This window comes from Sylvia atricapilla, chromosome 5 (genome assembly GCF_009819655.1).
Source record: "Sylvia atricapilla isolate bSylAtr1 chromosome 5, bSylAtr1.pri, whole genome shotgun sequence".
NCBI lineage: Eukaryota > Metazoa > Chordata > Aves > Passeriformes > Sylviidae > Sylvia > Sylvia atricapilla.
The window spans coordinates 15006372-15294729 of record NC_089144.1 but is presented as its reverse complement, the minus strand read 5'-3'; the positions used below and the strand labels follow the sequence as shown (position 1 = coordinate 15294729).

The window sequence follows — 288358 nt, the reverse complement described above, 5'->3', positions numbered from 1 at the left end:
AAGCTGTTACAAGTCTCCTCTCTGTCTTAACAGGAGAAGAGTTTGTTTTGGTTTCAGAAGGCAAAATGCAGAGATATTTCACAGATACCAGTTTCCCCAAACACTTCCTTTTAATATCCCCTTGGATATTTCCATCACTTGAAGGAAAGCCAAAATTCATACACTCCTTATAACCTCCCTTACATCTGGGGAGCCTGCAGGTATAGTTTTTTACTAGATTTCTTTTGCTTTTGTAATGTCACAAAGTTTGTTTGAAGATTTGGCTTGCAGTCACTGAAGTCTTCTTGGATAGTCACACTCGTTTCTTTGTAAATAATGACTCACCATGATTAATTCTCTGACTGACAGAGAGTATTGAGAGTAGACTGAGTGGGATCAGAAACCAAGAGTTAAATAATCACCCATTGGATTTATAAAGGACTTCCAAGAACCTAGAACACAGTCTCTTTCCAACAGAATTAGCCATGAGTCAGTCAAAAGATTTACACATCAAGATTAGATATTAATTTGGTGTCCAATCTATAGCTACTATCTAAATCAGCATCCCATCCCAATGGATAAACACACCACTCCCAGTACTCAGTCTAAGCACACATAATACAGTCAGGCAAACTTCAGATTGTTTATACAGTGATTTTCACATGAATAAACTCTGGAATCTGCCCTGAATTTAGCTCCTCTGACTTAAAAGCAATGTAACAAAAATCCTTTATCTTTCCTCACAGATAATTTTTTTTTTCATTCAAACTAATGAGTCAGAGCTCTGGTGTGCACCCTCAGGCCTGCCGTATCTGTGTTTAACACAAGTCTCTAAAACTGGAGGACAAAAGTGGGTTTTTTCTTAGTGCTTAAGGAAGAGGTTTGGTACCAGCAAAGACAGAATTCATATCCACAGTGTGGTGGCTTTGCTCGGAGCAATGTGCCAAGTGGGTTTAAAATGTCCCATTAATCCTTGATGTGTTCAGCTCCTCTGCTGACAAACTAAGACAAGCAAAACTTTCCAAGCCAGGCAGGTCCACAGAGGAGCATTACAAACCACCTTCAGGCCCTCTCTCCTGAACATTTATGCTTCCATGTGCTTGGGAACCTGCTGTGTTTTCTGCACGTGCACAGCCATAGGTTGTCCAGAATTTAGAGCACATGCTTGCCTTGCCTGCCCTGCATGCTTTATCATAATGCATGTAATTACAAAGGTCTTTTAAAAGGTAAATTTGATATTTTTAAAAGGCCCTTTGAATTCACTACTTCAGGTGATTTTCTAGTTATTGGCTGTTTGTTCATTATTATGGGTACCTCTTTTAAAAATTATGACTGCTATACACTTGCACTGCAATATTTCGTTTAGTAGAGGGTTTTTTTTTTTACTTGTTCTATTAAACACATTCTAAAATATTACTTTGTTTCCCCACATGCAGGTGTTATGAAGATTATTTGTATCCTAAAGCTGTTTATAGTATATACCTGACTGAAATTTCATATTCTCCTCTCCTTCCAAATTAAAAAAAAAAAAAAGTTATTAATCATGGTTTAAATTTGTCTATTTAATGCATCTCCCAGGAACTTGAAACACCTGCTGTGTTAACCTATGCCTTATAAGAACAGAGAGGTTATATATTAGATTTAGGCCTGTGGATTAAAATAAAGCTTTTCTTTATAGGAGTTCCACCTGGGAATGGTTGCTCTACAATTCTATAAAAACCACGAGAAAATTTGTTTCCAGCCCAAATGACTTTACAAAATAGAAGACATTAACATGAAAATGTAACTGGAACAAAGTTGACAAAAAACTGGAGTGCCATGGGAGAATCACAGATTTCACCCTGCCAATAACATTTTGAGACATGCTGTTCTCCCTCTAGGTGTCCACATGGCTCTGATTTTCCCCCGATTAGAAAAAAAACATAAATATTGGCAAAGGCAGCGAAGAAAGAGTGCTGACCCCACTCTGTGAACTAGCACTTGATGTTGCCTGCCTTGGTAGAGTCTCAGTTTGACTATAAAGATATATTAATTTGGTTTTATTTTAAGGAAATTTTATATTTCAATAAAATCAAAATTAAACTCTCTTTGTTCAGATTAGTTGATTCTGACAATTGAGTTTTACATAGATTTGTTGACAGTAAACCATGTCTTTGTCACTGCTTCAGTTGTGGTTTTTTTCCTTAATATTTAAACAAATATATATAACTTTGTCAAGAATATACAAAAAACAAGCAAAGAAAAATGGAGAAAATCTATAGAACAGTAAATCAACACTTTTCAATTTTCTCTGTAGCTTGTGTACAATAGGAGAATCAAATTTAAGGTCATACTCAGGTCTGTAAGCAGCTACTTGCAAGAGACGAGGTGACAAATTAAGTCTTAGAAAACTTTGGCCTCCTGGTATTGTGGCAGCAGTTGCTATTTGGCTAAGTTGTGGTGTTGGCAGCGAGAACAGATTTATGCACGTAAAGCTGCCATTCTATCAGGGCTTTTATAATACAAAGTGCACTTCTCAAGTTGTACCTTGGTCTGCAAGGAGCTGAAAGAAAGGAGCAATTGAGCTCTGGGAGAATGGTACCAGATGCTGGCCTTTTGACATCAACCAGTGGGCCACGGCTGAGCACTTCCTCAGCAAGCCCTGCTCTCAGCCACTTCAGCTACCTAAAGAAACCCTCATAATAAAAAACACTATCAAAACTAAGGAGTTTCACGAGCTCCATGTGACAACAAAAAGAAAAGGAAAAAAAAAATACTTAACTAAACAAAAAGGTGATAAAACAAAGCATGCTGCTGTATTTGGTTTCCAAGCTAGCTGTAGGTTTTTAAAGGACTGTTTTTACTTTTCCAACAGCAGTAAAAATCAGTAATTAGACTTACTGGCAGAGAAGTGGGAAGATTGTAGAGGGACTGTGCTAACTAAAATCTCATCTAAATGAAGCACTTGGGATGGTCTTCAGGAGATCTGCCTTTACATCCCTGCATCTGCTCCTCCTTTTCTATGCATCCTGAAACAAATATGTTGTTGATGTTTGAGTTCTTTCCCTTTAAAATGGAGATGATAATTTAAAATTTCTTCTGGCCTTTCATCTCTACTTTCTGCTAGGATGTAAGTTCTTTGGGGCTAAGTGTGTTTTTTATTTCTCAAATTCCACAAGGGCAAGGTGAAAAACCTGCTCATAAACACAGAGATACACATTAGGAATTGACTCCTGTAATTTCAATTAACTTCTTTACACTTTTACAGCACCTATTAGCCAAAAATCTCCAAGTAGTTTACAAACCACGACAATGCTATGCTCAACCTCACAATACTCTTATGAGTTCATTAAAAAATATTGCAGTTCTGTAGATGGAAAAAACAGGGGCACATAGTCTGTGACAGAAAAATCATTAGGCCACAGATTATTCAAATTGCTCTGTCACAGCAAATGCTAAAAAATCTACTTTCATTTCTCCTTTGCCCTCTGCCAACATATTTGCAAAGAAATTCTGTGGAGAGTGAGTAGAGATGTGTCAAACTATAAGTGGCGCTCCCTCTCTAATGAAAAACCACAAGCATATATTGCTAGATTATTACACCACCAAGATGCAAATACTGAGTCAATAAATGCATGGAATCAGTTTCAATGGTACAAGTTGAGCACACTCTTCCATGGTTTTGACAGAGAGAGTGTGGTAGTCTTCTCTAATGTAGCAAAGGCTTCCTTATGTAAATATGTCAACTTTATCCTTAGAATTAGAGGAGTAGAGTGAAGTGAAAATGGGTGACTGAAGGGCAGAAACATGAAGGTTGAGCCAATTTATGGCTATTGGACAAATCTTCAACATTCTGTCTATTCTGTAGACACCTATCCCAAAATAGATACAGTACTTACTTTCTTTTCCCTCCAAAAGAAATTTCTTTCCAGAGATGAGATTAGATAGTTATATTTCTTTGTTATTACAAAGTCTTCATCCTATTACGTATATCTATACCTTTGTTACCTTTGTAATGTTTTGCACTATATTACATAGTGTTTCTTCAAGGAAAGAAATTATGTCATACAGAAAGCTGAAATCTTGAGACCTGGGTTAAGTTCCCACTTCTGCCATAGGTATCTTATGTCACTTAATTGAATCCTCTCAGGTTTTGTTCTTTTCTGCTCTGTACGTTACATAATTCCTTCAAAAATGCTATAGCCAGTTAAAGCTGAAAAATATTTCCTTCTGCTAAAAAGACGATTCCAGTACAACACTAAATGTATTCATATGTATTTATTCATATATTTATCCGTATTTATCCATATCCAGCAATCAGCACTAAAACCCAGACACATAGGTGTGCACATGGCTGCACAAGTTTATATATTATAGATTGAGGGCATTTACTCCAATGGGGAGACTTGGCCAGCTCTCAGACACAGACTGGTAGATATTTTCTGCTAGCAATGTTTCTCAAGGAAGGGAAAGTCAAGAACAGCTTCTACAGTTTGGACCTCTTGGAGAATTTAAGGCAGCACAATATCATTACGTAAGCTGGAAGCAAGCCAGGACACTGGGGTTAACACCCCTGCTCAAGTGAAAGGAGCCAGGGGACCATTCACAGCTATAAAAGTGGTCAAGAGCTGTGGTTTTAGGTTACATCCTAAATGCAGGTAACTCAAGGACGTTGCTAAATGCATCACATTGAGTACAAACTTCACTTCTTAGAATGGCATAGCATATTTTTTTAATATTTATGAATACTAGAAGCAAGCTTTTTCAATTGTTACAGTTTGTGATACTTAAAACTGAACAAGTTAAAGACAGAAGAAGTTGGATATTAAATCCAAGCAAGCATTCAGTTGTGATCTTGGTGAAACCACAGGGACATTTTCCTACTATTGAGAAAAGGATCAGATATGGTTTCAGTTTTATTGTGCACTGTTAGATGCCCAGAAAATAGAATGTGAGTCTTTCTTTATGAAGTTTTGCCTTTAAAGAGAGATCTCTACAGGATGAGTGTGTTTTCAGTTTTATTTTCTGCCTTCTGCTTGTTTTCTAAACACACACAAAACTTGCTTAGGAAGAATATGCTGTTATGCTAAAAGCAGCTACACAGTAAAACTTCAAAGTGTTCAAAATTTTTATAAAAGGTTTAGGAAGGAGATTAGTTGTTCTGTTGAGTATTTTCATTAAATTTCTTGCCTTTGCCCAAGTGAACTGAGATTGTTTGGGGTTCAGAAAATGGATGCCCTAAATGAAGTTTACTCATGGATTTGTTAGACACCTTTAGATCACATCTAATTGGACTAAATTAACTTATAACAGTCTTGGCATACCTTCTGATATAATTGCCAATCATCGCAGTATTGCTTCAGGAAAGACAGGACTCCTTGTTTCCACACCACAGTGCAGAGTCTTCAGTCACTCCCTTTTGTGATGAGTTCTGGGTGAAGGGATTTTTCATCTATCCTGATAGATTATGACCAGCAATAAAGGAATAGGGGGTCATGATACATAGGTGCCCATATCTAGAAATCAGAACACTCTGCTGGGAAGTGGAGTCCTGTTTTTATAGTAAAGTCTTCTCCTCATTGCCTACATTATTTTCTTCAACCTAGTGACGTGAAATAATTTGTGTGAACTGTCTAATCCTGTCTAATCCAATAGGTAGCTTTTACTGAACAGTACAGGGCTTCCTTAACTCACCTGAGTGATTCTGCTCTGAAGAGGATGCACAGCACTTTTGTACTCTGTTCCAGAGCCACTGGCTCACTTTAGTGTTGCCTGAAATGATGGGGACAATAGTATCTCTCAGTGGGACAGCTGTTTCCTTGGGGGAAGACAGATCACAAGTGGCATAAACTGTCTATGGAGGTGTGCAGAGCCAATTGTATTAATGGAGAACAAGGGATACTAAGCAATTTCATAGAGGAGATGACTGTACAGAAAATCTTTGGGAAATGTCACTGAGTGATGCTTGTCTTCCACATATTTGAACCTCGCTGAATTTTACTCCTTTTTCCAGCCAGACATGCTCAGAGTGGCAGCACTCTGGCATGTACACCACGGAAACTTCTTTAGTAGCCCATGTACAGCTGTGCTCAGCACACACACAGGTGCTTCTGCCTGTACTTTCTGTCTTGCCAACAGTGGCAATGTATTTTTTTAAGGGCGTTTTTGGCAATCCCACACGGATGTTCTGCAGCTTAACAGTGAGTGCAGCCCACCCAGCAAGAACAAGTGAAATCATCCTTGTTCTCACTGACTTCCTGGTCACTATGAGCCTTTGAGGAAGAAGTCAACGGGGTCAGTTGAATCACTGAGGAAATGATTCTGTGTTAGCATGCTTATTTTGCTGTTTTGTGGCTTAGCCTGGAAGGCTGGGCACGGCATCTGGCATGCAGTGAGGTCCCGCCTTTCCCCCAGCAGTGCTGTCGGATTGCTGAGGCTCACAGAGGTCAAGAGACTGTCCTCAAGGTCATCCAATGACTCAATGCCTCAATTCAAACTCAGTCCCAGCATCTGCTTGAGTCTTGATTTTTTGTTCTGACCAAGAGACTCACCCAAAATTAATCGGTGAAGAATTCAGTTCTAGTTGGATTAAGTAGGTTCTTTTATGTTTGTGACAATAGTATGTCAATGCCTTCATGATGAATAGAGGAAATCTGGTATGCAGCATCAATCCTTACAGAAAAATTCAGTCCTATTAGGATAATCAAGCTTCAGAAACTTAAACAACAACACATACAAGCACAAAGACTGAGAGACAGTCTTGGAGCTATTCAATGACTCAGTCAAAGGCAAGTTTTCTTTACTAATAGCTCTTGTGCTTCTGAGGCATTTTCTGCTGTGACCAAGGTCAGCATAACATGGCAGAAATCACTCTGGTAGGAAAGAACACTGTCAGTGCTGATTTGTATCTTTCCCTTTTTCTTTTCTTGTGGTGTTTTCATCCTGGATGGATGCCAGGTGCCCATCAAAACCTCTGTATCACTCCCCTTCTCAGCTGGACAGGAGAAAGAAAAATATAACCAAAGGTTCAAGAGTTGATAAGGGCAGGGAGAAATCACTCATTGATTACTGTCACATACAGAACAGACCTGACTTAGGGAAAATTAACTGAATTTATTACCAATGAAAATCAGAGTAGGATATTGAAAAGTAAAACAAATCTTGAAAAATACCTAGCTCCACCACTTGCTTCTTCCTGGGCTTAAGTTCATTCTTGGTTCTCAGCCTTGGGCAGGGATGGGTGCACCTTGAAGCCAGCTGGTATTGGCTGTGTTGGACATGGAGGCAGGGAAGCCACCCCTGGATCTCCCTCCCATTACTAGACTGCTGTGGAAACCCAATACATTTCTAAACCTTTCTTTTTACTCCTTCATTCTTTAAAAATAAAGGTGACACTGAAATTATGTCTAAAATCCTTTTTAAAGCCCTGAAAATGTGGATGTTCAAAGTTTGAGTACATAAAGCTTCTTCTTAAAAGAAAATCTTTAAGGCACAGAAAGCAAAGTACCCACATTGATTTATGGGTTTGCTATATTGTTTTATGACAATACACAGCTCTGTTAAATGTGGGGTTTAGTTGTTCCATCAACAAGCTAACATCATCCAGAAGAAGTTGCTAAAGAGAAGCTAGAGCTGAAATACTTTTTTTCTTAACAATTTCTTGGAGTCTGCCTTTTAAGCCATTAGACCTTTGATGAAACCAGGACTTTCAGTCTTACTAATATATAATTGTTTTTATTTAGTGAATGCTTTCAAATTGTTAGTGTCAGTTGGATATAGACAGGAAAGGATTTTTAGGGATGGGAGAGGATTAAGTAACTTGAGGTCATGGGGTGTTTTTTCATCACCAGCTCTCTCAAAAGAGAATTGCACAGGTCCAGCATGCGGTATTGAGGATGTAACACCTTAAATCAAGAATATTTGTTTCCTTTGTAGGAGGGACAGGTAATCTTACACTTTGCTTATTGCCTTTAGATGCCACCTCTTCTTTCCAACTTTGCTGGAACTAAAAAATTCAGCTCTGTTCTAGATTAATCAATCCCAGGGTGTAAATGACAAACACACAAACCACGAGAAATCTCACTCCTTCCCATTCTTTCTGACAATACTCCTCCCTGCCTTTCTCCATAGATTTGGAGCAGTGTGGGCATTTGAAACTCTCACAAAGCAACATGCAACACAGCACAGACAGTTCTGGGGAGAAAGTAGAGAGAAGTCACCTATGGCAGGTGTCTGTCATGTTGCCTGATGTTATTTGGAGAGAGACTAAGTTCCTCAAACGATAGGTGCCAAGAGCTTAGAAAGACTATAGCAGAGTTCCCAGGCCTTTGCAACCTGCTTTAACAAATAAATAATTTTGATCATATCTTTCAAACATATTTTTATGGTTTATTTTCTGCTGCAACCACACTCTCTTACTATTTGTTATCCTCCTGTTTTTTAAGGAGATTTAATTTGGAGATAAGTGACTAAGTTTCAAAAAGTTAGATACATCTAAACTTTTTGTATTCTCTGATGATCCCAGTGTATAAATACTTTTCCCTCTTTAAATAAGTATTTTTAAGCAGTTTCTCATTCAACTTTTTACTAGCTGTTTTAAAATGCTTGGGAATGAAATAGTCTGCTTGCAACTAAGTGGCAGCACTTGTCCTGGAAATGAAATTCACATTGCTAAAGTGTTTATGGAATACCTGGAATGAGAGCATATAAATCATGGTCTCTCTATGTACAGTTCAAAACCAGTAATTTTAAACATTGAAGGTATTACAGTGGGTTGAGCTGAAAAATAAAGCACCATTTCATGAAGGCAGGTGGAATGGTACTGACAAAATTCTTACCATGTGTACCAAAAAATATCTAATTTTATGTGCACCTAAATAAAGAATACACTTGATCAAACTTCATTTGTGAGCCTCTTTTAAAAACTTCAAAGCTTTCACTTATCACTGCACTGAGACATTGGTGGTCTGAAGTTCACACACTCTCAATTAGCTCTTCATTTAAAAAGGGGAAATAGAACACCTTAATTATAGTAATAGAAATAACTAATTTTCCATGAAGAATGACTCAGAGTTGAACAACATATTTTCTGTTCTTATGCTGGCAAAACAGTCAATTAGTCCTGATCTTTTGATCAATTTGATTTTTATAGCAAAAAATGCAGTGGTCAGATGAGATTAAAATGGTGCCTATTCTAGTGAATTTATAAATGAATTATACATTTCCAGAAATGGTGTAGAAAGACTGGCTTTGTGAATGAAGTTCTTAGCAGCCATAACCAGATGGAAAGAAATGGCAGTTTCAATGGGTAGAAAATAGAAATTCTTTGTCTTGAACTACATATTTGAGACTTCAAAAGAATGAACTCCACTGTAGGCATAAATATATCTTGTTATGGTATTGCTTCAAATAGCATAATTACTTTATACTTTTGAACTAGAAGGTTCTTTAGCCTGCTTTTTGATTTTCCTTATCTCTCTCTCTCTTTTTTTTTTTTTTTTTTTTTTTTAATAAAAATGGACTGCAGTTTCAAGCCAAGAATACCTGAAGTGGGTTTCCACATGCTGTTCCCAATTGCTGCTAGATAACCGTGTTCAACAGGAGAGTGTTTGGCTTCTCACTGTACAGTACATAAATCTTATGCAATTGCTGTTTCAATTTTTCTCTTTCCTTTGAACTCTTGAATGGAGGGAAAGAATTTCTCAAAGAGTTCAGTAGGAATGTCCCATTACGAAACATCAATCATCAAATGCCTATTGTACATGGAAAGTGAGGTGACTGTAATAAAATTGACATAACTAAGCAAGCAGGATCTGACCTTTAGGAGCCAGAGCCTATGATCAGAAGACCCAGTCTTCCAAACCTTTAGGAGTTAAGAGTTATCATCTCCTGCAAAAAATACCTCAGTAAATGAAGTGCTACATATGAATGTATGTGATAAAAGAGGTGGAATAAATTCTTCCCTGACCCTTAGTAGGGGAGTGTTGACAGAACAGAGGTAGAGAGTGATTTTTGAAAGGAAAGAAAAAAGGAATGTATCTTTGGGTCTAGATGGGAGCAGCTGCTCCCCTTATCTTACATCAGTGTTAAAGTAGTTGCTGTTCCTGCCATGTCAGCCAAGTCACAACACAGCATGCAATGCTGCCTGCAGTTGATCCAAAAAAAAGGTGCAATTGGTACTGTGCAAACGTTGTGTCCACAATATGAACATAAATCTTTCGCCATGTCAACCTGTTTGCCTTTGTCTATGCTCTGTTTTCCATGTAGTGTGCTGTCACTACCATATTAGTCTTCTTGAGCTTGCCAGTTCTCCAAGTATTTCCAGGGCTGGTTAGAGGAGACAGGGCCACTGAGAGTTCTGACTCAGCATCACGCTGCTGAATTAATGTCTTTTTTGTACCTGGTTGTTGTTTGTTTGTTTGTTTTTGTTTAGTTTCTCTCTCTTTTGCCTTTTTTTTTTTTTTTTTTTTTTTCAAGAGGAGTCAACTACATACTCAATTGATGCAGCTGATTAGTGCAAACCACAACATTCAATGTTTTAAGCCTTACAGAAGGACCTCAGCTGTCCCTGGAAGGGATTGCTCTCCCCATTCAGGTGCTGCATACTTTTGTAAAAATGAGTGACCACAGAGCAGGATCCAGTTGACTCCATGCATTTACTTTGCCAAGAACATAACTGTTACGGGGTTATACTAGTCTCCTACTAAAGTTCTTGTGTATATTTATATTATTGGTCAAATGAAAATGACAGGAATTTAGAATTTAATATTTCCAGAAATCCTTGAGATAGTTCTCTCCCCACATTATGGAGACTCTACTTAATTAATCTCTGAGTCAAATATATAAGCTTTTGATTAGATAATCCATTAAGCCAATATATAGTTGAGTTGAACTACATAGGTACTTTCACTGTAAAGTAAAAATTTCAAACATTTCAAAAACATTCAATTTCTGCAACAATCTTATTCCCCCAAAAGTTAGATTTTGATGTGTAATTGATATTTATTACTTCCCTTAGGTTATTGTGTTAGAAATAGTCTGGTGATTTAGGATGAGTTGACTACTAGCTTCTGAGGTGGTAAGCAATATTTCCTTATTACTCCTTGATCTGTGAAAGAGGATGGAGATACCAGAGTGAGAAGAAAGTAGTAACAGTTAAGTCTTTCTATTCTTCTACCTTCACTATTTCCCAGTGCTCTGAGAAATATTAAGTGCAAAGAAAGAAAAAGGGAAGGTTGCCCTCTCAGTGTTTTTGCCTCCATCCCTCTGTCTCCATATTTACACCACCTCCGCTCCTGAGGTACTACAGGAGGATCTGACAGTTCACATAACAAATTCAGAGAGCATTTTCTGGCAGAGAGTTACTATGGTCTCTGTTTTGCAAACAGGAAACTGGAACTAAACTGCAGAGCAGATCGTCCAAACAAGCCATAAACAGAGCAATACATTAAATTCTTCCTTGTTCCATCAGTAAAGTCTTGGAAGAGCACTTCGGGAAGTGCTTATCTAGTTCTCTCTCTCATTCTCCCCAAGCACACTTTTTTCCTTTTTTCCATGGAGCACAATATAATGAAAAGGACCTTTTACTTGGCCTGACTTGGTAGTGTTTCTGTTCAGGGACAGATTATTAAGTTTCAGAATTAAGTATATTTATATCTCACAAACAACTTTATGAACAAAACAAAAAGAGGAGGTAACCATATGCCATCTTCTAGTTTGTGTTTTTAGAGAATGTATTTCCAAAAGCCCTTTGAACTTGAGAGCTAACATGCATTTTCTACTCTGCAGATGTTCCAGCACACTATAACCCAGCACTGCTTCTCTGGAGTGTGGCGTACTGTGGCTCTAGTTCAGCCAAGTACAGCATGTCAAATGTCAGCTTGTTATGACAGCAATAAACTTGTGATTCCCTTGAAGCAGATGTTTTAATTTGTTAGGTGTTTTTTGGGGAAAAAATCTGCTTGCATTTAAATGGATGTTCAGATTGAGAATGGAATTTTCTTGAAAACATCTTTTCCACCTGTACGAAAACTTTATCAGGGAGGCTTATGACACATGTGTGAAGCGGTGTGAGAAATCATGGCAAAGATGGCCAAAGCACAGAAATCTCCTTCACACCTGAAAGATGACCTTTCTGAAGTCACTTCAGTATAGGAGTCAGATCTGGACCAGGAAGGGCCCTGTTTAATGCATCTCACACTGCCAAAGAGCACTGAAATCCAGAGTCTGCGGAGGCATCTTCTTCCCAAGGTGGTCCTTGATGCTGTGAATTACCACTGTACTCTTCTGATCTTTCCCTTTTTAGTGTGCTGTTGGTTTCACTCCTTTTTGTAGTGATCAGTGAGGACTACAGTTTTAAAGCAATTGCCAAAAGAAAAACCTTTGATGGTTTTCAAAGACAGGGAAGAATTATGCACCTGTCTCAGCTTCAGGTAGAGAATGTTCCAGCTGTGGGAACACTATTTCAAATAATTGATCTCATTTTGCAGTGAAATATTGCACCTTACTCTGTCCTCAGTAAATGGTAGGATTTTCCCCAGGCATAAATTTGACATTTAAGTTTGTATTTTGCTGAATCCACAAAAAAAGCAAAAGATTTAGGGGACACTTTGCTGCACACAGACAGATGCACTCAAAAGATCAGTCTAGAAATTCTCTTTTTCTGGGATTCCATACTTCACATGTGTTCCTTATTGTGTCATATATGTTGGCAGTTTACATTTTTTGCTTTAGTTCTTTATACGAGCTGGTGAAGCCCCGGTTGCTGAGAACATATGCTGTTTAAATTTCAGACTTTTTTTCCTTTCTAAAATCTGGTAACTCCAAAAAACGTAAGAAAATTTAAGCCTAAAACCCGGCATGGACTTTTCTAGTTTCCTTGAAAGAAACATGAAACTAAACAAAACCCTGCTTTGTTTAATGAGTCTCCTCTCTCTGATAAAGTTTTTAGGAGTTGATTGCAGTCCACCCTGAGTTGAAAAAATTCAGCAGAAGCAACTGTGCAGAGTTAAAGCCCCACAAACTAGCATAACTTAGCCCAGTGTAGATTTGCCCCAGAATCACACACTCAGCAGCATTGTAGGGGCAATGTGGATCCATCAGCAGTGAGAGTACAACACTTTCTCCACATTATTTTGATTTATTTGTTGATATGTCTGCCTACTAGATATTCTAGTAACTAAATAATGGGCCATGTTACATGGCTGAGTATCATTTTTTATGTTTAAAAAATTCTTGCATGTTCTTTTCATCACAAAACTTTGACCATTCATACTTGAAAGGAATGATTAAATCCTGCAGGAACAGCCACAGAGCTAGGATTAACAGAAGGCTTTGAAAAGAAACTTACCTTTTCCTTGTTTTAAATGTGTTTGAAAGAAGAATTTGGTAATCTGCAGCACTAATATTAACTTAATGGCAACTTACTTTGGAAACTTCATTTTCAACACAAAATATGGCTAATAATATGTTTCCAAAGACAGCAGACTTGACAAAAGACAGACTTTAACAAGAGGGAACTCTCTCACTTCTGTTCTCTCCCCTGCCCAGGGATGCCCACACATCTGTGGGAGTTTGAGGATTTTAAAACTTTACTAAATGGATGGCCTCCCAGACCCATACATCATTGCTGTTTTGCTGTTAGGGTGTTTATAATTAAAAATCATGACATGTGACCTTTAGTCCATGGCCACAGCATAATTACATTCACCTTACCTTATTTATGAATGCAAATCAGGTCAATTTAACTCAGCATTGTGTTTACTCTGCATATTTTTAAAAGACATTTCTTGCCACAGCATGTCTTTCTCCCAGCCTCCTGCACTTTGTGGTAATTGCAGAGCAAGCTGTCATGCTGGAATTGCAGGTATGGATGGTTTGAGTGGTGATGGAGTTTGAGTGCTCTGGAGATGCCTCGGATCTGTCAGCAGCCAAACGTGATGAGATAATTTGAATGGCACAGTTTTTTCTTTGAATGGCTAACAGTACTCCAGAACAAGATTAAATGAAACTGATGCACCTTGGCAATAAAACTAATACATCTCAGCTGCAGTTATTTGTGCTAGTCGAGGATCTAACTCCCACCTCGTTACACAAGTGAGGAGACTGCAGGTTTTGGAAGGCTCTGCCCCCAGAACTTGTCTATGGAAAGCCATTCTTCATTGTGCCTTTGAACCCTCACCATGCCTTGAGGTAAACTCCTCCCAAGTGCCAGTGGACTAAATAACCCTTGTATGGAGGTACACAGGGAGAAGCAAGGGGAATTTCAACTGGTCGTTATCAATCACGGAGCACAAACAGTTTGGAGAAGTAATCAGTCTCTCTGTCCTTCACACAAAGAGGTTTACAACACCAGAGGAGTTTATTATTATTGCTGGCCTAAGATCATCAAAGTCATTTTGTTTCGTCTTGAACAGTAGTCAGAGGGGTTAAAGGGAGGTTAAACTGCCTAAACAAAATGGAAGCAATTACACAGTGGGATCATGGATGACTGTTTGCTTTAACCCTCACTGACAAAAAAGGTACTGTAAGAAAAGAGTTTCCCGACGCTTCACAATCATTAAAAGCATCTGTCTATTTAAGTTCATGCCAAGCTTCTTCACCTAAATCTTTGGGGGAATGTCACTGCTTTAAACACTATCAGCTTCCTCACAGTTCCCCACACAGCCCCCATTCAGTGTCTGATCTTTGCAGCATTGTCATCACTTTCCAAGCCGCTGTGCAGGCAGGACTTACACGGTGCTAGCGATGTGCCTGTAAAAGCTATGACTGAGCTTTTCTACTTAGAGACTTGGCAGGAGAAGACAAAACTCTGTGGAAGAGCAGTGTGATGGAGAATGCAGATTTGGCCCGTTCCAAACTTTAAATTGCAAGAAGGGGAATTGACTCTTCTACTCCATTCAAGGTTATATCACAGCTGAATTGTCAAACTTGGCCTTCCACTGACCTGCATCATGTGAGGGAGTGAGATCTGCCCCTCACTAGTTTTGGTTTTCTCTGTTCCTCAGATATGGAAGGTAGTAGCATAAACAACTTTCACTTGCAGCATGAACACTGCTGTATTGTGAGGCTAAATAGAGCCTTTATTGAAGTCTTTATTTCCTGTAGCTCCACCACTGTTAAGGAGAAAAACACATTAAAGAGTCCTGGAGACATGATGTGTTTAAAGAAAGCATAGGAAAAAAGTCGTAATTCCATAAGCAGGCACTGACATAGTGTTTATTGAAACTTGTCTTTTTGAAAGGTAACTAGGGCTTCCACAGATAACCCAAATGAAGAATTGCATGCCTAATTTTATCATTATGTAAGACACTTGCAAAATGTAGCCTGAAGGAGTGTTACTGAAATTGCTTCTTTATTGATTTAATCTTTGCAAAGTTAATGGTGAAATATTTCTGTGATCCTGTGTCACACCTCCAAACATGAGGTGACTTCTTCAAAGAGTTCTCTATATCCTGTGAAGTGTTTATCTTGTTCGAGCTTGTTGCAAGGCTTAAGGAAAAAATCATCAGGGAATAAGATAGGAGGAAAGCACTGGACTTAAAATTTGTGAAAGAGTTTGCAATTATATGATGTATCTTAGGTTAAAAAAAAAAAATCCCAACAAACCAAACAAAAAAAGCCCAAAAACAAGCAAACTCAAACTAACCTTTTTTTTATATAAAGAGAAAGCAATGAAAACAGTTTGTCGATGGAGCCAAAGTGTTCAAGTACAAAAAAGATTTAATAGATTCCCTATTAAATAGATTTAATAGTCATAGAAGGAGGTTGCACAGGGATGAATCAGGCTCTTACTTCTCAAAACATTACTGTAAATGGTAAAGACCAAATAATATTCTTAGACAAATATCTGTGCATCTCTGATAATTAACCACAGCCTGCACATGAAGGAACGTATTTTGGTCTGTCTTGCTTCAGATTTAAAGGAATGGAAAGCTGTCAGAGTCAGTGAGACTATTCTTTGTTTAAAACTCTGAAGCTACACTGCACTATTAGAACAGTGTTTATCATTTGTGAGCATCTGCTATGAAAATATTGAAACTATAGATAAAAATACAGGTAAAGTCATCCAAAAGGCCACTGACTTGACTGAGGTTCTGAGTGGATGGAGGAAAAGATTGGCACCTGTCCCAGGTTATATGTTAAAGAAAATAAGAGTCTGATTTTTTTTTCTGACTTGTCAGACGAGACAGCATGAAGGCCTAGTGGGAATGTGCATTGTTACAATTCAGAAGCATTTGAATCTGAATAGTTAATACAAAAAATTCAGTTGATCATGTAACGGCAGTGTAGTATGCCACTTCCTTAATTAAATCATTTTTCCTTTCCTTCCCCCAAATTAATAGACTACTGGACCATGTCATGATTTATGTATTCTCTATGCTGGCTCCCTAGGTGCAAGAAGGACATAAATGTGAGAGTGCAGGCATTGTTTTACAGATAAGCAGATAAGTAGATATGAGAATACAAATAGGAAATGCTTCCATCGTATAACGAACCTTATGTCAAGATATTTGTTTCTGTGTCATGTCAGTGTAGTGTAGGGGAGAGTCTTACTCTTTTTTGCCTCCAAAAGCAGGATATCAAAAAGATGTGTGAAGCTGCACCTGAATAAAGAAACCTCCACACAAAAGCTCATATTCAGCAGTTTGTTTAATCACAAGATCTTTATGTCACATTTCTATCAATGTTTATTCCTTGTGCAATCCTAAAATATTAATCTTATTAGCCAGAACAGAACTGAAGGCTACCCTTCAGGAAGGTAATTCAGCCTGGCAGGGGTCAGTGGTGCTTAGTGATATTCAGGTTGTAACTTACTGTCACTGTCTCACTGCTGACAGCAGAAAAAAAAGCTACTGAATTGCCCTGCATCTTCCTGTCACTGCTGCACCTCCTCCTGCTCACCCCACCCTGCCACTGCTGCCTTAAGTAAAAGGCCACTGTAAATTACTGTGCTGCATGAGATAAACTTATGTCAGAATAGGGTGAGCCGGGAAATACTGTTGTACAGGTTGAAGTTACTAGCAGGAATCAATTCTTGAGGGAAAGAGCATCTCTGAGAACAACATGTGGGTACTGTGCTCCAGTCACTTGAAGATGAAATCTCCCAAACTTGCACTGAGGAAAGCTGCTAGGTATCTCATGTTGCAAAATTAGGTTACTCTCAGCAAACACTGTTACTAATTTTGCTGGTCTGTACAAGCTGGACATCCATCTCCTGTGAGGAAGGGATCAGAGTGTTTTGCTGCATTCAGTATGAGGGACAGTATTTTTGTCCTTCATTCTAGTACCAAGAGGTTGGATTTATTTAGAAAAGAAAAAGAAGGAGGTGTTTTTTCATTTGAGGTCTTTATTCCTAAGGCATACTAGCTTGTGCAGAGAGAAGAGACGAGAGTTTTGGACTGCTCCCCAATAATTGGTTGGGATCTCATTCTTTCCCCTTAAATGGGCAAGGAGGACAAGACTGATAGATATTTTCAGGGCACTGTTATGAATTAACAGTTTCAGTAGCAGCTATTATAAACAGCCAGTCTGGGTTAGGATTTCTGATCTCACTTTCTCTTTAGAAGCTCTGAGGCCAGCCAACCTTTTTCTCCTTTTTTTTTTTTTTTTTTTTTTTTTAATATTTTATTTGCTTTCACAAACCAATTCCAAAGGATTCCTAAACTATAAAAATGAAATTGCTCCCTATAAAATATAATTGGAGCTGCATTGTAGTTCAAGTGACAACCAGATGCTGGAAAAGAAAACAACAATGGTTGATCCAATTATATAAGTTTCTTAGCACTCACTGCAAGAAGTCTAGTCCAAAAGAGATTTGCTTCTGCTAAGACCTTGCTGGTAATTTTTATTCTTTCTTAACAGCCTTTTTGATAGCTTTTCTCCTTCTATATCAACATGTTTTCTCAATATGCAGATACTAAAACTCATGTGTGTTCTGTAGGCTGGGAAGCAAATTCAGAGATGCAATAGGTATGAGAGCAGTTTATATAAAACCAATGGTGGAAACTACAGGGGCTGTATTCTCACCATCCCTTAAAACACACAAGTCACCTCACCAGGTTCAAAGGATTTCCATCCGTGTCTAATCAATGCAAATTAAAGAAAATCCAGTCACTTATGTTCACAATTCTGAATCTTTTTATTGAGTAAAAAAGTGTGGGTTTCCTGCTAATTAAATATGGTGGGGTTTGCTTTTGTGTTCTGAGAAGAATTCCAGTCTCTGGCTTTAAGTGGCTGCACATTCCACCCAAACTCTGTTAGAATTTATCTAGTTATCTAAGCTTAAAACAGAGTTAGAAAATTTGGTTGCTTCCAGGTGGCGGCAACAAGCTGAGTGAAATGGTTGCCCCGGGATTTTCAATTGCCACAAAGCTGGTGGCAATTTTTTAATTTTTTTTTTCTCAAAGATCTGGAGTTTGTGTGTTCAGCTCCAGCATTGGATACAGGTATAATAGAATGCAGCTGAAATGGAGATTTTTGGACTTCCTGCTGTCTAACTTCAAGTTCCTTCCATTTGATCATTGTATGAATTCATACCTTGACCAAGGTTAGTCAAAGGGGCTGTAAAATTTAGACTCAGTTTAAGCACTGGGAACATTTTGGTGAGAGAATACATTGGATGGACACAGGATTAGGCTCTTGCTACCCAAGTCCAGTGACAGCCCAAGTGAAAGTAAATGTCCTAATGTCCTTTCTTCAAGAGATAATTTCAAAGTCACATTCTTCCAAAGTTCAGTAGACATTATCTTGGTTTTCAAATGTCTGGACATTATGACAGATACTCTATTTATAAAAAATCCTCATTTCCAGAGGTTGATTTTTTTTTCTTTTTTAATCTGTGAAATCTGTTAATGAAAGTGATTGTATATCACGTCTTTTTGAGCTTCAGTAACAGAAATATTGACGCACGTTACCTAAGAAAATGTATTTATTTCTTTGGAACCTCAATACCTCCTTCCATTTCTTGCAGGACAGCGCTGTACAAATGGCCTGGCTTCTCAAAAAAACTGGTATTATCTAAGGTCAAAAATATCATATAAAAATATAGCCTGGAATGCTTCAATTTGTAGTTAGTGAGTATCAAAGTTGTTTCCATAGTAAATATTTCTTGTAACACTGCATTAGAAGCAGTTTCAGAATGCTTCATAGGCATAGTCAGAGATGAAGAGCTGAGCAGTAATTCAGTTTTAAGTTAATAAAGACATGAGTAATGGTTGGATGGCTGGAGTCCCAAAGCAGGTGTCACATCCTGTGCCTGTGCTGAGCACATGTGTGTCCTTTGCAATCACTGCTCTTTAGAAACAGCAGCACAGTTTGCTGTGGCCAGTGGGCAAGTTCAAAGTCCTTTGCAGAGATCAGGATTCCCTCCTTCTCATTAACTGAGCATTCATACAACCCTCCTGTGTCTCTTAAAGAATACAGAGGTGACCGCAACATCTTTCAGTCCCTGCAGGCCTGGAATGAAAAATATTACTGAGGGAGGACAAAATATTAAAAATGGGTGAATGTAAAAAGAGCCTTTGGATGTTTACCTTGGGCTGCTTTTGAATGAAGTTTAGAAACCAGGACTGCAAAACCACAAACATCCAACTAACAATGAAGAAAAATCAGAACCACTTGTTTTCTGGTGACTGAGGTGACTTGCTATCTGCTTTCAGAGGTAGCTTTAAACAGGAAAATAATTCTTAAAAAAAAAAAAAAAGAGAGAGAGAGAGAAAACAGAAAACAAACCAAGAAAAGCAAATTTCTTTGAATGTTGAGCAGTGCATGTGACATTTCTTTGCAAGTGTTTATTATCTATATGATACACACCACCTGCAGCATGAGGTGTAAACAGCCAAAAGCAAAATCAGCAATGCATTTTCTGTGTTTTTGATAGGACTTCTTGAGTTTTTTTTTTTTATTTTTTAATTCTTGATCCTTTGAACAGAGCAACTTGTAACCAGCAGTGCAGATCAACCTAAACCCTATCAAATACTGACACTGGAAAGATATTGTGTGTGTCTAGACATATATATCTTTTGTACCTGACCTGTCTTCCTATCCCCCTCCAAAAGTATATGAGATTGGAGCTATAAAATGTTAAGCAATGTGACATACTCTTCATGTCCCTGTGTGATTGCCCAGTGTGTCCCTGGGGATATGTCTAATATAAAACTCCCTCTCTTGGTGAGAGTGACTGGGGACAACTCCCAACCCCCTTTGGGGGCTGAACTAAATGATCTTTAAAGATGCATTCCAACCCAAATCATCCTATGTTTGAAAACAAAATCAGGGAACTCGGAATATTCAAAGAAGAATTTGGGATCTTTTTTCAGGTGACAGCGCCAGCATCCACATCAAGCTGGAAGTTTGAAGTTTGTATGTGGAAAAAGATCTTGCTTGACAAGATTTAATGATCATGCTGCTTACTTCCCTAAAGTTTCAATGGTGAATGGTGGGCATTCTTTCATTGGTCTTTTCTGATTCCAAATGCTGCTACTGTCTTTGGCGTTCAAGCACAATCAACTACTTGATTTGATATCCGTAGGTCTAAAAAAAGTCTCAGTTATGCACTAATAGTTCAGAGGTTTATATTGCAAATTATTTGGGGCAGGAATTCTATATTCCTTGGTGTGTGTATTAATATCTAAATCTCTGAGGACCCTGGGTCCCAGCATTCAATGAAAATGATTGGAATATAATATTTTGCTCAACTGGGTTTTGGATGAGGCTGTCTTGTTAACTGAAATGCAAAATACAAATAGAATTAATATTTTTTTCACTCACCCTTTCCAAGGAGTGCCTATAATCAGAATGTTCTTTGTCTTTAAGTCAGTCATAAATTTTATGACAGCATGCATGCCAGAAAGCTTTGCACATAGAGACGTTTCTCTGTTGTCAATAGTGGTTTGTGTCACAGTGGGAAATTTGACTGCTGTCTTCAACACTCAAATATAAGTGGCAGAATCACAATTCAGAGTCATAATTTTATGAATAAATTTACCTTCTCTTCAGATCTCAGGGAAATTATTTATTTTGTTTGGACTGAGCACCAGCTCTTTTGGATGGCTTATATTCAAATTCAAGACAGCTCATTCATATGCAAATACTGTGCCAGGGGCAAGTGGAACAAAGTAGCTGACATCCTGTTTTGCTACCCAAAGGCTTGTCCATGAGGCCACGTTTCCATTCCTACTTATCAAAAGGGCTCCTGTGGCAATTGTTTCAAAAGTGAATATACCATTCTCACACTTAAAATACCTATACTTCTCCCTACGTTCTGATATGAACCACATGGCATGGGCTGATGGCAGTCCTTTACACAGGTCATTCTGAAATAAACAGCTTCTGAATGTCACATCTTTGTCCTTTCCATCCCAAAAACTCATAGTGTAGCTGAAACACAGAACAACAGAAATATAATATATCATCAAGATGGTTGTGATTGCCATGAAATATAACAATATCTTGGTATGAATCTATCCAGGATAATTTTTTCCCCCTCAGACATTCACGAATGCGTCAGATAGAAACTCTTTCAAGTGTTTGCCAAGTGAATATAAATATGAACAGCTGGGGCCAGGGAGGGAATCTTTCCTTTTATTTTCCTCTCTGTTATGCATCAGCATTTGATTGGTTTGTTTATCTGGTTTCAGGCCTTTTGTTTTGCTTGTTTGTAGATGTATGAATTTTAGTGAACCAAGAACTCTGGTATGAACAAAATATCTGGAGAGAGTACATAGGAGTGGTCAGGAGACAGTGTTGGTGTTCAGGTTGTTTAGATCCCACATCAAGTCCTCTCACCTCTGAAAAATCTCTTCATTCTATTCTAAGCACAGGCCCATCACTAGTCTTTCTCTCATCTCTGGTTTTGCTTATCATGTTTTCAACAATTCTCTTTGTCCCTGCACTTTGCTACATCTTGTTGCACTGTTTGGCTTTTTCTCGTCATGCCCATTTCAAGTCTTCTAACCCAAAAGGATAGATATAGAAGAAGTTGAATTTTCCATAACGTAGGGCTTAGGAGATGGCAGCAAAATTACCAGCTAATACACATTTTTTTTTAATGAGGTTATCACTTTGCACAGCTTAAAAAGGCATAATTTGAAGACCAGTGTTACTGGATTTTGAGCCAAATAAGTGATGAATAAATGGGATAAAGCAAAAAGCCACAGAGAAGAGCCCTATCAGCTGTGCCCTCAGAAAATCTGATTATACTCTGCTGGGAGGATGGTTCACTTTTTCTTTCCATTTTTTTTACAATATTTCCATAAATGTCTACTGATGTCTTCCGCAGAAAGGAACTGGTCTCTTGATTTGAACAGCTATGGCAGCTTTAAAAGTTTTAAGTACAGACAGATTATAGGAAAAAATGCAATGCTCAGGATGAGGAAGACATTCTATCTTCATTAAATAGCTATAGGAAGAAATCTTGCAAGAAAAAAAAGTAAAAGGAAGAAAAATTACAAGGCTCCACCAAAAAACTTTCCAGTTGTCTTGTCACATACCCGGACAACGGTTTAGACTTATTCCTGCCAATAAATTTCTTATAAAGAGACCAAACTGAAACACAGATGTCCCATCTCATCAAATGTATATCATGACTGGCCTTAAGCCATGCTGGAGTCTTACTCATAACTGATTGGGCATTTCAGAAATCCCTGTGTCTCAATTGGAACAAACAGCTTTAGGAGTAAGAATGTGCGTGACCGGGAGCTGCCCTTCGAATACTGCTGCTGGTTTTTTTCTTACAGTGTACATGTGAGCCTGAGCCTAAAGACTCAATACGGTTAAAACTTGGAAGTTAAAACCTGCACAGCCCTGATGAAGTTGTGCCTGGACTGTGGAGTTCAATTTCACAGTACTTTTTCAATGATAGCCGGAAAATATATTGTTTAGCTTTCCCTGTCTTTGCTGAAGAGAATTTGGGAGAACTTGTTCTTACTCCCTCTTTTTGGATATGCTGGGCCTGCACTACACAGCTGACTTAGTGGCACCTATGACTCCAAATGTCTTACAAGAGGTTATACAGGAGCAGAAAACCTTGCTTTTTCCTTTTTTTCTGTAGTAACATGATTATCGGGGTGAACTTTTGTAGCACAAATAGTGCTTTTGTGGGGATAGAAAATGCCCCAGTAGGTTTCTCTAATCCTTCTTGAGAGAGACATCCTGGGGCAATCAACTCATTTATACATTCTCTACATTTTTCCCCCCCTTTTTGTTGAAGTAAAGGGCTGTTTTGCTGCCAAGACCTGTTTAAGTGGTAACCTATGCAGTTCATTCTAAAAACACTCATTTATCATACCCAAATTAATCTTGTAACAGGATAGCTGCTCTTATTTTCATTGTCATTTTGCCCTTTGGATAAGAGATCACAAACACATACATATCCAACTCAAAGATTCGAAAAAGCATATATGAAAGAGGGAAAATAGGAATGGCATTGCTATAATTATAAACAGAAACAAGTAGACATACATCTTCATTTCTCACATATCACATCTATTAATAATAGAATGAAATGTAATTTGTGCTGAATATTGCTCAGAGTCTTGTGCCAGAAGCATAATTGTTTTCAATCAGATTGGTAGTTGGAAGGAAAAGGCTTTTTTTAAACCCACAGTAAACACAATTTATGCAAAATTATTAAAATATGATATATTTCATTTTTTTCTGGAACGCAGAATGCATTTTGACATGAAAAAATTATATAAACAATGAATAGTTTGGTATGAAACTACTGTACAGAATTTTAAAACCATATATGCATGCTGTTGTGTATAAAAAATAATATATTGGCACTGGCAAGAGCAGCTTGCTACAATGAAAAAGTTATAGATGTAACTTTTACTGCAAGCACACAGCCTTTTTAAACCTATGTCTTGTAAATGCATTGCAGACAAATTTAAATGAAGGGTCGAGGTTTCTGTGGCAGGTTTGGACTCTTGATTCTTCCCTTTTTGGGGGGGTGGGTGTAAAATTTTATGGGTTCTGCTCACACACTTAGAGGCTTTTCTCTCAAAGGACTTTCTTGTAGAGGAACACACTGCAAAATGTGTGATTTCTGACACCTCTCCTGTTCCCAGCAGCACAGGCCTAAATTTATGTTCTCTGTCCTGCATCCCACTCTGCAGGGACATGAAGAAAATAATGTCTTATTTTTCCTTCATTTCCCCACACACCCCCTTTTCCCTTATGCGCCAACGTATCTCTTCAAACTGACTTTCTCTGTCTGTGGATACTGAACATCTCTAAGTGCTTTGGAAAGCTGATCCATCTCCTTGCATAGCTGGAAGGGTTTGAAATTGTGGGTTTTCAAACCGATTTGAAAGTGGGAAGCATTCACCAAACCCACTAAACCATGATTCTTTCCATTGGCTGCAATGAGCTTCAGACCAAGACCATGATCTTCATTCTTTGTCATAATTTCTTTATAAAATGAGTTTCCTCACTAAGCTGTGAGTTGTGATTCTTTAAACAGTTTATGCAAACAAATTTAGGCTCATGGATTTTTTTTTTTCCAAGTAATAATTTGCTTTCTTTCTCCATCACTAGCTGCTCACTGGTTTGTCTGTGATGGGTCGCTGAGGTCAGTGGTACTTTTTCTACTCCATGAATGGAATGACTCAAGTGTTTGAAAGAGACTAATGACTCTAATAGCCAACAAAGGATGAATTTGCTTATGTATAAACATCTTTGTTTGTGTGCCAGTTAGGACATTTATGCACAGTACATCTATTCTTCCAGCATAGGTGTATGCAAATTGAAATAAAGCTGAGGGGGAAATGACAAATGGAGCTTACATTTCAGATGGAGAGACTTGGGAGCAGCCCAACTCCCTGGCGTGGTACAGTAGGCGCCTCCGGTCCCCCTGTCTGTGCTCCGGGTTTCCCACAAAAGAAAATTGCTGCAGGTCCCATCCAGTCTGCATGTCCCAACAAGTCCCTAGTTAGGATGTTTGGAGCAGGAGGACTGCAGGGCACAGCACCACACAGGCCCACGGGTCACATTATAATGAGCTGGAGATGATCAGAGAGATACACTGGACAACTCCAATTCCCGGAAACAGCTTGAGTGTGTTTCTGATGTGCATTAGAAAAACAAAAACAAGCATGAAAGCAAAAGCCTTTCAGAAGTCTTTGCTGTACCTCCAGAGTTGCAAATGCTGTAAAACATATTTTCCTATCATAAGGGTCTGCTTTTCAGTACTTTCTTCTTTTTTTACTTCTCTCATCAGAAAATGACCACAGAAACCTTGAAATTTAAAAGTATCATCAATACAGAGATGCTTCTGTGGAACATCATAGTTTAAATAGGCTAGCACATATTGACTAAATTCCTTGGGTGAAAATGATCCAACTATATGCAAAAACAACCCTCTTCTAAAATTATTTTTCAATTGAAAACATTTTTCAATCTCTTGAGTTATTTTCTTCTGTCTTTGCATAGTTTGAATTATTTTTATTGGTTTGTTTTCTCAGACATCTGATTTCTTTTAATAAGTGTATCCATGCAAATGTTACATTAAAAAAAGAAAAAAGAGGACATATCTTACTCTAGACCAGAGATTACATTGGGAGCAGGAGGTAAAATTAAAATTCAAATTATTGCTGCATGTCTGAGGCCCAAGCAGGAAAAAAAAAAAAAAAAAAAAAAAAAAAAAAAAAAAAAAAAAAAAGTTAATTTTTTTCTATTGAAAATAATATTTGCATTCATTCTGCATTCAGTGCTTTCTGATATATTTTCATTACACTGCACACTTCCTTGGTAAACCTCAAAGCAGAAGCTGGCGATCACATGTTAGAACCTTCTATGGCTCCTAGGGCCAGACAAAGTTTTTAAGAAGCAAGAGTGGAAGCAGCAGCAAAGGACCTGGTTGGGTAAGAGCATCCCATACGCAGCCCCTCTCATGCCATCAGCTGAGGGCAGCACTGCTGAGGACACTTATAGAGAGAAAAATGATGCCTATTGCTGCCTAGAGTCAAACCTGCCACATCCTAAGATCTGTCTGAAGTCAAGCATCTGTTTGGATCTAAACAGAAGCATTTTCTGAGACAAGCAAGAGTGCCAGGAGCTGGGACCACCATCTCCTCTGGCTCATGGGGATGTCTGTCTGCCTTCATGGCACATCCAAGCCAGTGGGCTCAACACTGGAGCCCAGAGCTCCAGCCCAGGGAAAGCTTAATGTAGATGTTGCCACAGAATGTCTTTTCTTTCTTCCGTAGTGGTGCTTCCAAGCTTCCACCCACAGCCTGCTTTAATGACAGTACTGTGGAGGACAGTGACGCCCACAGTTTGGTACTGAGTCTGTTGTCAGCTCTAAAAGTTTCTCACAGAGTTTAGCTCAGCTATTTAGGGCTGATGAGATCATGCTGTTTAATAGACCAGAGACCACATACAGATGATTTACCAGCTCTTTGGAGAACCACAGTTTGAAAATCGTTGAGCACAGCTAATCTCAGGACCTGATTCTGTCAGGTAAGATCGGTCACTGGAATTGCTGCTGTCTAAGAAGTGCAAAAAGCTTTGACTAAACCAGTATTTTCTGGATTTACTTCTGCAACACTGCTATGACTTTGTTGATGTCTGCAGTAGTGTACAGGAATGAGACAACAAAAGCAGCCATGATTACTACAGATCCTGGTTTTGGCACCGATGCCTTCAGAAATGTACACTTCTTATTCTGTACCTGCTCTCAATTTCTCTGAAGATGTCTCTTTCCTACAAACCTCTGCTGTGCCTTGTCTATTAATGAACAGAGCTGTGAAATCCCCACAAGAAGGGATCTACCCCTCCTGGCTAAGCAGAGATTACTGGCATTGTATAAACAGAACTATGGGAGTTACTGTGGTACAGGTGATTTCTTGGTCATGCTGGGTGTTGAGAGAAGGGATCTGGCTGGCCTCTTTCTTTCTTGCCAGCTGCCAGTAAGCCCCATGGATGATTCTGCAGCAGGATCAGTGCAGGTACCTGTGCTTCTGCAGGTTGTCTTGCAGAGGTGTCAGGGCTGGGTTTATATAAAGTCACACAGCCACTGTGTTTGCCTAATGCTGTTCAGTGCTGATCCCAGCCAGGGCTCAGATTTGTGGCTGGGCTTGGAGCCTGCAAAGCTAAGGATTTAGGACTTGGCCTGCATATGTCCATGTATTTATATAATGACAGAAAAAGCAAATTCCTTACAAGCAAATATGAGTCAAAACAAAAACACTGTGAAGGTCAGCTGAGCACAGCAGTGAGATGATGTTATCCCAGCCACACGTTCAACTCTTAAGCTGCCTGACCAGCCAGAGGAACTCCTGGGCAAAAGTCCTGAGAAGATGCCAGCTGGGAAACCACCCACCGACACCCAGCTGGCTTTTCAAAACAACTGGAGCCTCAATGTTTGACACTCTGCTCCCGGCACAGCTGCAGGGCATAGCCCAGCCACAGAGCAATACCAAGGGCTTCTCATCAAGTTTTCCAACAGAAATACAGCACATGGGAAACACTGTTACAAATCCTAACTGGTAAGGATTTCCTTTTTAAAAATAAGATGAACAGCAACATATTTAAGGCTATTTTTTTTTCAATCTAGCTGGCATAATATTAATCCAGCAAGTCAAACTCTGTTTTAGGGTTTGTTTGGTTTTTTGTTTTTTTTTTTTTTTTCCTATAAATGTATTGGTTAGCATTTCGCTTTCAGCCAAGATACTATAAACAATTCACAGACACAGACCCAAACCAGAGTTAATTAAGGTTGATCAAAGCTTATGTGCAGCCCTCAACTCCTAGAGCTGAGGATAAAAGCAGAGGTCTTTGTTAAGGATGTGGTGTCCTTGGAAATATATATCCTCTCCTTATTTGTTTGGAATTAATTTAATTTCATTGTAACCTCATGTCTACAAACGCCCTTGCATTAAGTAATAATAACCTCTATGCAATTCTTCTTGGAAAAGTTTTGAAACTATCTGGAGGCATTCACCATAAATGTGTATTTCATTTTTAAAGATGTAGTAATGTGTTTATTGTAGTAATTTTGAGAAGTTACATTGCATTATGATCACTTTTCTTGCAGGGAGGCTCCAGCTTTGACCAGTTCCATTGAGTTAGGCACTGTACTTGGATACAATGAGTATCTGGAAAAGCTTCCAGGATACATGAACAAGTCAAGCAGGATGTCCTTTGCACGCTCTACCAACTGAATGTGGAGACATCAGGGCTAAATCTAGAATTAAAATCTAAAGTCTTGGCAATAGGGCAAAGCCTCCATGTGCACCAGCCATCTACACTTGTGTTTTTCAGGTGAATGAGAACCAAACCCAGCAAGGGGAGGAGAATTTAGCTAACAGCAGCTGTTGCAAATAATTTGCAATTTGCATGCTGCATATTTGCCATCCTGTTTAGAGAAAACCAACTCAGTTAAAATCTGGACTTCTAATAATACCTTTGTTTCCTCAACGGAAGACAGAACAAGTAAGTTGGTTAGTGCCTCCAGAATGCACCAGGTTTGTCTCTAAACTGGGTTGCCTTTAATAGATAGAGATTCAGTGCAGATGACAGGGCACTTCAGAGTCCCAGGTAACGATTTTAAATTGTTTTACTTCTTCACATTTGCAGGAAGCATTACCAGAAGTCCATAACCTCTGCATTGCTGCCTAACAGGTCCTAAATCATGCTCATCTTTATGACCTTCAGACTGTTCTGGGCCTAGAACAGGTTTGTTCCTGAAGGGCTGTACACAGAAAATGAGCATTCCCTGCTCAGCTTTGTCTGTGAGGGAAGAACCTGGCATGGAAAGGCTCAGTGCCCCATCCTTCCACAGGACAAGCTCTCATGTGCAGTAGCCCACAAAAGAGCTCTTTGGTGTTACGTACGACTATCTACCAGATGTTTTACCCTGAAAAAATGCAGATCGGGTTCTGTTTATGCTTATGTTGCAGGACAACTTCTCATTAAGTTGGTGTGATACAAAATTGGTAACTTTGGCAGTATATAGTACTCTCACAGGAATGGAAAATGGAAAATCCTATATTCTGCCTTGCTCAATCCTTCTGAACAGGGCAGGAAACCTCTCCAAAGACAGTAAAATTGGTCCATTTTTCTTTTATGCCCATATGCTAAATTACACGGATATTTTGCTTTTCTTTTTCTTCACTTTTTTCCACATATGAGTTTTGCCAATCCAGTTGTCTTCAGGACAAAATCTCCTTACTCTATAGCATGGGTAGTTCCTCACAGCAGTTCTATCATGTGTAGAGGTGACCAACCACTCTATTCCTATTATTAAGATTTTGCAATATGCCCCTAAGGGCATGATAAACATCCCCAGACTTATTCCAATCAGCACATGGGACACTGAAGGCCATCTCTAACCCAAAGCAGAGTTTCTATTTGGAAATGGAATATGACTTTGAACTGAGAACCCAGAAGCAGAGGGATTTTAATTTCTATTGTTCTTAGCCTTTCATTGGTCTTCAATTAGTCTTACTGTCAAGCGGAAAAAAGATTATAGTAAAGTTTAAAGCAAAATGTCAAATTTTATTGCCTGCCAGGTTTTGTTATTGTAACGGGAGCTGAACAAATTGGTAATGGGTAGAAGCCTTGTGCTTATAGTTACTAGAGGTACAAAAGTATTGGTGAACTTTGTGCTCCGACTAAAAAGTCACTCTGGGCTATGTGACTACTATTTTATGCTCCTGAGTAGAAATAAACCTTTTTTATCCTTGACTGTTGAAGCAACAGAAGTATACTCCTCTTCCATGGGAAAAAATTAGAATGATTCCAGCACTTTGTTAACAGAAAATCCTAAGTATTTAATAAATTGTAAATATTCCCCTTAGGTTATATTTAAAGAAATAAACCAACTCCTTGGGTTTGGATGAGTTTGCACTTAGAAAAACTGATTCTATTATCTACTGAAGATAAGTGAAAAATCACTAGTGGAAACATGGCACAATGAAACGTCATATCAGGATGCAAATTTGAAATAGGACAAAGTGCAAGTTTTTCAGCAGTTTTTTTCCATCTCGATCTTTCAGGGAAGACAGTTATTGCTGACTTTAAGATTATTTTTTGGTTTTATTTTCCATTATAAATTACTTGTTATCTATTAGTCCTCGCTTCCCCGTAATCTGAGAGAACAGCTCTATATACATGTGAATTCTTCTGGTGTTTTAATTGGATGTGTCTCCAGTGTGATACTGTAAGTTTCTCATTTAGCATCGGTGGTTAAGCATCCTTTGGAGCAAAGTGAACCAATGACTTAATTAACTTCCACTTGGGCAGTTATCTACTCTGGGAATCTGCAGGAAGTATTACTCTATTTGAGGGTGACAAATGAACATACATGAGGTACCACACGCCACCCAGTGGGAGATCTGACAAGAAACATAATTTATTTCATTAGTGGTGCCAAAATGGCTTTCAAGCTGAAAACTTAAATACGTAGTAGTGTCTTAGAAGAGGAAACAGCATGAGCTTTGTCTGAAATAATTGATTGTGTACAGTTCACAACATACATTTCCATGGGAAAGTTTAAGTTTTGTGTCAGTCTTCATCCATCATACTGTAGTTTGTTAGGTGTCAACCTAAGTGGTGTATAAAATAAACAGTCATAAATAGTTTTGGATTTGGTAATACTTATCAATTACATTATGAAATATTGATTTAAAAGAAAATAACTAGCCTTGATTCAGAATTAACTTTGGGGTTTTAGAGCATGTTTATAATTGCTCTGAGTATTGTAGATTTCAAAACATGGCTACAGTCCCCAACATCCTTGGCTTTCTTCAGATTTATTGTAATTTATAGAGTAAAAGTTAGTGGCAGCCTCTAATTACCCACAGAACCAAAGTTTCCTGAATGAAAACTTGAGATCAAAGGGCATGAATAATAGCCTTAAAGGCATCTCCCCTTACACAGGCTACTCTTAGCCCCTCTGCTGTCCTTTGGTATAAATTAAGCACCTTAGGATGAATAAAACATGAAGCACAGAAGGTTTAGATTTCACAGAAGATGAATGGTTGGATTATTGATGGGAAAAGGAGCATGGGAAAGTATAAACCATGTAGATCTAAAAATTTTAAACTCTGTAAGCAATCACCTTTGCTTTAGCATTTTTTTTTAAATTTATTTTTTCATCATTTTGTTCAAATCCTTTCTGTTGATAAGGCAGCTGGGTTGTTCTATGTCACTGAGCTGCACTTTTAAGCAAGCTCAGAAGCCTTTCACAGCTCATTCTGTTGATTTCAGTGGGCATATGACCAGGCCATAAAACCACAAGAGCAATCACTGGTTGTTAAAAACCATACAAGCACTTACATTCAATTATAATGAAAAAGGTGCATACCTCTTGTGTCTCATGAAACTCAGACTTGAAGGCTGTTTGATTCCTCTTATATATAGCATGAATCCAGTTCCTTCCTGATGTAAAGTTCATTGCCTTTCACTAGTGTTACACATGCTGAATTTAATTCATTTCATAGCCCATCATGGTATAAATGTGCGTAACCGTAGGAATTTGGAAAATAGCATCAAAACCCTTTCTAATGTAGATGTTTGCTCATAGACAAAAAAATTTCCAGGATGAACAGGTACATGAGGCAAAAGCTGTGTGTTTGTTTTGAACAATATTCTGTATTTGGTTTCTATGAAGAATGTTTTCTTTGAAGGAAAAGAAAAAAGTACAAAAAAAAAATCAAGTAACAGTTTTGGGAAATGGTAAAATAAAAAAGTTTCTCTGCGAGCTGTGAAAATGGCCGACTCTTCATCTTGGCCCTAACTTGCTAAGAATCAAAATACTAACTTTCTGAAATTTGGACATTTGAAAAGTTATTTATTTTGTGTTTACCTGTATTGAAAACAATCAATGAAAGCAGTCAGATGCCCAAATTACCTTCCTTTGTACACCAGAGACATGTATATTACAATCATATCTCATTCAATCCTACAGCCCAGGTATCAGAGCAGTCAAGCAAACCCAGGAAAAGGGGGTGCACCTACTCCTTATACTTGATTAACATCTGGGCTTTGAACAAAGCTCATCTGGTTTCCAGGAAGTTGAGTCAGGCTTTGTCTCTCCTCTTAAGGCTGTTCCACTTCTTTAGAATACAATTAAAAATTCATTGGCCTGGGAAAGGAACCCAAGTGTCTCACATCCCCTGGGATGGGTCCAACCACTGTCTTATACAGTCATTTTCACGCTCTCTTGTTGTCTCAATAAATATTGAAGTATTTTATGCAAAACGAAAAGACCCTCTGTTTGAACATTGGAGAAAAATATGCATTCAAAGGCTGCTGTAGATTGTGATGGTTGCAGGAGCCATGGAGAAGTGGAGAGTCCTGCCTTTGACCCTTACCTTGAACCAGGAAAAAAGAGGTTTGAGCCTCTCCCTCCTCATGGAGGAGTGTACTTATTTTTTGGTAACTGGATAAAATTATAGAAATTTAAGCCAAAATGTGCACTGCAATGATTTCATGCTACTTCTCATGCTACTGGCTTTCCTGATTCCAAATGCAGAACAAAATGCCATTTAGAAAATTGCAATCGCAAGGTTGAGGGTGTGGGGGTTTTTTTGTTTGGGGCATGTTGGAATTTGGCTTTAAAGTTTTGTTTGGTTCAGTTTAGTCTCAGAGTAATCTAACTAATACTTCTTCATATTTATATTTGCTTTTCTTTTAAGAAAATAAATACATAATCACTAAAGAAATAGATAAGAACATTTCCATGCTTTTTCTAAGCTTTTGGAATTTTCTTCTCAAGTCCATTTATTTGAAAGAAGAACTGTGAGTCAAAGTTTTTTTTATTATAGCCAAAAAATTGGGGGTTTTTCCCTTGTGAAGAGCGAGAGGAAAAAGTACCATTTTTTAAGTAGCTTTAATCTTATCTCTGAATAGGTGTAGTTATGCTTAAATTGTCAGGTTTCAGGAAACTTTGAGCTCCCAAAGCTGATCCAAAGCCCTCTGAGTAGGTGACAGCCTTTCTGTTGACTTAAACTGTCTATAGAGGGGAAGCTAAGCTAAAACCTAAGGACTGAGAATTTCTGCCTGTGAATCTAGTTTATTAAGACAGAGGTTTACAGGAAGGAGAGATTCCTCAAAGTTATCTTAATATTACACTAATTTGATTAATTATGCTTTGAAGTAAGCATACTTTTATTTATTGTGTGTGTTGTTCAGGGTTTTTTTTTTCTCCCTGCAGTATTATGGATATAACATATTGATGGTGAGGACACTGTAGAGGCCAATGAATTCCAATCAATGTGAATGCTCAGAAACCCTCAGTGGCCAAAGGGCTCTGGCAAACAAAGCCATTTTATAATGCATCAGCACAGACTTCATATTGCCCTGAGGAATAGAAGGGTAGTTAGTTTAGGCAATCATGAAAAAATAAATCTCAAGGAGCAAATATTCTCACTTACAACAGCTTTCTGACAATGAGGCCATTTCTGACGGGAAGGGAGTTCACAGGTCATTCTTATTAAGTACTTGACTGATTTATTTTAGCACAACTCTCCCTTCTGCTGAAGCTGAGAGAACTGAGGTGTATTTTCCTCCAGAAAAGCCTGCTAATGTTGTGCTGGGCTGCTAAGTGGAAAGGGTGAGCACTGCTATCCCATCGTATCAATTGCAGTATGCTTCCATCAATGCAGCCAAAATGCTCTGGAAGGGAGAATTCTCCAGCTTGAATCCACTCCCTTACTGACTCTCCCTGACCTCTAGAGTTTGCCAAGTGCCCTTTCAGGAACAGTTAGGTGGTAGTTGTGCTTGTCTTTGCCAACTGGATAACCTTTTCTCTCTACTCACTGCACTTTCCTACAATATTTATTTAAGGAATAAGGAACAGTGCAATTGTCCCTCTAGAAGCTGCCATTTTAAAATCTGCCTTAAAGCATTTGTGATGTTTCTCAAAGCCAGACTGTACTGAATATTAAAAACATCATACGGGGTAATATTCCTCACTCATATTATAAACTATATCTTTTGGGACTCCAGCTTTGCTTTTAATTACATCATTACCCTAATTATCTTATTAACATCCATCCCTTTATGGAAGGATAAAATAAAGGCTTTTTTCTTTGCCCCCACAGCAGGCTCATGATCAAATATTCGGAAACTATTACACTAATCATAACCATTTCACTGTTAGCTTCCACTTTGCCCATCTGTTTGGCCATATCCACTTGCTTCCTGCCATAGCCTCAGACTGTCAGCTCGCTGAGGCAGGGTGTCTCACAGAGCTTTGCACGGGGCTTATTCCTGACTGTGGTGCGTGGGAGGTAGAACTGCTACAGTGATAGATTTGTTTTCCAGATAATCGGTAACATAATTTCATTATATCAAGTTGTAATATTTTTGCCAATGCATTTTCTTACCTTATAATCTTGGGGTACTGCGTAGCATCTCCAAAACAATTGGGAGTAGCAATTTATTTACTAATTAAACAGATTGGTAAATAGCAACTGAAGCAGTTTGGGTACAATAAAGACAAATGTTCTGTCCTTTAACGATAGACAATCATCAGTTTAACACACTTTGCAGAAATGAGATAGGAAAAAATGAAAAGAGAATTTGATTATGTGTTGTCACTCCAATTCATTCTTCTCACTTCTCACAATTAGTTTAGGCCCTTCATCTATTCATGTCATCCATACAACACTTCTACGGTTGTTGTTTGTCACCTCCCTCTTTTATTCCTGCTTTGCAAATGGGAAATTTTTGCAACATTGCTTCAGAGGAAATTATAGATCAGACTAGACAGTCACACTTTTTTTTTTTTCCTTTCATTTATAGCAAGAAGAAATATGAAATTGAAATCACTTGCCATGTTCATCAAAGAGAGAGTTGGGTTGAGAACACTGGATGCTGGTTGCAGTAGTAAAGGAGTACAAGCTGAAAATATGATACAGCTGTGCAGATAGCTTTGTGATTATTTTGAAAAGCTGGCTATCTGCCCCATCTGACAGTCTGCGAACATGGCAAATAATTTAACATTCATGCTGCTCCTGTTTTGGCATTATATATATATGAATCATGTGGTCACCACTTTCCAAATTGGTGGTCGATCAGAAGGGAGTTAATGTCTAAAGTTTTGGTCATGACTTGTTCCATTGTTCCATAATAAAAAGCATTGTAAAATGAAATATCAAGGCATAAAGGACATTTGTGTCCTGACTCATAGGTCATGGAGAGCTTTTATTTTAGTGCATCTTATGAAGTTGTTTCTAACTTTGGAAGTTTCCTGAAGAGTTGATTAAATGCTAAATGCCAGGCATCGTCCATGGACTCCTTTTTGACTCCATAGGCTTCTACACCCCCAAATAACCAATCATTTACTTTCACTTCTATGAGCTGGAAGAGAATATGCAAAGTCTTATTTCATCTACCCTTCAAAGGTCTATGGAAGATTTGCAATTATATTTTCTCAACTAAAAAAAAACCAAAAACTAACAACCAACTGATTATTATTTGCCTGAAGTTTGGGCTCGGGTTTTTTTGTGTAGTTAGTGTAGTTTAGTTTGGTAGTTTTGTGTAGTTTGTGTGAATTATGTGAGAAGGGAAGCCCTCATTAAGTTACACAGTAAAAGAATGGGTTTTAACCTAATGGCTTTATCCTCTTTTCTCCAGCAAGGAGGAGGAGGCTTTTCATTACACTTACACCATTTGTGCTAAGCAAGTTTGAGTGTGAAAATCCCCCTGTGGAGTAGCACTCTTGATCCTAAGTCCACCTGGGTTTATGTGCATGTCACTTTGGAGCAAAGCTGATAACAGAATTAGATGACGTGTTTGGTTAGTCTCAACACAGCAATGAGCCAAGTCATCTCACCAATTCTTCCTCCAGGATTCAACATTTTCTCTGAGCACATAGGTGATCCCAATAGCTATCCTGAGATGAGCTTCTCTCTATCAGCAACAAAATTTTGCCTCCTTAGAAAATCATGAGTATCCACTTATCTGAATTTTAGCTTTTGTTCTTTATTTTGACTGAACTAGCACAAGTTAAAAAGCAGTGTGAAGATAGAGTTAAAGTTAGACTTGACGCCAAGTAAACTTGGAGTTTTCAAGGCAGGGAAAGCACAAAAGGAGAGTGAATACTGATCCAGCTATGGGAGACATGGCCTGGACCTCTGTGATTTGCAATCAGATATGTCATAAGAGCATGAGAGAATATCACATTTACAAACAGGGCCAGGAGTAGGTTATCTCAATACCCATTAGTGCAATATCGAATTTCTTTCCTTATCTGTCCTAGAAAGGAGCAAACACAGTCCAGGTTCTTGAATGCACAGGGAACAAGGAGGTAGAAAATAGTGTCACCAGCCTTCCTAGACCCCATGAAAGAGCCACCCTGTATTTCAGACTAAATCTTGTGAGCCACTGTGCACCAGCCTCTTCAAAGGCACTGTGAAAATTCAGATACTGTCACATCACTACCCAAATAGTTGCCTGCTTTTTTTGTCACACAAGGTCCCTAGCTTGCTTGCTGTTTGTGCAGAACACATGTGTACACCTGCCAGACATTTCACATCAAAGGCATTATAGAGCTTATGTTCCAAAGCAAATATACAACTGATAGCAAAACACAGCAATCAAAAGCAGACAGTTCTTCAATTTGACGTAATGTAAGAAACATGAATTTGTAGGAACTACGCTGATTTTATTTTTGTCTTCTACTGCTGTACAAGAATATTCTTTTGATGATAATTTGAGCAAAGAAGAAGTCTGTTGAAACTTCTGTAGTTACAATAGCAGGAATTGGATAACATTTTTGGCTTGTGGGGTTGTTTGCTTGTTTGTTTTTGTTACTGATGGCAACTGGAAATGTTCACGTTAACCAAAGTGACAGGGAAAATTGTCAGCATTGCAGCAGAACCCTTTGCCCCCCTCCATGAAGGAAAACACTCTCCTTATCCATCTGCAGAAATTCAGCTTTAATTGAAGATTTGCAAAGTCAGTTGCTTAGGATTAACAATGTTGCTAAGGATTGCACCAGAGGCTTGGAGTCCTTAACTCATCCACCTGATATACCCAATCTGTTTTACCTCTCTCTAAATAGAAATTTACCTGTCATATCTAGGATTTAAATAACTCCTGGGCCATACAGTAAAAATTAGAAAGATTTTAACATAAATGGAAGCAGTCTAAAATTTAAGGGATCACTTTAGCTTCCTGCTGTAGCAAATTCTACATCTGACTGGAAGGTTAATAAAAGGAAATGAGGATTTACAGCTTAGAAATTGAACAATTCTTTGAAGTTGTCTTTACATGAGGATTTTTTTTCTAATTCAGCAGTTAGCTCTGTCAACATTTCCCTTCCAAAATATCATATTAGTGTGAAAATAGCAAGTAAAAAGGCACAATAAAGCAAAGGTTTTATGACTGTAAAATTAATCTTCATAGAAATATGGAATTCCCAGCTGAAATGAGTAAGAAATCAATAAAAGTACTGAAGTGATAAAACACAATTGGCAGGGCAGGAGGTCTTGAAGTGCTATTTAGTCACTGTAGTGGGATTTTTTTTTTGTCTGCACGCAGCAGTCAGATGAATAAGGTTCTACACCATAGGTGAAATGCAATTAATTTAATCTTCAATATACTACTTGATATATTGTTATCATACATACACACACTAAACTGCAACCAGATCATCTTCAAACAGAGTTTTGAAACCCTGGTTATACAGCAGAAGTATGAAGATGACATGGTTTTACTGCAGCCAGCAACTAAGTACCATGCAGCTGCTTGCACAGTAATATTAAAAAACCCCCAAAAAACCCAACAAAAACAAAAACCCAACAAACAAACAAGCAAAACCCACCTACAGCAAGTGAGAAGAAAAGGGAAAAGCGAGAGAAAGAAAACCCAGGACAAGTGCTGCACAATGCAATTGCTCACCGTGCACTGACCAATGTCCAGCCTGTCCCCAGGCAGCTCCTGACCAACTCCCCCAGTTTCTGTACTGGGCATGATGCTCCATGGTGTGGGACACCCCTTTGGTCAGCTCAGGGCAGCTGTCCTGGCCATGCTTCCCCCTCAGATTCTTGTGCACCTGCTCACTGGCAGAGCCTGGGAAACTGAAAAGTCCTGAATTTAGACTAAGAATTACTTAGCAACAACTAAAACATGAGTGTGTTTTCAACATTTATTCTCATACGGAATCCAAAACACAGCACTGTAACAGCTACTAAGAAAATTAACTCTATCCTAGCTTTGTCATGTATGGAATCAAGATGGCAGAATTTTTTATTATTAATGATCTGAGGAAGCAAAGATAAGAGGTTGTCAGTGATACTTCACAGAAGGATAAAAGCTCCAGTTATGTGAACTGCAGAAGCTACAGCTCGAGCAAGTGCTTTTGCTGTGTTTACAAAACAGCTGAGAAGATGATGATAATGGAAGTAGCATACTTTCAGACTTTTACATATTTTAGACTCTTAGACTAAATGTCATTTTTCTAGAAGTTAGATGTAGCTTGATATGACAGTGAATGAAAGGCCTGAAAACAATATATGAACCATCTGTAGCTATTCTGAGAGAGATGTTTCTTTATCAAATTAGCAGCTTGAAGATTCATTCTCAGGAATACCAGAGGCAAGAGTCCATCTAATCTACACTGCCAGTAATACTCATCTGTGGGATTTAAAGAAGCAGAAACTGATTCATCCCTCACCAAGCAGTTTATCCTGGTGATGCTAATGCTACAGAAAGACAACTGGGAAAACAAATTATAGAAAGAGTTTGCTAGGGAAGTCACAGCAACATTTTTCAAATGTTTTCAGAAGGAGTACTAAATATTTCTAAAGTTATCAAGTGTATAGAGAAATTTTTTAGATAAGATTAGAAGGGTTGTCTGGGAGACACTTAGATATTTTTATTTTCATGTTGCCCTGGTTCCTTTATTGCTGATGTTTTAACCATAAACTTGAGTCTGTTAATCTACTTTTTTATGCTTTTCCTAAAACTCTCTCTCAGATGGGCAAGAGGTGAGAAACTATATTGCCACAATTCTTTTGTAACTTTGTTACTCCTGTATACCTTCAAAATTGCCCAGAATATAGATATTTGAGTAAACTGTGCATTATTTAGCTCCTGATGTTTTGAACTGAGCAATACTACTTGCATCAGACGCCATATGTAAATTTAGCACTTGCTCAACATACACGTAAAAAGACTTGCTGAAAATACAGAATCTCATTTCTTCTTTTCCCAGCAAAACATTAAAACCATAAAAAGTCATTATTAAAAGAATTCAGAGTTTCAAATATATATGACCTCTTTTCATTTATATTTTATTCATTAGTTGTAAATGATCTGAAGTGACCAGAGCCTTTGACATGCTGTCCCAGAAAACTTTGTGCCTTCCCATGGGGACCATCAGTCCCATTTATTTTTGGTTATGCCATGCCCACAGGTTTCACCGTGTCAATTTTCTGCAACTCTTACTCAAGTGACACTTCCTTAGGGAAAATGACCTTTTCAAACATCTCCCCAAGAATTGTAAAGACATTACCCTTTCTCTAAAGTTTGTGTCAGTTTGGTCGTCCACTTTCACCCCAAAGTATGCCACTGGTGACTGTCTAAGTCTCACAGCATATTCTCATTTCATTTTAATAAAAGGATCATTTCTCTTGGTGCCACCAGGTTGGAGTTTGTATTTTTTCCTGTCTTTACTTTTTGTGTTGGGTCTGACAGGCTATTAACATCTTCTATTCCCTCTGGAACAAATTACACTTCATGGTAGACTCATCGTAGCACCCCACAAGTTAGTCATGCTGGTTAGGAGCATGACTCCACAGGTTTTTTATTAGTTTCAGGGGTTTTGGGGTTTCAGTTTAGGTTTTTGGGTGTTGTTGGGTTTTGGGGTTTTTTTTGGCACCATTTTCTTGCTTACTCTATAACATTATGGATAACATCAATTATGGGTGCATTCTATACCTGTAATGAAACTGCTTAAAAAACCATTAACTAAATTCTGGGAGAATTTACTATTCAACAAGTTTCTATTAGATGTAGAGCTGGTTTAGCAAAAAATTACTTAGTACATGTGGCTACATGTTCAGCTGCAGTATTTTCTGTGAAAATACTCTCTTGAGAGTCAGAATTATATTCTAACATAAGTATATTTATCCCTGCCAACTTAAGCAATATCATCTATGTGTGTTTTCCTTCAAGGTGCTGATTTTCTTTTATCATTAGCAAGAATTTATCACTCTTTCACTTAGTTTTGGCTCATATGGTAATCCCTGCCAATGTTCTTTACTTCACTGTTCAATTTAGGTTGTAATAAAATATTTTTGCCCTTCCTCTAAGGTGTTTTTGGACCATCACAGAACTTTTACTTACCCTTTTAAAAACATACATTCCTGTAACACCCTAGAAATTGTGAGGTTGCTTCCTTTAACCAAAAGCCCATCTAGAACTAAATAGTCTCCCTTGCAAAGCTCCTGGAAAATTCTGATCCTACCACCTCATGCTGGTAACCTGGATGATTTCCCACTGTTCTATCTCAGATGTAGTTCTGACAATTTCAGTCTACATCTATCCTGAGTCCTGAGTTTGTTCATGTGTTGGCAACTCCATAACTTAGTAATAGACATTGTTCCACTGCATGTTTGCCCTGACAGTGCTACTGCAGGTATTAAAACTTTCCCTCTTTTTTATCAGTTTGACTATATAATTCTGTATGTAAAAAGCTAATAATTTTTAGGTTTTCAAACACTGGAACAGTTTCCAGATCCCCATCTGTTAGCAATAAATAATGGCTGATCAATTTCATTTTAAAAGGGCATACAGAGTTAGAAAGAATGAGGTGAAGCTTCTTGTTTCCATTGCTTAAGGTCAATGCCTTCTTTTGAGCAGAAGGAATCCCAGCTTTGGTTAGTGGTTACCGTGGTTAGTGTGATACATGAGCCATTGCTGATCATTTTCAATCACACTACTGTAAGTAGAGTTTGCCAGAGCCCTTCTTAGAACTCCCATAAAAAAATTAAATTTCTGCTTTCTGGCACAGTAGCTATGTATTATTGTGTATAATATATATCATGTATGTCTTTCAATAAACCCACAAGTTTTAGAACCTCTTTAAGCTTCTCCCTGATAGTCATTAGATTTTCTTTGTACAGTTTAACTTAGTTAGGAACACTTATCACAAATTTCCTAATATGATTTGGCATTGAGAAGAACTTGGAAAGCTTTATATGTCATCAGGCATTTTAGTGATGACTTCAGCTTTATTATAAACTGCACGTATACCTAGTTATGTTAAGATCTAGTTGTGTTAAGATATATAATGTCTGATTGTGAATATTTAGATTTGGACCACAATCTCTGTTTCTTTTCAAAATTCCAACAGCTCAGAGCTGTTAGTCATGGCTAATGTTTTGTTTTGCTTTTCTAAAGCAAATATTAATTGGGCAGGCCCTAGTACTGTCTATAGCATGGATGTACAACTTGTACTATACAAACCAGCTATGTACAGCCTAAAGAAATATATAATTTAGTCCCTGGCCCCTTTATATGTTTTCTCTTTTCCAGGATAAGCTGGTAAAGGTCTAACACGAGACAGAAGGATTTCCCAGATGATGCACTGGTCCAGGTCTCTGGACCCCAAGAGTGTCTTAGGTCATTCTCTCTGTCATATCATTTAATATGTGCATAATTAATGTAATTACTTTTTTAGAAGTGTTCTGTAAAACCATATTTGGTCAGAAAGGCCAGTTTTAATGAGAGTTCACAGTGCTTTGGTTCTGAACTTACATAATAAATGTGATGGTCCTGGGAAGAGTGTACAGTATATCCAGAGAATGAGCAGAGCAAAACAAGGCCTCTCATTGCTCATCTTTTAGGACCGGGTGCTACATCCAGCTCAGTGGTGACAGGGACATATATTCAGATATACCAAATAAGACAACAAAGGAAGCAGGCAAAGAGCTCCATGAATGCCACCTCCTCAAAAACCTAGGAGTTATTCTTGCAAGGGTGATAGGAGAATCATTCTATTTTCACTAAAAACTTGATTTTTACTACCCCATGTCTCTTTGGGGAGGAAATATTGACCCAAGCTTTCAGCCCAAAATATATGAACTCTGTTATCAGTGTTGATTATTCTGCTAAAGTTAAAAATTTCCTTCCTTGTTTACATCGAAAAATCCCCCCTCATTTTAAAATTATTCAAATTATCAACTTAAAAATTTTGTGCTTTTGTTTAGATATACATGTTTGAATGATTTGTGAGTGTCACTGTGTAGGGCGGGAACATTTAATGTAAAGAAAATTTAAGGACTCTTCCTTCCTAAGTTTATCCACACGCAGCTTTATTCAGCTACTCGAGCTGTAGTGCTCATAGTTATTCCAGATTTCTTTGGCTCCACTACTGCACATAATTCCTTTATGTCATTAGATTTGGGATATAAGTAAATGCAATACACAGATTATTCATGGCAGCTTCAGAAGCTCCATGGCGACTGGGAGGTGGCCTCTACCTCTATCCTCAAAAATTAGAGGTGACTGAGAGGGCAGGGGCAAGTTGGATATTGATTGCACCATTTATCACAAGTTGGATTTTTTTTCCTGGTGTTTTTGGTCACCTTTTCAGGTATCATTGTTTCCTATTAACTCATATGCTCTTGCATATGGCAGGTGCATTATTTCCCCTAAGTGTAAATAGGATCAACCTTCTAATCCTGCTATACTTTACATCCATATCTCAGAGCTGTCCTCACATGCAAATGAACGGAGTACCCATCTGTTTTTCAAAGTAAAACTATAAGACAGCTTTTACTAAAGCAACCAGATTTCCCAGATATACATTATTAATTACTATTTTTCATTGCATTAAGTTGATACATAGAAATGCCATCTGACTGTAGCATTCTTTTTGTTACGTTTACATAGTACACAGCAAATAGTTCACACAGCATTTTGCTCTGCTGATAAAAAGATGTTACAAAGAATATATCATATGCATTCTAAACAGGTAACTAAAGACTGAATTCACACAAAACTCTTTAAAAATAGTGATTAAATTCTTATTAGTACTTAAAGAATTTTCTTTGTTGTGAAACAGCCCAGGTTCCAAAGGGTGTTAGAAAAAGACAGAGATTGTTCTTTATTGTTGATATTTTAACTATCTGCCTCCCCAGAGCTGAAGGCTATTTATCTCTGGTCAGTAGAAACAAAGAGCAGAAACAGAGAAGCTGTGGTAGTAGTGGGAAGAGAGAATCTAGACATGATTTTCTTTTCTTCTGAACTGACTCTTCATGCTCCTGAGACATTGGGGAAACATTTTTACTTTTGAATAATAGGTGAGCATGTGAAATGTTCTTCCTTAAAACAAATCCAGTGAACATAGGGTAGTTTTTGAAAGGCAATTTATTACTCATTGAAGAATAACATCCTTTTACATACGTAGTAAGAACCAGTATATACACAGATAGCAGTGTAAACACTAAATCTTGCCCCATTCACAAAGTGTGTTGTGGATGCATCACCTTCTGCTAACACAGCATAAGACAGTGTTTAGGCTTGTGCAGTTTTTGTTTCTCCCTTGACAATCAGTGTTATTGAGATTTTTTTGCAGTGTGAATTGTCCCAGAAAAAGCAGAATAAAATTTTTAAGTTATAAACTTCGAGTTATAAAGTTTGCTTTGGCCACACTCTTTAGCTGATTGATCTGTAACCATTGAACAACCATATTACTGGCTGTTCTGAGTTGAAGTTTGTGTTACTTCTTTATCAGTAAATTAACCTGTCCTGCTCCAGACACTGCTGATATCCTGCTTTACATGTGTATAATGAAGGCTGCCTTCTGGAATAAGAAGTGTCCCAACATAAATTGCTGAAATTAAATTAGAGCATGCCCACTAACTCCCAACTGCTGTGAAGGGGACAGAGCCCTCCTTTTCTCTCTAACACAATTTTCTTGGTTCCTGAAATCAGCTTTTATCTGATACTAACTGTAGTAGTAAAATTCCAAGTCGGAAGTGGAATTCTAGATTTATTGACCAATCTATGGTCAACTCTTCCACTGGTGCACAAGATAACTATGTCCCCTAAAGTTATTTATCTCATGCAAGCAAATGAGTTCAAAGCCTTCTATTTACTGTTTTATGATTGTAGATATCTGCTGTCAGATCTTCCCTGTCTAAAGCTGGGCTCTTGACAGGGACAGAAGCAGAGTTTGCAGTTCAGTATGGTCCACAAATTTGGTTTTTTTGCAAAATAATATGGCAGCTGATAAAAATGTATGCCCTCTTTCTCTCTTTTTTTCAGCATATACAAAGCACAGTATCAGCAGCAGCCCTCTCCTTTACAGGCATGTGTCCTGACACTGTGCTTTCTTCCATCACACTGAGTGTTCTCAGTGACACAAAATGTACCAATGTATAGAATACTCACATTGGTTTGAGTTTATAGCATCTCATGGGAGAACTTCTTCATCTCTGTTTTTCCCATCATCTGTCTCTTTCAGAATTTTTTCTCTTAGAGAATGTACAGGATATAGTTCAAATATCATCTCGATGCCATTACAAACCACAACATTCTCCAGAAAGAGCTTCAATTTCTTTTCCTACCACTTGGTCTCTGAACTTAGAAAGATAGGTTTTGGGGATTTTTAGCAATTCCTTACTGCATCATCTTCCCTTCTGCTTCTAATGAGATTTCCAACTAGACTCCTCAGTGATGGGTAAATTATCCCTGCACTGTGCTGCATTCACAAGAGTAAGGCTTCAGCATTGAATAGTTACTGTGCATGGAGGCAAAATAAACGGACCCAGACGTGTTTTTTGCATTGGTGGCAGAGGTATCAGCTCATACATTTTTACCATGAACTAAGACAGGCTGTGTTCACATAGTCAGATGATCCACAACATCTCACAGTCACACAGCACTGTACCTCAGCCCTACAGCCTAAGCCTCAAAACATGCAACCTGCTGAGTAGCCTTAAGATGTTCCATATGGCAGAAAAATCCCCTGTATATAACTATCCATGTACTAAGCTACCTGTTCTGCTCCCCAGGCTGTTTCCATACACCCAGAGTTGTCCTTAGACAGGTAATATTAGCCCCATTAAAGCTGATGTTCAAAGAAGCTTGCTACACCCCATTTAGGGTGAAAAAAACTCCTGATGGCCTTGAAGGTAACTTCATGCCCTAAATCTTTCCATGTCTTGCTTTAACCTCAAATTAGCTTTGAATAGGCCTTCGGTGCTCTAGCTTGCATGAATTATAGAATTATAGAATGGTTTGGGTTGGGAGGGACCTAAAAGATCACCAAGTTCCAACCCACCTCCAGAGACCTCTTCCACCAGGTTGCTCAAAGCACTATCCAACCTTACCATGGAAGAGACCTGAAAACTTCTTTGGCCAACATGTTCCAGTGCCTGACCACCATCATCGTAAATAATTTCTTTCTATTATCCAACCTAAATCTACTCTCTTTCAGTTTAAAGCCATTCCTCCTTGTCCTATCACCACACACCCTTCACTTCTCTTCACTTTTCCAGACTGAACAGTCCCAATTCTCCCAGCCTTTCCACATAGGAGAGGTGCTCCATCACCCTAACCATCTTTATGGCCTTCCTCGGAACCTGCTCTAACATGTCTGTGTCCTTCTTGTGCTGAGGACCCCAGAGCTGGATGCAACACTCCAGGAGGAGTCTCAGAAACCCCACAAAAGGAAACTTATGAATGCAAAAGAAAGGTTTCCAGAGAAGGTATCAGCAGTCCATAGAGAAATATGTTCCCTGTGATTTCAAATATTGAAAAGAAGAACCTTCCTTATTTGTCTGCTTGCATACAGAGGCCCCATAGGACAGAATTTTCAATAGCTTAGTTCCCCAAATTTAAACCCACAATTAATGCTTTCCAGGATGTTTCCAGAAATGGTAGCTAACTTTATTTGGCTCCAAATGCAACATCCTATGCAAAAGAGTTTTTAGGACACCCATTATTGCAAATTCAGAATCTTTTAATTTGGATCAGATGGAGACACTCAGAATTAATACATACATTTGAGGATGATGGTACATATTGCACAAGAATAGATGTGTCAAGAGGACCTATGTAATACATTTCTCAACTGCCAGCACGAGGATGTTAATGATGTGATTCTCAGCAACTACACTGTTTTAATGTAACTGCTCAGGGATTTTTAGCTGTAACATGGTAGGTACAACCATTATAATGCTAAGCAAGAAAAATGTGTGAACTAACAATAATGGTAACAATAATAGTATAATTTTGGGTATCTTTATTCCAAATGTTAGAACAATATAAGATCTTTTCTAGATCACACACACAAAATATCTAGAATGTTTTATAACACAAATCAGAGCAAGATAAAATTGAGGTCAAATGTGTGATGAAGAAATAGTGTGCACAGAAACTTGCAAACTATTTCCTAGTTTTTAGACTTGAAAGTGGCAGAGAAGAACATGTGGCAATTACAGAACCACTTTTATTGCTTTAAAACAACACAGTTTAATTGGTTTGATATAAACACTGGGGCATATCTCAACTATGAGCAAAGCAGTGTACTCAATCATGTTACTTTTAATGGAAATAGTCCTGAAAGTAGATTGCATAAGGAACATTTGTCATAATGGCTGGTCTAGCAAATCATGCACACACAACTAGATAAATAAGGTAATGTGTCCTGCCACTAGTAACTTAATCCTCCAGTGTGTTTCATTAGAAGGATCTTAATTTTCATCTGAATGTCTCTGCCTCAACGAGAATGAGACTAGAATTTGGCTGGAGCCCAGATCAATTTTATGCAATAACAACAGTAGCCATCTCAAACTTCGCCTTTCCAGTAATTGAACTAAAAAAAAAAAAAAAAAAAAAAACAAACAAACAAACAAAAAACCACACAAACAACTGAACAACTTAATCTAGATCCTAAACTATACTTTGAAACCTTTGTTTCAGGAGTCTTGAAAACATGACCAGTGAAGAAATAGAGCTTTTGAGGCAGTGGCTGTTTCAGATACAAAATGTTGGAAGAGATTATTGAAATAGCTTTTGCATTTTTCATGCTGATTCTACTCGAGATGTGCTGAAAGCCATAAAGATATGCTTCTTTCTCCAACTCATTTATTTCACATATACAGTAATTTGCGGTCAATAAATCTAGGATGGATTTGCATGGCAAGGCATTGGTGTGGCAAACAGAATGGATAATAATTTTATCCATAATGTGGTTGCGGTATTTTTATAATCAGTTTTGTAATGTGATATTACTGGAGAGTATCATCAAGCAGTGTTCAATATGAAACAAAGTTTTCCAAAGCAACACATGCTAAGTACTAATTCATGTCATCAGAGATCCATCTTCTGGTCTGTGAGACACATCTTGTGTGCACACGGCTTTTATGGAGATGATAGCACAGAGGAATTTACTTTAATAGTTCTATAGCTGGACACTCCAGATGGATAATTTTACCAAAGCAGGACATCTTACTGAGAACAAAATAATTCCTTCACAAGCCAGAGTTCTCTTGATTTTGCAAGATAAAACTTGTGGAAGGGCAGAAACCTCTGAGGTCTTTAATGAGAAATAAGAATTTAAAAATAACAATTGCAGTAGAAACTATTAACAAAGTACTAGTTTACTTCTTTCATGTGCTCATTTGTACATTTAGAGTCTTACAGAAAGCAGGATATTTAAATTAAGGAAGTAATTTTTTTAGAAATATCTGTTATAGAAGAAAGCATTGAAATGCAGTCCTTTAAACAAACCAGTTTAATATTAGTTAAAAATAATTTACAGTTCAAATCTCATTATAGTGGTCTACTTAAACATGAAACATTGATATTCTAGAAATCTTGGTCTTCCATCCAGCTGAATTAGAGAGCCTGCCTAAGTTTAAAGCACAGTGTTCAATTTTCAAGTGCTATCAGGTATCAAGAAGGTAAGGTTTAGTTTATGAAGCATCTGATAACCAGCTTCCCTAGATACCTACTCTTCCCAGGAGTTTTTCCTTCAAGTTTGAAGTGCACTAGAGAAGAAAATTTGGCTCTCCCTGATTCTGGATTGTGCTGTCTGTCCTACTCTTTACAAAATTTCAACACACATGGGCACAGATCCAGCAAACCATGTGCATAATTTGAAACCCATGAATAACTCCAGTTAAAGCTGCCAAAGATGGTAGGATGAACAGAGAAACCACTGAATTTCAGAGCAAAAATAAAGGATGAAACTGTATCCTCAAATGTAAGACTGCAAACTTTAGAAGGGTACTCACTCAGCACTTGTCAAGAAGGATGCTGCTTTTCAAGTTTTTCACATAAATCATTATGGTATCTGCAATTCATTGAACAATTCATGAGAAATATATTTGCATTTGATTTTCCTTAAGCTTCTGTTTGTTGCAACTTTTAACTCGTGTGGGAGACTGGACTGAACTGTATATGTAATGTTTTCTTCTTCAAGAAAATCATTAGATTGTATCACCAAGCATTGGGCAGAAAGTGAAAATATTTTTAAAGGTCAAATCATAAAACTGTAAAGTCTGGAGGAATTTATCTCTAGGGAGTTATACCAAGTGTACCACTCCCTTGTAGGAAAACTTAATTGATGTCACTTCGTTGAAATTATTATCTCTTGAGACATAATTTGATATGACGGTATGTAAGATATCAAAGTAAAAGACATTTTTTGGATCAGATATTAAGCCCAGCTTGTAGAATCACAATTGGCCATTGTAAAAATGATTATTATATCACAACCAGAGGATTAGGATGTCAGGTGGGGAATAAATGCAGAAGCAGATAAATTCTTAGGAAACAACTGTGATTCTGTTTTAAAACACTGTCTTCAGAAAAAATGACCAGAAGAAAAGAAGTACAGGGAAATAAACTGCACAGAAGAGCACTTGTTTCCAAATAAGATATTTCGTAAGTTTTCCATAAGGTGACAGCTGCTTTTTCAAGCACCACACTCTGCTCTCCATTACATCAGTGTGAATCCAGAGGAACTACATTTGAATTGTTCTGCTAGGGACTGACATCAGGGTAACTGACAGTAAAATTTGGCTTTAATACATTTTCTCAGAAATAGAACCCATTTATTCCCTTCAAAATAGAGAAGGGAGAATTACCACACATCACATGATGTCATGTATCGTTCAACACTTTGGAAGAAAAATGGGAAGCAAGATTCATTTGCAGTATGGAGTGCTGTTTTTTCCTGCTATCCTTCCAAATTTCACAATTTATTGTGAAAGCCCCTGTCGCTGAAGCACAAAATAGACCTTCTGGGCACAAGGTAGCTCTCCTAACTGTTAGGTCTGCCACCACAATAAAACCTTGAAGTTCTCTAACTCTACGTTTAGGCACACTGTTCCCTGCTAGCCACATCACAGAAGTAGTTTCAAGGCTCTTTATCGGCAGCTAAAAGGGTGTGTTTACAACAAAATTGTCATTGGCAAGCTTAAGTCTGACGTGGAACATTGCTGCAAATGGGTAAAAACTGCGATTTTGCATGCATCACATTTTGTAGTTTCATGTAAAGTAACCTTCCTGAAGTGACAGTGTTTTCCTTAACCTTGTCCTGTGGTGGAGGGGAAGAAGAGCATGGGGAGGTTTCAGTCACTAAAAACAAATGACAAGTATTTCAGAACCTAAGAACTCACACACCAACCAGCCACCTTCATTTGTATTCAACAGATGCCTCTATTTTTTTCCCCCTCACTGCCTAGTCTGTGCTGATCAGTATAAACAATGGATTTTTGCCTTTATCAACATATTTTTGTTCTGTTTCACTTGAAGGTAGAGACAAACATTTGAAAAAAAATAAAACGAAAAAAAGATAGAAGAAAAGCAACCTTCATAGACACATTTATAATTTTCATAGACACATTTATAATTTTAAAAATGTATAGGTAAAACTTTAAGAAATAATTAAGATATTTAAAAATTTGGCTGAGAGATCCATGAAACTAGTACACAATGTTATAAGATTTAAACAGAAAAAAAAAAACCTCAGCAAAAAAGAAAACCTGAGGGATTAATCTGTGAGATATTGTAAAATGCCAGGGGAAATGAAAATGGCTAATTATGCTTATTATGTTCTACTACCAATATGGAGCATGTATTGTCTTTATGTGTATATATATAGATACATAGTGTGTCTCTATGAGTCCAGCCTCTTTCCAGGACTATTTTGGTACAATATATCTTTTAATTAAACTACTTTGCATGCACAGAGAAGCTGGCTTATTAGTATGTTGTTGTTGTTTTTTTTCTTCCTAGTCTGATCACAAGTCACTAAGGTGTTGCTAAGTAGCTAATTCTGGTCCAGAATTAAGAATTTCCACTGTTGTGGGAAATATTTACTGGTACTAAGCATCTTTGTCTTTCCTTCTCCTCAGTTACAGGGAACAGGGAAGGCTCTGAGAGAGCAAAAAGATGTTACACAGTGTCAGTAGGTCTCCATTATCATATACTCTCCAACGAGGTGTCAGGCTGGCTTGGTGCAGTGCTCCTCCCTGCATCTGGCCATATGTTCCCTTTCCTTTCCCACTTTTACACCTCTAACACTACTGTTAGCCCCCAGTCACAGGGTGAGATGCTCCAGGGAGTTCTGAGCAGCTTCACGGCCTGCCTGGAGAGAAAAGAGGGAAGGGCGACTGCAACTGTTCAGACCTGGGTTTGACTACACTTCCTCCAAGACTAAGAAGTGATGTAAAAATTCTCAGTGTAGGGTCAGAAACCAAGCTGGGTTTTCAGCTATTTTCCTAGAAAATTGCTCTAAGGGTATATTTATGTGCATGTGTCCAACCTATGTTTGGATTTCTACAAACAAGATTTATGTGACTGACTGGTTCAGCTCCATCCTAACTGGTTTGGATTTCAACACTTCAGGAGAGAGCAGGAATCTTTCTTTCCAATGTCTATATTTACCTACCTAAAATACCATAAAGTCTGATATCAGAAAATCAAATAGAAAAATAATGTAGTGTAGAGATTTTCTGAAATAGTTACAAATGAAATCTAGAGGAGGGATAAAGTTCCCCTCCCCTGCTGAAATCTCTATTCACTTGGGATGCAGAGAGGGAAAGAGAGAATTAGTTAATGCTTTCTTAGAGCTTGTTTTTCTTTGAATTCCCCTCTCTCCTCTTCTAGCACACACTTGTACATATTGCTGACTCTAAAAGCATTCCCAGAGGTCAAATTATTGAAACCTCAACCAAGTTTTCCTAAGCTATCACAGTTTACTTACCATTCCCAGCTTCCACAGGCTATCTGAGCAGTGATTAAATACCTACCAGTTTTGGAATCAGAAGCCAAAAACTGACTCTTGTCAGCCCCTATGTTTGTGTGATATTGTTTGATCTTCCAAAGACAATTCTGTTCAACAGAATCTGGTTTGCAGTTTGTCTGTGAAAAAAAGCATCTCCATTTAAAAGTTTTCCAGTCTAGAAAGTCAAATAGGGAATATATATGAAGATGACAGTTGGTGGTTATGAACACGACAGTTGTTGGGTTTGAATCTGTCATATACTAATGAACTCAGTGCAAGAAGAAAAAAAAAAAAAAAAAATAGAAGAAAGGTCCAGAAAAGAATGATTATCATAGCAAATGCTGCATACACTTTCAGTTTGTGGTTTGCTGCAATTCACCTGGACTACTTAAAAGCCTGTGATGAATGGGTGGCACAAAAGATAGTGTTGTGTCTTTCAAGCCTTTGACAGTTGGCACTAAATGTTACTAAGCAAAATTACAAAGGGCCAAAAGGTTGGCCATGATGGATCCCAGATACAATAGAACTGGGGATTTTCTGTATACGGAGTGATAAGGAGGGACTTTTAGGGTTGACAGGAATGACTTGCATACTATGACAAATGAAGAGGTAAGGATGTGGCTGTTGGTATAGTGCACGAGAAATGTGGGATCAATTTCTTGTCACGTTCATGTCTTAATGCACGGCCTTGAGGAAATCCCATAGGATCAGACCTTGAAAAGTACACAGAGGCCTAAAGATGCAAACCAAGACATAGGATGACTTTGCAGAAAGACAAGCAGAAAACCCTGACCTGATCTATGTGTAATTTTTCTGATCATAGTGGTTTGTTGTGTTTTTTGCTGGAAAATATTTTATGTATCATCAGCTGTTCCAATTTGGAAAGAAAGAGGATGATAAAAGCCAAAATTGGATCTGAAGGCCAAAGCACCTGAATGTGTAATGCATTTGTGTGTAATACACCTTGCAAGTTGTCTCTACAGCCAGTAGTGGAGAAAAGGACAGAACTGGTTTATAATCTATCTTTTCAGAGATCCACTAACCATTAAATCTGTTGGGACAGAGGAGCAAATAATTCTGCAGCTGATCATTTGGGAGGAGACCTTGCAGCTTGATTAGACTTTCCCCAACAAGCTGCTGTTTCTTTGGTTTTCCCTTTCCCTTTTCCCTTCCCCTTGATTTTTCTTGAATTAGTTTTCTGTCTGAAGAGTTAGAACATCAAATATTTCTTTGCATTTCCCTCATCTCCTGTAAAAAAAACATATGTCCAGTATTTCCTCAGCAAAGGCCGAACAGCCACTAAACATAAGCAATTAGAGGGACTGAAGTTTCTGTGCTTGGAAGTTAAAAGACTTGGAAGTTTTGTTCAATTTGCATGAGTGCCCTGGAATTAATCCATTGAAAACAGAAGCTACTGACCCATACCACGAATTGGGGAAAATAAATTTTTTGTAACTCTTATTAAAGTCGCATGCCTGGCACTGAGCTGTTGAGGTAAGTTTCTTACCATGGCTCTGGATATCGCAGGTGCTATACATCTGTGTCTGAGATGAACATCAGGCAGCAGAAGCCAAGGGAATAGAAAAAGACTTGTTTAGGTTTGAAGAGCAATCTGAAAATGTTGCTGTTCAGACAGGCATGTAACCTGTCTACAGAACAGGATGCAAAGAAAATTTTTGAAGAATTTAATGAGGTGTTTAATAGACCTGAATGCACTGTGAATAAAACACATCATACTGACACAGATCCCATTATGCTGCCAAAAGTACTAGCATCACACAGAGTACAGTCTCATTAGTCCTGAGAAATGAAGGAAAAGTTGATTGTGACAAGATGGTAAGATGCAGTGTTATTGAGAGAATGCAGACACTGACTGGTGTGGTTAGCAACCCAATCACATTCAATAATAAGAAACGTTACGGATTTATGTAGATTCAGGAGATTTGAATAAGGCTACCAAATGCAACATAGCTCAAGGGAGAGCTGGGAAAAGACATGTCTAGACTTCCAAAAGCAAGAATATTTCCAGATCTAAATGCAAGCATGTGATTTTGGAACTCCAGTTTGACAAAATTTTAAACTCTACAGCTGCACATCTCTTTTTGGTGATACATTTTCAAATAACTTTTCTCTGTGATTGCTTCAGAACTCAAAAAGTGCCACTCGACAGAATTTTAAATCCCCTAAAAAACAGGTGTAAACAGATACTTACAACCACTCGAGCTAATGTGATAATCATCAACACTGTAAAAATAATAGCTGATATCCAGTTCAGCAGGTCTGGTGATCAGAAGCATTTTTCTTCCCTGTGTAGGCCTTTTATAGGTTTCCTCCTTGTTGTTTCTTTTTTCTTCCATGAGTAAAAGAGATTGTGTCAGCAATCAGCTTTATGTCAAATAGATTCCAGGTTTAGATTCCTGTCTTACATAGGCAAAGGACTTAAACTTTGGTAGAGTAGAGGTAGAGCTTCGTGACATATTTTCTTCAGAAGAGTGGCCAACATCCAAAGTTCCTCTGCATTGACAATTCTTTTTACTCCGTTAGCAGGTGCATGAACTGCCCCAGGTGAAAAACAACCCCTGTCATATACCCAAAGGATTATTTTTAAACATTCTTTTTTACCATGTTTCTAGTATGTTCCCAGAATAAGTTTGCAGCATCCCACATGACAGAGTGGCAGCCTGTAACATAAGGGTAAAATGTGGTAGGTGATGTCTGGACATTCTTACAGGAGATTTGCTTCTGAAGTCATTAGGTTGTGATACTGCATTCCAGGTCTCTCACACATCACATGAAAAATGTACTTAAAATTGTTTTCTAGACTAAGCCTCCTTCTGGACCAATAGTGATGCAGTTATTTGAAAGCACTTTCAGAGTATCATTATATATACAACTGAAGAATTTCAAAGGGACCCTTTGCAGAACTGTAAACATTCTGCTTATCACGCAATTCACCTGCTATAGATTAAAATAGCAGGGAGTGTATCTGAGTTAAAATTTCCCATTTCCTGCATGAGTGTGCTCTCTAAGGAGGTTTTTAGCAATCAGATGCAGAATGAAAAGTTTTGGGTTTTTTCTCTGATTTTAGCCAGAAATTGCACACGAGACCCAGTAAATCTTTGTCTCAAAGATTACTGGATTAGTACCAAGTGTCAAAACCAGATTCTGGTAATTCCTGCTTAGTTTTGAGAAGGACCTGATCACATCCATATAAACAACTAATGACTCATCCAAAACACAGGAAACAATCCTGAAAACAGAAGTAAATTTCTAAAGCATGCTAATGACTTTCTTAGAGCAGTTAAGCTTTCAAGAGCTTCTAAGCATAAAAATCACAGCAAGCAGCAAGGTTTGAAGTAATCATGAGTCAAGTAAAACTATTTCTGAGTAAGTCAAGTAATACTATTTCTGAGTAATGAGAAGCACCAAATGATGCCAACTTGTTAGAGTAATTCTGCATGGATGGTCAGCAGTGAAAGCCCAGAACCATCCAAGTATAACTTTTTGTGAGACCTATCAATGTGAAGTTGGTGCACATATTGGAAGGTGGCAAAAAACACCCTCTAAATCCTAATGCAACACAGCATGAGAATAGAAATGTTAAACGGAGCCCAAAAGAGCCTATCTGGGGTTTGAAACATAAAACACTATATAGAATGTCTTATAAATACCATTACAGAAAATAAAGTCTGCAACAAATACGGGAAAAGATGCAGAAGAATTGCTATTTCCTTTGAAATTGCTTCTCAATAATGGAAAAAATCATTAAGCTAATAACTGGGGTCTTCATTTCTTCAGGTGATAAGGGTATTATCTGAAAAACTGAGAAAGTTTGGAATTTTTCTTTTTTTTTTTTTTTTTGCCTCTCTCTAAATTCAGCAGCTAGATCTCTTTCAAAAGACCAAAGAAAAAAAGGTGAATAGATTGTTATTTGAAAGTGAGTTGTTGCCCACCCTAAATTTCCAGAGTTGACGTTTCTGGCACTGGCTGTAAGAGCGTTGGCCAAATCATTCCTTCCAAGCAGAGCCCAGTTTTGCCTTGGCAGAAGCACCATATGGCAATGGGTGCCTTTGAGATATAAAGCCTCTTCAAGCACCACTGAAGTGCTGCCATTGCCCCTCTCCTTATAAGGGGGTGTAGCATATGCTCTCCTGACTAGCTGATTAGCACTACTTAGAGCTAAATAGCAGAAGGATCAGGTTTTACCCTTTTCTATGTCTTTGGACTGTCATATCCCACAGAGGAAGGCAAAAAGTGAATGGTCTCTCACATGAAGGATAAAAAAAGTCTCTCTCATATCTCCTTAAATAATGCTGTACTATATTTCTCCAATTTAATCTTGGACGAGTTATCCATTGTATCTAATCTATATGTTTTCTGGGCAAAATATATATTGACTGGGGACATGGTTTGTTTATTTGATTGATGCAAAATAGTCTGGAGTGTTACACTTTCATTCTACATGAGAAAGATAGGTTTTCGTGCTATCTTCTTATAAGGAAAAAAAATGAAGTAGCTATGCCTTCTTTATGCAACTAGAAGTAAATTGAGTGTAACATCATTGTAAAATGATGTGCTTTATAAAGTCCTGAATATGGTGCATCTTTTGTGTTTTGTTTCTAATTGTTTGCTCAATACAAAAGGATAATTCATTAGGCCAATTCTCCAAATAATCTCAAAGTGACATGAATTCCTTTGCAGAGTGAATGTCTGTAGCAAGTAATCCATGGAAAACAGACAGGCGTCTCTTGTCATTTTGGAGCTCTAATCCACTGCCTGGAGCATGAAAATGCTCAGGATAACAAGTGTGGGAATGACCAAAATCAACATTATTTTTTTTTATTTTCTTTTCTTAACAATGCTGCTGATCAATAGAATTGCTGAATCTGGCAGATACAATGCCACAGGATTAATGAATTAAGCTCAGGAAGCAGAAGAATTTGTTAAAAAGGAGAGGGAAAAAGCCTCTTCTTTTCCACTGGTGTGTGAATATCAAGCAATGAAAGCAGCAATGACAGAATTTTAGCCCTTGTTTTACCATAGTACCAAGCCTTGTTCTGCACAAGTCTTTACATTTTAATTAGAACCATACTGACACCCGCTTTTTCAACTATGAACTTCACTTCTAAATTGAAAACTATTTCCTGAATGCTAGTTTAGTAGCTAGGTCTGAACACAGAATGTCTCTTCTGTGTTTGTGTAATTCAGCATGTAGTGTGGTCACCATCAGAGGGACTAGATAACTGGTTTTTAAACCACAGTAAATAGCGGTAAAAGGAAGGAAAAGACTCTCACTGAAATGCCATAGGCTGTCACCATAAAGCACTCTCAAGCTCTGGAAAACCATAGAATGAAATAGAGAGGAGTCATCACACATCTTTGACAATGTGAATGTTTTACAAAGGTCGATTGCCAGCGCTTCTGTCAATACTGCATTAGCAGTGAACACAGGGTACATATCTGTGTAAGACATTATATTCCAAAATACACATTGCATTGATATTCAGCACAGCATGGAGATTTTAACAAACCACTACTCACTAGAAGGGGTTTGTTCAGATATGTGGGAAGGGAGAGCTTGAGTTTGCTTATGTTTGTATTTACACCTCCTTAAAGACCTCTGGGGATTTTGTGTGTCCTTTTGTTTAAACAAACAAACAAACAATGTTTATCTAGTTTCATTGAACAAAAATATATTAAAATTAACATACAGTCCTAGAAATTGGAAGGTTTGGAACATTTTCAACTTATAAGAACACTTCAGAGAATACTCCTGTGTAATTTATGAGCCCCTACAGACCTGTCCATGTCTTGAACTGATTGTTGAAGTGGGCTTTACCAGGAATTTCTTTTCCTGAATTGGAGTAGTGCTGGAGGTGGGGAAGGAGGGAGGGTTAGAGCAACCTTCCCTAACAAGGCTTTAAAAGCTTCAGTGGTAAAGTTATGCTGATGGGAGACTTCGTTACTTGTTTTTAACTGGGAACAACCCGAAGAGGATTACGCTATGGGCAAGAGCTGTTATTTATGTGGGTGGCAACGTCGTGGGCTGTGTTGTGCCGTTGTTTTTAAAGTGGGACGTGCATCTTTTGATTAGAACTGTAAAATGGTTTAAAGAACCCCCCACGAACAACCAACCAAACTAGCCCCAACAAACCCCAACCAAGCAAAACCAAACCCAACAACCTGGACAATGACATGAAACAGCTGGTGAAATGTCTAGCTCCGTGCCTTCCCCAAGCGCGGCGGAGCGGAGGTTTCTGTTCTCTCATCTCTGCCGCGATGTGCTTATTTTCTTTTTTTTTCCTTCCTTTTCTTTTTCTTTTTTATTTTATTTTTTTTTTTATTATTATTATTCTCCCTCTCTCCCTTTTTTTTTTTTTTCTTTTCTTTTTTTTTTTTTTCTTCACCTCCCTGCATGTGCTGTGACAGCCGGGGAAGGGGGGTGGAGGTGGGGGTCGCCCCTGCCGGCGCTCCCATTGTCAGGCGCTCCGGGAGCGCGGGCAGCGCCGTGTCCCCCGCGGCCGGCGGAGCGCGGGGCCGCCCCCGCCGCCGGGACCCGCCCGCCGCACGGGGAGCGGAGCGGGGCCCGCCCCGGCCCGGCCCGGCCCCTGCCCCCGGCCCGCGCCGCCGCCGCCGCCCGCACCATGCCGCCCCCCCGCCGCACGCCGCTCCCGCCCGGGGGCTGCCTCCCTTTCCGGCCCGCGGCGTGTGCGTGAGAGGGGCTCCAAGTTGCCCCGGCGGCGGCGGCGGCGAGCGGGGGCCGGGGCGGCGGCGGCGGCGGCGGCGGCGGCGGCGGCGGCGGCGGGGCGCGGCGGGCGCGGAGCGGAGCCCACCCCCATCACCTGTTACCTCCGCTCCCCAGGTTGCCTGAAGTTCCCCGGCGGCGCCCGGCAGGACGGAGAGCGCCACGGCTGCGGCTGGCGGGGACCCTACAGTGGCTGCTGCAGCATGGGCTGGCTCAGGGGGATTGCCTTGCTTTCCTTGGGAGTATTACTAGCGGGAAGAGTCAACTGCCAGCATGTGAAGAATAATGTGCCGAGGCTCAAATTGTCGTATAAAGGTAAGTCTGTTGTTCTCTCTTTTTCTCGGTTTTCCTCCGTACCTCTTCTTTTCTCCTTGCCCCGTCGCTCCCTCCCGCCTCACCTTCCTCACTGCTTTGCCTTATCATCCGGAGGGGAAATTGACATTTGGAGAAATTTCTGAAAACATTTGCTTAAAAAAGCCCCCTCCGTGCTGCGGTCGGTACCAGGCAGTTTAAACCCAGACAAAGAAGAGTTAGTTGCGATTGCAGACGAGGACTCCGGATCGTGCTGATGATCTCTGTTAGGGCATTTTTCAGTCTTGTGCTATTTCACCGGACTTCACTCTTCAAAGCCATGAGTCGCGTTTGGCCACCCAGCTCATCTTCCCCGTGCTGGGCATGCAGTGGAGCCACAAATCCAGATCTGCTTTAAACATCGTGGAATGGATAAAGATATATATATATATACAGAGAGAGAGTGAGAGAGAGAGAGAATTTATTTTATATTTTAGGCATGAAGTGGTTAATTTTCAAGTCATGAATATTCAGTTTGTACAAATCTGACAATCAGATGCCTAACATAAGCAGTAGATGGTGGGTTTGCCAAGAAACTATAAACTGAAAGGAACAGATCAGTCCAGAAAAGGAGGAGAGGACTGCTAGGCACCAGAAAATGCTGCGTATGGATGTTTAATGCAGTGCGATTTATTTGAACCAGGGTTGTTTTCGGTGTAGTCTGATGTGTGTCATTAGAGATCACAGGGAAGGTGTAACTGAAGAAAGAGAGCTGTGAGATTACGTTTATGTTTGAAATTGTGTAATGCCACTCACACTGCAGTTGTCAGTAATTAACTTTTGTATAATAGTGCCAGTATTAAAGGAGAACACTGAAGTAGACAGGCTCTTCTCTTTATCAGCATAGTTTCACTCTAAGTACATTTTCAGAAGAATTCATCAAATCTGGAGAATGTACAACTGGGAAAGAAGTTTAAAATGTAAGAGCTGTAGAGTATTTTTTTTTAAAACGGAGAGCTATGCACCTAGGTACGTACACATCTCTCTGAAGAGCTGCCTCCTCATAATTCTCAGATTATTGATGGCTGAGAGAAGGAGCTGCAGCTATGGTTCTGAAAGGAGAGAGGAAAAATAACACACTACTTCTACAGAGAGAAAAAGAGAACATGTGTGTGCATGCCTGGTCATAGATGTCAATCTCAGTTTACAGCATAGTGTCAATACATCTCTTGCCAGCAGAAATACGTTTTCCTTTTATTTTTTTTTTTTTTTTTTTTCCGTCTTTCTCATGCTGCAAATGAGAGGGGGAAAAGTCCTCTCTGATACGGGGCAGGCGTCATTTTCACACTCCAGATGAAATAGAGAATTAAGCACCTGCAAAACTTGGATGCTCTGTGTGAAATAAATGCATGTGCCGGGTTTTCTTAAAGAACACATATGTGCATATTTGTGTGTACTTAAACTCGAAAGTATATGAATGAAAAGAACAGTTTAAGGGGTTCAGAGTCTGTCAATAAGAAAAATAATGTATTTAATACAAAATTGATTATTTTGAGTAATGGAGTCTGAATAAAGCTTCTACAGTAACTACATGTCATGTCAAAAAGCTCATTAAAAAACTCTTAATTGCTTCCAAACTTCTACGATCATACTGAAACTCAGATTAGCGTATAGAAGCGCGAGTGCTATAAAAATATCCTGTAAAGGGGTTTAATGGTTAATTAATTACTGTTTATTTTTTTCACCCTTTTAAAGTTTATTTGTAGCTCAAGTCTGCTACCCCTGCTCATATTGGCTAAATGCACAGAAACTAATTTCAAAGAGTTGTCAAATGTGACTGATGGTGGTTTTCTTTTTTCCTTTTTTCTTTTTTCTCTTAGTTTTTGTTTTTTTCCACCCCGCTGGTGGTGTATCTATGGACCTTTTAAAAAATGTTTTGCTACTCTGCCTATTGGTTGTTTTCCAGTTCTGCTCTTGCTGGGATAAGGAGTCTCATTTTCATTTTTTAAAATATCAGATATCAAATTCTGCTATATGGTCAGTCCTGTATGAGCAAAACAGGAAACTGAGCTGAACATCAAGACTATTTTATACTTGGTGGATCATTGTGCAACAAAAATGAGTTCAAATGGTGAGCAACCCTGTTTCCTATCTTGTGAAGACAGTAAATGCGTACTTAATCCAAAGCAAGTTGAAGTCTGAAGACTTACAGGAATTCACACTGTAGCCTTTGATTTTGTGTATTTGACTTCAAACATGTGTAACTCCAAAAATCAGATTGGACTGCTCACATGCTTAATGTTAAGTACCGGTGTAAATGCTTAGCCAGCTCAATAGAAGGGTGCTGCTGCATTGATCCCCAGGTATGGGGATATCATCATTAGTCAGGAAAGACTAAGCCCTGTCAACTGGTGCTTTTCCAGACAAATTTTGCTTCCAGCACAGTACTCAGTGCACAGATCAATGTTAACACCTTGCGTAGGAACAGCCTTAAGCGCTGTGGGTATGGAAAATACATCTTTTAGGCACTGACAGAATACCTCACATGATAATACTTATCTCTCTGGGTATACTTCACCGCCATGTGACTACGTGATACCAAGTGATTCATCTCTATTTAAACTGCTTGCAAGTAGAAAATGAAGCTACTCAGTTACTTACCCATTTCTCATCCCCATGAAGAGATGTTGAGTAAAATAAACTTAGATATTGAAAAGGAAAAACCCCAAACATGCAGAGTGAAAAGAATGACCCAGGTGGCTTAACTTTTATGTGACCGTCATTGAGCTTTCTTTAAAGATGTGTGCTTGGTGTTTGTCTAAACAAATACCTTGGAGCTAATTGTCAGTGCTTCATTTCAAAAGAAAATCAAGGATGTGTTTTAACTTCTCGTTTGTCTCGACTAATTAGATGTCAAACATGGTTAAAAAAGCTCAGGCATTTGCTTTAAAAGTTGGCAAAAGGAGTCATGAAGGGTTAAATCCCTGCCAACCTTGATTTCCTATGGTCACTTGCTTTCAAAGGCCTAGTATTAGTTCTGCCATTTCCCCGGCTGCTGGACGGAAGTTTTGGTCAACTCCTGTTCTTACTTCCTCTTAACTTCTTGTCATTCAGTCTTGCAGAAGGTCAGAAGTATGCTATGGGACATGGTATGGATAGGAAATGGCAGAGAAAATGTATGAATGCATACGTTAGGGCCACATCTGTGATCTGAAAAGGTTCTTTCTGTTTATTGTGAAACTGAGTTCTGGTTATTTGGTTTACATCACCTTGATTCTGCTGGCAGATTAAAGAAAGGAAATTTGAGGAGAGCAGTAGGATAATCCTTGTCCATCTGAAATATGTGGTGAAGCTCCTATTCAGAAGCTTCTGGGTTTTGCTCTGTTCTTTATAAAATTTCCAAGCATTTTCATCTTTGTACGTGGATTGGAAAGGTTTTGCTCAGATGATACTCATCTCCTTATTACAGCCAAAAGAAATTAATATGATTAAAAGCCTGATCCAAAGTTCACTGAAGTCACTAAGTGCTGGTTCATAGCTGAAATGTGGTAAAGCCAGCCATGAAACTCAAAGCTTAGTTGAGCTCTGCAACCACTGAGCTCCTCTTTTTGTGTCCTTCAAAGACTGTGCCCTTATTGTAAAGTAATGAGAAATGTCATTGTTGATCTATCAAAAGTAAAAGAATCTTCTCTTAAAGAGTGTAGAGCGCTTTGCTCTTGCCTTTTTTATTTTTGTTGTGTTTTTTCTAATCTCATAGACTTCAATTCTGATGTTGGTTGTAAGTCTCTATATTGTGTCACCAGGTCACAGATTGTGTTCAGGAAACTCCTGTTGAGCACAGAGTTTTCAGAAAGATGGTGATCAAGTTGAGTGTGCAAAGTTTAAAACAATAAATATAGCCTCAAGTCCAGATGGATTTCTTGTATCTTTTATTGTTATGTTTTGGGTTTTTTTTTTTTTTGTTGTCCTCTGTATGGGGAGGTAACAGCACAGAGATGGAACCAGCTATAGTACTCTTTAAATATAAACAAATAAGCCCAATGAAAGTTTCCATTAACAATTCCTTGATTTGCAGATTTTTTTCATAAAGCAACCCTGATTTGTTGCCTCCACATGAATAAATCTTGTCAGTCCAACTTTCTCAAATCCATCTGTCACGTCTTATTTGTCTATTGAAAATTACTAAATGCTGTAAGTATGTTTTGCAAGAGTACATGTGTGGTTCTCCTTTGTTATTGTTGCTCAATTGGATACATATTACTTGAGAAAAAGTAAGTGGAAAAGCATTGCACACAGATTTAGCTCTATTACTCCCTGGCTTCAATTCAAGCCATATTAAAAGTAAGTGTCTTGTTTAAAGTTGCAGTGATAGTGACAACTACTCCATCCTTGATGTGCAGTTGATTTAAAATTTTATAGCATGGATTTTTATCCAGATGAAATCCTGGCCCTAGTGAAAGCAATGGCAAAACTTTTGTCTGTTTCAATCTGTCCCACATGGGGTGATGAGGGAGGAATGGCACCACTGAATTACCTGTATGTACACTAATGTAAATATGATACTGGCCTTGTAGTTTGTTCACCCAGTCTGGTTGTAGTTGATGACCTGCCGGTGGGTTTGATTGTGGTTTTTCCTTTCCTTCAAACTTTATAACTCACAATTCAATACCTCTGCAAATATTGGGAAAGCAGGACAAAGTGGAAGAAGGAAATGGGGAGAAAAATATTGGCAAGGGAGCCTGTTTCTCTTGAGCTGGGACCAGTATTGGAGTTTGTCTCAGATTTCAAGGTATCTGCTTAAAAACCTTTGCCTGAATTATCTTGTAAAAGTACTGTCTGAGGGCAAAGCATTTCTGACATGCCTGAAAGGGAGAGAACAGCCCTGACTTCAGAAAAGGCTGTGAAAGAAAGTAAACCAAGGACGTCTGCATCTCTACTTTCCACCATTTGTGACAAAATTTCTGCACAGTTCCCGTGCTCTGATGCCTCATGGGTCAGTCAGTGCAGGGGGCTGCAGGACAGTTTAGGTGCCAGATGCATCCACAGCCGCTTCAGCTTTTCTTGTTTGTTTGTTTGCTTGTTTTCCCCAAAATAAGGAGTCTTTCAGGGAAGATCTGTGTGTTGGTCTTTCTATCACTGGTTGATTTGGATCTTCCCAAGATCTGAGAACTCTCAGGGAGACGGTAGGACTACCCTGCCTGACTCTGGCTGGCTCACAGGCTGACAGGAGGGTGAAGCTGATGAAGGAAGTGCCTAAGCTCAGATCTTGCCTATATAGGGAAATTTTCAGCTAGCTAATTAGGGCCTGAGACAGGCAGTGTAATTGGAACAAGGAGGGTGAAAACCTAGCCCAACATTCTCATTTTGCATTTCCAACTTTCCTGTTTAATTCCAGTGGAAAAAGTGGTTTCTGAATTACAGAGCCTCCCTTTTCTGAGAAGCTGGAGTTCTCTATAATTATTTTTACTGTACGGTTTGCAAATGACTGAATTATTCATGGAAGGTGCTGTATTGACAGCCGTGGAAACTCTGCTCTTTTGCTGTAGACTAGGTGTGCAGCACTTACTTGTATTGTTTGTAACAGCATCTTTAAAGCTCTGACCTAGTGGGCAGTTTAAATATCCATAGTTACATTGAGCTCAGTGAATCTTCTGATATGTGAAATCTGCATTAAAATTTACATCTGTGCTTGTAGCTTTTGATCAGGGCTGAGGTACCTATCTGTTTCCTTAGGGTTTATTCAGGTGTGTACTTATTCCGTAACATTTAGCAAACCAGTATTTAAAATAAGAAACCCAGTCATAGCAGGTTGTCACAGTGTAAATGGGTTATTTTTTATAATCTCTCCTGCATGCGACTCTGTATGCACAGAAAGCATTTCCATGGAGTTCCCACCTGAAAAGAAGCCATGAATTGGTTTGTATTTTTAACTCATTAATTTTTTCTCAGAAGTGTTTTTTGGTTTTAACTTAATGCATTGCTATACTGTGATCCTTTTAATATGGTTTTGGTTTGCTTAATCACTGTTTCTGCATATGGCCTTTAATGCCCACAGCTGCTGCTGGAGAATCTTCTTTATTTACTTCCTCTGAACCACAGACTTTTCCCTCATGTGCATACCTGGAACACTACAATGGAAGTGCCTGCAATACAAAGTTCCAGTATTTTCAACATTTTCTTCATCAGGGCGAGCCTGTGTTGACCCTAATATGAAGCAAAGTCACATCTTCACCTGAGGCAATCCCTAAGTGACTGAGAAGAAAACAAATGCTTTTAAGTGGTGTCAATGGTTGTGACATTTTCCAGTTGTTCAAAAGCTAAAAAGGGTAAAATTGTTTTCAGGCTCCCACACACTTATTTTTAAGCAAATGTGTGGGGTGGACCCTGGGAGCTCTATGTCAAACTTTTAAATGGAGGTACTGTAACCTGTTATGGTGCTCTTGTTAGCTAAAGTTACATGTAAAAATTGTTGCTGCTGTTGTGCTGGTGGGCGATTCAGCGAATTCCTTCCCTTCCAGGATTAAAGCTCCCTTCAGAAATGTCTGCAAGTTCACGGTCCTCCCACATACAGCCTTCATATAGGTTAGCTGCTCTCTTCCAGTAACAGCTGTGGATAGTGAGAATAACTGTGGGGATAGTACTTTTACTTGACTTTTCCTATTTTTTTCCAAGCCGGATAGTGTCTGAATGGACCAGAGAGAAAAGGATGGCCACAGCTGTTGAGAGCATCAAAAATCTTAACGAGTCTTGTAACCTTTCTCTTGCACCTCAGGAGGTTCTCTGTGGTGTCTTTCTCTTTCTTTGTGACTGACGAAGTCAGCCAGTTTAGGCTCTTTTCAGTGTCAGGGGAAGGAGAGGTACCTCCAGAGAGCTCATCTTGGGTTACACAGACTGAGTGAGACTTCAAGGGTGCTCATCACTTGTCATTCCCTGTTACAGGAATTAAGCTTGTTCATTTATTTCGTTTCTTTCTCACTGGGAATGTATCAAAAGAAGGTACTAATTAACTGCTATGGAAAAACTTAGTGTGTATTCTGATCCAAATCTTCCTAATTTAAGAAACTGTTTTTGCCTAAATGAGTATTTAAAACAGTGTGAAAATAGAGCTGATTAAACATACATTCGACTTCAGTAGCTGTGATCTTGAGATCACCTGTGACTGTCTAAATTTGCACCAAACTTGCGGTATAGAAGGAAATAAACAGTACTGCTACATTTTTCATAGTCTTAAAACAATTATCTAATTTACTTCTCATGTTTCCTATGTCTCTCCTCTTTAATAAGCTCATCCCAAATCCAGTTACACATGCTGGAAGTGACTGTCTGGGGCTACAGAGCTTTACTAATTTAATGGCTTAATCATTTAGAGCTTTCAATAAGCTGTCCCTAGGCCAGCTCCATTACCTTCTGAATATTTCTGCACTCTAAAGAGAAAAACATATTCAAGATTCAGTATCATGGAGAGTAGTTTGCAAATAAAAATCTGTGTGTATATGTGTCAAAGGACAGGTGTCTTGACCCTGAGTCTACACTTTTTCAGCTGAACTATTTCAATAGTGAGAGTGGGATGAAACCTAATTAATTAATTTCTAAAAATTCTAAATAGATTTACAGTTTGGAGGATTTTTTTTCTCTCTTTGGGGGTTACAGATCCCCCCCTTGAACTAGACGTATCTACAGCAATCCGTGAAATGTGTGAGCACTACTCTACTTTGTGTCACATCTAGTTTTCATCCTTTGCTGTTTGAAAGCCAAACACAGTAAAGTCAGAAGTTTTTGCCATTCTTCTAATGTTTTAAAGTTGTTTGACATTTATTGGGCTGCCTGCTTATCTCTCCAGCTGGATGTTGCAGAAACTTTAGAAGCGAGCAGTCAAATAAAATTCTCATCTCTTATAAATATTTTCATGCAAAGTTGGATCTTGCAGGGAACAGTCTGAGGAATGAAGTAGTTATTTGCTTTCATCTAACTTGTGGAATAAGGAAAAAGAAAGCTTGCTTTTTCTCCTCACTCTAATGAAGCAAAGCTCATGTTGGTTCTGACGGCCCCTCTTGGCTTCTTTTGAAATTCCAGCCTTGTATGAGAAAAGGACACAAAAAAGCTCTGTGACATAATTTAAAGGATTTAGAGCTGCCTTTCAAGGGGGATGGGTTGGTGGCCTTTTCTAGAGGAATCACACGATAAATACAGCTCACAAGCATCCAAAAGAGCTGCAGAGTGTGCGGGGTACAGCTTTCATCTCCAGCTGATGCTGGAATGGCAGTAACTCTCCTTTGCTAGGCACAGATCCCACACGTGGCCAAGGCACAGAATGTGGTCCCTTAAGATGAAGTGGTGACTTCAGGGTGTTAATATTACTTTGAGTTTTTTCATGGATTTCCTAGTGCAACTTCATTACTTTTGCATGAATGTGTGGTCTGAAATAGTTTTGACTCCTGAGGAAGCTCCTTTTCTCAAAGCACAACAAAGGTCATATCAGTAACGATTAGTGTTGCTCTCTAGTATCTGTAGGCCAAGTTTGTCTCCTCTCCACCACACCAGGTCCTTTCCAAAGTCTCCATCCTGCTAGGCCCCTGTGATAAATCCAGTTCCTGTCAAGTGATAGGAGGGGCAGGAGAAATGATGTCTGGGGATCTGGTAAAAACAACTTTATCTTCAAGATTGGGTTTTTCCCCATATTCAGTTCTTCTACAGCAGATGAATGACTCTTATCAAAACTTCTTGCTCTGATGACCTTGTAGGCAACAACTTAAATGTATTCCTCAGGTACCTGCAAATTGCATAGTTAGGAGATTGCTTAGTTCTGAATTGCTGCTCTTCCAATAAGTGTCAAGAGTTCACCCAACAAGACCAAGTGTATATTCAGTTGTACAGGAAGGTATGATAACATTTTCAAAGAGCTCTTGTTGTCACTTCTCTGCAAGGTCACAAACATCAGCAAAGCTGTATGCCAGGGTGTTGGCTTTTGGGTTATTGGTATGGTAAACCTCAGTCTATATTTTTGTTCCAGATGTGTATCCCTAGTTGTTTGTTCTCTAGCTATAAAAAATGACCTGCAACAAGTTGGCAAGTGAAGTTTTATCTTAAGTGAAAAGATTCAGGAATTTTTTAAAATTGAAGGAAATTTTCCATAGCTCATTTTAAAGGAGTAACAACAATATTGAAAATTTTGCTTTTCTCTGCAGCCTGTAGTATTGAGATGAAAAATTATGTAAATTTCTAATTCTAATTGTTCAGATTTTTTTTTCTTATCTGTAATGGGAAACTACTGGATATTCTACTTCCTTTTCTTGCATCCTTTTACAATTTCGTGTGTTTCATCATTCTTTAAGCCTGCATTGTGACTCACATCTTTACTGGGCAATGGTCATAAATCAGGAAAGTTTTGTTAATCTCACCTACAGCAGCTATGAATGGAGGCTAGACATTAACAGAAACCCAGCACCACAGCAGATGATACACAGGAACTCTGCACTGTAAGGAGAATCAAAGAAAGTACCATCAATGTGAAATCCTATTAATTCCTTGGCTTTTCTCTGTCAGCTTCTTCACCTGTAAAGTGGTATTAAGTGATTTCATGAGGAATTGCTGGAGGTCAGAGACTTGCCATGCTTATTCAGAGCTGCATCCTGCTTTCAGAATAATCCCATTAATGTGTGTATTCAAAGTTCAGTCAGGACTTATTTTTGATCAACATACAAAGGCCTTGCAGGTAGTTTAAAGTGATTATAATAGTTATATTCATAGTTATGTATGCCTGTGACATAAAACACATCCCTATTATCCAGAAACCATATCTAATTTAATTCCATTTGGATGGTCCAGACAATTTTAGACAGGAGCCCTTCAAAATGTTTTTTGGAGTATCCACCTCTATTTCAAACTAAACACACTGTGAAGGTGATTACAGGTTGCTCTGGAGAAGAGCCTTTTTGTTTAATCTTTGCAGTATTGTCTGCCAGTAGTGTGTGAGTGCCTGTGAAATTCTGGCCAATTTCTCTGAGTTTAAGCTAGTTTTTTTGCTTTTTTTTATCATGGCTGATAGTCATATTTTAAAATTAAGAGGTAGTAAAAAGTTGAGTTTGTGTTAATTTATTTGTTTGTTTGTTTTTCTTGTGCTTATCAGATAAAACTAAAACCTCATTTGGGACAATTTCTCCCTTTCTACTCAGTCTGAACATACCTTACCAAACCACTGGTGCTAAAAACTTCCTGGTTCCTTGAAGTGTATGTGTTTCCTGCCCAAACAATTCTGGACAAAACCCGTCTCTTTCTTTGGGCACACATCCTTTTTTCTGACTTTCCATAACCCTAATGTTCCCCAACCTTCTCCAGGATGAGGGCAACCTTTCTTAGACACTTGGGGAAGTATTCAGTAATCAGTTGAGTCAGTTAAAATTGCCTATCATTTGTGACTCACTCACTGGAAAACTGTTGCTTGACGGCCCCGGTTCAGACCTAATAATGAGGATAAACTGCTGTAATAAATTCATAAAGTAGAATTTTGCATCTCAGATTCACATCCTCATTCCTAAAATAAGTAAGAAAGCACCTGTTCCCTTTGTCAGCCTGGCCTGTGAAAATAAAATTGGTGTTTCATATATTCCACATACCTTAAATGCAGCATTTAAATATTATCTTCAGTGAATTATCTCAAGGAATGTTTTTCTTTGCTTTTATACTTCCTCGTGCCACTTACATGATGTAATTGTTGTTTTGAATAGCATTCTTTTTCTGTCGTAAGCTAACTGTTTTCATGCCATTAATTAAGAAATACATGGAAAATAAAAGTTTTGGTGTGATTTTGATATACTTTTGAACTTCTGACAGAAGTTGGTAGTTTAACATGTTAAGTAAACCATGATGTCTTACTTGGTCTCATGCTACACAGTTTTCTTACAGTTCTGCAGGTGCTAAAAGAGCCAAGTTCAATTCCTGAGGCTGGCAAACTGACCAGCTGAGAGCAATGAAAAAAGTCCTGTTTACTGGTGTCAAAAGACTTTTTCATATGTTTTCAGAGAGACAAATGTCAAGTGTCGTGTGTATTGTTATTGTATATTAGAAATTTCAAGCAGTCATGAACTATTCTGGTGTAAACCAAATGTAGCAGCGTAATGGTGTCTGCAGAGCTGCATGTTTAGACCCCTGATTCTGCTAATTGACATTTTACCAAAGGGAATGAGGACATGTCTGAGCAATGCAACTTGTAGCTTTTTAATACAATTTCCATAGCTGAGACCATAAACAGCCCCTTAAGGTTGTTTCTCGTAACTGCCACTCTCTTAAATTTTTTTTCTGCCAGTATGTAAGAATATGATAAATACTGAATTTTGTTTCCCTGTAAGTTCACCGCTATTACTATGCATAGAAACTATTTTACCTTATGCCAGACATATGGAAGTGATCAATGTATGTAAATTGTATGAGAAGAGGTGAAATACAGCTTTCTAGACAAGGAAATGTGTACTTGTTTCTGGTTATAAGATATTGAGAGCATCCCAGAAAAGACTTTAGGTCTTAAGGCAAGTTTTCCTTTAAAAGTAACAATTGGTAAGAGGGTTGAATAGCAATGATTTTGATAATCACCATGAAAGCACAGTTTTGTCCTGAGCTGAACTGCCCAGTCAGATGTCTTGGACAGAAGAGTTGAAGAGGCAGTTACTTGCATGTGCAGGGCTAGACCATGGACCTCGTCCTGAAATGCAGAGGTGAACTGTTCTGGGACACACTGTGCTCAGTCGTACAAGTCAAGTTTCTTCAAACACAGGGTTTAACTGGCAGGGCCAGCTTAGATGTCTGCTTTTCATTTTCCACCTCTGATGTCATGGTGCCCAGAGTGCAATGACTTGACCCTATTCTAAAAATCAGGGTTTGAGGGGCTGAGTTATTTTTTGGGTTCTGGGTGACCACAGGAGGAAAAGCCAAGAGCTTAGGTCAGTTAGGCTTTTCAAATATATTTTAAACATACTGTGCCCCACATGGTGACTAAGAAATTATTTTATGACTAATAGGCATTCACTGTGCTCCCCAAATTTTCCATTCCAATAAAGTTGGAATTTTTTTTTTTCACATTCAGTATTGCAGAATAGGAAACTAATCTGGAGTCTGGCAGGCCTTTATTCTAGGGCATTGTCATATCTTTCATTCTGAGTTGAAAAATGGACAGATCATTCCTTGGGTTTCATAAATATGTGGAGGAGCTGTCAAAGTTCCCATTTGCATGTGAATGGTCAGCTGAGGTAGGAAGGGGAATATGTAAATAATTCTCCAGCTAGCTCCTGGCAAAGATCATTGCATTTCAAAGTACTGTGAAAAGCAGCACCATAAAACTTTAACCTATTCACTGGTATGGAAACTCCCACACCTTAAATTGATCTACTCTAATAATGACCACTTGGGGAAAAATGAATCTTAAAAAGCAATATCAGGTCTCCAAGTACTATACATTTTCTGCTTCTTTTAATATTTCATAAAACATAAGCTAAAAAAGCCACTCTTCCTTCTCCCCCAATGAAGGGGAGGCAGGGGAAAGGGAAAAAAAGCGCAAGATCTAAGCAGTAAGCAGATGTAGACCTTCATTGAAAATCTGGGAGATAAGTGTGATAGGAGTGAAAGAAATGTAAAGGATTTGAGTATTATTCTGTATTGTGTCAGTATCTGACCCAGGAGCCAGCAAAAAAAATCATTACTGTAATCTTCCTTACAAACTGCCCAGCATTTCACTATTCTGTTCTGCTGCTGTACTTCAGTACATGCTCAACCAGATAAAGCTGAATGCTGTAGTTTAAAACCAAATGTGTCCTTCAAAATACACAATTCTTCATGTATCCAAAAAGGTGAAAAATTAAAAGTAAACAGTACAGAAATGAGAACACAAAGTAAAACAAAATCTTAATAGGCTTGGAGTCAGACGGTTTTCTACATATTTTATTGTTCCTCATATCTTAGATAGAATTGGCATGTGTATATATGGAGAGACAATGATTTACTAAGCCCTTTATGCCTGAAACAGCTCCAAAACCTGTGATTAGGCAGGCACAAGGACTAGAAAATGTTTCCAAAGTAAAGTTCACCTCCAAAATTGATATGGGTTATGTACCTAGCCCTTAATAATGAGATAGCTTGGGACTGTTGCTGTAGTTTACCGATATAATTCCCTGTTACTGTTTTGTAGTCTCCATCTACTTACTTCAGACTACCATGAAATATTTCATTCAACCTCCATATTTCAGAAAAGAACTTCTTGTCACCCCTGTAGTCATTTACAGCACAGTCTTTCTTTCTCACAAAGCTTCTGTGCACTAATTTGATCTGGTTGCACTGTTCCAAAGAACATACAAAATTAAATGCAATTTAATTCACTAAATTTACAAAGGGCAGTTATTCAGAGGCTCTGGGATTTGTTCTCTCACATAGCATTCCTGTAATGAAATGCGATTTGTCTTGGTATTTACCAGGAGATTAAAAACAACAACAACAACAACAAAAAAGACTGATCTTACAAACTCCTACTCACATGAGTAGCCCTTTCTGATTTCAATGTACCTGGCACTTGTGGTGTGAAGTGCTCTTCTGAGAGGCTATGCAAGTTATTCTCCACTTAGAAATAATCAACCAACGAATCCAAGCAATTGTAGGGATCACTTGAAATTTCTAAGCTCTGCCTATTTATTAGGAAGAAATGATGCAAAAACTGTTCAAAATCTAGTCCTACTCAAATGAAAGTTTTCATTCAGTCATAATCCCTCTTGATCTGTCTTATCCCATGTTTTCCCTGTGCTCTACCACAAGAGGAGCATTCCCTGCCTTGCTGTGGTTCATTGTGGTTCATGTATCATGTCCAGTGGCACAAAACATCAGTTAAAGTCACTGTGAAAGACCCTTAGTCTGGTAGGTATTTGAGTGTTAATATGAAATGTGATCTGATTTTTTTGAATGGCCAGGCAATTTTAAACTAAGTTTTTGAGGAAAGGAATGTCGTATTTTATCCAAGCCTTGTCCCCTTTTCCCTGTTAACAGGTCTTTCCATTAAACCCTCTGTGCAGAAGCCCATCTGTGTGACTCTGCATGGGGCACACATTTTAGGCAGTTCTGCTGATTCGAGCACAGTAACTTTTGACAAAGAATAACATAACATTGGAATATGGTTTCCACAATGCAACGGTTCTATTTCAATAACTATTCCCAATCCATCAAAAAAGGCACAGCATTCTGGAAACTTTTATCCTTTACTGGAGTATTACTTATTTGTCGTAGCTATGGCTCCAAGCACGTTGAGTGAAAGTTGCTCTGACTACTTCTCACACAAGCTGGTTGTAGAGAGCCCAGGAGATCTCCCCACAGGAGCAGACTCCAGAGCTGCTTTCCTGCCACTCAGTTGCTAAAGCTAGCAACTGAGCAAAGAATCCCTGCTCCTTTTTAAACATCAGTCTGACAAAGTGGGACAGCAAGCACGGGGCCATGTGCTCCCTCACCCCAGATGTCTTGTCAATGGACTCTCAGTGCTCTTTGCAAAACAGCAAGAGGAATCTCAGATTGCAGCCACTCAGATGTAGCCACTTGTGCAGACACTTCTATTACCCTAAAATTTATTGTGGTCTGTGTCACACGTTAAAGAAATGCAGAAAGTCTCAAATGCAGTAGAGGGTGGTGAGGCAATAAAACATTTCACATTTTATGATAGGTATACATTTAAAGAGGGAAGCAAAAATAATGTTTTGTGTTAAAAATAGGAGCACAAACCATTTGTGGCATAGAATCCAATAGGAAACACATTTGCACAACTTCTGGTTATGATGCAGTGGGTTGTGAAGTTCTTCAGTAGGCTGTAAGGGGCATTAATTTAATTAATGGGAGATGTTATGTTAGCAATCAGTGAACCCACAGAGTAGCTCATGAGAAAGTCTATGATGTCTTGGAACAGAGGCATCCTAACGCCTCTCTAATGCTGGCCATGGCTGATGTTGGAAGGCAGAAATTGCATTATATATTACCATACATACAAGAGATTCATTTATTAGAAAGGCCACGTGCTGTAAGGGAGCCCCTGAACCTGTTCAAGTGATAACTAAAGGACATGTGACTGCCAGATATCTGTACAAAACTGTCAGCCTACTGGGGTGATGGAGTTCATCACCAGGGTATGTGGAGTGTAAATGCAACATGAGAAACTTCTTCCTTCTCCTGTTTTGTCCTACTGTGACCAGAAGGGCTCTCCCACTTCACTGCTCTTGCAAAGGGATTTTTTGGGGTCTGGCTAGGCTCAGCATATCCCTCTGTGATGCCAAGCAGAGAAAGAAACTTACCAGATTCTGAACTGTGGAAATATCCTTAGGTGCATGCATGCATTTACCTACATAATGTATACAAATACAAAGCTATTTACACACCCATACTTGGCCCAGATCCACAGACAGTGCAAAATTACTCCACACCCGGCTGCAAGTTATTTTTAGCTCCTCCTCAATGTAAATGTCTAGTTCATAATTAAGTTTCAAAATAATGAATGATGTGTTTTGTGTTTCAGTGGGTATAAACGTTTGCATTGCATAGTGAATGATTTAAGCATGAAAGGCCTTGCATTCCTAAATCTGTTACAGAATGTGGATGGGAGGTGGATCTTTGCTCATACCAGGAAACAAAGCCTGAATGAATATTTGTCACGATGTTTCATCAAGGCAGTGTTAATGTTAGTTGAAGATACGTTGTGGCAAGACTGACAGCTTGCTTACTGTAAAATTTTCTGAAAACCTGGGCATTTCAGTATTTATAAAGGGGTGTTAGCAATGTTGATACTGTAGCCACCCAACTATGAGCCTTGTGCGATAGGCAATTAAGCCAGAAATAAAGGAGATCAAATGCTATTAAACCATTCCCCTAAAAAAAAAATCAAACCAAATAAAAAAACAAACAAGTCTAAACACAAGAAACAGCAGCAACAAACCTAAACCAAACTAAAACCCCCCACCTGAAAAGCCAGCACAATTTTCTCCAGCTTTGACATAAGGGCTGCCAGAAATTATGCTTTCTATTGTCCTCATGTTCTTTCCTTAATCATCTGTGCTGGTCTTCAGTATTAGGGTGGTTTCCTCATGAGGCTGACTTTTGGTCTGGCTGGATGTCCTTGTTCTGATGTTCCCATCTCCTAGATCAACATGGACATTTTGCCATAAATTCAAGATTTGTGCTCAGTCCTGCTCCTAGAGACAAGATGACCCCCCTGTACATCTGCAAGACCAAAGAAAGAATGAAAAGAAAAATCAAGAAAGAAAAGGAAAGAAGGGAAGAAAGAGTAATAAGAAGAAATAAAGAGTTGTTTTCTTCAGCAGTGTCCGTATGTCTTAAATTGGAATTGTTACGGAATGTTATTCTTACGTGCACTGAAAAAAAACAGTACAAAACAAACCCACAACAACAACAAAAACCCCAAGGAGAGCTATTTCTAATGAAAACATTACTCATACTAGGATCATAGCCCTGACCTTACATTTATTGGCATAAATGCGAACTTATAAAGCTGCGTGGATGTTTGCCATATGCAAATCCATCCATCCATAAATCAGCATACAGACTGGAGACTGCACAGCTGAAGTGACTGTAATGGTAAATGAAACCTTTCACCACCAGGTCAAATGCAGTTCAGCATATGTGGTAAATGGAAAAGCACTATCATACAGGAATTGATCTGTGAAACAAGTGGCTGACCAGTTCACGCTGTTCACCACCACAACTGGCTCCCCACGTCAGAGCTGGCAGATCGGTTGGAGCTGCAATGGTAAAGCAGTGAAACAGCCTGGCAGAGAATTTGTCTTATGGGACTGTCTGGTAGTGTATCACAAGGATTAGGAAGGCGTTTCTCATCAAAATGAATTGTCAATGAAAAAGGAAGTTTCCATTTAATCCAAATTTTCCACCAGTTCTATCCAAATTAAGACATTACTTTGGACGATGGTGCTGAGCTAAGGCACATAATATAATACTCATCTGACATTCACCTCTGTGTGTTCAGGATAGCTGCAGGGTTTGTAAAAGCTTCGTGTGATTTTCCTGTTTATTGCCCATTCTTTTCTGAACAGGACAGATAACTCCCATTAAAATCTTTGAGAGTGCTCAGAGATCAGCATAAGGCTTATATGATAGCAGGATAGCAAAAAACATATATCTCTGTCTCAAATCCTGGCCAGGAGGTCCAAATCAGGGATGAGGCAGGTTTATAATTTGTGTAAGGTACAGTTCAGTGTCAGAGGGTGCCATGTGAGACAGGACACACCCAGAGATATTTCCAACCTTCTTGATTCTGAGATATGAGTTGGCCATGGCTGAAATGTGAAGTGTGTTTTTTTCCTTAAAGCCTAAGGAAGTTGGGCACCCTGACCAGAACAAACAGATAAAATGATAAAAACCAAAAGTCACACATTCCTGGATTTATTTTTTTTCCTAAGTTGTCACTCTGAGAAGTTCAGCATTTTCACTGTTTGACTTAATTTGAAAACAGATGTTGGAATATTGTAATTTCCCTTGAGACAAAAAAAAATTCCTTACTTTTCTCAGCTTTCCTTATTTCTGCTATGAAACCGTGTTGTCACAGAGAAACAGTGCTTTGTAAAGCTCCTGAGTTGTGAAGTTCCAAACCAGCTTGACACATTCAGCTATGTGTTGATGTCAAAACATAGTTCTCAACATTTATTGCAGCTAAAACAGCATTAAAAATTTATGTCTGACTCTTTGATACAATTTAATAAGTTATTTAAAAAATGAGTACTGTTATTTTTTATAATTTGCTTAACAGATGATTTGCTCTACTTTTAAAGAATAAATTGTTTAAGACAATGATAAGTTGAGATATATGTTCACCTTCATGTTTCAAGGATGTTTATAATGCCAGGGAGATTGGTCTTGTGGCTAAATGTGTGAATGGATAGATGTTCTTCAGTTCCAGGGTCTTACTCAAGCATTTCAGTGTCAGACGATATCCCTGTGCCTCAACTTCTTATCTGTACAGGCTTTTTGAACACTGTTTTATTTTCAGTGACATTGTATGTGTTTTGAAGGCAAGGTCTATGCTTTTGCACAATGAAATTCTATCTGGACTTTTCAGGACAAGTAGTACAACTGATAAATAACAAAATTATTTTGTTCAAGGCTCAAAACAAACATCTGAGCACTAAGAAAATAGCTCTTACTCTTGCTTTCTGGTATAAAGATTTTTTTTAAAAAAATGAGTTTAAAAAAATATTTGAAAATTCTTTAACAGTATAGTCAGAATAATATCCCAAATCCAAGAAATGTAGTTACTTTAGCAACTTTTGTTACGTTCATTGGTGATACCTTTCTGACTGCATTGTTTTTGCCACTGAGAAGTGGATATCTTTAGGAACTTATTCCTTTTAGGGAGAGGGAAAAAAAAAGTGGTTTTAGTTAAAAAGGTAATTTTTTCCATCTATGTTGAAGATTCTTGAAGTGATACTGCCAGTACATATAAAATGCAAAAGCTGACAATTTTCCTCCTCGAAATTTTCCCCTTACATGCCTTTTTCATGTTACGTAATACTCTGGATATAAAGGCTGCAAAATTATTCAAGTTTGTTACACACATACATTCATTCCAATATGAAGAGATATGTCTGCCTTCCATTTCTGGTGAGGAGAAGCAGTTCCCATTTCATTTTGATTGGTGCTGAAGCACTTGGTTTGTGCATTCTTTCTGTTTCCTTTTTAATTTTAATCTGTGGTTTCAGGTGTAGTTTGTCATATCAGTCGACTGGAACACTATAGATTATCAGGGGACTTCCAGGTGTCACACAAGAAGAATGACTGTTTTCCAAAACAAGCTGTGCAGTCCTCTAGGCTCTGGCATAGATGAATATGTGAGTGTTACTAGGCATAGAAAACAGTTCTGAGCAGGTAATCCCATGTTGAATTTGAATGTTAAGGAAACCATCTACTCATTCTGAGGGGCTTAACCTTTCTTCAGGAGGTAAGTCGGGAACAATGGTCCTTATTTACAAGAGGTTTCCTTTATTTTCCATAAGGAATACAAAACCAGAATTTCTCCTGTGCTAATGTTGCTCCTTCCTTGCTGTAAGTACGCATTGCCATTGTTGATTCATTCAAATACAGATTATTACAGTAATAAAAAGTGACAAGTTTTGTGTTATTTTGAAATAACACACATTATGGTTCACATCATGTCTTCAGAGACCCGAGCAATGTGTTCTTTCACATTGACAAATGCTAGAAAGTGTTTGCACTTATGAATAAAATATTCTCCACGTATCTTGACTTTCAAGTGTGCTTTGTGCAAGAGCATTAGGATGTGGCCTCATCACAGGCCTCCTAAACCTCTGTCACCTCCTGCCTGAATTACTGCTCTCCCTTCTGTGACACTTGTTGCAAGCTTTTGGAAAAGCATCAGTGGACTTTGGTCAGTCCTTTCGACTGGTTATGCCTCTGCCTTGGTCCTTTTAAGGTTCTGGATGGGATTCAAGTCTTCAGTATTGTTCTGTGGAGGTGCAATCTGAAGCCTATTGAATTCAGTAAGAATTTTCCTATTTATTTTGGTGCTTTGCAAACCAGGCCAGAGTTCTTTAGTTACAGCTGATGTTCTAATGTACCTTCTCTTTCTGAGCTCAACCCCAAGAGCTTGCCTTACCTGCAGGGACAGCCCAAGGTGTGACACTATTTGCTTGCCTGGGCTTTCTGACAAAATCTTTTAGGTGATACATCAACAGCTATGCAAGCTGGAAAGTGCTTTAACATACAGGAATGATGCAAGTGCCAATTTTTGCACATTCACTTGCCAGCTAAATGCAGCCCTCCCCTGAAACTGAGCTATTCCGTGTGTGTGTGACAGCTGAATATTAAGAATGGTAACATAAAGCAGGACCTGGTGTTACACAAGCTACCTCAGGCCTGGAGTGAACTGTGTTGTGTCACTGTGCCTTTCGTCGGGCTGCTCAGGGTGCTGCAGGTCTGCTGGGGCAGATCAATGTTCAGTCCAATATGGCCAGTGGAGCCTTTTCCATTGAACTGCTGGTGAATTTGTTCTCACACAAGAAATATCCAGCACTGTACTTTGTAGCAAAATCGAAAAAAGGAAAAAAAAAAAAAAAAAGAAAAAAAAAGAAAAAGAAGTGAATCAAATCATCAGCACATCTTTTCCAGTTCCAGTGCAATTTACCTCCTACATAATGTTTCGAATATAGAAAGTATTTCAAGAGGAAAATCTCACATGGATTAATGTTTATTGGTTGCCAAGGCAATAGTTTGGAGACCTCTTTAGCACAAAACAGATAATATTATAAGCAGAAGTAGATTAGTATGAAGAGAAAATTTATTGATGTTAGGGCAGACAATGCTCTGAGTGACTGTTATACCTTTTAGAGATCATATTAATTTTGCTTTGGTCAGTTTTCCACTCATTGGCATACTTCTGTGCTGTTATTTGAATGTCAGGAGAAATTAAATCTCCCTGTGAAGGCTGGATGCCACTGTACAATGGAAAACAATGTTTCTGTGTGGAAAACCTGACAGTCCATTTAACAAGTCAGCCCTAAGGTAGGCTGGGAGCTGAGATGCTGTTGAAATAATGGTCATGCCAAGGTCATACTGTGACTCCTTGGGAGACATGAGAAAAGGACAAAACCACATCAATCCTGAGTTATTCAAATCTTGAGCAGGCAAAAACTAAAAATGCCAAACTGAACTCAATCGAAACAAAAAAGAAAAGAAAAAAAAAAAAGAGAAAAATACCAATCTATTTTTATTAGGAGGAGTAAAATGTAAGACACATTAACAGATGCTGCAGAGATTGAAAGCTGACAAAAAGCATTAGATATATAAAGATGGAAAATAAACTCCTAAAATTTCTGTATTTATTTATGTATTGTTAGCAAATTGTGTCTTTAAATTCTCTTCTGCAATTCCAAAAGAGCATCAGTATATTGAACTTTTCCAAACCAAACATGACCAGAGACCTAAATGATAGGAGGCATCAAGACAACATTCACTCTGAATCATTTCAAGCCTAGCAAGATTACAGGGGCATTTCTGACAGGATGCGAGCTGTATATTTCACAGTTCTGTTCCAGAATACATCTATACCAGCTCTTCCTCCCTTTTTTTTACAGTCTCCCTACCATCATGATCCAATCCATGTTATAGGAGAAGGTGTAAAGTAACCATGTTCCTTTATAGCTGAACATCCCTGACTCCTTGCCAGTTACTCCTCAGTTCTGTTTCTGCCGTCATACCTCTGCGGCTTTTTTACAATTCTTCTAAGCAAAGTCAGGACAAAGTGATAATGACTTTATAGATTCTTTGATTGACTGATTTCAAATTATATTCAGTTTTATCTACACCCTTTGATATTTCTAAAGCAGCTCAGAACCTCATTTTTTCAAAGGTAGCTTGTCAGCAGAAGTGTTGGATGTTTAACACCTTTGAAAGTACTGTCTTTTGAAGGACAAATCATATCAAAATAATATTGTTCATTCATCCTTTAAAAGTTGTGTGTTCTTCTCATCTCTGCCTCACGCTATACATTTTTAAAATAATTTCCATAGTTCACAGATCATTTTTAATCAGATGTCCCAGATGTCCAAATCTCTGTACCTTCTAGTGTATATATGCATGTGTATGTTCTGATATATGTATTATAAAATAAGATAAATTTTTTGCAAGTACATTGTATTACAGTGTCTCCTGGATGCTAGAGAGAGATAGAAACAAAAAGAAAATCAGATAAAATAAAGAATCTTGAGCCTTTTGCCAGAAATCCAGGCCAAACTTCTCAGACTTTGAAGGACCTAAAGGACCTAAAGTTTTTTTCTTCTGTAGTAGTTTCTTTTAATTGCTGTAGTGGTTTTCAGTGACCTGAAGAAGTAGGCCGTACCAGTTTTCTGATATTTTTCACTCCACTGGATCAGAGGGCTGCTAATCTCTCTTGCCATGAGATTCTATTTGCATCTCTAGTAAGAATTTTCTGTCTTGTCATCTTAATTATTTACCTGAGAGACTTTCAGGTGATACCATCTCACTCCCTTCATCAGAGAGATCTGGCAAGGTACTAATTTTGTCTAGCATTTTCCAAGGATGATGCAGGCAGTATCCTTACAGAGTCTAACACATTTTGATACGTAATTGTCAGAGAACTCAGATAAGGGATACTTTCTAACTCAAAACCTGAAGGTTTTACAAATTTTATTCCATACAGAACTTCCTTAATTGTTCATTACTGTGGTCCCCTACTCCTCAACTGTAATTATATTGCACCAGTGGGTGTTTGTTTTCTCCTGCTGCTTCTGCCCCAGATGAATTTGCCATATTTTCCTCTGGAATGTGGGGGGCTGTTTCTGTTTTCATTGTGGGTTTGGGTCAAGGTCATGTTTGGGCAGTCAGGAGACAGTGGCACCAGGCATGTACCGAAGTTAGAAGTGTTTGCACTGCATAACCCACATGTCGTGTCCTTAATTGTGATACTTTTGTTAGAGGAGCCTCCCAGCATGAATGTCTGTTATGGATTATGACTGTTTGGTTTTTTGCTGGACAAATAAGATGAGTGTGAAGGTCACAAGGATTCTAGACAGGGCTGCCAGAAGAAACCTGCGTATTACAGTGGTCTGTGAAAACAGTTTGATTCAGGGTCCACTCGAGCCACTGTTAAGATCCTGTGTATGCAGTGAACATTATATTTTCTTGCATGAAGGGTTGAAAATTATCCTATATGTTAGTCTGTCATGCTTGCTAGGAAATGTATATAGGCATGTTACAATATTCCCCATGGTCACAAAGCTCCTAGGAAATGTGTGGCATTATGCCAGCTGCATTTGGTGCAGCTGCAAAAATGTACTTAAAGATCAACCATGAGGTTACCAACATGGCTCGTGCAGATGTCAGGATGTTTTTTGACTACAAAATGCTCATGGGTAAGGCACTCCTTCTACTGTTCTTTCTGTGAACAGGCATACTAAGCCCAGAGTTTTGAAAATTATTCCATTTATCCTGTATCTACTAATGCCTGATGAAGTAGATGTTGACTAATGGCCAGGGCTAGCAATACACATGGACTAACATGGATCACCCCAACCCTCTGGGGCATGAGGTAAGGAAAAGCAGCAAGAAACAAAACAGAGCACCAGTGCTCTGTAATAAGAGATACAGGCATAAAATATTCCTGTGGATGTGAATATAGTTCTTTTACATAGGTCTTGAAATAAAATAAATTTTTAAAAGTAGAAGTGAGTAGTGTAAACCTTAGGAATATGGCCCTATATTGTAAAAATCCAGAATAAAGTGAAACCAGACACTGGATTCCCCATATCTCTATTAAAAGCAAGTGCAAAAGGAGTCTATGGGCTTTACAATATGAGTTTTCTATAGAGGTTAAAACAATAGGCTTTCAGAAGTAAAGTGCAAGCCTTCAGACCAGTTTTCAGGAAGAGGAGTCTCAAACCATGATTTGTACTTTCAAAACCAAATTAAACTTCATGTTTCAATTGTTAAGTGGAGCTAGTGCTACCAGATCATCTTTGAACCATGTCTGAAGACTAAAGGGTGAAAAGTATTGATATTTTTAATAATAAATGAAAATGATAGACATTACAGAGGATAGATAGAGATAGACATTTATATTCACTAACTTAACTAAAATACTCTTGACACTGATATTAGACTGTTTACCACATAGGGCTGCAGTTTGGAGTAACACTAAGTTAAAGAAAGAGGAGAACATTGTGAAGCCAAACAATTTACAATATCTGAAAATTAAACCTCTCTACCACAGTTGATAAAGTGCCAAAGTGCCTGTGACCTAAATGCTGATCAGATCACACTAAAAAGTGGAAACATTATTGAACAGTTGAACTGTGAATTGCTGAAAAGTTATATATCGCTTTACCAGGACAAAGTTTGGCATTGTAATTTTACTTCTGAAAATAGGGGTACCTTGCTCAGCATTCACATGAATGCATTTTACACTTTTTTCTTAAATGCGTTGATTTTTAACATTAACAGTTTATTGCTTCCTAAAGTCTAAAGTTATAAACAAAGCAAGATCTTGAGACAAAAGAGAACTTTTTTTAAAAAAGACCCTGAAGGACTGGAAAATTATGTTAAGGCTTCAGCCATACACCCACATAGATCTTCAAATTCATAGTAGGGAGTAAAGACTCTTAGAAAAGTATAAGGTTTTTGATTGATTTTACGATGCTATACATTTTTGAACATTACTACTAGAACGTCTGGCTTGTGGGTGAAGACTGTGAAAAGGGCCCCTTTTCACTTTTTCTGCATCACTTTTACATTGCCTTGGATTTCTGGTTTGAATTCATGTTGGGATCTCTATTGAAAATAAAAGCTCTAAGAAACAGAGTATAAACCAAAATAATCAGATATGAACTTCAACAATATGAACCTCTTACACTGTGTGTAAGAGCCAATTTAATGGGATTTCTGTTCATCATGCTTTATAATTCAGTGTGATATTGTATTCCATCACCGGCAGCTTAATTTATTTCTTTCACCATCTGCTCTTTTTTTTTTTTATTCTTCCATGCCAAAAATTCAGTAGCTCTCAATGAGCAAAGCAAAACTATTCTGTATTTTAACTAAACTGGTTTTATGCTGTTGTTATTCAGAATATATTGGCCTATTTCTTACACTGCTTTTGTTTAACTAACCAAGCCTTTTGTTTTCTAAACCTGCAAAATGTGAAACAGTAAATACTGTGTGAGCTATTAGTGCCAGCACTTCTGTAACCACTACTTTATGAGACCAGTATCAGGCCAGTTGGCTTTTAATTACAGGCAATGCGTGAAGCTTAATAAGTGTGACTGTCCTTGCCACAGCTTCATCCAGCCCATCCCTTGCACAGAGCAGGCTGAGGCACTTGCACAAACACAGACCAGTAGTCAAAGCACTCTCCATGGCAAGCCATGTTAATCTATCAGTATCTCAAAATGTCCTTGTGTGTTCCCTGAGACGCCAAAATAATTATGGAAGTTTTGTGGGCTCCTAGAACTACAACTGTGCTCTCATTAACACCTTCTGTTCCTGAGATAGAGAGATGTACGAGTCTTCAGAATACAAAGTTTTAGATCAATACACGACCAAATGCAGACTAAAATCAGTAACACAGAAACCTTCTTGGAGGTCTGAAATAAGGCAGTGATAAGGACCACATCAGGCTGGTGTCCATCCATCTGCGATGAGCTTACATAAAGGGTTTAATGCCACGTATTGCAAAGAAATGATGGAGAATGAGTTGAGAAACTTTGCTTTGGGGCTTCCAAACTCTGGTTGTTCTAGTCTAAACTAGAATATATTGGACCTAAGTTATTTAGCCATTCATGTCCCATGAAGCACTATAGTATTTAGGCTGGGTTGGACATTAAACAATAGATATTCTATAATCTTGTTGCTTCTTTTACATAACATGATGGGATTAAATTTCACATAATGATATCTTTAAGTTGGCACTTTCAGCTGACTAGTTCTGGATTACATGCAAGTTATGGAGTATGTGATCAGCCTAAAAATGCCATGGCAAAACTCTCATAGTTCTTCCAAGATAGGACTCATGCTCTTTTGTATAAGAAAAAAAGACAATAAAATATGTTTTACTAGGGAAAATAGAGCTAGCTGCACAGAATGCCTTTCCACAGACACTTATAATTTAATACAATTTTTATTTTTACTAAATACTATTACTATAATGCCAGGAATTATGTTGAATTTTGGGTTCATATCCCAACTGTACAATTCAGGATATGCTTCAGACCTGTTTATTCAAATAATTTTATTCAGACTGTGGCTAAAATAAACAGAGAAGCAATTTAAAGAAACTTGACGCAGGTTATTCTGAAAGTCTAGTAGACATAATGATTAATATTTCCAGGAAGGCTGATGATTAGACAAAATAATGATATAGAGAAGAGCTTTCAGAGAGACAAAAAAAAAAAGGAGAGAAAAAAGATGGAAAAGTACTCTTACTGAAAATTATTGGTAACCTAAACCACCTGAAAAAATAGTGTTTGCAATAGAAGTCCTTAAAGTTATAACAGAATTGAAAATAATACAATTATTAAGTTAAGGATAATTGAGAGATAAAATAATGTGATTGATAAGTGCCTGTTGTTTTTCCTCTCTGATTTCAAACAGAGCACAATATTAATTTAGGATTCATCAAGCAATGTGATGAAAGACAAAGAACTAGTAGGAAAAATATATCATGGCTTACACAGTCATCATTATAAGATGTAGCTCTTTGTCAGCTACCAATTTATCAGCACCGAGTGCTTGCCTGCTGCACCTAACAACATCCTCATGCCAACAGTGCTGTTTTCTCTTGAAATCTCATTTATCTTCCTACACAGGTCATTAAAGTTTGAACCTGCTTGCTTGAAGTTGTGTCTAAGGTTGCCACTTTCTATGTATCCACCCCCACAGTGTTCTTGTGCTCCTAAGATATCTTTATTTTCAACAACAGCAGCAGCAGTAAAATTACTGGCATTTTCACTGTCAGAAAACTGGGGAGAAATTTTGTGTTTTATCTCAGTTTGTAATTTTAACTAGCTGCGATAATTTTCTCTGAACTAAAAATCCCAGTTTTAGGGGACTTGATCAACCTTTGAGTTTCTACTCTCAGCTGCATAACACATGGCACACATACACTGCTATTATCTTGGGGTTTTTTGCTTGTTTTACCCCACTGATTCTGCCTTAGGTGCCCTGACAGAAAACCCTAATTCATCACTGTGCTTCTTTCTTCCTGCTCAAGGAAAGAAGTTTACCATGTAGACTGCTGTAGAAATGGTGGGATGTATATTAAAGAAAAAAAATTATTTGTGTGAAAACAGTAGGAGCTGTTAAAAAGAGAATACAAGAGCTTGCTCTACCCTTATGGATGATGACGGTAGCCAGGTGCATCATTACAAAAATCAGAGTAATTTAGGATGGAAGGGGCTGCTGACAGTCCTCGGGTAAAGCATCCAGCCCCTGCCCCAAGCAAGGCTGACTAAATCAGGTTGTTCAAGGCTCTCTCCAGGCAACTTTTGAGTGTCTTCAAGCTGGAAATTCTACAGCCTCTCTAGTCCTCTGTGCCACTGGTTGACCAACTTCACACTGAAGAAGCTTGATCTGGTTTCTAACCAAAATTTGCTGTGTTGACTATTGTGGCTGGGCACTTCAGGAAGAGTCTGTGTCAATCTTCTCTGTAGCCTCCCATTCTGTAGTTCAAGCCAGCAATAAGATGTTGCCATAGTAGACAACCAGTGTGTGTATTTAGGGATCAGTACTGCAATATACTCCAGCAGAAAATAATTGTAAAGATTGCAGGAGATCAGCTAGTACAGAAAGTGCCAGCCCAATTTCTGACTGGGAAAGAATAATTATACATGTTCTTTACTGATATGCTGATTCCTGGATGACATACAAACTAAATTCCTTGACTTGAAAGCAGACAGCATTTAATTCTAATATAATTCTATATTTTTTTTTAATATAAGAATGTAACTGGATTCCTGTAAAACTTAGGCATTTGAACATTTTCCTAGTCTTCCTTTGTTTTGATAGACACAGTGAGTATTTTGACTCCATGTTTTTTTTGTTCCTAGTATTGTGCTACTAGAGTTGTTTGGCACATGCCTGTTCCAAATGACTGGCTACCTGTATTCCATCTCTGGATCACATATACTGTATATATGAGATCTGATTATTCTGGCACTGCTGGGACTGCATCTAGCTTCTGGGTAACATCACCTCTTCCTGAACATAAATTGGATGGAGTGAAACCAACAGTCCCTCAGTTCCTTCATACTGTCATAGATCATTTTGACTTTTCCGTGTGCAGTGTAACTTTTGATACCAATACCTGCTTACCAGGGTGGACAGTAGGGTTATTGTAGCTTGTGTGTCTGGTGTGGAGGAGCTTAATTCTTACAGTTTTCCCTTTCACTGCACTGCTTAGTTAGGTAAAATGAAAATAAATCTTATTAATAGTAGAGACAGGTTCGTTTCTTGTTCTGGCTCAGAGTTCTAGAGATGCTGAAGGAAGACAGCTGGTGTAGACATAAACTCTGGTAAGTCAAGGAATTGAGGAAGAACATCTGTAGGAGATACGAGAATATTTGATTTCCACAAGGCAGACATAGCAGTGTCATCTACTCTCCTGAGCCAAATGATTTAAGAAAAATTTGAGAACATGGCTATATGTTATGCCCTTTGGAACAGTACGTAGGAGTAATTCAGAGGAATCTGAACAGGCAAACTGAGTGCTCTGCTCTCCTCCACATGAATGCTTTTTTAATTACAGGTTACTGGAATAGGCAAAAATGCACAGCAAAATCTAGCTTCTGTGGCACATGTCTTTAAATGTGGTAAAGAGGAGCTCAGGTGTGCCTTATTAGAGCTCTAAAAATACTACATACTCAAAGCATTCCAAGATTTCTTGGCTTTATGAGACCACAGTTGGCACACATCACATGGAGTCAGGCTTTATTTCCTCCTGCTTTCATTTGATATCCTTTGTTCAGGAACCTAGCTAGGAATGCTCATCTCTCCTGGAACCACAGTACAATTTTTTTTGGTAAAAGAGCTTTTACTCTTTAGCAGTTTGCTTTTTTATACCATGTATTCATTGAGATTTCCTGTTTAGTAGGTAAAATGATCGCTTGAAGAGCTATGGAGATTCCTAGTTTCTGCTGTGATCCTAATGATGATGTTACTCCATGCTCTGTTCTATTTCCCAACAAATTATCAGAGGTTTTGATTTTTACTGGGTCATCTACTTCACACTTACTGTCACATTCACGGAACTTACTTCCCCCGTGAGGAAATCAAAAAGCAAAATTTTATTTATTTTTTAAATTAGTTTAAAAGAATAAGGCATTTTGAGAGCTTCTTCAGATTGTTGATACAAATCAAGTTGATGTAATACTGATGAAGTGCAGCTTGATTACATCTATTCTAGGCAAGGCTGGAACTGTGAGGGCTCAGATTTTGAGAAGCTGCTGGCTGTCTCAGAAGTTTTCTGGGGAACTACATGGAAATCAGTCCTTTCCACCTAGTATTGTGCCTTATCAGATCCTGCAAGCTTTTAAAATTTTCCTTAGGAGCCAGATTTCCATTGTGAGAATTTGCTCATCCACCAGAACCATACATGGAAAATGACAGTAGAAACATGTATTAACCTTGAATAAATCTGTTCCTTCGAAACGTATCTCTCTGACTGTTGCTATGAGCCCTGCTTCCACTGCTACAGAATCTATCTGGAGTCTGAACTGTCAAAGGAATTTAAGACTGGTTGAGCCTGCTCTTCCCTGTATACCTCTGTGTGTGGGAGTCAGGAGAGAGTGAGATCATTCAGTGCACAGCAGAGCCCCAACAAAGACTCTTGACTTACAGGGTCTGAACTGACATTTGTGGGTCTAACACACATCCCAGAGTGAAACTGCCGGAACACTCTCCTCTCAGCTGTTCTTTTGCTAAGTGATTCTTCTTTTGGTATCTCTAAGGTAACTGGAATCTTTGTGCTTTTTATCTTCTAGCACATCAAATATATCAGATAATAGTTAAGTCAGAACAATAAGAGATGAGATGCTGTGTCAGCATGTGAGCTGCAAGTGGAACAAAAGAGTTTTCTTAAATTCAATGTGTTCTGAAAATACAAAGTGGCAATGTTCAGCCATGCAGTAACAGGCCATGAAAGGAAAAGAAGTTACTCTTAACACTGCAGTTCTTTTGTCTTTCTATATCAACATTCCCTTGTTTTTTAAATAGCCACAACAAATTACACTCTGAACTCTGTAAGTACCTTCACTATTTCTTCCAGACTATTCTTCTGTAAAATAGACTGTGAAACCGTGTTTGTTAAGTTTCATTGTGTTCTTTATGGCTGTGGTGCACATGCTGTCCAGCAGCTGGTGTGAGATTTGGGGAATGATGAAGTTAAAATTCATAAATTTTGTCAGTGCGTTGAGATTGTTACTTAATCATCATTAAGGTGATGTTTACCTGTGCTCCTTTTATTTGCTATTTACCACATTGTCTCATGAAAAATTTTCACAGGCATCTTTCATGTGGTCATGTAATAAGTTCAAACAGCATTAATACATAAAGGACTATTTTGTAGAAAATATCAATCCAGAGGAACTCTTGCCCATTCATGTTTGCATGATTTAAAATGCCGTTACTTAAAAAGAAATTGTGTTGTGAATATATGAGGGCACAACAAATGAAAACGTGTTATGTAGATTAATGTCTGCATAGCTATATTGCCATCTCTTATGCTATTTGAGAAATCAGGCCAAAACTTATGCTATTTGAGAAATCAGGCCAAAACTGCCTCTGAATTCCTGTGTTTGACATATCTAACATGCATAAACTGCAATACATCTTACATTTCAGTCCTCTGACTTTTAGGGAAAGCTTGTTTGCTCAGTAAACCAGAAGCAGTAGTATTTATGCTCCACTGTAGCCCCCAGCTCCTTTACAAGGCCCAAAGTGTGCTGTATCTCCTGTTGTCCATTTGTTTGCTTTCTTCTCTTACTATAAGGGAATTCTTACTTTAAGGAATACCTCAGGAAAATTCAGCTTAAAGAGAGATTAATAAGTTTTGGAGGATTTTTTTTGTTTATTTAAATGACAGGAAGAACTTGCCAATAATGTCCTGGTGTTTTGTTTGGTTTGTTTGTTTTTGTTAGCTCCTAATTTATCACAGCTAAATCAATATATTTAATGGATAGGTGGTGGGGAAAAAAAGATTGGAAGGTCGTCATTCAACCTCCTACTCCAAGCAAGTCTATATGGAGAATTAGATTGGAGGGTTTGTGTCTGATGGTGTCAAGTTTTGACAGTATCCAAGGGTGAAGGCTGTGTAAACTCTCTGGTTATTCCAGTTGAAGAGTTTTTTCTGTATATCCTAGTCAGTATTTCCCTGACTCAACTTGTGCATGCTATCTCTTGTTCTTTCACTGTGCCCAACAGGTAATCAAAGACAACACTTATATCACCCCTTAGCCATCTCTTTTTCTCCACAGACATTACTCACTCAGGCTCACTCAGTTCCAGTCTTGTGGTGCTGTGTCAGCCTGAAATGGCGCGTGGTTCAGTATGGTTTAGGTAAGCACAACTTCAGGATTTTTTGCTTTATGACATGGAGATAACCCACAATTAGGATAGCACAAGAAAGGTTTAAAGCATTTATTTCCATCTTGAAATTCTTCTACACTGCCCAAATAAGTGACTTACAGTGAGTCCTGGGTCCTGTTGTTTAGTCGATTGCGGTTAGATCTTTGCATGGGGGTAATGCACAGTGTAATTAGTATTATTAACTGTGAAAATACAAATGTTTACTAAACTGGTATCTAATACACCTGAACTATAAATTATGCTTTCTTTCTCTCACACAAAATTCTCATCTTCGTATTTACACTTAATAGGTAGTGGTAGTGCAGATAAACATTTCAATGAATCAGACTCTGGAGTGGAAGGCTTGGACACAATTAGAATATTAGCTTCAGATAGTAATTGCCAGCATAGTTAAATGTTGGTTTATTTAAATATAGCCACCAAATTATAATGGGCTCTAATGCATGGGAATGAATTGTAGTCTTGTTATGTTCAGTGAATACTTAGCTATATCCTTTATGTAAACATCCTACTCACAGTAATCCAGTAAGGACATAAGGTAGAGTCTGTTTATTTTAAGAGGTAAACCACTCAGGATTATACAGGAATTAGGATGTGCATGCATATATGGAGGTTTCTGATGTGAGGAAACTATGGGTTGTCCATTTCACTCTGCTTTTACTCCATGGTAAAATGTGGAGTGTGTTCCCCTTATTATCAAACAGTCTATATTCTTGACTTGCAGATACATTTTAGTGTGTAAAATCTAAATTGGGATTTAAATTCTGAATTCAGAAGAAAGGTGTGTTAAGTAAATTTTAAGACTAGAAGTCATACATTTCCTCATAGTCAATACCTTATTATTTGAACACTAACTAACTGCCTGGTATTTCCTGTGATAAATTGATAGTTTTAGTTTCTCAGAATGTGTAACACTCTGGACTAAAAGTTTGCATGGTAGATGTCTTGCTTCTTTCTATTTGGAAGTTTTTGACCAACACATTCGCTTCTGGATGTCAATCTGTGATGCAGAGCTTGGACTACCAATAAGTCTGAATTCCAGAGAGGAGGCCTTTCTCTCTTCACACAACTGGATAATTCAGCAGCCTATTTCATATGCAGAAGTATACCTTGCAGCCTTTGATTACACTTCTTTTTCCTGTTATTTCTACAGCACTTCTGCATCTCTTGAGCAGAATGGGGGTGGGTAAAGCAGCAAGGTGAGGTCTGTGTATGACACCTCTACTTCATTTATTGCAGATTCTAGTTTGTGTGATGAGTGAGACGGGACAAACAGATTCCTACTGTTCTCAAAGACTGGGGCTTGATGAGTCAGATCAAATGCCTGTTAGTTTAGGGTACTTTTGTTTTCTCTCTTCTTGTTCCTACATAAGTTAGGAATCAGAACAGCTTCTTTTCAATTGAATCATGTTTCTGACACTTTTTTTGCCTTAGTATAGATGAAAAGCAATTTAATAATTCCCCATTCCAGACCAGCATTTGAAGGATATGTAGTCAGTAGGAGGAATACTGAAAAGTGCAAAAAGAAAGATTAAATTGATGTTTCATCCATTCTGCACACTGAACAAAGTATGGATAACATACAAAACCCATGCATTTTAATCTGTCATGATAATAAATGAATACCTTCAGTTAAAATACTGCATTCCAGCTTAATGCAAAAGTCTCTTTTGCAGAATAAAATGGTAGTTGATTAATTTACATTCTTAAATATAGACAGACTTGATCTCTTGGTGGAGATCCTCAGGGGCACCTCGCGACTTCCACTGACCTACATTAACACTTATTTTCAGCAAACTGCTTCATGACATAACTAAAACTTGGGCCCAGATGAGGTATCCAGGTTAGGTGTACTGCACACCATTTGTTATTTTACTATTACTCTGAAATGGAGTTCTCAGATAGTATGGCAGACAGTGGGACATGCACGAACCATCACCAAATCCCACTCCAAAAGCCCACTCTTAGCTCAGATGAGTTGGACTAAGGCAAACCCGAAAATTCCCGCTGCTTATATTTTCCCTACAGAGATCATTGCAAAGCATGTCAGCTTGAACATTTAATCACAAAATAAGGAATGTATTTGGAGCTCTGTGCATAAGAGTGTTACCTAGTGACATCCATTGGGACCCTGTGTTTTAGCTTAAAGTACATACTTTAAAAAAAATGTTTCTGAGGTTATAAGGGTAAATGTTTTGGAGGAAGTTCCTGAAAACATAGGTCCTGTAGGAATCATACCCTTAATCCATTGGCTTGATGCAGTTTTCAGCACAATCAGTAAAATCCCACTGCCTTTGCTTGGCTTTGGATTAGACCTCAAGGGTCACAAACTGGTTGAACTAAGCAGTGGAGCAGATGCGAACTTCCTCAACTTGCAGACCTTTCTACCAGATTCCTGTTCAGACTTGTTAGCATCTGAATCTCAGGAGTGCTTTCTGGAATATACATCTGCAGAAACCAGCAAACGTGTAAATTATTCTCTTAAATCTCAAAGTTTTACTTCTAAAAAGGGCAAAAGTAACTTTTCTTTTAAGGAACTCAGTACTACGTTCACTTACACCCCCAAGCTTGAAGACCTCCTCTTTTGCAGGGTGTTTATGCGCTCCTTATGCAGCTGTCATACAACAGTTTAATTAAGCAATACTCCACTTAAACTGCAGTCAGCCACTATGGCCAGGGTATGTTTCCTCTGCCCACCGTGGAGAGTTGGCTGTTCTAATTTCATTTGTTCAAATTAATGTGTTAACTCCCTGTGAGGAGGTAAGTAGAGTGTCACAGCTTGAGGCAGAACCTCTGCACACGGATCCTTTTAGTTCATAGCAGGATTCAGGCATGCAAATGTTGACATTTTGAATTCGTTTCCCCAGAAGGTCAAATTAGTATAACTGGCTACAAAAAGAAAACACATCTACCCTGATGCCTTTCATAATGAGACTAGCTAGAAATAAACCCAAGTGTTTGCCATTATACTCAAAGCTGTGTCAGCTACTACTGGAATTACTCTTGTTTATTGAAAAAAAAGAAAAGATTTTATTTTGAGTATTTCTTTGACATTACAGGAAACAAATGGTTCAAATAACTTTTGAAAACTTTTTAAAAAGTAGTGTATTTGTTGTACAGTGGTTGGTAATGCGCTGTTTTTCAAGACAGTGAGACATCCATTCCTGAAGGTTTTCAAATATATATAGGTCAGTAGGAAACCTCTCCATCATCAGGACAAGGAGTAATTTTCCCAGCTATCTTAGTAGTATGAATGTGGTCTGCAACAGAATGTCATGATGCAGCTTTGTAATGTCTTTCATGGGTGTTACTTTGTCTTCAAACATTGCAAACATGTAGGAACTCCATTATGTCATTAGTTTATTCCAAATTTAATCAAAATCTTGCTAGATGATAAGAAGTTTTAGAGACATGTTTAGTACATTTCACTTAAAGTGTTTAAGTTATACCCACATCTGCTGTAAATTAATTTGGGTGTACTAAAAGCAATAGAGCAATAGTTATATCAGTTTCTAGTCTGCTGAAATATGTCTTTAGAACTTACTTGGAACCACCCAGTGCTACTTTAATTTGGAAACACTGAATCAGTGTCCTGTTCAATTTTAGGTGAATTGTAACTTCATTTTTAATTTCCACACACCCCCCCCCCCCCCCCCTCAGTCTCTGGAGTGTACCATTAACCACAATGTGTTAGTGTATGAGCATCAAGGAAAAATGTGAGTTCTCCTTTAACTTTCAGCAGGGATTTTGTGTGAATGTTCCTCATCTGTCAGCAGTGAGTCATGGTATCTTGGATCAGTGTGGGCATTTGGAAGCCTGTGTGGCAGTTGACATACACATACACTTGAATATTGCACCCAAAGGAGTGTTCTTTTGGAGGGAAATTAGTAGAGTAACCAGTGGAGCTGCCGAGAATGAATAATACCATTGGGTCTGGAAGGGGGAACTGGAAAGTGCCCTGCCTTTTCCCCCACAACATTCCAAGTTTTAATGCGCCCTTTACATGAACCAAACTTACACTGGAGGCTGCACAATGTGTGTAAGAAATTAATTAAATTCACATTGTGCTGGCGTAGCAATATGGTGCCAGTGGACAATGTTTCCTAAATCCAGGTAAAAAATGGCCTTGCTTCAAAGCACACAAAAGTGCAAGTAAATGCAGAGTGTGGAAAAATAAACTAGGTTAAAATTAGCAGTACGCTTTGCAAAAATTGTTACATTTTGGTAATTCTCATCTTACATAGTAAAGATAAGAAGGCAAACACTGCTTGCCATTTCAGTGTGCCTGGACCTTTTCACTTATACCTTCAGTCTACGGATCATTCTCTAAAGGCTTCTGTTCTGACAAGGACACAAAGTCAATGATATGAATGTGATCTCTGATTTCTGTCTTGGTACGAAAAGTGCAGTTTTTGTGGCTTGAGCAAAAATGGTATAATGATTCTCATTTATATTCCACTGGAGCTTCAGAAATAAAAACTTCCATTATTTTTCTTTCCTGATGCTAACACTGGGGATAATGATGCTATTGTGTTGTTACAAGAAGAGCTACCATTTATTTAGATTGATGAGACACCTAGGATCAGTGGTGTAGACTACATCACCTTTCTGCTAGTTTAAAGAAAGTGGAAAAGAATAAAACCTCTGGAAAAAGATTAATATTTTGCATGGCAGGCATCCACACCAGCTTTTTCCCTCTCCACTCCAAGTTAATTTTGTTTAATGTGCTTGCTTTTTTTGTTACTTTTGGAACATAGTTTCACTTTTTCAGTTCTAATTTTTGTGCTTGTCACCTCCTTCTTACTGACATTTGCTGCAGGAGGTGGGAGGAGATGTGGCTGGACCTGCTGCAGTTGGGCCACACCAGCTGAGAGCAGCCACCAGGAACCTGCCACGAGCCAGTTCAGGTGGCACTGGCCGAGTGGTCTTGGAGTCAAAACATCATAAAATTACTTTCAGTTGTCTTTGGATCCCCTTCTGAGGCTGCTCTAAATGGGGGCTGATGTACCAGTGATCTGTTGTTCAAACAAATCCAACTGTATTTACACTGACATGTCTTAGAGTGAGTGAACCTGTGCTCTGAGGTCAAGCACTGTGAAGTTGTATCCAAACTTCATCGTGCATTAAGCCCAGCCAGACAGGAGGTGCTACCTGAGTGCTGTTGATAATCCACTCACTTTTCCTCTTCCACCTCTGCTGGAAATTGCTGATGAGTCTTTCTGAAGTTCACTTAAAAGATGGAATATGGACAAGTTATTTCAAAAGAAAAGGCATTTAGAAGGAATTAGGGTTTGAAATGCTGTTAGAGAAACTGAATTCAATCAGTGTGAAATGATGCTGTTGCAGATACTTCCACTCACCCAAAGAGGCCCCAAAGGCTTTCAGGAGGGGAGATGCAGTGGGGAGGAGGAAGGCTGAGGGAGGCACCCTGCCTAGCTGAGAAGGGAGTCACAGCAGTCATTTTGTTGAATTAGATTTCAAGTTTTGCATCTTCACTTTTCTTGTCAAGACCCAGGTCATGGCTGCACTTTTATCCACACATGATTAGGAGGGAAATATGTTGTCTTCAGCCACAGCCAAAGCAAACACATAATATGGTGTTTCCATAACCAAAGTTCTCCATAGTAGAAGATAACAGGATTAGGTCAATCAGAGAGTGAGAGTTCCCCAGAGTACTCTCTATGTTTTTTACAATTTGAATTTCTGGAACCTGGTAAGGGGGAGGCTGTCTCTCTAAATTTAATAGCCTCTTAAAGTTTTCTTTTTCTTGATTTCGCCACTTTATCCCTTGAAACTATAACCAATTTTCCATTTACAGCAGTCGATGTCAAGAATTTCTACAGTTTAACTGAGTGTTGTGTGAAGTGGATTCAGGCAAATTTTAGGTGATTTTCAAACTTGTTTAAGTTCTTCACACTGTAGTTTCTTGGTGTCAGAACAGTTGCAAGTTTGCTTCTATGTAGTGAAATTGTAGGTAGAAATGTATTCCTCCCAGCCCCTTTGGAGTATGCCCAGATACAAAAAATGAATGTGAAAATTATATGAAAGCTTTACTTTCCATTTTGAACGTAGCAGTTAATTATAAATTTCTTGTTTCTTGTTTGAGTGTGTAATTATTATAAAAATAATGAAAGTAGATCTAGTTTGGTTTGTGTAACTTGAAAGACATTTGGAATTTTGATTGATAGAACAGTATCAGGCATGAGAGAGTTCACTCTGATTTCAGAAGTGGGGTTTGCTGCTGAATGTTTAATTATTATGTTTATAACATTTGGATGAAAAGGAAAAGCTGGAAATTACTTTTTGATGCACAGAAGATTGCAGTTGCAACTGGCAACATTTGATAAATTATGTTTACTAATTTGTACTAATGAACAGTAAATATGTTACATTGCAGAGCCACCACAATCAGAATCTTTTATCCATTGATTTTCGTTAGGATAAATCAAGAGCAAAATTGGGCCTTATCACTTTATTTTGGCATGAAAGTCTATGCAAGGGGTGTCAGGGGTTAGAAATCCCTGCTGTACTTTGCTGCAATTAAATTGCACAGCAGAGCTGTGTGTATCTGTATGTGAGCTACAGACTGCTTAACTGCAGTTTTTGCTTTCTGCCCCTTACTGAAACTCATCCAAAATCTCACTTAAGGATTAGAAGAAATGAGAGCTATCAGAATGGAGAAGGATGTAAATTCAAGCATGAATTTTACTCGTCCATTCTACTAATGTTAAAAGACAATTCCTCTAAGTGCTGGATATGTGATCAAAGTGAAGGGTGGATCCATTCTGGAAAAAAAGAATTTTAACAGAAGGAGTGTTGATAGCTATGTCTGAAATTAAGAATATGAGGTCACTGATATGTAACCATAAACAAAAATCTGGACACAGTCCATCTAAGCCAGCTGCTACATAAATTATAATGATTATAATGATTTACCTACTAGCAGGACTAACTCAAAGCCCTTTTTGCATCTTATTAATCAGAGGACTTTGAAGAGTTGTTACACAGATAGAGACGAGTTTCACACATGATTTTCCAGCTTAGAAAGACCTTTTTCGAAGCAGGTCAGATGAATTTTCCATCACAAATCTGCAGAAAACACAAATGTTACTTATTCTATTTTGCAGTTTTGCATATGCAACTAAATTTCCAGGGAGCCTACCTAAACCTATTGTGCATATTGAATAACTCACCTTAGTAAATAATTTAAGCAGGTTTATATTATAAGTTCAGTAATAAAATGTGTTAGAGAAGGTGGAGAAGGCAGAGAAGGATTTTACAGAAGCATAGAATGGTTTGTGTTGAAAGAGACCTTGTAGATCATCTAGTTCCAAGAGTATGGGATCCCTTGCCATGAGCAGGAGCACCTTGCACTAGACCAGATTGCTGGAAGCCCCATCCACTGTGGCTTTGAACAGTTTCAGGGATGAGTCATCCACCACTTCCCTGAGCTACTTGGACCTGTGTCTTACCACCTTCATAGCGAAGAAGTTATTCCTCATATCAAATCTAAACCTGCCTGCATCAGTTTAGAGATTGTTTAATTCCACATTGAATCCACCTCTGCTGTATTTTCTCCATCCCTGTGTTTGAAGCTGTAAAGACATTTTCCCCTGCAGCCTCTTAAGCCAGTGAAAGCACTGACACTCTCACTGATGGCTCACCCTCTGCAGGTCACCCTCATTTTTACACTGTCTCGATTTTGACATATAAATCCTTTACAGACCTACCCCCTTAGTCTTTCCAAGAGTCAGTGGTAACTTGCTTGTCAAACAGCAAAGTCACACTTGAGAATAAACCACCAATCTTTTAAAGAATTTCCTCTGATATCTCTATGAAACTTAACAGTTCATATTTGCTAGTTCTTCTAAATGAGCTAACTTATTTTTGAAGTACATTGATTTGGTACCTGAAAACAGGATTTCTTTAAGAGTTAAAAAAAATACTTTGGCCCTGGTAAAGCAATACACTTGCATGAGGAAGGGTTTTATCATAACTGCAACTCTAATACACATTTGGACATGGTTGTTACTTTTGACTCCTGATAGTCCATGGTGTGTAAATCACAAAGACACTGACTGGGTTTTTGACTTCGAACTTTCAGGTTCAGTTGTCAGGAGGTTCCCTTTCCTGAGGGGAATTTTCTAAAACACCATTGTATTTAAGTAGTTTTTATGTAATAGTCCCCAAACATCATGATGTGTTCTGGCATTATTCAGAGTTTTACTCTCGTCTGAGTTTTTTACTCAGAAATAATGATTCTTTGGAAGATGAACTGATTTGAGGAATAATAAATTAGTAAACAAACCTAAAACTTCTCAAATTGGACTTGTACAAAATTCATCATGTAGACCTTTTGTCCTTGCCTTGTGTATATCTGACTTTCATTGTCATGATTATGACAAAATACAATAATGTCTTTTGAACTAACTTCAAAGTAGCTTGACTGAGAAAACACCCTAATAATTCAACATGCAGCTTCATCGAGTAACAATTAAATGAAGAGCAAAATCAATTCATCTTTGCTGCTTCTTAGCCAGTGTTGTTGGTCACTGAGTACGTAAATGAGTTTCAGGGTAACTCAGGTGCGCTTAGACTGCAGCATGGTCAATGTCTGGAGCAAGGAGCTGTGTCTATAGAGAGCAGCAGCTCTTTTCCTGCTTTGCTGTTGTTCTGGCAGAAGAAGTTCATGAATTGGAAATCTGTGTCTTGCTTTATTTGGGAACAGTTACTCAGTAAGAACTGTACTGCATGCTACCCTTGGGCCCAACACGTGCCATGCCCATGCAGAGGATGGGATGTGAGAGTCTTCCCACCTCAGTCCTGCTTGGCCAAATGAAATATATCCCTGTCCTGGCAAAACAGCAGTCTGTGTGTTAGTCCCTGCAAAGGTGTTTGTGCCTCTGTGATAAGGTATTTAATGAGACAAGGCCAGCACTGTTTATAGATAAGGTAATCACTCCTTGAAGTTACAGCTACCCACAATTTTACTTAATTGGTAACCAGTACCGGTTCTGCTTGCTGGAGACTAACTCCACAGAAGTATCATAGAAAGAGCTGAATATTGATTAACTTCTAACTAAATCTGATAACCGAGTTATTTAATGATTAGGATTTAGCTGGCTGTTTACCTGTGCTGGCTCAGATGGTGCAATTTAAGGTCATGCAGTGCCACATTGGGCTAACCAAACTCAGAAGCCTGAGTTAATATGCCTGCAGTGTTTTTAGTATTTGAGTTAGAATGTTTGTAAACTTCGCATTAGATCATTATTTTGCCGTACTGTTGCCACATTTTAAAGAACCTTGATAGTTATAGATCTTAATATCTGGCTGCTCATTAGTATGATGCATCAGTTTCATTATTTCTCCTGAGCAGTTCTTATACCAGCACAAGTAGGAGGTAGCAAAGATGTTACCTATTCAAATCTCAAGACAGATGAATTTTCCCTTAGACAGAAAACATCTTATTAAAACCAGATTATGGTTTTCTTTTGCCATCATATATTCCTGCTTAATGCATCACACACACAAAAAAAAATTGCTATAGGTAGTATGGGTAATGTAAGTGTGATTTTGTAACAGTGTTCGGCTTACTTAAGTATTTATGAAGTTCATGGTTAAAGGTGTGCCATAACATTTCTCACAAAGCCAAATTCATAATACAGGATGTTACAATAATTTTATGAATGTATGAGATCAAGCTTTACAAGTCTTTGTTTAGCTCATAGGTTAATATTTCTCTGTTTTATAAGAAAACAGCTGAGCCATAGGGATAATCTGGATTCACTTTCAGAGACCAAAAGGACAAATAATACAAATAATAAAGGGAAAACAGGTTGGTTTTAAAAACCTAAATGTTTTATGTCTTTGAAATATCATGTGACCCCTTCAATTACTCAAACCAAAAACACTTTAAGGGCTGTCATGTAGCTAAATAGTGCTGACATTAATGAGCTAAAATCTTCTCTCAGTTTTACAGTATAAAAAACATATGCATCAGTATTTTGAAGTCAAAGGATTCCATGCTTATACTGGTGCAACTGAAACAAAACATGGGTGTAACATTCCTCCTTCCAGGTATCTGGTTTTAATCAAACTATACTCCTGGCCCTCAAGTTTTCTTTACTGCGTGGAAGGTAGGCAGGAGTGTTTCATTTAAAATGCTTGGTTTACATCACAATTGCACAAAAAACTGTATATCTTGTCCTAGCTACCTCTAATTGATAAATTGTAATAGCTCCCTGAACTGTGTGTTCTCTCAGAAGCTAAAGTTTTGCTGAAAAACGAATATAGTACTGTTTTTTTTTTCCTTTTAGTAGAGTTCAGCAAAACCAGGTGATTGGCAACTGTTTTGATAAGGTAGACGAAGAGGATGAAAGCTAGGACTGATTGAACAGCTGTGAGGGGCTCTGTTCCAATTGTATTTTGATTACTGATAAGATAACCCTCCCTTTTCTCCCAGTGATTTATCTCATTCAAATTACAATAACACTGAATTGCCATCAACAACAAACGCTGTGTAGTTTCAAGTTTCTGTGGCTCTAGTGTAGCAAAAACCCAAAGGTGCTGATTAGAAGTTTTCATGTTACATTTCTAAAAATGGATAAATCACTTATTGCACTGTGTGATCTCATAGACTTCGTAAGTCTGTTTTTTTGTTTCATTTGAGATAAAACTGATCACTTTCTGGTATTTCCAAGCAGCATAATTCTAAAACTATCAGAAAGCATAAGTTGTTGGGGTTTGTTTTTGGAGAGGAGGGTGTTGATAATTTGTGTGTTTCTTTATTCTTCTACTCTTAATATGAAATCGAAGACTTACTGGTAAAAATAGCTGAGAAATATTGAAACAGTTTGAATACAATTGAAGGACATATAATCTGACCAGTTAAACTAAAAGATGTAACAAAACAAATGTTTCTGCAATTCTTTTTCCCCACTCAGGTGAAATGCAAAAAAGAAAAAAAGAAGGATGAATTAGTTTTCCTTGTTTTGTTTTATAGAAGTTTGAATTATTCCACAGACTGTTAGCAAGTTATTTTTAATTAGGATGGGTGACTCAACCGTTCTCCACACTAAAGGCTGGATCCTAAGGTCCCAATGATGTCTGAGGAGACAATGAAAGAAAATAATTGTGGTATAAAGTAGTTAAATCCTGGGTGGGGGGGAAAGGAGTTGTTATCCTTCAGGCTATTGGCCATTTTACTAAGCATTAGACTTGGCATGGGGTCAAACTCACCCGATTTCAGCCTAGTGTTTTCCATTATATAGGGAAATACTCCACTGAAGTATCTCAGTGTATGACAGCCATTGTCTCGTCTGGGTGAGGACTGGACTCCCAACAAATATGGTGCCTTTTCCATGCTTATATTGCTGGTTTTGCCACACAGCTCTGCTGGCTCATGCCTTGCAGGAAGCTTCCTTGATTTCTTGCCAGTCCCTGCCGTTTCCATAGCTGACTGGGGCAGAAGTCACCATCTGCACTCACAGCAATGAAATGGGGAAGCTACAGGAGAGGTTGGAAGTTAGAATACCCACTCCTTTCCTTGCATGTATCTAAGAATTCAGCAAATAATTACTCAATGACTAATTTACACCTGGGATTATTTAGAAAGATACACATGCTGATACCCAGAACAGGCACAATATGCATCTGTGTAAGCAAGAAATGCATGTGCAAACATGTGGACACCTGAGCCTCTGCAGGCTGGCGAGAGTAGAGGCCTGGCGAGAGAAGAAGGAAATGTTCTAGCATGACGTTGTGGGAGGCACTGCTCGCAGTTCAGCAGAATCCCTGTTTGATGGCATAATGGCATTGACTCATCTTTTATCTGCTGCTAGGAGATCTACAGCCAGATCTTATCGCTGCTGGCAGAGGAACGCAGGTCGAGAGTTTTGTGCAACCCACTCATTGGCTTCAGGAGCGTGTTGTGACGAGCAGCACTCCCTGTATGATCCAGGACTCTGCAGAGTCACCAGGAATAGGACAGGGACAGATCCAAATCCTGCTGATTAAACTAGGAAACCTTTCCTCTGGCTTTTAGAGAAATTGATGTGCCCTTTTGACCCTTATCAACAAAAACAGTCTTGGCTGGTGTGTGTCATTGTGAAGTCTGTAACAGGGACGTAGGCCAAAGCCCACAAATTTTCTAAGTTGTTACACAGACAAATTCCCTCTCACTAAAAAGATTAAAGATAGTTTGCCTGCTAGTAGATAAGTGAAAAATAAGATGGTTTTCTTTTGTTATGTTCTCCTCTTGACAAACTCCACTGAGGGAACACAGACATAAAGCAAGGTTTACAGTGGAATACCAACCATGAATAAAGCAAACTTCAGGGTCTGCATGACTGTATTCATCTTAGATATAGCTGGGGTTTTCTGGCTTCTTCTTTAATGAAGAAGTGTGATAAAAATAAACCAAATCTACATTCCTTGCGCATGCATATCTCCATGGATTTCACAGCAGGAATTTGGCTCTCTGTGTGTATATATACTATTAAGTTACAATTCCATTAGCAAATTAAATAACCACGTATTAAAACGAAGGCAAGAGTTAGGGACTGGTTTTCTTCTGTATATGTGCCAACTCTGTCTGGCAAAGTGAATGTTCTGACATAAGTCAGACTGGATCAACAGACACATCAGTTAATGGAAGAAAGACCATGCAGAGTCTACAGAAAAGCACATTGAAAAAGGTCAAATACTTCAAGCCTGGACACTGGCAGAGAAAGGAGACTAAGATGGAGCAAGTAAGTCAGGAATGTGAATTAAAACTAGTTGAAGTGGTTATTAGGGGCATCTAGCCCACAAACCCTGAGAAATTCAACCTCTATCTGGTTTCAGTGATCATCACATTCAGTATAATATGATTATTTTTTAAGATATGGTGCATTTGAAACTGTTAGTTTTGGTCACCTGCAACACTTAATAAATGTGGGAAAGAAACACCAATAACAAGAGCAATGACATCTCTTTTACCTTCATAATACCACCAGACACTTTAAATCTACTTCATATAGCATTTCACAGACAATGCTAGTAGTAGTTTGCAGTGGTTAGCTGTGTAAGGCTCATTCATTTCTGTTCAAAGCTACAGGCATGACTACAGCTGAGGATGTGTCAAAAGGAAATGGGACAATTATCTCAGGGCAATTACTGAAGAAATTCTCCGGGAAATAACTGAAAAAAATGGTGCAGTAATGTTACATCTTTGCAATAAAAATAACTGCACAGATCATAGAGGAAGTTTAAAAAAAGGAAAAATACTTTTAAGAACCAGCAACCATTACCTGTCTGCATAGATCATGGCTAGGCTAACATTTAATTATAAGAAAAAAATAAGGAAAATATTTAGGCTGTGCTAGTAGACAGTATTAATTTCATTGATTCATTGAATGCATTAATCATTTCCTCTTGTCATTACAATGCAATCTTTGTTGTAAATCTTGGTTTGTTTTATCACTGATCATCCACAAACATTGCTGGCATGAGTGATGGACTCTTAGTAGAATTGATGGATGCCAGTGCTCTTCTGGGATTGAGCCCTGTCTTTGCTCTCTCTCTCTCAGCAATAGTCATTCATTGGATAATGAAGACCCTGGATAGTAAACACTTTAAAACTAATGAATTTGAGGAAGTAGAATACTTAATTTGTATTGATTGTGCAAATGCCATTGCCTTGCTCTTCAACACCCTGTTCCAGAATGACCTATAAAAACCACATTCATCACTGGATGAATACATATCAGTTAGAATAAACAGCTGAGGAACTTCAAAAATTATTTAGGATTTCACGTCTACTTGTGATATAGGTCAAACCTACCTAAATTAGTAGTGATTGGGAATCATCAACACACAAATGATGTTTTTCTTCTCAGCCTTTATTCCCAACCTGATTTCTGACAGGGAGAAACCTGATGTCATGTGATTTAAAATACACTGCTTGGACCATGTCTAAGCCTAATCTTTTGGGCAACAGACCCTGGAAATCCAGTTGTTGTCTGCAAAAGTCAGTAATGTGACAATATGACACATACAGAATGAAAACCTAGAAGAAATGTCCCATTCTTAGAGAAGGCAGTGGAATTTAGCTTTTAGTTTGACTATGAATTGCACGTTCATAAAAAGGCCCAACAGTGTTTGAGTTGCATACTCTGAAAGTCACAGAAAATTAAAAGAAAAAAGCCTTATATATTTCCCTGCAGAGCCACACCTGGTCCTTTTAAGTTTTACTGTGGAGGCTTATGAACAGTGAAGATGATGATGTAATGTACTCTTGGCCATAATAAATCCTAGACTCCAGTGCTATGATCTCACATTTTTCATGAATATTAGAAAGACAAGAAAATGTCAATCACCATCTGTGGATGTGAATATTTAGAGCTCTGCATTAGCAAAATCATATCAGGCTTCCTTTAAGCCAAGTAGCTGTGTGCCTAACTGATCTCATTTTCATTTTTATCAGTTTTACCTTTGTGTAACATTGATTTCAGCAGACACTTGTCTTTACTCTGAAGTCACAAAGGGCAGAATCATACATATACGAGTTCAAACCAACAAAGATGAAAAAATTACAAAGGTTTTTGACAGCTGTATTATAAGAAAAATGATCAGATACAGGTGACAGCAAAGCATTTCTAGCCAAGAGAGAGTTTTAAGACAAGTTAAGCAATCAATCATCTACATCACTCACTATTCAGCAAGTTGACATTCAACATCTGAATCAGTCATTACAGAGTAAAGAGAATTAGTAAAGTCTCTTACAAAATGCAAATAAGTGAACTGGAGGACAATAGAGTCAAATTCTAGAACTTGGCAGGATGCCATAAGAATTATTTTGACAAGACTACTTGAGGTAATTTGATTGTTACATTTAAAAGAAAAATAATTTTTTAAAAGTGAACTTCAGTCTTGAGCAGTACAAGGTTGTGATATAAATGTATAGTTATATTTAGTGACAAAAAGTGTAGAATAAGGAACAAAATATGATGTCTGCTCCGATGCTTTGTTAGACTGCTACACAAATTAGCTATTTTTGGTGGTAGTGAGAGTTTTTTCCAAATAAATATAAAGAATACTAAAGCTGAAAGCTATCTCAAATGGTATGAAACTAACAGTGTTTGTCTTCCTTGAATATATTGCCTACTAATGTTTTTGCAGAGTTTCAACCTGCTTCAAAATCTGCCTGGTATAAGTGAACATCAAAAATAGGTTTAACATCTGCAGAGCTATAAAGCTGCAGGTGTGAAATTCTGTAAAATCATAAGTATCACTATTACCTAGGTCCAGAAATCCCCCGCCTAACATCTTCCTTGTTAATACAAAAGAATGAGTTAAAAAGAGGGAAAGGAGTTGAAAACTAGGCAGAAACTTTTGTTTTAACAGAAGTTTCTCCTTGATTTCCATCAGTTTATGGGGTGCTATCTTACTTCTCAGTTGGAATAATGGTGGAAAATGGGAGTGATCTTGCTGAAAACTGAAAAGCCATGAAAGGTAGCTACACTGTTAGGAGATTCCTAGACATCCAGGCATTTGGCATGTCGTCTGAGAGGAGTTACATACACCCTTGGCTTGCATATGTGGCAGAATTGATGCGTACATTACATACCTGAAGCTCAGGCCATGCCCTCTTGGGTAAGGATGCTGATGTGTTCAGCATTGGATGCTGATGTGTTCACTCCCTTTCTCATTTGTCTTCATGGCTCTGTCAATGGAACTGCTCCTGCACCTAAAGCTGGATGTTTGTCTTCATGATTCATAAGCTCAGGGCTTGAACCATGGAGGATTTGTCATCACCAGGAAACTTTTTTATCGATGACTTACTAGTGGAGACATGCCTTAAAATGGTGCTTTGGTTTTGGTCTCAATATGAATATACATAGGCATAAAGGAAGTGTTTTCTCATGAATATATATATACTATTACAGTCTATGTGAACTTACAGTAAGAACATTTTTCTGTAAAATGCACATTACTTTGTTAGTGTTTATATAGCTGAGATGATTCCGCAGATCCTTGTACTTAAAAAAGTCCTGTCCATGGCAAGTGTAAATCTCTGTGAGGAATGTCAGAACTAGAAAATTACTCTTGAGTTTAAAAACTCAAGGGAAGGTTAATTTCTCTAGGTAAATTCTTGTTCCAGGCAAAGGAACAACATGCTGCCTGTGTGAGAAAGCTTAGACTATAATATATTTAAGGATAGGTGCTACATGTTATTTTATCTCATCAGCTAGTCATTCTTATCCCTTTCTCATAACTTAGAGATCTTTATGAATTAGTTTCTTCTGCTGGAAATAGATTTTTTGTTTAGATGTGGTTTTCAGCCAGTTATCCCCAGGCTTATCCTTACAAATCTCATTGATTGAACAAAATTGAACTTTGTCCAACGGTTGTTGAGCTACATGGATAGAATTTTACCACCTAAAACTCATACAGGTTTTTAATTGATTTCACTGTTGTTTTGACCTCATTGTAGAGCTGAATCTCATAAGCAGTTTATGAAATAAAAACATCCAGGGGCCTGTGTAAATAATGCTTTCACTTGTTTCTATGCCATAAGCACAAATTCCTAAAATGATATCTGTGCAAGTCAAAATATGAGTCTCTATTTCATTTGACCATGTTAACAACAGAAGTATTACGTTTATCTTACAGAAATGTTGGAATCCAACAATATAATCAATTTCAATGGACTAGCTAATAGCTCCAGTTACCATACTTTCCTCTTGGACGAAGAACGTGGGCGGCTGTATGTTGGAGCAAAGGATCACATATTTTCTTTCAACCTGGTTAACATCAAGGAATATCAAAAGGTACGTTCGTTCATGTTCTGTGCAATGTAAATATGTACTTTTAATGTTAAAGACTCGTTATTACTCAGACTAGGTTGTGCACTGCTGAAATTATGTAGTAAGTGTTTGGATGTCAGGAATACTATTACGACAAAAATATTTGCTGACTCTATGAAAAGAAATTTATAACGAGTTTGTGACCTTTGACTATATAATCTACAATATTTTTTTTCAGACTACAAAAAAGAAGTAAATGATAAGTGATTAATCCAGCTATTTCCCAAGCAGGACATACTTTCGTGGCAACTGCTAAAAGAGCCAAGCATCTATTATGGCAGTTTAAACAGAAAGGCCTTACTGCTCTGTATTTCTCTGCAGATAAAAGAAGCTGTTTGGGAGTCCAAGTGTTGATTTTTCTTTTTTAACTCAGCACTTGTAGGCACTCTGCTCTAATGCTTTTGAACCAAATCAGATTCAGTATTAATAAAAGAGGAACAAGTCCATAAAATATTGCTGTTCTTAAGGGAGATTGTAATTTTCCAGTAAAAGTTGGTGACTGATTAAAAGCTGACAGGCAGTTTAGTGTCATTCTTTTGTTGGAGTCCAAATGAATAATTAAGTTTTCCTTTGTTTAAGTAAGACAAAATGCTAAGAGGTAAACAATGGGATGGAGGTTTGATTTGTTATATTAAGTATTTTGATGGCACATTTTAAAATCCAGAGAGTACCCTTTTATGAAAGATATATTGCTTCAGTACCCAGGGATTATTTTTTTTTCTTAGTGTTCCTGACCTTTTGGCCGTTTGACTATTAGCTTCCTAAGATGATAGCAATAAATACCTTGTGTTTTCTGTTCAGAGGGAAGACAGGCTATTCATTTGTATTCTCTAAGGATAAGAGGATAAAAGGAAAACAGAGTATTTTCTTTTGTATTCTCTTTAGAGCAGCTATAAAGGAAACTAGCTATTTATTTGAATTCTCTGAGGGATCAATAGCTTAATGTGCAAAACATCTGGAATAATTAAAGGAAAGAAGGTGTTTCCATTGCAGAAAACAGCTCTGTAGAAGGGGAGTGATTGTATTTTACATACATATATATTCAGATACTTTTAGAACACTGTTTGACTTTATATACAAATATTAAAATATTAAATAAATATTTTCTGTCATTAACATGGAAATATATGTTAGCAACAGACTTAGAGAATTTAGACTAGATTTAAGAATAGGCAAAAGACTTTAAGAGTTTGGGGATCCATTTATTATAGACAGGAGAGTCATATAAGAAACTTCAATCAAAATTAAAATACAGCCAGTGCTGCACTTGAGCTCTGTTTTTTGCTTCCACCATCTTGGAAAATTCCTCAGGTTTCTATCTAAATGCTGATGCCAACATCAAAACTCCAAAAACCAAATCTTTCAATGCACTGAAACCAGTTTGACTTAGCTGTCTTTTAAACCAAATTAGAGGAAAAGGTTTTAGTTTAAAATAAAGGAAAAAGAAATCTGACTTGAAATACACTGGTTTGAAAACTACTGAGATTTTTGCCCAAAACTTGAACTAAACTTGAACCGGTCCTTTTGGGATATCTGAGAAGTTTGGTTAATGTTTTTCAACCTAGTAAATTTAAATTTTCACATCTCTGCACATTTTAAGCTTAGAATAGCAACAGGAAGTAGTGGGAATCCTCTGAGAGAGAACATGCTCATAAAATTTTCAGCCTTATTTTATATACTTACAATGTTCGATTGCTGTTTGGACTTTATTAAGAAAATCTTGAATTTAAAAAATATTTCAAACTTTATCTTCAAACATCATCCACAACATCTCCTTTGACCCCTTCATTCATCCACATTCCATCTTTTTTTTTTTTTTTTTAATATTTTGCCTTTTGCTTCCTATGAACAAACTATATTGAACACCAAGACTGTAATCCAGACTTAAGGCCATTCATATTGCATTATCTGAGGCTCCCAAATGAATAGCCTGGCATTTTATGGGAAGATCATGTTTTATTCTATATGTAATTCCTAAAAGCTTTTCAAAGAAACATGAATAATTGACTGTGAGGGTCTCTGGATTTTCTCGGTATGAGGTGAGATCCATTTTCTGCTAAGCAAACACTACAGAAAACCTAGATTTAGGATTAGTTGTGTTAGGTGGCTCTATAGAAACAGCATAAACATTTCTATTTTGATAGTACAATATTTGTCAAATACTGTGGCTCCTTTTTTATTATTTAAGTAACTGAACTAGCAAAATAGTGAACTATTAGATACACTGAAGAGGCAAACACCTCATTCTGATGCTGGGACTCTTAATGTGAGATTGTATTTCCATTACATGAGATTTAAAAGATTAAAAGAACACTCAATGGAGAGTCAACCCTCTTACTATTAGGACTGGAGATGCACAGCTGAAATTCACAATGCAGACTTCAATATTGTTTTTTACTATGACATCTATTATTCCTGTTTTTTGTTCCCAGTATTTAATTTTAAGAAATAAATGAAATAAGGAAAAGAATGGGGGGAAGATAAACTGGATAAAGGGACTCTGTAAGCATTTGGCCTGCAGTTTGTGAATGCTGATGCATGAAATAACACAATGTGATTTTTGTTTTGTGTCTTTAGATTGTTTGGCCTGTATCACATTCCCGAAGGGATGAGTGCAAGTGGGCTGGAAAAGATATTGTCGTAAGTACAAATCTTTTTAGCATTTTTTCCCCTTTTATAAAACATTGTAAATATTTTATTGTGTCCTACTGTGTTAATTCTTAAAGTATTTTTCCCTAATCTCTAAGGTGACACTTCTAGTCATAACTTCACTCGTGAGTTTTCTCAATCCTCTTATATAGAAATTTTGTCTTCATTACCAAGGATTTCAATTTATAAATGGAAATCATGCAGATGAAATAGAATTTATACACCAAAGGAAAAAAAAAATCAGTAAGAAAGAAGAAATATCAGAATGAGAAATATTAACCCTTGCATACTCATCTCCTGATGAGAAGGTACATCATGTTTTGACCCATTTTTGCCCTGCTCCAGGTCCCAGTCCTCAAGGGAGTTCCAAGAAGTGCTTTCTTTTTGTAGCATATCTCTGGAGCCAGTGGGTTCCCCAGATCCCTTTCCTGTATGGAGTTCATAGCAATATTGAGGTCAAGGTGGTGTAAATATTCTGCACCAGTTTCAGTGCCTCAGGAAGGACATTGCTACACCAGGCATCATTTTCTGAACATTTTCCTTCCTTCCTGTGTACATCATATTCCCTGTATTTATGAGGTAAGAGAGACATAGCCAGTAGCCCCCAAATAGCAATCATTCCACACTGACAGGAACTGTCTTCTTTATAGGAACAGTGTGGGAAACAGGGCTGAAGAAGGGGGGAAACAGATGAAAAATACATGCATGCAATAAGCCAAACAAATACTTGCATAGCAAAGCCAAATGGGAAATCAGCGTGGTTGCCAAGGTATAAGTGAGAGTGGAACTTGGCCCCGTGTGTATACGCTATTGGCCTGATTTTCAGAGATGATTCTGTAAAATATTCATAATGCCAACCATATGCCTCTGGAGAGCTCCATTTGAATAATTTCCTAGGTCATAATAAAAATAGTCTCATCAGTCTTTACCTAGGCCATAGAGGACAGTTCTCTTCAAAAATGCCATCTGGGAACAGTAGAGGTAGATTGGGTAAAAAGTAAGAAATATGGGCTAAGCTAAATATGTGAGGGGACAGCTGAAAGCCAGATACCTAGGATATCTCATTACACAGAAATAATGGTTTTAAAGTAATCCATGCTCGTGTCCACAAATAATTTTCTGGAGTACTTTGCAAGGTGAAGCATAGAATATCTAGTATTCAGTGTGAAAAAGAGGGGCTAATGTTAAATATATGAGCAAATTAACTAACTTTCCTGCTTCATCTCATGTGAAGTATTATGACATAATACATCATTAAGTAGGTTTTTTTTTCATGACTGGAGTAAAAGGCTAGAAAACTAAGAAGAGATTCTGTACCTAGCATGAAAGTATATTCTATTTTTTTTTTTAATAATTATTTTTGGAAATTCACCGTAGTAAGAAAGAGTATGCTTTATATATTTCACTAAGCTGATTCTAATTCAGCTTAGCTGTTTAAAATTATAGAGACACGCATTCTGGAGTAAACTGGGAGGATCAGGTCCCCATCTAACTGTGATGAGCTTGAGAGGACTGCTTATACTGTAACTTTTATTCACCTTGATTCTTTTGCTTCCTGTGATAGGAGCAGTTACACCTGCTGATCACGGGTAGGTGAAGCCCACACCACTCTGCAGTGCGGTGTGTGAGCCTGCCAGTAGATCCTGTAAGGTTAGATCCTGTAAGGCTGTTTGGGGTGGGGTTTTTTGGGTTTGTGGTTTGTTTTTATTTTTTTTTTTTTTTATTTATTTATTTTTTTATTTTTTTATTTTTTGGGGGGTTTTTTTGTAATTTTAGGGTTCTCTACAGGAGTAAGTAAAAATAAAATAAAAACCTAGGCAATTAGAAAGCGGGAATACGTATCTTAATACAATCAGAAAATTATCTTTAAATATTTACAGCTACCTTGCCGTAAAACAGTGCATTACAAGCAACATATTTAATGCAACTGCTTTAACTGTAACTACAGATAATTTAAAAAACTTATTATTCCTCTCTTATTCATTCCTTAAAGCCATTGTCAGTACCTTGGGAGTGTGAAATATAAAGGCCATAAAAATAACTCAACAGACTCTCATTAGAAGAAACAGGAGAAAAAGAGGACAAATAAAGTGACATAAACCAGGCTTGATACAATACTGCTTTCAGCATGTACCACTTCTAAGATATTATATACTCCTCACTTGTGATGGTTCAAAACTTTCTATGTGACAGTCTATACTTCTGCATTGAGGTCTTTTTTTAAAAAACCCTCCTTTTAATTATTGATCTCCAGGGTGAGTCGGTGCTGAAAATGCAAGTCCCCACTAATGGGCCAGGTGCACTGCAGCAGCTGCAGCACAAGCACAGCCCCAGCCCTGCCCCACTGCTAACCTCAGCTATGACCTCTGAGATTTCCTCTCATAATTATAAGAGGTAATTCAGCGTTGTTTTCACTCCTTCAGAGGGATTCCTCATCCTGGTGCTGTCAGTCATGCCTGTCTCAGCACAGCAGGTTCGTGGCTCAGGATGGTCCACACGGGATTTGCGGAGAGCAGCCAGTGGGGCCTATTCCTCCTACCCCTTTGTTACTTAAACAGTCATTTTAATTTCTGTTCTTACAGGGCTTAGTATATGTTAATTGCTTAAGCTTTGCTCACTGTTTAGGTAGATAAAACTTTTAAAGTGTGCTTGAGATTTTTTTCCATATGAGTAAGCTGAGAAAAGTTGCTGAAAGACTCCCTGCCCCCATCCATGCAATATCTTCTTAGAGCAGGACTTCTCCGAAAAAGGTTAACTGCCATGCTTTTCCTCAAAATACAGATTTTTTTTTCCAATAAAATCATAATTACTGACCCATGTAAGTACTTACTATTACAATATATTTCCATTTCCTCAGTATAGAGTATCACAAGCACCAAAATAACATTGTTCATGAAAAATTAAAGGCTATAAATAATAAATGAGATATTTGCTTACGTAATTCAACTAAATGAGTAATTCTGTGAGGATTTCTTGCCATTCTGGACTTTAGTGTCTTATTTGATCTATTCTGGTTTCTGTTAGCCCTGTGAATATTTCTCACGATTCCTGGCCAGACCTTGGTAATGATCAAAGAAGACCAAGTCTCTACAGAATAATTCTCAGTTTTTATACTAAACTTAGTGAACATTCATGCTGCTAGTCATATTCCTCACTGGTGAGCCTCAATATTTCATTTTAAAAGATAACAGTCACCTGGGCTCCTACAAATACACAAGGCAACCTCTACGTTAAATGTGGGATAAATAACAGGTAACTAACAGAGAGAGAAAAAAAAAAAAAAAAAAGCTACAATTTCATTCTGACATTCCTGGGATATCATAAGCCAGAAAAGCAAAGCTTGATGGTTTACAGAAGTTATCAAAACAGTAGTCAGTTTTGCAGGTAGGCATAGGGCAAAGATATGCTCCTGACTGGAAATGTTATTTAGTCCTTTAACTGTTAATTTGCCATTGCTGTTTAAATACATCTCTGCATTAGATTTGCACTGTAGCAGTTCACAAATTACACAATTCACAATTAATCAGAGAAATTCCTATTAAAAAGTACAATAGGTTTCTATGACCTGAAAGCTTAAAATATGTGCTCTTGAAGGGCACCTTAGGATGTTATTTTCAAGTGTGGTTTGACTATCAAATTTTTTTAGCCACTTGTAAAGATTCCAGGTCAAATTAAATAGTTGAAACAATCGCTTCTGGCCTTGACACGTATAAAATTTCAGTAGGTGCTTTAACAAAGTCACATAGGACAAGCTGCACGATGACAGACACGCACTTTGCGCACTGTAGGATATCAGCTTCTCCCTGGATGTTTCTGGTGAGAAAGATACATCGATGTGCAGATATAAATAGATACAAAGAGTTCCAAGTACTTTTACTTGGTAGCAGCAGGTTTCTACGTCTGCTCTGTCACATGAACGTAGTTACTCCATACAGGTCCAGAAAGAGTTACACTTTTGTGTACACAGCTGAAGTGTACCAGCACATTTTCATGTGGGTAAGTGCTGACTGTATTATAATTTACAGGAGATAGGCATCTACCTGGGCTATTTAATTGCAATTAAATTTTACCTAGTTATTATCTCTCACCTGATTCCAACTGTGTTTAATTTTTTAATACTTAATAGTTCTCTTGACAGCAATTTGGAATCACTTTAGATCAGAAACCTATTTCCAGTGACAAAACAGCAGGGCTCTTTACACATATTTTTTATGACATAGCCATATTCTGTGCATGCTTCTTTGCATTCAAGTGTGGATAGCACTTAATTATTCAATTTATTGTTTATGCAAGTAGAGTCACATGACTGTAATTTAATTCATCATGTCATTTGTTACAGTAATATTTAAAGCCAAAGTGTTCATATGCCATCTTAGTTCGTACTTTCTTTAAAGTTTTCCATCCCCTCCCTAAAATATAGGAAGGCAGAGGACTGATCTGTAGGCTTGTGGAATGATTTAATTTGGAGAAAAAGGAAAAAAAAAAAAAAAGAACTCAGAGAGTAAAAAGTGACTCAACAAGTGTCCCTCAGCCATATCTGGTGATACTTTGGAAAAAACATAGTTGGCAATAATAGAACGTGAGTCCCTTTAACTCATTTTATTACTGCTGTTGCCTTAGGGAAAGTAGAAGAACATAGAGGAAGAAAGTAAAAGTAATTTTTTTCATCTGTTATTGTAAACAAAGATCTGAAGAAGGAATTTGAAAATTAAATTTACAGTGCTGGCTGGATCTAGAAAGCATGTTTCTAAATTCATCTGACAGGCACAATTTTTCCAGTCAAATTACCTATGGCCCTTTGGGTGTGCCAAAGACAAGTTCATTCCTTTCTGTCAGGGCTCTTCCTTTGAGGACATCTACAGCCAAATTTCCAGCTTTTCTACCATCAACCTTCATTGCCATCCCTTTTTCCTTTCTGGCTTCTGCTCTCCAGCACAGCAGTAAAATTCTTTAGCAAAGCCTAAAGACCCAGGATGCCCATCCAACATGGAGAAAAGAGAAAGGTGAATGTCTCCTGAGAAGAAGGGGAAAATGAGTAAAAACCCAAAACAACAGGTCTCAAATGTGTTTGGGGATAGAATTTACTCTCAGTATGACCTACTACAAGAAGAAGTGTTTTTTGTGGCATATGTAAGATAAATAGTGTCAGAGCATATTCCTTCTTATTCTGTCCACTGTCCCAGTTAGTGTGATGGGGTTTTTTTAGCTTCAGGGTTGCTCACCCCTTCTTCTTGTCTGTGTTCTTTAATGTGGGCACAATTTCCTACCAAAGCATTCCTTACCATTTGGGAGATGAGAGAATGAGACTTTGGCGAGCAGTATGCAGCTGTAATACTGCTGCTTCAGAAAACTGCTGTGCATAGACTACAAACAAAAGAGAAAGATGGGGGGAAAAAAAACCCCTCAAAACCTACAACTACTCAGAGGTGAACTGGGCTTGGTAAAAAAGGAGTTAAGGACGTTGGAATCTTTCTAAGTCCTGTGGAGCTCTCAAGCTGACCTGTCCCCCCCAGGAACTTCTGGTTGTGCCAGCTCCAGTTCTTTGATGGACCCCCATAACACATCAGCATAAAGCCTTATTTATGGTGTATTTCAGATGTTGATCCCACAGCTTGTGTTCATTTAGGCATTTGCATATATTTCTTTCTATGAACTGACCAAGGAAAATCAGTTACTGTAAGGTAATAACTTGTGCCCTTAGAAAGAGGAACAATTAAGTTGGCAGTTGTTCATATTTTCATATTTTACCCATATATGTATCACGAGAAGTCATTTAAGTCTTTCAGTATGGGGAAAAAATTGATATAGATCAAGGAGAAAACTAATTTTCCAATTTTGGGCTCATTTTTCTGTTATAGGTGTGACTATAGAAATTTGCTTCTGAAGGAAATTTAATATTCAGCAGATTTAACGCAGTCTTGCAGAAATGTTTTCTTTGTTGCTTTTGAAATGCAATTTCAGGGTTAGAAAAGGGGAAGTAAAGGAGAAACGAAGGAAAAAAATCTTTCCACAATTATGGGGTTTAATTTTCTATCAATATGTGTTCCTCATGAGCCCTCATTTGGCCTTGACAAAGTCTGAGAATTATTTATGGCTGTGTTTCCAGCTATTGCTGTTTCAAAACGTTGGGTAATTCCATGTTATGATTTACTGCACCCCAAGATGGACAGAGTAAATTTATTCTTCATACATTTCTTTCCAGAAAAACACATTAACTGGATGACTGGTAGAAATGATAGATATATTTAGTCCTTGTTTTGTTTCAGGGCTTCAATTTGGAGCTCATGAAGTTAAAGAAAAGCCTTTTCTTTGGTGCCAGTCACCCTTTTTTCCTGTACATTTGCTTTATATTGTGTCTATTTTCTTTGTGATTATCAATTGTTTTAATAAAAGTTAATTTTATAAGTGAGGATAGGTCTGCTCTGAAAGATCACATACCCCAGATCACATACAAGACATAGTCACTATATAACTATTAATTTATGCCAGAACTAATTTTTTCTGTAATTTTCTTGTTTACATACACCAAAAATAGATTTACTAAATTCCTTCCTGCTGCACATAAGTTTAAATACTGTCTTTTTCTCTTTTGTAGTAACTCAGAGAACTAAAGGGAAAGTTCTTAAAATTACCTAGGAAATAATCTGCTATTTTTTCTCTTACTTTTTTTTGTTTATTCTTCTTCTGACTGAATGGTGCAATCTCTGTTGTTTTAAATAATCTATTAATCTCTTATTCCTCTAGGTAATTTTTTTCAGATTAACATTTTCTGAAAACTTTAGGTTACTATACATGTATCATAAATATAGATATAGGCAAAGAAAAAAATCCAACCAACAAAAAGATAACAAAAACCCCACCAAAACCATTCAACAAATTCACATTTCAGCAATTTCACTTGGGTGCCAAATTTTTACTGACTGGGAATTTTAAGCTTCTGTCACTTAAAGTTTCTCTGGTTCAGCATCTCTTTGCGGTGTCACAGCAGTTTAATATCCCCACAGAAATTTCCAGCTTCCCACAGTAAGACATGTGTTAACCTCCTAGAGTAGCTTACACAGTGTATTTATTTACAGTCACGCACACTGCTAAGCAGCTGCCCCTTGGAGATGCCACAGAGGTTTTTTTCATTTCAACACCTCATGGCTTTACCTTCACTTTCAACACACAAGTTTGGAGTGTGCTTATCTGAGGTGGCTGTGAGTGGAAGTCATTAGAGGATATGTCTGTACTGTGCTGGAGAAAGGCAAGCTGACTGATCTGGAGCCTCAGTATCTTACGTGCCTGTAAGAGGCTTGGCAACCCGTTTGTCTGAGCTACTCCACCCAATTAGCAGGTGTTGATCCAATTCGGAAAGGCGGGGTGTAATCTGATTTCTCCAGGAGACAGGTGATTACTCCACCCAGATGGAAGAGAGAGATGAGAGAGACTCCTTAGATCTAGGCTGTGGTTGCAACTTAAATTGCTGCTGGGCTTGGTGAGACTGCCTGAGCTGAAACCCAACATTAGTGTTCATTTCTTTGCTAATAAAACTGTGCTCATATTGTGGGGCAAGTTTACTCTATAGAACAAAAGAGGTTTTTTTAAAGTTATGGTCAGAAAAGAGCTGGCTTCTGCTTGACCTCAAAACTTCCCAATATTTTGAGTTATTTCTAAAATACTCTTCTGTTCCTTAAATAAATTTGTTCTGTACTGTAGGAAGTGCATACTGCTGAAAAACATAACAATTCAAAACAAAGGAAGCTTGCTAGACCTCCAGGAAAGGTTTCATGTACAACAGTCATCCAATGCCTACAAAACCTTAATTCTACTTGTTTGCTGGAATGCATCCACAGAAGACTTTGGTTTGTCTTGTTAACTGTGCATCAACCAGATGTAAAAAAATATGATATAGTCATTAAATCAGGTATTTTGTGCTGAAGCCTTTTCTTGGCATCCCTCTAGTTGTTCACAGGTCTGGAAATTTTATTATATGCATCTGCTGAAGGACAATTTCAGGGCTTGAAACATATCTTGCAATTTGAACGTACTGAATGCAGAAAAAGTTGTAGAAATTTTACTTCCAAAGATCACTAGGTCAAATGGTTAATGCTAATGACAAAGGTTTAGAGGTCTGATATGTCAAGGGAGGAATCTACAAAGCATGGCTTCTAATGACTTCTTTTAATGGCTTTTGGATTAAGATTGTTTTCAGGATGGGCCCTGGGGAGAATCCCACCCAGCTCAGCTACCTCTGTGCTTAGGCTTAGTGCTAAACCCTGGGCCAAATGACCAAATGCCAGCAGTGACCCAGATTTCCAGGTGGGTGGGTAGAGAGGCAGGGAGACATTTTGTGTTTTACCCTCAGTAACACAAAGGCAGAACCAGAGAAGCTTTCCATCTGCTGTGCAAGTGTGCTGACAGTACAACTGTTTGCTAATATGGCTTGCAGTTTTGTAGCTTGAAGGAATCAGGATATATCCGCCTTTTTTTTTTTTTTTTTTCTTTTTGCTGGCTTTTTTTAATAATCTGCTTTCTTTGTTTCTCTTTTCTTGTCTTAATGCTTTAATGGTTTAAATTCATGCAGACATCCTGCAACTTGAGTAAATTATACACTTTAAATATTCTCAAGAACTCTTGTCATATCAAAAAATCAGACAGATAACAGGCATAACTTAATTGGAAAGATAACTGGAAGCACAGTAGTCTGTACTATGCAACAGAAAATGTCTTATCTACCCTCATCAGTCTGAAGTTTCTCAGGACATATCTTGTCAACAGAGGAAAATTTAGGTATGAAACTAATCAATGGTTTGTGTGCAATGCTAGCAGTGGTCACCATGCCTAAGTGTAGTCATTTATGGCATCTCCAAAGGAGTCAGATCCCCCAGATCACAATACCATATAAAGTCCTGTAGATCACAGCCATAAGGGCCACTGAATCTGGAGATCTGTCAGCTTTTAAAAATTAGATGTAGTCTTTGTTTGTATTGGATTTGTGTGTGTGTGTGTGATCAAGTGCACACTGCTTGTAAGGCTTTGAAAAATGGGGGATGTAACTACCAAGTAATAAGTTAATAGAGACCCCTTTCTGTAGCACAGACCCCAGTACTTCAACTGCTCAACTTGCTTCACTCAGCTCTGCAGACCAGCTTCTTCAGAGGGTAAGACTGTAAAACATTGATTCTTGCTAATTGCAAGGAACAATAATGACATAAATGGATGCAAATGATAGTATTGATCCCAGCTGTGGGGGGTACACAGTCATAAATCACAGTTTGCAAATGTTTTCATGCCAACTGTCCTCCCCCACTCTAAAATCATGCACCTGCCTATACAGGTTCAGCTGGAAGGTTATCTCATGGAGTACAGGTGCCAGGCAGGATTTCCCCACCCATTAGGGCCTGCACGCAGCTCTCAGAACTTGGGGACTTTCCTGTTCCTGCCAACATTAACACAATAGCTTTGCAGCACTGTTGCCAACCAGCTTACTCCAATAAAATAAAATTTTAAAAGACCATTTCATTTTAACAGGACCCAAATAATTTGCTTTGTTCACTGCTTATTCTGGAGCTGTTTAAGCCAGCTGTGCACCTGGACCAGTATTTTTCCAAATGTTACTGTAATAAAAAGAGGGGCACAGCAATAATTTTTAAATAATGTCATTGCATTTTACAGAATCTTACACTCAAACAGCAGGAGCTGTGAAAGCACACATGATGCAGAGCTCACCCTGAAGAGGCTTCCTCGCCCATGCTTGCTGACATGTTGAAGTCTTTGCTGGGTCTAGCTTAGAATCCATCATCTGTGTACATGGCAATCACACATATATTTATTGCACTAACACTTCAGAAATATTTTCCTTGAAACAATGCTGCTCCATGCTGAAAAAGATATCTGCCAGTACCGACTGAACTGATGGCAGCCGGCAGTAGCCCACCAGCAAAACTGAGAAGTTAAAAAAGTTCCCTGATAAGTCCAGAACATCTTTCAGCAGTGTGAGGAATTTGAATGACAGCAGTAATATCAGGGATTACTTATTCTCCACGGGTATCCCTGACCTCATCACTTGAAAATTTGACTAATGGGACAGAAGAAAGAAAAAAAAGTGAACACAATAATTAACCTCATGCATGGAACTTTATATGAAACCTGTCCATCCATTTTGATTTAAGACACAAAACATATTTATTTTGCTTGTCCAGCTGTTAGATGATAGTTCTAAATCCTCTTGTCCATCCAGTTCAGACAAAATCTTATGATATTTTAATCACTTGGGTGTGTGGGAAGACAGATATAAAGGAAGAATGCATTACTGAGTCTGATGCTTATCTGGATTAAATCAGCAGAAAACTGTTGAAGCTAATGATACTGTAAAGGATCATTTAGCCTTCTACTTACTGCCATGCATAATCTGGCCATTTGCATTTGCTGCAATATCTAAGAAGCAGTATGGACATCACTATTGGCTTAAAAAATGGAACCACTTTCTTAAAAGAAGGAGAAAAATATGGATATTAGTTAGTCACAGGGACTTATCCTTCAACTTAAAAAGATGTAATTAAAAACTCTTTGCTTCATTAGTAATCCAGATTGAAAGACGTAACTTCCAGGCTTCTGGAGAACAGATAATTACTGGAAACTCATAAACCCCACCTAAATTCTGTTTTAATTTTCATACACGGAGCAGATGTTTTGACAGATGGATGGACTTTATTTTTGTAACTGTCCGGGAAAAGACTGCATAACACAGCCTAATCAGTGTTACATATCTTTACTGTTTGTTTTTCAATCTTTCTGCATTTGGCTCTTATTCTTTTGGTTGCAGACATTTTCTTTGTAATTTATTTTTTCAGGCTAATCTCTCTCTGCATAAGCCCTTCTATCAACTTGATATATAAATATTAGAAAATTCTTAAAAAATAAATCTGTGTGTTTGGTTTGTAAGTCAGATACATTGATCTTCATATAGTGCCTTTCTGGAAAACCTAATTAACACTTTATCTCCTCTTCAAGACAGGCCCTCTGCCCTTATAGCTGGTATAGGATTTGGAACTAAAATTTTGAGTTAAGGTACCTGCCCAGGGACACTGGACCTCTTTGACTTTAATTCACACTCTGAATGTGACAGTCTAATAATTTCTTCACTTGTTTTACGAGTAGGACTTTAGCACAGGAGAATTTGCAGCTGAGTTGGTGCTGTGGCTGTGTTACTGAAGTATGATGCAAACTCCTTTAGCCACTCTCATTTCATTAAATCATCAGCGTGGAACTGAGGATCTGAACCCCAGAACTTCCTCAATCTAGTCTAGAGGAAGTGTAAGCATGTTTATAGTCCCTGAAGTTCAATTGTTTTTCTCACTCAGAAGTGCCCAATGAACTTCTGGGGCATGTTCCCTCAGGTGGCCAAACATATCTTAACTCCCAGATACAAGGTAGAATCGCTTCAGCTGGGTGCCCTGGTGCACTTATACACCAAACTAACCCCAGGAAAGCCTGTAGGAGCTGCTTGGGCTTTGGTGAAGGTTGTGGTCGACATTCCTTCAAACAAAGAAACAAACTGAATTGTGCCCTGGGTTTGTGGTACTGCTTCAGCTACTGCATGTCACCATTTCTTTGGCCATACTTTTTAGGTTGTTGGCAATCATGCCATCACAACTGTTTGCAGACACAGATCCAGCAGTCATATACATAGAAAAGTAGCTATCTAAAGAAGTTCTCTGTGTCAGAAAAGAGACAGAGAGGAAGACCTTGCAGGCTGTGCTAGAAGCATCTCAGATGTGGTGCAGGGATTTAGTTTCTTGCATTTAAGATAGAAGCACTTCTGTACAAGGCCAAAGGCAGAACCTACAGCTCTTGTGGAAACCTTAGAGCATTTATTGAAATATAAATGAAGATTAATCCTCTCCAGGGATAGGTAGATAAATGAATGGGTATTTTTGAGGACTGCAGTAACTCCCACATGATGTACCTAATTTTCCCTTTGAATATCTACTTCAATCATTCTATGCCATATGCAAGCACTTATGCATTCTGCTCTATGTATGTATATATAAACTAAAGCTTTAGGGCATAAACCAGTGTTTAGCTTCATATAGACAAGAAAAGTTTCCTCCTGTTAAGCTGCTCACTATAATGAACAAGATTATTAGGAGCAAGAATTTATAATGATTCACTATGATGATCCCAGTGCTCCTCTCCTTTAACATTTATTTTCATAACCCATCCAATGCTTTCCTGCCTACAGAAAATTTTTCAGACCTTGCATTCATTTTCATTCACATCATTGTGCTAAAAGTATTTAAACTCCCACAATACCCTGCTCTCAAGTTTGAAAAAAACCCTTATTTCTATATGGAAAATAATTTTTAAGTGTAATTTTCTTTCTTCATCTATTTTACTAGACAAAGAACAATATCCAAAGGGTATGGATATGTCCAGACTATATCCCCGTTGAACAACATCCCTTTCTTGGGGAAAATGAAAATGAACACAAAAGCACTGGGTGGCTGAATGCATATGCAGGCAGTGTTGAACTTCCCTGAGAATTTGTTCCTTAAAGCTTCTGCCTCTGGGTTACCTCCTCTTCCTCTGGTGGATGCTTTCTCCTGTCTGCTCTATTTTCTGAGATGCTACATGCCTTTTGTTGTCTTTGTCTCCCTTCCAGTGCCTTACACTCTGCCGTCATGCAGTGAAATGCCTCGTCCTGCTGGCACAGACCTGCACACCAACAATACAGTTCTAGCCCGGGGGTCTGGCAGGGGAGACACTGATGCCAAGTGGGACAAGCCCAGTTGGAGACACCCAAGTCATTCCAGGCCTCCAGCCAAGGGGGTTAGGGAGCTGCTTTGTAGTCGAGTTGACGTAGTGGGGACCAGCAGAGCTGCCTGCCAGGTTTCACAGCCGATGTTGCCTGAGTGCCACCACAGCAGCTGTCCTGGGAGGACAGGAATGGGGAAACAGAATGGGAGTGGGAGTGTCAGTCACCCAAGTCTCCCGCAGTGGCAGACCCAGATTGCTTTCAGTGCACACACACTTTCTCTGGTATCTTCTTTGTCACATCCCTCTGCTGAGACTGAGTCTCTGCAAATCATTCAAAGCTGTTAAAGTTGGTTTATTACAGGTGTGTGGAAAGCTTTTTTGTCCCATAGTCACATAAACCAGGAAACCCCAATATTCACCAAAGTGAACTCTTGCTAAGTTCAGAATATCAAAGGACCAGATATGACATTTCCACACATAATTGTGTACCTGTGCAGCTGTGCTTGAGCGCAGTTAGACAAAGGAAGGAGCCTGAGATGGAAATCAGTGTGCCTGTTGCTATTGTTCCAGGGAGAATAGCACCGTCTCCCAGGCAGGGCAGAAACTTCACTTTGAACTTCCTGAGTTGACAAGGGCTTAAATCAGAACTGTAACTTTACTTTGATGTCATTTATTGTAGTTTAATACCCCTCTTTATTTATTTTTTTACTACCATGTAAAATATAAAAAGAAACCTAATCTGGTAGAGAGGTGTATGAGAATTTACTGAATAGACCTTAATGGTTCCTTTATACAGCTATAAAACAGAGGGGAGCTGAAAGAGCAGTCTGAACTGGACTAGGAACTTTAAATGTTATACAAATTTATTCGTCATAGTCAAAGGTTTATTGCTGTAGGTATTTACCTTCCCCATTGTTTAACTAGGTTGTGTGTTTCTCAGACATCTAAGGTAAAAAACACCCTGTACAAGGAATTAGGAGAGCTTGAAAAGAGGGATGAATAAGCTAAATGTGTGTTTGGAAATGCATTGTAAATTTGAAGTCACTTGACTGGTATTTACTCATTTATACTACTATCAATCCTGAACACTGGATGTTCAAACATGGCTATGATAGGGTTAATGCACCTTCTCACACAGGCTGATCTGGAATAATTCAGTGAAGGTGCTGATAGAACTTACCTTAATTTCATCCAAAGAAATCAAAGAAGACTCCTGCCCCTAATCTAAGCAGGGTTTTCCATCTCACCTTTAAGGCATTAGGTATCTAATACCTTCTTGCTGTATGTCGCAGATAAGCTGCTGAAGGGTCTCAGTGGGTTGGAGAATGGTGTTAATGACACCAAGGCTGTGTGTTCAGTCCCCGTGTGGGCCATTCACTGAGGAGCTGGACTTGATGATCCTTGTGGGTCCCTTCCAACCCAGAATATTCTGTGCTTACGTGATTCTGAGTGCATCTACAGTCACAGGTGGTGTATTGCAGTAAATCAGAATAAATCCTCTGAAATCAGCACAATTTATTCATGCTGGCTGTAGGTGCAGCCCATCTACTCACATCATTTTGTTTGTGGCCACCAGCCTCTAACACTTCATGTTCTTCAGGTAGGTAATTTTAAAAACTTTAGTAAAGGGTAATAGTAGATCATAAAGACATTTTTAAAATCATGATGCAGTAAACCTGACAAGGCAAAGCACTGTCCTAGTGAAACAGTGTTGTGTTTGTATCAGGCCAGATACATTAGGTGAGAAACTTCTGATTTATTTAGTAATGCACACACATTCTTACTCAGTTTTAAATTATATGGAATCAAAGTCAGATTGTACATCTGAAACACAGAATGTCAGAATTTAAGGAAGGTTCTATTTAAATTTTGTTAATGTTACATGAGTTTGGGATATTTGCCCATTTTACTCTTGTATGTATTAAGTTTTTAATACTTTCATGGGTTTTCCATATTTCTTTTACTTCAAGCAGCAAAGAACAACAGCATTAAAAAATATATAGAAATGTATTTTTTTTATGAATTACGTCCAGGATTTGCTTAGTACTCTATCATATGACAGTGGTAAGCAGTCTGTGGATAAACATGAATATAATAAATGTATGCTCATGCTTATACTTGTGTGTGGGAAGAATAGGAATGGACCAGAAATTGTGTGTGTTTTTATTAAGAAAGGTCAGAATGGAAAGAATTAAGAGCAACATCGATCTCTATTTCTTTCAATTTCCTGTTGGATTACCATAACTATCTCTATGTTTTCTCTTCCATCTCTGTTGAAAAGATAAGTTAACAGCAGTAAGTCAGGGGTGCAGTGAGATTCTGGACACTTTTCTCTGGGTACTCTTTTTAATACATTGCCGTTATCTGTTATGCAAATATTCAATAAAATTGTAAGAGCAATGTCATTCCAGTACAGTCCTTTGTGTGAGGCAGGGAATCATTGTTTCATCTGTGTAAGTTCATTGCTTTTCCCTGTGGTGGCCTGAGGCATGCCTCAAACTGCACATTCATTTTCCTGGCAGAGCCTTTATTTTGTGTTTGGGAGTATCTGATTTAATGAGCAAGCAAGTTACAGAGAGGGAGGATGCCAGTCAGGGAAATTTCTGTGGGTGCAGTAGCTCAGGTGGTGTTTCCACAGGCGCTGGTCTACTTGGAAGGGTAGAGTTGAGCACTGTACCAAAAAAGTCATCAAATACGCAGAGAAAAATTTTCCTCATCTTAAACACAAGCTTTACTGGAAATACTTAATTTCATTGTTCTCATTTTCCTTCTGTTTGAAATCCATTTTTTTTCAATTGTGTTAGTAGATCAACTCACAGGCATTTCTTTTCTATGTTAGACCTGATTGAAATAAAAATATTAAACAAATGGAAAAAGTTGTCATCTCGACTATCCATTTTAATAATATTAGGCATTAATAATGACAGTTTTGTTAACAGATAACAGATAATGTTTGTACTAGGGACTGTTAGTGTTGCTATTAAGCTTTAATTGCTGAAAATTAAAATAACTCATGGTGGGTAATTCACTTAGGAAGGAAACATAAAGTCCAAGTCTTGCAAAGCTTATATTCTAGGGGCTCTCAATGATTGTATGGAAGTTTAACATGTGGATTCATATGTGTAAGACTGGCCAGTAGACACAGGCAGTTGGGCGTGAGGCAGCATTCATATGATTGTTAAAAATGCTGTATCAATGATTTGTTTTTCATCAACTCCTTCCATCTGGCCCATTTTTCTTCTAATTGTTTCTTAATTGAATACAAGCAAACAGTTGGTCCATTTTTCTTCATTATTTCATTCTGACACATTTCTATAAATGGGTTTTGTCTTACAAACACAGCAATAGCATAAATTACAAAGATGAAGCATGTCTGAAGCAAAAATTAGGATTTTTTTTCTGTAATCTTTTCTTCAGGGTTGGATGCTTTATTAAATAGCAACCAAAGATATTTAAATGAGAAATTAAATCAGGCTATTTATTAAATGCTTAGCAGTAAATAATCTTATGAACAGCATGAAATGATCACACTTTACAAATTTGTTTATTCAGCCATATATCTCTAGCACAGAAGAGCTCCCATTAGTCAGAATCACCGAATTAACTCTATGAATAATTTTTTCCTCCTTTTCTTTGCAGAGAGAATGTGCTAATTTCATCAAGGTGCTTAAGGCTTACAACCAAACCCACCTGTATGCTTGTGGAACAGGGGCTTTTCATCCAGTCTGCACCTATATTGAAGTTGGAAGCCATCCTGAGGTAAACTATCTTAAACCAATATTTTTCTTTTTCCTCTTTTTAATCTTTATTGGTGTTTAGCCATGATCTCTTCCTGCCAAAATGCATTTTCACTAGTTTCTGTGGCTTGGGAAACAGATCTGGTAAGACTTGCTTCTGAATCAGGTGCTGACCTGCTGGTTGATAAATCACAGCAGAATCTAACTTTTCTCCCCTGCACAGCATCTCTTCCCCCAGGGGCTTAAATAAGTATAAGTAAGCCCATTCTTGCTGGCTCATGAAGTTAAAAAGTACTATTTTTTTATAATTGGGACAAATACCAGGTATAAGAGGGATAGTTCAGCCACTGTGTTTATTGCTGGGCCAAACACTGTCTTTAGTTTCCTCCCAGTCAGTGCAGTCTGACACCACCTCAGCTTTCTCCCAGCTGAGAATTAAAATAGTGTTACACCTTCATAAAACTCCCTTCTCAGATTTGTCCTAACACACTGACAATTTTTCATATGTCACCTAGGTTTTGTTTCTTTAGCTTTTTGTGGAAAAATAAATCACTCTTTTTTCACTCATTCCTTTTAATCTCTTGCTGATTTTTTGTTTAGTGTTGCAGAGTACTTGCTATAGCTCTTGTACCATTTTGTCAGTGATCATCATAACTAAATAGATAAACATGATCTTCCCTGGTAAAAAGCAGAACCACTCACAGGAGGCCATGGGACTAGGCTACTTTTCCTGGCTGAAGATTTGACTAGAATGTCTCTGAGCTGCCCTTCAATACTTTTCCTCTCCAGAACAGCCAATATCTTGTTTTTCTGTTGACAGTATCTTGTTTTTTGTTTTTCTGTAACATAAATTGGTTTCCTTTACTTCATTTTCTGTCTGACTTACCTGGTATTGCTCAGTGGACTGTTTCAGTTTAGCAGTCAGACTCCTGATGTGCTCTCAGCATTTATGCATATGTTTTACTAGTGGATCCATAATTGTGTTACTTGTAGCTTCTGTGATCTTCAAAAAACCCAGCTCTTTCAAGTTACCTTATGCTCCTGCAATTCAGGTTTGCAGATTTCCTTGAAAATAAAGACATCATTGTTGAATGAATGATGACTGTTTCTTCTCATAGAAAAATTAACAGACCCTTTGGGTGTTGACTTCATAGTCTGGGAACTATTTCTCCCTATGAAAATGTCTTTTGATATTTGAAACATAAGTCTTTAAGATTTCTAAGAACAAGGTTTTGAAGGGATAAGGGAGCTGCAGAGCAGAAAGGGTTTTGTTCATATTCTTTAATGCTTTATTACAATGCATTCTTGGCAATTAGTGATTGTCTCTTGACCACACACAGTATGTCATTGCTTACTGCATTAAACAGATTCTCTGCTTCCTGAGAGCCATTTGGGAATTGGTAGACATATTAATTAACTCTAGTTCCGTAAGATGTGTGTCAATCAATCCTTGGCTATCTGCCAAGGGAATCTATCTGCACAGAGATAGCTCGTATGAGGTCATTTACTTCTACTTTTGGCTGTTTTATTGCTGTACCATAAAACTAACACACACTTTATCAAGGATTTATAGAAAGGATGATCAGAGATGAGAGGCCAGATCTAACCTTGGTTTAACATTCTGGGTTTTTAAAGTCTTGAATCAGTGGTAGGTTTGGCCCTGGAGTGAAAGAGGACTCTTGTTTTAGTTTCTTTTAGCAGTCCCTGCCTATAAACAAAATCTAAATTGTTGGGTGTGGGGGTTGTTTGTTTGTTTGTTTTTTTATTTATGCAGTAAGTTTGTAAGTCTCCTTTAGCCTGAATCATTTTTGTGACTCTTGATTTCATCTTCACAAATGAGAGAGATCAGGAGTGTGTTTATCTGAATTGCCTCAGACACTGTTAGCTTTTATTTTCCTTTTCATACTTAAGATATGAGTGAAATCATCTTCACCTGCCCTTCCAGTCACACAAGTTTCTGTATCCTCTGAATAGTTGTGCAGGAGGGTTTACTGCCTTCTCAGGTCAGATCTACCCATGTGCAGAGAAAGTGGGGCAGGCAGGAGGCAGTGTACCCACCTCTTCTTGAGCTTTGACAAATCTAACAGACAGCCTAGGTTCTGTCTCTTGAAAGGGTGAAAATCAGATTACTAAATTCATTTATTAGATCTATAATGAAAAATAATCTGTGCTTTCTCTCAGCTAGAGCCTGCTTCTTCCTCTCCCATACTATCTACCCAGGAATTTCAAATGTGCTCCTCCTGTGGGAGATGAGGAAGAGGAGTCTGCTTGATTGACAGTAGCTATTAGAGACACCATGAATGAGGGGAATACGATTTTAACCCCTGCACACTGCATCTGTGAGAGCCAGATGGTTTATGTTCTCATGTCAGACAGCAGCACTGGACGTGTCAAAGGGCCATTGCTTCTGTATCATGTAGAGTTTATACCTCCCTAGCATACTAAAGAAGGTAAAGCTATAAGCAAAGACAAGCAGTTGATTATGAGTTAAAAATTGCCATCTAAAACACTTCCTGAAGCTTTCTTTTCTGCCACAACACTTGTGGAAAATTAACTGATTTCACCATCTGCTTATTTATTTTTCAAGCACTTATAAAGGTAAATGTGAACTGATTAGGGAAATAGTCTGGGAATGTACCTACTCTCTAATATGACTGCTTGTTTATCTGAGCTCTGAATGTAACCCACCTGCCTGAATCCAAAGAAGAGGAAATCAGTCTGTGCCAAACTGGAGGGTGGAGAAGTGAAATTTAAAGAAAAGAGTGGCAAGTGATAGAGGAGACTCTGGAAGTAATTGGAGTAGGCTGCAGGAGGCTGGAACATGGTCCAATTTTTATGACTGGGGAAAGGAAATAAATTACTTTATGTGATAGTCATAAAGTAATGGGAATATGAATTGTTATATCTGTTGAGTATCTCTTTGATATGAAGCAGTGTATCACAGCCCATTCCATACCTGAAGAAAATAATTTCTGGTGATGGAACTAGGCAGGTTTAATTGAGTCTGATGAAGTACAGTATCAGAAGTAATAATAAAAAGCTAAAGGATATGAATGGCATGCTGTGCATCTGATTAAAAATGATGTGCACAAATGTATACAACCTAATATGTTGTGAATTACACCACAGTCTGAAGAGTAAAGCAGACTAATCTTTGCTTAAATCCATTCCAGATGTGTAAGTGAATAACCACAGTATTTAGAGGGAAGAATAAAGTTAATGTTTCAATAGGCTTTAAGCACGTAAGCCATGAGGAAGCAGGAAAGAACATATTTAGAGAGAACATGGTGTGTAGATATGCAGAAAATACCTGAGGGCAGCCAAATTTAAAGCTTGATATCATCCATTTTATGTGCATGAGTTTAGGGGAGATGACCTAACACAGACACCTACACAAACTTTGGGGATCTGGGGTTAGGCAATATGTGGCATTCTGTCCTCATAATGCAATATAATACAAGAAACCAATTACCAGACAAAACATGAAAGTGATTAGTAAAGCTGTGTTTTGCACCCACTGACTTCTGAGGAAACAGGGCTGGATGTGTAGGAATGTTGTACTTAACAGTTGCAAAATTAAACAAGTCAGATCTGTGCTTGAAAGGAAGAAATCTAACTACAGGGAGACACAGAAGTGCATTAAACCCTCTAGAAAATCACAACAGGATGCAGAATGCACCTGCCTGTGCATGCCTGAGCAGGGGGAAGGAGCCCTGCTCCCTTTCCCCAGGGCTCCCTTTGGGGAGGTTTGAGTGAACCAGCAGGGAACAGTCTTGTTTCAGTAAGAACAGGATTTTCCATTTACTTAACCCTTACACACAGGTGGAGGTGTACAGAATGCCCTATGGTACCTTTTTTTTTTTTTTAAACTCAGACAGGCATTGCAAGAGTTTTACAAAATTGTTTGCCAGATCCTCATCAGGAATACATTAGGATTTCTTCAACAGAGGTAAATTAATAGGTGCTGTCTGAAGAACTGACTCAGGTTTTTTATTGTCTCCTAATTCTAAGTTTCTTGTCATTGTCCAACAGATTAAAACTCATTTTTAACTGCATAAACTTAAAAGATCTGGGACCACTTTACTTGCAGGTTATTTCTCAATCAATAAAGAAGGTTTAAATTCAGTTTAGATTTATGATGTACATAAAACATTAAGTTATTGCATATGAAGTTATGTAATGCTACCACCTGTAACATATTTGCTTTTTCCGGACTCTGTGTATTTTAAAAATCTTTGGTTCAACTCATAAAACTTTGCTGAAATATACTTTCCACTCTTTTTTATCCCTTCTTTTCTTCATATTAGAAGATATCCAGAGTGCATTTTCTAAATAATCAACATCCTGTTCTGACACATTTATGCATCTATCATTTTGTCTCTCTCTCTCTCTCTCTCTCTCTCTCTCTCTCTATGTATATGTATATGTACATATATTTATATATAGTGATGGAAGAGCATTTTTTCCTGAAAAAATGACTTTGAAGAAACACTAATTGAAGGATCAATGCTACTGCTGGTACTAAGCATGTTGTGCTTATCTCATGTAAAAATTCAGGTTAAAATATTGATTTCAGTAGTAGTAGATGTGGCATAAATTAGCCTAACTTCATTGAACACAGCAGACCTGTGTCAGTTTACGTCAGTCAAGATTCTCAGCTGTGGTTTTTAAGTGAAACATTAGAGCAAATGGTTTTTCAAGTTAAAAATCACCTGGGCTAGTTCTCTTTCCATCTAATTAACTATACCTTTATATAGTGTTTATATGCTTTTATAGAGAAAGTGTGAAAGAAAAGGATACTGTTAAAGGATTATTCTCATTTATGATAGAACTTTTATGCGTGACATACTTGTTCTAATCATCACTATAATTACAGAGAAATGCCATTAAAAATTGTCTAGTTAACAGACTGCAGTAGCCTTCTTTAGTTCACAGGTGCCTTAACCTTTCAAACTTCCAGGTATCCTTTCACTGTAGTACAGGAAGACAAAACTGAAGAGCCAGAACTCTAGCTTAGGCATGGTGTAAGTACCTTTTAGAACACTTCTTTCCATTGCATGAAAAGAAGTTTTACCACTGAGATAAAGAAAACATGTCTTAGATCTTTAGAGACTGATGTTCTTCAGCTTGTGTCGTAAAAAGCTGAAAAGTGTTACCTGCTATACAGGAGAATCCCAGACACTAGAACATTTTGCTGTACTGATGTTCTTGTCTGTGGAGGATGGCAGGTAACAGTACTAGGCACACATCTGTCCAGGCACCTCACATGATCAGTGGCCAAAATCACAAAACAAAGGGGCTGGGTTCCTCTGGAGCTGATGAGACTGTAAACCATCACTTGTGTTGCTCCACATGACATTGATTTCCAATCCCTTAGGCTACCTTGTTTGAAAATGCTTCACACAAAATCAGGCTTTTCACACATGTACAATTTACCTCTGCTTGTTAAAAAAGAATAAATCTTGTCATAGCTATCACCTTTCTAGCATTTTTGAAGTATATACTTTTATATACAGTTGTATGTAGCTGTATATAGGATATGATTCTTTTTCCAAGCCATAATTCATTATGGCATTGTTTGGGAACGGATGTGAAATGTTAACTTTTCAATGACTAAATTTAACATTTACAAGAGGAATAGAGAAACAGCTGAAAACATGACAGTCCTTTCTCATATGACACTCTAAGTGAGTCAGTTGTTCTGGTAAGGTCTGGCAAATATTTCAGTAAGGAAAGCAGGATGTGTTGCTGGAAGCTCTACATGTTTTTAGGCACCATAATGCAGAAGTAGACATTTCTTACAGGCTAAGTGCTGTGTCCTGAATGGCACCTCTTGTTACGTTGCACTGTTATGTAATAAAGTTACAGAAGTAGAAGGTCACCATAAAGAAGAAACTTGATTCCCATCTAAAAGACTTTTTGAAAAACTCCATAAACCCATTTGTAAACAAATATTAACCAGGTTCATGGTTAGATGCTATTATTTATGAAGGCCTGTCTTTGAAAGAGACTACAGGTCTCCTTTGACTTTAGCTGTATTTTGAACGCTTGCTTTGCTAAAAGAGGAGTTAAACCAGGAGAACACAGATTTTTCAAAACTTCATCCTGTCATCCCCAAGCAAAATATATTTCCAATAAACATTTATTTCCAGAGCAGATCCTTTTAAGTAGGACTCTTAGGCTTTATGTGATAATTTAGCTGTCAGAATAGTTTAATTTGTGAAGTAAACTTCTCTCAACTGAATAGCACACATGGCAGCAATGGCTGACATCTTTCCTACCCCTCGCTGTTGGGTAAGTCTACACAGCTGCAGAGGATATTTCATCCTCAGCAAAGTGGAACACTAAAACCGAAACTTTTGAATTTTCTTTCCCAAGTATCTTATTTTATCAAGATAAGAATCTATTTCCTAACAAAAGTTATAGTGTATACTAAACTGGTAATGTAAAAAACACAATGAAAGTGTGATAAATTAAATATGTAGCTACTGGTATATTCATTCATATATATATTCATGTTCAGGTTTTTTATCCTGGTATATTCAATTAAGGAGGATGTTCCTTTATGACAGCTGAATGCTTAATAACTAGCTGATCCTTTTGACCTTCCATTTAACTATTTAAACGTATATTTGTAAGAATAAGGGTCTTCCAAATCATAAGTATGCAAAGGATGTGGCTCAGTATCTTAAAATTCAGATGCAGTACAAATACCATTTTTGGAAGTAAAGTATTTAGCAAAGGGGTCATGCTTTAATCACTGACAGGAAGTATGAACATTGTAGGTTTTCAGCTGTCATTTAATGCATCCAGTCCTGCCCTTGCATATTTCATAATTACACCTAAGCAATTTGGAATATATTTATGTCTAAAGTGACAAAGTCAGTAATTATGTCTGAGGCTCACTCTGAGATTTACAAGTTGACCATTTACATGCAGGAAATGAAATCAAGTTTTAAAGTAACACAAGTGAAAACAGTGTGGTGGCTATTTTATTTCTTCACCTTTATTCCTCAGACTACATGGCTGAGGGTAAAATGGAAGCACAGTCTTTTAGTGGGTCATACTGAGGAGAGGTATAAGATATGATGAGAAACAGAACAAAGACATGGAATTTACAACTGCAAGGGTGATTTGTTGTGCAGCAGAAACCACTAATGAAACCGTAATCACTATTCAAGTCTGATCATTTCAGCTATTCAGCCACTAACTTTTGTTTAGGAGTTGATAAATATACCCAAATTGCTATGGCAGACCTCCCAGTTTATTCTTAAGAAATCAAGCCAAACCAAACCAAACCAAACTGAAAAACAAACTCCAGAACCATATTAATTTAATACCACTTTATACAGATCTTTTAAAGAAAATGTAAGTGGAAGTCACCCTGCAGGTGATGCTCCAGCATTCTGCAGTTTGGTTTTAATTGAAACAAATAAACCCTGAGATGAGGGAGAACTGGTAAGGCTGTGGTGTGGAGACTGTCATTGTTTCCGTGGATCTGGCCTGATCTCTACAGGTATGCAGTGGCACAAAAGGAAGCTGCAAACTGGCAAGATGCTGCATCTTGTCCTGCACTGTTGGAAGAAAACAACTCTAACAAAGTAGTTGTTAACGTAGAAATTTTTTGTTTATGTTTTCCCAATGCAAAAAGAGTCCAGTGTGAGTCAAATTTGAACCCCCAGCCTCCTAATGAGAGGAATCTAAGCCCTAGCATGCTTCCAGTGAGATAACTGAGAAGACCATTGTTCCCTCACCATACATGGCTTTCGTCCTTGGTGGCTGAGCAGTGCTGGTTGATTACAGTGGAGAACTGTATACAGTGTGCCACAGCTGAATGGCTTCCATGAATAAGAAGCCAAAGCCAGTTGACATATTCATTAGGTTCAAAGAAATAAGACTCAGAACTGTGGGAAAACTTTTGTTTATGCTGCTGGAGGGGAGAAAAAAAGACTGAGATAGAGACCTCCATGGAAGTAAATTTGCAGAGTGGAGCATGCACATGTGCACACACAGAACCACTGGGTGGACTTTCACTTACACCACATGTGATGTCTTGCTTTGTGAGTCCATGTCTTAAAACCACGGGTAACTTCGAATATACTGAGATAATGAGTGATTCAAGTTAAAGACCCTCTTAGGATCTGGGTTTAATTTATTCTTTCAAAGTATGGGGTGGTTTTTTTCTAGAACTATTTGTCTTCAGTGGAGTTCTCTATGACTTATACTGGGGTAGCTAAAACTGAGGTGCACTTTTCATTTTCATAGTCACAGGAAAAAAAACCACATTAATTTCTAGCATTGTTAGAAGATTTACTCAGGATTTTGTGACTACTTTAAGGAAATTAATTTTAGCAATGACTACCAGAGGAGCTGAAAATACACTCACTGTTTGCATTTGGATGTTCATTCTCCTATCAGTTAAAGAATGTTATGATGAATTATTTATTCCCATAATGTAAATATTACCACTGACACATGGTTACCTTACTTTACCACGAGATGATACAGTTTTCCTAATTCATTACAGACATAGATTGTACTTTTAAGAGGTATGGCAGTCACATTAAGATGTCGTTCCAATTTTCTGGGTGGGAATATTCTGTTGGCTCATCAACAGAGCCTATAATGTTTCTAGTAACACAGAAGTTCAGCATTTGCCTCTTGTTAGAGTAACAATTGAAAACATTAACCCAACTTCACAGTCATGCAACATATGCAAAATTTCATCCACACACCTCCTGAAACAAAAGACAAGTATGGCTAAGTCCTTTGATCTCTTGACCAACATGGGGGAGAAAAAAAATAAAATAACAAACCACCATCTGTTGGGAAACCAATGTAATAAAAACAGTGGAAAGTTACCTTATAGTATAGACTGACTTAATTGAGGAAATGACTTATAAATAGAATTATTTCTTGATTTAGAGGCACAGGAGGAAACAAAACTGAAAGAAGGAGTTACTGAGCTCAGGTTTGGATAGATCAGTACCAAAGCAGCATTATTCATTGTGGGATTCACGTCACAAGGCTCCAGTTGACAGGAGCTGACCTCATGAAGAAGAATCATAAATGTGATTTCTGCCACCGAAGGAAGTGAGTGCATTCTGTTTGTAGCTTAGTACCAACATCTTGTCAAATAATCTTTAAACAGCCAAGGTCACAATGCAGCAGGTTGTAGCTGTGGGTGATGCTCCACATACAGACTACAGTGAAATGCTGAACAGCAAACTAGCCAGTTATATTAAATACCCAGACACGAGAATCTAGCTAAGACCTTATTGGTGAACTAATTTCACTGATCTTTGCCTAAAATTTTATGACAGCTGGCGTGCTATGAAGTGCCTTTCAGGCATTTTTTGAATTCTGTGGGATATATATTTAACTCGCGGAGACATGCGAGCCTGAAAGCACTGCCTTTTCCAATGCTTTCAGACCAGCCTAATGTTCATATTTTCTGCATGTTCACATTATATGAGTTTAATGGTACACTGGCATGGTGACTGGCCTGCAGTTAGGCCCAGGAAGGGCACAGGCTGATCAGCAGTGATGGAGAGCTTCATGCCTCATCTCCTCAAAACCTGTTCCTGATGTTGCTTCTGACCACAAGACTCTTGCTGATTCAGAATTTCCAAAAGACGGGGAATTTCCCCAAACTGAGAACACTCATGGATGTAGAAGCTTTCAAACAGATTCAGGAAAGAAAAAGTAACTTTCTACAATGGAAGGCCTTTTTGGTGCCCTTGCAAGCCCCTTAGACATCTCTTTCTTTCATCAACAGCTGCAGTTGGCATGACAAAAGTGGCTTTTCCAGAATGGTTAAATCTTAGCCTCTTTTTTAATAAAAAGCAAAGCAACTACAGGTGAAGCTGCTGTTTCTGTGAGTGAACAGCAGGACACAGGTATTTCCAGCAGTTGCCTGGTGGAACAGGAAATAAGTGTTCTTCTCCTGCGATCTTTACCATCCTCACTTTCGTGTACAGACTCATGTTGATATAAAAAAAAAGTTTCCTAATACTTTCCAGATGCTTTCTTACCTTTAAAAGATTTTGAAACTGAGTCTCTTCTCTACCCTGTTACACAAGAACTGTCTTAAATATGTTGCTATCTAAATTCATTCAAATCATAAAATTCCACTACTCCGTAGTTCAGTAAGAAAACAGTACTTACTTGACTAATTAAATTACAACTAAAGTAATTAGCATTATCCTTCATAAGGAAAAAAAATTACTGAATCATGTAAGAAAGTGAATACGAATTAATCCCATATATGCCAGACACAGAGAGAAGATGGCTCGAAGTGAATGGATCTCTGCAAAACAAGAGCAGATAAAATTTACCCACCGTGTACTTTGTAACTTTGATAAATACCCTTACAAAGCATAAAGAACATATTTCTTTGCCAGTATACATACAACCTTTCATCTTTTTTGCATTGTACGTTTTGCTGGCATAAGATGACACAAATAAACTAACAGGCAATTATTTCAAGATCTCAAAAGTCTTAGAAGAGAAAAAAGTCCTTCATCCTTCCTTAAACGATACTCTTGTGAGTACAGATACCAGGTACAGGAATGTATGCTTGATTGCTGCAATACCACCTGTCAGCAGGAAGGAAATGCAGTTTAAGGAACAGATCATGGCTTAGACAGACACTGTATTTTGTGCACAGAAGGAACAGGGGACTGTGCATAGAATTATGTAAAAATAGCATCTAGAAAAGCAATGTATAGACATAAATAATTATCTCCGTTTTGCATTATTCCATATATCTTCTGCCATGAAGAATTAATCGATTCACTGCTGAAATGCTGTGGGAGATTAAGAATAGTACTGAAATAGTCAGTGTTTTAAATATTTGTGCTTGTCCCATATGCCTACAGCTTGTGTGATGCTGGAAGTCAGACTAAGTGACTGCAGCAACTCTTTCTGTTCTCAAAATCTTAGAATAAACCCGCTGGAAGTCACTTAGAAAAAAATTTGTTTATTCTTCCATTCATGCTGAGTTCCAGTTTACATATCCTGTAACAACTTGTTTTCTGTTTAAGGCACTTGGTAAGTCTGGAAATGTGCTGGCTTCTCCTGGAGTTCTTTAGCATAAACTTTATAGACTCTCTGTCTCTTCCCGTTCCTGTGAGGGAAGTGTTCTGTACCTTTCTGTACCTTCCTTCAGCTCTTGTTCATGTAAGAAAAATAATTTAATGAGTATGACCTGACTCAGATGAAATACATGCCTCTGATTCGTTCATGCCTCTGTGGACTTGGAGTAAATTAGATATTTCCTAAGTAACTCATTTCATTGGAAAAGGGTGAGTAACTTTGCAACATTTCTTGGGAACTCGAGGAAAGACTAGTTAATGCCTGCTTTTCCTTTCTCTTCAGCTTCTGTGTTATTTGCTGTAGACAATTCACATATGGTTATTTTTATTTTTTTCCCTGAAGAAAGCTTTGTTTTTAAAAATATTTTTTCTCTAGCTCAGTGAATCAGAAAATAATGTGAGAAACATTTGGATGAAAAAAACCAGTCACCATTGGAAAACTTAGCTAAAAAAGAAATATTGTGCAGAATAAATAAATGTTATTATGATAAATTCATGCCTATTAGGTTTGGCAATGACTTCCTATGTCATCTAATCTATTTTAATGTGTGTACATTTGCAGCCATCTACAAGTCTGGACTTTATTCTCACCTGTGGTGATATAAATCACAACTAGTGATTCTTGCAGTGTGGCATCATCTTGTAGTTTGCATTTTAATTATTTCAGTTTCAAATATTGCACCGCTAATAGCAATTGTACACACTGTCCATCCCAAGCAATTTCCTACTTAGTGTTTGTATCAGATAGGTCCAGAAGAACTGTTGTACAACTTCTGTCCTGTATGATTGTATATAGTTTAGTTAAGAAATGCTTCCTGATGTATGAAAATCTATGGATTCCTCCAAGTTGGAACATGGTCACACTCAGGGAGGTATATTAATAAATGCTTGCATGTACATAATCAGATGAGCACACGATACTCTCCATTAATGAAATATGATCCATAATGAATCTTGCATGGAAGTGCTAATAACTACCTTTAGGTTAAAGTGCTCAGATGTCACAGTATAACAATATCTGTCGTAGATGTGTATCATTATGGCAAGTAATTAAAGGTTACTTAGCTATTAAATGGTTACCTTGGAGGAATCCTTCAGTAATGTGGCTTCAAATATGCCTTCACAATGAAATTAATTAAGTAAATTAAGTATCAGCCTTGTAGTAATTATTGTATGTGCAGAATATCAGGCATATAAATGTATAATTATAATTGGTCAGAGGACTTGAAGATGTATCCATTTGCTATTAAGCATAAAACAATCTTGGTCGTTCTAACATGTAGAATAAAGCTAATGCATGTTAAAAAGAACAGTGACAAGACTGATGAAGAGAAATGGAATGTCAGAATTATCACAGTGATGTTCCATGTGCTGCATTAAGTGCAAAGCTCAAGTAGCAACGCTCTTACGAGAGATTTATTAAAATTCACTTGGTCTTTTTCACACCTCTGCTGCTACATGGAGTTAAAACCTGGTACCAAGTTACTTGAGTTTTGCTAACAGCTCAGTCTGACTCATCACAAGGATGCTTTCAGGGATTACTAAGTTGCTGCCTTCTTCTGTATTTAATATAAACCACACCAGAAAAGTTGAGCAAGTGGCTTGATGTGGATATAAACATTTTTTGCCACCTCTTAAAGTAGAAATATGACATGGGCCACATCAGTGACAGATTTTGACTTAAAAAATAATTTCCTAGCATTATGTAAACTGGCAGTGACAAATACAAATAAAGGAGTACATGCTGCTTTTATATTCTTTGTTAAAAGAGAAACAATCCACTAGATAAATAGATCCTTCCTCTGATACCTTTTCATATGTAAGCAAGAAGATGTAAAGTTCAGATCTCTGCTGTCCTCCTGAAACATTGGCTTTGCTCCAGGCAATGACATTTTTAACATACCTGAAGTTTACTCTTTAAATGTTTTGCCTAATTATGTCTTCTGATGAAACAGAAAAGAAATTAAAAAGAAATATGCATTGTGCTGCAGAAAGCTTTACTGACAACACAGCTCAGAAAGTATTAGCAGCCGGAAAGGAAACATGAAGAATTTGTGATAGAAATCTGTTTTTTTTTCATGTTCTGGTAAGGGTTTTTTTAATACCAGTGAGATAATTTACAGTGGTGGCACCTTCTTATCAGTGATAGAGAAAACTGCTACACATTTTGGTTGAGGATGACAACAGTGTTAGGGGTTCTTCTCTAGGTTCCCAGGCTTCTGCCCAGGGCAAGTTGTTTGGCCTTAATTGGTTTTGCTCTCTGCAATTCAGGTATCTTAAAAGTTGAAGCTTCAGTCATTGTCATGTGAAAATGGTCCTGTGTCCCTGGGCCAAAAGAGCCCCCAGGGAAGGTAACTAGGAGTGCTGGAACTCTTGGTCTGCCACATAATCTTTAGATGCCCCTCTGCATATTATGGGCCAAGCCTACACTAAGTTATCATATATAGTAGTGAGAAAAAAGTTGTAATACTCAGATTCTCACAGAACTGGTCAGTTCTCTGTGCTGTAGCTTCTCAGATAATATAGAATTTTACCTCTAAGGCACAGTAAAAATATACTGATTGATTCAGTCTGATTCCAAGCCTGGAGATAGTTTTTGAGGGGCATTAGAAAACAAACAGTGTAAGAGAGGAGGTGAATTAGAAAACAAACAGTGTAAGAGAGGAAGATTATCTTCCAGTGAGTTCTTTTGCCCTGAGGTATGAGGTTGTTTTTTTTTTTTTTTTTTTTTGTGGGTTTTTTTTGGTTTTTTGTTTTGTTTTGTTTTGTTTTTTTAATTAAGAACCAGCAAGTGTGTAATCAGAAAAACAAATGGTATTGATTACTTTTTCATAGTAGTGACTCTGATAATTTCATCTATACTCCCAGATTGTTTGAAATACAGAACCAGCATAAAACCTGAAAGCATTTGCCATTTGTATAAATTAACATTACTCTGTGTAGCCAGTGTTTATTTACAAGCTTGCAAAGGGTTTCATAAGGGATATTTATGCACCTACAATACAAACCATGTGTCAAAGAGCAGAAAACTGCAGAGCAATAGCACTGCTGTTTTTTCCCTTTACTTGATCCAAGTTTCATTTTCTGTTTGGCTAAGCATCAGTGGTCATGAAGGTGGTATATCAACAATAGTCATGGAGGCATATTTAATTTAATTTTAGCTGGTTGAAGTGCTTAACTTCATTTACTCTGAATAACAATTTATTTTATTCTGTTTTAACAAACCTTTCTGTTTATGCATTTCATCATCTTTTGTTACAAGAAACAGGGATCTCATTTCAGTATTTACGTGTGGGAGTAATGACAAAGTAAGTCTCCATCAACTTACTGTTGCAGTACCAAGGGTCTTTTTCTGGAATACTTACCAAAGAACAAATCCCTTGAAGTCTGTAGAGTGTAGTTTAGACCATTAATTTTGATTCCTAAATAAAAATCTGTGAAACTTACTGAATTTAGAATATGGAAGGATTGGGCATCATTTATCATAGAATGGTTTGGGTTGGCATAGAGGTTGGGAACAGATGCTGTTTAAACCCCCTTCCAACCAAACACTTCCAAACCCCTTCCACTGGACTAAGTTGCTCAGATTCTGATGCAGCCTGGCCTTGAAATGAAATTGCTGATATTTAACATTAAAAAAAAAGGCCACATTCTAGCGACAGGTATGATATAATAGTAATGATTCAGATTTAAGTACAAGATTTACGTATTCTCTTAGAGACTGGTGGGGATAAAAAGAAAATTAATGGATAAAGTTGACTTTGTTTAACCTCAGTCAAGAAAAGAAACTAAAAAATGAGAGTTTGGAAAGCAAAGTGGAAGCTTTGATTGTGAAAGAGCTTTCTGCATGACTTCAGTCTTGTCCATAAGGAAACCTGTGAAAGTCTCAAGCATTCAGTGCAAATCCCTGCACAGACATTCTCATTTCAGTTAAAGTAGTGTTTCAGATCTGGTCTTAGCTGCCTGAAAGTAGCTGAAAATAAGCTGCTCTTAAACTGAGCTCACTGCGTGTCGACACAGAGTGCATGTGTTTACTGGAATCTCATTACATTCAAGCACAGGGATACAAGTCTGCAGATTAGTGCCTGCCATGAAAAGGCTGTTTAGCCTTTCAAAGGATTTTGCAGGAAAGCAAGCTGGAATACAAGCCCTTTCTGCTTGTCATTTGTAGGTTTGTGAATTTGGCTTTTATTTCTTTGTGCAAATGTGTTTTCATAGAGACAGTGAAAAGCCATGACCCTCTGTAAAAAGGATTACCTCGAAGGGAGATAGTAAGACTACAGTGTAAAGGATGGTTAATGCAGAAATGCTAAATCTTGCTGTACAAAGATTATAGCACAATAAATTTTTTAACTCAAGGTACTTTCCTGACATTATAAAAACAGTCACATATCAGAATCACAAAATAAAAATCTTTAAGAGAGGGCTAAAATAAAATAAAGGAAAATATCTGTTGTTTTTTTTTTCTTAGAAAGATGATACAGAATCCCTTAAAATGTGTTTTCTTTTAGCTGACATTGTAGCATGTAGTTGAGATAACAGTTAATGACTTAGATATTATTTTTTACCATTAGTGTATTTCATGGGGTATTAAAGATAATAAATAAGGGAATACTTTAAAATAGATAATAGAAGGACATAAAGAAAGCAGAAGATTTCAGTTGCTTACAAAAAGCCTGGCATCTTACTAATATGAAGCAATGACCCACTGGTAAGACTTTGAATAAGAGGAATCAAATCCCAGTCCAGAATTATTTCTTTGGTGGAAATAGAAAAAGAAGAGGGCTGTTTTTTAAACTTACACCTAGAAATTTTTGCTTTTCTGTTTGCCTGAGTAGTAAGCAGTATGCTCAGAAAAAAATCCAGAATTAACCCTTCTAAAACTTTCCAAAGAGATAAAAGCAATATACTTTGGGGCTAACTAGCATTTCAATTACTGCAAGAATTAAACTGGAGCAGCAGTTAAATAACTGTGGTGAGTAGCCTAAGCTTCCCTACCTGTTTTTTCTCTCTTGGGACTGCTGCTTCTAAATCACTTGGTCTCCTCCAGGCTCACAAGACTAAAGTATATTTCCAAAAAAAGTGTGTGATAAAATGTAACAGCAGCTGCAACTGCACCCAAAGTCTTCACCTAAAAAGCAGAAATGATGTTGTAGTAGAAGCCAGTTTATTAAACAGGTTGGATTTGAAGGTTCATGCTTGATGTAAGGAAGATTTTAAATGTAGACATCTGGTAAGAGGTGAGATGAGATGTTAGAAAAAGCGTAAATAGCTACCACTCCTATTGCATAGGTGAGGGAATGAGACATAATACTGAATTTGTCATAGCTAAACTTTCAAATTATTTAATTAAAAAGAGATTATATTTTCTCAAGAAATATTTTCTCAATATTTTCTCAAGATATTTCAGTGAACAGTTGGAGACAATGGATATGAAAGCTGCATGTTTGCTTTTAAAGTTGCTTTTATTGCCAAATCTCTGATGCACTGTCATCACTGACTACTTTTTGTTTTCTGTAGAGCTAGCATTAGGCTTTGTGTGCCAATGCCAAATTAGAGCATTAATTACCGATGCAGTTAAGTGTCCAGTAAGGTGCTTTTATAAAAAGCAGTCTCAAAACCTCATTCAGAAGGAACTTGAGTAAATTATTTCAATGTTTTCAGGGAGTTGCTCATATATGTGAAGTAAAACTGACACTGACAAGTTTCGGCATTTAGATGCCTCAAATGAACAGCTTAGTTTTGAGTTTTGTAGGCTCTCCATAGGCAGCATCACAGGCAGGACACTTAACAGCAAAAGGAGAGATTTGGGGTTGCTTGTAGTGCCAGAGAACACAGGTCATGAAATGGAGAGAAAAAGACTGTGAGAAAGATGCATACATGGCAGCAGGGAAGTACATTGAAGGATTGGAGATATTCCAGATTTTGCTCTTTCCTGGTGTTAAGGCAATTTATCCCCTACAGACTTAGATTACAGCTTATTTCAGAGGGTAGAAGTCATTTTTACCTGATTTAATTCACCTAAAACATACTCAGTTCATATAGCCATCCAGCCTTATCCTTAGGCAACATAGAGAATTCTGCATCTTCAGAAATAGTGTTTTCCTTCACATCTACCACAGCAGCTGAGATGTTCATAATAATAAAATAAAATGAAGCAGGCACTCAGAAGCAGTGCATTTCAGAAAAGTTCCCGGATATCAATTTATATTTCTCTGAACTAGAAAGAATAAAATTATACATATTGAATCCAAGAAGAGAACTCAGGAAGCAGTATGAAATTTCAGTTACAATTTAATGCTACAAGACTTGAGGCAAATTATTGTCCATCTTGAAACAATCCACACCAGCTGTTTGAAAACAACATGGACTTAGGCATTCTGTCAAACTTAGATTTTAAGGTTCATCCTCTTGACATGTAATTCTGCTAGGAGTCTTTAGAGTTCTTGGATAGACATTAAGACCTGTCACCTAAGACAGTAGATCAAATCTCCATGCTGAATATCACATAAATAGTTAAAAACTAATGTGATGGCAAGGTAGATAGCAGTCGAAAGGTGGGAATGCAGCAGATAGAAGAAAGCAAATGGCTGTTGTAAGCAAGCCTGGTCTATTTTGCAACCTGTTATTGTTACTTCATTTTCTGTTTGAAACTTGCCGTTACTAATTTTCTACCAATTATCTCCTACTTCAGCTGGTCTGTAAGCGAGTATCCTCATCATGGTGCAATTTGTAATAAATGAGTTTTTAACTTCTTATATGGGTTAAGAAGATTAACAGTGCAGAATTTAAAGCCTGTGACCAAAATTTGATGAGGCGACTTAAAATGAATGGCATTTGAGATAGAAAGAGTCTTCTGAATATCAACAGACAAAATCCAGACAGCAGGAAAATAAGGTTAAAACATTCTATCTGAAGCCATTTCACAAAAAAAAAGAGAGGAAATGTGTGACATATGGTATCAAGTGAGGCACTTGAAGTTGAGTCTAAAAATGTTTAAAAAGACAGCTGTTAGTTTGCATGATTAAAAAGGGAAAGGAAGGATATTATGATACATCAAGAGGCAAGGAAGTTAGGAAACCAGAGGTGGACTTGTTGGATGTTTGTTTGCTTTTCTTATCCAGTGGTGTCTAATGTTTTTATTAAATTTATCTTCAAATTCAACCTCCACCTCTATCTTCCGTTCTGTTTCTCCCAGTGACATCAGTGCTGGCTATTAACACAAAAACTGGGTGGATCCTTGAACCCTGAAACCAAATCAAAGAACACTTTAGGGAAAGAGATAATTACATATCAGCTCTTCTTCCCCACAATATGTTTAACCAGATTAGACTTTTTAATAAGCACTGGAAGTGATGGTAACATTCAGAATAATATTGTCACATGAATCTCCACTGGCTGTGTATGAATCATAGAAGTCAGTGAAAAAAAAACCAACCCAAATATGTCTCTATGAAATATTGTTGTATGCATTATCTGATCTTTATTCTAAGCTAAATGACTTATTTATTTTAAATCTTTGTTTATATGATAGTTTGGTCAATTAAATTGCTTTAGAGCAGAAAATCTGTGAGAGGGATTTTTTGCTTCCGCTGCTAGTTCTTGTAAAACTCCAGTGAATAGAAAACAAGTGGCAATTTGCATATGGCAATTTGTCCATGCATGGGGAACCCAATGGAGATATTCCTTGGGAATCACAGGAAGACTAAAGGCTAACTGGGCACAAAAGCTGATGTACTCTCCCCATCACAAGTGATCCTTACCAATTTTGCTTGGCACATTGTGCATAGCTTTGCATGTGCTGAGTAAGCTCAGTTGCCATTCGCTTGACTGGGATCTGAGGCAGGACTATATACTTTTGTTTATGGCACTGGACAGGGCTCAGGAACTAGAGCATTAGCTTTTTGCTTTGGCATAGATTTCCTGGCTAAATTACCTAATTTCTCTCTGCCTCATTTCATAAGAACAGTCCAATCTGTTCAGACCAAAGGCTCATTTAGCCCAGGACCTTGGTTCTCACCAGGTCCCATAATGAATGTCAGCGGAGGAGAAAGAGCAGTGAGCAGGCAGCAGTGCTTAGTGATATCGTCTCCCAGGCTCCAGCACTGGTTGTTCAGGGATTTCCTGCACCAGGGGTGGAATCTCTGTGTTCAGTGCTTTTCAATGACTTGGTTTTGATAAATTAGTACTGGCATTTCTTGAGCTCATATATCTTTTAAATATTCACAGCATCCCAAGCCCTACAAATTGCAACATGGGAGGAACAGCCCTTTATTTTATTTTAAACTTTCTGCCTGCCAGTTTCTCATTTTGGAAAAAACTGAGAATTCTTTTCTTCTTATTTCCTTCAATGGGTATGTCTTCTGAGTTAGAGGACTGTAACTTCATGCAGTACTGAAAATGCAGGAGTGCCATGCATTTAAAAAGGCATAAAGGCACTGTTGGTTTTGTTCTTTGTTTCATTTCTAAAAACTCTGTAGGTGAAATCTGCTTTTTCTGACTGTTACTGGGCATTGACATTATTCATGAAAAATAAAATAATTAAAATAATTAAAAAGTAATTGCAACTTTAAAACTTTGAATTTGACCTATAAAATATGTACTACACTAGTGTTTCTAGAATTGATTTCTGTGAAAAGATACAGAAGGAAACCAAGAATGCAGCTTTGCATAAAGTGCACAAGTTGTTCTGGTCTATGGTAGCTGAGTAGAAACACTGAAACATGAGAGTGCCCTGGACTGAATGGCTTTTGGGGAAGATGCTTAGTTATTGATCTGAGAACAAAATGCCAATCTTGCAATTTAACTTTTCTGCTCTCCCTAACACCTCCTGAAACAGAAAGACATCTGGACTATTATATTTAAAATTCCATTTGTGTTAATTTTAATGCCTTCGTACAAAGGGAAAAGAAGGGGAAAGATGCACTTCATTCCTACACTTTTTCTCTGCATCACTAAATGTAGAGTGTGGCCCCAGTGGACCTTTCTGGCCCTGTGAAACTTGTATTACAAAGGATCTCCAGCACCTTCCAGGTTTTTGGTCATTTTTCCTACAAGGCCATATCTCTGAGTTCTTTCCCTTCAAGGGACTTGCATTTCAGGAACCAATTATGGTTGACAATGTTTCAAAAACTGTCTCCTATTTCTCAGGAGCCTGTAATCAGTGTTCAAATCTGAGGTAAACAAAGTTTTGTCTCTAAAGAGAAGATAAGCTTTGCAGAGTTCAGAAGGTGCCTCAAACAGCACAAACACCTTCTCCTGTTGAAATGTTTACATCCAAGGTGATAGAAAACTGAACAGCATTATCTTGCAGATGGTCTGAGAAGATTTTGTTAAATAAATACAAAGGCATATGTTTTTCACCTACCAATTAGGTTCAAAATTTCCAGGGCTAAGTGAGAGTAAGGAAGCAGTCTAGTTGTAAAACTAAGACAAGAAGTAACCCAATCATTTAAAAGTTACACCTATGTTGTGAATATGCAAAAAACATATGGGTCCTTCTGATACTTGTTCTTCTTGATAATCTCCAAAGCTCACTTTGTTCTTTAGTTCCGTTGGCTTTCACTGGGGTTGCACAAGCATTGCTGAAGAGAGAACCCAGATCATTGTCTAAAGGTGCCTTTGCTCATGAATAACAAATTAAAAGGGTGATTTGGCACAGCAGGTGAGATGATTAATATTTCAGATCTTATTATTTTTGTTTGTGGATGTATGTGTTTGTGTGTAATTATACATTTCAAGGATGAACAGCTAAATGCAGCTAAACATTTAACATTTATCTGAAAAAATGCAAATGAAACTTGCATTGTAAAACAAGTAATTGGTATGGATTAAGAACACATGATTTTTTCTTCTCAGTGTTTATTGCCATTACTTTAATAATGACAAAAAACAGAAGGGTGGTGGTACAGATGCAGGTTTAGAAATAGTATATTCATCAGTTCAAATCTTTTAAATTGATGGTGATGGAGAACAACTGTTTTAATTCATAGTCATTTGGAAGAATTTGCCGTGACCTCAAGTTAACATGTAAACATGGCAAAGGATATAAGAAAGATTCCTCTGGTGTTCACTGAACTTGAAGGGAATCTTTGTTGGGACTTCAGTGGGCTCCATGCTGAAGCTCTGAGAGCAGGGCCAGAGAAAATACCCATGAAAATCTTGGGGATCACAGCACATCTGGGATGGCACCAGTCTGTAGTGTTCAGTGCTATGATGCTTAACTCTGTCCACAGCACAGGTCCTGCATAACTCAGTTCATGACCACAACTACTCCTCACTATGTCTCCGATATGGTGGTGAGGGGTGAAAAATTAAGTAATCTGAATGCCAGCTTTCTTTGTCAAAAAGCAAAAAAATCTGAAAAAAAACTCAACCAAAAAACCCCCCCCCCCAACAATTGATGTATTTGTCAGTTTGTTTTCGCCAACAAAATCAATCTATATTATGCAGTACTAAACCATACTGAGCTGTACTGTACTGCTCTACACCATACTATACTAATGATGATCCAGGATTTTGAGCCAAAGCTCTGTTAAATGAAAGGCTTTGTTTCTTCTTCAAAAATACAAATATCAGTAATTGAGTTACCTGGTTGGATGCTGATTAGCCCTGCTGACAGTGTGCATTTCTATATATGAATATACATCTATAGACATATGAGCTGAGTATCAAATCTTCTTGGCAGTGTCACTGACTCTCTCCCTTTCTGGGGACTCCTGGGTGCTAGAAAGGCAGGAAAGATAGTGAATAAAGAAGTGAATTTGAATGTACTTTTTTCAGTCACCCCAAATCAAAACCACTTAAATCCATCGGTTACTGTGTCAGTGAAGTTTTTGTTGCACTGGGAAAAGAATATCAAACATTCCTGACTTTTTTAATAACCCTCCCCCCAACCAGTGTGGGAAATGCATTGCTCTTAGACACAGTGCCATGAGGAATAATTGCAACTTGTCACAGAGAGAGGTTATAATTATGTCTGCTGTTAGTTATGTCTCCATGTGCACAATAGAAGTTACCTTTTCAAATGCATTGCTCTCTAATGCAATACTAGTTATTAAAATTTGACGATATTATTACTTGCTAATGAAGAAAAATGAAATGAGGCTGCAGGAAGGCTGGGTACTGTAACACTGAAAGCACATGGAGGGAACAAAGAGGAAAGAGAAGTGCTTATTGCAGAGATTTAAGATCTAAGCTTTGCCTCAGGAAAAGAAAAATTACCCAAAGGGTCAGAATTTCAGCTTCTGTATTTCAGACTTTATGTCTTTTTAAAAATCTGGACATGTATCAAACACTGGTCTAGATCTGACACTTCATAGGCACCTCTGCATTAAATGCTGCAAATAGATTGCAGTATCTTAGAGACAAAAACAAAGCTTAATAGTTGTTGCAGTAGTTGCTGTGGTGTACTTTTCTGCCCCTTTGTTACTTGCACAAATTCTCTGAAAGTATGCTCACAAGGTCTTATTTTAGGGAGAAAGAATTAAGTATATTTTTCCAGGCTTTCTCCTTATTCTGTCACTCATTTAGAGTCAGATTTTTGAAGTCTTTAATTTAGGTCATGTGTTCATATTAGAGACTTCTTCCTGGGAATTAAAAGGCAGATAGAATAAAAAGCAGTGCAGACATATGCCTTCGTTTTCAGAAGTGACTAACAGCTCCAAGTATCAGAATTTTAAATTCCCCAAGTAGGTATTTGCAGAAAATCAGAGCCCTTGAGCAAATTTTAAATTGGGTGCCCAACTCGTGAGTGTGCAAAATCACTTGGGAAATTAGAAAATCTTGGCCATATGCTTCTATGTTAATGCCACTTGACTAAGTCCTTTCTGTCTGTTGCTTCCCCAATTTGCAGTTGTTTTTGTGTTGTAAATAAGATAGCCTTGACTCAAAAAGTTCCCCTGGAAAACTGGAGAACCCTTCTCTCGTTAAACAGCACCCTAATTACAGAAGCAATTTTAGAAACAATCCCCTGGGGGAAACATTTTTTTTCTCATCAGGAAGACTCTTGAATAAAATAACACCTTTGCTAACTTCATTTATTTACAACAGGACACAAGACTGAGGCTGAGTTAGATTTATTGCCATTACATCACTGATGCTCAGTAATTCATAAAACATTGGGTCTAGGAGTCAGCACTGCTGTTATTTCCTCTGATGCCTGACCTCACCACAGTCTAATAACATACAGGAAATCCAGAAGACAAAGAGGGAAAGAAATGGTCTTGAATGCTAAAAATAACCATAGAAAACTTGTACAATCATGTAATAGAGTATGGCCCAATAATTTATTTAACATAATAGTAGAATCTGCTAAAGCAATTAGAATCTGTTCCAAATGTTTTTAATGGAAAATATGTTGGGGGTAAGAATAAGAACACTTAAAGAATGGAGACTTTTAGGTTATGTAGTTCTGTTACGTGTGCTGGTTTTAGGTTTGTATATCTTATTTCTTACATATGCAGACCACTTAATAACTTGACTAGAACAGACAGTCATTGTATGGTGGTTGTATTTCCAGAGGTCATCCTATATGAGCCAGACAGTCATCTTAGGTGATGTATTACACTTGACAATCCAGAAAGTTGCAATACAAAGGCATTCTAATTCTCACTGTCCTTTGAGAATTGTTCAATATCCTTGATGGTATCTAGTGTCTGGTATGCCATTGGGATGACATTTTTTGGTGTCTTTACCAATCAGTCAAGGTTAACATGTCATTCATGTTAATCGTGTGTTTGGTTTGTTTTGAGTTGTTTTCTTTTTTCTAATTTCTCCATACTTGCAAGAATTTCTAAAGCAATAAATAGTATAATGACACAAGAGTGAAACTCATGTCTGCTCATTTATTTGCTGTAGAATGAACATATTATCCAAAATACTTGTCTTGGTGCAAATAGGAAAATAAAAAAAAAAAAAAAAAGAAAAAAAAAAGGTGCAAAATAAGGAAATAAAAAATGACATTGCTGCAAATAGGGGAATGACATCATCAGGAAAAACAAAACCAACCCCCAAAAAGCTGTAGCAGGCAAGTCAGGTAAATCTGGTGAATTTAGTTTGTGAAATATTTCAAAAGCAAGTTCACAAACATAGATATCTTTTTTGAACAGCTGCTCAGTTTGACTGTGCCTGCCCTCCTTTTATTTACATATGTTGCACAGTGATTTGAAGAGGCTATTATTCATATAAATACCAATATTAGTATGCAGACTAGTATGTTCAGGTGTGAACAAGTCTTCACCATTTGACACTGACACTTGGTTTCTCTCCCAATCAGAAGCAGAAGCACTTACTGATTGTGAGCTAGGAATAATGAATAGCTTGAACCAGCTGTTCCTGAACAGCCCAGTTGGCTGTTTTCCCTTTCATTAAATTCATTGGATTATAATTAGATAGATAGATAGATAGATAAATAGATAGATAGAAAACATTTTCCTTTTTGCAAAAGTGCATGGTAAATTAATAAATATCAATAGATTTAATTTCAGAAGAAAGCAAAGTAATGTGGGGTGTTTGATAATTAACTGAAAGTTATTGAGAGGTTGAGTTGTCCAAATTCAGCCTAGGGAGTCAGGTTTTCAAAACTTGTGCTTTCCAGAATTGTCTACTGCATTTTAAGGCACGTTGTGAAGATCAGAAGCTAGGATAATTTTCCAGTAGAAGTGATGAATAGGGATAAAAGAAGAAACAGAAACCAAGAGCCCTGTTTTTCTTTCATTAATCTACAGAAACTAAGCATGGAATTGGTCATCATTGCCACGGCTCTTTTATCTTGATATCAAAAGATTTCCAGGCACCAAACTATCAGTGAATATCTACAAGTATAGAGGAAAGAATATCGCTTGAGTCTGAAGAAGAGAACACAGATTAATGCAGAGATTGTTTTAGAGGTCTTGGGGTGATCAGGAAACTGAGCAAACTGCCTGAGAGAGGCACAGAGAGGTGGGCAGATCTCCATAGCTCATGATCAGTTTTGCAGGTAAATAGTCCTCAACAAAGTTGCTTCTCTGTGCCCTTCAACACAGTGCAGCACAACCATCCCAGAAAGTTTCAGTTCCAAGTCCTACAGAAGCTGGAGTCCTTTCTTTGGGAACACCATTTCACTGAAGGTCTGTCACTTAGAGTGATTTCCCATAGGATTTTAAAGCTGATTTTCATAACTCAATTCCACTAAGCCTCATGTTGGAAAAAACAAAATGTAATAAAGGTGTTGCAGAGCCCAGTGTACTCCAGATGTGGGCAGGTACAACCCTATAGCCTGGTTTACAGGGAGCCTGAAGACTAAAATGTCAGAAGCCCACTGTGGGCACTTCTTTTTTTCTCTTTTCTTTTTCTTCTTTTTTCTTTTTTTTTTTTTTCCTTCTAATAATTAATGATTTAAAGCAGTTACGTTATTGCTTCAATCACTTTTCACCTGATTCCCTAATGGTTACCACTTGCCTCAACATTTACATTTGTTTTAATATTTTTATTTTTTGCATAATTTCTCACATTATATTTATTTGCACTTGCACTTTTTTAAAAATAAAGCATTCCATGGGGATAAATTTAATAAAAGTTTCTCATTAAAAGTTCTGTTATAGCATGATTCCCAAACCCTGAAACCAAAGTCTTCATATTTAACAGTTTTCATGACTCAATAGATTAAGTGTGAAATAGGAAATATAATAGCAATAACAACATAGCCATATCCTGCACAGTTGTTTCACTTAAAATTATTCCTGAAAAGTAACATAATTCATTAATAAATCAATTCTCACAGAGTGAAATTTACTCATAAGACTCTCTGAATTAGCCTTGATGTAGTTATAAAATGTGTGCACAGAAAGTTGTATGGGTAAGAGGAGAATCAAAAATTCACTGATATTAATATATTAGAAGGCAGGAGGGAAAAAAAAAAAGGGGAAAAAAACCCAAGGAGCAAAATTATCAAATTTCTGTTTTGCAAAGTCAGATGTCTCCAATCAGCTGCCTCTGCAGTGTTCATTTCAGAAAGATTCTTAGCTCAGACCTGAATTCGTATGGAGTCTCCTTCTGTGGTCAGTGATGAGGTCTTTCCCTTGGGAGCTGCAGTTTTGGGCTGCTCTGGCTCCTCATTCAGAGGAACCTGTACACTTCTGCTGTGACCAGGGCAGCAAATTCAGCCACCCCAAATAATGGCTCTATGTAGAGGGGATAAATCCAAACCTTAGCAAGTCTAAAAGTTTTTCCCTTGAGTGAGAAGTGGAGCTTAGCCTTTTTCACTTTCCAATACTGAATAATACAGAGAACAAAATATTTCCATGCCAGCAACTTCTTACTCAGTTGAGACATTGCCACTGGTTTTGAAGTCCCCCAGTGCACAGTGGATGCATTGTTATACTCCAGGTACTCTGGAAATATTTTGGAGCTATTTTCTCTGGGGTTTTTGATTGGGAATGTTACTTTTGGGGTTAGTCACATCATTATAGCACAACAGAGTCTCTGCAAAGAGCAAGGGGAATGTCAACATCAAAAATTCTCACAGCTATGGCCAACTCTACCTTTTTAATTAAACAAAGGTTGTGGTAGTTCGTAAAGCTCTTGGCACATTCCATGTTTCTGGACCATTCTTTGTTCAGCAGCCTCTTGTGGAAATCAGTTGCTCCCTGAAAGATACCTTGGAGATGTACTCCTTTCTATTTATGGTTTGAGGGTTACAAGAGTAAGGATATGAGTTCATTCCATTGCACTAGAATGGCTGGGGAGCTTCACTGCTGTCATTCTGTGCCTAATAATTTAAACCAGTAGTAACTTCATAGTAGCTGTACACAGTCCATCAACAAAGTCTCTTCAGTTCATTTGCTTGCGCTGTATTTATTCATTATTGACCAGCAGTGGTTTCACTGCATTGGACAGTTCTGGGATGATTCCTGTGAGAATTGCCAGAAAAGTTTCAGGAGAGAAATCCCCCTGAAATTCAGCAGTAAGAGCTGTCCAGACTTAGGATAGTAGGGTAGTGCCTCCTCACTGGCCACATGTTCACCTGCAAGGTGATATTACTAAATTGGGAAATAAAATGAATATTTACAAAAAATAATTTAAGTTTTCATCTCCCTCTTTTTCATTATGTTGAGACAGTACTGGGTGGGCTAGGTACAGGCAGACATACAAAAAAGTTGTTTAAGAAGTTACCATACTGGATATAAATATATATATCTGTATAAATAGGTATAGAGTTGTTATGTTTATGTATATATAGCATTATGTTTTGTTGGCTCACTGGCTGACTGAAGCTATTCAATAACAAGATGTGAAATGTCTAGTCAGATAGCAATGTCTTGTCACCACTCAGTGTCATGATATGACACGTTGTTTCAGTCATATTTCATCTGTTTGAGTCTCTGGGGCCTAGAAGTGGCAGATCATCGGGAATCACAACAATTTTTTCTTTCATTTCCAGGACTGAACTGTAGTTCTTTTTGGCTAAATCATGCCATCTATCACACTATCTGTTCAGGAAAACATATGTTTTAAGGATCCAGAAGCATTATCTTCTACCATGTAAGACATTTACTAGGTGAAAAAATTCATGTCATACCATGAGCCAGCAGTCAGTTGTTGTCTTTATGGGTTTGTGGAATTCCAAGACCTAAACAATCTCATTTTCAGTGGTTTTACTATGGATTATAAAGAAGCATCAATGAGATACAAACTCAGTGTTTAATAACCCATAAAACATGCTACAACAAGGTTTTTAGCTACAAGGGTCTGTAAAAAAGGTTTGAAGTACATTGTAATGTCCTTTTGGGCTGCCAGTGCAACTAATGAAAGGGTTTAGACAATAAATTGGACTAATTGTTGAGTTACAAAGGCCTTTCTTTGAATTTTGTTTTTCTTTCTTCTTTTCGCATTTCTAGAAACTTTTCTCCCACCTGGCAATCTTGCTTTGTCATTAATTCCTGTCCTTGATTCTGTAACAGCCCTCATAAAACTTTGCAACACTGAGCATTTGTTTAATACAGAGGGAGTTGTGCTGTCTGTGGCTCAGGCATTTGCTGACTCACTGCAGCACCATTCTTTGTATTCAATTAACTGCAAACCCCAAGAAGCAGCAAAATTATTAGCTGATCAGAATTTTTCTGAAAACAATGTGCATTCTTTCCATCTAACAGCTCTTGTCTGTACTGTGCAAAAGAGGGCCACACTCACATAGTCCAAAGACCCCCTAAACCTCTGAGTAAACCTTTGCTGTCTCCAGGCAGACTGGTTAAATTTGGGTTGAAATGCTGCAGACAAGTGACTAGTGTGATCGAATATCTATCACAAGTCATATTGCTTCCTGGGCTTTTAAAATGGCAGGTAGAAAAGAGTTAATTCCTCTGTAGCCAGTCTGTTCTGTTAGTTTGTAGACAGAAGTAGTTTGATTTCAGCACCCCAAAAGCTGTTTGGGCAAGTTGCCCTGTTTGTGACAGGTTGGACTTCCTACAGCATGTTTATCAGAGCTGCTTGGGGCCCCAGACTGACCATGATACATTTGTTTGGCACTTAATGGTGATGTATTTATTGTCCTTATTACTCAGCCATAAATTTGGAAACTTGTAGTACGTGTCTCTTCATTGCTTTTTAACTGAAATGTGAAAGCACTGTGGGATTTCCCTTTCAGGGCTCTTATTTCAAATGTTTTATTCCACAGACAGAAAGAGTAGGGTAGATCATCTGTGACTTACGTTGACCTGGGTCTCCACTTGTTCTTGCCCCCTACACACCAATATCAGTAGAGTTACAGTGACATAAACCAGAAGAATACAGTCAAAAATCAGATCCTCCCTACACCAAATCACTTTCTACATCTGTTTCCTATTTGTCTTATAATGACACATGGGATTGTTTTGGGAATATATTCTGCATTAACTGTAATGCCACTGACTCTGTAGCCTCATCAGATATCCATTGGTGTCCAGGTTGAGCAATTACCATCTACTAAGAAGAAATGCCAAGAAAATGTAGATAATAACATTTTTCAATAATAGCTTTTAGCATTAGTGCCATCTTCTATTATTGCAGTTGAGGTTTAGCATTTTTGTCAATTTACTACTTTTATTCACTGAGCAAGATCTAGATGTGGACCCTACAACAGAATTCCAGAAATGTTTTTCCTGTTTGATTGTTTATTCACCTCTGGTTAGAATGAGCAGAGTCAGGAAACTGGAGAGAAGCAAGAAATATGTCTGGATTATTAAGAACCAGAAAGAAAGACAACAGGAAAGAGAGAAATGTAATACTGTGTCAGATACTACAGTTACAGGATGACTGTATAAACATAATCAGACAGGCTGCATGTACAAGAATATGCCTTAGGAGACTGAGCTTGAATTCTGGGATCAAACTTCATAAAGCTGTGTCCAACCTTTTTATCTTACTGTGCAGTAAGCCATAGATGACTATCCACCCAACATTTCATTTTCCCTTTGTCTTCCGTGAATGGAAGGAAATGTGAAATCCATCTAAAGTTCTTTTGAAAATATGTCAAAAATACACAGAGATGTGTTCTTGCATGAAGTAATTGAACAGACCTGTAATAAAATCTGTAGCCTGTGGCTTACAGAATCATGTGGGTTTAAAATAACACCATTTGGAAGTGTGTTTGGTCACTAGCCTGGCCCATACCTGGGTTCAGTATGGATGAGCAATATAGGGAAGGCGGGTTGCCAAGGAGGATGCTGCTTCCAAGTTGGATGTCAATCTTTTCCCTTTGGGGCTCCATGACTTAATTAGGTCTCAGTGCAAATTAACCACAGTGCAGGTAAGAAATGGAAAGCCCAGGTTTTGCTGAGGTCTTCACAAGTCTTCTGTGAATGTTGAAGACTTCTGTGCAAAAAACATCTATTCTGGTTTTATTCTCAGTGGAAAACGTCAGATAAACATACTATTCAAATTGATCGGCAGACTTGGTCCCCCAGTTAAAATTAAAGTAATTAAATGTACTGAAAAGCCCATTGCTTTATATTTATTTACCTTCATTTGACTTGGTGTTGACTGAGGCCCTTTTTAATCTTGGTTTATATTCCCCTATGATTTGCCCTCAGCCTGTATATTTTAAAAGTTTCATCGCAAGGTACTGAATAGTAGTAGTAATAGTAATAGTAATAATAATAATAATGCTTTTCTGATGCAGTTGAAATTGAACTTGAGGGTGTGTATAAAATATTAAGTCACTAATACTCAGGCTAGGAAAAGCAGAATTTATCATTACGTTATGTACTAATCTACAGTGGTGGCACATTTCAGAAAATAATTGTCACTAGAAAATGGATTTTATCTCTTTTCCAGATAAAAGTTTCGAATTCCTGCTTCTTCAGTTACTATTACTCAGATGTATTCTCAGTGAAAGGGAAATAATTTCATTTTTAATAAACCCATGAAAATTAAAATGAAAATAAATTATATGTGGAGTGGAACAGAAGACACACAAGCTATTTATCTGTATTTTTGCCTTTGACCAGCATTCAGCATGTACTGATTAAAGTAGGGCACTTTAACCAGATCCTCATCCAGTGCAATTTGATTTCCCTGAAGCCACAAACCCCACTATGACTCACATGCACTGCACTCTTTTTAGTTCAAATTATTTCTTGGTGTTCATTCATGAAATAATGTTGCTTCTTTATTTTATTTTATTTTATTGTATTATTTTTTTTATTTTGCAGGACAACATTTTTAGAATGGAAGAGTCACATTTTGAAAATGGGCGGGGGAAAAGCCCTTATGATCCCAAACTGCTGACAGCCTCACTTTTAGTAGGTAGGTGCCACATAAAAAGTTCAATGAGATGTATGTTCACTGTAAATAATTTGCAAGTTTTCTGCTTTTTTATTTCTCCTTGCAGCACCTATGATAGATTTTTTTTACACAATTTATTTCCCAGTTAAAGGGTTTCTGGTGTACTTTTAATAAAGTTGACTCAAATGTCCTGAGATGTAAACCAAGATTCAGGTGTCACAAGAGCTGCTTTATACCCCTGCAGGACTTTGATTCTGCAAAGTGTTTTTCCTCCTCACATCTTGCTGGAGGCATTTTAGTCACCCAGGTTGGCCACACTGGTGGTCACACAGCTGAGAGCTAAGTAAGAGCAGGAAAAAATAACTCCTTACGTCAGCTTTTCTGCCAAGGAATGTCTGTCACCCAGCTTTACCTTGCGTGGGAGCTGGAGATCAATGAACAGCCACAGTTCTAGGCCCTAAGGTGATGTTTCAGCTGAAGAGATATGTCTGACAGTAAATAAAATTAAATTCCTGGCCAGAACAAAAGGATTTAAATAAATTAAGTGTTTCTGAATTCCATTTCATGGAATATGTAAATATGGAGCAACTGGACTGTGTCAATCTATTTGAACTAATGCAATTGATTGAATTTATCTAATTGATTTAACTTACCTAATTAAATTAAATATGTTCATTGTTTTTACTTCACCTTCACGAAAAAAAAGAAAAAATATGTTTTATGAGACTAAATTAGGAGGAAACAGATTCTTCTTTCACTACGCCTCTGCCTAGGTGTAGCCACTTTATCTTTAACATCCTGACATGTAACTTTCTGGCAATTTATTACAACTTCAAATCCAACAATAGTTTCAGAAAACTGGAGATTCTCTTATCAAAGAAGTCTACATGAAATGACATAACAAGATACACTGGTTTCTTCAGGCCTGTTAGCCTAGGGCCTTGCCTACCATCTGCCCTTATTCTATTTATGCTGCATATGAAAATTAAACTATTCAAAATAGCAACAAAAATTTAGTCCTAAGTGTGCTTCATTTCCTGATCTTAGAAGCCCTTAATGATCCCAGTTGATGAGCTAACCTGGGGACACACACTTTTTAGCAGGAAAAACAGGAAAGACATCCACATCTTGCTCCAACTTGTACCCTGTACAAACAGAAAGGAAAAAAAGAATGTGTGTAAAAGGCCAGTGTATAAATTAGTGCCTGGAGCAACTTGAATTTGTGGCAGAGCTACTCTCAAGCGAATAGCTTTACTATTTGCTTTAATATATAATAAAGAAGAGAACAATGACAAGCCAGTATTACATGGTATACCCGGTATGCAACTGCACAAAGTCAACACGTCTAGCTTTTCACATTCCTTTTTTTTTTTTTTTTTTCCTTTTTTTTTTCACTCAGTCCGTCACAAATATGATTATCTTACTTCCCTTGGCTTAGATTTCGTGTCTTTAAAACATCTCTGCTTTCTTCAGATCACTTCCTGTCACTATAATTTTCACTCCATGTATATTTCCTTTCAATAAAGAATAGACTGAGAGTGATCATTTGTTTTGAATCAGGCCTGAGTTAGAGCCACTGGGTGTAATAGAAATAATAGAAACAATAGAGAATGGTGCAAATTGAACATTCAAAGCCGGTGACTAATTTCTACTTCAGTCACTTACACAAAACTCAGGATGAAGCTAAAATTAACATCCCTGCATCCTGAACGTGAGCAGTATTCTTTTTCTGCCTCCTTATAGTTGCTTCACAGCCACACCGTGTTACTGATTATGATGTTGTGTTTACTTCCACCCTTTTCTGCAGAGTGTGTATTTCAGAGGGTGTATGCCAAATTCACTGCTGGTTCTTTGCCTAAAAACAACTCCTCTTTGCCAAAAAACCCTTTGTTTTTTATGGCAAAATGATGAGTAGGCAAAACAATTTTCTTCGGCCGAAACATTTGAGAAGCAAGAAATGGATTGGCCAGGCAATGTCTGCATGGGGAGGTTTGGTCCAGCTGCTCTCCAAAGCTGGGAGCATGAGAGTGAAGCAGTGAGTGTGGGCATGAAGGCCAGAGGAGTCCCTTAAACACAAAGGTGTCACACCAAGGACATGGATACTCTGCTTCCTCTCTTCTCCTGGGCTGAGCTGAAACTCAGCCACACCTGGCCCTTCCCATGACAGAATATTTGTCCAGAATATTAAACCAGTGACTATGGTTTATCTAAGGTTTAAGAGGGCAACTGTGTAAAAGAATTCCCCAAGATTCACTCAAATGCAATGTTATGATTAGTAATTCAAAGTAACTATCACGAAAGTAAAAAAAAAAAAAAAAAGAAAAGGCTGAGAAGAGTAATTTAGATGGTTCCATACAGAAAGGAAACATTGTCTCTCTTCTTCAGAAACACTAAACAGGCAGTTTGCAAAGTGTGGAAGGAGAGTATGTTTTGACACTATAACTAGAAAGTAGATTTTAGGCAAGTGAAATGTAGGAATTCGGGGGAAACATGAAGGTTAATTTGCAAAATGTAACTTCAGGTCTTTAATAGCCATTAGTACCCAAGAAGCCTATTCTATATTTCAGCTGAAACAAGCTCTTACCAGGGTAAAGAGGGTCTTCAGTTTTCCCTCTCTCCTAAAAAATCAATAGTATTTGAAAAAAACCACACTAAAGCAACGAAAATAAACAGTTCATCTTTATTAAATTGTTCCAATATTTTCCAAGTGTACATTCCTTGTTCCATCCACCTGCAAACATTTTTCATTTTTTTTTTAACAGTTGTTCATTAAAGTTGGTTATTGCTACCCTACTCTAAAGTAAATGCCAGCTGGGAACATGATATAACTAGTTCCTACTAATGCAAGACACTATGCAGCCATTCCCATCTATGTGCTGGTAACTAAACAGTCTCCATTTGAATGGGCTAATGCATGAAATGTAGAGACTAAGAAATCCCTGGGCACCACTCATGAGTGTTCCAGTGCAGGCGGAAAATGAGAAGCAGCATGGTTTCCAAGGAATATAATCACAGGAGAAAATATCACTGAATGTGGTAAACTAGAGGAAATGTGTTGGGATACTTGCAAAAAGAAACTACCCCTTCAGAGAAGGAGGCAGCATTGTCCCAATATCAGTTTTTTTAGGGAAATGACCATTTGGGATTTTCAAAAGCTTTGGTTATCCAGAATCCTCAAAGCTTTTTATGCTCCTCTGTCTCATTGATTTTATTTTTTCTTCTACAAATCACAATTCCTTTTAGAATTCAACAATTATTTATTTTTTTTCATTTTTAGAAAACAGTTTAGGTGCCTTAATGCTCCCAAATATGTATTAATGTGATCTGAAAGACAGTGGCTTTTCACCAGGGAAAAACTTTAGTACTCTTATTTCTTAGAAATTACTTAGTAAGTACATATGAGGTTCAAGATTTTAAAATGACTGTACTTTCTGGGAAGTTTTATTTATTGAATTCAAAAGAAGTAAATCAAACCACCCCCATGTCTGAAAATATTAACATTACTGAATAAACCGTGTAACCAAGGATAGAATTTATTTGTGAACCCTTTTACCATTGAGAGGAATTCTTACATTCATGGCTTGATTCTGCCTGTATTCCTCATTTGTTCAACTTCTTTACTGCTTTGAAAGGAAACTTGACAGATCTTTACTCTCCACAAATAATTTTCTTTCAGAATGCAATCTGATTTAAAAGCTGAGTAGAAACAATTTATCAAAAAATGTATATTGCTTAGTTTTCAACATCTTTGTATCTCATGATCTTGGGAAGTTATTCAAAGTTTTGTGCTGTTTAGGTATAGTACAGACAAAAATGGTTCCTCCCCTCCAAAAATCAGTGTTTCTGTGGATTTCAGTTGTTGCCTTTTACTTTACTAAAGTCAATATATGTATTTCTGTTAACATTTGTATGTCAGCATACTGCTCAATTACAATTGATGTTTTTTGTCCAAAGCATATTTTTTGCTTATTCAAACAACTGAAGGTCATTCTTTAGTTCTGGACAGTTGTTCCTTTGTGCTGCTGGGCTGAAAATAAAAAAGTGACTAGGTTTTCTTCTTCTTCTTCTCCAACTATTAATTTCCACTTTCTTCTTAAAATTTATAAAACTTCTTTTAAAACTGCTGACAATAGAAATAACACAGTGAAGACTGTCCATGACATTAAAGAATCATTTTCCTGACTAGCAATGAGTAAATTTTCAGTCCAAAAGAAGGTATGCACAGGCAAATAAAGATGAATGTCCTTCTATCTAGACAGGAGGCAAAATCCTCATTCAGCTTTTGCATAGTACTAACTCAAAGGATGTGCACATCTGGGACATGACTTGAGGCTCACCCTGAATTTTGCAAAAATTATCTAAAGCCTTATAAAAATAAATGGTATTCTTTGGTATTTCTGTCTGGAAGAAGTCAAAATCCTCTTTTTGCATGACTACAGCAAATCAGTTCAAACTGCAGGCACTGGTCCAGGTATACTGAAACTTGGAGGGGCTGTAGTAGGGATATTAGAAAAGTCAGACAGTTTTCTACACACCCTTTCTCATTTGAAACATGCTGTTTATAACACAGTTATTGGCAAAACTTTTATCTTGTCACCACTGAAGAAAAAGTGCCAGCCACAAGAGCTTTGTAGTGTCCTCCTGGGTTGAGCTGAGTGCAGCCTGGAAAGCCTGGATTTCCAGTGGTGTTTACATATCAAGTTAGAAACAGAGGAGTAAAAAGGCTTACAATTCTAAATACTTCAAATATATAATTTTAATTAATTTCCAAACTGTATTTAATTTTAGCAGTATAGTATTAAATATAGATTTTTTTTGACTGATTGACCTTTAGATCTGTTGATAACTAAGAAGAAAAATAGGCTTGTTGGTTTTTCCTTTCCCCTTTGATTTCTATTGATTTATCAGAACTCACTAGGGATTGAAAGACAAGAAAATGAAGATAAGGTTAAAGAAAGGTTAAGCATAGCATCAAAGCCCTTTTCACAGGCAAAAAGGTTTTATGATCTTTAAAATCTCAGCTGCATACTCTGTACATAATAATCACTATAATTAAGTGATTGTCTCCCCTTCAAAAAAAGTTGAAAATGACATAGAAGAATGGTAAATCGTTAATTAATGATATGCTGTTCTGTTTCCCTTCTGATTACACCTCCTGCTGGGCATGACTGGTCTATTTGTTTCTAATCTCTGCTGTGAATTCATTCAATTCCACGCCTTTCTGCTATCATGTTTTCACCCTTCCTGACTTTCATGACTACCATATGGTACAGAGCCACTGTAGGTTCACTCAGTGATTTCATGGTGTCAGTGTTTGGGGGAAAAGATGCCAGTGATATCCAGTAGGCATGCTTGGATCTGGTTGTCCTGCCGTGGAAATACTGAAAATTGCCATGAAAATGATAAATGTGTTCCTAAAAGGGTGTTTTAAAATGAGGATATGGTAGAGTTCATCATGACCATGAAAAAAGTATTACCCTAGGTAAAGAAAGAGTTATTTTATCCTCAAAATTGTCTTTTTCACAAGGGACCTGTGTAATATGGGTAGCTTCAATGTAGTAGTTGGAAGGAATAATGCTTTTTAATTCCATTTTAACAGTATAGGGTAAGTTATCTCATTTCACATACAGATGTAGAACACACTCTTAAAAAATGCATTTTTAGCATTTTTGAATCACAGTCAATTCATGGACAAGCTCTAAATTAATGTCAGAAAGATATGTGTTGTACTTTGATCCCTGGTTCTTTTCTGTGGGTCTCACTACTGTTATTATTATTACACTCTACCAGCTGGCAGGTTTTTAACCTGACCTGCTCCGTAGAATTTAGACAGTCTCTCTCTCTCCCCTTCTCTGTTTCCTCTGTGGCACTTCTAGCTGGCCGAGGAGGGACACACTGGGATGAGTTTCATCTCCAGCTAGGCTCTGTGTGTGCCATTTATGGGCTGAAGTACCATAGGTCAACTTTTAGTTCAGTTGTTCACTGTGAAATGCATGGGGGTCAAGGTAGCAGGCAGTGATCTCGTTTATTTTCTCCCTTAGCTGCTGCCCTTTGCCAGTACCACAGTTACAAAGGTGGCCAAAGGAGAAAGGCATGTTCTGTCATTCCTGTAAAAGATACTGTTTTCTGAGGATCTATTCAGAATAAAAAAGAGAGTAAAAAAACCCAGACCAAACCAAAACAACTACAACAACAAAAGCCAACAACAACAACAACAACAACAACAAATCCCAAACTAAAAATGCAAAACAAAACCAACCAAACAAAAATCTCAACCAAACCAAATGAAAGTAAAAACACATAATTTCTATAGAAAAACTGAGGGGACCTAAGGACCTTCTGAACCAAAAGTGACTGATCTGGACTCTACGGTTCCTATAAACCCAGTAGGTTGAAAGGAAATTCTAGACGTCTCCAGACCGAACTCCTGTTCTAAACAGGGCAATTTCAGAGTTTTCTGAGGCTGCATACTCCTGCCTGCCAGGGTAGGTGCAATGGCTGCCACTGTTCCAGCCTAAGAATTCAAACATATTTTTGCAGAGCACTCCATCAGTCAGCAGATTCAGCTCATTTGCAAGAGGTTACAATTAAGCTCTGCAGTGAGAAATTGGGTCTAATCTCTATTTTCGATGACAATACATTGCATATGCCTTGTTGTTTTTTAATTTGCTCATTATCCCTATTAGTGAAATATGAACAAATGACAGCTTTCTCTGACTCACCATGACTGGAAAATTGAGGAATGTTGCTTACAATTATGTCCACCCACAGATGGAGAGCTGTACTCTGGCACAGCAGCAGACTTCATGGGCAGGGACTTTGCCATTTTCCGAACTCTGGGGCATCACCATCCCATCAGAACAGAGCAGCACGACTCCCGGTGGCTAAATGGTATGTAAAATGTACATTTCTCTGGTTGCACTCATCCACCCATTAAAGACCAGCATACAAGCTCAGTTCCAGCAACATCTGTGACATATACGCTCCTCTTTTATTTGGAGCAGAATTCTGTCTTAAACCAGTTAAACTAATCAAAAGTGATTTATAAAGAAACATTTTTGGTTTAATTACTCTGAGATTTGTGGAGTGTGATTAAATTTAAAACACACACAGACACTATGAGCAGCACAGTCATGCAAGTTGGGCAACAGCTCAAGGCTGGAAGCATCAGCCACACATGAACACAAAGTAGGTCCAGAGCTTTGGGCAGGATTGTGCCTTGAACAAGGTTTAATTTTTGCTGGGTTAGAGGGGACACTGGCCACATCCAGCAGAAAGTCAACCAGCAGAACTTCGTCAGCAAGCCAAAGTTGTCAAGAGTTTGGAAAAAGAGAAAAGGGTCCTGAGGATTCCAAGTGATTTGGTTTCAAAAAATCCAATAGTTTAGCAAGGCGCAATAGCTTACATTATTGTATGGATATTAGTAATCAAGCCTGTGGTTTATTTGCATGTCTGAGGAGGGAAAGATAGTTTCAGAGAAAATTTGATTTTGGCTTTGTGTAGCAAAATACTTTAGAATGCATCTGAGTACTCTATCCAAGTTCTACTGAAGTCAAATTTCCAATAGCTCAAATGGAATTACACTTGGCTTTAGCTATACAAGGATATGAGCATTTTGGAAATGAGAATTCATTGTCTGAAAAAGCTGACATTTGAATTAAGTAATACTAACTGTAGTTGCTGAATTAATTTAAATTTTAATTTTTTAAGAGTTAACTAGCTCTACTTTTTGCTGTACATACTACTTGAACCTGCACTCCTGGTTTTGTATTCACAAGTAATTTTATTATTAGACATTTTTTCCTCCTAGCCATATTATTTATGTCTCTGCTGAGGTTCAGGCTTTCTTAAGTGGGTTTGCAATTTAGTGCAAACTGTTCACACAAATTTTAGTGTGTAAAAGCAGAGAGTGTTTTAAAACACATTTTGTTATTAGCTACTCAAGACCTACTAGTATCAAACTGAATATCACATTAACTATATATACAATCCATAACAACATCAGCCCCTGACTCATAATTAAAACCACAAGATGCTATTGCAAGTTGGATTAATTCTGTATGTAACATACATTGGATACACGTATAATGTAAGTTTGTAGATGACAAGTATGGAGCTGTATTTTAATATAACAAGTTTTATGAATCTGATGTATATCCTGCTAAATTTAGTTTTGCTGCAATTCATGTGGACTACTATCTGTCTGGAGAAAGACTCAGGTCTACAACCTTTCAATTCTACAATCTGTGTTTATGCAGTAACACAAAAATTCTATTCATTGCGCTATTTTATTATGACAGTAAACAAGATTTCTGGACTTCAGGAAGCAGTGAAGTATAAGGGTTATAGACATACCCATCTATCTTGATACCTGGTGGGGTAGTAATGTGTGAAAGATGATCAACATCAATTTTTGTTATGATAGTCATGGTGACATTTTAAAGCCCAATCATGCAAGCAAAATCTCCTTTTGTGCAGTAGATTTGCACAGTGGCAGCTGAGTCAGAAGGATTTATGCAGTGGGAAAAAGCAGCCATTGTCCACAGGCCCTGTACTTCACTGCTGAAAATGTATCATTCCATTGTAGATTTGGTTATCAGTCTTTCAGCACTAAATGTGAGAACTGCTTTTCCCAAATTAGCACTAAGGTTACATCTGACAGGGTGCAGAAACCACAACTGCTTTGTGTTCGAGGTGGGGAGTTGATGAACCTCAAGCTTTCTTCAATTTATGTATTTTACAAAACGAGCAGAGAAGTAGAAAGACAGCATTTTTGTATCAAAGGATGAAGGTGATATCCAACTCTTAAGTAAAGTTCTTGCAGTACATTCCTGTATGGAAAGTTTCACACTTCATTTAAAACAAGATAAGAATCAAATTGAAACCTCTAGAAATTATTCTCATAACTGTCCATAATTTAATAGAGAATGATCCTTAAATACATTTTTGAAATCCCTCTCTCTGCTGCAACTTAATACATTTACCTTCCTAATATGGAAAGATTGGCCTAAAATCTGCGCTACAACATTCCTATTAGAGACTCTGTTAATTTTCCCAGTGATAAGATCCTGGCAGCCTTTCCACACAGCTCTCCTAATTTCAGCATCTAACATGGAAATCCAAAAATTATTTTGGATCCAGATGTACAGCAGATATACAGCATGCAGTAAAATTACTGTTTTCATTTTTCATTTTTCATTTTTCTTTTTAAAATACAATTATAAAAGAAACTCTGTGTTTGCACATCTTTAAAATGGATATACATCTAGTGAAACAAGCTCTCATTGAAGAATGAGGTGTTCACTGCTATCTTAAAGATCTGTACTATTTTTGAACCTTAAGTTTGCAGACCTTTTTTAAGTTTCTCAGTAAAGACATGGATCTCTATGTAGTGAAGGGTTTGCTTTCCTAGTTGCTTTTTACAGTGTACCTGGCCTCAGGTGAAAAAACAGTATTTTAAGGGACAAGTACTGAAAGCTGCAGAACAGTTCTGGTCAAACTTAGAGATAAATTCTCATCCCTGTGGATTTTAATAGTTAGGTGGTGAGGCATCCAGTTCTAAGACCTTGCTAGTGTTTACTTCAGTCAGAGCAGGAGCTAACTGCTTTTTCCATACTAAGGCTGAGGTCAGAGCTGACAGGGTGCAGAAAACACAGCTGTTCGGTACCAAAAATGGAGAGGAGAAGACAGTTGCACGTGAAAAGCTTGCAGACTTTTCCCAGAAATTGTCTTGCCCTGAACTGGCATAAAAGTAGAACAACATTACACAGAGTGATTAAGTTTTTGGGATTTAAGCAGGAACACAGAGTTACTACAGAGATCACACAGTCACATTCTGGAGATGCTCAACTTTCTTACAGAAATTGTATGTTTTGGGGAAGAGAATTTTGCCCAGTCCAAGGGAAGGTGCTGACCAGCAGCTCTTAAAGACTTCTTAAGACTCTTAGAGATATTAAAATACTCACAGGCTTCTAAAGCTTTCATTTTGTATAAATAATTAAACAGTCACCAAGCCAAATAAAACAAGGGAGACTGATTCTATAGCCATGTAGTCAGGGCATTCATCTAGAAGCTAGGGAACTATACATCAGTCACTGCGTCAGTGTATATTTAATTATTGATACAGAGTTGGCCAGATGTGACAAGGAAGCATTTGCAAAAACACACTAAAATAAGCTGGTGCTCAGGGAAGTCGTCTTGGACAAGAAAAGCTGCAGTTCAGTGCCCCAGACTGAATCATATGCTTTGTTATAAGCCATGTTCATGCATATATCGGACATTACTTGCTCCTCTGGCATGTGCATGGGGTTTTCTCTGCTCAAAAAAAAGGCTTTGGCAATCTTACTTGGTCCCAGTGAGGGTCAAGAATTGTTTTGAGCTCTCAGGAAAAAGTTCTGAGGTTGAAAAAGATCTTCTGTACAGCTTAACTATAAGGAGCAGCAGCCTTGATGTTACACATGTATCTTACAAAGTCTTGCCTATCGGCAAGTGCACGATTCCTTTTAAATGTGCCATTGCCTCTCATAGTTCAGAGGCAAAAAGTTACTTTGAAGAGGCATGGATCATGTCCTGCTTCCATGAATGCTGCAGAAGTTAAAAAAAAAAAAAAACAACAAAAAAGAAAAGGATGAGTAGAGGCCTGAGCAGGTGGGAGCAAGTTCTCCTGGTGCCAGGGAGTTCCCTGCTGCACGGCGGGCAGTGTTTGCTGTGCACCATCCCCACCGCCTTCCTGCAAGGGCTGAGGGCATGGCTGGAGGCAAAAAGGCAGAATTGGCAGTGCAGTCTACCAGAGCAAATGCTGAGCAATGCAAAAGCAGTGCACCCAAGGCAGTTTTCAAGCTGAAGATTAGAGGAGTGGAAGGAGAGAGCTTAAAGCTGCTCTCATCCTCTCTGACTTGAGCACAGAGGATCTGGCCTTAAATTGTTAACATTTTGTAAAATGAACAACCATAAACATTTGTTTTAAAAGCAAAGCAGGATTGGGCTGAGCAAACTCTGAAAGGAAATGAAATCACAAAAGCTGCATTAGGATAGTATTATGAATCTGGTTTGCACCCCAGAAATACTGGCCTCACTCACCCTCTTTACTAGACCTGGGGTTAAGAGAGATTGTCAGTCTGGATTTCCAGACTTGGCTTGGAATTTCCTTGCTTTTTATGGGTTTAAACCACTCTATGATATTATTTTAGCATACTTTCCATGGCTTAATTTTTAAAGTGGACTAGTAACTGTGCTTAGTCCCCTGAGGTTATTGTCCTTGGTAATCTTTACTTTACGGTTACATAAACAGCTGAGAATTATAGAAGCTAAGTGACTGTTCAGTAAAAAAGAAAATGCCCTCTTAAATTTAACAGGGTCCAAGGCAGGAAACGTGGACTTGATACTCTCCTGGCATTCAAACAGAAATGTAGACATCACTTTGTGTTGTTTCCACTCACTACACTTTTGTTGAATGTCCCAGCATTGTCATTACACACATATGATTTTGAATATGTATGTATTGCACAGTAGACTAATGCATGGCAACAGAAAGAAAAGAATGCAGATTTTTTTTCAAGACTTTTACCTCTCTTATAAAATGCATTAAATGTGTCAGAATGTTGGAAATTAATTACTCTTGCTGAGACTTTGGTGTGCACAAATTCTGATGCTTGAACCTATAATTAGTCTTTGGTCAACCACGCCAAACCCTTTTCCTACCTGTACATAGCCACGGATGGCCCCCTCTGCTGTGCCACTCCCTTGTCCCTAAATGCCTTTCTCATTTTCCAGCTCACCTCCTACACATTTTCAACCCAGTTATAGAGCATGCAGTAAAATACAGGTATCGGCTGTGGAAAGGGGTCAGAGAACCCAACCATTCTGGTACCTGGAGTTGTTTCAGAAAATATATCTAAAATCTTATTGGAGAAGGGAGCTGCTAGATGCTACAAATACAATAGATCTCCATCAAGAGAAGAGCTATTTAAACAAAGGACATTTAAAAAAAAAAAACAAAACCAAAGCGTTGAACTGTGTGTGAATTTATTTAGTCTTCAAATTAGAAGTCTTAAACTGTGATTGGAATGAAATTAGGAAAAGCTGTCCAATAGAAGTAGTCAGTAAAGCAGCCTAGCTGGTTTTAAGAGGAACTCAGGTAACATTTCATGTGCTGTTACATAGCACACTTGCGTGACATCCCAAGAGACTATGGTGAGTAGACTGAGAAGTCTCTTCCCGGTCTGCATTGCCATGACTTTACACGGACATATTTAAACAACCTTATGAGCGAAAACAGTGAGGGAATTTTTATGTGTATGTCTTTTTTTGTTGTTGTTCTTTTGGTGTTAGTTTTCCTGTGAAAGGATTTCTTGCATTTCAAGTAGGCATTTCTATATTTGAGCAGCTGATACATGCTATCATGCAGGCTGTAGTGTAGACTGAGTTCCACACTTTCCCCCCATGGCTTACAGAAGCATGAACAACTCTGAACCTTGGGGAACAAAACATGTCCATGTATACAAGTCTCATTTCTCACTCAATAAGCCCTCCCACCCCTCATTCCCACTATCTTCGTTGCTAAGAATAGTAATAAATAATTTCACAGTGATAAATTCTATGTGTGACAAATGCTAATGTCACCTAACAGTGCTAGGAAGTGCTCAGAAACTATGGTGACGGTGGCATAATACTGTGAACAGAATGGCACACAAACTCAATTTACAATCTTTTTTCCCTTAAGTCTGTAGATCCATATTTGAGAGATTGAGTATGAATTTTAAGTTGTTTTTCTCATTGCAATCTAACAGGCTTTTTCTATATACATTTTTTGTTACAACCCTTTTTGTTTTTTTTTTATTGGAAGAAACGTAGAATTTCTGAACTCATAAAATTAATGGCTCTTTCTTATTACTTGGCTTTTTATCCTGTCACTAATCTGAAATGGTTACAGGTCAGGAAGCCAAAGGCCCTGCTGAATACTTGACCAGAAGATACTCATGTATTTGAACCAGTTGACTCAGTTGAACCTGTCTGATAACTGTTCACTGTATCTTTATGCAAAGTAAGAGAAGCATTTGGTTCAGAAATCAAAGAACAAGTAGCAATTAGAGAATCTGCTTAACAGGTGCTCTGGGTATGAGAAAGGTCATGAAGATGGTAGGTGAAGACAACCAGAAATAATAAAATCTTCGCATCAAGTGGCCTGAATGAAATTATTTGAATTTAAATTATAGAAAACAGATCTTCTCATTCTCTATCGCTCCCATACCCTCTAGGATTAGGTAATTTTCTTCATTAAATACCAGTGCTTTGGATGATATTTTGTTCTATCTAGGTTGAAAAGATGGTTAAAGTAGCCAAAGGAGAAGTTTCAAGATTGGAGTGGAAAAAGCAGGTAGGAAATATGAAGCCGCAGAGAACATTCTCCTGGCCTGACTACACATTTTGAAGGCTTCCTAACACTGTAGAGAGTATGACCTGGAGCAGGAAGACTTGCATCAGTAAACATATTGGTCTGAGCTATAGCCACAGTATGCTCCAGAAAGTTAGGATACAAGTTAATCCAGGAACCTGACTTAGGGTATGTGTATATTGCATGGTTAACCATGGGCTCATTTATGGGTTTTAACTTGGTCAGCCTTACTATCCACACCAAAAAAATTGCAATGAGTGTAGATTAGAAGCCATGCTTTGTTTATTCTGTGATTCTCTTTATAGTGCATAAAAGATTAAAAATAATGGTAGAGTTTAGAGTTCTTTGTTCACTGTTTCCATTGGAGACCAGAAAAGTTTCTCTGCTGCATAGTCTTTCTAAAAAGAGATTTGCCAATGATGGCCAGTTTGAGATCTGCACTCACTTTTGTGCACTGAATTGGTCTATTGTTGATGTGCCTTAAAATTGCTAAATTTTAAGGTTTTTATTTCAATTGTGAATTGAAACCTCAACCTATCAACATGTATCAGGTTAACAACCCAGTAAATCCTGATGAGTCTCATGTTGGGGTGACATCTGAGAGTGCAGCCATTCCTGTCACCTTCTCTGGAAAGCAGTTGGATGAAAGAGCCAGAACAAGCTCTGAGTAGATGCTGGATGTAGATAAATCAATGTACGTCTGTACTAGGCAAAATTGGTGATCTCATTTAGGTGTTCATCATTCAAATTTGATGATGCAGGTGAGTTGCTTTCTTTAGTCATCGTTTAGAAAAATAAATCGAAGTCTCACTTGCTTCTTTCAGCAGAAGGAGCTGTGTAAAAATCCATCTGCATGAGCACACTCCAGGAGTACATTCATTTTGAGGAGTAGAGATCTGTGCCCATTTCACACTGATAAAAAACACCTGCAATTTTCCAATTATCAATAGTCCCAGTGATATTCTATCTCTTCTGAAAAGCTTTTTTTTTCTTTTTTTTTCTTTTTTTTCTTTTTTTTTTTTCTTTTTTTTTCTTTTTTTTTTCTTTTTCCTTTTTTTTTTTAACCCTCAAATGGTTTATTTTTTCTATGAATTGTTTCAATGCATAACTTACAGAGTTGGCAGTGGATGGTGGATGGCTTTGTAAAGTGATGGTCTGTCCACTTAAGGTGACAAACAGTATATTATTCAAGCAGTGGCAATAATTTCTACTAGAAAGCTTTCTGTACTACTTTCAGTTAATGTATGATTAAAGAGATCATTTTTATCTATATATTTATCTGTCTATCTATCTATCTGTTACTGACGTGCATCAGTTCCTAGGAAGACTCTCCCTTTTCCCTGGAGATAAATCTGAATAGGAAAAAGAGTAATTTGTCTAGAAAAGGTGTAATGTTCAGGTTCTAAGATTACATTTTGCTTTGCTTTTGGTATAGAACTCTCTTTAAATCACACAACACCAGTTTCTTTGCAATTATCATTTTTGCAGAGATCCAAATCAGCTTAAGCAAAAGGAGAGTTCAGATTAGTTCAGATTTGTCCAAAGACAAAGCCTCTGTGTTATAGACCTTGCAAATTCAAATGGGTTTCCCATGGTCTCTGTGAGAGCTCATCACAGCTCTGATGCTTGAAAACCAGTGACTTTTAACTACCAAATTGTGCCTCCTTTCTTGTTCACAAAAGTCACTAACCAGTTTTTCAGAAGAGTTAAGCAGAAATCTGTTTGTAGGAGTCACACAGCAGAATACTAATTGATTTAAACAAAGGAGGAGTGGGTCTGTTACAGCCCCCTTTATTGGGATATGACATACATCCGAATTTTCTTTTTGCATTCTTGTGTTGTTTAGGGTTTTGTTTTTTTTTTTTCCCTTCTGCACTAGCCATCAATTTAATGAGTGTTGACCCTGTCAATACCAATTTCCTCTTCTCAGGCCACCACGTTCAGAGTTTGGTGGGCATTCAATAGAGATTTACTGTTGACTGGGTAATTTGAGTTCATGTGTGTGGTGAAAAATTAGTGAGGAGAATTACCCAGAAAAGTGGATGCCATGACAATGCATGTCACCATGGTGTGACCAGCTCTGCTGACATAGGTTTCAAAAGCTCTCCCCCTGTGAAAATGGGGCCTGTTTGCAAATTAATTAGTTTCTGGCAGCAGCTTGATTGTTGACCCAAAGTTTGTAGAGTGGAAAAACAATCAGATTAGTGTGTTCAATATAAAGGCCCAGCGCGGTGCTCGAGTGCAGTTTGCCAAACTGTTGAAGCCGTGAATAGAGTGAAACAAATTCTTTTCTGAGAAGCCAAGGCAAAGGTTAAGTGTGATGTGACTGGAGCACGCTGGCCGCGGGGCGGTGGGGAGAGAATTAAAGGTTTCAGCCACACAAAAATAGAGAGTGCTGAGCAAGTTGCATTGAATTTAATGAAATTCACAGCTTCAGACGCAAAAGTGTTTGGCAATGTTCTAGCCTGTGTTAAAGGGAGAAATAAGATGGCTTTGTTTTAAGAAGTTTTCTTTGTATATCCGTGTGGGACACCAGGGACTAAGCCTCTAAAGGGTATTAGAGAGACTTCCTGAGCCTGCACGCTGTTTCTAAGCACCTGCAGACTGAGGTTTGTACCAGTTCCTCCCACTCCCCACCACACACTGACTCCCTTTAATGATTCAATCCAAGCTTCCCATTCATCACGTCCAACATTTGGGCAGGTTTCTTCTTTTAAATAGTGCTGGTGTGGGGGCTCATGGACAAATATGTTAGAAATCCATGCTTATGAATAAATGACAGGCTAAAGCTTGTTATCGAGGTATTGAGTCAAATGATAGATACTAAAAAATACAACACCCCACATCTGCAGCTGACAATACATGACAATGGCCCCTATGCTGCCAAGATGTGATTTCTACTCATTATTGTGCTCATCTCATTTCGTTATTACTCTTTGTTCCTTCAATGGTGATTTTTTTATAAATCTTTGCCCTTCATCGTCTGTTTCTGGCATTCAGTATTACTATCATCCTAGTAATATTTTCTTTATATCAAACAATCCCTGTGCATATTTAAAACTATTGTTTTCCCACTATGACAAATAGAAGGAAAGAAAATATCAACTATTGTGAAGGAGCCCAAGTTCATGGGCAGTTGAGGTTTCTTCTCTTGGACCAATGTCTTAGCCCTGCTGGGCAGGATCAGAATGCCTGGCAGACCCAAGGGAATGGGAGGACAGAGCTGCCAAGCTGAAAATATGAGGGGCTCCACACAGCCCACCACATAGCCCCCACCCCATCAATTAACTGAGATGCCCAGCAGAGTTAATGACGTGAGGATACATCCCCTCAGTCTGTTCCCAATTCTTTCCCCCATTCCATAAAATTCCAACTCTTAGCCTGAGACCTACACAAACTCTGTGATTTGTTCTCGGTAATGGGGCTGAACCTACTGCCTTCACACTAACATTCCTGAACCGTGAATTGCTTGTCCCAAAAGGCATTTAGTGTTGCTTGCAATTAACACAACTGATTGCTCAAAGTCGGCACCTGAGGTGGCGTGGAGCCAGCTGGAAGCATAATTGGCTCTTTAGCTGGAGAAACATCCACTTCACTGTGGAGTCTGTGATGATGGAATTATTAGTTCAAAGTAAGCCAGGTATGTGAATACCTGTTCTATGCATTATAGTCCACCAGCACTAGACACAGATGAATTATCACAGACTCAAAGCCTCCCTTTCTCTCTGTCTCCGGAACTTCCCCTTCCCTTTGTTCATGAAATCGCGCACATTTCGCGCGAATATTTGTAGGGCTGAGTAATTGCTTTTGTTCTTTGGGTTATTTAATTACAAATCTCAGTAGATGACAGGTCCTCCGCTCTAAAGGAAGACATCACATTTGCACAGTTACAGAATTCCAACACAAATGTGTGTGGCAAATCAGTGACTGCAGATTTATTCATGCCCTCTGGGACCTGCACTGCCTTTTCAGCTTAGCATGCAATATGATTTAAATTACAGCTTGTGCAGAGCTGTGCCTTGGGATTACACTCCATGTTTCCAACTGTTTATAGTTCAGTAAGCTTTAACCTCTGTGATTCTGAAAATTAAATAATGTCACGGCTGATATCAAACTGATGGCTGGTGCTAGATTGCTAAATACTGTGTAATATTAAAAGCCTATTTTTACAACAAAGTGGAAACATCAATGAATTTAAAACATTGATAGCACATTCAGGTAGTTCAAGAACACAATTCAAAAGTTACACTAGCAAAGAATGGCAAAGCTAATATTAAACTCCATTATCAAGAGTATTGTTTCAACTCCTGTATTTAGCAGAGTTGTGGCTGTGGACTTGGCTGGAGCAGGACTGAGCCTAACACAAGGCTTTGTGATGACACAAAGACTGCATATGGTCAAGAAATGTAGATAGAACATCTGTTGTGGTTAAATTCACATTTCTTAATTCCTTGCAGAAGTTTCATTATTTCTGAAATACTGTGATATATGAAACATTACACCATGAAGACCTTTTTGTGCTGTAACTGTGGACATCTTAATATTTCTGTATCCTTTGAAGAGGAACAGAGGAAACACCTAATTAGAAAACTCTGTATTTAATAAGATGTGTAATTTCCCTTCAGATTACATTTCAGTATTTGCAGGGGTTTAATTGATGCAAAAACATTTAGATTTTCTCTCCATTTAGTTCTGCAAACCCATGTTTCCAGCATAGAAACTGTTCCAGTCCCACTTGAGCACTTCACATGTTCCTCCCCAGGCTCCGTCAGACAACACTGCCAAACAAAAGGGTGAAACTGATGTTACCAACAGCATCATTTAGGCCACAGAGCCTCATTCATGACTGTGGTGTAAGGAAGGAGGAACAGGAAGAGAAAAGGACAAATGGGAGAGACAAATGGATAGTTACTTTTCACTTGTAAAGGCAGCATGTTGGACTAAGTAACAGAAAATAAAGACGAATTCACACAGTTTCAGTTATCAGATATGATGGAAAGATCACAGACACACAAAATGTTTGACAAATGGTTCCTCATTTGAAGCCTTTAAATTCTGATAATGAAATAGATCCTGAACTTCCCATTTTGCTGCATTGCAAAGTGATGCTTCTTTTTCCCCTTGATCTTTAGAATGCCCTATATGACTTACTTCAGGCATCAATGTCCAAGCTCTTAGTTATCGAAGTGGTATCAGAAATATCCCATCCATTGCTATTGCATTGGATTCCATGGGCTTTTATCAATTCAGCCGTTTTAAAAGGTGGCTGTTAAATCTGATTTTTTAAACATTTATCAAAGTGCTTTTACATATCGTATGGTAAAAAACAAAAATATATGGTAAAGTGTATAGTAACATCTAAGAGGTCAAAGTATGAAGGTGATCACCAGCTAATAGTTGATAGTCAGAAATATTGAATGCCACAGATGATTTACTGGTGTACATATAACATACATGTTATTGAAATGTGATAACATTTATTTTAAGAACCTCAGTATCAGTCTGAAATTTAGTAGTGCTGTCCAAAAAACGGTTGAGAGTGACCCACCAAAACTGAGGCTGATAAAACTTTTTTAGGTCTTTTTCCCTGTGTTCTGAGATTACTGTATCACTGGTGTCTATTGGCTAAATGTTTCTGTTAGTAAGGTAAGCTGCCTTGTAGTATTACCAGGGAAAATCACTTCTTCCAAAGGCAAACTGTAAATCCTTGAGACTGCCATTTATTGTAGAACATCTGGCAGAATTTGATGTTCCAGAGCACTTAGAACTGCCACAAACACACTGAGTAAATGAAGACAAAATAGTTCCCTGTCTGTTTTACCTTTTAAAGGGATAAGCTGGCCTGTGTTTTTGTTAGGCTCCTGGATTATGGAAAAGAGTATTTTTGAGATACATCTATATATATATAAATTTAATTTCCTTTTAGTAGGCTTTAAAGATTTCTGTTCAGATAAGTACAGCAAGATTTGTAGGAAGATTTTGTTAGAGAATTTGGCATAAGCAGAAACAAGATAACCTTTCAAATACAGCTTTTTTACAGATGATCATTCAGAAAAAGCAGAAGAAAAGTTACTTTGAAGACTGAATTACATATTTTTCCCATTCACTGTTTTATGAAATAGTTGCAAGCATTCAGTGATAATATGTTATATCTTTGAATATTGCCACAAATCTGAGGATTGGTGTTTATTGATTCTTTTACTGCTGTTTGAGCAAAATTCAATATCCTTGCAAGTCAGAAGTGTTCCGTTGATGCCCGTGAGATTATTCCTATTTCCTGAGCTCTATAATAACATTTGTCACACTGTAAAATTTGGTAGTCATGGGGCACAGCTCTCTTCAGTTACCCACTCCTTTAGTCTCTGTGTCCTGTTCTCCTGTTTCTATAAGGCAACTTCCAGTAGGGGCAGAAAAAGCTCCATGGGAGAAGAAGTTACCAAACCTTTCTATGTGGTATTTTACATGGACTTGTGAGTCATCAGCTTTTTCACAAGTTGTGTAAATGGGTTGTCATTATCAATACTCAGTTTTGTTCCATGTTTGACATAGTGTCAGCTTTAATATTTTGCACCAGACCTGTTGGTAGAAGGCAATCTTTTTTAAAAAAATCCAGTTTCCCGTTTATTACAGGGCCTATATTTTCTCCTGAATTTCTTTCTTTTTATTACTTTTCAAATACTTCTGTTAAACTTTCTGCCAATTCCTCTCCCTGTGATTTATGTATCACAAGCAAGCATGCTGCAGTCCTCCCTCACTGCTTTTAAAAAACACAGAAAATTTGAGTCTGATACAATGAAATTTTCATTCTTAAAAGTCACAGAAATTGCATAATATATTTTTGAAGTGCTATCTGTGAATGATAATAAAAATCAAAATAGTAAAAATAAAAAAAGGGTTTACTTGTACAGAATTTAAGTACAAACCAATGAAACCATGTTTGAAAAAAAAAACTTTCTGACAGTGCAGGTACTGTTGCAAAACTTTTCTATCTGAAGCAACTTCACAGTTTTCATCTCACCTGTGCTATTAAACACTTTTTTTTTCCCATTTTGATGAACAGAACTAAGTTTCCTATCAACAATAAATGAGTGCCTTATTTCAGTTGTGTAAAACCCCGTTAATACCTTATGTTGACTGAAGCTAGATTAAGTTGGAAGCACACAGTGCTCACATGACTACTGAAAGAGGTTGTCATAACTGATACTATCACATTGAATACCTCAGGTTGTGCTGAGGGGTTTTGTTTCCTCTTACCAGATGCCTTACTCCATTTTGTGTTGCTGTGCTACACTGACACATGAGCTAAAACCAGTCATTCACCTCAGTCTTTGCTGCCATCCCTCATTAATCCTACTTTAATGGATTTTGTGTCAAGTTGCTTTACACTAGCTGTAAAAGTTCATTATACCAACAAAATGTTTCTTGTAGTTTGACAAATTACTCCGTTCTTTAGTCAAATCTAAAGGATTTAACAAAGAAATTAAGTTACAGAAGATCAGAAAGGTTAGGAAATTGCTGCAGGACAGTTCTCTACTGGATGACTCCTTGAGAAGTGGCGGGGGCTGTTGATCATTTCCAAATGAATGAACATCCCTCACTGAGAGTTGAGACTATGGTCTTGTCCAGTTTTTGATGTGACATCAGGGAGGAGGGTTTTTTTTACATCTACATCTACACGACCCCTTCCACACACTTTAAATTGAGCCTGGCAGTACAAAATTTGGAGTTTTTCTTCCTGTTTTCAAAATAGATTATTTTTGACACAAAGGACATATTTGTTCACTTTTTAGGCAGAAAAGAGTAATATTTCTGTGGGCAAATCATTCTGGAGACATGGAGTTGTGCACTGCATGGAGCTTTCAGGAGACAGAGGCTGAAGATATGCTTGTCATGCCAGTGCTGTTCAGCTTTTGCCAGTCGTGCTGCTGAGGGCTGTCCCATTTTCCCTACACTGGAATATGTTTGCCATGGTAATCCCCAGCTATTCCTCACATTCAGCCAGGTATTTGCCTCCTGCAAAGTGCTGTGTCAGGAGTTTGGTTACAGCATGCTTCCTCAGCCTTCTGGACACCTCCTTGTACCCTTAATTTCCAGGTGGCAAAGAGGAAGAATATTCCACTAAAGCATAAACACACATCTCTTAATGTTCAGAAAGGCCTGACAAAATTTCATTAACGGAGAGGAGCAGGTTTTGGTTTCTGACTTTTAGGATCAACTGCCCATCAACTGCTTCAGTATCTCCAGGGGCTTGTGCTCCACCTGTGAATCTTCAGAGCTTACAAAAGGCAGGCGTGTAGTGTGGCTCTATATGCCAGAAGTCTGTAACACCCCAAATCAGAAACATCTTTTGTCTTCAGTGCCTCCACGCTCCACTTCCTTCACTAATACATCACTTCTTAGCATAAAGGCTCTGGTATTTAGTTCTTGTCACTCATCCAGCTCTAAAGATGTAGGTTACACCGTTCAGGCACAGGCTTTTTAGTGTTTTCATTTCCAAACATCAGTGTCAAAAACTTCAGATAAATGACTGAGAGAGTAAGAAACAGGATCTTAGCTGGAATTCTCATTACCTTTAAGAAATACAGAACATTGAGATGGAGACAATGTGCTGCAAGCCTCACTATCTGTTCTGTGATGGACACTAGCTTTCTCAGTTGCCCAATTACTCTCTCTGAGGGACAAGTAAATAAGCTTGAAATTAATTGTGTTGATAGATATACAACAACCTTAAAACATAGTCAGTAATGGAAAAGAGGTGTTAATTTTGCTTGTTGTTCTGTAAGGAGATAATAATCACCTCTTTTAAATTAAGTAGGGTGGATAGATTATAAGCATTGTTTTATGAGAAATCTAATTTATGTTGAGCATTAAGCTATAATTTTACTGAACTTTCGTATTCACTTTTCTTCACCATATAATTAGTCTTTAACAGGGAATCAAAACTATTGTTGTCTCTTTAGAACAAAGGCTTCAGAAACTGATAATTGCATCAGAGATCAACATTTTCTCCCTCCTCTTTCCTGTGGGAGCTAAAATGTTTTTCCCAAGATACGTTCATGCTAAATGATGCCTCTAAGGCAGAGGAGATGAGGGATCTTGGGGTGGTGGCATTGTCTTGGCAGGTACTCATTACATTCCTGTAGAGGTGCTGAGCACCCCAAACTGAGGTTGTACTCTTCTTACTGTCATTTGGCCCTGCATCACTGCCAGCTCCAGGGAGGCCACCCATGGCTTAGTCCCCAGCCTGCCCTTGCCAGGTTTTCACTTCTGCTAGCTGCCACCAGCATGGAACCTAAATGCTTTAGGATATTACAACACACTTGCCCTTTTTTGCTTTTACCTCAAATACAGATCAGTCATTCCTTAAAAAACCCCATTGTCTAAATTCAGTTTTATCATCTCTCACAATGAGAATGATGCATGGAAAACACTTATGGTCAAGCCACTGTAAAAGCCACAAGGACTAGACTCCTGTTACTGTATGTGTGAGTGTACCGTCGAGGTGCAGAAGAATTTACATGTGTAAAAGTATGGTGTCTCTTTTTTAATGCACGTCTCTTTGCATGTTACATTGCTGCTGCACCCATATATTTAAATGACAGAAGAGTGATATGTTGTTGCTACTTTTAATACCTTTCATCCTTGAAGGTCTGTAATCTCTTTATGTCACACAAGTCACCACTGAAGCATAGCAGTTGGATTCTGCAGAGGAAAGGTTTGTTGGTTTGAGGTTAGGTGTTTTTTTTTTAATTATGAAAAGAGTTTGGAATTTTTTTTTTAGTACACTATTGAACTTAAAAGAGGTTACTTAGTTAAACCTTACACTTACTAATGTGTTTTATAATCTGTCTCTCAAAAATTGCCTTTACTAATCTTTTGAAAAATTGATCTTAAAAAGGATATCACTTGTAAAAAGGAGAAACTAGCTGCCATAACTAATGCACTATTGTACAATCGTCTTGACTCAAGGATAATCTGCTTGATGAATATCATCAGTCTTTTAAACTCTTTCTGATGGGAATTTCCATTGCAAAATCAGTGAGGGACCATAGGGCTTCTTACCTTGTAATAGCAGCTGACAGCTTGATCATGCATGGCCTGCATGCCACACATCCTCCTGACTTTGTAAACAGCATCTTTAAATGACATCTCTACTCTGTGGTGTGTCCTTTCTGTGTTAGCATCTGACAATAAGTTACCACAAAACCCTCATATTAGCTCCATAATAGCCACAAGTTATCCCTTGTGCAAACAGCGTTCCCGCTCTGAGGATGTGGTCTGATGCCATCCATGTTATTGAGGAGCTTCACTAGAAGCAGGGAATCTGTGAGAGCTCTGCTGCATTTGCCTGAGTCAACAGCAGCAAGAGGAATGTGAAAGTTGAGGAATTTAAATGAAGGGACTTTGAAAGAACACCACTAAAAGCTTTGGTGTTTTGTAAACTACATTCGAGTGTGTAATACCTCAAACCATCTTAGCTCTCTCATCACCACATATTAACAGCTTTGTCCTCTGGTGACCTTGCTGAGGCAGAAGCTCTGCTCTGCACATTTGTGACTGGAGCTGCAAGTCGCCTCTCTGAGGGTGGTAGGGCTCACAGTGAGAGCAAGTCCAGATTTTGTGAAGACAGTGTTTGGCTCTCCGTGCTGGATCTCAGTGGACGGGTGCTGTACAAGGTTATGAAGTCTTGAGTAGCTGTCTATTTTTGTTGTTGTTAAATTTTTTATTTCATCTTCTTTAATCTTCCTCTCCTCAGGGTCCCAGTCACCCTCCAGTCCTTTTCATTAATTTACAGCAATTGCAGTTTTACTGAGCATAAAATTTCCCTAGTTTCCCAGAATTTTCTTGCTGTTAACTGATAAATTAGTCATTTTTACCATAAATATACAATAGTAGGGGCATCCAGTTCAAACTCTTTACAAAACATTTCCTAAGAGAACTGCCCTTTGGCTCCTGTCAAGTGATGAAGAGATGACCCCAGCTTCTGTTCCTTCAGCTTATTCAGTCTTGACAGCTAAAGGTAATTTCTGTGCCTTCAAGTTTATAGATCTTCATTAAAATGCTAATACAATTCACTTAGAAAGCCAATTTCTGACTTTTATTGTTTCTTGCTCTTGGGGGTGTGTTTGTATTTTTGTGGTTGTTGTTGCTAAAGAGTAACATTTGTTAAAGAACCAGTGCAGATCGATTTACCTTCGCTTTTCCTCAACCTGAAATGCTGAGACAGGCAAAACATGTTTCCATTACTTAAATAAGCAAACAATGGCAAATAAATCATAGAGGCAGCTGGACCAAGGTGTCATTTTCATAAAGAGCAAGATTTCTCAGGAAGGACAGTTTAATGGGCTGCTGCCAGTGAAATGTCTGCAGAGCTGGTAACTGCAGGAGGGCACACAAAGTGGTGTGCAGAGGTGTCACGTGGGATCTGAGAAGTAGCACCACAGCCAAGACAACTGGAAAAGAGAGACTGAAGAAGGTGTGGGCTTTAATAATTTGCTTCTTAAGGGCTGATTGTTTTGAATAAAAACCTAAGTTTTTATTTTTAGCTTGCTCACTTTGGCTGCAAGATCAGAGAAGTGTTTTTAGCTGTAATTTTATTTTGATCATGTTTATGCTGTGGCTTGGTTTCTCCTTTGATCATGCTTAAACACGTTTCAGAGATGTTTGTTTGATGTATGCTGTTTTTTAAAGCAGTCTTCCACATTGTCTGGCTGTGTTTTTTAAAAGCAGTGAATCATTGCAAAATATTTGCTGTCAAATGATTTCTTAAATCCATTTTCCCAAAACAAGCTTTCTGGACTTTTAGCCAATGAGAGACTGCTTTCAAACAAAAAAGTGTTGAACTGTTGTAACAGCATTTCTGAGGGCTACGTGGATTGGACTCAGTTTTAGGGTTGCAGAATACTCCATAATTCATACTCAGAAATTGCAAGTAATTCCATCTACCCCCAATAGCTGCAGTGCACTGACTTTTACAATTGTTACTGGTGGGTTTGGATCAAAGTCCTATTTCCCATTCAGTAAAACTTGCTTGAAGTTCTTTCCAGCATTTCTTTCGTGGCTGTGTTGTGTTGAATGTATGAAATAGGTCAACCCTGACTGAATTATTTTAAACTTCCCATGGGGACCCTTTGATACCAAACCTGTTTAATTTTGCAGGGTAAGGCAGGGCAGTCTCAATACTTGAACATACACATTCATGGATGACATTCTTTATTCTGCTGCATGAGTGAGCAATTAGGAAAGTCAAGGAGAATCTCTAATTCCCTCATCTGTGGCTATCTCCCTTCCAACCCTCAAAAAAGAGCAATAGAAAAGTGCTGTGCAGTCCATGGAGAGGGCTGTGTTGCGTGACTGCTGGCCATCTGGCTGATTGATTCATCAGGACCCTCAACAGCCAGTAGTGAGCATGGTCTGAAGCCCTGGGGTTGAATGCAAGTGTGCATCAAGCCTCAGGCAAGTCAAACAGCTCCCGTGCTAGTGCAACAATAAAGAATACACTGTAGATCACTGGTTCTTAGCTTTATAACCCATGAAATTATCCACTTTTCTCTCCCTCTCTGCACACATGGTATCATGATGTTGTTTCTGTAACTGTTACATTCATTGTGAACAGAAATTAATCTATTTCTATATGCAACAGGACACATGTAGCCTGCTCTTTGTTTATTTGGTTCACTGCATAGACATAGATCTGTTAAATGGAAGGGGGGGAAAGACCAAGCACCAACAGGTAACAAGAGCAAGGGCCCTATAGCATGAGGAACCACTCTCTTATTGACTAAAATATATTGATTTAACTAGATGGCAAAACAATCTGAAGTGGGCTCAGCAAAAAAACATCAGTGTTGTTCAAGATGTTCAAGTGTTCAATGATATGCAATGGATGTGTTTCTAATATGAGGTTGTGTGACTACTTCATTTGCAGGGAAGTAGTTAGGATTATTAATCACTCATTGAAAATCTGAATCCATCTGAGATGAGCACTGGTGAGAAGTGTATGCAATGCATACTCACACAGGCTCTAGCTGTGGCGTTAATTTTATCTGCCTGCCACACAACCCTCTTCTCTGCTGTCACTCTGACAGAATCATTTGAAATACATATTTTCAATTTATTCAACTATTTTTCTGTCATTGTTGTGTCAGACCTGCTTTAATACTAAACTGTCTTACTATTTCTGGTTCACTTGCAAAATTATGATAGGGAAAGAAAAGAATAATAATATGATAACCAAGGGCAAGTTTATATAACCAGTGCTATATCAGCAATATTTTTGACTCAAATGGGACTCTCCACAGTATCTTCATAGGGCAATGTAAAATTAGATTCTTGATGCCTGATAATATAGTGATTTATTTTAGAGCTTGATCTCTTGTGATTTACAAAACCCATTGCGCTAGAAACAAATCATTCAACGATTTGGGATGTGTTTAGGTTTTGGCTGAATATTATTTTTTACCCTTTTTCATTAATACCTTAAGTCTGTAAAAACAACATATCCAGAAAAGAGGTTCTCCAGATCCAGTGGCCAAGAACAGTGTCTTCTAAGGGGTATCCTCTTTCTCTGATGGATCCTTCTCCAGACTGCCTTGCAGAAATTTTCAAGCTGTAACCCTTGTTTCCTGAGATTCAAGTTGCATGCAAAGTCCTAGTATATCATATAAAAAAATAATTAAGATGCTAATTATTGTGCGTCTTGTGTCAGTGTAACTTGAAGACTATTAAATGCACTCTGGAAAGAAAAGAAGGACATTTAATTTAAGCCTACATTACTGGGATTTGGGATAAAGAGCTTAAGAGCTCAGATTTTTCATGCTCTCAGATGTCTAAAAATGTTAATTTTAACAGACAATAGGTGGTAGACACAGCTTCACAGAGGTCAGTTGTGTGGTCTGTGTTGTTCAACACATTCATAAATAACCTGAAAAGAGGTTGGTGAGAGGTTGGGTTTTTTTCACATGAATCTAAGTTATTCAGCATAGTGAGACAAAGGAAGACTGTGAAGGATGACAAAAGGATCTTATGTAACTGGGTAGCTAAGCAATCAAATGACAAATTAAATTATTCTTGATGAATGATGTAGTGATAAACCATGGGGAAAACCATGAGGAAAACATGCCTATCTTCACATATAAAAGAATGGGCTATGGACAGACTACCACCAATGAGGAGTGAGGTTCTGGGGCTATGGCATGTAAATTCCATGGCAGTTTCAGATTACTGTTCAGGAGCTGTCAAATCCATATTAACTGTTAGGAATTAATAGGAAAGGAAAAAAAAAGGAAAACACCAACAGATAATTCAACACAGAAAATTGCTCCAGCCCTTGTTAAGGAGCATAGTTCATCCACATCTTGATCACTGAGCATTTTTCCAATACAGAAATCGAGAGGACCAAATGAAGTTATTAAGATCAATGTTCAAAACAGAAAATCAGAAGTAAATTTTACTTCATTACAGTCTGTAGATGAGTAACAAATTCCAAAATGATAAGCTGAATTCTGGAAATTTGCATGGGTTCAAGAAGAAACTAGACATAACTGGATGAGAAGTCTATTGAGAGTTAACTAAGGACACAGAAAGCAACAAAGCTCAGGGAATCAGCTACACTGAAAACAATTGAAGGAAGGGACTTTATTCTTGGAGAGTATTATTTGTAATCACCATATTCTTTCTTGTCTCGAATAATTGCTTCTGGACAATCTTGGGGGTTGTCTATTGATCTAAGTAAACTTTTATTTAAGCCAGTAGGGTCATCTTTCTGTACTTATATAAATATACATAAAAATATATATATATATATACACACATTCATGGATGCACCTACACACACAAGTACATAGGAATATATACATATATTACACACAGACTACATGATAATACACACACAAAATTATGCTGTATCTATTTATATAATAGAAACACCTAAACTTCTGTGTACTTAACCTGTGAAGTATGTTGCTTAAAAACTGCCATCCTTAATAAGGCAATTGGTTGCAGAAGCCAGCTAGTGCAAACTGGCAAAACATAGCAAAGTTCATTATTTCCATGACTATATAGCAATAAACATACACTGAAGAGATGTTAATACAGGCACTTAAATAGATTACAATTTCATATAGGAACAGGACTCTGAGTAGTTAAATATAGTTCACAGTTAATTATCCCAGCAGGATGTAGAATGGTTATGAAACAGATTGGTAAAGCTGTTGGATATGCCTTCTTTTTCCAAATATAGTGAAAGATACCAGCTGAAGTATCCCTGTAAAATACAGCAATGAGCCAGATGCACCACTGGTGTGAATTTACTGATGTGAATTCTATAAAATTCTCTCTCCCAAAACTTCTTTACAGTTTTTTTTATGTAACCCATCAGTATGTCCACATTATATGTATTTTCATTTGTTGATATATCTTTTTTATCACAAAAGAAAGTTGTCACTCTAATCATTAAGAAATAAAGATTATGTATATAAACATAGAACTACAAAAATGGCAAGACAAAGTATTTCAACAACTTGAGTAAAAATTGTAAAGAATATTTCTCTTCCAAAACAAAGAGAAAAATTTGGGAATTTGAGGTATCATGTGGAAGTAGTATCAATCAAAATGAGTATTGCATTATGAACTCCTGCTGTAATGTTATACAAACATTTGTAAAGAGATTTCATAAACATTTAATTGCTCCAGTAATAAAGTTAAGATTTGTTCATTAAATACCTGTAGTCAGCACCTCTTTGTATTAAAGACAAGAGGAATGTAAATTAACGAGATTGATTTATTAAATAATTCTAAAATTATTATAAAATATCCAAATATTAAATTATTAAATATATAATTATTAAAGATAAGAGGAATGTAACCTCTGTCACATATTAGCAGGTGATGGTATACCTAATACAGAAATGTTTGCCATGGGATGCAATGATTGAATCTTGGGAAGAAAAATGACAGTTCATTTATGTAAGGAAGAGAAATGATCCAGTTCATGGAGTAGTAACGTGCACACAATGGCATTGTCTTCCCAGATCCCAGATTTGTCAGTGCTCACCTGATACCAGAGAGCGACAATCCAGAAGATGACAAAATCTACTTCTTCTTCCGTGAAAATGCAATTGATGGGGAGCACACTGGAAAAGCCACTCATGCCAGAATAGGGCAGATCTGCAAGGTGAGATGACGACTTCTTGGTGTGATACTGAATGCACCTGCAAGCAATTTTAGAAACTGTTTTCTTGCCTGTGAGATATTCAGTATTAATATTGGCATTGTGCTAAAGCAGGGGTCATCCCAAGAGAAAAACAGTGTGGGGATGACATACAGAAATTAATACTATTCAATTCTTTCTTTGGGGGGGAAACTTAATGAACTACGATGTTTGGTTTAAAAAGTCATAGGTATCTTCTGAGGCTTCGAAAATGTCTGCAAAAGAAAGCCTTTTACAGGAAATGCAATACTTCCATGTAGGCCAAAAGCATTTGAAGAATTTGCTTTTTAAATGTTAGTACCTTTCCATTCCCACATTAGTGGAAACCTTTAAAACAGAGGCAAAGGATGATACAGCAAAATAAATGTTTAAGGTTAGCTGTAGAAATGGGCAGCCATTCCAAAGACCCTTAGTGATTGCAAGATGAGTCATTTGTCCACACTGATAAATGCCCAGATGGTTTCTGACAGCCTTTCAAAAACATTTCTGCTAATGAAATTATATTATAAAAAAAATATTGTAGCTTTGGCAAATGTGTGTACAGTAAAATTTTCTGTTAATCCATAAGCACAACTGCAGTTAACCTCCTTTGAATTCAGAGGTTCCTACTTTAAAACCAATTACCCCATAAGTATGAAGTCCTAGAGGCCCTTTGTTTCTCCGTTTTGTGGCTCTACAACTGACTCCACTGTTTGGCATTTTTGTCTATTTTGTTCCATTGCAAGTTTCATTTCTACTTTGTTGCTAGCCAGTTAAGCATAATAAACACCGTGAGCTTTTCAAGGACATGGCAGATTTCAAGCTTGAGAGGAAGATATTCTGCCCATTTCTTTTTTCCCAATGTTATAGATGTATAAAGGTATATAAAGAGATTTGAGGGTTTTGGTTTTTAAATTACAGGCTAGTATGAAATGTGACACAGTACAATGTAAATAAAAATAATTCAGATTTTGTGTCTTTGCTGCATAATATTGCTTTTGTACATGGAGGGTGAATTTTTCTCTCTTGTTTTCTCTAAATGACATCTTATTTACCGTATTTTCTCTGTACTCTGTTGATAACTCCAACAAAGACTGTTGCTAAATACTAATGAAAAATACTTTTATTATTAGAATGACTTTGGTGGACACAGGAGCCTTGTTAACAAATGGACAACTTTCCTCAAAGCACGTCTGATTTGTTCTGTACCAGGACCCAATGGCATTGACACACACTTTGATGAACTACGTAAGTGGCAGAAATGGCTGGAATATAGAAATGTCTTCAGGTATTATCCGTATGAATTTAACCTAATTTCCTTTTCTTTTTCTTCTTATTGTTACAGAGGATGTGTTCCTAATGAACTCAAAAGACCCTAAAAATCCAATAGTCTATGGAGTGTTTACAACTTCCAGGTACAAATCATATCATTTTACTTGCATGGAAACTTGGGTGGCTGCATGTTTTAAAGAGGTCTCTTTGTTAAAAGTGTTTTTAAAAAGCACAAAATTTTCTTAACCTTTGAACTGAGAAGTCAGTGGCAGTAAGAAGTAATGAATAAGGTTTCTTTCTTATGAGCAATGTACATCATCACTCTGAAGCTGGCAAACACAAAGACTATCAGTTTCTCAGGCCGTTCTTGCCATTGAATTGGTCTTTTATAGCAGGGATCAGCATTTGTAGCCCTTTCCACACAGATTTAGAGAAAGAATGCAAGCATAAATAAACTCGTTTGGGGGCAGTGTAAAATAGAAAATCTGTGGAGTGAGAAATTGGCTAGTCAAGGAGATATTAGTAAAAAATAATACTGGAATCTGGGAAGTCTAATGTTCTTTCAAAACTTCTGTTATCGAATCACATTATAACTGGGACTGGAGTGTTTTTGTTACATTGTGCTTTCACCAAGAACAAAATATATTTGTAGCTTTGGCCTGAGGAAGGTTGCAGTACTGGTTGTATTGCCACATTAATCTGTGAAGGAAACAAGTTTTAGTTTCTAAACAGAAAGAATGTTCCTAGTGATACCAGGCATAGAAGAGGGAGATTTACAAGTCCTTACTGTCTTTTGTAAAAAATGTCAGGGTAAGGAACAGTATTGAAGTTTGCACTTGTGCTGCCCAAGTGATGGAAGAGACTGCTAAAGAAGAAAAAAAAAAAAAAAGTGGAGTGTAGGAAAGAATTTAATAGGTCTCTAGGGAATGCCTTACTGAAATTTACTCAAATTTGGGCTTTGGCCTTCAAGGGACAAGATGTTTTAAACAGTGAAATAGCAGCCATCTGCTTAGGAAAATATCTGGGAGATCATATCAGTTTTGCTGAACTTTCACAGGAGGTGAGTGGGGATAGCTCTGAGAGCATGTCAGAGCTTTGATAATCAGCACATGCAATAAATTAGAAAAGCATCAAGCTGCTATTCCCATAGCTCCAGCACTTGATTAAATCGAGTGATAATTTAAAGAAACTGATTTGATTTCTTCTCCCCTCATTTTCAGTAATATCTTCAAGGGATCAGCAGTGTGTATGTACAGCATGACTGATGTGAGGAGGGTGTTTCTTGGTCCCTACGCCCACCGAGATGGCCCCAACTACCAGTGGGTTCCCTACCAAGGGCGAGTGCCATATCCACGGCCAGGAACTGTAAGTACCCTAAGAAATCTGAACTGGAAAACTGTGGAAAATATTTTCACACATTACATGGTCCTTGAGCTGAGATCCAGCAAAAAAAACTGACACAGATAATGAAATGGATAGAGTGGCAGAAGGGAAAACTATCAATTCCTCCAGGTCCAGAATGTACTGATTTTCTTGCAACATGAAACTGCAGTAACAACTTCACTTGGATTTTAATTTTGGCATTCATATTAACAACTTCAAAAGAAGCTTTGGTAATGGATGAAGAATTTTAGTGAAAGTCAAGTGTTTCATAAACTATATTGCATTATCCTTTCCTTGGAATTTGGGGTTTTTTAAACCAAATATTGGCTGAGCCATTCTTAGTGAGAATGAATGGAAAACAGGATTTGCCTGACTGTTAGGAACTTTCAGTCAACGTTAAATCTAGGGCAGTGAAACAGATATTTCTGCAATAGATGATTGAATGACTACAATAGTTTTTACCTTCCACTGGGAATTTTAAAAATGTCTGCTTTTACCTGATTCTCTGTTTCTAGTTTATAAATTACTAAGATATTAATCTATATAAGACATCCATATTTCAACTGGTATCATCACATTCTAGAAATATTTAACTGCCTTGGAAATTTCCAGTAGTTAAGAAGAAGGGACATTTATGAAACAAGCATTAATTGTATATAGTGAGGTCACTCCTTAGCTTGTGTAAGTCAGGTTGGCACATTTATGTTGAGAACTGTCATTGCGGAAGATTAAATATATATGTACTCATGTATACATATAAATGTGTATGTGTAAATAATGTCTATGTCTGCAACATTCTTTTAGAATTCTTCTTAAATGTAAGGCACAAAAGAAAGTGGGAATAACTTTGCTTCTTTAGTTCATAATATTTTCTACTTTTCTCTGGTATGTTTGAAATTGTCCTTTCAAATCTGATCTTTCAACTGATATATATGCTCAGCTAATGAAAATTACTTCCTAAGTAAAAGAAAACAGTGGCTCCCTGACAGCTGGATTCCTCAGCACTTCCTCACTCCTTCACTGCGACTTAAGGAATTTCTAATTTTTTCCAGAGTTAAAATACAAGCTCTGCAGCATAAAAGAGATTTCCTTTCTCATCTGATGGTGAATCTCTTTTTTGTTTTAAATTACTACAGTTAATTTTGTCATGTCAGGGAGTTATTTTTTTAAAGTTCCATTCTATGTGCAGAAAATGTGAATGGGACGATATTTTTGGTGTTTCTTGTATAGCTATTCTCACCTTTTCAGTTTAGCAGACTTAGTGTTCATTGTTCTGTTTCTTTATATTCCTGTTTGATTCTGATATCAATTAACCTTTCTGAACAAAACCAGATACTAGATATCATGTAGCACTATGGACAAAGAAGAAGGTGACATGTTTCTATTACAGAAATAGACTGAGATAAAGAACTGCACACAAGCTCTGTTGCATTCATTCCTCTGCAGAGATTTTAAAATATTGCTGTTGAGAGTGGCAGTTCTGTGTCCTGAGACAGAGTTCTGGCTCAGTTCTGCCTGAGGGCTGCTGCAAGAGTTCTCTGGGGGTCTTGATCTGAGTTGCATGTGAGAAAAGAATAACTTGTTCATCTTCCCCAGAATAAGCAGAAAAATAAGGACCAGAGCCCAGCCCTTAAGTGGCAAAGTGAACTAAGACACCAGAGCCTTTGTCAAAGTAAGGAAATGCAGTTGGGGAGCAGATACTTTTGTTTCTGGCCTATGAGAATGGGTTTTACCTTTGCAATTTCATTATAAAATGCTTTTATTAAGATTCACAAATAGCAAAGATGTTCAGATTCCACTGTAAGCTGTTTTCTTGCTCAAAGGCAAATGTGATTCCAAATTTTACAGGTCTGCTTAGCCCCACAGATGTAGTGCAGGAGGAGATGCCACAGTTAATGTTGTTGGAGTGTCTGAGGTCAGCTGTTTGACCTAGGCCAATGCCAGTGACTCTAATCTTCGGTTCTGTCACTTTGAAAAAAGGAGTGCCCTCACAGTTGTTAAAATCATTCTGTTGTATTAGTAGGATAAAATTGAATTTTAAAATGAGGTGAATTTCTGGCTGGGAAAAAGCTTTTTGTTTATAAAGTGATAAAGTTGTGTGTGTTTTCAATGATTTGAAGATCTGTTGAGAATAAAGAAGAAAAAGTTTTTCAAGCTCTTTAGATGTCAGACCTTTGGACTCCTTTTCCAAGAAGTGCAGAAAGAGATGGGAGAAAAAAACCTGATCTTTTTACAGTAATTCATTTCCAGATTGCACTTCAGTTAAACAGTGCTGAATTATCTCAGGAATTTAATAGGTGAGGTGCCAGTAAACTTCTTGAGCATCTGGTGATTTGCCCAGTATGAGTAAAAGAAAAGGAAAGGAAATCGTTTTTGAGAAACCAGAAAGCTTTGTAAACAATTCTACATTGGCTTCACATGTAACAAAGAAATTGCCAGAATTTTTCCTATAGGATCTATAGGACTTGGTTGTGGTTTTGGTTTCCTTTGTTTGGTTGGTTGGTGGTTTTTTTGGGTTTTTTTTTTTTTTGGTTGTTGTTGTTGTTTGTTTGGTTGGTTGGTTTTTTGGGTTTTTTTTAGTTTTTTTGTTTTGTTTTGTTTTGTTTTTTTGTTTTTGTTTTTTTGTTGTTGTTTTTTTCTTTTTTTTTTTGGTTGTTTTTTGGATTTTTTTGGGGGGGGGGCAGAGATTGTTGTTTCTGTCTTGGTTTTTGGGTGTCTTTTGTTTGGTTTTTGTTTATTTTTTTTAATTATTTGGGAGAGGAGGGAGGATTTTTGTATTCGTCTTAATTCAGGTGCCTCATCCTGAATTCCTGTCTGACTTTCTGTGAATTCAGCTACAAAAATCAAGTTTTCTCTGCTTCATGGCACCAAGAGTTATGACTAAAAATCTTTTTCTTCCTACCAAAATGTAGATATTGATTGTTCTGTTGGATTCTTTAGTGGGCCTAGTCCAGGTAGTGCACTTTAAACGTCACATGTAAAGACATAGGATTACAGTAATTCTATTATTCTCAGAAAAGCAGGGAGTAATAAGGGTTTCAGAACTGAGATCCTTATTCAAACACACAGAATTATGATTCTAATTCTAGTTTTATGAATTTTCTGTGCAAAGTATATCTTGGTCCATAGAATAATAGAATATCCTGAGTTGGAAGGGAATCACAAGGGTCACTGAGTCCAGCTCCTGGCTCTGAACAGAACAGTCCCAAGAATTGCACCATGTGCCTGAGAGCACTGTCCAAACGCTTCCTGAACTCTGGCAGTCTTGGTGCTGTGACCACTTCCCTCGGGACCTTGTTTCATATTGCTGCAAGTAAAATCCTTTTGTTAGAAAAGGAGCCAGAAAGTAAATATTCAAGCAGTTGAAACACAGCTGAAATTCATTTGCCTAAAATTGAAGTGAATGTTCATTTAGTATTTTTTTTCAGTTCTTCTGAAAAAGCACTGAAAATTCAGCCCAGCTGCAATTAACAATACTGAGTTCTTGTGTAGTGATTTTCATACATAGAGTATATTACAGCTTTTATCTAATTAATTGTTATCTAATTAATCCAAGTAATTAGTATTACACTGTAGTTAGAGTATTAATTGAGATGTACAGCAAACTTAAAACTTAAGTGCAGCATTTGAAAAACTGTTTTTGAGATAGACAGTGGTTATGAAAAGTCCATCTGATTTTCTCTTAATAATATCTTTGTACAAAAGAGCAAGTACTTATAATAATAAGTATTAATATATGCATTATATGTATTATATTATTATATGTATTATATGCATTATATTATTAACATATAATAATAAGGTTAAAAAATCTTGAAAAAATAAAATGGATATCTAATTTGCTTTCTGCTTTGTCTGCTCCACATGCCTTAACCAAATATTCTTCTTCCCTCCAACCTTCCCTCCAATCTTCCCTCCAATCTTCCCTCCAAATATGCTAGCAAAGGACAATTTACACTTTATATGTCCATGCTGGAAGTATCCCCTTTGCTGAGTACAGCAACTACTCTTTTTGGCAACATTGATTTTTTAATTTCATTTCTGTTGAATTATTAATAATTTGGATCAAGGTGATAGCAATGACAATTGATTTGTTCTGTTGAGCATCCTGCAAGGTCTGTATTCTTGGTTAATAAGATTTTGTCCTCTAGGTTTTTAATTTAATTGGAAGATATTTTATACTTGAATATGAAGGGCAAATTATCTTGGGCATTTAAATACCAGATGTTTATATTTGAAGTTCAAATACTTCAAAATAATTATTTTCAGCTGAGATTCAGTGCTTTATATGTCTTCAAGTGTTATGTGAACAGATTAGCAGTTGAGATCACCAAGATCTTTGACAAGGATCTTTGGCCTGGTGTCATTGTGGCTCATTTTCTTCATCTATTCAACAGTACTAATATACTACTAATACTTATGTTAATGTTACAGCTAACTGTTCATTAGATACTTGTCCATTCTGCAGAACAGATGAGGGCAAATGGTGATCAGCCACTGTTCTTGAGTCTCCTGATGAGGATATGTAATAGCTGAAAGTGGACAAATACTTTTGTGGCTGCCAACACCATGGTCTTACCCATCCTTTCCTTTCCAGCCTCTGATTTCTGTTTATGGGGGGAGCACATAAACTAAATGTGAAAAGTTGAACCCTGTGGTTCTCACAGATGAGAGGTAAAACTGTCTGGCCCATCCCTGTGTACTATGTCATGGGACCAGTTTCACCCCAATGGGACACAAACTGTTCAGGGCAGTGAGGAGTTACTGCAGTTTCTTTTTGAGACACATCTCACCTAAGAGTTCATGTGGATGGTATCATGAGTAACACTCACAGAAGGCTTTCTTTAGAATCAGAGGAAAGAAAAACCCGATGCATTTAAGACATGACTCACTACATTTTAGTGTAACAGGATCCACGTTTTTGGGATTACATGGAGGACACAGAGTTGTTGAGACAAGTAGGGGTTTGAAAAGTCATTAGAACAGGGCATTGTCTCATGGTTTAAGGATTTGATTCCTCACATAATGATTTGGACTTCCAGTCAACTTCTGAAAACAGTACTTTGAAACAAAGATGATGGCATAATTAATTAATTTTGTGTTGTATACATAACCAAATACTGAATTGCTTGCCGTATATTGAATGATTTAGTTATTTCAGGACTTCTTTCTTCCTTCTGACAGTTAAAGACTAATACTATTCACAACTGGACTTAAAAGCCTTTTGCACTGAAAAGGAATAAGAAGAGTGATGTATGAGGATCATTTGCATTCTATTAACCATATTGGTTTAAATTCAAAATAAATGAAAAAATAGAGACTATGAGTGACAGAATCAACTTTTGCTGTCTGTCACAAAACACTTAGATTCCTTGACATACTTAATTATACATTGCCATAGATGGGATGATAAATAATAAAATGTAAAACATTTCCTTTTTTATTTCTAGTGTCCCAGTAAAACATTCGGAGGTTTTGATTCCACAAAGGACCTTCCTGATGAAGTTATCACGTTTGCCAGAAGTCATCCCGCCATGTACAACCCAGTATTCCCCATCAACAACCGTCCAATAATGATAAAAACAGACGTGGATTACCAGTTCACACAGATCGTGGTGGACAGAGTGGATGCAGAAGATGGCCAATATGATGTGATGTTCATTGGCACAGGTGAGAGGTCTTGAATCTACACTGTGTGCTCCTCCAGGATTGATGGAAACCTAGAGAAGATAAAAATTCATACTCTGAAAGACAGAACGTTGACTGAAGAACAGCGTAAACCTGTGAAAATTTGGGCAGGACCCAAATCTGTGCATGTGGGGAGGTCTTTGTTACAGACATTCACTGTTACAGGTTCAGGCCATAGCCTGCACAGCTTAATTCTTTGGGAGCTTTGCCAACTGGATTAAGATCAAACCACCCTCTTTCCAACTACTGCTATTAGTGATTTTTTATTAGAAATGTCTTGCCTTATTAATCATAATTTAGTATTAAAATGAAGGGTTTGAGGTGCCCATTTTGAAGTGCAGCATAAAAAGTATTAACGTGAATGAGGCAAATATCCAGGTACAGGAAAAGTCTTTTGTGCCTTTCAAGTATTTCAAGTATTGCCTTAAGATGCTCAGCTGTTCAGCCAAGAGGGTGCATCATTTTACTTAAGGTAAAGATATCTGGCACAAATGGAGTGTTTTCAGAAGAGCTGGTATTCAAATAGAAAGATTATATCCTTTCCAAAGCATTTGCAGAATCATACAGCTTGGGTGTCCTAGAGAAGTGTAGATATGCACTCAGAAAAGACTTTTTTCCAGAAATGCAATAATGAGAAAGAGTGTCCAAAAATTAGCTGATATGCATTTTCCTTAATTTAATTGTTTCAAAACTGTGCTGAGTAGCAATTAGGGGATCTTCATCTCTGAAAGTTTTACCTTAGTTGGTTGGTGTTTCAGTTGCATTGAAAAAAAGTATTTTAAACTTATACTGAACATAATTACTAGTAATTAGACGTTGGCATCATGAAGCAAACCAAATCAAGCCAGAACCCTAGTGTTTCTTTTCAGCGTTGGACCGAAAATACACCTCTAAGTCTGTCTTATAGCAGTCCAACTTTTTACATACTTTAAATACAGTTCTGGTACTCTAGACCTGGGGTTAGATTTCCAAAGCAATAAATGTAAGATCTCTTTCATGTTGATGCTTGAAATGTATTATGAGTGTAAACTGAGAGCTGGTGAAGCTCTGTGTACCAAACACGGTGCAAGCATAACAATTCAGAACATTTACTGCAGAAAACACAGCTCTGCAGGAAGGGTTAAAGCACTTTAAAGCTTCAAAACTGAGTTATTGGATACCAGTGCTATAGTATGTTCTTGCATAAAACATTGAAAAGTATTTTCATGTGATTTTACACAACATGTATGTTTTCCATCATGCATTACAGACTTCAATGTCATCCACAATTCACAGTGTTTGGTGCCTTTCTAAATAAGTCCCCTGTGACCTGATTTGGCCCACAAAAAGCAAATTAGTGGCATACACAGTATGATGCTGAACAAACACAAGGAATTTATTTAAGTGTATTTCTTGAGCAAAAGAGGTGGCATTTAACTCTCCAAAGCTTGGCCTGTGGGCTAAGAAAGATGCATTGGTTTCTGCAAGGGAAAGCAAAAAATTCTTCCAGAGAGTCATTTCCAGAGAGTACTTGCTTCAAAACTTCTGTTAGAGTCAGATGAAAAGTAAGACAGAAGTTCCTGTCTTATTTCAGACAATGCAGAAGACTTGCTTAAAACTGACCTAAAGCTTCTAGATAGTTACTGTTGCATATACTGGTTATTATTATGTCTAGCAGCTCTTATGTAAACCAATCAGTCAAGATCTCCCTCTAAAAGAACCTAAATGGTATTTTTTTACTTCTGAGTTGGGAGTTTAGGGTTTTCCTAAGCCACTAATATTCAGGTGTGTGGTAAATGCTTAGGATTCCATCCAGTGCTGGTGATAGCCCTGCCCAGAAACTTAAGAAAAGTGTTGAAACATTATTGTTTGCACTTGCCAAAAGATATTTCAGCACCAAAATCCCATATTTCTAAGTTCAGAGTGTTACTATTTTTTTAAATATTACTTCTGTCCATAGAAACTATTATTTTTCCACCAAGTGGTCATACCCTCATGGGCCAAGAACAGACATTACCACACCCATGCCTGGAGTGTGGAGCACAAAAGATGCTTCATGCTCCTCTGAGCTCACTGTCCTTGCTGTGGTTTTCAGAATCAGGAAAAGGTGTCTCCCATGTAGGGGAAAGGTAAAGAAGGCAGTAACGAGGTCCTGCCTGCTTTTTGCCAGAGAGCTGCACAAAGCCAGCTGCTTGGAGTCAGAGGAATCAGAAGCAGATATACAATCAGCATGTATTAGTTCTTCCCAAGCAAAGAACTAACTGGGAAGCAGATTAGGGACCCTAGTCACAATCCATTTTCCCATTTGGTGATCTGAACCTATGGCAAAGACAGAATTATGCTCCCTGGGGTATGACTGGGTTTTTCTGTGCAGGTCTGTCTCATCAGATTAGATAATATTTCTCTGTATTTTCCCATTACTGTTAGAGCAATCTACATTATTCCCATGTGCTGCTGAACTGCAGTATGTTGAAGAAATACTTTTTTTTCCTTTTCATTGAACAACTGATGATAATTGAACATAACATAATTAATAGCCATCCAGTGTGGTCACATTTTCCTTTCCTGTGGGGGAAATCTTGAGCTGAGCAGTTTCTTTCCCACTGTGATTATACCAGTATGTTTCACAATGAAAATAAAATCCTATCGCAATGCTTGAAAGTAATCAGAAAAAACAGGATTTCATGCATATCCTGATTGTCTAATGTTTGGCATCCTTTGGCACAGTTAAAGTACCTCTGTCAGTAAAGAAAATTAATAACAGTAATCTTATCTTACTAAGCAGGGCCTATTGATCCTAAAGGAGACGCCTGATTCTGTTTGTGTGAAATTGTTTGAAATACTACTCTGTAAAGTTGATGTAGAACTCAGATAAAGCCCCACTTTGGTACCTGTGGCCTGACCAGAGTCTCTGCAGTGATTAACTCAGTGTATCTTTGACCTCAGAGGCTTTATTGAGATCAGGCAACTGTAATTGTTGCAGGAGCCACTTAAAAGTCTGACCTTTTGTTGAAACAACATTATGGGAAACTTGTGTCTGCTCAGTGCCCACTCAGTCTGTTTTATGAAAAATCTCTCTTTATTTCTAGGACATGGCATTTAATGGATTGTGACTGATAACAGTCCTAGTCCAGCACAGAATAGAGTTGTGACATTTTGCTGCACTGTTATATTTATTAGGCCAGAGTTCCCTGTTTTTCACCCATAATCTGTATTTTTCTCAAAACCATAGTCATCATATTATCAGAATAATTAAGGAAATTAACTCATCAATTGAATTACAAATATAACTACTGTTACATTATCTGTTATTCTGAATTACACTCTTGTAGAAATGTGGATTTTTTTCTTATTATTTAAAGTTTATATTGCATTTTTCTATACTGTTCTCAATATTTCTTATTTAAAATATAGTTAATTAGTAACAATGACCATAATGAAAACCACTCCAACTCACTTATCTAGTACATTTTACTAGCTTAATTTGTACTGTAGATGCTTAAATAAAAAGAAAGATGTGCTTCATTTTGTTATTACCTAAAGAAATAACTGTTGGTTTGTGTTTTTTTTAAAAGAATATATGAATTTGTAGCTAATGAAAAAAAAAAAAAAAACAACAGTGGTGTACATATTCCAGAGGAAAAGAAATTGCTTCTCTCTAAAATTCAAAAAATATTTATCTAGAAACCAACATTTGCTTAAAGGGAAGCAGATGGAAAAAAATGGGAAATCTCAGTTCTACAGGATATTCCAGGTTTTCTAGAATATTTAAATACAAAATCATGTGAGTATAATTAGTTAATGGCTTTGAAGTTAGTTGCCGTATAAAAATATTTCTAATGCCTGTCACAATTTTCATTCATGTTCCTTTGTCTCAATTTTATGTGTATTTTAGATATAGAAGTAGAGAGTTGTCATTTTTTATTTAGAAATTTCAGCTAACAGACCTAAATTATATATACTTATGAACGGTATATATATCTGATTTTGTGTAATTGATGGTTAAATTCTTGTTTTAAGGATGTCAACCTTTATAGTTATTTGAGAATTTTATCCACTTAAAATTCCTTGTGTTTTCCTAAACCATTAAAGCTGTAGGATGTGCAATATGAAAAGTCCTTAGGGACATAGTTATTCTACCTGTGATACATTTACATGGCACTACACTTGGCTGGTTGAAAAGAAACGTCGCATACAGATTGTTTCCATTTCAGAGGGTCTGCCGTGATGTGTGCCAACCTAGAAATGGTTCTTTGTGTTTTTGTTGTTTCCTGGAAATTGCATTCACAGAAACAAAGAAATAAATCACAGATGCAGGAGCTGAATAACAGAGATGGTCTTTAGTCTCAACCATGTTCACAAAACCAAAGGCTGTGGCTCTGGAATTTCAAGTGCTGGCCTTGTTCATTTTAAAGCCTATTGCAAAACTCAAAAAATGTAACTTGATATACTCCTAAAATGCTGACACACACCTACTTCTAAATCAAAGGCACAAATTGTATGCTTTTCACCCCTCAGTGAAGAACCAGCATCTTACACACAAAGAAATATAGATGCCTTAAGGGGCTTATACATCTTAGGTACTTTGTTTGACACAAGGAAGATTGCATGTTCTTAAGAGACCTAACAGCTTCATCAGTCTAACAACATGTGTCCAGATGGTTTTGTAGCCATACTGCAGTATCTTCACATGCATTTTAAGAAAGACAAGCATCATATTCAAAAACGGACAATAAAACACATCTGGGTAAAATTAGAGCATTTCCTTCTCCAGTCATGAAACTGTTGGTTTAGACTGTCACTTGAATAGTATTTTAGTCCTGTCTATTCCTTAATAACTGTAATAGTATGTATTTTTTTCATTGCATTTTGATAATTGGAATACTTAAATATCCTACTGAAATTCATTGTTTTCTGAGGTTCATTTTAAATAGCAGTTCTTTTGAATGAGTGCTGAGAGATATGTAGTTTCATAGTCTTTATATGTGAAATAATTATATACTAGAAGAAATTCTGGCTGCTACAAAGCAGTATTCATCTGAAGCACCTGAAAACCCTTTTTTTTTTTTTTTTTTTTCTTCTTTTCCCTTTTCAAGATATTGGAACAGTTCTTAAAGTGGTTTCAATTCCTAAGGAGACTTGGCACGAATTAGAGGAAGTCTTGCTGGAAGAAATGACAGTCTTTCGGGTAAGTGCGGCTAAATTTCAAGTGTCAGGTTGTAGATTTCTCTGTGGACAGCTGCAAACTCAACTTCTTGCAGTGGAGCCAAGGAATAGCCTGGCATACCCCTCTAATTAGCTTGTCATTTAGAGGCCCAGACACTAGTCAAAATAAACCTTGAAACTTTCAGTGCAAGCTGGAGGTTAATGATAGAAGAAATGGCACTCTGGGCTCTTTTTCGGTGGTTTAAAAAGTAAATTAGTATTTCTGAACCTTAGAGCTGTTGCATGCTGGAGTTAAGTATCTACCTGTGCAAGTCTGGAAACAATGCCTGTCTCTTTTCTCCCACAGAGATATGCAATATACAGATTTATAATTGCATCAACTCTCAAAACTATCCAGACTGTCAGCATATTGTATCTAGGAAGATACTTTAAGTGAAACAGTGATCTGCCCAGATTTCTTATGCTTAATAATCTGAGGAACAAAGTGTTTATATGTTCAAAGGTCACTTTGGAGTCTCATTTTCATGGTTTGACACAAGGAACCATAAACACCTCCTAACTCTAGTACTTTTCGGTGAAATGAATCTTTTCCATTTTTTCTGTTTGAGCCACCTAAAAAATACAGCATCCCGTAAGCAGCCCTGCAAGGCAAGGCTGAGCAAACCTTTCAAACACTTCCCAGACAGAACCCAGGGATGTCTTGTGTTTTGTACACAACAACGAATCATTTACATTCCCCACGTTATTCTTTCTGTCAGTGCCGTTTTATGGTACCATTTCCCTGTCTCCAGGCAGCTGTGGGGCTGATCCCTGGCTGGGAGCACCAGGTTGGTGTGACAGTGGGAAGATGCTGCTGCCACACTCTGGGAGCCTCTTGTCCTGTGGTTTCTCCCCAAATGTGCTGATAGGGACCATGCCCTGGACTTGCCAGAGAGGCCCAGCCCCACCTCCTCATCAGACTCTGTTGGTATCTCTTCACCTTTATTTTCTGAACAGAGACAAAATAGCTAAACAGCTTCTTATGGACATTCCTGCCATTACCAATCTTTCTCAGAAACCTGTTTTGAGTGCAAAAATGTGTCCCTGTTCTTGTAATCCATGAGAGTTTTTTAGGACAAAAATCTAGGGTACTTTTTTTTTTTTTTTTTCTTAACATTAAAATAAAGTAGAAACTATAAGAAGAAAATGAGACAACTTTTTGTTTTCTTTTTTATACATGCAAGAATCATTACATGAACGCAGGGTAATTTGGAAATTGTTGATAATATATGAGTCTCTTCCCTGAAACAAGTAGAATTGCGAAGCTGAAGGAGATCAGAATAATATAAAAGTAAAAGAAGGAAAATAAATGGAATTAATTTTACTTCAGAAAGGTTTTACAGAAGTAAAATAGTTAATGGCAAATTAAAATTTTGAATTTTACTTTACATGTGTATTTTTTCATTGCATGAAAGTATTTTGATGTTCTGATTTGCTTGAAAGCTCAGTTATCTCTTAGACATGTATTTAAGCCTTAAAGAGGACATTAATGTACTAGAGTGGAAAAAGCAGAATTTGTGTGCATAAGATATGAATTTTTCAATGGGAAATTTCCAACAGATTTTAGATGTATCTCATCCAAATGTAGGTTTTCTTTAGTTGTAAAGAGTGTACATGCATCATGAACAATGTATTTTGATGTTCAGCTGCAATGTGCTAAGTACAGTGCTTTTCATTTAAAATTCCACAAACCTGAAAGTCTTTCATATCTGTTACATTGATAACAAATGCCTCTTTAAACCCCATTTGTGCAATTTTTCTGTGAACAGCTGAGCAAACAAACTAATGAGCTCAATTTTCATTCAAATGTTACATTTAATTGATGCTTTCTAATATAAGGTCTATTAACCCCTCTGTAAAGGCAAGTCCATGCTTGCCGTCCACTGACCCATATCAAATTCTCTCAGGATAAGCAAATTGGAAACTATACAAGTGTAAAAGCTTAATAAGGACTTTATTAATGTACACAACCAAAAGTATGATGTGCAGGATCAATAGCAGATTTCTACATGAAATTAAGTTCATGCAGAATTGAGTTGCACACTGTCTATTATGCCACTTTTAAAATTAAAATCCATCCAGGAACTTGTACCTAAAAGTTGTAACAGTTGATGAAGCAATGGATATTCCAGAGTGCAAAGAACGTCTTGCTCATTTTGGTTGCATGTTCTGAAGATGCATGTAACTTCTTTGTAAGTGAATTGTGTAGAGCAGTTAAAAAGATTTAAACTTATTCTTACTAATAAAAATTCACAGGAATGGGGTTTGCACTTTGATATACTTCAAACAAGTTACTTATTTCTATGTTACTATGTTTAATAGATAGTATCTATGGATTTCCATATAGCCGTTATTATTTTCTTATTACGTTGGATTTACTTTCTTATTAGTTGAAATACAATTTTAGTATTAAGTATAGAAAGCAATTTCAAGATGCGAAATTAAAGACAAAGGGATTACAATTAAACTGTATTAATAGTGGAAAATGAAATGTCTACAATCAACGTAGTGATGAAAGATACACGCAGATATGTACATGCATTCTAATTAATTTACAGCTAGAAATTATTCCACTGCAAAAGACAACAAGAAGGACTATTACTAGGGAATGTCTAGTTTCATTTCAGGATTTTCTATCTTGTGCAAATAGTATTGTAAGAGAATTTTTATGTTTATAGCTCATTTTATATTTTAACTCTATTTTTCTCTAGGAACCCACTGTTATTTCAGCAATGAAGATTTCCACAAAGCAGGTACTATGTGAACAAATGTTAAATCATTTTCAAATATTTATTGGTCCCTGTCTTCTAGAGACAGTAACTTGGCACTCAGCAGAGACATATTAATTGCAGCAGCAGCATCCCATCCCTTTACGTAAACAGCAGTAGTTTCTCAGGAAAATGTGACGTGCAATAGGGAAGGGAAAAGCCCAGTTTGTGTTACTTAGTGGTAAGGTGGAAACTAAACACAAACTAACCAGCTGTCTGGTGGCTCTCTAGAAAAAAAAAAAAAAAATAAAATAAAAAAAAAAATTCACATTTTATAATCCTTCCTTGACAGACTGTTCAAAAGGAGTGGCCAAAATTGGTCCCTTTCTTTAATGGGACTGATTCCAGTCGCTGTAGAATAGTCTGGTACAAAATGCAGATGGTGGAAGCAAAGGATGGAAATGAGACATCCTCCTGTGTTTTTGTCCTATGCCCATCCCTTTTCCAGATGTGCATCATTCAGCTGTAACAAAAGATCAACAAATCTGATGCAGTCCAAATTTTCCATGGCCTGGTTCAGTGGTGTGGTTAGGATAAGGGTTTCAGACTCCAAAATTTATATTTTCTACTTTCTGTGAGTACAGTAATAGCTAACTGCTTCTTGAAAAGATATGTATTATAAAACCAGACCCTAAATGAACAGAACCTCTTGATGGATAGAGGTAAAGTTTTGTCTGGCATACAGTAAAGGTGATTCCTGCATTTCTAAGCAAATTTGTGAAGTAGTTGATAAATTATGTGGTTGTGTGGAGAGCATTGGTTTGCAGTCCTGAAATGAAGTGGGTATTATGGGCCTATCTTTCAGTTTTGCCTGGAATTAGCTGGATGAATCCCAGCCATGGTCATTTCCTGTCTCAGGAGTCTGAGACATAAAATTTAGTGTCAAATTTAGCAATTTTTTTTTTTTCTTTTTCATATATGCGCTGATCTGGAAGCTAATTTGGTAAATATGAGGAACTTGTTTTCGTTAATGTCATTGTCAGGAAGGAGGAGATTTAGTATTACTTTCAGGACTAGATGCACTAAAAATTGTGCACATTATAAGTAAAATAGAGTTAATTCTTCTACCTCACTCTATACATTATTAAACAGAAGTTGAATTCATTCTGTAATGGACAGAGTCCAATATTATATTTGAAGTGCTGCATATTTAGTTCGGAATTCGCTGTCTTTAGGAAAGTTGTCTGAAAGCATTCATGTATTTGACAGAAAATGTTTGGGGGGGACCCTGTTTTAACAGTTTACCACCTAAACCAGCAAAAATGGCAGGACAAAGAGAAAAAGTACTATTGAATACTGGGATATTTAAAAACAGACCTGTCAAGTTGTATATATGTTCACATCATACCAAAATGCTCTGCTTTGGATTATTTTTATAAGTATATTCCCTTAAAGCAGCCAATCATATTTGAAAGTTGACCATGCATTTTCGTACAGCTTTTTCTCCAAAGCATCTTTAGTTATTCAGAAGAGATTACAATTTTCCCTGAGTTTTCTGAAAACAAATTTACACTGCTAAAATTGTCTAAAGCTAAAAAAGAGCAGAAACCACAAGTTATTCAGGCAGAGTAAAACTCATGAAAAATCAACCAGCCTCAGGCTAAAAATGACAGAATCATGATACACTATGACAAGCTTTTGGCAGTATGTATGAAATAAGTATATGGCAACATGTTTCCATTTTACATTTATGATTTAAAAATACTGTAGTTCTATAACTCAAACACTTTACTCATTGTGTTCTGATAAGCAGGGTGGTTTTCGTATAAACAGCACGATAATTCTATGCATTGTGGAAAGCCAGAGCATGAAATGTAAATAGTAAAAACCAGCATGTTCTATTGAATGCCTTAAAAATAATCACTTCATTTTGTTTTTTCACTAACAAATCTTTCATCCAATTATAAAAACATGGTACAGGGAGTTTCTCCTTATTTCTAAATGTTTTACTACTCTGGTTGTTCAAAGCTACCTCTTTTGCCATCATGCCAATATGTTATGTTACAAATTACTCTTCCTAAAGACCAAAATCTACAAATTCTTCAGGAGCAGAACTTAGCTTAACTTTTAAATTATATTAAGCTCTAAAGCTCCTGTCTCTCTCTCTCTGAGTATACATTTGGCCCTTGAGCAAGAGCGGCTTTGGGTAAGGAAATTTATCTTTTATGTGCAAGACTAAGCCTTAATATGTTTCTTTCTCCACTCTGCTGTCTTTAACTCACTGGAATTATGTCTAAATTTTCTCACTGGAGCTACACATTCCTCCTGGTTGTGTTCAGAGCCCTAGGCTTGTGTAACCTTATCACTTAAACAGTTTATGCTTCGTTAGCAATAGACACAAACCTTGAGAGCATCCTTGAGCCACTGCTACACCCTGCAGCTGCCTCAGCTCACAGTTCTGTGGGAGACACAGTACCACCTGGTTTTGAGCCTGCCAGATGAAGCTCCATTATTTTTCCCTTGCAAACATGGAAGCAGGCCAAAAAGTCCAGCCTGGGTTTCAGTGAGAGGTGACTTGCAGAGAAACTTCTCACCTTTTTCTCAGGGTCAGCTTTGTGATGCTCCTTCAAAAAGCTGTTGGATTTTTGGTGGCATGGGAAAAGGACAAGGAGATCCTTAGCTGAACAGGCCAAGTCCTTGTCTGGTGAATTGCTACAAAGAACTTTGTTTCTCTTGTATAAGATTTTCAAGCAAAGGCAAGGCAGACATCTTCAGAAATATGTTAGTGACTACTTTTAAAGTATATTTCACCAAGTACTGAATTTTATTCAGAGATCAACGTTTCTGTCCATAGTGGCCATGTAGAAGGGACCAGCTCAAAATGAATATATCCCTTAAACAGCGTGCTGAACTGTTCTGCATTACTTCTCAAGAGATTAAATTAATCAAATGGCACTTGAATCTCATCTTCTCTAAAGTTCATTCAAAAATTCTGCTTAAGTTATTCCTCTTAAGCATAGCATTTTTCCCATTCTGTTATCCCTTTGACTCTGTCTGGGGAAAGACTACTTTTTTGGGCAGCACTGTGGGGGCAACAGAAACCACTAAATTGCTTAAAACATTAATCTTCTCAGTTTTTCTTGAGTTCTGATACTTCTGCAAAAATTTTTAGAGGACAGTTTTCTCTTTTTTTTGACTCTGGTTTGATCTGATAATCTCATTCATTAAATTAACAATGTATTGGAAGAGAGGGCTGAAAAGGCAGTTTGACTGTGGTATGGAAAAGTAAGGTCAGACCATTGATGCAAATAATTCTATTTTCTGAATTTCATACTGCCTGGATTTTTTATATTGTTAGTGTCCAGAATAATGATCACCAGCTGGAGTCTAAACCATGATCAGAAGAGCAGCAAACAAGGCAGCAGCCTTAAGGCTGTGCAGCACCTGAAACATATGCTGCAGTTCATTGACTGAACTATGAACTGATCTACAAGGAATATAGTTTCTAAGTAACCCTATTTTGGCCTCGTTTTTTTCCTTATGTTTCTGGTAATTCTTTAATTCTAAAGACATTTATTAGAAATCATGGAGGGGAATTCTGCAAAATGAAATTGGCTGCAGAGGTACATAGGAAACCATTACACCATTCTTTATTTTCCCATGTGCATTCTCTGGGTTGTTTTTTATATTATTTGCACCACACGTTCCTGTATGCTTATACAGATATTAATGCCCCAATTACACAGGACTCAGATCAATACCATCTGGACATTTAAGATACTTAACTGAAGCTCTAATTTGACCTGTGCTGCCTCCATAATCAGTAAAGAGAAGAGGCTTCCCTTGAGAAGCAGTTAGGTCACCTAAGATTTGAATTGCTGCTCTTTTTACTGCTGGATGTACCCCTAAGGTGGGTACTTGATTAAGTCACTTAAGTTAGAGAGAAGCAGCTCATCATGTCTGTTGCCTGTCATCTCTTCTCAAGGCTACACCACTGACTGGGACGGGTTTGTACAGTTCAGGCTTTGTGTAAAGCCCTGTGTGGTCAGAGATTTTTGCCTGGAGAGTGTGGGTTTACAACCCAGCTATGAAACTATAATAGATGGAAGCAGCTGCTTAGAAAGGGTTTAGTTTTCAATTTGCCAGTGAATTTTCCTTTGGGGGCTTTCCTTGTCATATTTTCCTTGAGAAAATACCGGTGTTTATATAAATGCACGGGATGTTTCTGTTACAATTAATATGTCTGTATAAACTGCCAAGCTGCTGTCTCTGAAAGAAGTTAACACAACACCTCTTATGAGTGCTCTCGGTGTTGCTATCTCCTGTTACGCAGTGCTCGTTATGTCTAGTAGGTAGACAACCACAGCCATCTTCCATCCCTGAATTCCCTGAAAATGGTGCCTCTGGGATATTGCAATGCAGGAAATGAAGAATTTTGATAACATTTCTTGAAATCTCATTTTTTCACACCACTATTATGTTTTCAAAGAAAGAAGAATGAATACAAATTTATATTTTCTTCATGGGACTGCATGGAGTAGGACCTTGAAGAAAGGTCCTTACCATGGGTGCTGAGTGACAGGGTTTTGTGAGTGGTCAGGTTTTGTCAGTGCTTCCAAACCAGAAGTACTATGCCTTTAACTTTTGTGTATCTGTTTATGTACTGTTCCTCTAGTTTTGCATCCCACTAATACTTATTTTCTTTGTGAATTATTCCTAATCTGAAATATCTCTCTTTGGACTTCCACATGGGATCAGAAGTTCAGTTTTCTCATATCCCTCTGGGGGCCAACTTCCCTAGTGGAATGAATTTGAATTTGATATCAGAGAGGAAATTGGTAGAGACAAGATATTCTGTTGTGATGCCATGCAAGGCTGTATTTCATTTTGTATGCATGTTTTTTTTATTTACTTCTGCATTTGAACTGCATCTTCTACTCAACACAGGTTTTTTATCCAAAATAAAACCTCTCCTCTCATTAAAGATGTGTTCCAGTTAAATCATATGACTTATAGAAGAGAGTAAAAAGCATTAGAATTGCCAGACATGCAAAGAAGTGCATGCATAGCAGCACTTCCAAACTGAAATATAGGGGCATCAGTCTGAATAATTTACTTTGGATTTTCCTCTTACATACATAAATTGAAATAATACTTAGGAAATACACGTTGAAGTTTTTCTTTTTGTTCAAATTCAAAAGCACGTTCTCTGTTGTGTTCTGTCACTGACTGTAGTGTTTTTCCAGTATGAGGATCTGAATACAAAAGGGAAAATTTAAGAGTACTTCAATTTTCTTACTGTTCAGAGAACCCACCAAGAGCTTCATGAAAAAATAAAGTTTTTGCTATTTGATTTTTTTTTTACCCTGGGGACAATTCTGTTCTCATTCCTTTAACATGCATCAGAATCATGATCCTTCATTGTATGTGAAGTGATCCCAACAGATGATAATAAAACATTTTTATGCTTTCCTAGAAAAAAGGAAAATGTAATTTGCAGTATTTTTTGAACTTTTTAAATTTTTTTTCTTAATTTTTTATTTTTTTACAACAGCAACAGCTCTACATTGGCTCAGCCACTGGAGTTTCACAGCTTCCTTTACACCGCTGTGATGTGTATGGAAAAGCTTGTGCTGAGTGTTGCCTTGCAAGGGACCCTTACTGTGCCTGGGATGGCTCCTCCTGCTCACGTTACTTCCCCACTGCTAAGAGGTAGGGACAGTTCTGGATGTCTGCATGGTTTGCTATTTGTTTTAACTGATGGTCTCAATATGACCAGAGGGCTTTGGAGATTTTTCAGGGGATGGTTAACCGGAGCCCTTTCTCTTCCAAAGAAAACATCATTGTGAGAGCTACATGCAATATGAAGTCTTGGTTGATTTAAAGTGACCACTGCTACTTCTTGGGCTAGGCTTAAAAAGCTCCTGTAAGAATACACTCAGTGAAGAGTTGTCTCTGAAATTGCCTCCTAAGTTTATATTCCTTGGTAAACAGCAAAAAGAAAAAAATTCATTTTCTCTAACATGAGGAAGGGGCTCAAAAAAAAAAAAATAATCAATACTTGCCCAAGTGAATTATCCTGCATTTTCATGAATTGTGATTCAAGAGGAATATTTCTAAAATATTTTGATGTCAATAAAAACTTATCCTTTTTAGTGATAGATAACATTATTGTTATCATTCAAAAATAAAACTTGTATGTGCTGATGTGTGTCCAAGTGCTGCCAGATCAGAACAACCACTGTTTTGCAGTCCCTCTGCACTGATGCTAAAGGTTTTGCAATGCAAACATGGGTGGAAAGCTGACTCCACAAGTCAAAAATATCAATTTTATAAACAATTTACAGGTCTAGTTGCCTGATCTGAAGGTTTAGAGTACTAATTTCTTTGCCTTCCTTTATCTTTGAAACTTTTCTCTAAAAGTATTAGAAGCTAGTTACTGGAGAGCTCCTAGCTATTGAAGTAGAAATTAGGAATAACTGAATAGATAATCATTTGCAAATAGAAGCAGACATTGGTGTAGTTTGAGATTCCCTTGATAAATTTAGTAAAATGGTAAAAATGTGCTCACATTTAATTGAATATGCCAAACTTCTTGCATGTATGAAGAATCAAAGAGTCCAAGGGTTTATATATGTAAGAATTTATATACTTAAGGGTTTATATACACAAGGGTTGATAAACAAGACATTAATTGTAGCGAATACTTAGTTTAGAGTGTCAGAACACCAAATTCTGGATTTAGATTGGTTGTTGAGGGAGATGAAATATGGTCCAGGGTTAAAAGTTGCGTAAGTGTCACAGACGTTTCAGATGGAAGGGATTAAAATTTGAAGGTTTGCATTACGATGTATCCTAAACAAATACTGATGACAAAAGCTGCTCATGGAACATCGGGTTCTGGTTTTGCACCAGGAAACAGAGTTAATCTGGGAAAAGCTTTTTTGTGAAATTCTTTAGAAAATAGTTCAAGAACCCATCCCAAAAGGAAAGCCAGTCAAATTTTCTCAGCTACATGGGCTGAATTCTTAGTTTTGCTGGTAGCATAGTGGTTTCTCTGGAGGAAGGAAAGGAGAGGGAACAGTGAGGTTTTCAAGCAGAGTCTAAAAGATTGATATGTTCTGAAAAGTTTTTAGTATTATAAGTCAATATGGTTGAATACTGCCTCTGAGTTCAAGGAGACAGCAAGACCAGGAGTCGCTGAATCACTGTTTTCTGCTACTTCCTGCTACTCTTTATCCCTGAACCTCATCTTTCCTCAGCATTCCTAACACACTTTCCTGCTCCCAGCCAATCTCAAGATCCATAGAGCACATCATCCTGTCATTCCCCTGCTTACACTGATGGAAGAAACAGGGCTCTTTGTCTTTTCCTTATCTCTCCGACTTACTGCTGCAGATGGAGCTCAGTTGCCATCAGGGATAAAGTGACTGGGACCTCTTACAGGGATTAAGGGCTGGGGGTTACTGGGGCCAAACCGGGTTGCACAGCTACAGGAAAATCTTGGGGTGCAGGATTTACTTTTCAGGAGGCCGCTGTGAAAGAAAAAGTTAGTGCTGGGAGCTGGGACCCGAAAAATGCATAAGAAAAAGTTACTGTCTCTGCCACTTCCCCCCAGTTTTCCCTTGGCAGCAGCAGCAGCAGAGGTCTGTGTTACTGGGAGAGAGGATCCTCTGTTCACCTGGTACCTGCTGTACCCATTGCCTCGAGCCAGCTCGGAATGCATCGATGACAGAAATCAGCATTGCTTAAATGTCAACATTTCCCCAATAATTAATTCTTGTAATTTTAGGCTCCAGAAATATTGGGAAAATTGATTCCTGAGGCAATTGTACAGATGCTTTACTAATAGTTGAGTTTGGGGTTTGGGGTTTTGTTTTGTTACTTCGTTTTTGGGGTTTTTTTAATGAGATTTTATAAGTTATGATTTTATTTGCTTTTCTTTCTTTGTGTATTTTGCAAGTCTAAATGACAGTTCAGAGCTCCTGCAGTGTGCCCACTTTGCTTTACTCTGTGCAGATGTGTTCTGGTTCATATTGCATAAATCACTGTGTTGATACAATGGTGATGTGTGCGACATTTTCCTGAGATTCCAGCTAAACATTTCATTCAGACTCCATTGACACTAATATGAGGCTTTCCACAGACTTTTTTTTTACAAAATGTATTCTATAAATATGCTGTTTCAAAATTTCGGAAGGAGTAGCAAAATCTTATGGTTCCTTATATCTTGGGTGTGATTTTGTCATTGGTAATGAGTAATATGAAAATACTGGAAATTATGATTCCTAAATTTTTTTAATCGTATATCATTCAGCAGAAGATTCCTTCTTACTAAAGTGTGCTAAGATGTCCTCACTCATAATTTTAAAGAAGTTTTTATTCAGAAAAATATATAAAAATGCTCGTCCAACTGGGTTTTTTTTAAAGAAAGAAATCTTTTGCTGTACTTAACGTAATTAGTTTCATGTTCAACGTTTCAGTAGCTTTCAGTGGAAAAGAGTATGGTTAAAACCTTTCAGGCAAGAGACCTCAACTGTGCAGTTGTGCCTCTGTGAGAACTCCTGGCATGTGCTGATGCTGGGCTCTTAGTGAGAGCCTGCAAATAGCGCTGGTGTAGAGAAGAGAAATGGTCTGTGCTGCAGAACAATGGCTTTTAAAAATGTGGGCTGTTGTCACAAGGGAGTGACCAACAGGGCTTTTTACAAGGCTACTTGACTTTTGCATATCCGTTGCTGGATACCATAATCTGAAATCGCAGCATTGTTCAGCAGCCTAATCCTCTTTGTTCTCCTCTAATTTTGCAAGCCCTCAGGCTTTCTCCGATTCCTAAAGTAAAGTACTTACACTTGAAACACATCTTTGTTTGCCTCGTTCTTTTTTTCTTTCTTTTTCATATGAAACGCTTTGCTTTGGCTCAGTTGAATTTTGTGTCACAGCTATTTAAACAAAACTAGGAGCAGACAAAGAGAGAACAACACATGAAAAACAAAACTGTATTAAAAAACTCACTTCAATGAAATACAACATTTTTTAGCACCGATTAGTATGTTTTTCAAAAGAGCAAGTATAATTCAAACTGGGAAAAGAATATACTGTGTTAAAAAGACATGCAATCAAAGGTAGAATTCAGACTCAAGCTACAAAAGATAGAATAAATGGCATATCAAAATCTTCCTTTTCAAGTTTTTTTTTTTTGTTGTTGTTGTTTTTTTTTGGGTTTTTTTTTTTTTTTTCTAAAGACAAAACCATTTGCAACAGTTTTGTAAAAGGTTTTATCAGAAATGTTTTGGTGAAACCCATGATAGCTGAAATGATCTATGCTTTTAAATTCAGATTTTGGAGAAAGTACAGCACTTCAGCATTCTTTCAAAGCCACCCCCTTAACATTTCATCTATCTAAAAGATGCTGCAATACTCAAAGTATTCTGTACTTGCACATATGTGTACTTTTGATGTTAAACTCTACAGTATGTATTTTAGTCCTTCAGCAGTCCCTGTAGCTGTGAATCAAGTAATGAATGACCAGTATTGCCCACACAATTAAAATAAACTTTGTATTTGTTTTTATTTGGTACTAATAATTAGCAGTAAACATTATTCATTTATTTAGTATCTCAGTGCAAGAGGTATGTATTTGCCAGTTTCTGAAGACTTCACCTGTAAGAGTAAAGCCTGATTCTACAAAACAATAATGCACAGAACATAGCAGTAACAATATGATTTCCTTATTAGCATTGTTTAGGTGCACTTGTGACCTCTGTAATTATATAAATGTTCCATTTGTTGCTGTTGAGTGCTTAGAAGGGCACTAACAGATTTCAAATGTGATCTTTTCAGGCGCACCAGAAGACAAGACATCCGAAATGGGGACCCACTCACCCACTGCTCAGACCTGCAGCATCACAGTGAGTTACGGGCACCACTGAAGTGCAGATAATTTGTATGTAATTTACAGACTGTGCACAAGTAGAGTAGGAAGCATGAGAATGATTTGTTGATGAAATTATCTCGAACATCTGCAAAAGATGAATATAATACATCATTATCCCAATTTAGATAGCTTACAATGGCCTGGATCAGACACTGAAGTCTATTTGGGTTTGGTTGGGGTTTTTCTTTTGTTGTTGTTTTCCTCAGATGAACACTTTAAGCATTTTAATTTTCCTGCTTCTCTTCCCTAACAATATCACACCATCACATTAGGCATATTAAATCAGAAAAGAATTGCCTTTCCTTCATGACATCAAGAAATATGTCCATGTTGCTGTGCATAGTTTGCATAAGATGATAGCCAAATCAAATTACAAACCAAATGTGTTTCTCACTATCTTGGCAAAATATGGAGTGACCTTTGTTGGTGTCACACTAAAAGCTCTGAAGATCAGGATGTTCTTACAGCAGGCATGTCCCCATGTGCTTTCAGCATGGGTTTTCTTAGATATATTTTGGTTTGCTTTTTTGTCAGCTGTTTCATTTTCACAGTGTATTGATCAGCCTCCTTTCCTGACTTGTTTGACTGACAGACTTCTCACACTTACTAATTTGTTGCCAAACTTTTCAGAAGACCTTCATTTAGAAAACTAAAAATGTCCATTATGCTGTAAGTGAAGGGAACACTAAGGCAATGCTTCCCTCTGCTGGAAAAAAAGGATTCTTCATGATTGTGGCATGTCTACAGGAATTTTTCACACAGAATATTCTGAGTTTGAAGGGACTCATTGAGTCCAGCTTTTAACTGAATGGCCCATACAGTGATCCTCAATCCTTCAACAATGGTGTAATTAGCACCATGCTCTAACCAACTGACCTAATCTTAGGGTTAAACCACTGTGAAAAATGAGGAGGGGACTGAAAATGGAGATACTTCAAAACCCTCTTGTCCTTCCAGTCCATTTAATAGCAAAAATTATAAATAGTCCTCAATTTTACTTTTGTGTTAGCTATAATTCACTACCAGCATGTTTCACTAATAGTTTTCTCTATCTTCATTTCAATCATTTGAAACTCACAAGTGACATTCCTATAGCTTTTCTTTTTACTCTGATTGTCAGACTCATGCCAAGTTACTCAGAGGGAAAAATGAGTTTTGAAAGTGCACAAATAGACCGTGGTCACTATGTAGTTGTCACATTTTGAGAGCTCATGAAAGTACACCTAGTTTAGATTTGAAATAGTCAGTTGTGACTAGTAGAAAGCTCACAAATTTCCCATTGAATTGCATGATATCAAATAATTCTTACACTGTGAAGATAAGACCATCCTTATATTGAGAATGAAATTTTCAGTTACACAGTAGGAAAGTTTCACCAGGCACTAAACATTGATTTTAATACCAGCAGAAGCATTTCTTAACTTTACATCTTTACTCTCTGAACATTTTACTCCTGCGCAAAACTATGAACTGGTCTACCACAAGTTTGTTCATTTTAATGTTCTGTAACATTTGCTAGCTGTGTTTTATACAATTGTCAGTCTGGGGTTTTTTGTTTGGTTTTTTTTTCATAAATGAAAAAAGCATTTCAAAACACTTTGGATTTATGTCTTCCCATATTTGGTAAACATATTTGTCTGAAAAAGATACTTTCTGTCCAAAGGGAAGAGAGTAATGAGTTTTTTTCATTAATAGAGTCATGAGAACTCAAGGTCTGGAAAGTTATTATATGGTAGACCTGATCAAAAGGTGTTTTAATACAGCTTTGCCAAAATGAGCAGAGCAAATATGAACAAAGTAAGACAGCATTAGAAGGATCAGTAAGTTACAAAAAATAGTGAGGGAATGTAGTTCTGGATCCCAGACTTGAAGGATGCATGTCATAGTACTTAATGAAAGGTTTAGATTGGTCTTAAAAGAAATTTTCTCTAAATCACTTGAGTTGTAAATCATTTTCCTGTATTTACTTGTCATTTGCACATGATCATACACAGTACAGTGCATGGCCTATAAATTTCCTATGTCAACTTATGCTGAGTTTTTTCTTTGTGGCTAGTAGTTCCCTGGACAACAGATGAAGAGTTGGGTTTGTCTGTAGCCAAAAACGGCTTCAAAAATAATTTACTACTTGTCTACAGATTCATTTGCAGGAAGTGCCAGTTGATTCTCCATGTGAATCGACAAAACCATGAAAAAAGAATACTATCTTAATATATAGCTTTTAAAGGCATTGCAGAAACCAACTTTGCAATCAGCCTGAAGCAATAATATTTTTAATAATGTTTATGTAGCATTTTCAATTGCTCTTTGGTGCAAATGTATAAGAAGTATAAAATGACTGCACAGCAACATTAGAGGGAGCTATCCTTCACTGTACAGCTGTTTGCCCATACATTAATGTTTGAATCTAAAAGCATGGTCATCTTTGTGCCAGCTAAAGGAGAATTTTTGTTTAAGTGTAACTTACTCAAGCTATCAATAAGTAATCAAGTTTGGGTTTTTTTGAAGAAGAACTTGTTAAAGAAGAGATACTTTTTTTTTTTACATGATTTATCCCAGAGGAAGTTCAAAGAATCACTCTCATTTAAACTGTATTGTGAGATTCATTCATCTGCAAAGCAATCTTGGTATAAGTACTTAGCCTTTCATACTTCTTCGGTTATGTCAGAAATTATGTACTTAAAGGATATTTATCAGGGTAGTAAACTGATACTGCTGTTGGGTTCATTATGGGAATTACTGCTTTCAGACAGGATTTTGGGCTGAAATTCATTACCAACTTCATGACTTCTGTAATTTTCTAATTCCTCCAGCTGCTTTTCTGAACTTCTTGGACTTTCATTCTTCCATCCAGTCTCTTCAGCTTCTCAGTCCCAAAGCTGCACTCTGATCCTGTGATTATTCCATCACTGCTTACTTTCTTGCACTCCATGTGCTAAATATTGCATGAACTTTATAGGCATTTCTGGACCTGCCTTCAAATCACTGAAATGGAAGCTGAAGGATCTCTAAAAGTCTTCCTCTCTCATTGTGTGTCTGTCACCCATACTGTGTTTTCTACAGATGTGAAAGAGGACTTCATCCACTTTCCATGGCGTTCTTTGACACACTAGAATGTCATAGACCAGATCCAAGGAAGCAGAAGTTTGAAATGGTGTCAGAGTGCACAGTTTCTAAAGAACTTGTGACTAGCTTCTTATCTACTAAAAACATTCTAGGTACCTAAGTTTTCCAGCAGAAACTTCTCTATATACTTAAAAATATGCTGCTACTCAAGGGCCATAGGACTTTTACCAAAAAATACCTGGTTTTGTCCTTTATACTGATATTTATGATTTAGAAAACTGCTTCCCCTGGATCTAATGAGAAAAGTGTAACGTGATCTGCCACTGTGTAATTCACTTGAGCTAAGCCATATTCAGTAAAATACAATGAAGTGGAGCTGCAAGCCCAGTAAGGAGTAATCTGTAGGTTAAATCATCCTTTTAGGATATTGGAGATGAGGACCCAAAGTTCACTTAGGCTTAGAAATTTGACTTGATATTCCTACTTCTAATACAAATACCAAACTATCAGATTGCTGTTGCTGAGGATGGGCCATTCTGCAATTACAATTCAGGGAGCCTGGGAGAGGAATTAGACAAGGTGTGCATCATCCTAGAGTGAAATCCCTGTGTTTCCATCCTTTATTATGGAAGCCTGTAAATCACTATTTCACAGAAGTACAGCACTGGAGCAGTAACATATGTGTCCCAGGCTATAAAAGGGGATATTTTCTACTAAGTGTCTTACACTGAAGGCCTGTGTTTGGTGTCTGTTGTGGATTCCAGTTCAGATATCAAACAGCTTCTCTCTGTGCGAGGATATCTGACTGCCTGCTCAGCCGTATGAATTTTGTTCCTTAATTAGAGCATCTAACTTGAAACAGAAGAGTTCAGTACGTCAGTCAGCTATTCAGTGTTAAATCTGGACCCATTAGTTATTTACAATCTTTATCTTATCACTTCTAACTTTATTCAGTTAATATCTTCACATACTTCCTCTGTTTCAATGACACAAATTCACTGTGCTCCATCTCAGACCTCACCGCCTTGACTATGTTCTATTCCACTTGATTTATCCTTCTCTTGATCCTTTGCTTTCTACTTCATTCCTCCACTGCTCCCTATCTTCCTGACCCATAGCTGTACTGACATTCTTCACAGGAATGTAGTTTATGAGAGGTGTCTTAAAAGTTGTTTCACTCGGTTTTTAATAGAACACTCCACTGGTTAAGAGGTTCCACAATCCAGCAGAGGAAGGCAAGCAAACCCATTTCCTATTTGCTTAGTGATAATAGGCCATTTAATGTTTTCTGAGAACTGGGTAAGCACTAGTCCTTATTCTGCTCCATATCCCTTCTGCCATCCTCTCTCAGGGCTGAAAGCCATTATAGAAAGTCACAAGTGATTCTGTATCCATGTAAGCCGGGAGCTCAATTTTACTTTTACCTTTGTCACAGTCATCTAACAAACAGCCTCTGTTTTCCAAAAAGCATAGCCAGTAGGAGAAGGGCACAGCTGGGAGCAAACAAAACTGGACAAAGGATTACTCTGACAGGGTTTTAAATAGACATAATTTTCCTGTTAAAACATATCAAAAGTAGTTCCTTAAAGATTTCCAGGGCTAAAAATCAAATGTGAACAATGGAAAGAAAGACAAAGAATGGCAAGGAGTCAGGAAACCCCATGAGATCAACACAGTGTTAAACAGCCTACCCACCCCTTCCTCCTCATCTACTCTTCAGGATTATTGTTCTGTTGCCACTTAAGGCCATACCAGCATTTAAAGAGCTAAAGTGGAGAGTTGAAACATGATGCCTTAAAGCCTCTGCGGTATTGGAGAAGAATCAAATACCATATAGGTCTGATAGCTATGTGATATTTCCAGCAAGTTGATGAATATCTTGAAACATTATTGTTACAAAAGGAAGTAATTTATTTAACTTTCTTTTCTCCCTCCCATAATGTCTGGTTTATTAACCTCATTACATTTCCATAAATTATATCAGTATGAGAGGAAATGATTAATTGAAGATCGTTTCCTCAAAAACATTATTCCTGGTCATTAACAGCTTCAGCAAACTGCATTGCCATATAATCTAAACACATTATTCTACTTTTAAATAGCCTCATGTTTTATTACTTTGCTCTAAAGTATTATGACCATAGAGCCCAGGAGGCATCATTACAAATATTCTGCAACTACACCCTGAGTTTTCTCATTGCATACAGTTTGCTATTAAAAATTCTTGTCATGTCATAGATGTTTTCCTTGATGAATAATAATGAGGCTTACACAAAATTTCACAATTAAATTCATTAACTGCACATATTGAGATGTTAACAGCTGTTAGGATTTAAAATAACAATTAAAAAACCCCAAAACCCAGTAAACCAAAAAAACCTACCATGGGTCCTTACAAAGATAGAGGTGTTGATGGAGATTTTTCAACTGGTATACTGATAAGGGGAAATTTTTTTAAAAGTTTTATTTTTAAACACTTTAATGAAGCCCAAGTTCTAAACAAAGAAATTACTTAGCAATTAAGGGTTAGTTTCCTAGTAATTTTTTTTCTTTCTTTTTCATGCTTTACAGATACCCCAAATGGTCAGGCCCTGGAGGAAAAGATTATCTATGGAGTGGAGAACAGCAGCACTTTCCTTGAGTGCAGTCCAAAATCTCAGCGTGCTGTAGTCTACTGGCAATTCCAGAAGCAAAATGATGATCGCAAAGAAGAGGTACACTAAAAAAAAGGAGATGCCGCTATTTTTCTCTATAAAGATAGTCTTCATTCTGAGTCCTTCCCAGAACAGTTTTAGTTGATCAGATCTTCTCTGGAATGTATGAGTTCCATTGTTCTTCTGCATATTCTCACTCTTACTTCCATAAAATCCTGTAAGCTCCCTAATAGTTTTTACAGATCGTTACAGCAGCAAACATTCATACACATCCTCTCCTTGCTGGGACTCCCTGCAAAACACACTGGTTTGCATCAGAGATCCCAGAAACAGAAAAAGCTAGCACTCTGTCACCTGAAACATCATACAAAGATTATACAAACTTAAATATCACAAAGGCCTTAAAATTGCCTTTGAGGAGAAGCTTAAATACTTTCCTCTAATCATACTGTTTTACTGAAGCACAGCCTGGCAGGGCATCCCGTGTGCTGCATGCTCTGAGACTTTACTGCAGATAGCAGAGTCAGAATGAAGAACTGAGAACTGTAATGGAGACAAGAGTATGAAAACTTTTATTTTCATCAAAAGCAGTATTCGTAGAGCCAGAAACGCTTTTTTTCCCTGTTTGCATTACGCTAAGTTGATACTTTATTTTTCTCCTTCTTGTGTCACCAACATTCTTATGTTATTAATCACCCAAGTTTTCAAGTGGTATCAAGTCAGGTCACACATATCTTGGGAGAACAATCTACTCTGGTAGGTAGGGAGGTCAAGCTACGGAACAAAACCTATTTTGTTACATTGACGTATTTGTAAGTATACATAAATATATTTAAAGCATGTTCAGAATAGTTACATTAGCTGCTTTAAATATTTTTGTTTTGTTTGCATAAGTAGTAAATTATTAAGAATTTATTCTCAGTGAGAAAACAGCAAGCAGGTTCATGCCTTTTCTGTCTGCAGCAGCATGTGCATTCAGAGAATGAGGTTCCATTCTAGATAGGAATTAATTCAGAAAAAAAGTAGTATTTTGAAGAGCTACTTTTTGAATATTAAAATTTTGAGATTTGGTCAAAAATAAATTGCTTGTTTGTAAATTTTCCACTTAGGCAAAACACACTTCTATGCATGAGGGTTTTTGTAGTAAGGAACAAAACAGAAAGACAAATAACCTTTCCTGTAAATCGATCTAGATTTAACTAAAAGATAATGGTGAATGAGACCTCAGTAATACAGCCAAATGAATCCATGTTGACTCTGCTGATTACAGGCTCAGATCTTCTGTAATCTTTCCAGCAACTCCATCTGACAGAGCTGAAACAGATTTTTGTTCAGCAGCAGTAGTTACTAAGGGGTAAATTCCTAATTCCCCAAACTCTTGGCATTATATCAGTTTTTCCAAAAGATTTGAGCCTTTCATGATAACAGATGACTGGCAAAGGGTTTTTGTGGGTTTGGGAATTGTTGGCCAAGTCTTACCAGTTAAAAGGAGCCGTAATAAAGAAGTAGCATGGTTAGAGGATAATGTGGCACTTATATGAAAAAATAACTGTTGAAATTACCACTTTTTTCCCAATACAGATAAAAGTGGATGACCACATGATCCGGACAGAGCAGGGCCTGTTGCTACGAAGTCTCCACCGGAGAGACTCTGGTGTTTATTTTTGCCATGCTGTGGAGCACGGCTTCATGCAAACCTTGCTCAAGGTGACCCTTGAGGTGATCGATAACGACCACCTGGAAGAGTTGCTCCATAAGGAAGAAGATGGTGATGGCTCCAAGATCAAGGATGCCACCAACAGCATGACCCCCAGCCAGAAGATCTGGTACAGGGACTTCATGCAGTTGATCAACCACCCCAATCTCAACACCATGGATGAGTTCTGTGAGCAGGTTTGGAAAAGAGACCGCAAACAGCGCCGGCAAAGGCCTGCCAATGCGCAGGTGAACACAAATAAGTGGAAGCACCTACAAGAGAATAAAAAAGGTAGAAACAGGAGGACCCATGAATTTGAGAGGGCACCACGTAGTGTCTGAGCTACATTACCTCTAGGAACCTCATCCAAGTAGAAACTTGTATAGACAGATAACTGGAAAAAAATGCAATATTCATGAACTTTTTCATGGCATTATGTGGATGTTTACAAGAGTGGAAAGTTCGAACAGTTTCCACTACGTTTAAATAAAATCCATTTCTAACTTTCCTAGCAAGTCCTTCCTCTCTGCTCTGATTCTAAAACCAGAAAAGACCGGAGTTTCAAGGATGATAACTCATCTGGACCTAGCTTACTGCTCAAAAACTTCTGAAGTATTCAGCAGGCAAGTTTTGCTTTCTCTTTTGATGGAGATATAAAGAAAATGCTGTATTTCATGCTTACAGAAAAGTAAAGCAAGCCCCACCTTTCATCATCAGCACTACCATTTCTAGACTTATATAAAACTGCATGAACTCATTAAGCTGATGAACGTCTAAACACGTGATTGGACACAAGGATTTTGTTCTTGTTTTGTCTACCAGTTCTCCTGTTTATATGTGCTAGAAGAGGAAAAACAATACTGAATGAGATTGATTGTAGAAATCTGAACAACATAAGCCATCCATCATCTGGAAGAAAAAAAATGTGGAGTACACTGGCCTACTACTGATGACTTCTTTCAGCTTTGATCTAAAGATGTATTTTATTAAAAGTATAATTTAAATGTACCATGAAAAAATATACAGCAAACATTAGCTCTTTTCTAAAATAGATTAGACTTTTTGTCTTAGAAATACTGTACTTCCTAATTATTGGTTTAGAGGAAAAAAGACAACTTCCAATTATGACGGCTATATTCTTTTGTTTGGGAAAACTTCCAAGGGAGCTGGTCACACTGCAGGTAACCTCCTCCCCTGTCAGTAATCTTTATGACATGTAACTTCAAAGCAATTTTAAAACTAAGCTATTTTAACATGAAAGTCACTGTATAGGATGGAAGTATTCTGCATTCTGTTTTTCTAAGTATGGTATTTGAAATTATTCAACTTGTATAATACCTTGCTTATAGATTGAGCCAGTGAAGAGGAGAGCATTGATTTTCAGTTGTATATTTTTTTTTTAATTAAAAAAAAAACAAACAGCATTAAAATACCCTCTGCTAATTACACTCTTGCTTTCTTGGTTCGTATTTGTGAATGCTAATATTTAAATACTGATGCTCATAGACTGTCATATGTCCATGAGCAAAACTCACATTCAGTTTAAGGAGTTGTCTTCCCAGCTCTGTTGTAGAGATTTGTCCACACTACTGACTCTCAGTGCTCTGTTCTTTCTGTGGACCAGATCACCAAAATGCAAAGAAACAGCACTAGGCCATATAAATAACCCCAAAGCCAGCTCCCCATTTTAAGATCTGAGGGACAGTTTTATCTGTGGGTGAAATCTGCTGAAGTAGTAAATGGGTGAAGTTCAGCTTAGGTCTAGTTTATACTAACAGAAAATTTGGTCCTTCACTTCTGTGTTATTCTGTATACAGGAGAGCAAACAGGGTAAAACAGACAATGTAGTTGCATCATAAGTGTCAGTTTAGGGTTATAAGTAGTGGATTTATTCACCTCAGCACAGATGTGCCTTTGGTCCCCAGTTCTATGGTGTCCAGTTCTTTTGAGATCATCTTTCTCCAGCCTCCCATATTTTACCTTGGTAGAGTCTGTAAATGACATAATCTCAAGTAATGTCATTGTGGGGAAAATTACTAGAACAAAATCCTTAGTTTGCTAAAGGAGCTTTTATATAAAAGTGTGTCTGCACTGATGATTGATCTGTTTTGTTGTTATTCACTCTGTGGTATTTAATTTATCAATTTATTGCTACACTATCAATCAGCCTTATCAGATAAAATAAAACACAATTGCTGTGACAGCATCTCTCACAATGTGCCCCAGTCTCCTTGCCACTCACTAATTCAAGTATCCTTCTGCTTAGTGAAGCCTTGGCTTCCTGCCTCCATAGAAATTGGATTTTCACTAACAGCCAAGTTACTTCAGTCCCCTTTGAATCTTTTGGAGGGGATGAACTTGCAGGATTTTTTTGTCATTTAATTCTTCAGAAAAAAAAAGTCGTTGAATAGGCTAGGACAAGGCTGTAGGGCCATGATTTAAGAAAGCACTTGGGAATTTATTTTTAAAGCCGCTTTAAGTCTCTCTTATGTTTAACCTGACTCTTGTGAATTTCAGTATGCTGGTAAATTCCCATTATTTTGTGATGTGCTGAATATGGATGAATTAAAACATATGTTCGACTATGTGTTTCTCTGTGCAGAAGTATTAATTTTTCAGCTCAGCTTATGGTTAATTTCTGAGCACTGTTGTCAAATAAATTATTTAATTTTAATCACAGAACATTCTTTAGCCTTTTGTGAAGGGCTATTGTGTACCATCTAGTTACTACAATAGTCTTCCTTAAAAAAGGAAAGAGTTTTAAAATGAACCTTGCAGAATTCAATGGGAAAAATACAGATTTATTTAATAGACCCCAAATCACTCTGTTTCCTTTTTTACAGATTCATGGAATTGCTGTGTAACTTTTTTTTTCTCTTCGATGTTCATAGCAACTAGTTCTATAGCAACTTGCTACAAAAAAAAAAAAAAACTAACCAAAACCATCATTTTTCACAATGCATGAAGAGGGAACATATTAAATAAAGTCAGAATTCTAAGATATGTTTTTTTATACTGAGAAAGATAATCTGTGAGAACAAATTTACAGAAGTTGCAGCATTTTTACCATGACCTGGCAGTCTCATTAAACAATTGATATGATCATATCTTACAAATTTCAACCCGGTCCTCACTGACATGAGTAGTCTTGTTTAATTTTTTGTATTTGTTTATATAAAGAAGAGGGCAAAAGATCAAGCCAACAGTGGAAATTTTTGATTTTTAGGTTCATGTTGTGGTCAAGTTAAAGCAACACGTAATACTGATGGGAAATGAACTTTTTTTTTTTTTTCAGAAAGCATAGGCCTTAATGAATTAATGTATAGAAAGATGCCAAGCAGCTTCAGTAAGATTCCTACCCCTTTTTATGTCATTATTGTTTAAAGCAACATAAAGTTTGAAAATAAAGATTAAAATGGTATTTCTGTAAATGGCCAATAAAACCCTCTGAACCTCTAGTTAAAGACTTTAGAAAAAGTAAGTAAAAAGTTGTGTTTAAGCTGGAGAGAATTTATAACCAGAAAGATCTATTTTCATTTGCTTTAAGATATCCATCTGCAAGGAACAAAAATATATTGAATCTTATTCTTACTCATCTACTCTTTGCACTTGCACAGATCACTGAAATGGGAATTTGTTCTATGGCTCCTAAAAACTGTATGGTTACGTTAAACTGTAAGATTAAACTTAGAAAATGTGCATCTTTGCAGAACAAAGTTAAATCTTCATGACCCAATAAAGTCACTATGTAAAAAAATTAAATTAAATGCATGTGAATGCGCATTTACTGTTCCTTTTTATGTATTATTTAGTGAATATCAATGGTATGTGTTTAATAGTTCAGTTTTTGCTACCTACACATTAGTCAAAAAAGATGTAAATATTTTTGACTAGATAAGGAGGTACAGTGTAAAGTACTGTTATCTAGAGGTACTCCATTTTGGTGTGTTCAGCAAAATACTAAAATGCAAGATTTTGCCACACAGGTGATAGGGTGGTTTATTTGCTATGTCAGTGTCTGAGTTGTGCGCTTATTCTTTAAACGCATTCCTCACTGGATAGTAAATAATTTCACTTCTGTATTTATCACTTCAATTCAGATGGGAACTAGAAAACTGGAGAGAAAGTGTAATGAAACTGCTGCTGTAAATTATTTCTTTTAGCATGTATTCAGTTGTTAAATAAACATTTCTTCCAAATATTTGAAGTTCAGTGTCTTGACTGTTTAGACGGAAATGTGCCCTGTAACCTTCATGAGCATATGGAGTGCATTGTTGCCAATATAATGTGTATGAGATCTGTTTATTAGGCCAGAAGGATTGCCATTTGTATTAATGGCATTTTTTGTTTCTTTTTAGAAGACTACAAACTAATAAGCCTGAAATGAAAGGCAGGAACTTATCTTTAGCCTATCTTTTGGCACAGCTGCTGGGCTTGTGCAGTTAAAGCCACATACATACACCCCGACTCTCCCCTCTGCCCCTGAACCAAACTACAAATCAGCCTGGAAGACATGAATATGAGCAAGTTGCTGAACTTGATGAAATTTCACTCTGTGCAATGCTAATGGCTTAGAACAGCTATGCTGCTTCTCTTTGGAAACTGGCTTGCACAGAAAGCAAGTGGAATAAATCGGGTTCTGCCTGTTACCAACATACCCCTGTATCCTTAGGTAAACTTAGCAGCCACTTGGAAGTGCTTAGGGGCTCCATCTAAAAGTAATATGCTGTGGCTCTAAGCATTGTGCTAACAGCTAATAGGACAAATGGCTCTTCTGGAAAGCATGAAGTTTAAATATACCAGACAAGGAGTGGAGGAAGGAAAGTATAGTTATTTCCATTTGGCACATACAGAATTGAAGAATCAGCCAGTAGTACTGAGCCATCACTGATCCATTCAGCCTCACCCGTGCTCCTTCCTGTAGAGCAAGGATAGAGGAGTCTGGTTCAAAAGGATGCTGTAAGGATACTTAATGGTTACTACTGTTTTCTGAAATTGGAAATACGCCCTCAGCAGCAGCCAAGCAACTTGATGGGTTATAAAAGATGCTGCAAACACAAAAAGGACAAAATGAATATGGCAAGCCGTGCATCCACTAATTGAAAAAGTGGTAATTTTGCATTTCTGTGCGCAGCTTACAATTACAGAGGAAGACCCTTGTTTCTGGATGCAGCTTCGCTGTGGCCATTGCTAGAATTCCCTGCAGAGCACAGGTAAAATGAGTGTCCTCTGTTACTACTCTCTACGTTGCCAGGAAGGTACAATGCCCAGGGGCCACCTTCAATGACAGTGAGTGGGAAGAAAGAAGAAACATTACAGATTTTATGCTTATTTGTTCTGATATACAGATGCACAGATAGATACACATTTAAACAGCCAGCTTTGACTAAGATGAAATCCTCTTTTCTCTGAAGGATTTGAGGCTCTAGATGTAATTCTAGTACATCTCTGAATATGTTTGGCGGCCTCAGCTATAAATTGTTATAAATGTTTCCTCTGTGAAGACTGAAACACACTATTTTGTTTCCTTACAGGTCACATTCACTGAGCTCCCCATCAAACATTCCATTTAATGGCAGGCAAAGTTATGATTTTTTTTTTTCCAAAGCATAAAACAAAGAGACTATTATCCTTAGAATCCTCAGTAACAAGATACAAGTAGATCAGAGTATTAGTGACTCAGCCAGCTTCTTTGCTCCCCATAAATACTTGCATGAAAGGTTGGAGGAGCTTCATAGAAAAACTAGAAACTGTCGAGAAGAGGCCTTATTTGGGATCTTTTTGTCCTGGAATTTGTAAAAGGTTGACATTTTGGAGAACTTCAGAATGATCCGAGCTAAATCCCAAGGCTCTAGTGAAGCAGTATCCAAACTGAGAAAGTTTCACTTAGGTTAAGAAAGCAAACTCCCATTTCTCTCAGTAATTTTTCACCCCTCAGGAAATGAGTTTCCTCTTGCCTCAATATTAACCTGAAGTCGTTCTATGGTTTCTGTGGTCCTTGCTGAAGATTACTGTCTTTGACAACAGCTGAGGAGCCCCATTTCTGATTGACCAGCCCTCCTTGAGCTGCTTTTGTGTGCAGGTGCTCCAAACTATCATGTCTTCTACTCTTGTGACATCTGCTAATACTAGGCCTAAAAACGTCCTGTTGTCATGCACAGGTATAAAATCAGGCCTTGGTAGAAAGCAAAAACCATGTCTTCATTGAGCTGTGAGGTACCATGCAAGAATATTCCTGTCAGGAGGTTTTAAGGGATGCGAAGTTTCTGGTGTGGGTGCAGTAAGGGGTCTCTGAGGACCTGCCAGCCACAGCCTGATGCCCAAATCCAGGGCAGGGCAGGCAAGGGGACAGCTGGGGCAGCTCCAGCCCCTGGCTTCAGGCACATCTCCTGAGCATGAGCCCCCAGCTGCGTCTGGCTTTGACACGGCCCATGGGCAGGGTTGTGTGGGACTGGAGATGGAATCCTGCAGCCTCTCTGGGGCAGGCGCCGAGGGGCTGCAGTTGTGTTTGGGGCTGTGGGCAGGGTGGGATGAGCCCTGGAGTGGGCTGGGTCATTAGAGCTGCTCGGTGCAGCCAGGTGAACCTGATGCTTGGAGCCAAGGAGGCTCAAACACCCTTCCTGAATTGCTTTTAACCACCCCAGGTCACTTGTCTTCCACATTCAGAATCAGTTCTCTGCCTTCTGAAAGCCTTGATAAACCAACAGTACTGTAAGAGCACAATTTGCTGCCAGTTTGATGGGCTCAGTTTAGTTGATGTTGAAATGAAAAGGTAAATGTTACACCAAAGAAGTATTGTGCACAGGATCATAATCATGACAATAAGGATCTGGCCTTCTCCCCACATTTGAGCCTGCCAGGTCTGCCTGTGCATGGCCACATTCCACAGAGCTGCATCTGAGGCACCTGGGACAGGTGAAGGATGAATCTGATTTCATAAACAGGCCCAATAGTTTTTCAGGCTTTTCTCCCTTACAGCCTGGTGTAAATTAAATCTGATGCTGTGTCCTGGGGACAAAATTCTTCTTTTCGCCTCTCAACATGAGGTGCCCCTGCAGCCTGCATTACTTTTATGCTTTATCCAAATATATTGTATTCATTTCTCTGTGAGTTTCATGGTCATCTTTTCTTGTAAGTGTGTTAACGTGAATTGTGATTGCTTATGCAGAGGCAAATGGAGATGCATGTTTCTGCATGGAAAAAGGATAAAGAGACTATGGTAATTCTGTTAGATCTACTACATCAAGTAAATATCAAGTATGACTTGAACTTCTCATTCTTGCTATAGCTGCAGGCTGGAGAGGAAAAGAGTAGACAAAAGAAATACAGACATTTCAGCTATGTTTTGCAATCATCATTTCCTCAAGCCCTTAAGTTTCATATGTCACTTTTTTTCTGGGCTTGTAGCACTACATAGAAAACATGTATTGCCACAAACTGCTTTTGCTGAACAATACTACACTGAATAGCTCTATTAATCAGACCAAACAGATGGAGTGTGCCAGTTCCTCTGAAGAAAGCTTAACTTACCTCTTCTGTTTGTTATTTTTATTATTATAGCAGGACTACTGCTTTTCTTTTTGTAGGGGTTTTGTCAGCACTTTTATTCTAAAGCTCTGTCTTTAGGGCTTCATAATTTTGTCTACAAGTTGAAGGGTTTAAGTATAAGCTTTTAATCAACAAATAATTTTACAGTACCTTAAAGTAAATTGCTACACTGTGATCAAAATTCCATTTTGAAAACAAACTAAAAAAGATTACAACTTCAGCCATGCCAGGAAGTTGTTTTTGCACTGCAAAAAAAGCTATGAGTGGGGTAAACCTCAGTGAGCATAATGAAAAGTTGCTCACCTCGCTGGACTTTGTGGTTTTTTTGAAACATCTGTGTGCTTATCAGAGGTTCTGAATCAGACAGCAGCTTAAGCACATTCTTCTCTAATTATTTGTGACTTAATCATACATTGCTGTTCCTTAAGTATATCCTGGACTAGAAAGTTTTCTTGCTTCATGCCTGTCTCTTCATTTAAGCTGATTTTTAGTTGCTGTTCTATGTGAAGATAATGTAGACCCAGTTCTTTCCCCAGTTTAACAGATGTCTGATGTTCAGTACATATGAAAAAGACTGATTGTGCTATTTGCACAAACAAAAGGTAGTTAAGGAGAAATTATGTGTTTTGTTCTGTAGTATTCAAAATTTAAAGGATGGAACTGATCTGGATCTGTTAGAGCACTGTGGAATTTTTCACTGTATTTCTATTTTTTGATGAAAGATGTGCACACACCACTCTTATAAACATGCCAATGCTTCCAGAAATCAGCAAGTTGTATTTTTTGTCTTTAATGCTAACCAGTATACTTAGCTAGATCCTCACCCAAATAAATAAAGCTGTGTGCTCCACCACCATTTCTGTTGACTGGAATCCATCAAACAGCCGGGATACTGAAAGGTATGAATTCAATCCTTGTGCTATTCACTATGGCTCAAAATGTTCCTTACAAAAGCTAAACAGTTTGATGCCAGTGTAAAGCAATTGAATATAACAGGGCTTCAAGCTATGATGAATGTTTCACATATGTATCTGTGATCTTCACAAGCTGGAGGAGGAGAAACGGCTGAATGTAGAAAAATTAAAACTAGTAGTTAAGTTCATGGTTGCATGTCAAAACAGTAGACATAATGCAGCTGAAAAAAATCTTCCTTGGACACAGAGTGGATCACAGGCACGCTTGGCATATAATGTTTGTCTCCTAGAAATTCTCCTGTTTGGCATCCACTGTGCTTTGACAGTATGTTGGCAGTTGTACATACTGTTGCCTGACAGGAAAGTATTTCTGCAAATATTTGGATCTATTGTTAACACTAAATCCTTTTTTTTTTAGCTCTTGGATTTGGAAGAAGCTGAAACCTTAAGTAAAGCTCCAGGGATACTTCCAGGTATGGTGACATCAGAAATTATAGTTTGCTTGTAATCTCTGTGTAAACCATGACAAATCTTTCTAGGACTATTAGTGTTAGAAGTGGTATGTGGATGGAAATGAAGAACACCACAACATAATATCTGAATGTTTTTTATAGAGAGAAAAAAAGAAAAGTATAGTATAAATAGGGAACAACAACACAAAATGCAGTTTCCCTTTCAAGTCTCACTGTCTCCTATATTTTATTTTATTTATTTTATTTTTAAAGTTAGAAAAATATTTTATATTTTGTACAAGTAGGAGTGTTGCTTCTATTACAAGCATTGAATATTTTGGTATTCCTTGCAAGCCAGTTAAAAATAAATTCCACTAAGAAAAGAACTGCTTAACAAGTCCATAAAATGGACTCTATAACTGTTAAACCTTGACTCTTACACCAGTTGGGTCAGTTAGATTTATATAGTAGAACTAGCACATATATCACAGAGGTAATGTGATCTGTTGAGGAATACTCACTCATTTTCTCAAAGCAAGGCAGTGTACTATTTCCTCCCTTCAACTGACTTCCCAAAGTGAAACTTAATTTGTTAGTGCCAAGGAATTGCATCCCTAATCCTTTATTCTAATGATTCCTACCAGACATCTGATCCTTAATGAAGCCTGCAATATTTTACCTCTGTCATTCCTTCAAGCCAGGATTTTACCCCAATACCAGACATCTCCATAAGGATTTATCCAAATCATCAAAATAATATTAGAACTACAATGGTAAAAGAATTAAAAATGTGAAATATTTCCATAATAAATATAAGAAGTGGTTACAATCACTGGTAACCTCTAAAGACCCAGTTTTCTATTAGAAGGATAAAGGGATACATGCACATGCACTGGGCTCTTCCAGTTCATTTGAGTATTGCAGGCATAATGAACTGCTAAAAACCAGGAAAAGTTCTTGGAAATGAGTCAAATCTGCTTCCATCATAGCTCTTGGAAATTCCACCATTGTCTTTAATGGAACAGGATCAAGCCAGGATTTGCATTTCCTGCCATGAGTCACTAAAAGCAATGGCTTGAGGCATTCAAAGTCAGGATCTGTATGGAAACCTGTTTTGGTAGTGAATTAATGGAAAGAGGTGCAGAAAGAGTGTTGCCTTTTTAATAACATGAAGCTGCTACAGATAAGGTATCTTGGTTTGGAAAGACAGGTGTCTTCCAGGGAAAGCTGGAGCTTCCCTTGGAATAGAGAAGGTAAACCCACTTCCTCCAAATTATAATTTTGCAATTGAGGGGGCTTTCAGGCAAAGGTATGGGAACAGTTCTTTACTAGGAATATTAAAAATACAAATGTAAGGGTACAAAAAAAAAAAAGGCAAAAAAAAAATTTCCTAGAAACACTGAAAGAGTCAGAACACAGCCTGACACCCTGTTGGTCAAGGTGTTAGTAGCAGCCCAAATAAATCCTCCTGGAGTGACAGATGTGGTTCTGTTGGAGTAGAGATATCCTGTAGAAGGGTCCAGTGGTGGTGAGATAAGTCCAGTCGTCCTCTGAGAATCCAGTAGAAAACAGGCTGTCCTGCAGTTCTGAATCTCAGGTTTTATCCAGGTAGGAATGCTTGGCTCCTCCCACTGGGTGGAGCATCTCACAAAGGGTTGATATGATGTCATCATGTGGTGAGCCTTAATGGCTCATGAACAGCAGATATCCCCCGGAGGGATGATGTGCCCTGGAAGAGATAAAGAACACTGCTCCTCCTGGTTTTAACAGCTGGCCCATCAACAGAAGGCACCCGAACCCTTGCCCTGGAGTTATGATGAATGGGTTATACAAGAGATAAAGAAAACACTTCCCCAACCGGTTTCAACAGATGGCAAATAAAATACACAGTTTTGGTTACATATTGCAACCCAACATGTTTTTGCATTTGAATTTTAGGTATAATGGAAAGAAATGTTAATTTGAACTCCCTATCTGATTCACATAAAAGTTTACATTTGTTTTCTCACTCTGGAATTGTTTGTCAGTCTGTGGTCATTTAGAAAGATGACTGACAACACTTCAAAACCATACAATGACCAGATCTCTGCAGAAGATCTTGGTATTTGAAATAGACTTGGGGAAGAAAACTAAAGAGAACTGTCAATTTTTCATATAAACACCTCTAGGGAGTATAAGCTTCTAGTATTACCAAAGAAGGATATTTTCACATCATAAAAGAGCTCAGACTGAATTTTAAGCCAACTGTTTCAAGTCTGGGTTTTCTTTTTCAGTATCTTTCTGGAAATGTTGCTTTATAAGAATGGATTAATATAGAAAGTATGGTACTTGTCTTAAATAATTGATGTGTTTCACTCAGTTCCGTGTTTCAGAATAGAAGTACAAAGTGCTTTCAAGGACAGTTTTCTCTTTCTGGAACAATGTGGAAATGTAGGTAGTTTGAATGTGTTCGGGGCTGTTCATCCAGTTAGAGTTAGACAATCACGTTAGAGCTTTGAGAGGCTGAAATAAGTCTGCAACATATTAATTAGCTTGTGGGTTGTTAGGAAGGTACTGTAACAAAGGCTTCCTCATGTTGAACTGTATATCTTTCTGGATAACATGGTAAATTATCTTTATGAAGTATGTGTGTCTTTGTTTATTGGTTTCATCAGAAAAATTGTGCTTTAGGTTGCATATTAGTAAAAATGTCTTCACTGAATGGGTTGTCAAGATTCAGAACAGGCTTCAAAGAGAAGTGACTGTCATCATCCCTGGAGGTATTTAAAAGATTTGTAGATGTAGTGGTTAGGGGCATGTTTAGTGGTACACTTGGCAGGATTTGGTTTACAGTTGGACTTCATAAAAAGACATTTTCCAACCTAAATTACTCTACAGTTCTATAAATTGTAAGGTGTAAAGCTTCACTATTAGGATCCAAGAATTCATTCTTATTAACTCTTCACAACATAAGAGTCATGGACAAGTGTGAACAAGTGTTCTGGATGGGACCAGATCCATTGTGCCCAATGACCTGTCTGAAACACTGGTAGAAAGTCAATGTTCACATAAGACTACAACAACAACAACATCACAGTGATAATTCCCCAGAATAATCTAGCTTTCAACTGTTTGATATGTGATAAATTTGTATAATGCCCGCCTGTTACTTTTACTGGGACAGTCCTTGAGTAATCCATCTGCAGTCATCCTCTGTTTGCCTCCTTTGAATACTTACTTACATTAGAAGATTCACCTAGACTTTGTTTTCTGCTGGCCTCTAACTTCTTATGAAGTTTGCTCATTACATTCTGTCTGTTTGATATTCTCAATGTGTTTCTGCTTAGGTTAAATGATAATTTGGTCCTTGTTTCAGCATTAATAATATTTGCTGTAGTTTAACAACAGTTCTTCTTCAAGTTGAATAAATCTAATTCTTAAATATAAGATCCCAAAGTACATTTTATGTATCACATTGAGAAGAATTTTGCAGGCAAATATGTAAACATAACTATCAGACATTAAGAGATAACAGATATTTAAAACTCCTATGTAGCATTCAGTGCTAGTTTTTATTTACTGATGTATATTGTAAGATTGTAAAAAGACTTATGAATTACAATATTTGATCATACAATAAACAAGTGAGAAGATGACCTGTATTAAAATGATAATTACAGCCTAAAGCAAGAAAGAGCAGGTCAATACAATAGTCAGCTGGGAAGAACCACCAGACCATACTGAGATACTACTGATTAGTCTAGTAATTGCTTTATCACAACAGCTAACAAGTTAATGCTGAGCATTGTCTTATGAAATGTCAAAGATATTTTCACTGAAGACTGTGAGAAAACCAATTGCACAGCTGAAACTCTGTAGAATAATTCAAAAACTGGGATTACACTTCTTCTATCATTATCCATTTTATTTTTATAAGCATGATGGGAAACCAATTATGATGACAGCTGTGATAAGTCTTCTTTAAAAATTATACTGATTATGTCTTGTTTCCCATTATCCATATGAGGAATAACAAGAAAGAAAAATAAACCTGATCCTACATGCACAGAGCAGCCTAGTGTCTTCCTGATTCACTCTAACAGCTGTTTAAAAACAACTGAATTAATTGAATAATCAAATTAAAACCATATAAGTAGACACTTTGTTTAGAAGCATGATTCAAATCAATAAAACTAAGTTGTTTATTATATGCATTGTTCTTCCTACCTATGTAGCTTCCAAAATACTCTCAAGAATTTGCTGTTTTGTGTATGAGCTTGTCTGTTTTACCATGATGGGGGTGAAGGTTGCAGTAGATGTCAGTGTATATATGTGAACATTTAGCACATTGCCCACAATCAGAATTTGGGATTGGAATGGAATAACAGATGACTGGAAGAGGAAAGACATCTGTATATATTTGAAACCACAGTGATTATTTTTCTTGGCATTTGTTCATAACTAGTAGATTAAAAGTACCTCATCCATAAAAAGTCAATTCTTTTAAACTAAATTGAAGGATTATTTATTAGATCCTTATCAAACATTAGCTTTTTAAATTTTTTATAGAGACAGTCAAAATTATGTCAATATTTTATTAAAAATCGTGTATGTTTTTCTTCTTTTATGAATGATCTTTCATTTCATGGGCTCCTTTTACTATTACAAGAAATGGCACAGCTTTTTGTAGGAAAGGAGTAATCAACTGAAAAATTCCTTTTTAAAAATCTTGAATTTCTCCTAGAAATCTCCTTAGTGAGTATCATTTTCCTCAAACTGTTTGGGGTTTAGAGTTTTTGTATCTTGACAAAGCTAACATTCATTTTTATTAATTATAAGCAATTGTAGCAAATATTTCAGACACATAACCAGAATGGGACTTGATCTATAAAGGCACTTACATATCCTATTTTGTCATGCCTTTGGTAACAGATTTCTTTTTTACACGTGTAGGAAACAGCCCTCACACCGCTCTAGAGCTGAGAACTCAGGCTGAGGGTAACCCAAGTGGATGGGTCACAGTGCCTGAGTGCCTCGACCAGAAAATGAACCCAGTTTTTCCAAGCCTGAAACCACAAAACTGTTTGTTCTTCCTTAGTAAATGGGCTTGCATTATATATTTCCACATGCTTTGTGTTTGCACTACCCCAGAATCATTCACAAAATAAACTAATCATCTACAAAAGAACGTAAATTCCATACCACAATTTCTGTTCGATCTGAAACTAACTACCTTTTTTTTTTTTTGTATATAATATAGCCTTTCAATTTTTTTTTCATATTCTTACTCATTTTATAACATATCTTGTTCCATAGCAAAAACTATATGTGGTATGGGTTCATGTCAGCTCTATTTAAACTACTCCCTGTCTTTCAAACATATGAAATATATTTGATCAGCTATCTGGGAAATATGATTTTTCCACATGGCTTAGTTTTCACATAAGGGAGTTTAATGTTTAGCATATTATGAGAACATAATATGCTCAGACAATTTTAATAGGTAAAGAGTTGCAAACCAGAGAGTGAGTGAAGCAGGTGTCCAGCTGGATTTTCACATAAGAAGGTCTTGAAGGTCGCTGATAGTGATGAAGTCTCCAAGATTTCCAAATCCTCATAAAGCTATTCCTTCCTTTCCCAATACACTAATCTCCTACTGCTCTTGATAATCCAGTGACTCAGGAAGCAAGGCCTGGGTTTTTTCCCTTTTGTTTGTCAGAAGCAGACTGAATGACAACAATTTTCTGAATTACTATTTATTAGGGTAGAAGGAGAGCATTCACAAAGGTCACCACCCAGAAGAATATTCATCCATTGATGTATCAATATTTGTCTTCCTGCTGTCAGATGAGAGTCTCCAGAGAACAAAAACATTGTGGTAGTAAAATTTACAGCCAGGTATGACTTTCCCTACTGCCCTAAAATGGGAACACGAACAATTTGATACCCTTGTCTGGCAGAGAACCGAGTGATGTCAGCCCATTATAAAGGGAATACTTGATGGTCACTTCCTTCTGCTTCCCATTTCCCACAAAGTGATGACTTTCATCCACATGAATTGCTTGATCTTTGTCAGTTGTGTTTTATTCTCTCTTGCCTTTCTTTCTCTTTATATGATTCAGCTTCGGTTATTATCCAAAAGAAGGTTTTTCTTGGTGTTTTCCTCTACCTGTTCTCTTTATAAATCACCCTTCCCTGCAGGATGTCCTCAGCTACCTACCGCTGAGGATTGTTCCCACAAAAGAGAGTGCAACCACTGAAGGGAACTGTCTGAGGGGAAAAAAAAAAAAAAAAAAAAAAAAAAAAAAGCCTGTAACAAATAATATGGCCTTCTTTGATCATTTTACTACTGTTATATCACATTCTCAGTGCAGCAGACTTGGAACAACTTGTGAAGATTAATGAATACTGAAGTTACTATGTTAATTGAGCATTGTAAATAGTGCTGCTTTTTGGTTTCATAGAGGTAATATATTAAGAACATTATACAGATGCACAGCACTTTTCAGATAGCCTCAGTTAGCAGCATAACCATTTGGCAGGCTTTGATGTTTTCAGATTCAGCCTTTGGTAAATCTGCATCTGGTTTTTCACAGTAAAATTTGGCTAAAAGGAGGAACAGTGAATATCCTTTCTCACATATAATAAGAGAACCCACATCCCTATAGAAGTACTGCCCTTTGAAAGGAGGATGAGCAGATAACCTACATCTCAGATCAATTGGGATTTGAGGAATCACAGGCAGGGACACTGTTGGAGAGGGGTAAGCAGATCTGGGACATAAGAATCAGAAAGATACTGCTCTTTCTCTGATCTTGAAGTGGTGCCCACTGTAATAGTCCAGATTGTGAGGTCTGGCCTATGTTAAAAAAAGAAAACTAAAGGCTGAACCTTGATGCAAGTGGTTAGTTGCTTTCACAGATCCCAGGCACTACAGAGCTGGCTCAAAATTGGAATAAGTAGCATTTCCCGAAATGGAAATTTTTATATTCTGGATAGTCATTGTGGTAAGGAAAATTAGACCAAAGGTTTTGTTTTATTATGTGGTAAGGAAAACAAGACCAAAGGTCATATCTACTACTAACAGCATCTATTTTATATATATTTGGTTTACTCAGTTATGTGTCCTTTTTACTCATCATCACTGTCCTGAAGGAGTATGTTATTTACCGATGATTTAACGAGCATTTTCACTATTTTTGAAAAAATATTGTTGAAAAAGTTATCCCTTGTCACAGCCAAACATTCTTTACCTTTGCCCAGCTGATGTTTACAGTAAGCTAGGATATTAAGTGTGGAAAGAGAGTTTTTTGTTGTTTCTGTAAGGTTTTATCACATATAATTTATAAATAGAAGGTTTACTGTGAGGCAATGGCACATAAGATCTGATGAGATTTTTTTAACCTTAGGCAGAGTGCAGGGTGGGTGATAGATCTGCCTCTTCAGATGAAGTTTATCAGCAAAATCACTGAGGGTATGGACCTCTTTCACCAGGCACGACAGGCATGAGCCTAAGACAGCGACTGTGGCTCAGATTTCCTTTAGCACTTCTTGTGCACCTTACTTTGTGATGTGCTGAATACTTGGAAAGAAGTTGGTATGTGCTTTGGACATGTCTCAGTCAATGGTTGTTGCTTGTCTGGGGTTATATTTCAGATGTGGTAACTGCTCTTTAAAAAGGGTATTTTTGTACTCACTAATGCACAGTTAGGCTCCAGGGTGGCTTGTGTTCAGATTGCATTGATAAAGTGAGAGAAGATTGCTTGCTCTCAGTCTCAGCTGCGCTGAAGTGTTGTAGTAACTTGTTGTGGAGGATTTTATATTCATCTGATTGTGTTTTCTGCTGAGGCTCCCTCCGGAGGAACAGAAGTGATAGCTGCATATTCTACAGGCAAATCCAAAGCTCTCGAGAGGCAGCCACCTGGCCAGGCTTGAAGTTTTGAGCGTGTTACATCTGCAGCACAGCATAATACTTTACCATGTGCAAAACAAATGCACAGGAACAGAAAATCAGTAAGAATCACAGAAATATGCAATATTATTTGGATAGAAACAATCATATCTTGACATCTTCAGAAAATACGTGAAAAAGGAAATAGTCTTCACACTGTGGTTTTAGACATCTAATTTAGGCGACTAAATGATACCCTAGGCACTCTTCTCCACTCAGCAGAGGTCTGGGTCACCAGTTCACTGCCTCAAGCACCTCATCTGTATAGTTCAGCTGAAATGGTGTGAATTCTTTACATTGTCTCAGGCCTTCACTCCATACGAGAACTATGAGATACAGATACTGAATGTTTTTGAAATTGCTGTCTCTTTCCCAGTAACAGACATTCCATTTTACAAGCCTAAATGAGGGAAAACATGCTTGTGTAGCACACAGACATTATTTTGTGAAAACTTTATTTTGCTAAGACTGTTGCTTCTATGGCAGAGGATTGCCATAAAGTGGAACAAGTATTCTCTTCCCTAGACTAAGACTTGGAAACTTGTATCTCAGTTCATTCTTTGATACAGATTCTCCTTAACTTAGAACAGCAAACTCATGTTTTTGGAGCAGGGCTTCATAAACAACCAGGAACAGTTTTGCTGGGGATTTTTCATGAGCTTGCTGAATGTACTGGCCTTGTTATGTGTGTATCAGCTCTGGAATTATCATCAGTATTAAAACATCTAATGAATGAACATACCACACGCAAACAAAGGAGGGTGAAGAGCTCATTCACAAGCAGATTACTTGTTCCCTCAGTGGAAATGGATGGGGAGACAGGGCAGCAGTCTCCTTGCTAATCCTTGTTGATTAAACAGTGTCCTTGCTTTGCTGGGAAAAACTTCTATTAAGTTCTAAATAGCAATGTGAGGCCACACAGGAACATGCAGAAGCCTTTACTGACCATGGACGTACTCTAGTAGTTCAGAGAGATGAGAAGATTTAGGAACAGGCTCTACTTCCTCAGGGCTGAAATGCCAAACACCTAAAGGTCAGCAGACAGCAGCATGATAAATCACGGAGTGATGATATTGCTACTTAGAGGGTGACAGACACAACAGGGAAAGCTTCTGTGCCAGCTGGAAGAAGGAGGTCATGAAGGAGGGATATCTTGGCCTTTGGCAGGGGAAGGCAGCTTGGGAGGGGTAACTGAATACACCACATGTCCAAGGCAGTAGAGACGAGATTTTTTTCAGCTATAATCTTACCAACATGCTGAGAACTGCACCAAGATCATGTTTATTACTGGGGCACCTGGATCCTACAAAAAATTTGCATTTGTGGTATTTGTATCTGCCTGCTCTGACCTACCCTTTGCCTCCATTTGTCCATCTGGAGAAAGTCATGTCTCAGAAGCAGGAACAAATCTACTTTAGAAGCAGTATATTATTGTTGTTTCAAAACATATCTTTCTCGTACAAAGATTCAATATCAAACTTAGTAAAGTTCACATTGATGTCAGCAGGTTTGTGGGAATGACAGCAATAGGATACATGGCATCCTGGCAAAACTCTCCAGCTGTTTCAAGAAGAATGTGGAATTATACAGGGAACCTTTGGTCAGCTTTTTCCAAGAAGTCTGGAGAACTTATTCCCACCTGGGGGAACTTGGTCCTACCAACTAATTTGGAGAACAGGAAAAAGGAAATTGCACACTGGCGGGGTTTAAGGTAGACAACGGAGCAATCTCCTTATTGCTTAAACATTCAATCTGGACACTTTTGACTCTACCTCTCTTTTGTTGTGGCATCCCCTTCCTCCCCCAAAAAGCTGAATAAACATGAAAGATCAGCAGACTATTACATTTTACACAACAAAGTGTGGCTTTACAGGGCTTTGTTACATCTTGAAAACATTAAGTGCACCTGCACGTGAAGAGTCTCCATGCCTCTGAACAATCAAGCAAAGGTACCTCGGTTACTAAGGGCACGGGCCGGGGACACACTTGGGTTGCAGGTTTGTAACAAAGCTTGTTCAGCCAAGGCTGCATCCTCTAATTTGTAAGGAGCAAGGCTGCCATCCAGTGGCTCTTCTTTAGCACAAAACTGAATTTAACAGCAACAGGTTTTGGAGAAAATGTCATGTTTTCTTGATTTAAAAGAGGATCTGAGTATCTGCTAATTTCTCTTTTGTTTTCATCTTTAACCCAGATAACACACCAGCAGCAAACTGCATGGAGAAAAGAAAGGTTATGAGCTTATTTTAAACCATCATTAGCTTTTTTTCTTGTTGACTTGGATTTTAAATGCGTAACTTGATAATCGTTCTGCCTACATGAAACTGTAGATAAGCCCAAAATATTAAAAAAGTGCCTCCCTGTAAAATAATAGCGTTCTGTTAGTGTATGCCTCACATTTTAAAATGGAAGACCCAGTTATGCATAATTCAAAGAATTATTTCGTTCTTCTATAGGCTTTGAATCAGGCCCTCTCTGAATAGGAACGAAATTTGAAGTTATGCAATATGGAGAAAAATTATCATGCATGTTAAATATATCCATGTCTGGGGACTGACAGATCTACAGGTAGCATTAGAAGGAAATTTCCTGAAGTTTATCCCTTTGCAGATTCCACTCAAACATGACCGTTTTTATCTGCTGAAAAGCTGGAGCTCAGGCTGGTGAATAAGGCAGAAGGATAATCTGCTCCTGAGGCAAAGCGTATAAATTCCCTTCGCCTCCATTTCCCCCTGTCTAAAACAGGGATAATGCTTGTCTAGCTTCCAGGCAAGATGTGAGATTCAATACACTGTGAATTACAAAGGATTTCAAGCTCCTCAGAAACAAGAGAGTATTTGTATACTTCTTAATGCTGTTTATACAAGACAAAAATCTATCAAAGGCTGAAGGAGGCTGCACTGCCCAACTTCTTCCACTCTGCCTCTCCCCAGCTAATACTTCTTAGTAGACCCCCTGTCTCCCAGGGCACCACTGAACATGGGGGTCTGTCCTTTTTAAGTGTTATTATTAACTTCAAGTACTCTTGTTTCAATAAACTCACTAACAAGGATGAATCAATCTGTTTAGTTTAACCAAAAGAAAGCAAAGACAGTTTCACCACAGTTCAGGGGCTCTTTATTGAGAGACAGAATTCAGCTAATGAAGAGCTCTCGACCACAGACTGCAAAATTATAGTAGCATTCAGTACTAAGATGAAACAAGATAAATTCACATGCAAACAAGGGCATGAATGCCAGCAGTAAGAATGCTTAAGAGCCAAGCTAGAAGGAGCTGTGGTACATTCAGAGTCACGACAGATGTTTAAACCAAATGTAGATTTTTATTTTCTCAAAATCATTCATTTGGAACATGAATTTACAGGTAGAAATCAGATAACGTCTTTTACACCACAGATCAAGTCAGACTTTCACAAGGTTTTCTCTGAGCTTAAGAAGTTTTAACACATGGGGCAGTTTTTAAAAATTGGTTCATTGTGATAAATACTTGTTAGGAATAGAAGAAATAGTTACAGTTGATGAAAGGAAAGAAGAAAAACATTTGAAGTAAGTTTAGAAATAGAAATATGATCTAAGGAACAGCTGCTGACTCTTATTGGGAATTAGTAGAATGTTCACAAATATGTCATATGTGAAATGTCAAAATACTTCAATCAGTCATGTATTTAGCAATGTAATTAGGAATGCAGGTTTTTATGGAAAAAAACAGTTACTTCAATTTTTTTTTTAACTTTTATATTTCCTATGGGGACTACAGGGCATCTTGATGTATTCTTTTATTCATACAAAGGTGGAACATTAAAACTTCCAACATTTTCTGTTTATGATGAGCAACACTCCTCTCCTATTTCCTCCATCTTTTGTCCCAACCCTTCAGATGGAAGAATATGATTAGAGAGTGAATATTTCATAGCTGAAATGAATGAAATTTTTGATTCCAGCATACTGGGAGGATAGCACTTTTTCTGGATTTTGGTCAATTTGAGTGAAACAACCTTGCTTCTCTTTGGACGTGCAAAAATTCTGAGGCAGTTCCGCTCCTGTTTCCAGCACAATGTGAGCTAGAACCCTCCTGGGATGAACACAAGTGTCTTTTTTACACAAGGTAGGTTTAATTCATTCAAGCTAGATTGTTTTTGAAAATTTTAGTCTATTTTTATTTAGATCCTATCAAAACCCTTACTGGTGTGGGGTTTTTGTTTGTTTGTTTGTTTTTTGGGTTTTTTTGGGGGGGGGTTTTGTTTTGTTTTGGGGGGTTTTTTGTGTGTTTTTGTTTTGTTTTGTTTTGTTTTGTTTGTTTTTTGGTTTTTTGTTTTGGTTTTTTGGGGGGTTTTTTGGTTTTTTTTTTCCCCTTTGTTTTGTTTTAATGTATTACACTTATTAAATACAAAGGCAAAGAAAAAAGGCGTTTTACCTCATGTTGGTCAAAATCCAGTCCATTTTACTTAGGGTAGTAATCCTACTAATGAGCTTGAGGTCATTTAAATAGAGGGCTTCGGAAAGACTCTCATTTATAGGAAAATTTAACCCAGAATGAAGCGGCTCTATCTCCCTCATCCAAAATTGATTACTAAAGAATTACTTTACAATTGCTATACAATGAGAAATTAATGCCTATTTCATACATTAGAGATTAAGTATCTATGTAACTTGTCAGATATCAATACCGCTCTAATTCTGAAACATAACTCCTATCCTTAAATACAGATTTCTCTCTAATAACATGCACTTACCCTTGTTTCATTGGTCATGCTGCAATCATGTTACAGTTTCCTAAAATGAACAATTTATTTGAAATATGTAACTGTAAAAATTATAATGTTTGTTCAACATATAACTTCATAAGCACTTGCTGCCTGTATTACTAACAAAATTTTAAAAGTTTATGATTTTGAAGAGCAAGCAAACAAACAAAAACTTCCAAACCAAACCAAAAAAATCTGCAGCTAATCCTGACTGCTGCGCTATAAGGAAGGTGCAAATGGCCTTCCTTACACAAGGACCAAGATGACAATAGTGATATCATTTTTCTTCTCAATTTTTTATGAATTGTGAAGCATTATTCTATCTGTCTATTCCAACTGGACTCTGGAAACAAGAATGTGAACCTGAATGAGGACAGCAGACCCTGGTTTAATAGTGTGCAGTTTTAGCTGCCTCAAGGAAGCCTTTCAGACCTTTGCAATGAGAACAATTTGGCAGATGCAGTCACACTTGGATAACTTTTATTTTGCACTGTTTTCCCCTTATTACTCCGTGACTTGTGCTTGTGATACGGGATAGTCTCAGCTGGAAATTATTGCAGTGAGCAAAAACACCCTCTAGTGGTAATCCATAGCCTTTGCTTGGTTTTCCTTGTTTCCATCAAGCTTTATTTATCTATTTAACACCTGGGGACCTTTGGTTGTTTACAGGTACAGAGGCACCACGTCTGAGTCTAAACTCTTAAAACAGCTCTGCCTCTGTGGTGCCTGGGGCTGTGTCTCATGCATAGGGCACAGTGTAGCATTCATGAGCTCTCATCCCCTCTGGATACACCTACTGGCCAGGGTCCTGAAGCAAAGGGTGTCCTTTGATCCCTAAAGGTGGGAATTATGAATATATACATGTATAAACATGTATACGTATTGTACATATTTATCCACATACATGTATAAAAGGCCTAGTAGCTTTTTATGATCAGAAGAAAACTTTTAACATATATTTGTGCCTTTTGGGACAGAGAACTAAGCCTTTTTATCTGCTATATGATCCAGTATCAGTTTGGTGCCCCATGACATGACCTACTGTGTGACAGTTTGCACACTAGAAAATTAGGTATTTAAGATATATTACATCTTGGTCACAGACTTGGAAATACCCCAGGGGTTGAAGCTGCCCAGATCTGCAGGACAGTGAAGGTACCAAATACTAAATCTGAAATCCTATTTTATTCTGTCATTAATCTCCAGATAGAGCTGACATTTTCCTGAGAGGTTAACTGGTAAGATACTTCCTAGAAGAGATCTATGACCTACCAGAGAAAGAGCATGGATACCTGAGAGAACACTCCTGTCCCATTGGATTTCCTGGGAATTTAACTTTGGTGGTTCTATAATGTCAAATGCCATCTAGAGGTACTCATACAGCCCTTGACACGGTAATGACCAGTACACCCAGGTGACTTGGAAGGAAATTCCACACATCAAAAAAAGTTCATAGAAAGAAAACATGTGGAGTAGCACATGTGAAACCATCCAAATGTGTTTGAAATGTAAAGCTATTCCAATACATGTAAGTGACAATAAAAGAACTATTTCTCTTTGAGTAAAAAGAGCAGCTGTGAAAACATTGGCTTTTCTCAACAGGGGCTTCTTCCAGGTGAGCTCAAATATTATCCATAAGCATATCAGAGCTGAACATTTATTTTTTTGAGATTTACCAAGTGATTCCTGTGGTTATTATTTATTATTTTAGATCTACTTGAGTTTTTAGGGTTTTTTTTCTTGAAGACTGACAAATTTCAACCTCTGCTAAACTGAAAAAGGAAACCTCATGTGTGGAGTTTGTCTGTTTGTTTTTGCTTTGTTTTATTTTAAATATTATGCAGAATATCTTAAGAAAAGATTCTATAAAAGCATCATTGCACCATTTCTTTGAGCTTTGCTAAAAATTCTCTTAAGTGCAATCAAATTGTAAATGTATTAAAAGGACAAGTTTTATAAAGATTACATTTTGTCCAAGTATTTCCCTTTTAATAAAAGCTTATTTTCATGGAACAGGAGGTTTGAGCAATCCCAATTTTGATATTTATTTTAGAGTACCACTCAGAGATTCCGGCTGAGAACCGAACAGTACTAAAAACATATATCAGTTTACAGTAAATGGTCATGCTTTAAAAAATAAAAAAAAAAAAAAAAAACAACAAAAACAAACACCTTCCCCCCCAAAAATCCCATAAATCACCAGACCTATGCCCCAATAATCCAAGAAAGAAAAATCCCTGGGTGTCTGAATAGCCATGATATGTAGATGACAAGAGTCTTTCACAAACTGGGCTTTAGAAAGAATCCAGCTCAAATTTTCATAACCTTTGAGGACACAAAATCCTCACAGACGTGAAATAAAAAAATGGCATATTTTTGTCAAAAATAGCACATTGGGGATTTGTCCAGTTCTCAAACAGCAGGAATGAGTAGAAACTTCAGACAGTATTCTATATCCAGTCAAATACCATAAAAAAAACCCCACCTTATTACTCTCTAAAGATAATGATTTATCTTAAAGTTTGGCCTAATCTTGCTTTGTACTCTGAGTAGTTGCTGCTCCTTCGGTTTATATATTTGAGTTTATGATTTTTATTACCACACAGTGCCACATTAACTTTCCCTGATACTGTAGATTACTTATTCTGTTCTATTCAGAAATATCTTGTTGACACTTGATTTTGGCTCAGTGGCCTAAAGAGTTTTACTTTTCTTTCTCCCAGTTTTCTAAGCACACTGGGAAGAAGAGATGGGATGCAACTGAATGCCACCTGGCTTTTGGATGTCTCCAAAGCTTTTATCTGTTCATCCAGATGGCTCAATTTGCATTGACAGTTTTTGTGGCCACTTCAATTAGCTTAAGCTGCTTCATGGTGTATCCAATTATCTCCGTATGCATTTAAAAAGAACCTTAAATTCAAGAGCAGATTTTAAATGCCGGAAAGAAAAAAAATCTCACATTAAAAAAACACACCCCCCCAATTTTCCAAAATGTTTAAATACGTGGGGATAAATTTCCCATCCTGTAGGCTACATAATGTTAGAAGACTTTTTAATATATTATATTATATTATATTATATTATATTATATTATATTATATTATATTAATGTGTATATACCTATAAAACTTGCTGTGGTACAGAAAAGATAATTAATATTTTTAACCTTTTTCTAACTAGTTTTTTCTTTTTTCTTTTAGGTCGTAGCCCATTCAGCATTCTGAAAAACAATATTACATATAGGTCATTGTTTTGGAGTGAATTTTACTTATGTGGCCATTGCTGTAAAAGATTATTTCTAGACCAAATTTTGCTAACATAGAGGAGATTATTTTTCAACTCTGGTGAAATATATTTGCTTCCTAAACTTTGAAGAAAACATATTGGAATTTTAAAATTATATTTTGAAGATTAACCCAATCCCAAATATTTAATGAAATAAATTCTACATGTAGTAAGAAAACAGTCTTCAATTTTCTTGTCTTAGAAAATAAAATTTTAAAAAGGCTTTGGGTTAGATTGATCAGGAAGACAGTATTTCATTTTTAATATGATCAATAAAATGTTTTTGGTGTGTCCCATTTAATCAATTTTTTTGTCAGCCTGACAATGCCCCACTTACATTTGCCAACATAGACTAATATGACACTTGTAACACTTTGTCAAACTTACACCCTGTTAAATCTGCTGCAAATATGTAACTGGTCCATATCACAAGTCCATCACGTCCTAGAGACTTCAGATTTACCATACATTCCAATTAGCCAATTTTGTGAGCTGTGGAGAGGTTTGTCCTGGACAGATCTTTGTGATCTATCACCAGATAGAGATTCCTGCTCAAAAATTTAGCTTAAACCACAAATTTCTAGAGGTGAAATGTTGCAGTGTGACTTCAGTGTATCATCCCACAATCTCTGCTTCATTGTCTTATTTCAACTACATTTCTCCATTAAGTTTACCTTAATTGTGGAGGTGCTATTTGAAGTTTTAATGAAGGTATGCAGCTGCTTTTGTATTCAAAGTAATTGGAAAAGTAGAATGGAGAAACATAAATGGAGTAGGGAGAAGAGATAATATAGTAGAATTATTTCAACATTATTCTGGTTTAAGAATAAAAAAAAAAAATAGCAGTAAGACACAACTTAAGTGGAAAAGAATAGTCTGGTTTGTAATTTGATTGAACTGAAACTGGGTTCCACTGCCTTAAAGTATTTGTTTGGTTTTTATCAACCATGACCATGTCTGTTTTTTGCCCACACAAATTGAAAGATGTTATAATAATGAACAGAAATTGCTTAAAAAATTAAAGTGGGCAAAAAGAATACCTTACGTTTTTAAGAGTAAGGAAGAAATAGCATGACTGGTATTTTTCTTCTCTGCTATTCCAAAGTACATTCCACATCCTTCCAGTAATGCTGTGTCATGTTTTAGTTTGTGATGAATTTGACAAAGCTCCCTGAACAACAGTCTCCACTAGAAGGTGTTATCTCCTTATTCATGTCTGTGTGACTGTTGGTGTATATGTAAGTCATTATTGAGACCTAGTAAGATATTGTATTACTCCAGCTTCTGGTGCAGAAATCAGATAAACACATTGAGAGAAAAGCCTATAAACACATATTAGGAAAAGCCTAATATGACTGGAATTAGCTTGATTAATGCAGTTATATGATTTTACCAGAGGTTTCTTTTAATGATCACATTTCCTTTCAGGTCTCAATTTTTAAAGCCCTGCCTTATTCTTTAAAGGATGCAAAGCTAGTGGAGTGTGCCAAAGGAGGGTCACAGAGACGGTGAAGGGATTTGAGAGGAAGCTGTATTAGGAGTGTCTGAGGTCACTTGATCTGTTCAGCCTGGAAGAGACTGAGAGGAGATTCACTGTGGTCTGAACATCCTTGTGAGCGCTGGAGGAAGGATAGAGATTGATCTCATCTCTGGAGACCAGTGACAGGACCCAAGAAAATGTCCTCAAGCTGAATCAGCAGAGGTTTAGGTCGGGTATCAGGAAAAAGTTTTTTACCCAGAGGGTGGCTGGGCACTGGAACAGGCTCCCCAGGGAAGTGGTCACAGCACCAAGCCTGACAAGAGTTCAAGGAGCATTTGGGCAATACTCTCAGGCATGTTAAAGCAACACATTATATTTAATACGAATATATCCCTACTTAACAGATCAGAAAACAAAATCTTTTCCCATAGATTTATAGACAAAAGTGTGATAGCTTTAATCCCTTTTATAACTAAAAAACAAATGCAACTTGAGAGATCATGCAATGAAAATGAGTAAAGCAAAGTTACTGGATGTTTTGTTGCCATAGACTAAGAACACAATTATACTCATTCATTGCATGCTCAGAAACTTGTTGAGCAGTGGGAATTTGAACATGTGTCTGAGCCTTCTGTGCAATTATTTTATATCTCACATTGCTGATTGATTCTGACTAAGCAGTTTTCCTTTCTGTTATTTTCCATGTGCAGCAGTACCTGCTCCCTCTTCTGTGTTTTCTATACATTCCTTATTCCTCAGACTCCTTTTTATCTTTCAAGGTCCACACTGTCCCTTCAAATTCCTGGTTTTTAACAGTGCCGGCAACAGACAAAAGAAGTGCACCTCTTACATAGCCAACTTGGAAAAGATGCCAGAATAGAAAAAAATTAAGTAGAGCAGAAAAAAAGTCACCATATGGATGCTATTGGTGCAGGAGGAGAATAGCCAAGTGCACTGTAGAAATTCCCACTCAGAAGATACAAGGCAGCAGTGTTTGTTTAGCTCACACCGCTGCCAAGCCGAAGGACTGTCATGACCTGTAAAGTAAACCCAGGAGGTGGAAGGATTGTCTCACATAGGGAAACACAAATATTGTAAATTCAGTTTTCATTGTGACCAAATGCACATGAAGAATGAATTAAAAATCTAGAGAATCCCTCTCAGTGCTACCATATGTGGCAGTACTAATCAGCCCAAGATCCAGCTAACTCAAGGTTATGAGGCACCTCTAGTGACAGACATCTTCAATCTAGAAAGAAGCTGTAGAGCCAACAGCTGGTGCAAAGGCAAAAATCAGATCAATTTGGACTGCAAGAGAGGCCCATATATTTAAAAGCCAATTAACCATCATTAACTACCATCTGACTAGCTGTCATCATTCATATTTTAATAATACTGGTACATTTGCATCTCTGTGGGGTTCGCATTGAGATCATATAGGTTCCATATTGAACTTCCTACTGAAATATGTAATGATCTATGGAAAATCACAATGAATTGCATCTTTGAGATATAACATTAGGTCTGTAAGAGGATGGAGGCATGAATGAGGTATGAATCTATGAAGATGACAGATGCTGTACTCCAGCGAGGAAAGAGCCTGAACTTTCATTAAAAAAATTGTGAAAGAAAACCATCCAGAGAAAAGAAGAGAAACCAGAACAGTCTGTGAAGCAGACAGTCACAGAAGGAAAACTTAATCTTTGTCTACAGTTTAGCTGGGAGATCATTTTACAGTAGAATTCACTCATTATCATATCTCTCTTCTGTACTGAGTCAAAGTTTATTGTGGTCTCAGAAGTTGGTGGAAGATAAAATGTTGGTCCTTTCAAAATGCATTGCCACTTCTAGCTCAAGCACTGAATTTAAGGACATGTGTTTCTGTCACAGTATTCTTGTTTTATAACCTAGGTTTTTTTGTAAATTGGATGAGAAAAAGATTCAAAGGAATGTTTTGAAGTTGAATATGTGTTACACTAATTGGGTTACACATAAATATTCTACCATTTTTTTTTCACAGCTTCAAAACCGGTTTCTGATATTAAGTAACACCTCAAAGTCTGCTGCTGATCTAATACCTGAGCATGATGTTCAAAAAATCTCACCCTTTTCTGATGAAGGTCAAATAAATATCTCACTTTCTCAGCTACCAAAGAAATAGAATTGGCTTGTGTAAATAAAAAAATAAAAATACTGCAGATCATCAAATAGTGGCTCCAAAAAAAAAAAATATCTTTTTAAGCTTTTAATGATCAAATCTAAAAGCAATCTAGTAAAAAAAAAAAAAAATCCTTAATATGGATTCTAGCATTGATGGCTCATTCTGTTTTTTCATTAATTGTCAGACCATAAAGGTCGTCAATTGCACTTCTCTGCAGTGAAAAATAGCCACAGGGAAATGTTAGGCCCAAAATTATTCACAAGCATTTATGCATTGTCCCATTTGCCTCATGGCACCTATAAAATCACCCCTGATGAGCAAGGACAAGTCTGAGACCTCTTATGCGTTGTCCCAAAGATTGGGCATTAATCAATATACTTCAAAATTTAGCTTCATAAAAGCATATGGACAATATATTTCAATCTTTGGCACTGAGAGACCTCAGCTTTAATGAATTCTCTTTAAATTTGATCATATATCATTTACATTCTTGTTTACATCTATGTATTCAAGAAGCTGCAAGTAAACAGAGAAAGCAAGCAGCATAGGGAATCAGTGCTGAGTGATCTTGCTTGATAGGAAGTGCATATAACTAGTGTATGGATAGAAAAGATAGCACAACAATATAGATTGAATTAATTCTGCCTGTCAAAGGCAGAACAGTTTTCAACTTGCTTTATTTTTAGTTTATCTTTCTGCTGTTTCAATACAAGGTAGCAGTTAGGATATGTTTGTATAGACTCTGTGCCTTCAAGAGCCCTTATAATCCAGGTATATAATGAAGTTAGAACATTTTTATAGGTTACACAAACAACGACTACTATACATCCTTTCTTCAAGTGTTGTTAGTGAACTGTATAAAATTGTAATTTAACCCTCTTTTCCTGAACTTTGTTACTCCATTTAACTTCATCTCTGCCACAGTTTCAAGTAAATCAAGTATGGCAATATCAATTCCATACCAACTATGTAAAAATTCAGTTTCTGATTTTTTTTAACTTGAAAATTAATTTCTGTTATTCTAAGAATGATGACTTCTTTGCCTGGAGATGTGCTTAAATATTAAAACTTGAGTTTTAATATTTAAAACTTCTAAGTCTTTCTGAAGTTGTATAGGGAAATTTACTGTGGCTGCTTTGGCATTCTGAGTTAAATAAATGCCAATCACTATTTGAGGAAGTTTATTTTATCCACTTCCTTTCTGTCAGCTGGAAGTCAAGAAACCCAACAGTTCTTTGAAAGATGAGATTTAGAGGCTGTTCCAGTTTAAATGATTCTGAGTTCATGTTCTTTTATTATTTCAGTCAAGAATGGTAATAATTAAACACGTATATTAAATCTGTAACAATTGTGCTATTGGAAACATGGTTGAAAATTCAGTTGAAAATGTTATTCCTTTGCATAATGTAAATTGTACTGATTTTAAAAAAAATGTATTTTAAAATTTATGTATTTCTAAACATGTCTAATATTGTAATATACAGCATACTGCCCCAAGTCTATTTTTATCAGACTAGTTAACAGGCTTAATTTGTTTGCCAAAACTGGAGTTCTGACAACTGTTTCCCATTTTGATTCAAATAACTTCTTTCAAAATAAGGAATGAACATTAAAAAAACCAAACCCAAACCAAAACCAGAACCAAAATCAAAACCGACAAACAACAAACAAAAAACTTTCAATATTTTGAAACCATTCCTGATTTTCTGTAAAACAATTTCTCTCCCTTAATGACAAAGTGGAGATATTAAATTTCTAACCAAATTTAAATGTACACTCAAATATATTAAAACGTAATTCAGTATCAGTAATTGTAACTCAGTGTACATGGATCACTTGTCAAAGGGTTAAAAGGGTTTATTTGTCTTTCATAATTCCACCCATCATTTGTCGTTTAAAAGATTCCTGACACCAATAATAAAAGATGTTGCATCCCAGGCATGGTTTCTGCTTGTTAATGGGCCTTTTTGAGGAAAAAAGGGGCACTTTGACACCTTGAAGCCATACCTATAAAAGTCAAGGAGTAAACCAGAAAGAATTTCTCACTGTCTCATATCACAGTTAAACATGATGTGGCTGATCTGTGGATTCAGACTGGAAAACAGAGCATGGGCTGTGGCTCCTGCTTCCAGGGCTGTACACAAACTACTGCTCGCTGTCATTCAGCCTCCAGCCACAGTAACCACAGCTAAGTCCAGACTTCCAGAACTTTCCCAACTGGGAAAATCTCTCTGTACTCAGCAAGCAAGCGGAGATGAGCATCCTACCTTTTGCCTTCATCCTCAAGGGAAGGAAGATATTTACCTGGATCCAGAATATTCAGAACCAGGCATGTGGCTCAGGAAGACAAACAAGTCCAAATTGTAGGACCAATATCCAGAACAGATTGTGACTTTCTGAGGGATGTTTTTGCCTTTTCTGGTAATGCTGCCACAATCTCTCACATAAAATATTTATTGTTAACCATCCACCTTTTAAAAAGAAAAAAAGCAAGGACAAGGAGATCCAAAATGACCAAAATAGGCTACAGTTTGTACAATTTTGCCAAAGAAACAAGTCTGAGACATATGGACATGAAGAAGTAACATAATAAACTTTATTTTAGCTCCAAGAGAAAAATCAAACAAAGAAATTGTGACTGCAGCAAAAATTTCTGAGTAGAACTAAGGAGGTGATTTTATTTTTAATAATCTTGCATTTCAAGTTCAGTGAATAAAAAATTCAGTGCGATTTTTATCATGTTTGTATTATTGCTTGGAATCATGCAATAGGCTCACAGAGACACAGTAAACACTGATGGGGAGCAAGGCTCACAGCTTGTTATTAAGTGATGTAACTGATCAACCATCCAAAGTCATATTAAGTTGGCTGAAGCCAGGTCTCTGATGAGACACATAAATAAGGTTTTAGGTTCCACAAAGAGCACTGACATAGCTCAAAGAATCCTCCAGTGTGCCGAAGAAAAGAAGATAAGGACAGTGGAAGGGATTTATTCATGTTCAAAAAACATAACTTTTCTGGTATTATCAGAATGAATAATTTGAGAAATTATATTCCATTAATAAATTTGGCACAAGCAATAATTCAGTGGCCATCCATCTTCCAGTTTATAACGTTAAGAATTCTGGGAATTCTAGTACAATCTCCTGGGGATGTCAGAAGGGCAAATTCAGTTACCATGAGATTTCTTTCAGTAAGAATTCTTACACTCTTATCCTTTATTTCTGCTTAACATCAATGCATACACAGACAAAAAGATTTCTCTTGAATTTTTCAAAACACTTAAAATGAATATTTGCTTCTAAGCAGCCAGATTACTCAGAAGCCATATCTATGTCTCTGTTGATGCCTTTCCTACATCCCAGAGATGCCAGTTTGCAGCCCACAATTCAACAGTCCGTAGCCCACAGTCCAGCAGTTGATGGCCCAGCAAACTGTGACCCAGAAGTGCAGTCTAACAGATATCTACTAGGAGAAAGTACTAAATTAATCATTGCAATCCTTTCTTTTGGGCTTTGGAGGCTTAGGAAAAAAACAAAACAAAACAAAACAAAACAACACCACAAACAAACAAACAAAAAAACCCCACACCACAGGTGTGTTTTGACGCTTCTTTTTTTTCCCCTGCTCTTTTTAAAAGTCATGTCTTACTTTGAATAAAAGTATCCTATGGTCTGTGTTAGGAATAAAGATATATTCTTAGCATAAATCTTTCTGGCTTGACAACCTCTGCTTATAGAAATAAAGTACAGCATTTAACAATGCACATATCCACCTCTTTCTCTTGACACTTATGAACCTTTGATCTATTAGTTCATGCATTAATGCAACAAAAGATTTTAGTTTCTAGATAAGCGCAGCTTAACTTTCTCTTTTATTATTCATTAAATTTCATTTTCCTTCCACCAAGCCAGTCTCTTTTCTTGATTATGATGGACTCCTGCAGTGCTGCGAAAATGTTAACACAAAAAATATGTCACTGCATGAGTAATACTTTGTAACTCGTTGAAAACATTTTATATGATCTATGATTTTTTTTACTGGTCAACTGCAGCTTCATATGAAATGAAACCTCTGAAGGCATAAGACAGAGGAATGATAGATCATTTCCCTTCAGAGTCCTATATTTAAAATTATGGCGGAAATTGTTGCTCACAGGTTGCATTTGTTTGTTTCTGAAGAAGAGGAAACAGAAGCTAATTTGAATCTACCTATTCACCAAAGACTTTGAGATCTTTGTCCTGAATGATAGTAATCAGAAACATATGTAGGATAAACATAAGAGGTAATTTGTGACCAAGTGTTCAATAAAAAAGGTAATTCAAAAGATCAACTTTCATGATTCATGCCACTGTGTGTTCAAAAGTCCCTTAAGCAGACATCCTTAGTATAGTATACCCTGAAAATACCTTTTTTTAAAAAAGAACAATAATCCCATATTTTTTCTTCCCTGTCTTTCATCAGTTCTAGACAAGCCAGTATCGTATTTTACCAGTTACTGTAAGAAAATCATTTAAGAAATAAATAGTAGGCAAGTATTAATTAAAACGTTTTCACAGTGATGCAAGGTACATAATTTGTAATTGGATCTTTCCAAGTCATTTTTTTCACCTGTCTGTACCTCTCTTGGTTGTCAGTAGTATGGAGTACCAAAGTGTTGCAAATGCCTTGCACCAATCAAGTGAGTATCTCATGTGAACTATAATGAGAATAATTTTGTCTTTGCCATTTGTACTGTTTCTTTCTGCTCTTTGCCTCTAATGCAGTTTTGTGACATAATGGAAATTTCTAGGGACAGCTAAACAGACTGATTTGGGTGTCTGGTCTCCTGCAGTTGGTTCCCTCACTCTCCTATAATGGCAAACAGCAGCAGGCATTAAGTTCTTTGTGTTCATGATCGCCAGGAGTTTTTCCAAGGATTCAAGAAAACTTCTGGATATTCAGAAAATCTTTAAAAAACTTATTTTTGACTGTGTTATGATGCAAGCCAAAAAGAAATGCAAATCCTATCTTCAAAAATGATGGAGTGATCATAGTCACCAGAGGCTTGAATCAACCAGGGGTCCTGCTGAAGCAGAAACAGGTGACTGACCAAAACTGCCTCACAGGTCACTTTGTTAAGAGGTGATTTAATCAAACTACAATAATTGGTGATGAAAGTCAGGGCTGTAAGGCGCTGTAGGAACAGATGACAATTAGGGTGATGCAGGGAAAGTGCAGAGAGGTCATAGCTCCTGTAAAGTACTACAGCAATGGCTTCTTGAATAAAAATTGTACATTAGCAGTCTTCTCAAATCGTTGAGTAAAGAGCACCTCACTGCCTGGAACTACTGTCCTGAGTCCTGAGCTCAGGAATTTGTCACTCTTGAGGGACACCACTTAACCACAGCCCAGAGGAGGATGCATTACTAGAGGCAGACTTGTCCAGCTGGTCACTCTTTGTATGTCTGCAAAGACTCCTTCTTTGCCAGTGTCAGCCTGTAAATGACAGCATTTTCTACTGAGAGCCTGTGTTTGGGTATGTACAAAATATGAGTGCATCCCATTTGCTGTGATGGTGGGTGTGCTGTATTTTCCTTTTTCACGGAAGTACATGGGAAGTAGTTGGGTAACACAGTGGGTACTAAAGTTATCATTTGGTCCAACCAGACACTGCTTCAGAGCATCAGGCAGCTACACAACATATGCTGTAACCTGAACCATCCAGCCCAGTGGGAAAGTGATCTTTTTCTGACCTGTTTTATCAAGTCCAGAACGAAAGAAAGGTCATATTTACCTCATATTGTCTGTCATTTCAATGTAAGCAGCAATCATGGGATTTTCTTAATTAGGAAAACAATATTTTTTTGTTATCACTACACCTTCTCTTTTTTTGTTTGTCCAGAATTATTGGAAGACTTTGCTGTGTGTAGTTGGATTTTTTTGTTGCTGTTTTCGTTTTCTTTTCCAGCTCAATCTAACTGGAAAATCAAAAATCCTTCTTTCAAGGTTGTCTCTAACCAACACTCACCAGAGAAAGAAGTTTGCATCCCTGAGTCAAAACACATAATGAAACACAGCTTTCTCTTGAGAGCACAGTGCAAAACAAATCACCTTTTATACACTAACATTTGTTACATTCAGATTCTGTCTGCCTTGGAGAGACAGCCCTGATCTGATTGCCTGTTAAAAAAAAGAAGTTAAAAGATACAAACAAACAGGCAGAAAATTAAAAGGCAAAAAATAAAACACTTTAGATGTAGTCTGAGTGAGTCATGTGGAAGAACAGCCACACTGCCTTGGCAGCCATCACTTTGCTGTCCCTGTGCACCACCTTAAAACAGAGAAATACAAACCATGACCAGAGCAGCAGTGCACATCTCTGTGCAGATGTTCTTCACAAGTGTATCAGTACATAGGTAAGGGTAAAATGTACATCTCTATCCATGCATAACCATCTTTTCATTCATATGTAGTATATAGCCCATATATAACATTTATTAAACATTCCCAGTGTTCATTAGAATTGGTTAACTAAAATTTGAGCAAGTGATGGTGACAGGGTCAACAACATTTTTCAGTTCAGCTATAATGGAACCCATAAGTTTAGCAAAGGTGAAGATTTTTCTAATAAAAAAAGCATTTAAAAGTGGTTTTGATGCATTTAATGTTCCCTTTCATTACTGTTCTTTCCTGTTTCCTGATATTGATTTACATCTTTACTGACCCTCATTTGGTACTAATCAGCTATTTTTTGCTGCAGACGTCACTTTACAGGAGCTGTGTGTTGCACATCACAGATGAAGCACTTTTCCAAATTACCTATTCACTGCAACTTAATGTTGTATCAGGCAGAGGAGGATACATAGGAAATAGACTTCGGGACTCAAAAAAGTCTTTGGATTCTTGTCACTGCACATAGGTGTCATGTTGATTTATGTGACGCTTTATTTCAGATACAATGATTCTTCTGCTTGCAAACCCTGTCTTCATAAGGTAGCTCAGCTTGGTAGCTCAGAAAACTCAAGCTATTTGAACTAAAAAGGGCATAAGGTGTTCTAAAAAATCTTAAGAGTCACAGTAGGCTATGGTGAACTTCAAATCTTTTAGCATTTGGCTTTGATTGAGGTAAGAATCAAACAGCTTGGGTCAGTAACTGAGCCAGTCTGACATCTTGAGTTAGTGATTTGAGGTTGGGAGTCTCCATTTTCAAGAAAGTTTCCATTTTTATCCTTTTGCTGCATCCCCGGCAGCAAGTTGCAGAAGGACAAGCTCTATTCATGCAAATGACAAAGCATCTCTGGTTTCTTTGCTACAAAATATTACATGATTTAAAACTAGACTAGACATTTATATACAAAGCAGAACAAAAAAAAGAGTGACCCTTCTAAAAAATTAGCCCAAGTATTCTGTAACATACTAAAAAAAAATTACAAAAAAGGTGAATCATAATGAATGGCATAAATGATTGCTTTATAAAAAGTGATCATCAAGAATTGCCAAAGGAGCCACTAGGAAATAACCTCTAGGTTATACTGTAAATACCCTACTGCATGGCTTCTTTTTTTTCTTTTCTCTAAAGTTGCTTAAGAGGTTGTTGGAATATTTTCCCACCAACATTCAGGTATGATCGACACTAACAAATGGAGAAAGTAAATCAGAAGTGTTGAGTAGAAAAGAGCACATCAATTTCCCAAGGCCATGGCGATCCATCATCAAAAATCCAAATGAGCTTTGCTCAGGGAAGTTTCCTGAAGGCTTTATCTCAGGAAAACTTCAAATATGAAACAATTTAGGAAAAAGAATACACATAAACAAACAGATATTGTTCAAATAACCTCCCTCAATTAAAAAAAAAATCAAAACCCCCTCAGAATTTATTCAGTTCTATCAAATTAGTCCCTTGCTTTTTTGGGCACCATGTAAGGGTGAGTTCTTTCTTCACTGTGTTAAAGACTTTCTCCTTCTTTACACATCTAATATGGTCTGTCACATGTCAATCCAAATAGTATATGACAGCAGAAACAAAACTTCAGAGAAACATACTGAAATCATCAATATATGGCTCTTACCTTATGATAGTCAAGATTCCAAAACTGTATTAGTAAGAAAACCTTTTAAAATTATCAGGTGATACACAAAGGAATAACCTGGGGAATTTGGGAAAAGCTTTGTCCTTCTCTATTGAGTAAGCAAAGAAACCAGCTCTGTTATAGTGTAAGGTTAGAATTCTTTGCATTTTGGTGATAATTCAGACCTAGGCTATCATTTGGATTGTGTCCTGCGTTGAGGGGTCAGTGTGAGACCATTCTCATTGTTCCCCTGCAGCTGCAGGGAATGCAGAGCCTGTTGATCTGCAGACAAGTCCCTGTTTGAGCAGCTCTGTGCAAAGCTGTAAAGAGAAAGGTGGCCACAGAGCCTGTCTTCTCTTTCTTCATCTTGAGGCATCACCAAAGTCTCCATACCTGTCCTTTAATGGTGACATACAGATACTTTACACCATGAACTGAGAAGAAAGCCTATTATTATGATAAACGCAAATATTATTTTTCTAGAAAAGGGGCTTAAACTGGAAACTGTTCATAGATACCACAGAAATGAAGGCTGGAGACAGCTGGGTGCAGAAATGGCAGATTAAAGTGTCCATGACCAATATTAATTTCGCTGCTAGTAATTTTCTTTCTATTTTCTGTCTTCTCATTTTTTGATTGTCAACTCCACAATGAAATTTCTGGTTGATTTAAAGAAGTAATTGGATTAATTTAAATGCACAAAAACCCAGGATGAATATCCAGAAAAACTCCTGAGAGCAAACCAAGAAATCAGCAAAGTCTCCCAAGGGAAGCTGTAGAAACTGTGTTACTTGGGACTTTCAAATTAAAAAGTGCTCTGGGGAATAGTTATGGGAGATGGGCTTAATAACTTATTGGGACTTTCTTATCGTTAAGCCTGGAAAGGCAGTCATTATCACCCAGACTAGGAGCATGGTTCATTAAAGTTTATAACAAAAGCTGAAGTACCTACCTATGTGACATGAATGCCAATGAAACAGAAAACACCACCAGCCACAGAGGGAGCCCCAACTCTCCTTTAAAGAGTGGGGAAAAAAAGGCACAAGATGAAATTTTGTTCCTTTTGTGTCTTTCCTGTTCACCTCACATGCAGATTGTCCTGAGGGTTTGGCAGTCACATTCCATTCACCTTTGGGGGCACACAGGGCTGCATGTCCATATTGTTATATTTTCATGTTCCTAAAAAAGGTAACATATTTTATATCAGTGATTTATAGCCAGCTCAGCAGGCTGTAAGATATAGTGCAAAATTATTCTAAAGAGAACAGGGTGGGGAGGAAAGAGCAGATATTAAACCAACTTGGTAAGTGAATGTTCCAGAGTAGACATCTACGTTTTCAAATTTATGAGTCACATTTTTCTACTCTTCTGTACTATCCCCTCTTCAGATTTAGGCCTTTTCATCCAAGACAGCTGATGCTGGGGTGATTAACATCTGATATCAGGTGACAAAACGTGGCAGGATCCACTCCCAAAACAGCAGTCTCTTGTTTTGTCTACTTTAAAGAATTCTAAAATATTTCTGGACTAAGACTAGTGGATAGAGGTTTACTTTAACATTAGAATAATACAACCATCACAGCTGTTGTAGACCTCATAAATCAGTTAAGTATATGTCCACAAAAACATGTAAGAGCCTCACTTCTATAATTTCAGACAGACTCAACTGTCTAAGACCCTGAAGGATCAAATAATAATTTCTTGGTGCCTAATTCTATATGCAGAATGGGAATAGTAGTACTTCTCACCTCACAGGATATAAATACATCAAGATCTAAGACATTTCAGCCCTGTGTCAATAAACCCATATATTCCCTAAGCTAGCTCAGTTGTGCAGTACATGCTGACAGAAACACACCAAAATCTCTGGCCCAATGACCGTAATTCTGCATTGCAAATTGTGATAACAGACTCATTTAACTGAAGGGGAATTTTACTTAGACACTGTCATGTTCTTACCATGCTACAGAAATATTAAGCAAGACTTAAAGAAGATTTAAAGCAGAAAATACTACATTTTGAATTACTAAGATAGAATTAAAAAAAACCACCAAAACTAAAATATCTTAAAGTGATAAGTTAGTCAACCCTGAATCCTGAGCTAATTATATCCACCTGCCACTACAAATTCTCCAGTGTCCAGGTACCATGCATAAAGTACATAATATCTATTTTGATTTCATTACAGTTTAATTTTCTACCTTAATTATATCAGGCAGGGCTAATCTGACAGTTAGAAAGCTCTATGCATAGTAATTTTTATGTAGGGGATTTAATTAAGCCTAAGGAACGGTGTTTTAGTTAGCGACATAAGACTTATTGGAGTTGGAAATTCATAAATTGACTGGTGCCAGAAGCTGTGTGATATTTGTGTTGTTATCAGGTCATGGTACTTGTTTTGGAACAAATCCTCACTGAAATATAAAGTAACCCAAAAAATCTGTGCAGTGCTGATTCAATGCCTGTGCCTAGAAAGATCCAGCAACTAAAATCTCTCCTGACTGGGGGGACTTATTGCAATGAGGAGACAAGAGAACAAGAGGAGTCAGATTTGGTGTGTGAGTGTTTAATTTGGTGTGTTAGTCTTAACATGACACATGGCACTCAGCAAGACAAAATCCTGACACAATTTAGGATATAGCTTGCACTAGGGACTATTTAAAACAAGCAGTATGGAAAAACTTGCTGTGCTGGTTTTGGCTGAAGAGAACTCATCTCTGGCCACACGGATGTGATCTGAGATGCTTCACTTGCTCAGGGAGCTCAAGAACAGATCTTAGCCCATGAATTACAGTCATGAATGTATCTTCTAGATATGCTCTCTGCCTTCTGTCTCCCCTTCACTGAGGCTGGGGAAAAGGTGATGGCAGCAAGAGCAAGTTGCTAAGTGAACCTGGCTCTTGTGAGGTTTTGGCAAGAGAGGAGCAAACTGGCAGGAGTGGCAGCCCTGACTTCATTGTCCTTATCCCTTCTGGTAAATCAAGTGTCATTTCTGTCAGCAGCACACTGCAGACTTGCAGACATCCCTCCCTGCTACAGGTCCTCAAATTGTGTCCACAAGACACAATTGGTATTGCACCTCAGTTAGTCTCTCCTGGTTTTCCCAACATCTCTCCAGCAGCAGCTGTTTCCAGACCTCCCAAGACCCCAATGCAAGTGCACCCATTCTCCATCACTCTGGGGGGCTACTGGCACCTACTCCACTCCAGAGCTCTTCAGCAAGGAACAGAACACCTGGAAGACATTAGTCCATCTTTTTTAATGTCTCTTGGTCCAGAGAGCTGGAAGAACTGGTAGTTTTGGTTTCTTTTGAATTCAAGAAACAAGTCCTTTGCTAGCCCAGCTTTGCTAGAGGCTTACAAAACCCCAGCAGTTTAACAGTTGCCTCAGGCTAAAGTGAAATACAGCAAGCTGTTAAACTTATCAGTTCACCAATCTGCTGTTACCAGGTGTATTCTTCAAGTGAAACTTAACGATAAAATGTTTGGAGGCTACTCATTAAACTCACAACAACAGCCTTAGCCACAAAAGCCACATTTATGCTCCAGAGATTGAATTTTACACGCAGTAATGAAAAAGGAGATATTTTTTGACTTATTATCCAAGTATTCTCCTGCTTAGAAAACATCCTTCTGTGGACATCTATAAAGACCTATTTGAAAACACTCCCTGAAGCTGTAAAAATGAAATACATTCAGAAGAAATTCGGACCTGCTGGACTGATACAGGGACAAGCTCTGCAGCCACATCAATTTCAGCTAGCACCATGGTAGACATCATAGCTGAAATCTAGTATTTGGAGTAGAGATTTATAAGATCCAAGTATGTAGGAAGGAAATTAGAGATTCAGTAAGTAAACTATAATTTATTTTGCAGTAGTTGCTAAGAAAACACTGTTTCTATTGTGTCATCTTTCAGAAAACAAAAAATCTTGACTGAAATATCAGAAAAGAGCTCAGAGGATGTGTTTGCAGAGCCTTTTCCTGGATGATCTAGCTAAATAAGCTTTGATTGATCACAGTTTTTAAAATGAAAATTGCCCTTTAATTTCATTGGTTTACATTACTCCTAATTTCTTTTCTAAACATGGCATGAAAATCTGGTGGCAGGAGATGCCACATTCACTGTCCTTACACATAAGGGGAGATACACAATAACATTGCAAAGTGATTCACAGCTCTATTGAGTAAAAGATATCCAGTAAAAATAATGTATTATATTTTAATGTGATTCTTACCAAATGTACCTTCCAGGAATGATGTCACATTTTTAGCCAGAAGATCTTGGCTGACCTGGTGATACCATTTCTGGAAATCTAAAAGTAGAATAAAACATGCAAGACTAGAAACAATTCAGCAGTGTTCGATGGTTTTGTGATAAAGTAGATATATCATGTGTAATTCCAGTCTATTTCCTGCCAAATGTTAAGTCATATTGACGTTAGGTAAGATACAACAATGGATTTTTAACTCATTGCTTCAGAGAATTATTTGCACTTTGTACAAATTGTGTGTGTGCCTTTGTGAGAAATACCATTCTTGTGAAATGCGTGGCAATGATCACACCAGACATTATTACTGAGTCCTGCCCCATCCAAATGGCTCTGAGCAAATATTCTAATCTATGAGCAAGAAAAATTGTTTAGAAATGTAATTTTGTGGTATGTTTCATGTTCGTACTGTCTTTAGGATGAACAATTACAAGCACATAGGGCACATATAATAAATAGGAGTAATGTTGGAAAAGCAAGGTGTCTGTGTGACTGTCACTGACAGTGACCACTGCTAGTAGTTTTTGTTAATGCTATGGAAAAAGCTGCACAGTGAGTAATATTTCATAATCTGTCTATGAAGAAATTTTATTCCTGGTTTCCATTAGTTTACTGAAACTTGAAACATGGTACCCCACTTCTTCATTTACTTGGTTTTCATATTATCTCTTCTAAATAAATAAATATTTGTGTAATATGTTTTGACTTTATGAGTTGGATTTGTTCCACCATAACTTAGAAAGAATAATGCAAATGCTAAGATATTGGAGAAGTATCTGAGAGGTATTCTGCTGTAGCTTGAGGCCTTATTTTTATTAGAAAATGTTTTTTGTTCCTGTTTGAATACTTTTTTCTTCCTATTTGTTTTGGAAGTTTAATATTATTCTGTTATACAGAAAATAATTTTTTTTTCAAATTGTTATTGTTATTTTTATTCAAAATAGCTTTATGAGAAATTCTCAGCATGAGGACAATCTTATCTATACTGCAATAAGGTTGGTACATGTCTGGAATCCTGAGGTTCTTCACTTGTAAAAAGCCTCTTTCTTGTAACAGGATTCTTTCTTGTGGAAATACCACCTGATACATATCAAGAAGAGGACTCTGAAAAAAACATTCATTTATCAATACTGTCCATCAGATCTAGCTGTAAGAATAGGCCAAAAAAACCCCAAACAAACAAGCTATTTGCCTAAAAAGAGACCTCTGAGAGCTGTAAAACACCCCTACATCTGCTGCAGAGCTGGAGTGACAGGTCAGGGTTATCAAGTAACCTGTACCATCAGCTGGAGATGCATTCAGCCTCTACACTGACATTCAGCCTCGACATGATGATGAGGCTGAGCTGTTTCTGTCCAGACGTGATCTTATCCCCTTACTGCAATAGAGGATTTGTGTTATTAAAAACTTGGCTGAAGAGCAGAATGGCACACAGCAAGGTGCTGGTGAACACACAGCTTCAGTCTGCAGAGCTGTAACTCTGGGGTGGGAGGCAGAGAAGCTCTGTGATGTTCTCAACAAGACAGGGCAATGCAGGGAATGTACAGGAACACCACAAGTCAGCCAGGAAAGGGTTACTCTCTACCTGCCTGGTGTATGACTCACGTCTGGAGCTAAAGCTGGCCTCTTTCTCTGGGATATGAAATACATGAGAAAAATTGTCTGGAAAACTCTTGCATCATTATGTTAGAGCAATAAATTGTTTTCTGAGAGTGCAGTCTGAAGCAGTGCCAAGTGTGGTACTGATACCTCCCTGAGTGAGTGTCCTCCACCCAGCAGAGCCAGAAATAAGCAAGAATGCCTGCAGGTTCAGGAAGGGCAGACAGGAGACGAACTGCAAGAGGGCAATCAGAATGAGTTTTTTCTATGCAGAGGACAGATTTACACATGACAAGGGCAGAAACATCTTGATGATGTTTGAACTCCAGTCATAAACAAATGGGGAAGTTTGATCATATTTGTTGCTATGAATATTTCATGTGCTTCAATTGCCCATATAGTGAGTGTTTGCATAGTAAAGCTCAGCCCCTTCAGCACATATGTGCTTCTGAAACCTTTGAAGATTTCAGCAGAAGTGACCATGTCTGTTTTTGATAAGGGTCAAGGGAGCAGATGTGCGCATCAAAATGCCTTCAGAGGCATCAGCCTTGAACTTTAATCTCATGGAATCTTGCTTGCTCTTAGACTTCCCTTTCTTGTAATGGTCAGTAAGGTCCAGGAATTCAGCAGTAGAATGTCCCCACCTTGATCCAATTATTTGATCTAATTTCCCTTTTTTCCCTTCAATCTTCTTTTGCACTAGTGGCACGATCTCTACTGCTTTTCTCTGTCCTTATCTCAGCCATCTCAGTAAAACACGGGTTGCTCAGCACTTCAGAAATCCTGCCTAGGCGCCTGGCACCTGTAGTCACTCTGCTAGTGACTAGGTCTTGTAGGATATGGGGAGAGTAGCCACTATGGGTTGTGCTGGGCTGATTCTCTCTGCATCATCAGCATCCTCAGACCAGATGTTATCCCTGCAGAAATCTTCTGATGTACCATAATGACCTTTTGATCAAACACCCACTGTAGCCACCTCCTCAAGGAAGTTCACCAGGTTAACAAACACATCTTGTAAAACCATGTGATTCTTCCACCATCAGCTGGACTGCTCCAGTGGATGCTGCTGTTTTGTCTCTAGGCCTAATATTTACAAGTATTTTTGCAGCATTAATGATATGAGTTTGGTTTTCAGAAAGTGCTAAAAATTACTTCACAGCAAAAAATTACCCAAAATTTAGAGTCACTTTTAAATTCTTCTATATAAAAACCAGGAAGGAATAATCTGCTTTCAAAAGTTAGGGTATCATGGAGGCTAGAAGTGAGAGTAAATTAAATTATTGCCTCTTTCAGGCCAACTAAAAGAGGATCACAGCAGACCTCCCAAGAGATTAGTTGATATTACTGGAGGCAGCCTCTCTTGTGTGGATACAATTAGCAGCAGTGGGAGCCTTTTACCAGCACAGACAGATCAACATTGTATCACAGAGTGGTAACTACATATGGATTTAATCTGTCACCAAACCTAATATGCATCTGCACCAGTTGTTAATGTAACTCACCGCATCAATTCAGAGTTCAGTGAAGCAAGTTTCTCACAAAAAACCTAAATTTTTACATCTTCACCTCTCTTCCTTTTATTTCTTATTTTCCTCTTTCCCCTTCAATGATTTTAATCTGCCTCACGTTTCAACACCTCAGTCAAGCAGTCCTGTGATATCTCAGGTTTAATACAATTTTGTCTTTCAAATATAACTAGAGAAGTATTAGGTTTTAGCTCACTAGGGTTGTCTGATCTATTTGATTGTAGCTTTGCAAGCATCCAGTTAACCAAAAGCAGTATTAAATGAGGGGCCTTGTTGGCTTTTTATTGATCCAGACAGTTCTGCCTTAAAAAGAAAAAAAAAAAAAAAAAAAAAAAAAAAAAAAAAAGAGAACCACACTCTTACATTCTGACTTGTACTGATACATATTCTATAATCTTGCAGCTCTAAAAAGCCGGCAGGAAGTAAGAAAACACCATTTATTTATTTATTTTATGTGAGGAGATTGACTGGTTTGGTTGGAGGAAAGAACATGACTTGAAGATTTCCATAGAAAAGAACCAAATTAAAAAAAGAAAAAAAAAAAAAAAAAAAGTTTGAATGCCTTTGGTTAATTTTTTATTGAATGAGTCATATTTATACTTTGCTCTATGCAGGAACTCAAGTTTCAGACTGCCAAGAGCACAGGATGGGATCATGTGGTTATTGGCTGGTCTACCCTTCAGTACGACAAAGTCATCATTGATGCTTTTGCTTTTGAAATGGTTCAGTGTACCCGCACCAACCAACTCTGGTTTGTGTAAATGGCTCAGTCTGCCCACACACGCCACTCACAAAATTCCAGACACTGCTCCTCCCTTTCTACACTGTGTTTGATGTATTTATTGCAGGATATTGAATTTTTAATAGCTTTTAAAGGAATAAAATTCTATTGTGTTCTGTTTCACTTAAGTATTATGTTTGTAAAGAATTCTGAAGATTCTAAACAGAAGTTGAAATAACTACAAAAGGCATCCAGTGCGGAGGAACATATTCTTATCAATTTTTCCCTGAGTTTGACAACTTCTTAGGTATTTTATTTATGATTTGGGAGATGGCGGTTCATCTCCCAGCTTTGCTGCAAAAATATTTATATTATCTTAGGCAAGTCAGTTAGATATGGTGAAAAATGAATTTAGAACTATAAATATAAAGTGAAAGAATATAAATAAATTAAAATGCAGTTAAGAATAATTATGTAAAATATAATAATATCTCTTATATTGTCACAAACATTATATTGTAACAGTTAGCAATATATACCATGTAATGATGAAGACTGTGTTATAAAACAAAATTAAGATTAGCACTGAGAAGCTATTTGAGTACTAATCTCTACAAAAATCATTGGTAATCAAATAAATTGCAGCTTTCAGGGTTAACTGCAGCAGACCCAACTGAGTTCTTAAGAAAGCCACATTGTAGTCAATAGTTTGAATTGCTATCTTTGCTATCTGCTGAAACAGCTATTGCAAGGCAGGCACCCTGAGCCCACACTGAGCAAACTGGTTGACCTAACAAAGTTATTTTTCTGTTTAATGCTGCTTTTCAAATGGTAGAGAAGCTTTGCGGCAATAGACTTGAGATATTGCAAAGCCTGCTCGTTGAAATAATAATTCCTGGACTAAACGCTGCCAGAGAGGCTGAATGAGTGTGAAATACTGGCACCTCCTGTATCTGGACTCAAAGGATAGTACTCATCTCTCCAGATGTAGACAACTTGAGTTGTTCCGCTGATTTGCTTTCTGGCTAATGAAAAAAGACACAGGCATTACTATCCCATGCTGTAATAGTTTTCTACAACTTCTAGACCCTTTCCTCTCTGCCAGGCTCAGACAGAAAGCCTACATTTTAGATAGAGTGGACATAAGGAAATCCCAAGTTCTCCTTGCTTACAGAATAGAAAAGGACAACTGTTTTTAACTGCTCCTCACAGAACTGGAAAAAATCACAATTTGTGTACTTGTACCAATGAGGTCTCATGTAAAAGAGTCTCAGATGCTTTAACTGATGCTCTTGGGATAGTTTAAGTGGCAGAAATGTTACTAGAGAGTAACAGCAAAAAAATATCTCTAGAACTGCTACTTGGTGCCTCCTGTGTATCTCATTTCAACATTGCGTGATAAGTCAGTGTTGCAATTCTTGTAGCATCTGTTCTGTCTGAAAATATCATAATACTTTGTGACAATGGATTCAGTTCGTGGGGACTGAGAATACATCCTCCTATTTTATCTGAAGCGTCGTGGACTTGGAATCACTGCTGTCCTAAAGGAAATCCTCCAGGGCAGCTGGAGAGGGGTCATGCAGCCTCTCCTGAGTGTCTTTGTCCAACACCATGTATCTGCAGGCTCTAGAAAGTGTCAAGGCAAACCAACTCCATCCAATCTGACAACCATCAAGAGAGGGGCAAAGACTTTCTTTAACATGCCAGGAGGCTTCCTTCCAGGCTTTACCCAGATTGTTGGCCAAATGCAGATGTGTCAGCTGATCTATAAAGCAGAATTCATTACCCTGAACTTTTTGGTTTTTTGAGCAAAAGAGGTTCAAGATTTTAATATTTTTTAACTATTTGCTAGACTTAAGGGCACTTATTTTATGTGAAATGAGTTTGTTCAGATGGTAGTTTTGTGGAATAGAAGAAAGACAGAAGACACAAGCAAGTGGGAACAGGCAGAAAGAAGAGTCTTTTCAAGAAGTGTGGGTTGAGTGGAAGGGCAAGATAGGACTAAGTTTTAACTTACTACTCACTCAGCAAAACTCTGCAATTCTTTTGCACTTATTTTCAGCCACATAGGGAAATCAGCAGTGGTTCTGGCAACAAAATATCTCAGAAGGATCCCTTCTGTTTTGCAGCTTAATTCAATCCTGTTCTCACTAGAGTTAGTGTCAGACTGCTCCAGGACTGCGGGGAGGGGTGATAGGATGGGTTATGCAGAGAGCTATGCCATTAACATGCTCAAAACATAACCTCTTTCCATAACAGGAAACACTATTGAAGGAAATGTGGCTGTCTTCTGTTAATTTCAAATAATAAAAGGTTTTCTTCCATCTGTCTCCAGTGACTTACTTCATCTGTGTGATTTTTCTGTCCTTTATAGACATGTGAAGAGAGTCATTTTGGTTTATCTTAAATTTAGTCAATGTTATCCTTTTAGACTTTGAAATACTTTTGTAAATCTGTACGAAAGTAGAAACAGAAGAAGAGTTCTGATTGAATAGTTCTGATTCTTGAAACAAGCACAAACAAGGAAATCCTGATTTCAAAGACAAACCTGTTCAACAACATTTTCCTGATAAGGAATTCAGTTTTTCATGTTTCCATTGAATTTCAATTGAGTTCCTTTGGGCTGGATGTCATAAGTTTTGGACCCATGTTTGTTTTTAAGTAATGTGTTGAATGCCTTTTGCTTAGTTGTGTAGGCACTAAAAGAATGCAAATAATGAAGAATAATGTTAATTATTTGCTCTTCCCTGGAAAGGTTCAGAAAGATACTTTTGTTGAAAAGAGCTATAAATAAGTTTCTAAGAAAAGCAGTCAGCTTCCAGATTATGCCTGGGGACTGTATCATAGAAGTAACATTTTCCACAAATTCATCTAAGAGTTGTTTTCTGTTAAGCAGAACACTTCTCCTCTGTCTTTCAAAATTATTTCAGCTTTGACTAAGCCTGAAATTTCACTCCTTTTTTTTATCATCAGACTGAGACTGTACTTTATTTCCTACATTATAAGACACTTACATTTGGAATGGGAATTGGATCACTATTTTCTTTAAAATAAATCCCACCTATGAAGTTCTATGTATGTATATAACAGTCAAATTATTTCTTGACCCCAGGGGTGAAAAGAGTCTCAATGTAGTATGCAAATCAGAATCAGTTTCTGAAAAAGCAAAATACTGCCTACAGCTACTTAGAGCACTTTGTTCTGTATATTAAGCCTATCAAGAACATACAGGCTGACCTTGATCTAAACTTGATTTTCAGCCATGGCTTTAGTGTAGTTGTAGGTGGTGTGCTTCTGTGCAAGGTACTTCTTTCTCCCTCATCTGAATTGTAGAAACATTTGGTCACGCACAAAGTGACCATTTACTGTTTTGAAAGTTGATTCTATTCTTAAATTGCCGTAATAGCTCCAAAGCTGCCTGAGGGTCCTGAGAATCTAGTTGATCACCTTTCACTTCAAAATGTAGTGTCCATATTTTGTAGAGGATGCTGCATATTTTGGAAAGAAAAGTCTCATTATTCTGGAAATTAAACTATTTAAAACTACTATAGGCAGTGTCAGTATCCAAAAATATTACTGCCAACACATGAAAACTAAAGCAATTTCTTCTGTACATAAACTCATGGAAGCCCTTCAGAGTAAATTATAAAAGAAGTAAACATTCTTATCCCTTATGCACTATCCTTCAACAGTCTTGAATTCACAAAGAACTCTAAGAACTCTTTCACATTTTCTGCCACATAAGATTCTCTAAAGTGCCTGAAAAGTCTTCTTTCTCTTATTTCATAACTGTATGGATAAATTTAGTGGATGGAATAGTAGTTTTGTTTAATTGGATTTTAGACATTTATTTTGAGTCCCAACAGGTATACACTTCGTTTACAAGTGATAATCTTTTACTACCTTCCCCCCCAGTTATTGGCAGTAAATTCAAGATGTTCCTCCAAAGCACTATTAAAGAAAGATATTTTGTATCAGTTTCTGCGCCTACTTTCTGTGTCAATTGAAGAGACATTTCATCGGAATGTCTTAACTGCAATCTACAGATAGCCTGGAAAGAAAATTGTGACACAAAAATGTGAAAGTCTGTATCTGATTTCTACAAAAAAGGGAAAGCTAGATCTGATTTCTACCAAAATATTTGTGCTATTATGTTAAAAATTGTAATAATCTCTTAACTTTTATGCTTCATCCTTACTAACATTAGTTAAGCTCTCAATTGCTGAGCATGCTGTGCATTATACTGAAATGAGTGGAAGATTCATATCGACATCACAGGATTAAGCCTCACTAATGTGCAACCAGTTATTTTCAATGCACGTACAGCAACAGCAATCTTATCAGAAAAGATATTACATTGCACAATATATTTTTTGGTGTCTGAAAACATTAAACAGGCAACTTTCTCACAAGGTATTTAGAACTGAAATGTCTGTACTTAATTGTACAGTACTTTTTAAATTCCATAATAAAATTTTATAGAAAATAAATGCAGAAGTTGTGTTTATAATTGAAATATTGAGAAGAGTTGAGTCACACCAGACTATCACTAAAAAATGAACACATTGCTAGGACAAAATTCTTATGCTAGTTTCTTGCCAAATTCTTCTGGGGAAATTCTTAGTTTGACCTTTCTTCCCCATTTTAACCTGTCAAGATGAATTCCAGAGATGCAAACAAGCATAATTTGAAGTGAAATTTCTTTTGCACTACAAAGTTACTCTTATCAATGTGAGTCTGAAAACTATTCATATCAGGAATATTTGCTTAAATGTATAAATACTTCATAACTCTACCACTAAAATTAATAGATCTATAGCAATTTAAAACTAATTTTGCAAAGTATCATAGATTCTTTTAGGTTAATCATGTGAAGCTCTGTTTCAAACGACTTTCAAATAATATTTATCCATATCCCATCCTGTTGAAATACTGGAAAAACCCAGTATCTCTCAACAAGTACATCTGGGTGTACTGATTCAGGCTGCAATCATATTTGCCTCTTAAGACATGGTTACAGTATTAATGCTTTCTTAGTTAGCAGTAACTGCTGAGTAACTTGAATGTATAGACCAAGGGATGGTCACAAACCTTACCGTACTGCCGTGTCCCAGAGATACAGCCATGCTGCTTCTGGGGCATGACCTGGATGGAGTCCTTGAATTAGCTGCCATTGCAAAGCAATACTAGGCTACAGTGTGAAGTAACTATTATTATTATTATTATTAATAATAATAATTTATTATTAATAATATTTTTATTATTATATCAGCATTACAATTATTATCAATAATAATAATTCTATAGGACATAGAAGGAACATAAGAAAGGAAAAATACATTTCACAACCGGATGTGACTAAAAATCTAAAGAAAGATATGTAATTCAATAGCATTTAAAATGTACTCCTAAGATAATAATTTTTTTTATTGTTTGTTGATTTTTATTTACCAATAAGTCTCATCTGCTCCAATAAAACTTTCATGAAGATTTTGAAATCTAAAGGTCTTTAAGTCCTGCAGATCTCGTCAAACTTGGCCTAACCTGTCCCAGATTTACATTAATACTGCTATTTTATAATTGTACACATGGATATTGTTACTCAAGACTGACATCCCATGATCTCTTTTTAGTTAAAGGAGAGAAGTGGGGGTTTCCAGGAAGGATTAAAATTTTATCCTAAAATAGGATAAAGTTAGCCAGATATGTTGCCCTCTACATTTGCTTCTTTCTTTTTTTACCACTCTCCAGTCCTAAACCAAATTCTTGTCTCTACAGATTCAACTTGGAAGCATGCTCTGAAACTTCTAGGGTGCCTTTTATCTGATGTGTGTTAGATGTCTTCAGAGTGAGATGAACCATGACCTACAAAATATCTACTTCTCTCCATTGACTGTAAACAAGATCTAAATGACTCCTTCAGTAGGCAGCTACTTTTGGCCAGATGATTGCCATAGCACACATAGCTGGAGGCAGAGTTAGATCATTTCAGAATAATGAACTTCTCCAGTGGTTTACACATCCTCTCTGGGGCTATATATAACCTCACATTTACTGAAGCTGTTTTCATATACAGCCAAACTGGCACTAAGATCAAGGGAAAGTAGAGATACCATAAATCAAATCTCATATTTCTACTTCTGGCCAGTCCTGAGAATGGGTCACATTCATTGAATCCATGCTTTATGAGATATACATCTGAACTCAGGATAAATTTTGTCCAAACCCACATTTTGTCACAGGATAAATTTAATGTGACACCAGACCCAATTTTGGTGGCATTCCAGTCTATAGAACCCAAAGATGATTTTGTGCAAGTTTGGCCAAGTTTTAGATAAAGCCTAAACAGTAGAGACATAAGATATAAGTTTGTGGTGTTTTGTGAGGTGAAGGGAAATTTCAGGGGAAATCAGACTGTCTTTTCATGGAATTGCTTGTGAAAACTATCAAAGAGCAGTCTAGCCATTACATACTTATTTTCATAATTTACTGACACAAAGCTGTTAAGGAAGCTTCAGACAATGTAATGACTTACTAGTTTTTGAGTGTTTTGATTTTCAGTTCTTCATTAAGTTCATCTGTAGTTCTTCAAGCAGCATAAAAGAGAGTAGTACAATCTTCATATTAGGCAGATAGAAAACAGAAGGCATCAGAATGTTTCCTAAGGATAGCAAACAGGCCCTGGAAAAATCAAAATTGCAAAACCTGTTTTTTTAAGCTCTAGGCCAGGCTTCTTTACATGAAACAGCACCCCTTATACTGGAACTAATATAAAGTGTGTGCACATGCATTCAAGCATGTCTAAATCTTCAGGATGTTGACATGACAGTATTTAAATTTCCAGACTAAATTATATTCCATTTCCATTGCATGGTGTCATAAAAGCTGGTAGAGAATATGTTTTCAGTCAATGAATTGCTTTCAGTGACATAGTAACTGAAGATATTCCTCTATATTCCTGAAAAATTCTATAGGTTATGAGTCTGAGCAGATCCCAATGCTGCTAATTGGCCTGAGTTTTGCTGAATTGTTCTAATCAGTGCTCAATATATTGCATGGCAAAATTTGATGCTATAGGCTACATCCTAAATACTTTTTTCTTCATATTACAGGTATAGGCGCAGAGACAAAATAATAGTGTTGTGACTTGACTCCTCATTTAATTTGGCAGTGTTCAAAAGCAGGGAGTGAATGAAACCCCAGCTAAAATTAAGTGTTTAGAAATGAGTAGTTAATGAAAAATAAATAAGGGGGCAACTGAGAGCATACTGTCTTAGACAGGTAGAAAGACAATTACCCTCTGAAGAATTAAATGATTGAAGTAAGAAATATAGGGTACGAATCACATAGTATAGTTGCAATAAACTCAGAAAATCACCTAGTAAAGGAACAGAACTTAAATAAACTATCTGTATTTAGGGGGCTCCAAAGCTTCAGACTTAACAAGCTCAAGAGCTTTGTATTTCACTTTTAGAGACTGCTGAACTCATTACAGAGGTTTGGATAAACATCTTTAAAGAGCATTTAAAAAATGAGAGCTTGCATATGCCAGGCATTACTCCATGGAGACTTGGAAAGGCCAAGAAACAGGCTCTGCACAGAGGCCACCTTGCACTGTGGGTAGTATGTGCTGTCCCCAGGCTGAACAATCCCTGCACTGTCAGTGACAGCTGCACCCATCCTGGTGGAAGAGTAACAGGAACTGGCTCGGGCTGTAATGCTTCATTTCTTCCCTGGCTTTCTCTTGTGTGAGATACAGTAAACCAGCCATGAGATGTTCACTGCATTTCACCTGTCTGTGTGTCCTGAAGCAGCTCAAGGGAGATGAAGAGAGCATCTCCCTGTTCACATGTGCCATTCATATCACAAGGCAGTCATTTAAAAGTCATTCTGTCTAAAGACAGTACATTGTCTTTAGATTAGTCTGACTTGCACTCCAGGTTTGATTTGAGATTTTGGAGCCAAGTGACTTGAATATCTTAAACTGCACAGTCTGTACAGGACTTTCCCAGAGCACAGTTAGCACACAAACCAAGACATGGGCAGAGGAGGAATAAGGAGTTTGCACTTGAATGTGAGCTATAAACTAAGACCTAAGCTAAAATAATAATGTAGATCTATTCTTACCTCTTCTTTAACACTTCTTGATTTATAATTAAAATTTTAAAATTGTCAATTTGTTATTCTGAAGCTTTAGATACACTTCTCTTGAGGGTTAAAATATGATTATTTTATGGAATTCAAAACATATAAACCCCATATTTTATACCTTATTATTGTAGAAAAAAAATTTCTTTCTAATCCAGAGAGCTGTAGACAGATATAAAGTAAACTAATGTGTAACTCCTTCTTTTCTCCTTCAACAAGGGAGCCTGTTTATTCTCTTCTCCACTTTCTTTAGCATTGTCTCCTGTATATGTGCTGCGCAAACCCATCCACAAAAACAAAAGCCTTTCTCCACTGAAGTTACTCAGCCATTTCTGCTGTCAAGTCTAATGTCTCCAGTTGCTTCACTTTCTCAGCTGTGTTGCACACGAGCACCCGTGGAAAGGGTACATAACGGTACCAGTGTTTTTCCTGCCAGGTTCTCCACTCTCTCCTTACTATTTCCTATCTTTTCTGATTTATGATGATCTTCTACACTACTAGGCTAAAGATTGTATCATTTGCAGTATTTCTGACCACAGACACTCAAAAGAAATGTGTTAGCTCCTGAATAATAATGAGCTTGGTTTTAGAAGTATGTATTTGCATGATAGTGTTTACATATTTTATTTGCCCTCTTCAATTTTACATGAGACTTTACAGTTAACATTTTAACCATGAGGACTAAGGTGAGGTGGTTTTTACACGAAAGCTGAGATTCTTATGTAAAAATATTACTCCAGGAGCTGAAGGTTATAGAAAATATCAGATATCCCAAAACCTGTGATTAAAATAAAGTACAGTATTCATCTGGGTTGAGGAGACATCTGCTTGAAGACTAGGATTTTACTCCATCATTATTTATCCTCCAGGATCCTACAACTCAAAGTCTGAGTGCTTTTTTTTGTCTGAGTGCTTTGTCTACCCATCAAGTGATGATAGATTCATAAAAGCTGATCCACTGATGTTGTTCTTTGCTCTTTGAAGATGAGGGATGAATGCCAAGACTATCACCCTTTCAAAGTTATTCTGTACTTTGGCAATTAAATATGAAAGGAAGTTTTCAGTGCAAGTTAGCAATCTTTTGGCCTATTTTGTTAGCACAGCTGAAAAGAGAACTTGAAAATGGGCTTACAGAGAATGAAAAGAGGCTTCCTAGATAAGACTGAATTTTTTTTTCCATGAAAAACCTGTGATGTACATCTCTGAGAGGAGACTAGGTGTTGGACCTGGACCTCAGACATGACAGGAAAATTTTGTTGCACCTGGAGGAAATGTATGTAAAGGCAGAAACAAATAGCTCACATGCCCTTATCACCATTCTATATAGAGGATTTAATATGGGAAATTTGGTGTTGTGGTGCTAGGAAGAAGTACAAATTTGATTTCTGGCTTTCCTTTTTGATAGTGGAAGGGAGAGAATCTAACATAGTGCATTCTTCAAAGTGTCTGACTGAAAAGGAGAGCCTGGTAAATGTAGCTATAAGCACATATATTTTCCTAATTTCTTCTACCCATCTAAATGATAATCAAAAATTATGGAAATTTAATTTTGAATTTTTCTTCAACTTTGTCAAACTAATCCCATGTATTTCAAATACTTATAATCAATATATGAAATAATACTGTCATTGTGGTAATATGCTATGCATAACATCAAACATCTGCAGTATATAATTTTTTTATGTAGAAATGACTAAATATTAGAGGTCTAATCCAAATGCATAGATTTAAATTCTTGGTCAGAAAAATTTACAGAAAAATCAATATACCAAGTTTGATGGGATTCAAAATATTCTAAATAATGTAAAATACATTTAAGACATTATATTTACGACTTTGTTACTTTTGCTGCATTATGCAAAAGTTAGTGAGGAAAATCAAAATCAATGTGGTGCAAAGCTATAGAGTAAATAGTTACAAATAAATATCAAGTTGTGCCATCAGTGAAAATCCTTAAATTCACCCCTCCTATCAAGTTATGCAAAGAAAATCTCTACTTGAACACTCTAGATGCAGCTCTGGTATGAGAACCTGCACATTATCCCACATGATGAACAGTGAAGTGATTCACGGCACCAGAAAGAACATCATTATGTTATTTCGAAGAAGAATGGGTAACTGATGTTTTAAATGATGATATGACAAAATGATTAGGCTGAGTGGAGGTAAGTTACTTCCAGTATCTGGCAGTGGAATGCAATTTCAATTCAACAACAGCAGCACTTGTACTCTTGTGAGTACTTGAAAAAGATAAAGATCAAAGGATGGTGGGTTAGGCTATGGGAATCTTGTAGATAAAACTACAAATCTGGATGAGCAGCTTCCAGTTACTGTCAGGTTTTTGGCCACTTTTCATTCCATTCAAAATACATCTGCAAAGGTTTCTATCCTGCTCTTTTCATGTTTCTTAACATATTAAGTTCAAGCTTCCCTTCCTCACTCCAAAACACTCCACAGGTCCACCCCTGTTTGCACCACTGCCCTGCTCACCTCTTCCTCTCTCTGCAGCCCGCCAGCTTTCCTTTTCTGACTGCCCTCTTTGTCTCCCAAACCTGCCGAACATTTTTCACCTTTATTACTATGCCACCCTGTAGCTCTGGAACAGCCTGCTGATTATTCCAGGAAAAGCAGCTCCTATGCTGCCTTTAAAACCTTCTTTGAAAATCCCTCACACTTATGTTTTGGCGTGTCAGGGAACAGACCTTCTTCCCTTGATTTGATGTATAGAGGGATAACTTCCATGTGTAATTCCTGGCAGCCTGCAACCGCATAGGGAAGGAGATAAGTCAGAGTTCATGAATGAGGGTGTACAGGGTCTCAGTATTCAGCAAACTGCCAGGAGTGAGGGCAATTTAAAAAAAGTGGAGTTAAAACAAGGTAAAAGGGTGTAGGGGCATGTTCACACTATTTGTTTCCCTCTTGATTTTATTTAATTTAAGCCATAACTTGCTTGGAAGCCAGCATAAAGCACTCTAATCAATATGTGACATAAAACAGCTTCTATCAATTAACAAATTACTGTTTTATAACACTTCTCATCAGCACATGTGAGAACATTTTAAAGGACTGTTCCTACTTTGAAGAAGAGGAGATTGAAGCACAGAGATGTGAGATCTATTTCTACTAGCACATGAGTTTGTAGCAGAGAAACAGAAATAAATCCAAGTCCTCTCAATTCCAGCGTTGAGGCCTATCCACTACAGTATGTGTCCAGCTGCCTGGTGTGTCCTACTTCCTAGCAAAGTTTTATAACTGTAGTAGGCAACAAAAGAACAAAATTCAATAGTCAGACCATGAGGCTAGTTGTCCCATCAGGTTAGAAGATGTTTAGGAACTGAGCCATAAGGTTCAGAATGGTTCTCTAAAGTAAAGCACACAAAAGATTTTTTTTTTGCCTCAACCATCCCTCATTAATTGAATTAATATTTTTATAATATCTGCATAACTAAATCCTCTGAATGGGTTCTTTCCTCTAAGAATGAAATGGAAGTCAGAAACATTCCCTCATAAAATGTTAAAAACAAATATCCATCTCTTCAAGAATGAAGAGGCATTATCCCCAGTTAGTGGATCCTGCCCATTGCTTTCTAGTTTGGATGTCTAGATTCAGTAGGAAAATGGTTTGGATTTGAATTCTATTGGAACCATCAGGAGAAAAATATATTTTGAACATGAGAAAATCAGGTAAGTACTCATTGCATTAAATTGCATGAACTCCTGCAACATGGGCAGAAATCTGAAATGAAAGCACCCATTTTAGACAGCTTTAAATAAACTGGAAATGCTGCCCTGCTGACAGAAAGAGCTCGTGGGGCTCTTTATTTTTGGTTTGCCACTGAGGAAAAGCTCTTGCCTTTCAGATATGCTTTAAAATGAAACTGTGTTCAGACTAGATAATGTTATAAGGTCAATATATATATATTTGGAAAATAAAACTTGTGGAAGACATATGAACAATTTCCTTTATTAATACAGAGGGGGTTTGGGGGATCTCCTAAGATAATGTATTGGTGGTTTGATTCTGGGAATGAATAAAAACATGAACTTTTGAGAACCAGAGGTTAATCTAACACAACAGCATCCAATGGAGAAGTTATAACTACTCAGAAGCCCGAGAGAACAGCCTGAGGCAATAACTGGCAAACAGTGAAGACAATGCACCAAAGAGGATAAAAATGTTTCATTTTTTGATAAAAAATATATTCTAGGCTGGTATGTAACCCTGAATTAAGTAGAGGTCACATACATTGTCAGGAAGTTGTTTATATGTTCTGTGCTTAGGTCCCTCAGGTTCTCAGGCAGTCAGGAGCAAAAACTAGCCATTCTGAATTTCAGGCTTTCTATTAGATGTTAAGATGGGCATAAATACTTCAGTCTACTGAGTGGTTTTTATTTTTACATTAAATACATGTTTATTGACTTTTTGGTGTTGAAAGTTAGTTTCTAGAATATGCAGTTCATGGTATAATTAACAGAGAAGTGAGCAAAGTCTCTGTAAAACCTGAACTAGTTGAAGTGTAATTGCAGCAGGTAAACCCATGGCTGCATCACAAGAAGCTTGACCAGGAAGTCAGGGAAGTTTCTGTCTTGCTACTCCGCTCTCATGAGACCCCACCTGGAGTGCTGTGTCCAGCTCTGGGGCCTGCAATAAAAAAAAAGGCTGCGGATGGGCTTGAGTGGATCCAGAGGAAGCCACAAAGATGTTCAGAGGGCTTGAGCACCTGTCCTATGAGAAAAGGCTGAGAGAATTTGACTCATTCAGATGGAAAAAGAAGGTCCTGGAGAGACATTAAAGCAGCTCCTGGTACCTAAAGAGAGCCTATGAGAGAGCTGGAGAGGGCCTTTTTACAGTGGCATGTAGTGATAACACAAGGGTGAATGGCTTTAAACTGCAAGAGGGGAGATTAGGAAGAAACTCTTTACTGTGAGGGTGGAGAAACACTGGAACAGGCTGAGCAGAGAAATTGTGGATATCCTATCCCTGGAGGTGCACAAGTACAGTCAAACTTGGCTTTGAGCAGCCTGATCTAGTGGAAGATGTCCCCACACTGATGGGTTGACTCTGTTCTAGATGCCAGGTGCCCACCAAAGCCACTGGCCATGCTGAGGGGCTGGGTCTAGGCCATGGGGGTCTGTCTTAGAGCCACTGGCATGGGCTCTGTGGGACATGGGAGAGGCTTTTAGCAACTTCTCACAAAAGCCACACCTTTAGGCCCCTCTCCCACTACCAAAACCTTTCCATGCAAACCCGATAAATACATCTGCCCATGGCTGAGAGGCTTTGAGATCTTTAAAAGAGAGAACTATGAGATCTTTAAGGTCCCTCCCAAACACACCATTCTGTGATTCTATGAGATCTAGTAGATTATATTTTTAACAAATATTAATTAATTATATTTGAAGTAATATTTAATAATATTAAAATTTTGTGATTCTGAAACATCATAACACCCAGGTTTTTTACTGTGATGTTACCAGCTAGCCTTCTTACTGCTCCTAAACCATCAGCCAGAGCTCGTCGCAATAGTAATAGTTTCATCTATAACTTTACCATCTTTCTAAAAGTTAGATCCATTTTCTGAGTTTTAATTTAAAGGTTTTGGGTTTCTACCAGACTATCTTTTGGTATGAAGCTCTTAAGCATTACTTTAAAACATTTATCAGTCCATCACATTCTGTTAGAATTGGTCATTGTATTCCAGACTATTTACAGGCCGTATAGGCACATGGATGCATAGAACTCTTTCTACAGTTTCCTTAGAATTCAGCCTAAAACCAGGATCTGGAGTTCCTTACTTTCTCTTTTATTCCAAATTTAATGATGTATCTATGAAAAAAAATTGAGTCGATACCAACTTACATTATATCAAAAATGTGAGGCTGGGAAAAAAAAAGTAAGAAATATTTCTGAAGCAATTGAATGTCTAATTTAAAAGAAAGACCCTGTTTTGCATCCTCAGTTGAAGAAAAAATAAATCTATCAGTAGTGCCAAGCTAATTGTCTGGGATTTAATGTACCTTTAATTGTTTTAATTGAATAGATAATTCTCTCTGTATGATCTCTTCCGTTGTCTTATCATGGAACTCCTGGGATAATATTTATTTCAGCTTTCATTAGGCTGTGTAGCTTCCATACAGATTATTATGCTTTTTCTTTAGTTATACAAAAAAATAATCTATGTTAACAGTGTAAAAAATAACAATCTCAGCAAAAATCTTTTTGGTTTGGTAAATTAAATAGCAGAGTGCAGTTCAAGAAACAAAGACTTGCTAGATCAAATCATTTGCTATGCTACCATAAACAAACTATTTCCATTTTATCCTCTCTGACATGGGGATAATGAAAAGGATTCCTCTGTAAAGTGAATTAGGATTTACAGATGAAGTGCAATATGAAAAATATAGTTCATGCTTATGAACTTATTTATTCAAGTGAATAGGGCTAATATATTTTATTATTACATTATTATTATATAATTTCATAAAAATTCATAGAAGATATTATGAATAGAAGTTGGTTACTTCTGCCAAAACCATCACTACAGACATAGCCAGACTCAGCAATTTGGTAGAAAAAATAAATCATCAAATATGTGAAAAGTGCTGCATTGCAAAGTTTTGTGAAGATTGAAACATTTTAGACCTTCCAGCAAGTAGATGAATTTAATAATCCAATACTATTACTCTTTAAATATATGTTCCATTAAAACTGCAAAAAATACACAGGTATTCTGCTGACTGGAATTATCTTACATTATTTATACTGATAAATTGGAATAGATCTGAACTCTATCTGAATGTAAAATGGAAGGTTAATCCTTCTGCCATATGGTTTGGAATAACTACTACCCTTACAGTCTCAGAGGTTGGTCTCAAGTGATCATTATGGTTGTGCATCTTAGAGTATCCCCAGAGGCTCATTAATTAGCTGAGAGGTTAGAGAGACAACAGAATTGTTATTAAAATAAAATACTTGAGAATTTCTCAAGTAATAACAAAAAGAGAGATCTGGAAGGAATTGGTGGTGGATTTTATTAAGACCTTGAGAACCACTAGGAAGACTCTTATTCTCTTCTGGAAAAACAAGTGGGAGCAATTTTTCACAATTTGGTTAACAGTCATTCATTACATGGAAAACCAGGCAGTATAGGACAGATTTTTAATTTTATGTGGTTTTAAAAATGGTAAGTAAAGTAAATTTTTTAAAAAAACCTTTTAGAATTGTAGCTTAATGAAATAGGTGGGAAATGCTTTGTGCCCAGGATAAACTTGACAGCAGAGATTACTGGGGTCTTTGCTTACTTACAAACAGACCTGCAGGAGATTATAAAAAGATTTTTTGACATGTTAATTTCTGGACAGGTGACTATTAGGGGATTTTTTATCTGTATCATTAAGCACTCTCTATTTACTAATCTTTCTACTATATACAAATACAAAAGTGATTCCTTCATAAGCTACTAGTCTGTCTTGAACAATGAGCTATGAATTGATATTATTCCATGGAGTATCAAACTCCACAGATATTGCTCACAGTACAAATTATTTTACCTTGATTCCATTTAGGAATAGAAATGAACTTTCACTCCAGAATGAAATTTTCCTTACACTTGACTTCAAAGTCTTCATTGGACCCCACCCCCCCTTCCACACACTAATAAAGAATAATAAATAATTATATATAGGACTAATAATGTTTGAAACTGCCTTGGAGAGTAGCTTTTAGTTTTAATGACACTCTAATATGTTTCCAAAGATGAAGAAGATAATGAAGTACTTACTGCTAAGTAAGAAAGCTGCAGTTGCAGGATAAATGCAGGCTTTTTCATGAGATATTCCAAATGGATCTTCTTGCAAGCCTGTGAATTAAAGTATTCACTTATCTATGAAAGTAAACATTATCCTAAATACTTGTAACATTAGGTGCAAAAAAGCTTTCTAAACACTCTAGAAAAAAAAAACAAACCATTGACCAGAAGGCAACTTGAAGTAGGAATTCTTAAAACACACTTACAAAACATTCCATACATTTCAAGGATTATAAGTGGAATTTATTTAGTACACTTTGTAGGAAAATCCACAGTTGAGTCACAAAATATATTGCCATTCCCACTTAAAGCGCACTGATATATTCATCAGTAGTGCTTCCTTTAGATCATCAATTTAAATCTTGTTTTTCATTTTTATGCCCTTTGATTGTAAGTGTCCTTATCATTATTTTATAGTCATATTGATAATGATGACAGCATTATGCTACATTTATATAATGATCCAGGAAACATTGAAACTAGTGACTAACTCCAGTACATGCGATGAATATTATCACCTATTGCATTTTAATGAGGATTATTTCTAATGTTCTATTTCTATTCAGACAACTTTGAGAAAGGCAAAGGGATATGAGGGTCCTTGTAGTCTTCTCATTAGCATCACAGATAACAGTGTATTTCAGATTTGATTGTGGGACATGGGAGAGTCTTTGTGGCTGCACATCTTCTTTTCCTAATCAGATTAGGGATATTCTTGTCTGCATTTTTAAAATGTTGAAATAGAAGATCTCATAGTGAAAGTTTTTTATCCACCTGAGGTGCAACTAATCACTTCAGTGACAATTAATTTGAACAGATATTTCTTTAAAAAATGTCAAGCCAGATTTTAAAAATTATCTTGACAGCCAACTTAAGTTTTAGGTATTTAGAAATGATGGAGCTACCCATTAGCCACCCATTTGTTTAATTAGTTATGTAAACATTTTTTCAGGTATTTTATTAAAAAATATTTAGTTTCTAGCAGAGAAGCAAATCAGAAAAAGCAAACAAGGAGAAATAGTCAGACAGAAGTGATGGGACTCTCATAACATAAATAAATGACCAAATCTGGATCTAGCTACACAAGTATATTGGTCTCTCAAACAAAATGCCCTGTGATTTGTTTTCATGGTCTCCTTGTTATCTAATATCCAGTGCCTTCACAGAACTACAGTTTTACCCTAGTTTGTAGTTGTAACTTTTTATTGGAATAGCAAAAAGGCCAGGAGATGGGAACCAGGAGTAGGTAACCTGATTTAGTCCTGTTCAATGCTAATAGTTGTACAGTTACTTGTTCCAATTTAGCCTAGGCTTTTGAGACATTTAAGTTAGGAGCCAAGTGTCTCAGAGCTGTTTCTGTGATCAATGGAGAGATGAAAACCCTTTCCATGGCAATGTAGGCTGAATTTCCGGAGAACATTAAACCACTATCTTCCCAAGTTCCTGTTTCTGTTCCCCAAGCATGGATGGACCTGGGAAGATGTTAAATTAGCACCTGAAGTTGGAAGACTCAATCTTGCCCTCCATGTCCACAGCAGCTGTGTGCTGAGGCTCTGCAGGTGGGACACAGATAGGACAGGGAGCTGAAGTCTCCTGCAGTGCTTAGGGAGAGGACCTTCCTCCCACATTACTCAGCTCACTGAGGAAACTACACAAAATGCCATCACAGTAAAATGTTGACATGATATATCTTCATCCAGGGAAGAAAATCTTCCCACTTCACTAATTTCCAGTAGATTTTCCTATTTTACTCATTTCCCGACTTCTTGAAGAACTATAATCCTTGGTCTTGGAATGGGAATTGTACCTTCCTTTTCACCCAAGAAATTAGGATGACAAAAAAAAATAATTTCCAGATTGTATTTGATTTTAATAATCTTGTGTTTTAGAAGCACGATAAATTCAAATATATGGGGTTTTTTTACATGAAGATATGTCTGCTTCTTATCTCTCTAGTCTGCTGCAAGAGGTTATTTATGCCTGAGCTTTTAGGCAACCCTGTTGCAAGTGCATCAGCTATGGAGAAGCTGGGAGTAAATTTTTGAGAAATTATCTTTATTTTATAAGAAAAAGCTTGAATTTTAAAAGGTTTTACACTCTGATCTTTCATTTTGTGAATGTTTGCATAACGTAACAGGAAAATATTGTTTTGGACTGATCAGCTTCTAGCCTGTAGAATTTTGATAAATTTCTATTTTAATTTCAGCAATTGTAATAGAAATTAGTACAACTATATGGAAGAAGGATAAAGATTATGAAATAATAAAAAAAAGATATCAAGTTTGTTTTGAAAGGGAAGTGATTAAATAGAGTCATTCATTCTACATGGAATGGACACACTGGCCTGATTCTCTGAATGCAGGAAGGTTTAACAGGCAATAATTCCTGTGTTCATGTTCCTTTATCTCTCTTCAAATGCTCACTGCCTCTCTTAGTTTTGAAAGTTGTACCTAAAGGATGGGTCCCTGTTGTAAGGTTGTGATTTTAATTCAGTCTTTGGAGCTTTACCAGAAGTCAAGAAAATGAAAAGGTCTTTACAATATTTATGTCAATATTAAGTGTAGTGAGCCTAATTTGTCATTTCAAATGTATGGGAACTGTCACAGTCTGGCCTGTGACCATTTTTTATTGTATTTAAAGATATGATTTTGATTGAAGCTGAGGTAAGAGACTATTTAGTACAGAATAAATTGCATTTCAGGGAAATATAACTTCTTGTATAATACGAGAGTCAGGAAATGTGAATTTGCAATTCAACAATAGTTTAATTTTAAATCTCTTAGTTGTCAATAACAGGAAAGAGACATCCAATGCCACCAAGGTATTTTTAAATCTTTAAACTATGCTAACTATTACTTGGATTTTTGTTAACCTTGACTTGTACAAACCAAAAGATGTGGCTTTTAGCACCACACAAGAAAATTTTACTGTTGATCTTTATACAGATTGGGGCAATCTATATGTGTCGCCATCTAATTATTACTTATGCAAATAGGTACTAACTTGATCCAAGGAGCAAACATTTCCAGTGTTTGCAAAACAAATAAACATCTGGTCCCCAAACTGGCTGAAACCAGTTGAAAAACATCTCCCTTTAACTATTTATCATTTTCTCCCAAATTCCTTGCAAATTTTGGTTCATTACCCACACAAAACACTCAGCTGAGCCAACAGCTGCTGCAAGCTGAAGTGTGTATACTCGAAAGGCAATTCACTGCTGGTGGCACTGAACGAGAGTGTTTTTCCAGTGGCTAACAGGAGTGGGGAAGATTGCTGCACTGGTGAGCAGAGAAGAGCAGAGACCTCCAATTAGCAGAAGCACAGACGTCCTTTTGAAGCACAGACAGCCTCTTTTGAAGGCTGCTGCAAGTTGCTGAAACTTGGCATTGAGGACTTGGCACCGCAGGCTTGGCGTTCCCTGTCTGCTGTCAAGGATGAAAGGTACAGGCATATGGTGAGCACTCAAAGAGCTGATGCTTAAGAGTATGGGAAGCAACTCTGCAGAATTGGTAGCAGATGTTCCTTCAGGGTTCATTCATGTGTATTTAGGTCCTGTGGAAAGGCCCACATCTTTCCATCTGAGCAACACAGATTCCATAAACTCTGCCTAACCTGTAGAGCTTTCTGTGTAATCCAGCCATTTCCTCCACATCTCGAGATAGTCTTGGCTTTTTTGTTTAATTAGACAGCCACAGCAAAGGTCATAAAGCTGATTTAATTCTGTGACCATCAAAAATCATATGTTTTCTAATAGAAGGGTTGGCTTATGGAGCTAAAATTCTCCATTTATCTGGTTTTTTTGGTTTTCTTTTTTTCCACTAAAACCTCAAATTAGAGACAAGGATCTATAGAAATAGATTAGGAAGTTTAGAGAATGTTGTTGGGCTTTAGAGTAAAAAATCTTTAGTTAGAAAATTATCCTATGAGGAATAATTTGTTTTAAATATCCAATGTTTCTATTTTAACTATTTCAGAAATGTAGGCATAAACAAGTCTGTTCCATTTATTTTGGACTTCTATTGTGATATATTTAATCACTTTTACCCATTTTTACATTCCTTTACACTTGCCTTAGCAAACAGATTTTATTTTAAGGAAAGAAATTATTCTATATAATCTATGATGCTTTCTTGACTCAGTTTCTTTATAGCCATTTTTCACTTCTGTCTATCTTGAAAATTCTCTTCTAAATAGAAGAACATATTTGAAAGTAATAGAGACTGAAACAGCAAGAAACAATCTATGTTTAGTACTGTGTTCAGCGCTATGGCAAACTTTGGAGAGAAAGTATTAATAGATTTGTTAGTCTCCAACTGTAACAAAAATATTTGTTACCAAAGCAATTTGAGGTATTTTCTCTCATGGTAGTATGATGTAAAAGGATTGCAAATTACAGCCTTATCACAATCTGTGATAAAATACAGTTTATCCAAAATGAAAAAGCAGCACTAAAAAGTTTTAGTTTGGCATAAATGGTATTTTAATGTATCAATTTAATGTCTAAGCAATAGCATTTTTCTCCTTAAAATGTGGCAAGAAGATAGTTAATACTAACTCTTGTTTACCTTCTCTATCACTAGGAAAACTAAGGAGCAACAAACATACCAGAAAGGAAAAATGGAACAAACAAATTAACATGGATGTTTCCTATTTATTAACATGGTAAAGAATTTAAGATAAGGAACTTCTTGCCACGACCTGTTAGTGGTAAATCCTGCATGAATACAGAGCAAGGCTGAGGAAGTTCCTGGAAGGGAAAGCCATCAAGGACATCATTTTATCCACAGGAAGACCCAGAATAAAACTGTTGAAAATATTATGGGGTTGTACAATTTTATTTTTACTCTCTTGTTTAGGCATTGACATCCAGACTTCACTGGACAAAATTTATGGGGCTAAATAGGCTTTTAATCAGATATAATACATCTACTATACACTTACACTATATATTATATACAAGCTTCTCAAAGACCAGAAAATTACTTGGTAAAACTTCTTTGAAATTATATATTTAAATCATATTAATCAAAACTTTTAGGAAACATTTTCCAGGAAATTTTAGGTATTGAACCTGGCTTCATTCTATGAAAGGTTAAAAAAAATTAAGAAGTCATAATGAAAAACTAGAAATAGGATTGTCCCACTATTAAGTTTACAAAAGTTATCATTTCACCTGAAACCATGCCAAAATCTTGAAAATATAGGAACAAAATCGAAGCATAGTGGAGAGATGGTTTTAGAAGAAAAATCTGTTCAATATTTCATAGATGTTTCTCTTTTTTGGTATTTTATGCCTGTATTCTCCCTTGTGATTCTCTCCTTTGAATTTCTGAGTTAAATCAACAAGTGCAGCCATCAGAGGGATGCATTCCCATTTCAATCACAACTTTGGCTTTCATCAGTTGTGATTTGGTTGAGATTCCTTTGGTCTTGCTTTCTGAGGCCAGCTTCACTGTCCCAGTGTGAACAGCTATGAAGTGTAAGGAGTGTAATTACAACAGCTGAGAAGTGATTGAAAAATAGTCACAGTCTCTGAGATTCACAGTAATTCTCTTTTTTTTTTTTCAGAGAAGGTTTTCTATTCCCCCAGTAAAAGTCGTTGTTGGCAGGGTTCTACTTTAACAAATTTTCACTATTCATAAAAATTACCAGAATAAAACTTGGAATGACAATGGTGCAAGTTCATTAAAACCTTCTAACTACATTTTTTTTCCATGCAGAGATTTTTGAGTAATTTAGCATTATGTATGGCTAGATACCTGAAGAGAATTATCGTTTACTACTTGTATCACTGGTTTTTGGGTTGTTTTCTCTTGGTGGCTATTAAAATCCATTTCCATTTATTTCTTGCATTCGAACAGACTACTGCAAGCTCCTCTCTTTGTTAGTGGCACACACCTTGCAGCCAGAGGGCCCCCTGTACATAAGTTAGGCAACAAGGATTTCTCTAATTCCGCTTCCCTTTCCATCCCCCATCTGCATGTTGCTTTACTGTGATTCCCCTCCATGGAAACAGCTTGTTGTCTGCACCAAACCTAGCACAGAATTTCCATAGCATTTAAATATGAACTTTGAGCTGTTGAAACACAGCCTTTTGAAAATTGACTTAATAAGAGCCAGGACTTTTCATCCCTGAATTTTCCATGAATTTGCATTATGTCACTTGTGTGCACTGGGTAGAAGACTTGGCTTGTTAGTCTGTGCACAGAGGAATTCAAATGGTATATTTGTTACCCTGCAGCTCACACAGGTCTTTGTAGCAGGAGTGAGAAGGTTTCTATCCTGGGATGGACCACACAGGATTCAAACAAAATTTTCACTTACATAAAACAGTTCCATCTTTCAGGAGGAAGCCAAAAGACTAAATGAAATTCCATTTTAAATGCTTATTAATAAACCACACCTGTGTGTTTCCAAAGGCCATTTACTCATGGGCCAGGACTTTGTAGGTCTACAGCTTACCATTATTCCAGAAGGAAACTGAAAGGAGTGCAGTGGTCTGATTTATATAATGAGAAGTAGGAAAAGAAAGGAAGCTCAATAATTAGTCTAGTATAAACTCTCTGAATATAAATAATGAATTAACACTTCTAATATTTTTCAGCCAGTTACTTTCCTGACTCTCTTTTGGTCTTTGTAGGTATAATTAATTCCTCTGGGACCAGTTAGCCATCTCTGAGATCCTACAAACATTAATAAATGCATCCGTAAAACAAACCTTGAAGTTTAGAGGTGGGTGCTATGGCACAAAACAAAGGCAATTTATATAGACTTAGGAAATCTGTGGCAGAGCTGAAAACAAAAGGAGTATCTTACACTTTTAATTTTTTCTCTACTTTGCAGTTACGGGGGATCAATTTTAATGATAAGAAACTAAAGCAGGGCTTTTATACAGCTTATATATCATTATTATTTTCCTCAAAATTTTTCGTAAGTTGGTGCTGAAGGACCATTTAATTTAGTGTGACCACCTATTATGCACTGTATGATGGTCTGAGGGGTCATTATACCATGTGTGTACTACAGACTGCCACAGCCAACAGTTCAGGTGTGGGCAGTGTTCCTAAAAGCACCAGAGCCTCATCCCAGGAATGGTGCCAGCCAGAGCCTGTGCCTCACAAAGTTGTCTATTCCTCTCTTTGAAGTCAAGAAGGATGAATGTGTGTCTTCTAGAGGACATTGGGAATTCCTTATGTGCAATACAATGTTAGCACAGACATATATCTGTATTCCTTCTTTCCCAAAGAAAAATGACTGAAGGACAAACTAAGAATGGGTGGCTGAGCAGACCTTGGTGATTTCCAAGTTTGACAGGTGACATGCTGGCAGTGAGATCTTTTCTGTTCCACCTAAATTACCTCCACTGAGGAGTTTAACTTCCATATCTTCATTTTTCATACAATGGCTTCTACGTATTGCAGTGACACTGACTGACAGTGATAAATAAAAAAAAAGCTGAACCTTAAATATAATTACCTCAACAGATGTGCAGTGTACTTGAAAACCATTATTCCTTGTATTAAACATCCCTTATATTAGGTATATTAGAAAATGTGATTTCAAATTTCTTATAAAAAAGATTTTCTTGTCTTGAAGTTGAAGTAGTTTAGGAAGTACAAATTCAGCAATTGTATTGCTGACTTACTGATTTAATCATTACAATTTGGATGTACAATTTGTGTATTATAAATAATATCTTTATCAGTATGTCTTTTGTATCTACATTTTCCTGAAGGCACTGGTATTGTTACATTTCTGGAAATAAGTTTTCCTTTTTGTCTGACCTTGATTCAAATAAAGGAGCAGATATATAGTTAGATTCCAGGTGCTTTTTAGTCTTGAATATTGTTCAGTAAGGTTGTTTGGTTTAAGAAAAGAAAAGTAATACAAACTTATTCTGATTTCCTATTATAAATCCTTGGTGCAAACATAAAATGAAAGAAAAAGAGCTTCTTTCTAATTTGCTGGTGTGCTGTGAACCTACTGAAGGCTGATCTCTTATTGATTTGTGTTCTTTATGACCCAAACCTTCCTCCAGCAGTAACCATGGCAGGACATAAGCAACAATTGGAAAAGATTTAACATGTGCTGCTGATAATCCTGAGTACACATGCTCTTTGTTGCCATGCTGGCAGGCCAGCCATCTGTCTGAGTGCAATATATAGTTCTGTCTGATCTAGGAGCCTTATCTGTCTGAATTTGATCTGTCTTTCCCACAATGGGACTGCCAATTCAAATCTCTTTCCGAGAGGCAGATGACTGTTTTCACAAAACTTGCAGGAATTTAATTTTTTTTAGACTTTCTGCTTTCAAATTTGTTTGAAATGTTCAAAGGTGATTAGGAAGAGAACACAGGGAGAGAAATTAACAGATGGATAGGGAGGCAGCCAATTCAAATGCAC

At 37.4% G+C, this 288358-nt stretch overlaps 1 protein-coding gene across 1 annotated transcript; it reads left to right on the top strand.

Annotated features, from left to right (window-relative positions):
• The first annotated feature begins 57948 nt into the window (after positions 1-57948).
• SEMA3A (semaphorin 3A) lies at positions 57949-223515 on the top strand. The gene is made up of 17 exons (XM_066318760.1): positions 57949-58223; positions 105999-106156; positions 108770-108832; positions 125222-125341; positions 156083-156176; positions 162927-163046; positions 185580-185722; positions 186871-186985; positions 187083-187152; positions 188230-188374; positions 193843-194062; positions 199156-199247; positions 201976-202017; positions 207527-207684; positions 211813-211880; positions 217544-217686; positions 219208-223515. The coding sequence occupies exons 1-17, from the start codon at positions 58112-58114 to the stop codon at positions 219661-219663; spliced, it is 2319 nt and encodes a 772-aa protein (XP_066174857.1). The 5' UTR covers positions 57949-58111; the 3' UTR covers positions 219664-223515.
• Positions 223516-288358: the final 64843 nt, after the last annotated feature.

Coding starts and splice junctions, on each gene's coding strand:
- SEMA3A (XM_066318760.1), top strand. CDS start 58,112: ATGGGCTGGCTCAGGGGGATTGCCTTGCTTTCCTTGGGAGTATTACTA. Junction 163,047..185,579: donor CGACTCCCGGTGGCTAAATG/GTATGTAAAATG, acceptor TTGTCTTCCCAG/ATCCCAGATTTGTCAGTGCT. Junction 202,018..207,526: donor TGAAGATTTCCACAAAGCAG/GTACTATGTGAA, acceptor TTTTTACAACAG/CAACAGCTCTACATTGGCTC.